Raw genomic sequence first — 284,760 nt, 5'->3', positions numbered from 1 at the left:
TGTCGGAGGAGGCAAGGAGGGCGAGGCCCGCTCCGCTCCGCCGGCTCTAGCCCGGAGCCGCGTCTGCAGGCAGTCCGCCGCGGCAGGGGAGTGGGGAGGAGAGAGAGCGCGGCTGGAGTAGGGAGGAGACTGGAGGCGGGAGCAGGAGGAGGGAAGGGAGGCGGGGCGGGCGGTGAGACCCAGGGTGGGTGGGAGGTGCGCCTCGCTGAGGGGTGGGCGGACCGCAGCCTCCCGGCGCCCCCGGCCTCCGCCTTGGCACCCCTACTCCGTTTTCCTCCCGGCCTCCGCTCTGCGGCAGGTCAGAGGGGCCCGGCGTCTGGGGTCTTCGGCACCAAGGGAAGGATGCTGGCAGAAGTGGAAGGGTCGGTGCACGCGGGGAGCTGGGACGCGGCGCTGGCGGGTCCGCGGGCGCCGAGGCGGGACGTCTCTCCTGAGGACTGCGGGGCTAGGACCGAGCCCCCGGGTCTAGGACGGTGGGCGCGAGCAGACCTCCCCTCCCACCACCCAAGAGCCCCAAGGCGAGGGTGGGTGGGTGTGTCGGGGCGCTGGAGCATAATAAACCACACCCGCTGACCGGAGCCCGCGAGGAAAGAAGCCCAGCGGAGGGCGTGAGGTGAGCCGAGAGACTGCTGGGAACCCCTTCCCCAAATGCTTTTCCGCACAGACTGGACTCCGTCGGGCCTGCGGAGCCCGAGGAGGCGCGCGTGGCCAGGTGGTGAGCGCCCCCTGCCGCCACCCGCCTGCCGAGCTCGTCCGCGGCCCCCAGGACCCGTCGCCTGCCGCGTCCCGGGGCCACTGAGAAGGCTCCCAAGCCCGGGGCGGGGGGCAAGCGAGTACTCAGAGCCTGCGATTGACGACTTCAGCTTTCCCGTTTCTCCTGCAGCTGCCTCAGTTTCCTCCATTAAGGGCAAAGAGGTAAGAAAGAAAACTGGCTTGGACCCGAGTCTCAACAACTGAGACTCAGGCGGAGGCGGGGGCGGGAGGCGCGGGGGAGGGGGCTTGCAAACTCCGACATCATGACCAGTAGGAAGAGGATGTCCCCTGGTGCAGAGCAGGGAGACCTAGTCAAGGGCGGGGTCTTTTTGACACAATTCAGAGAAAATATTGGTCTCAGGGGCAGCTTCGAAGGGAAGAGCTTCCCTTTGCATTTGTAGGGACCCCCCTCCCTGCTCCAGTCCTGCTGACTCCGCCCCACCCCGCAGGCTACGCACCCCCCTTGGAGTAGCCCTGGAAAAAGCAGTTGGGGTGAGAAGAAATTCCCGACTAAGCACACACCGCACCCTAACCTCACTCTGGCCTCAAAGAGCTGCGCAGGACCGGCGGTCGTCACACACCCTCCCCCTACCCACGCTCCCTGTGGCCACTGCCACCAGCGCCAGCCTGGGCAGCCTCAAGGGCGCTTTTTTCACCGTTTCCGGAGCCCCTAATGCTGTAACCGCAGCCTAGACCCGGGCCTTATATTGCTAGCCCACAGCTGTGCATGGCATCCTCTGTATAAAGCATCAATCCACTTCTGAAAGTAAGTCTCCCCCAAAGGACATGACCTTGATCCAGCGTGCCTGCTCCATCTTCATGGGAGCAGAGCGTGTGACCTCAAGGTGCCCACAGTGTGTCACCCCTACCCAGGCTCAGACAGGTGGTACCCACCCCCCCCCCCAGCCACATGGCAGAACTGAGGGACATCCTCCTTGATCCTGGGCTCTCCCTGCCTGTTGCCAGCCTACCCAGCTCCCCTGTTAGATGAGAGTGCCTACAGCCTGGTGGGGTAGGTACTACCTAGGCTAGGTTTGGAGAGGCGGCCAGCCTCCCTTGCCCCCTCCAGAGACAGGTTCCATGAATGCATCCTTCGACTTGCTGGGCTTCCACCCCACGGTCGCCAGGGATGGAGAGGCCTCAGAAACCCCTTCCCTGAGGAAGGACAGAGGGGTGGCCTTTGGATCTGGGGAAGCAGCCGCTTAAGCAAGTTCCTGCCTGTCCCCATGGTTCCCTGTCCCACGGCAGGGAATCTCAGCACCCTGGTGGCCCAAATGGGCTTTGAGAAGGACCATTTTTCACCCTCTCCCATCATTCTCGGGCTGGGGGGCCGGTGGGCATCTCCCCAGACACTGCAGTCAGCAGCAGCCTTTTGTCTGTTGGCTTGTTTTCCTTGAAAGGCCGGGCCTCCAGGCCTCTGCAGGAACTGAGGCCAGGGCTGCTTATACCAACCCCACCCCATCCTTTCTGCCCTACAGATCAATGCTGATTCTCACCTGGGCCTTCCCTGAAGGGGCAGCACCGGGCCCTGCTGGGTACCAGCCTAGGTTGAGGACAGCCAGAGAGAGTCTACAGGAACCCTTGAGGCTGAGCCACCACCCAGGCTCTGTGCCACCCGCCGCTGCCTCCCAGCCCCACCCACGCCCAAGACCAGCGGCTGGCTCTCGGGGCAGGGGACACTGTTACGTAACTCAATTCCCGTTCCTCTCTGTGGTCTTCATCTCCCCACACACCCACAGTCCCCAGCTGCCTGCTCCACCGAGCCCTGCATGAATCAGAGCCTCGGGCCCCAGCAGGGCTTCCTTCAGCGCTTCCCGAACTAGATCTGACCTTCCCTCATCCTGCTCCACCAGGGCTGGCAGAGTCAGTCCCAGATCTACAACCAGCCAGCAGCAGGAGCTGCCTAGATTACTCTCAGCCACGTTTAGGGGGAGGGGGAGGCAGTGACAGGCACTGGCCCACCTTCCGGGCCACACCAGGCTACGTGCTGGTCCCCGGACGTGCCCTGAGCTCCCATATCTCTAGTCCTTTCCAGGGGCTGTTTGCTCTGCCAGAAACGCCCTCCTTACCCGTCCTTCTGTGCGTGGTGGACCCCTACTCTGTCTTCAAGGTCTGCTCACCTGTCACCGCCTCTCAGGCAGAAGGAGTTACCCTGCCCTCCCTCGGTGCCAGTTTCACGCCCAGAGCGAGATGGAGTCCGATGGTTTGTTGCACCACCCCCTCCCTCAGAGCAGACATCGCTTCTCTGTCCCCAGTACCTGGCCAAGATTGTTGAAAGGTGAAGAGTAATGGTAGCAGGCATCAGCAGATGACATACACTTGAGTTTTTCTTAGACAGGTGGTACCCAAATGAAGGTGCCCCCAAGGGATGTCCTTGGAAAGAGGGGCCATGGGGGAAAGGTGACCTAGTAGCATCTTTTCCAAAGAAAGGGGAGACAGTTGTCCCATCCCTGGCTGTGAGAGCCCAGCAAGAGTTGGGCCATCTTAGTTGAAAGCCCTGGAACCACTTCTCCAGGTCTGAAAGGTGACACTGGCCCCTCTGCCTCCTTGGCCAGGGTTCCAGCAGCTCAAGGTGCTGCCCTCCCTGCCCTGAGGGCCCATGGGGATGATCCCCAACCAGGCTTCACCCCCGCCCCCCGCCAGCTTTCACCAGAAGCTCCAGCCTTTCAAACCCCTGGGACCCTTACCCCAGACCACCCTGTATGACCCAGCCTCCCCGCCTCCCCATACCCTTGAGTCGTGCCCTGTGTGATGTAAGTCAATCATTCTCCCTCCCTCCGTCACCCCTCTCCCGACAAAACCCCAACCCTGGTCAAACCTAAATCATCCGCCCTGCCTTTGACCAAGCAGCTGCTTTTTCCAGAGCAAAACACGCACTGCATCGACTGGCCTCGCTTTAAATTCACGACCGCAGATCTCTAGACTTCCCTAGTGGGCTCACTTACCCATGCTTCACAATCGGCGTCCCCCTCCTGCCCGCCCCCTACCTGTAAGCTGTAACTTTGCTTTGTACTTAAGGGAAAATGGAAGCCATCTGGCAGGCACCCATCCCCCAAGCGCACCTGTATCCGAGCTGCATCTCCACTCTTAGGGCAAGTCCTTGGCATATGCCCTGGACCCCAACCCCTCTCATGTCCCCCAGGACTCTGCTCCTTCAATTACCCCCTCACCAGCTATCACTCCCCCACTCTAAGGGCCAGCCCCCTCCTTAAGAAGCCCTCCATGCCCCCCCTGCAGCTGCCACCTTCTCGTTTGCCTGGTCATTGTCTCTAATCCCTCACATTCTCCCCTTCACCCTTGTAGGACGTCTGCACCCCCCCCTCCACTGAATCTCCTCCTGGCGGGTCATTTGTGACTCCACGGCGCCAAGTGCCAGGCTCATTCTGAGTCGTGTTCTTACTGTTTCTCAGCAGCGTTTTATATGATGGACCCTTCCTGGGGGACACTCTGCTCCCTCCTCACAGGCCACTTCTCAGTTTCCTTTCCTTCTCCCAAATCCTAAATCAGTGATTCTCACAGAGTGATTTTTGCCCCTTCCTAGGGACATTTGGCAATATCTGCAGACACTTTTGACTTTAACCACAGGAGGAAGGGGGTTGCTACTGGCATCTAGTGGGTAGAGGCCAAAGATGCTACCAAACATCTTACAAGGTCCAGGACACCACCCCACACACTCCCTGACCCACCCATTTGACATCTAGTAGCCTCAGACTTCACACGCCCATTCCCGCTGAACCAGGTCTCTCCCCTCAGTTCTCACTGCTGAGATGCCCTCAGCCCCTACATCCAACCACAAGTGCACTTGCCTCAACCTCCAAAACATACTCCCAAAGCACCCACTTCTGCCCCTTTCCATGACCCCCATCACCTTCACTTGCACAACTGCCGTGGCTACCAGCTGTTCCTCCCGATTCCAATTCGTTTTCCAGGGAGTATCCGGCCTGACTTTTAAAATTTTAAATCAGATCTTGTCACACCCTTCCTTAGAACCTTCCAGCAGCTGCTCCCTGTTGCTCGTGAAATAAAACCATCACTTTCTGGCTGACCAGGCCCTGCCTGTCTCCCCCCATCCACGCGCACACATCCCACTCGCACTGGCCTGACACACCTTGCTTCTTCCTGCCTCAGGGCCTCTGCACCGGCTGCTCTTTCCCTGGATGTTCCCAGGGTAGCAGCCTCCTGCCATTCAGGTCTCAGGTGAAATGCCAACAGCCTATAGAAATGCTCGCCCTCCGCCATCACTTACGAATCCCAGATGCTTTATTTGCCTGTTTACTGTCCATCCCTCTCCCTGTCACTGAATAAACTGGGAATAGAAAACATGCCTTGTTTCCCAAGTTATTCCCAGTGCCTATAACAGAGCCTGCCTGGCACCTAGATTCAATAGATGTGTGTTGGGGCTTCCCTGATGGCGCAGTGGTTGAGAGTCCGCCTGCCGATGCAGGGGACGCGGGTTCGTGCCCCGGTCTGGGAGGATCCCGCGTGCCCCGGAGCGGCTGGGCCCGTGAGCCATGGCCGCTGAGCTTGCGCGTCCGGAGCCTGTGCTCCTCAAAGGGAGAGGCCACAACAGTGAGAGGCCCGCGTATCGCAAAAAAACACAAAAGAAAAACAATAGATGTGTGTTGGATGAGTGAATAAATTGATGAGCGAGCCCACATTGCTGTGTGGTTGGGGATTGGAGAATAGGCTGTAGACTCTGGGAGGTGGCGGCTATCCACCGGGCTCTGGTTGACACCCCAGGGCCCCATACATATCACACCCTCCGTGCTGGGGCTCCAGGGGCTGGACCAGGGCTGGAGCATCACAGGAAGGATGGGGCTCATGGAACAGGCCTGGGCCCAGAGCTGGCCTGGGGCCTGGGCTCTGTAGTGATAGGCAAGGAGAGGACAAGGACAGCTTCGTCCCTGATCACCCGCAAAGAAAGAGTAAGCAGTCTTCCCCATGAGCCAATAGGATCAGCCAGCCCCACCTCCCTCTCTGGAGAACCCAGAGTCCAAGATCAAAAGCCACATCTTAATGGAGGCAGCCTCTGAGCTGGGAGGGCCTCACAGCACACAAAGCACATGGCCTTCTCTGACCCAGCGTGGCCACCGAGAAACCCCAGCTGGGTATCAGAGGCCCACAGGTCGTGACACAGCCACACTTATTTCTGATGAATGGGTATGTGTACTCTCTCTATCCTAGGGTTGGCCCAAAGTCTTTGCTTGGGAATCTCCCAGGGGAGCTGTCACCCTGCTGTGGCCAGAGCCTCTGCTCCCCTACTCTAAACTCTGATACCCCACGTCCCACGTTTGGGCGCAAGACTTGGGAGAGCACCCCCAACCATGATCCTTCCCTGACACTAACACCTGAGATCAGGCCCTTGTTCAGTCTCAGAAAATCCTTGACTCAAGACTGAAATCCAAGATAGACTGAGCACAGGGGCTCCAGGCCCCCTGATGCAGTGAAGAGGTTGGCAGAGGGCACGCCACAGCCCTGCACGGCTGCACAGCCCTGTTCCCTTGGGCACAACCATTTGCTTCCCTGAGTCTCTTCCCTCCTCTGGAATATGGGTCTCACCACCTGAGGGTCCCAGGCCATCGGGAGGCTTCAAGGCACTCGGGTATGAGGTAGTCAGAACAGTCAGCACCGGACTCCTGGAGCAAGTTCCCAACTTTATTTCTACCTTCTCCCAAGACACCTGAGGGACCTGGTCCCACTGGGATGGGCACGGGCTCCTGCTTCCCTTCTACCCCAGGCGGGCCCCGAGAACAGCACCACTGGGGGGCCCCCAGCTTGCTCACTGGCATCCCTGGAGACTTTCTTTGCCCCGAGAACAGCCCTCACGGGGGAGGCCAGGAGCTGATGAGTGGGCTTTGCTGAAGACAGACCAGCAAGGGGACCCTACAGCCCCTTCCCACCTTCCGGGGCCTCCTCGGGCCAAGTCCCCGGGAGGGGCGGGCAGGTGTCGGACAGAGACCAGGTTCCTGGAGACAGCAACGCGGGGTGACAGCAGCTTTGAGCCCTGACTTCAGGGTCCTCGGGTTCTGGCCGTTTCCCACGTGCAGTCCTGGAGGGCCGCCACCTCTTCGTCTCCCTGGGTGGCAGGGGAGGAAGTTGGGCTCTGAAAGCCTCCTGGAGAGCAGGGCTGGAGGCTCTGGCTGCAGAGCCACATTCCCAGCACTCGGACATCAGGGAGCAAGGCTGCTGCTCCCAGGGTCCCAGCCACTGGGTGCCCCTCCCCCAGGGCCGACCCGAGGGAGAGGGAGAGGTACCCTTAGCCCATGCTGGGGTGCTGGGCCTCAACTACAGGAGGGGTCCCAGAGGCCTTCAGGGAGGACCACCCCTCCAGATCCCTGTCCCTAGAGCCCTGGAGAGGTCATCTCCCATTCCCAGACTCCCCCAGGGCTGGGGCAGGAGATGGCAGCAGGCAGAGTCAGAAATCCCCCGGCAGGCCTGCCTTCCCCCGACAGACCTAGAGGGTCCCTCTGTCCCCAGGAGCTCTTGGGGGAACATGACAGGGAAGCAAGGAGCAGAGGGAGAGGCCTGGGCCTTAGACAGGGTAGCCAGAGGGGCTGGAAGACAGGGGTGCTGCCTAGAGGGGCCAAGGGTTGTACAACCTGGCCACCCTGAGCATAGAATGCCCTTCCCACTTGGGGGCAGAAGCCACAGGTTTGACCTCTGGGTGTCCTTATGAAGCGTTTTCTGGGTGCACGGGCTCCTGGCAGAGCAGGGTTCCCCAAAATAGCCTAGACGATTGCTGGCTGGTCTTCTGCTTCTAGAGATGGGTCTGGGGGTACAGCGGGCACTTGGGCCTGCCAGGACTGCTCCAGGGCAATGCCAGGAACCACTGCTCCAGGCCGTGACCTTAGGGAAGAAGCTGGGGGCTGGGGGGGCCTTGCAGAGGCCTCCACACCAGAACTCCCCAGGGCGGGGGGCTCCCACACACGTGGGCTCTCTTCAGCCCCGAAGCCCCCGGGGCCAGGGCTCCTGGATTCTGCCAACAGTGCCTTTAGGAGCTGCTGCAGGTGCGCTCTAGACGCGGGAGTGGGGCTCCCACCATCGCTGTGGGTCTGGAGCCCTAGAGGAGGAAAGATGGGTTACGTCCCAGCATCACAGAGGGACAGTGCGTGGCAGCTGCGAGAGCCAGAGCCCCCTTCAGCCTCATTCACAGTGACCGAGAACTCAGCTCACGGGACGCGACAACCCGCCACGCTCCTGCGGTGCTGCTGCCCAATGCCTTCGAGACCCGAACTCCCAACTCCCCCTTAGAGACAAGGACCACACAGCCGTCCCATTCCCTCCCCGCTTGGCCCCAGAGGTCACCAGCAGAAGGTCAGGCCACTGGGATCTTCCATGACCTCCCACCCACACCCCCGGCTGCTCTGATGGTCAAACCCCAGATCTAGCATTGCAGCCCCTGTCACCCAGACCACCCGGGGCTGCTCTGTACAGGGCAACACCTCACCTCTCACCCATATCCGAGGCCTATTCCAGAACTTTTCCTACACTTGCAGCTATACCCAAACCCAGGGCGTCAGCAGGACACAGGTGAGCACGACCAGGCCCGTGTGCTCAGTGGGGTGGGTGTTGCTGGCCCCTCACTGCCCCTCCCGGACCACAGCTGGCTGCCACCAGCTGCTTCGTAAGACTCTTCATTTCAGGCCCAAGTTATCCGGCCAGTCGGCCCCAGCCCCCCTTCAGGACCGCCCTCATCCCTGTCACTCCAGCCCACCCACCAAAGGCTTCCCGATGAGCCATACTTTCCATGCAAGGACACTGACCAATCTGAGCTGACACGCTTCAACCAGTGACTTCACAGCCCATTCCCTGCCTGGACCTGCCAAGACCACACCCGCTAAAGTCACGGGTCCCGGCTGCCCACCCTCTGACGGCCGCCTCCTTTACTTCCAGCCCACTCGCTTCACTATCACGATCCTTCAGCCCCGCTGTGCCCCCAAACCCCTTCTTCTTGCCCCACAGCCTCCTTACTTCCAAACCCCTCTCCTCACCTGGCATGGGTTCCACAGCCCTCGGTGCAGCCCCTCCCTTGGAGACATCCCCAGGCACCTGCCCCTCTGTCAGAACTGCCCACAACACCCCAGCCCTAGAGGACCAGGTGACTAACCTACACCACGCCTCCGCCAGCAGCCCAGCACCACCCGTGGCCCGGCCGTGTGTCTCTCACGGGTTTCCTCTCCTGCTCTCCAGTCAGCAGCTTCACACCTTTTCCTTCACATCCATCTTCTTCTCCCCAGCCTCTCAGCGGGAGACCTCACCTCACTCTTTATGCCGCCAAAGCCTGGGATGGAGCCCCCCATCTGCACATCAACATCTGCATGTGAACTCGGATCTGTTCCCATCTTCTTCCTTCCCGTTAGGTCCAAGGAAGCTCCCAACAAGAGCAACTCCTCCCTGAATGTTCTAGATATTTTTCTGCCTCCCCACCCCAAATCCATTCCCGCTTCTCCACTGGGTCATTATTTCAGTATCCAAACTTGCTGTGTGTCCACCATCTTGATAAACTTTCCATTGACCCATGACCTCTTCTAGCCACCTCTCAATTCTGTTCCTCATGTTAGTCAAGCCTCAGATAGTTACCCACAAAGCTCTTGCCACGTGTCCTTTTATTTTTCAAAAGGTATGTAATATTTGAGATTATATATAGGAAAGAATAGTCTACGAAATGGTGCTGGGACTAGATAGTCACATGCAAAATACATAGGATTAAATCTACATGACCTCGAGTTAGGCAAGTCCTTCTTAGATATGACACCAAAAATACAGTGATAAAAGAATAGATAAGTTGGACTTCACATCAAAATTTTAAATGTCTATATTCAAAGGACACCATCTAGAAAGTTAAACTATAACGTGAGGAAATATTTCCAAATGATATATCTGATAAGGAACATGTATCTGGAATATATAAAGAACTCCTACAACTCACCAGTAAGACAACCCAACTGAAAAACGGGCAAAAGACTTGAACAGACATTTTTCCAAAAATATACAGATGACCGATAAGCACATAAAGAGATGTTCAAAGTCATTAGGGAAATGCAAATCAAAACTACAATGAGGGACTTCCTTGGCGGTCCAGTGGTTAAGACTCTGTGCTCCCAATGCAAGGGGCCCAGATTCGATCCCTGGTCAGGGAACTAGATCCCGCATGCCACAACTAAGAGCCCGCACACCGCAAATAAAAAGAGCCCGCACACAGCAGCGAAGATCCCCCGTGCTGCAACGAACACCTAGCACAGCCAAATAAATAAATATATAAAAAAAAAAACTACAATGAGATACCACTTCACACCCACTTGCGGTGGTTATAATCAGAAGAATAAGTGTTGACATGGGCTTGCAGAAAGTGGAACCTTCATACATTGCCGGTAGAAATGAAAAATAGTGCAGCCAATTTGGAAAACAATTTAGCAGTTAAATATGGAGTCACCAAAGGACCCAGAAATTCCACTCCTAAGTATATATCCAAAGGAAAAGAAAATATATGCCCGGGGCTCCCCTGGTGGCGCAGTGGTTGAGAATCTGCCTGCTAATGCAGGGGACACGGGTTCGAGCCCTGGTCTGGGAGGATCCCACATGCCGTGGAGCAACTAGGCCCGTGAGCCACAACTACTGAGCCTGCGCGTCTGGAGCCTGTGCTCTGCAGCACGAGAGGCCGCAATAGTGAGAGGCCCGCGCACCACAATGAAGAGTGGCCCCTGCTTGCCACAACTAAAGAAAGCCTTCGCACAGAAACCAAGACCCAACACAGCAAAAATAAATTAATTAATTAATAAACTCCTACCCCCAACATCTAAAATATATATATATATGTCCACATAAAATCTTATACATGAATGTTCACAGTACCATTATTCATAATAGCCTAAAAGTAGAAATAACCCAAAGATTCTTTGATAAATGGATAAACAAAATGTGGTGTATCATTCAACAACAAAAATGAATGAAGTATAGTTGACCCTTGAACAACACAGCTGTGAACTGCATGGGTCCACGTATACGTGAATTTTTTTTTTTCCAATAAAATATTCACAGTACTACACGATACATGGTTGGTGTATCCGAGGATGCGGAGGACTGACTGTAAAGTTATAGGCAGATCTGACTGCATGGAGGGTCAGCACCTCTAACTCACGTTGATCAAGGGTCAACACGATAACATGGACGAACCTTGAAAACATGATGCTAAGTGAAGAAGCCAGTCACAAAAGATCACATACTGTATGATTCCATTTATATGAAATGTTCAGAGTAGGCAAAACTATAGAAACAGAATGTAGATTAGTGATTGCCTATGGCTGGAGTTGGGGGTACACACATGCAACAAGACCTAGGAGTAGGGTCATGGGGTATATACACTTCAACTTCAGAAGATATCAGATTGTTTTCCAAAGTGGTTGCAGCAATTTACACTCCTATAGCAGAGTATGAATGTTATCACTGCTTCATATTCTTATTAGTATTTGGTAGTATCTGACATTTAAATTTCTACCAATTTAGGGGGTATAAAAAGGTACTGTGGTCTTTATTTGCATTTCCCCAATTATTAATGATGTTGAATATCTTGGGTTTCCCAATTTGGTTTCTTCTGTGAATTGCTTGTTAAGTCTCTTGCCTTTTCTACTTTGTGGGGTTTTTTCTTACTAAGTTCTAAAAGTTTTTTTTAATATACTTTGAGTACAATTAGTTACAAAAATTCTCTTCTGATCTGTAACTTGTATTTTCACTTTTATGTCTTTTAATAAATAGTATTTATTATGATCAATGTAGTTGGATTTTTTAATTGTTCCAGCTTTGTCTCATGTTGCCTGTCTTATTTTTTAAAAATCCTTACCTATTCCAAGGTCATGAAGACATTTTACTATATTTTCTTCTAAAAAGTTTTAGAGTATTTTTGGTTTACATGGAAGTCTTGTATACAACTAGAATTTCTGTGCATGAATTAGAAATTCATTTTCTTAAGTGAATAACTAGGGACTTCCCTGGTGGCGCAGTGTCCCCCCAATGCAGGGGACACGGGTTCGAGCCCTGGTCCGGGAAGAGATCCCACATGTGGTGGAGCAACTAAGCCCATGCACCACAACTACTGAGCCTGCACTCTACAGCCCACGAGCAACAACTACTGAGCCCACGTGCCACAACTACTGAGCCTGCACTCTAGAGTCCACAAACCACGACTACTGAAGCCCGCGTGCCACAACTACTGAAGCCCATGCACCTAGAGCCCATGCTCTGCAACAAGAGAAGCCACTGCAATGAGAAGCCGGCGCATGGCAACAAAGAGTAGCCCCTGCTCGCCACAACTAGAGAAAGCCCATGCACAGCAACAAAGACCCAACGCAGCCAAAAATAAATAAATAAAATAAATTTTTAAAAAATAATAAAAAAATAAAATGGATAACTAGTTGTCTTTAGAGCTATTTAATGGCTACCTTATTCTTTCCCTAGTGATCAATGCCCTTTTATCAAGTGTCCACTTCTGAGGAGGATTCATTTCTGAACTCTCCATTCTGTTTCAGTGGGCAATTATCTACCCTTGTACCAATGCTACACGTTTATATAAAGGTATTTTATATACATTCTGTGTACATATATGAATATATGCATTTATACATTTATATGCTATATATATATATATATATATATATAAAGACATTTTATAATCTACATAACTTCATGTCTGCTAGGGCAGTCCCTCCACTTTTTTCTCTTCAGGAGTGTCTGGGCTATTATTGGCTTTTTGCATTTTTAATACAGATTTTAGACTCACTTGTCAAGATCCCCAAACTTATTGGGATTTTCAGCGGGAATTTATTGAGTCTGTAGATCAGTAGAGAATTACATTTTTATATTGTCTTCCTTTTAATATGATACATCTCTGTATTTACTTAAGTATTCTTTAACGATTGTAATAAGGTTTTTTTCCATAAAGTTTTATATAGCTTCTGTCAGATTTACTCCTTAGAACTTTATCTTCACTCTTATAATGGTATCTTTAAGAATTATGTTTCCTAACTATTGATATACAGAAATAAAACTGATTTCTATATATTGATTATATTTACTTTTTAAAATTCTTATTAGTTCTAGTAATTTGTTTATAGATTGCTTTCAATGTAGTCATCTATGAATAGCGGCAATTTTTGCTTCCTTCCCAAACCTCAGACTTTTAATTTTGTCATACCACAATGGCTAAGACTTTCACTACATTGTTGAATAGATGGGACAATAGTGGAAAAACTTGTCTTGGTCCCAATTTTAATGTTTTGACATTAAAAATGAGTTTTGCTCTGGGTTTTTGGTAGGTACGTTAAACTTAAAAAAGTGACCTCTATTCCTATATCTAACAGTTTTATAATCACCAGTGAGGGTTAATTTTTTCACGTGCGTTTTCTGCATCTCCTGCGGTGAGGCCCTGGTGATCTCCCCGTGCTCATGTCTACAGCCTCACCTCCTAGCACCCGACCCTCGCTCACACCACCTCAACACAGGAGCCTCCTTTGGCTCCCCAAATCACTCTGTCCCCTGTCACTCACCTTTTGCACGGGGATCACGGCCAAGCGGGCTGCAGTCATAAAACTTGAGGACCCGTGCGATGTCAGAGGCGCTCAGGTTCCATCGCTGGCCAATTTGGACACTGGGGGCCCAGAGCGGCGTGATGGTGGGCATCCCGCGCCGGCTGAAGGCGAGCCTGAAACCCAAGCAGGCAGGGGCCTGAGTCCAGACCACGGCAGGAGCTGGCATGGCAGCGCAGAGGGAAGGAAGCAAGGAAAGGGGGTCCTCACCTGCTATAGTGCATCACTGACGAGTAGTCATAGGGCACCAACATGTTGCTGCTCCGAGATTTGATGAAGTTCATTTCAAAGCCTGAAAAAATACTTGACGATGTGGGAAGAGGGCCAGGGCAGGAAGGGTAGGTGATAGGGGCTTTCTGGAAATGTACAACCTACCTGAGCCTAGGGGTCCCAAACTACAGCCAGATGTGCATCTCCCCACCCCCGCCACTGATCCCTGATCCCTGTCTCCTCCGTGCCCTGGGAGGGTTCCAGACCTGCACCAGCTGATGTGCAAGCACAGGGACCTGGTGGTGGCCCCCCATCGCCCCCTAAGACTTCTCTCCACCTTTCTCCTCCTCTCAAGCTTACCTTGTACGAGACTATCTTTATACCACCTGCAGGTTCCACGACGTCACACGCTGCAGAGTGTCTTGGACGCCCCCTACCGGCGAGATGAAGTGCCTACTCCCCACCCCAGCCTTAGAGGCCCTTGAGGCCATCGTGTGCGGTGGGGATAGCCCGTTCCCAGAAGCAAAGCCACCTTCTCTCCCTGCCTCGGGCCAACAGCACTCGCCCCCTACCCCCTACCCCCACCCCCAGGTGTGGAGTCCAGTCCTTTGCCATCGGCCAGAGCACCTGCTTCTCCCTGGCACTTGGCTCCTCCAGGCCTGGGAGGGGCTAGGTTCCCTCCGTCAAATCCTGCCCTTCACAGTGAGTCTCTGAAAGAAGAGCTGCACCCTCCAAACCCCCCAGACCCAGCCAGCCACCTCCACACCCACCCATGGTCACCAGCAGCCTCCTTACCACTAAAATGGAATTCCAACCCCTTTATATCCCATCACCTGCCTGAAAATACCTGCCCAGTAGAGTGCTTAGTTCAATCTCCCACTCCACCTCCTCCTGAGTCCCCGCCTCCCCACCTCCAGTTAATTACTGTTATTAGTTTGCATATTTTAGCATTTTGTTCTGTACGTATTAACTAAGTACAAATGTATTCTCATTTTTGTCCATTCTTAGGCAATTTTTTCCATTAGGGTAGCTGGTGTTTAACTTGTTTTATTGTTAAGAAACAAAAACAAAACAGCTTTTCAGTTTATTAGTGCTGTTTGTTTTCTAACTCATTAATTTCTGCTTTTACCTTCAGTAATTCCCTCCTGCTTTCATTTCTTTCTTAACTTGGATTGAAATGCCTAATTTTTTTTTTTTTTTGCGGTACACGGGCCTCTCACTGTTGTGGCCTCTCCCGTTGCGGAGCACAGGCTCCAGACACGCAGGCTCAGCGGCCATGGCTCACGGGCCCAGCCGCTCCGCGGCATGCGGGATCCTCCCGGACCGGGGCACGAACCCATGTCCCCTGCATCGGCAGGTGGACTCTCAACCACTGCGCCACCAGGGAAGCCCTGAAATGCCTAATTTGTTCTCTCTGTTTATTGATGTAAGTATTTGTCTACACGTTTTCCCTGTGCATTGCTTTAGCTGTGAACCATTGGTTCTAATGTGTTTTTATGTTTGAAGAATTCCTGCAATTTCTTTTACTTCATAACTAAAAGAAAGATTTGTTGTTTTTTAAATTTTAATTTCCAGTTGGATAAAGTTTTTCATTTTGATTTATTATTAGTTTCTACTTTTTACATCATGATCAAACTGTATTAACTCTACTTTTTCAAATTTGAAGTTTTTATGGCTATCATAAGTTTTTACAAGAATTCCATGAGCACTTAAGTGGTTTTTTTTTGGTCGCACCATGACCAGGGATTGAACCCGTGCCCCTGGAGTGGAAGCGCAGGGTCCTAACCACTGGACCACCAGGGAAGTCCCTCCATGAGTACTTAAAAGGATTATAGTCTATTTTCAGGCTATGGTGTCACTGTCTCCTCCCCACTTACCCAGACTGATCTCTGATCTCAAGCTCCAATCTCCGTCCCACTGAGAGGTGCTACCCATCTTCCCATCCCCTTCTTGGAGTGGAAGGGCATCCGTGCATGCATCTTGGGCTCCACCTCTGACCATTTCACCTGGCTAACCCCGCAGCAGCAGCAAAGGCGCTCACACCAGAAGCCTCCGCTTACAGGAAGCCTTCCAAATCTTCTGTTTCCATACCCCCAAACCCAAGTCATCACTTACCTCCTCTGCTCCCCTCCCTCACAAAGCGATTGTCTGGACTCCCCTCACCTCCTGCAGCAGGCTGTCCCCCTCTGCCAAAGGTCAGGGTCCCTGCACTGCTGGAGTCAGATCCCCGGCACCATACCCCAGACCAGACTCAGCTTTCCCACTGCCACCTTTCAGAGCCTGGCCTCCCTGTACTTTCTGTCCCAGGTGCCCATCAGCACGCGTCTCACACACACCAAGCCGCACGGGACTGCCCTGCGCCTCTTGCGTCTGACGCTTGGCCCACTACCTCCAGGACTTCCGTCTCGGCTCAGCGCCCCGGCTGGAACACAGTCCCCGCCCTGACTCCACACAGCAGTGTCCAGAGCATGAGGGGCTGCTAGCTGAGTATGAGCGAGCGAGATTCCTAAGACCATCAACTCCATCCTCAGGTAACTGCCGGTGTCCGTGAAGAGAAACGAGGCGCACAGCAAATTTCTGCCCTAGCTCAGGGTAACGGTGGGTGGCAGTGAAGGCTCAGGGCCCAGAGCTGCAGCATCTGGACTATTCTCCAGGTCTCGGAGGCAAGCAGGAACCCCACCTTCCCCATGGGAGACAGGCAGGGAGTGGGGAAGATGGACGACCACTCCCAAATAGCCGGGCAACTCCTCAGGCCTGGACCATGCCTCCTGCCAGCTTCTCCCAGCAGGACTACCTCTCCCATCCCGCCACCCCCTAGTCCCCTGGCCTAGCCTGGCCTTTCACAGCCCCGCTCACCTGGGAGGATCTCGTTCCAGTTCACACGGATGTAGCGGTCCCGGTCGGCTCGCGAATGCTCGTGCCAGAAGCCCAGCACGTGCATGAGCTCGTGCAGGACGATGCCTGGGCCCCTCCGGAGACAGCTGGGCCCCAGGGATACCACCTGCATCCCTCCACTGCGCCCTATGCTCGAGAAGCACCTGCAGGGCCATGAGAGTGCTGGGTGGGCACCAGCCCAGAGAATCCGCAGACCCAGGACCCTCACCCCTCCTCCCAAGACCTGGGATAAGTGAGCACCAACAGCTAGTCCCCATCCTGGGCTTTAGTCCCGAGCCTGCTGGCCCCAAGTCCCCTGACTGCCTGGAACCCCCTTTGCAGCCTGCACTGAGAGGAGTTGGTGGGAGCCAATGCTAATGTGGATGACGGAAGCAGCTCATGACGTGAATGTCCCCATGTGGGGCGCCCCAAGTCGAAGCTCTCACCCACATTCTCTTAGGCCCCTAGCAAGCTAGGAATGCGGTATTGCCATCACCCCCATTGCAGAGAGAAGGCAGAAGGGGCTCAGAAGTGAAGGGACATTCCAGAGTCCCCTGGTTCCTGCACTGTGGAACCCAGATCTGAGGCCAGGTCTGTCTCATGAAACCTGCACTCAGTCCCCAGGCCACAACATCTCCCCAGAGGTGGAGTGGAGGGCTCTTTAAAGGAGAGTCGAGTACCTCCTTGCCCACGTCTCCTTCACCTCCTGCCCTGAGTATCCGTAGGTCCAGCTCACACTAGGCAAACCACTCAGAAGGGCAGGGGTCCTCTGGACCCGGGACAGAGGCCCAGACACAGGTTTCTGACCACAGCTTTGTTAATTCCAGGCTGAACTGAAGACAGCTGTGGCTCTCACCCCGCACATGCACGAGTACACACACTTGCACACGTACCCAGAAGCACTTACCCAGACATGGGGACGATGGAAATGAAGTCCCTCTGGCCCTCGTAGGCAACGAACCTGATGCACGTGGAGTGTTCGAACTCAGCAAACGCCTCCAGGATGACTTGGCGGCTGGGCTTATCTGGAGAGGAGACACCCTGGCTGACACCCCAGCCGGGCCCCTAGAGCCCTCGCAGCCCCTTGGAAGTCTGCACTTGGGGAGGGAACCAAGCTTCAGGTCACTCCCCCAAAACGGAATGTCTAGAAAGGGCGGTGCGACGGTGTGGGGAGAAGAAAGCAGGGTTCCAGACTGTGTGACCTTGGGCAGATAACTGTCCTCTGGACCATTTGGTCTTGAAATGGATCAGACAGTCCCTAGATGTACCTTTCCCATCAGCTCCTCCAGGATTTTAGCCTCCCAGCTCAGGGGCCAGCAGGGATAGAAGGGCTTCTGGTAGAAGGGCTACTTGGGTGGTAGCGGTAGAAGGGGCGCAGAGAGGCAGGGGAAGAGGGAACAAAAACCCAGAGAGGAGCCTGGGCTGCATTGGGAAGGAGGGGCTGGCTCACTCACCATACTTGCTGGAGAGCAGGAAGGGGACCTCCACTACGCCGCCGTTCTTGGGCCACTTGTTGTTGGTCGCCGAGAACAGCCGGAAAGGGCTCTGAGGAGAGAGGGCGGCTCAGGGACCCCGGTCAGCCAAGCTTCCCGCCCCCAAGAGTGCCACACCTCCAGCCATGGGAGCCCTAAAGATGTGAGCCGCAGACCCCCCTGGGTACATGAGCATAGCTGGTCACTAGAAATGGGATAGAAGCTGGGAAGTCAGCGGGCCAGCTCCCTGAGTTACGACGTACAGCACAGCCCTGTCTTCTACATAACATAGAACTTACAACTTACTCTATCAAGAGGACAAACAAGACAAAATGAAGAGGCTGGCTAGGAATCCCAGCACCCCAGGGGGCCTAGTTCAGAGGGGCTCAGCTCCACCAGCAGCGCCCCCCGCACTCCTTCCTGGAGCACAGCAGCCCACCGAGCTCCTCTGAACGTGCAGGTGGGAAGATGGGGACGCGATCCTCCTCGGGCTGATTCTAAGGCAACACCCATGGCCTTAGCAACTTTCTTTATTCTTCTGCCAACTCTGAAGCCTGGGCTTCAGAGCACCCCAGCACGTCCTGCCCCACTGGTAGCAAAGGTTTTACTGGATCCTGCTTTTATCCCCGGCACTCACCGGGTGACTGGGAACAGGGGCCTCGCCCTGCCCTGGGGGTTCCTGCCCTGCGCCAGGCTGGCCTTCAGTCTTTGGCCCAGCCTTATGCTATGCCATCAGTGGACAGCCTCAGACCAGGAGCACAGCCTAGCTCACACCAGGCCACTGTCCTATTCAGGAGTCTTCTGCCCACCCTCGCCCCAATTTAGGCAAGTGTCTCCTAGAAGATGGCAATGCAAGTCGCCCCGATTCCCATCCAGGCTTCTCCCTTTCTGAGCCTGCCCCCACCCCTGGGCAGGATGGTTCCTGTGTTACTTCTTGTTCCGTTGTCCCGAGGCCATCGCTCCCACCACCGATGTTCCCCACAAACACCTCCCTATAACCCCACCAGCCACTCTGCCAACCTGCGCTTACCTCTTCCTTTGTCCTGATACTCCCTGAGCACCTCCCCCGGGTAGGGTAGCAAGCTGGGTCTTGAAAGTCCAAACCCCCTCCTTCAGGAAGCCCTCTCAGGCTGACTGCTGCCACCACTCCAGAGGTCACCCTCCCTCAGGCTGGCTTATTCCTAGCAGAACAATCGCTCTGACTTTGGCAAGAAGAGCTACGAGCAACAAAGGTGGATCCCTCAAACGTCACCCCCCCATGATGCCAAGGGGTGGACTCAAAGGTCTCTGACACTACCTGTGAGGTTATTTACACCCACGTGTGTGTACGCATGCTCACACGCACCGGCCGGAGGATGTCCCCCTCGAGGAGGAAGCTGCTCTCTGGGGTTTCCTCTGGGATGAGCCCTGGGAAGGAAGGGAGGGGCGTGTGTGGGTCCATGCTCTCCACAGCACAGACTCGAGGACAGGCCCAGGAGAGACCTTGGCTGTCAAGCCAAGCAACCCCAGGGTCCATCCTCCTTCGGGCTCTGAGGCTGTCACACAGCCCCTGAGTCCCAGTCTACAAACGTGTGCAATGCTTCTCAGCCTGATCGCACCCTTCCCCTGCTCAGAAGGTGCACCTGTCCTGAGAGCCACACGAGCCAGGTCCAGGGACTTCCCTGGCGGTCCAGTGGTTAGGACTTCACGCCTCCACTGCAGGGGGCACGGGTTCGCCCGCAGGTCAGGGAACTAAGATCCCGCATGTGAGCCCATGGCATGGCCAAAAAAAAAATCCAGTCCCAGCTCCTGCGTCTGAGGCCCTCTGCTCTCAGGAAGATGCCATTTGTTCCAGCTGTCTTCATCCTCTGCTCCAGCCCAAGCCACACTCCTCAGAACACGCCCTGGGCTCTCCCAGCCCACCTCACCCCCTACCCATCGGTGTGATACTCAGGACCCTTAGAGTGGCAAGTAACAGAAACGCCAGCCTGCACCACCATAGGAGGGTGGGTACTGGCTCCTGCCCTCGCCCTCCCCCTCCCCCTCCCCCTCCCTCCAGCCTCGTTTTCTGCCACAGCTGGCAGCCCTCTCCACAGCCTCTTTACTAGGATATCAGCCCCAGCAGGAACCTTAGAAGAGCGCCTGGCATCCTGGAGGTTGGGTTCCCTAGAAGCAGAGCCTGAGCCAGGGATCCATCGGCAGGTGATTGACGGTGGGAGCAGGGAGAGGTGGAGAGCGCTGGGGAAGAGCCCCAGCCGGACCCCATAGGAGCTCTGGACGCCAAGCGGCACTACAGACTCATCCCACCTGGAGGCATGGGGCCAGACCCACGTCCTGTATGAGTCGCTGTGGCTGGGCCGCCCTGGGCAGGGCAGGGCATAGCTTCCCAGGTATCCCTGGCCGAGGGTCTCCAGCTGCGAGGCCTTAGCATCCAACATTCCCAGCAGCTGGGGAGGGTGTGGGCCTCCCTGTCAAGGGCGTTATGGCGGGTACTACGCTAGGCTCCCAGGTCGTTGGGCCACCAGCAGCCCTAGCAGAGAGAATCCTCCACAGCAGCTGGAAAGCAATGCCAAGGAGGCCTCAGATTGGCCTGGAGATGGCCAGAAGCAGCCACAGTGACCTAAAGGTGGTGAACGGCCCTGCTCAAGCTTTTCACAGAGGAAGGGGAGGCGCAGACCACATGCGGCAGATTCCCATCCCCTACCCCTTACCCCCCAACCCCGTTCTGAACTCCAGTCTTTATTTCTACTAGCTTTGTCCCAGGTTATCTGTATGTTCTCATTCTTCAGCTGAAATCCCCAGGCAGGGAGGCCAGAGACTCACGCTTCCTGGTCTTTGGACCTCCCCCCACCGGCGCCTCACACCTGCAGGTCATCCTGAACCAGTTGGCTGACCTGTTTCCAAACAGCTACTAATGACTATATTCAACACAGACCCGGCCTGATAAAAGTACGGGGCTCTCCATTGTTTCATAAACCTCTGGTGTTCCCCCTTCCTAATAAAAGTAACAACCCAGTAGAGAAGATGCAGAAAAGCAGACTTAAGAAGTTGCCCGTGATGGTGGCGGTGGGCTGAATTGGGAGACCGGGATTGACATATATACACCAGTATGTATAAAATAGATAACTAATAAGAACCTGCTGTATAAAAAATAAAAAAAAAAAGAAGTTGCCCGTGGAACCATTACTCTCCAAGACCCACTAAGAAAGCTGGCACGTTTCCTCCCAGCTTCTTCTGCTCTCAGCATTCAGCACAGTTTTCACGTGCCACATGGACAACTTCATACCCCAAACCCCAAGGGAAGACACAGTGCCCGCACCTTGGTTAATTGCAGGGATGTCCTTATCCCAAGACGTCTGGGTCCCCTCGGGGGTGAGGTCTTCTGCGAATCTGGTCCCACAGACTCCTCCTGGGCAGCGAGAGGCCGAGGGCACTCCTAGGATGAAACCTGGCCCAGACACACAGGTACATATGCACGATGGCCAGAGTGCCCCCAGTGGTGACACAGGATGACAGGACATGGGGTGGGGTGGGGTGGGAGTGGGGTGTCAGACGGCAAGACCCAGGCCCTTCACAAAGATAGGTCTCCAGGAGGGAGTCCTGGGAGCCCGCCTGGCCTCCCCTGTCAGCCCCACCTGCTGCTGAAGCCTGGGCAACTTTGAGGAAGGAGCTCCCTTAGCGGGACCGAGACTGGACTTCAAAAGGCAGCCCCAGGCTCCAAGTGTCTGGGTGTGTATGAGGCAGGGGAGGCAGCAAGAGAGAGGAAGATGGGGACAGACCTCAGTCTCCAACGCTGACAGCTGGGTGCGGGCTAGCCTCAGACCCTGCCCCCTGCCCCCCTCGTCAGCCCAGGGGTCTGGAAACGGGCTCAGCCTGGGCAAGCCTGGCATGGCCAGCAGAGCACGAACGCCTGGAGCGTCACTCCTGCTATCTCCTGCCAGGCAGGCCCTCTGCTCCCAGCGTCCTCCGGAGGTCCTCCCCGGCCCCCCAGGAGCTGGCTTCTAGGAACATCCCTGGAAGCCCATTCTCTGACCTATGCATATGAATTCCCATCCCTTGCGGGCTCCAGCCACACCCTCTGGCTGCCCTCAGGCCTCCGCAGGCTAGAACCAAAACGACAGGGGCAGAAGGGCGAGGCAACCCACTTACCGGGCAAAGAGAGCAGAGCCAGCACCCATGGCCAGAGGCCTCCTATGCTCATGCTGCCGGAGATGGGCCGCTCTGGCCCCTCAGCTAGCAGGAGCAGCAATTCCCACGAGATGAGGCAGCCTAATTACAAACTTATGGTCAACGCCCCCCCCCTTAAATAGCAGCTTTTCCAGCCCTCACCTGCAGCGCATCCCAATCAACCCCACCTGCAGCCCCGCCCTCTGCTGCCTGCGCTTCCCCTCCCAGCCCTGGCCCGAGGCTTCTGGATCCTGGTCAGATCCTTCCCGGCTCGGCTGAAGTGGGCGAGAGGGTGGGGAGAAGCCACGCGCTAGGCACGCTGCGGGTAGGGGGGGGGGGGTCCCACTTGGGGGTGTATCTCTTCTCAGGTCCCCTCCCACCACCAGGGGGCAGAGAAACGTCACAGAAAAGTGAGAGACGGCAGTGCTGGGTGGAACCTCATCCTCAAACCTGGGGAGACCCCTTTCCTGCCCCTGCCCTGTGCTCAGATGTGGGGAAGACTACCTGAGACCCTGAGGCGCCCCCAGTCTGACTGTTGAAAAACTCACTACGTTTTTATAAGCTTTTATTGTGGTACACACACGCCAGTAGACAATCACAAGAACCGGGAGCAGTGAAACCCACAAACTGAACACCAGGGACAACCAGCACCCCCAGAGGAGTCTGCCTTGTGGAAAAGTGGAACTTCTGGGTACCTAGACCCTCACATGGGTGCTACCCCTGTCACTCCCACAACAGCCTTACAAAATCGGCATTTTAGCCCCATTTCCCAGGTGCAGGAATGAAAGCTCCTTACCCATATTCCCCCTCCTCTGTACCCCTTGGCCTCTCAAAAGGCCCATCCTCGGAGCCTGGCCACCAAGGGCCCCCCTGGATTTAAATCCTGGAGTTGAAGGATTTGGGGACACCCTCCCCACCAACGTCCAGTGAAGGGAAATGACAGAGCTGAGGTCGCTCGGCATCTTGCCCTGGCTGGAATCCACTGTTTCTCAAAAGGTAGGGGTCAGAATCATGGGGAGAACGTGATGAAGACAGGTGGCCCAGCTGCCCAGGCAGGGTGTGAACATTCGTAGGGATGGACAGAGCTGACTGCTTCGGAGGAGTGCTCGGTAAACAATCATAGTCACCCTGCTCGGGTAGAGAAACAGATTCGTAGTTAAGAAAGCCAGTTTGTCTTGAGGGCACTGTGCTCGGTGAAACAAGCCAATCACAACCGGACAAATGGTGTATGAGTCCATTTACATGGGGTATCTAGAGAAGTCAGATTCAGAGGCAGATGGTGGAGCAGTGGTTACCAGGAGCTGAAGGAGGGGGAAATGGGGAGTTGTTGTCTAACGGGTACAGTTTCAATTCTGCAAGATGGAAAAGTTCTGGAGATCTGTTTCACGATAATGTGAGTGAACACGCTTAACGTTATTGAAGTACACACTTAAAAATGGTAAAGATGGCACATTTTGTTACATCTTCTTTACCACAATTTTTAAAATGTTAATAAATAAATTTAAAAGGAAGGGAGGAAGGGAAAGAAACGCAGTTTGCTTGAAAGGCCAACTTAAAAACACGGAGGGTGCACGGAGGGGAGGGTGCAGTATGGTGGGGTGGAGACAGGATGAAATGAGGCAGGGGTGAGGGGCGATGGACAGCGGCCTCAGCCACCGGTCCTGTTTCGTGTGAGAAGTGGCTGGGGCGCGGGAAGGCTCCGATAACTCAGGGCCCCAGAGGCCCCCCACCCTCCCCAAGCTGGGTGTGGGCCTTGTGGACAGGTCCAAACAGACCCACTCAGGGCCTGCAGAAGCCCTGATAACAACCCCTAGCTCTGCTCAGTCCCCGCCAGGGAGCACCTCACACACCCCCAGAGTAGAGGGAACGAGGCACAGCGGGCAGGCTTTGTCCCTCGTTCGGCCACGTGGAGTGGGCACCCACGCCTGCCAGACTCTGGGCACAGGGCCAAGCAGACCACGGGCCCTGCCCTCACCAGCGTCCAGGCAACTACACACCTGAAAACCTTCGCTTCTCGGACCTTCAGTAACTAACATTTCCTGGGCTAAGCCTCTACCTGGATTGACTGGAGTAACCCTCAACACCACCCTAAGAGGTGGGAGCTAATGACAAAACCCCATTTCACAGACAAGGAAACTAAGACACAGAGAGGTAAAGCAAGACAGGCCCCCTAACTGTCAAACTACACTGCCCTCCTAAGGCGCACCCTGCCAGGCGCTCAGAACACCCGCAGCAACAGTCGCCATTCTGCAGGGGGGACGCCTGCACCGAGTTTGGAAGGACGAAACAGAGTTAGCCAGATGACACTCCGAGTGGCTGGAGCATCCGAGTGGAGGCTGATGCAGGACCTGCCCACGCTGAGCTGTCCTCAAGGGCCTCAGCACCCCCTGCTCTCGGGCAAATCACAGCACCCCCTTTCCAGCACCGTCCACTTCTGGCTCAGGCTGGGCCCATGTCTCATCGGCGGTCCACGCTGGCCACGTAACCAATGTTCAGTGAAGACGTGGTAGTTGATGGGTGTGAAAAACGACTAAGCCCATCCCAGGTGACCTGTCCTCCGTACCAGACACCAGGCCACGTGCTTTCTGGGGACAGGAAGGAGCTCTGGATCAGGGGTTGCCATGACCCCCGGCAGGGAAAGGCATTCTGAGGCCTGGGGACCCAGCCCGGAGGTGTGGGAGAAGAGGTGACAGGCTGCACTGCCCCAACACGGGCGCACGTTACACACAGCCCAGGGAAGCCACACGCACAGGCACACGCAGACATGCAGGCATGTAGGAACATCTGGGACACATAGGTGTGTGCAGGCCAAGAATAGACACCCACGCCCAGAGGAAGAGCCACACATGTGGCTGCACACACACACACACGCACACGCACACACATCCATCCACATGTTCCAAAAAGGAAGTGGGGTCTGACCAGGGCAGTGCCGAGTCCAGCTCTGAATGGTAAACACAGTCTTCTCCCCCACAGGACCAAAGATGTTAACTGGAATAAGGCTGGAGCCAGCCTCCCAGAAACCATCACTTTCAGCTCTGGAGACAGAAGGCTGCCTAGGAAAGGACACCAGCACAGGGAGGACTGGGCTGCGCGGTGAGGTCACCCCTGCACCTTCCTCCTTCCATTTCCCAGACCCCACCACACAAGGGAAGGGAAGGTCTGATTAAGAAACAGCTTTGGGGGACTTCCCTGGTGGCACAGTGGTTAGGAATCCGCCTGCCAATGTAGGGGACACGGGTTCGAGCCCTGGTCCGGGAGGATCCCACATGCTGCGGAACAGCTAAGCCCGTGCGGCACAACTGCTGAAGCCCGCACGACTAGAGCCCATGCTCTTCAACAAGAGAAGCCACCGCAATGAGAAGCCCACGCACCGCAACAAAAAGTAGTCCCCGCTCACCGCAACTAGAGAAGGTCTGCGCGCAGCAACGAAGACCCAACGCAGCCAAAAATAAATAAATAAATAAACACCAAAAAAAGAAAAGAAACAGCTTTTGAGCACTTCCCCAGGCACTGACTTGAGGTCAGACACTTGCGAAGTTGTTTCTTAAACAAAACAATATTTTATTGACACATCCTCAATGTTCCGTATAAATATAAAGTGCTAAGTTTCCCACCCCCGCCCACAGGGCTGGGAGGAAGTGGGGGAGGGAGTGTTAAATGTCAGTTGAACACAAATAACTTTCCAGCGCCAACACAGGCGTGAAACGCTCACGTACGCACGCAAGCGAGAGGTCCAGACACAGCACCGCATCCCTTCCCCGAGCGCCACACAGGGCTCCTGGTTTTCACAGCTTGTTCCTTAGAGCCCTCGGCTGCCAAGGGCTCCAACGTGGTGATCGGACCAGCGGGAGTCGTGGGTGTAGAGTCCAGTTGGTTTCTGTCAGAGGACAGGGGAGGACGGAAGCAGACACGCCCTCCATCCTCCTTCCGGAATGAGGAATGAGGGCCGGCCCTCAAACCCCCAGCAGAAGAGCACCAGGTGAGAAAGTCCAGCATCCCTGCACCCTGCGTGCCCACCTGGGGGCTTTTTGAACTCCAAGGAAAGGGCAGATCTCCCTGAGGGGAGGGGGACAGTGGGGAACTGGGACCCCCACTGTCCCCAGGAATCAGGCAGCTCTGTGTGCCTCTGCCCTGGGGGAGCGAGCATGGTGGGACCCAGCCTCAGTGACAGAGCACCTGAGTCTCAAACTGCAGCAGCTGCCCCATGAAACCGAAGTTGGGGGAGATGACTCCCCGGCGTTGCTTAACAAAGTCAAAGGCCTCGTCCAGCCTCACGCGGTGGCTCTGTATCAGGTACGCCAGGCAGATGGTGGCGGAGCGCGAGATGCCCGCCTGGCAGTGCACCAGCACCCGGCCTCCGCTGTTCTTCACCGAGTCTGCGAGGGAAATGGGAGAGGGGGGTCAGACGGGATGGTGGGCAGGGAAGGAGACAGGTGCCCCAGCCCCTTCCCCTGGAGCTCCAACAGGTCCTGGGGCTGAGGCCCGCCTCTTACCAATGAAGCCAATGGCCTCCTGGAACCAGGCGCTGATCTCCACCATCTGGCTGTCCTCCACCGGGATGCTCTTGTAGCGCAACAGGCCCTCAAAGTGGTTGGGGCAACTGGCTGAGACGTTGAGGACGGCTGTGATGCCGCAAGCCTGCAGCCCCTGCAGGTCCGACGAGTGGCTGCAGCTGCCCAGGTACAGGTAGGGCAAGATCTCCACAGGGCCACCCTGCACGGGAAGGGGGAGGGACAGTGGTGAGGTCTCAGCCCAAGCCTGAAGGGCTTGAACACCAGCGGGACAGAGACAGGGCAGACTGGCCCAGGCAAGAGGAGCTCTTAGCCAAGGATCCCTGTCTAAGGATCAGACTCCGGAATACCAGGAGGACCCAAGGGGACATACGGAGATACACACACAAAGATACACACATTCCCCTCAAACCCCCAAATTTTGCTGCTCACAGGACTTACGCAGACTCACAGAGATGCACACCAGCAATGCCCGCCAGGCACACACGAAGGTGTGCTCCCATTTGGGGGCGGAAACACACACACACACGCACACACACACACACACACACACACACCCTTAGGTGACCGTGGACATGGATAGACTCTTACATCCACAAATGGCAGACTCTTTCCCCAGAGGCGCCTACCCTGCATGACACTGACAAGGAGCCCTGATCTCAACTCACCTGGTCATACGAGGGAACCCTGGGGTCGGAGCGGCTGCTTTCGGGTGGCATCGCGGGGCCGGGGGACTCAGAGCACAGATCGGGGCAGCAGGCTTGAAAGCTGTCGAAGCCTCCTGCAAGAAGGACCAAGACACGGTTAGCCGGGAGGGCCCGGCGCGGGTCGGGGACGGGACGGGGGACGAGGGCGGGCCGGCGCTCACCCAGCAGGAAGCACACGGCGGTGGGTCCGGCGTCGGTCTCGTGCAGCAGCGCGGCAAGCAGAGCGTGGGCCGGGCCGTCGGGCTGGATCTCTGCCACCGAGGCGCTGCCCTCGTCCAGCACCACGGCCCGCGCCAGGTCCCCGCGGGCCAGGCGCGCCCGCAGCGCGCGGTCAGGCAGCAGGCAGGCGAGGGCGGCGGCGGGGGCGCCGCGTGCGCGGCGGCGCAGCAGCGCGTTCCAGGGCACCGGCCGCGCGGCGCGCACGTGGCGGCGGCAGAAGGCCAGGAAGGGGCGACAGTCGAGCAGCAGCGTGCGCTCAGCCTCCCGCGGCTCCCGCAGCAGCGCGCCCAGCGCCGTGCAGTCCAACTCTTGCGCCGCCTCCAGCCCCATGTCTGCCGGCCCCGGGCAGCCTCCTCTCCCCTATTCCCGCACCTCTTCCTCTCCTTCCCCCTCTCCCCGCGAACGCTCCGGACTCCCGCGGCGGCCGCGCTACCCGAACCGTCTGTTCCGGGCGCCCTCTCCAGCGCTAGGGCTTAAGTAGCCGTAGGACGGCCTCCCGGGTCACCATACATGGGCAAAGCAGGAAGGCGCCGGCGCCGCCCCCGCGGCCTCACGCGGGGCGCAGGCTGGGCGGGCCCGTGGCTGGGACCGGTTTGGGGGAGGGGGTGCACTGGGAGAGGAAGCCGGGCACCAGCTCCGAAGGGAAGGTGTTTGCCCAAACGCCCCCCTCCCGCCTTTGCGCCCCAGGACTCTTACTGAGTGCCCTCACCCCTGGACCTGCTTCGCGCCGCTTGGTCCTCGGGCACCCGGCTACTCAGATAGATACACGTCCGCATCCCCGGAGACCTCGGAGCCCGTGGTGCCCCTCGCCCCGCTTGCTCTCCCTTTTCCCTGTTCCCTTAACCTCCCAGGGTTTCCCCCCTCCTAGGAATCTGCTACAACAAAAATTGACTTCTGTCTGTTGCCACGGATGATTTCCGCACTGGAGGATGGGGAGCCGTGCTTTGATGTACCTTTTCTCTTCTGCTTAGAGACCCTGGGCCAGAGGGGCTTTATTTCCCCTCCCCCTCCCCCGTTTCATGGCTGAGACCAGCACTCGGGGTTTTGCAGCTGCTCAGTGACCAAGCTAGGCCAGAGCGTTGTCCTCTGAGCCCAAGACTCTAAGCGCTGGCATGAGGAGGACCTCTGGGCCTTGGCATGGGGGGAGGCAGGGGGCCTGTGACGACTTTCCAGTTATTAGCGGGACAAGGCTTCTTCCCCCGGAGCCCAGGGAAACCCCAGGGGCCCAGAGTGAAGCACTTCCCCAAGTCGCAGGCCAGCTCTGAAGGGGAACTCTGCTGACGCTGCTGGGCTCTCCCTGGGGCCCTGTGGGAATTTCAGGAGCCTCACCAAGGGGAAGAGGGAGAAGAACTACCAGAATCTGCCTCCCCCACTCTCTCCGCCCACCACTCCCCGCCCCCCCCCCCCCCCCGAGTCCTCCCTAGGCCTGCAGCGGAGCCCCTGGACAGCAGGGACCCAGGACTGGACTGGAGCAAGGCGATGAGCAGTAAGACTGGGAAGCTAGTTAATCCACATCCCTTCTGCCTGCCCCCAACTCAGCTGCCAGCCCTGGGGCCGGATGTGGTGAGCCCCAGGTGTGTGTGGGGGTATCTGGGCCCCTGCACGGGGGCAAGAGATGTTGGCAGCTGAACTCCTCCAAAGCAGGGACATTCAGGTACGTGGGGACAGTGCCCTGGAGTGGGAGCCACCCCCATCCCCACCTTAGCTGCATGGGATTTCAGAACCCAACCCCCAAGGCCCCCACTCTCCTGAGTCACTACTCTATGCCCTTTGTAAGACCCTTCCAGCCCTACTGCAGACCCCTAGGTCCAGACTGTCTTGGAGGGCTACCACTAGGACCCATCGTGGACCCCCAAGCCCTGCACTTGGATTGTAAACTGTAAACTGTTCCCCGTAGTGTGTTGATGTGTATGTATGTTGGAGCATCACCTGTTGATGGAGACAGAGCTGGTAGCTTGTGTGTGCTGCGAAGGAGAGGGGATGCGGGGGATAGAAGCTGCAAGGACTCCAAAGAGTCCTGGGGCAGTTCACCCTCTCAGGCCTCAGTGTTCCCACCTGTAAGATGGGAGTGTATAATAGACCAACTGCTCACCTACACTGGTTCCGAGGCTCTGAGGCTGTGGCAGTGCCCAGACACCTGCAATGTTCCATCCCTCCCTCCCAGGCCAGTCTGGAGGCTGATGCGGCAGAGCCCACAACAGAGCCGAGGAGTCTGGGCCACAGATCCCAGCGACTGATACGGGCCCTGATCGTTGGCATCAGCCCGGCAAATGACTCAATGGCTGACTCCAGGGGTAAATTACAGACCACACGAAAGGATAGCAGGTCCAGTCTTGCTGACCCATGGGGCTGGTGTCACCTGCTCTGCTGGGAGACATGGGCTTCCAGCTCCACGGGGAGGAGCAGAGAGGACTGGCCAGCTGGGATCCTAGCTCAGGGGTGAAATTCAGTCCAGCTGCGTAGGGGCTGCAGCCCCTGGACTCCCACACCGGGCTGAGCCTCTTCCCCTCCTGGGGAGAATGGCGTGCACCTTGCAGTCCCACGTGGGAGTGGGAGTGTGTTGGCAAAGGTTTGCCCTAGCAACACAGTGCCCAGTTGCCCTGCCCAGAGCTCTGGCCAGGACCAGTGATTTCCGCCCAAGGTGACTACATGTATGTACCCCCATCAATGCCACTGGCTTTGGGGTGTCCCCTTTTCAGCTCTGGAACACAGGCTCAAGGAGGCCTGACTTAGCCATGAAGGAGGGGCTCCCCTCAGCCTCTTTCCCCTATTCCCAAACTAGGGAAACGCCCACCCTCATAACTGGGTGAAAGCCCAAGCTCGGGGTAAGGAGAGAGTGGGAAGAAGATGGAACCCAAGTCCCACCCCCACTTCTCCTCTGACTAAAGATGCCCCCACCCTTGGTGAGTCATGGCCCCGGGATGTCTCTCCCCCTCTGCCACCTCCTCAAGGACCATCATTTCCCAGCAGAGACGAGGCAGGGGTCGGGACACGTGGGTGGAGAAACGGGTGAGAAGGGGTCTCCGTTGCACTGGCTGCCCCACAGGTCGCAGGTCCCGGAGGGATGACCCTCTTCACTAGGTGGTAAAGGGACAGCAGGGGCCGGGGATGGGGGGATGGTACCATACTCGGGTTTTGGGGGGCTTTGTCTCCCTGGCCTGGCTGTTACAGAGCCGACACTATCAAGCAAAGTTTGCGGCTCACCTTTTTTTTTTTAATTAAAATACCCAACTGGAACAAATGATGATTCTGTGTCATTCTTGCTTGTAACCATCTATTCTGATGGCTGTTTACGTGTCACTAGCCTCCTGCCTTTGGGTTTCTGGGTCTTTCCCTGCCCCCACCCGGCCCCCAGCCCCATGCAGAGCGACTTCCCTTCCACAGAAGCCCAAAGCGTTGTGTTGTGTTCTTGTGTTGTCCTCCCTCCTCCTTCCAAACCCATACCCCAAGCAGATGCTCCGGGGAGAGAGGAAGGAATGAATGGTGTGACTATGATCCTTAGGTCAAGGCAGGTGTGAGAGTGACAAGTGACAACCACCCCCAGCCCGCCTGAGCCGTGAGTCAGGATGACGTCAGGCTTCCTGTGCCAGGCCTCTGCCCAAGTGGCATGGTGGCCACTCCCACAGGCTCCTGCCAGGCGGGGACAGTGACTCCATCCTCTGCGAAGACGGCCCTGTCCAGCACAGCGGGGAAGGCGGGGAGGGCCGGTAAAGGAGAGAGTCCCCTTAGGCAGCCACCTCAGCAAGGCAGACTCAGAAGTGGCCACATGTGGCTGAGGGGGCTGGCGTCTGTCCCCACACGCATGTGTCCCATCACTGGGGCAGCCTTGCTGAGGACCCTCTCCTGGACACGATGGATACATGAAGAATAAAGTCTCCTAGAGAACAGACTGTGGTTGCCAACGGGCGGGGGGATGGGGAGGGATGAACTGGGAGTTTGGGATTAGCAGATGCAGACTCATATAAAGAATGGATAAACAACAAGGTCCTACTGCATAGCACAGGGAACTATATTCAATATCCTGGGATAAACCATAACGGAAAAGAATATGAAAAGGAATGTGTGTGTGTGTGTGTGTGTGTGTGTGTGTGTGTGTGTAACTGAATCACTTTGCTGTACAGCAGAAATTAACACAACATTGTAAATCAACTATACTTTGATAAAATAAATTTTAAAAAAAGAAGAAAGTCTCCATTTGGGGAGACTTTGGGGACTCCTCCATTTGGGGAGGTGTGGCTTTCATGCCTCTCAAATACTCACTTTTCCTCATTTTTTAAAAACTATTTATTTATTTATTTGGCTGCATAGGGTCTTAGTTGAGGCACACGGGATCTTTCGTTGCAGCACGCGGCCTCCTCTCTAGTTGTGGTGCGTGGGGTCCAGAGCACGCAGGCTCAGTAGTTGCAGCACATGGGCTCTCCAGTTGTGGCTCATGGGCTTAGTTGCCCCGTGGCATGTGGGATCTTAGTTCTCTAACCAGGAATCGAACCCACGTCCCCTGCATTAGAAGGCTGGTTCTTACCCACTGCACCGCCAGGGAAGTCCCTGCTTTTCCTTGTCCAGGTCACACATTCTTTTCTATATTTACTCATTTACCTGGCCCTTCATTCAAAAAATATATGCTGAGTACCTGTTATATGTCAGGTACTGTTCTGGGTTCTGGAGATACAGCAATAAATCACAAACCACTGCCCTCAGGGAGTTGACGTCACTGTTTGAATATTAATTTGGGGGACCATCTTGTACTCATGGTTATTCACCTAGAGTAATGATATAGTTTCCTTTAAAAATAAATTTTAGGTTTGTGAAAACGAGTTGGACGGTACAGATGGTACCCAAAGATGTTAAAAAGTGTGATGCAGGAAGTAGACGCCAGAGCCTTTGCTCAGGAGGGCAGCCCTGCGGTCCCTTCCAGCTTTGGCGTGATGCGCTTCTGTGGGGTCTGGTTTTCTCTCCTGCCACAGTCTCCCATCAAGAAAGGAGGCTGACCATCGACATACGAATGGATAAAGAAGATATGGTACATATATACAATGGACTATTATTCAGCCATAAAAAGGAACAAAATTGAGTCATTTGTAGAGACGTGGTTGGACCTAGACAGTGTCATACAGAGTGAAGTAAGTCAGAAAGAGAAAAACAAATACCGTATATTAACGCATATATGTGGAATCTAGCAAAATGGTACAGATGAACCAGTTTGCAGGGCAGAAATAGAGACACAGATGTAGAGAACAAACGTATGGACACTAAGCAGAGGAAAGTGGGGGGGGATGAACTGGGAGATTGGGATTGACATGTATACACTAATATGTAAAAAATAGATAATAAGAACCTGCTGTATAAAAAGAAATAAATAGAATAAAATTCTAAATAATTTTAACTTAAAAAAAAAAAAGGAAGAAAAGAAAGGAGGCTGAGGCAGAGGGGAGAGGTGGCCACAGCCCTGAGTAAGGGGATCTGGGAGAGCCCAGCCCATTCCAAGGCCAGACATGGCTCTGCTTGTTGGGGTCCCTGCCTGCCCCATGGGTGTGTCCATCAAGGGGTGCTGGGTTTGGCTGCACCCCTAGATGTGCCTGGGGTTGCAGCTAGAGGAGACCCCGCCTCCCTGGTCTCTTCCCCTGTCAGGCACCCACTCCCAGCACACCCCTGGCCCCCAACCCATGGCCACCGCCGCAATTAAACTGGTCCCGTTCCCACCTGTCGGCCAGAGACGCCCTTGGCTTGGGCCCAGGTAGCCAAGAAGGGGAGAGGATAAGTTGCTAAGGAAGAGCTCTGTCACTAGTGGTAATGATTGGGCAAGTGGTGTGGGATTCTCAGAAATGTGACCACACTGCGGTCACAGGGCTTCCCCACAGCCTGAAGTGGGTGCGGTGTGAGGGGTAGTAAGGGGACTTCGAGGCCCAGAGGATCCAGAGACTACTCCTTCCCACCCCATCACCCCTGACACCTTTACCTCCATCAAAGACCAGGCTGGGCCACTCCCCTGAAGACCAGCAATACCATGAACAGTGGGGCAATGGCAACAGTGGTGTGCATCAGGGAGCCATGGGGGCTCCGGAGCCACATTGCCTTGGCTCAAACACAGCTGGGCTGCTTCCTTGCTGTGTGGCCTTGGGCAAGTGATTTAACCTCTCTGTGCCTTCTTAAACAATAGCAATTACTAGCACTATGCTAGGTGTCTTCTAGGCATTACTGCCTCTAAGCTTCAGGGCTTGGGGGCGGCATCGTTACCCTCACTTTGCAGATGGGGAAACCGAGGCCTAAAGGGGTTACAGGTGGCTGAACCAAGGCCACCCAGCCTGTAAATGGGAGCACTGGGTTTGGAACCTGGGCTTCACCCACTAGATTGCCCCGTGTCTGGGCCCATTTGTGTCTGCATCCACCCCTCCACCAGCGCACACCTCCTGCCAGGTCTCGTCTCTCTTTATCATGACAACCACACAACTAACACTCATCAGCGCTTGCCCTGTGCCTGGCCCCGTTCTAAGACCTTTACAGGAGTGACTGCATTTAAACTGCAATGAGCCCTAAGGGGTGGGAATGATTGGCGCCCCAAATACAAATGGGGAAACCCAGGCACCAAGGGGCTAACTGACTTAACCCAAACTGTCACAGTTAGTAGGTGGTAGAGCCAGAGTTTGAACTCACAATTTTGTGTCCCTCCTGCCTCTAGAATCCAGGTGCCCACCCCACCTGCCCAGGCTCTTCCCATCCACCTTCCACCCTCACCCAAGCCCTCCTATCTCTGTGCTGGGCTCTGGCCACGCAGGCTGTGCTCTCACGGGACCTTGCTATTTTTAGGTCATCAGTGCTGTCTCCTCAGCTCAGCTACAGACTCCCTGGGGATGCACAGGCCATGGGGAAGCACAGAGCACAGCTCACGGTGGGAGACCGATGATGCATCTCTGGAGATGTGGTGACTTGTCCCTATGCCCTCAGCTAACCGTCAAACAGGAAGTTGATTACAGTTGAAAACCCACGACGTTGGACAAAGGTCAATGTCAGGATGGGGCCCTGCCGCACCCTTCACCCCCAACTTGCCCTGCTCCAGGGCAGAAGAGATGCCCTCAGGTCCCCAGGGCAGAGGATGGTTCCAGAGAGTAAACATGCCAGCATGTGAGGGGAAGAGCCCCCTTGTAACTTGTGCAGGGAGCTAGGTGTCCTGGGTTCAAGAGCGAGCTCTGTCATATAAGGGGGAGGGGGGTGGGAGAGGGTTGGATTGGGAGTTTGGGATTAGCAGATGCAAACTGGTATATACAGAAAGGATAAACAACAAGGTCTTACTGTATAGCACAGGGAACTATATTCAATATGTGATAAACCATAATGGAAAAGAATATGAAGAAGAATGTATATATGTATAACGGAATCTCTTTGCTGTACAGCAGTAATTAACATAACATTGCAACTCAACTATACTTCAATTTTAAAAAATTAAATAAAAAACAAATAAATAAAAGGCATTCTTCACTAAAAAAAAAAAAAGGGCGAGCTCTGCCAGCACAGCTCAGAGGGCCTGGGCTCACTGAGTGCCGCTGGCTTCCCCCGGGTCCCAGCACTCATACGTTCACTGGGTATTCAGAATCAGGCTCCGTTCTGGGGGCTAGGGCTGCACCACGAACAGGACACATCAGTTTTCTGCCCTCATGGGGCTGACCTTCCAGTGGGGAAACAGAAACTAGACCGGTAAATTTAAATAATAAATTTAAAATTTAATAATAAAATAAAACTTATTATTAAATAATAGAAATAAAAATAATAAACTAAAATAATAATAAATGTTAATAAATTTAATAAATAATGGGAGGAGGAGAGAAATAGGTGAGGGAGATTAAGAGGTACAAACTTTCAGTTGCGAAATATATGAGTCACGGGGATGAAGTGAACAGTGTGAGGAACACATTCAATAATTTTGTAACATCCTTGTAGGGCGACAGATCGTAACTAGACTAGGGTGGTGATCCTTTTGAAATGCAGAGCAATATGGAATCACTCTATTGTGTAAGAGGAACGAACAGCATGTTGTAGTTCAACCATACTTCCAAAAAAATCACACGAACGAACGCACAGAAAAGTAGATCAGATTTGTGGTTACCAGACGTGGGGAGTTGGCAGGGGAGGGGATGAAGACAGTCAAAAAGTACAAGCTGCCAGTTATAAGGTAAATAAGCGCTAGGGACGTAACCTCCAACATGATAAATGTAGTTAACGCTGTTGCCTGTTATACACGCAAGTTGTTAGGAGAGTAAGTCCTGAGTCCTCCTCACAAGGAGAAAAGATATTTTCTCTGTTTCTCTAGTTTTGTATCTATCTAAGATGATGGATAGTCACCAAACTCACTGTGGTCATCTTTTCCCGATGTATGTAAGTCAGATCATGAGGGTGTACGCTGTAAACGTATACAGTGCTGTATGTCAGTTATGTGTCTATAAAACTGGAAGGAAAAAAAAAAGAGCTAATATCATATAAGGGTAGGTGCTGTGGATATAGCCCCAGAGGGGAAAGAGATAGAGCAGGGGGAGGCCTCTGGGGGGAGTGGCCTTGTAACTTGAGGGATGAGAAGGGGTCGGTCAGGAAGAGGGCAGGGAAGAGCCGTCCAAGCCAGCAAGTGGAGGTACGGGGAGAGGGGAGGGACAAAGGCCCTGGCGTGGGACAAGCTGGCAGGCCCCAAGACTTGCTGGGCGGATGACTGGAGAGACAGGTCCCAGCAGCCTCACACCCAGCTCCTGTTGGGTCTAGTCGGCCTGTGTGAGTCTGATTTGATTAAAAGGACAATAGGAATCCTTGGAGGGTCTTGATTAAGTGGGGCAACCCAACCAGAAGAGCCCCTCCAGCTGTGGGTGGAGAATGGCTTGTGGCCACAGGGAGGTCAGGGGACCGTGACTGCACAGCGGTGGCAGGGCAAGTGGAGGTGGAATCCAGGGTCAGGTGCGGGGAGAAGGGACAGGAATTATGGACAGAGCAGAGGAGGGCTCCCGGCTTTGGGCTGACTAGGAGAATGAGGAGGCCCAAGCCTTCCTCCCCTCCCTCCTGCCCCCGGCCCTGCCTGGGCACCCACTCCACACGACCGGGGACTCAGGAGCCGGCGAGGGATGCTGGCTGCTGCGTGCACTCCCGCCACCCCACAACTTGGTTTTACAACTGGAAGAGGGACATTGTGAGGGCAAAGAGCAGAGAATTGAAGCTGCCCACCACAGGGCCACAGCCAGAGAGGAGCTGTGGGCCGAGGCTGGGGTCAGAGCAGCACAGATGGCTGGGGGTCAGAAGCCAGAGAGGAAATGCCCGGAAAGGATTAGGGCGGATTAGGTCTGCACATCGGATTATGCTGCCCTTGAACATGACAGCTCCTGATAAAGCTGAAGCCGTCACGGCTCAGAGTCGCCCTGGACGTCCACGGGCACACACAGACACACACTCACACCCCATCCCTGTACACACGTTGTCACACGCATCACACATGTTCAAAGCCAAGCCCCTTCCCATCACCCATGGACACTTGCACATGCCACTGGGAAGTGGCTTCCCCAGCCCCAGGACAGCCCGCAGAAGCCCCTCCATGAGCGGTCCTGCCCCAGTGGCTCCAGGGGCCAATCCACAGACCTACCGCATCGTCTCACAGACACCCACCTGCCTGTGCTGCCCGCCAACCTTCACACCTGACCGCCCCCCCAAGACATGCCCCTGCCCACCGGCGCCGCGCCCCGTTTAACACGGAACACCGGTCCGGTCTGGATACAAGTGCCCAGGATCATTTCTCACTCAGGTAGTTCAGATGTGACAGTCCCCTTCCCTGTCTGGCTGCCCCACCCTGTCTGCGCTGCCACAGGAAAAAGCTGGCTCTCCTACTGGCAAGGGTCCAAGCGGGGCGATTCCTCCTCTGGAGCCGCACACACACACACACACTCACACACATTCACACACACATTCACTCTCACACACATTCACACTCACACACACACACACATTCACACACAACTTGCAAGGTGGTCCCATCATCAGTGCTGTTCTTTGGCGGGATGTCACCTTCAGGTTAAACAAGACAGCCCATATTAGTGGCAAGTGCCCCGCTGGGTATCAGGCACTGTGCTAGGTGTCCCAGGGACACTTCACTATGAGCTGGGCTTTGTGTCATCCCTACCAACGCAATCCCTTGGAGCCCATCCACTGCCCCAAGTCAGGAACCCCGGCTCCAGGGAAAGGGCGGCCCAGCCAGAGCTGCCCAAGGAGCCAGGCCGCGTCCTCAGCAGACCCTTCTCAAGCATCCCATCCAGGAAAGGTTCTCCCTGCTGCCCCTGCTCCTTTCTGGAGTGTAACTCTCGCCAGCATGACTCACACACAGCCAGGCCTGGGCAAGGAGTGCCTGCCTCAGTTCCCCCAGGGGCAGGGGCAGGGGCAGGGGCAGGCCTCCAATTTAGTCTGAGACAGGAAAGGCCCCTGGAGGCTAGGCCAGGCAGAGGCAGTAGTGACCTAGGTCCAGCTTCCCAGAGCCTGCAGGGGCCAGGCACGGCCAGATGCCCAGTGTTCCTGCCATCATGCGGCTGCAAGATCACCTGGCAGTGGGGAGGGCAGGAGGCCAGAACGAGGCCACAGGCCCCAGGGTGCAGCTCCAAAGACAACAGTAATTAGGCCAGGAACCCAGGCAGCTGGAGCTTCCCCACTGCTGGTCTGGTTGCTGAGGGCGAGGGAGGGACGCCAGGGACACAGGAGGGCCAGGGAGGATGTACTGTCCCTGCCTGGACCCCATAGAAGGACCCACAGAAGCGCAGGGGCGGTGCCCCGGGGAGGCATCTCCTGCAGTGTCCAGAAGGGCCTGCAGCTGGGAAGCCACCTGCCCCTCTTCCTTCTCTCTCGGCTCCCTTCACCCATGCTCGGGCTTTCTCCTCTCAGGCGGGTCTCCTCTACCCCTCCCCCCTCCCCCTCCCCCTCCCCCCTCCCCCTCCCTTTCTCCCCCCTCCCCCTCTTTCTCCCCCTCCCCCCTCCCCTTCTCCCCTCCCCTCCTCCCTCAGCCCCTCTCTCCTCCCCGCCTCTTCAGGCTGCTTCCCATCTTCAGTCTTTTTACTAAATATACCGCTTCTGGCAGAGGCGGCCAAGGGAGGTGGATGGGGTAGTGAGCTGAGGCAGAGCCCCTGGTGCTGGCAGCCCGGCCCCAATCTCAGCGGGTAACCCTGGGCAAGCCCCTCCCCCCAGGACTGCAGCCTCTTCGTGTGGACAGGAAGGGCTGGGGCCCCTGATGGCAGCGCCTGCCTGGGTGTGGAGCCCACCTCTCGCTGCACAGAGACCATGTGCGGTGACGGGCCAGACCCCACTCCTGGGCCTGGCCTTGAGGGCTCACCATGACCCCATCCCACTCTGCATCCCCACTTCCAAACTCTGCCCTTGCTGTTCCCTGTCCCCAGATCGCTGACACCACCTTCTCCGGGAAAACTTCCCTGTGCCCTAACCCAGCCCCTGCTGATTTCTCCTCGTGCCAGGGTCTCTGGGAGCATCCTCCATCCTGCCCTGTGGCTCCACACCCATTCCAGAACCAGCACAGGTGCCTCTCCAGCCTGGGACACACACCTTGTGGGCAGAGGCGGGTGCGCAGCCTCGGCCAGAGCAGGAGCTCAGCCACCACTCCCTGGGCACCAGCATCCACCCCAAGCTCAGCCCCAGCCAGGCCTACGCTCAGCCTGAGGCACTTGTCCATTAAGGCAGAAGCAGTGAGAGGAAACCAGCACCATGAGGGACCAAGGTCAGAATGCAGAACTTTCCCCACCCCCGCATAGGGTAGTTGCCCCAGAGCCTTTTCCCTCTGGGCACTGAAGCCCCTCCTTGAGGCAGGGGGATGGCAAACATGACCTAGACAGGATCCGGCACAGGATGCTCACCAGTAGAGCACGGTTTTTGGCAGTTCCCCAGGCCCCAGAAGTACACTTCCCTGCCCCTTCTCCACCTACCAGGCCCCTCTGCCCAGGCCTCAGACTCCAGACCAGAATGTCCACTTTGCTGATGGGCCCCACTGGGAGCCACCCAGAAGCTCTCCCACATTCCCCAGGTCCTGGAGGCCAGACCGGCGCTTGATACGTCTGGTGCCTGCCTTCTGCAGCCCCACTCGAGAGCCCAGGGGCTTCCTTGACTCTCTGTTCAGCAGCCCCAGGCATCTGGGCATTGCCTCATTCTGGCTGAAAGCAAGAACCACTTGGTGGGGACCTTCCCCCTGGTGGTCCAGTGGTTAGGTCTCCGCGCTTCCACTGCAGGGGGCCTGGGTTCATCCCTGGTCGGGGAGCTAAGATCCTGCAAGCGGCGTGGCACGGCCAAAAAAAAAAAACCACTTGGCAATGTTTTCAAACTCACACTTCTTGTGACCTACCATGTGCTAACTAGCCACATTCCATCACATCCTTATCAGTTTTACGTCACTTTAAGAGACAGGAATTACTCATTCTCCCTGTTTTGCAGATGAGAAAACTGAGGCTCGAAGGTTCCCCCGTGTGCTCGGGCGGGGGCGCCAGCCCTTTCTTGCCCCACAAAGTCCCTGTGCTCTGTGCATTGGCCCTGCCACTCCAAAAACAGCCAAGGCGCGCCTGGGCCCCGACACCCCGACCCACAGCCTGCGGGAGATACTCCCCAGGGATGGGAGCAGGCCTGATGCACTGTCCTTCCCCGTGGCCCCTGGCAGCCTCCGATCTTGTGGACAGCAGGCACTCCCCTTACCCACCCGAAGGGAGCAGGATCTCACGTGTGATTACAAATGAGAGGGGCCAGATTCCATCCTCCAGGGGCTGGGGAACCGCCTCCACCTTGGCTCAGAGAGGAGCCCACCTCACCTCTGCCTCCAGGAAGCCCCCTTGGTAACCCTAGGGGAGAGCTGACTCCCTCTCAGGAGCACTGCTGAGCCCCCAGGGCCTGCTGCCCACTGGAGCACCCCCCTCCCCGCACGCAGCTGTCGCCGGCCCACTGTCCTCTCTGCCTACCGGTGCCACTGGGCATAGGGCCGGGGTCAGGGAGGCTGGGGCGACATGACTCACCACGCCTGCCCACCACCGCCTGCACAGAGGGGCTGCCCAGCAGCGCTCACTGAGAAAGGGAAGACACCCGCCCTGCTGCGTTGGCGGGACCTCACAAAGTGCAGAGTCCTGCCTGCCTTTCCCTTGCCCAGTCCTCACCCCAGGGATTTTCATCAGATGAGGAAACAGAGGCCCAGAGAGGGGAAGTGAGTCCTGCAAGGCCAAGTCCACAGCAGGTGGCCGATGGGGAGGACCATCCTGTTCCGGCAGCCCAGAGCATCACTCCTTCCCGCCCACGCCTCTGCAGAACTCTCCTGCGCCGGGGCCAACCGCAGAGCCCCATGAGCCTCCCACAAAGGGCCCCATTCCTGACCACAGAGGTGCCCCATACCAGAGCCAAGCTGGGTCATGGGCTGTGGACAGCTGATAGCCAGGGCTCCTGCGGGGGAGGGGCAGGTCTCAGAGGAGCCGCCAGGCTCATCCTCAGTGAAATCCCACCTCCCCATCCAGAGCTCCAGGGGCTGGAAGAGCAGCCGTGGACGGAATGGGCACTGGAGCATCCAGAGACGTGGGGTGGCTGAATGGGTCTGGGGGGCACGGGGCAAGGCAGTGTCCAGCTGCCTGAAAGCCCTGAGGCAAGGCCAGCCTGCAGGGGGCCAGGGCTGCTCCCCTAGACTGGGTCTAGCGGGCATGACAGATCCCAGTGGGGAAGAGGTCCTGCAGGTCCAGTTAACAAATGAAACAGAAACTGCTCACACACCAACAATGGCACTGGCACCTTCCCCTTCCCAGTGCAAGCCCTGCTGGGCATCCCCCTGCGGGCAGGCTGGTGAGTCACGTCACCCCAGCTTCAGCCGCCTCCTGGGGAAGGGCCCTGGTCTGGCTATTGTGGGAATTGAATGAGCTGCCATCCAGGAAAGCATTTTGGAAATTATGAAGGGCTGTCCCTGTGTAATAATGTAAATAAGTACGGAACAACAGGCCCATGAGTGTGGCAAAGTGGGCTGGCCTCCTAGGCCACCCTTCCCTCTGCTCTGGCTCCCTTCACTTCAGGGAAGTTGCAGTCACTTCTGCTTATACCCCTATGGCCAGAGCGTGGTCACCTGGCCACACCTAACTGCCAGGAAGGCTTTGGGTTATCCTGGGCAGCCGTGGGCCTAGCCAGCACCCCAGTCTCCACCACACCAAGAAGGCTGGTCAAAAACCTGATACCGTTTAACACTCATCCAAGATAACAGGAAATTCTTAGAACAATAGAAACAGAAAAATACAAGTCTTCTTAACTCCAGCAAACATCATACTGAATAGTGACACTCTGGGATCATCTCCATGAAGGAGGAACAGGACAAGCGAGCCCCCCAGGACAGCCGCTGTGCCATGTTCTGGGGGTCCTGCCCTTTCAATGGAACAAGAAAGAGATGTAGGGAATTCCCTGGCAGTCCAATGGTTAAGACTCCACACTTCCACTGCAGGAGGCCCGGGTTTGATCCCTGGTCAGGGAACCAGATACCGCATGCCGCAGCTAAGAGCCCTAAGAGCCCCCAAATCCCGCGGGCCACAACTAAGACCCAGAGCAGCCAAATAAATAAATAAATATTAAAAAAAAGAAGAAGAAAAAGAACAGAGAGGGGAGACCCGTCTCACTTGATAGAAAAATAAACTACAAAAATCTAGTGGTTTTAGGCTTCCCTGGTGGCACAGTGGTTGAGAGTCCGCCTGCCGATGCAGGGGACACGGGTTCGTGCCCCGGTCCGGGAAGATCCCACATGCCGCGGAGCAGCTGGTCCCATGAGCCATGGCCGCTGAGCCTGCGCGTCTGGAGCCTGTGCTCCGCAATGGGAGAGGCCACAACAGTGAGAGGCCTGCGTACCGCAAAAAAAAAAAAAAAGTCTAGTGGTTTTGAAAGAGTGGTTCTGGTATAGTAATATACAAATGGATCAGTGAAATCTATTAGAAATCCAAACACCCAGTAATGATAAAGGCAGCATTTCAAACCAACAGAGTGAAGATCGGACTCTTCAATATAGAACAAGAGTAGAACTGGCTGTCCAAGTAAAAGAAAATTTTTGATCCATATCTCATACCATCCACAAAAATACATTCCACATGGAATAAATCATTCAAAATACTACCGAAATATAAAAGTCTTACGGAAAATATACACCATATAACTTTATAACTTTGGGGTAAAAAAGCCTGAAGCAAAATGCAGAACCCAAAAGCCACATATGAAAATACTGAAAGATTTGACCTCATCAATTAAAATTTTCTCTACACTCAAACTCACCATAAATGAAGGTAAAGAGCAAGTAGCAGACACGGAGAAAATATTTGAAAAACAAATAACGGATAAAAGGTTATTATTCATTCATCCATCCATTCATTCTAATTAGGGGGTGCCTACTATGTGCCCAGCACTGTCCTGGTGCTGGAAACGTTAGCATGAACAAACGACAAAACCCCTGCCCTCCTGGTTCTGACATTCTAACAGAGCAGGGAGGGACAGGCAATGAAGAAATAAACATATAATATGTTGGATGCCAGTCATGGAAAAAAATAAAACAGGGAAGGAGGAGGGGGAGTGTGGGGAAGGCAAACAAAGATGTGAGGCCCTCCACAAATGAGTAAGAAAAAATCAAAGAACAGCTACACAGAATTCACGGACCAAGAAATGTAAATAGGGCTTCCCTGGTGGCGCAGTGGTTAAGAATCCGCCTGCCAATGCAGGGGACATGGGTTCGAGCCCTGGTCCGGGAAGATCCCACATGCCGCAGAGCAACTAAACCCGTGCACCACAACTTGCGCTCTAGAGCCCACGCTCCGCAACAATAGATGCCACCGCAATGAGAAGCCCGCGCACCGCAACGAAGGGTAGCCCCTGCTCGCCGCAACTAGAGAAAAGCCTGCGTGCAGCAACGAAGATCCAACGCAGCCAAAAATAAATTAATTAAATTAAAAAAAAAAAAAAAAAGGAAACACAGCTGTCCAGGAAGCATGCGAAACCCACGCTCTCCCCACTGAAGGGATGCCAGGGGTTTATTCGCCCATCCGGTTGGCAAACATTCAGTGCTGAGAGGGTTGTGTAGATGAATAACCTTGTATCTTTTTGGTGGGAGTGTAAGTTGGTACCCTTCTTTAGAGGGCCACTGCGCAGGACCTATCCAAATGTGGGAAGCACATGCCCTTTGACTCCACAATCCCTATTCTGGGTATCACTCTGGAAAGAGAGAATTATACAAAGATTCCCAGTGCAGCATTGTCCATACCGGGGGAAATGGGATACACAGTTTGTATAGTTCCCCTAAGACCTTTTGAAAAGACCACACTGATGCAAAACAAGCTCCAAGACAAGGGGGGAAAAGGTGAGTTGCAAATGAAGGTCGTGCGGTATGATGCCATTTCTATAAAAAAGAGAAAGTTCTGTATTCTGCATAAACATAAATATGTATGAAACACTCTAGGAGAGAAAAATCTGGTTGCAAACCAAGGAAAAGCGTTGAACCACCAGGAGGTTGATGTTGAGTTGGCGAGAGCCTCAGGGGTGACGCCACCACGGCTGGGCTGGGGAGAGACTTCTGGGGGAATGTGGGAAGGGGGGGGTTGCGCTGACTAGGAAAGAGAATGCTGGTGGTAATGCCGGTGAGTGGCCAGGCCAGAGGGGAGATTGCAGGCCCTGAGCAGGCCAAGCAGGTGGGCTCTGGCCAGGTGGGCCAAAAGAAGCCCCTAGTGACACTGAACCACGCACCTTAGGCCAGGTGTCCCCTCAGCACCCTGTGCTGGCTGACCCTGCGTGGGATGCCTTTACCCGGGCTTCAAGACTCCCCTTAGGTCTCGCTTCCTTCAGGAAGCCTTCCCAGATCCTCCGGCTGAAACCAGGGCCTCTCCCAGGGCCTCCCAGAGCCCTGGCTCACTTCTGCCCTCCCAATACTTGGGCCTCCCTGAAGTCAGGTAGCGGGCCCTGGCAGTTTCACTTTCCCTGCTTCTGTCTCGGGCTTGGCCCGGGCAGGTCCTCCATCAGTGTGGGCTGGGTGGATGAGTGAACTGTCCTCCCTGTTCCTCCTTCATTTTTGCTTTCACCCTTGAGTACCAGGCCTCCCTGGGGGAGCTGGGGGCCCTTGTTATAAGATTGAATCCCCATCCTTCCAAAAGGCCACAATCCTGTGCTTCTCTCACCCGGTCCCCCAGCCGAGGAGTCAGACTCTGCCTGTCAGGGAGCCAGGTGGGTGGGTGGAGGCCAGGATGTGACGACTACCACGCAGCCCAGGGTCTTTTTCCGTGATCAGAACACGCTGTACCAGGTGGCCGCCTTCGCTGGGAGCCGCCTTGTTCTCACGGCCCCCTCTCTGCTCACATCCTGTTTCCACCCCACTGACACCCAGGGCCCCAAGCCCTGGGCCCCCAGCCCCGCCTCCTGGGTTTTCACATTGCCTTTCCTGGGTCGCTGCTCTAGGGGCACCGGCCTCTTCTTTTCAACCCCCAGGGGTTTGAAGGATTTTACACCTGAGTCTGCTGTCCTGAAGGGACAGTCTTACCATGTCAAATGTGGCTCAGCTGAGGCCAGTGCCCAGATCGGGGGGAAGGAGCGTGTGACCTTGGGCCAGGTCCTTAAACGACCCAAGCCCCGCTTTCCTCAGCTTCCAAGTGGGAATCCAAGGGGGTGGCCTCCCCAGTAAAAGGCAGTAACAAAGGCACCCACAGCAGGGCCTGGGAGGCCCTTGAGAATCTAAGTCAGGGCGAAGAGAGCCCAAGTCTTGTCTCCCCCGGGACAGGGGCCTCGTCCATCACACCCACCCTGCACGCACTTGTCACACGATATTTGTTATTTTCCTAGCTGTCCCAGACATCTATTCACACTGTAGAAAACACAGAACAGGGAATTCCCTGGGTGTCCAGTGATTAGGACTCCGCACACCCACTGCCGAGGGCCTGGGTTCCATCCCTGGTTGGGGAACTAAGATCCCACAAGCCGCGTGGTGTGGCCAAAAACAACAAAAAGAAAAATTTTTTAAAAGAAAAAAAAAACCCAACAACATAGAACAAACAGAAAAGAAGGGAGAAGACCAAAAAAAAACGGGAGAAGACAGTAAAACACTGCCCATACCCACCTTGGTTCATTCTTGCGGTCCCTTCCACCCTCTGTGTGAGCCCTTGGCAAGGCTCTCAGTGAGAAGGGGCAGGAAGGGGAATCCATTACTGAAAACAAGGCCCGGTGGGGAGCCCTGGGCAGTGTGCACAGCCCCTCCTCAGGCAGCACGAAGGGACCCGACCCCCCTCCCCTCCCCTCCCCCTTCCTACCCCCGAGCCAGTCCCACCAGCCCCTCCAGGGGCCCCTGCAGTCTCCCCTCATCAATGTCTCCCACTCCAGGGTGGGCCCACGGGAGGCCAGTCCTGACTGGGGACCAGCACTGAACATCCTGCGTGGACAAGCCCTCCGCTGCCAGGTGCCCAGAGCCCGCCCTTCACCCCCCACCCCCGGCCCCCCGAACCTCCACAGTCGGGAGATCCACGTGACTCCGTGACTCAGTGCAGACAAGGAAACGTCACCTCTGGGCTGAGGTGGCACTTTCCAGTCTTGCTCTCTTCCTCTGCCTCTTTCTGATGGAGAGGATGCTCTCCAGGCAGTGCCGCTGCACGGGGGAGGTCTGCGAGGAGCTCAGCATCCCCGCCACCGTGTTAGGAGGTTGGCATCTCCTGACCAGCCCGGCAGTCTGCCTCAGCGGGCGAGCTCCACATCTGCTTCCACTGGGACAAACCCACTCTTGGTGGCCCTGGTCCCCTGCCCCCTCAACTTCCAGGTCATGGCTGGGTCTATCCAATCCCCCTGCTTCCTGCCACCCACCACAATCCTGGGGTGAAGGGGGTCTCACATGCCTGGCCTGAGGGCTGCGCCTTCAGGACAACCCAGCCTTCCCCATGTGGAAGTGCAGCTGCCGCTGGGCCTGACTCTGACTGCCCTCGTCCTAAGAGCCTCCTCCGCCATCAGTCTACTCTGGTCTGTGCCACCTCCAAGAAAGGTGAGAGGGTGGAGGAAAGTCCCCCCATCACATTCAGGCGCTGAGTTACTGCCCAGCAGGAACCAAAGACCCTCGCTGCTGCCCTCAGCACTTCATGCCTACCAGGTCCATTCCAGCCCTCGCCAAGCCCTGAACACCCTTCCCTCCCGGCCCTTCCAACTCTGACACCTGGAAAGCCCTAATGTCCTCTCGATCCAGCTCTCGGCCCTGGCAGCTAAGTGCTGCTGGAGAAAACCACCCCCAGGTCAGACTCAGGGGTCCCCTGATCCCCGTGCCCCTCTCCTGATCCTCGGCTGCCTCACTGCCATGCTAGCGACGTTTAGCACCTAGCGTTGGGAAACCAGGCTGGAAAATGTAAGGTTGGATCCCTATTCACAGCACTTACCTAACAGAGTAAATATCTACATGTAAAAGGTAAAAGTCTAAAGCTAAGAGATGAGTATGTAAGACACATCTTTTTTACTCTGAGGGAGTAAAGGTTTTAAAAGTACAGACTGTAGTTGAAAACATGATGGATTCAATCACATAAAAATGAAAGCTCTCGGGACTTCCCTGGCGGTCCAGTGGTTAGGACTCGGTGCTTTCACTGCAGTGGGCCCGGGGTTCCATCCCTGGTCAGGGAACTAAGATCCTGCAAGCTGCGTGGTGCAGCCAGAAAAGAAACGAGAAACAAACCAGATCTCTGTTCAATAAACAACAACTTAGACTTAACACATGGGGGATAGGTTGGGAGAAAATGTTTGCAATGTCTAAAACTGACAATGGTTATTGTATATATATTATATTTAATATCATAAATAAAATAAACTATTAAGGAATTCTAATTTAGCATTTACAAGGAATTTTTGTAAATCAAGGAGAAAAACAGACAAATTACAGAAAAATACTAATAGAGAAATGGATATAGCCATAATCAGCAACTCATATAAGGGAAATCTGAACAGTTAACAAGTCTGTGAAGAAATACTTAAACTCCTTAGCAATTAGAGAAATCAAAAATAAAACTATGGGCCAAACTACTGAGCCCGCATGCCCTGGAGCCCACGAGCCACAACTAGAGAAGCCTGTGCACCACAGTGAGGAGCCCGTGTACTGCAATGAAGATCCCACGTGCTGCAACTAAGACCTGACGCAGCCAAATAAATAAATAAATAAATAAAACTATGAGGCATCCTTTTACACCATTCAGCTTGGCAAAAAATAAATAAAAATCAAAAGTCAAAGTCAGATAATACCAAATGTTGAGAAGGATGTAGGGAAAACAATGTGGCAGGATTGAGTCAAAAATATATCCCGAATTAGCAAAATCTCTATGTATCTTTACTCTTAAAAAAAAGAAATGCACAAAAAGACCCCCAAAACTAGAAAACCATCCCTATAACAGGTGTAGGATAGGGTGGGATAGGGTGAGGAGGAGAGAAAAAGCAGGGGAAGAAGGGGAATGACACTCCCATTCTGCCTCATATGAAATATGAAATAACATGCAGTGTGGGTTGATATGTAATAATACAGAACAAAAAATAACTGGAAATATACTCAATGTCAAACATAACTCATACCTCACACCATACATAAAAGTTAACTTGAGCAGATCACAATCCTAAATGTAAAAACCTAAAACTATAAACTATCTAGAAGAAAACATAGGGGAGGGGCTTCCCTGGTGGCGCAGTGGTTAAGAATCTGCCTGCCAATTTAGGGGACACGGGTTTGAGCCCTGGTCCAGGAAGATCCCACATGCCACGGAGCAACTAAGCCCGTCCGCCACAACTACTGAGCCTGCACTCTAGAGCCCATGAGCCACAACTACTGAGCCTACGTGCCACAACTACTGAAGCCCACGAGCCTAGAGCCCATGCTCCACAAGAGAAGCCACCACAATGAGAAGCCTGCACACAGCAACAAAGAGTAGCCCCCGCTCGCCACAACTAGAGAAAGCCCGCATGCAGCAACGAAGACCCAACCAACATAGCCAAAAAATACATAAATAAAATTTTTAAAAATAGAAAACATAGGGGAAAAGCTTTGCATCCTTGAGTTAGGCAAAGGTTTCTTAAAACACAAAAGCACAAAACATAAAAGAAAAAATTGATAATCTAGATTTCATCAAAATTATAAACTTGTGCTCTTTAAAAGATGCCATTTAAAAGATGCCACACACACACACACACAAAAGGCCAGACAAAGAGAAAATATTCCCAACAAATATATCAGAGAGAGGACTTGCATCTAAAATATATGAATATACAACTCAACAATTAAATGACAAATAACCCAATTTAAAATGAACAGAGGTTTTGAACAGATATTCCTCCAAAGGAGATATACAAATGGCCAATAAGCATATGAAAAGATGCTCAAAATCATTAGTCATTGGGGTGATGCCAATCAAAACCACAGTGAGATACCACACCACACCCACTGGGATGACTAGAATTAAAAGACAATAACAAGTGTTGTTCAGAACGTGCAGAAATTGGAACCCCCATAATTTACTAGTGGGAATGTAAAATGGTGCAGCTGCTTTGGAAAACAATTTGGCATTTCTCAAAAAGTTAAACATAGAGTTACCAGGCTTCCCTGGTGGCACAGTGGTTAAAGAAGCAGCCCGCGCACTGCAATGAAGAGCAGCCCCTGCTCGCCGCAACTAGAGAAAGCCCGCGTAGCAACGAAGACCCAATGCAGCCAAAAATAAAATAAAATAAATACATTTTTAAAAAATCATTAAAAAAAGACCTCTTACAGTGTAATAAGACAAACAACCCAATAAAAAAGGAGCAAATGATTTCAAATGACACTTCATAGAAGAAGATTCTTGAATGCCAATAAGCACATATAGATACTAAATATTATTAGTCATTAGAAGGGACTTCCCTGGTGGTCCAGTGGTTAAGAACCCACACTCCCAATGCAGAGGGACCGGGTTCGATCCCTGGTTGTGGAATTAAGATCCCGCATCCCGCATGCTGCGGCCATAAATAAATAAATAAATAAATAAATATCATTAGTCATTAGGGAAATGCAAATTAAAAGTATAATGAGAAGACTGGCCATAACAAGTTTTGGCAAGGAGTTGGAGAAACTGGAACACTCATACACTGCTGGTGGGGATATAAAATATTTCAACAATTTTGGCAATGGTTTGGTGGTTACCTAAGAATATTTAAACATGCAGCTACAATACAACTAAGCCATTCCTCTTCCAGGTATTTACCAAAAAAACCCCCAAAAACTCAGAAACATATTCACACAAAGACTTGTACATAAATGTTTATAGCAGCTCTATTTATAATAGCCAAAAAACTGGGAGCAATACAAATGCCCCTCAATAGGTGAATATATTTTACGAAATGTAAAATAGATAGCTAGTGGGAAGCAGCTGCATAGCACAGGGAGATCAGCTCAGTGCTTTGTGACCACCTAGAGGGGTGGGATAGGGAGGGTGGGAGGGAGAGAGACACAAGAGGGAAGAGATATGGGGACATACGTATATGTATAACTGATTCACTTTGCTATGAAGCAGAAACTAGCACACAATTGTAAAGCAATTATACTCCAATAAAGATGTTAAATAAAAAAAAAAGTCAGGGTGTGGTAATATAAGCCCATTATTTAGAGACCTGGAGGAAAATACCAGTATCATGCCCTTTGAGAGGCAGCCTGGCTGTTCCTGGGTGGGTGGGCGGGCGGGGGGCGGGGGGAAGTAATAGGAGAGAGGTTTTTGCAACAAACTTTGTAAGAACTATTTGGCTTTTTAGATATGCAAACCACCTACGTGTTCATTGATGGATAAATGGATAAAGAAGATGTGGTATATTTATACAATGGATTATTATAATTCAGCCATTATTCATATTATTCAGCCGTAAAAAAAATGAACTCCTGCCATTTGCAACACGAATTGACTTTGAAGGTATTATGCTAGGTGAAATAAGTCAGGTGGAGAAAGACAAATACCGTGTGATTTCACACGTACAATGGAATCTACAATGGAATCTAAAAAAAACGTAAAACAATAACAAACTCATAGATAACAGAGAACAGATTACTGATTATCAGAGGTGGGGGGTTGGGAGGTGGAGAAATGGGCAAAGGGATCAAGTGTATGGTGAGGGATCATTCTGTAGTGTATACAGATGTTGAACTGCAATGCTGTACACCTGAAACTTATATAATAAACATTTTAAAAGCAAAAAAAAAGAATTATTTGACTTTTTAAACTGTGTACATGAATGCTTAGATAAAACTGCACAAAATTATGTAGAGATGCAAGTAAGTAGGAAAAAGACACTGAATCTCTAACTTGTAAGGATTCTAGATAATTTTTCTTTATATTTTTATGTATAAAATAGATTTATTACCTTTTTAGTCTCATAGGTATTACTTTGGAAAATAAAAGAGTATGAAGGCAAAATCCAAAGGAGTGTCAAGAATGTTCTCAGTGGAGGGGGGTGGGCAGGAGGGATACATTGGGAGACTGGGATGGACATATACACACTACTATATATAAAATAGATAACTAATAAGAACCTACTGTATGGCACAGGGAACTCTACTCAGTACTCTGTAATGACCTATATGGATATATATAGGTCATTAAAAAAGAGTGGATATAAGTATATGTATCACTGACTCACTCAACTATACTCCAGTTAGAAAACAAATTTGGGACTTCCCAGGCGGGCCAGTGGTTAAGACTCCATGCTTCCACTGCAGGGGCTGTGGGTTCGATCCCTGGTTGGGAACTAAGATCCTGCATGCTGTGTGGCACAGCCAAAAAGAAAAAAAAAAATTGTAAATCAAGTATACTTCAATTAAAAAGCAAAACCAAAAAGAAACTAAAGAAGCTTTTGAAGAAAAGTCATATTATGTAAAAATTAATAATAATCCAGGAATAAAATCCCAATTTATTTTTAAAAAAAAAAAGGTCTCAGTGATGCATCAGCACGACACTGGTTTAAATATGTCCCAGACTGTTGGTCTTGTGAATGGAGTCCCACCCACACCAGCTGCCCTGCCCCTGCCACACAGAACGGGCCACAGAGAACTGGCCACACAGAACAGACCACACAGAACAGGCCCACCGTTGGTTCTCAGTGCTGAGCTGTTTAATTCTGTCCACTCCCATGCCGTCTGCCCAGCTGCTTCACAATTCGCTTCAAAGTCACAGGCACATAGTGGGCGTTCAGTAATTCCTTGCTGAATATCACCACATCCTGCCTTCTTTCTAGGCACAGAAATACAGCCATCGGACAAGCATTATAACAGGAAATGCAGGAATGATAGCTGGAGGATGGAACATCAAACAGCGGGGTCCTCCACTTGGCCTGCCAGCCCTGGCTGGGTCTGGAGAAGCCAACCCTCCTCCTAGCTTGGGACTGGTATTGGCCCCTCAGAGCAGGAAGCCTGGAGGGCAGCAAAGTGGAGCTCTCTCCTTATCCACACCTGTCTCTCCCAGGCGCACACTCCGGCCCAGGCTGGGGCCTGCAAACCTCCACTTGCCCTTGGCCTCCTCTTCCCACCAACCAACTCCACACACCCACACAGGCTGTGGTCGTCTGACCCACTTCCTCTCTCGTTTATTCATAGGTCTTGATGCCAGTGCAGGCTTTGAGGGAGGGATGGTGGTGCCCAAGGAGACCGCAGTGAACCATTGGTTTCAATGAGCTGTGAAGTCTTCCAGCAGTCACAGGCGGCCTGAGAAACGGCTCCCAGCGGGCAGTGCAGCCCTGCCCCCTGCTGCTGCCACAGTGAAGTTCAGGACAGGTGAGCCAGGCCAGGCAGGGAAGTCGTTCTGGACTCCGTGAGGGGTCATTGCTTTTGAAAAGTCATTCTGAAATGGAGTTCTCTGCGATCTCTCCTTGTTACGGGTTGAACTGTGTCCCCTCAAAACTCCTATGTTGAAGTCCTTACCCCCCAACACCACGGAATGTGGCCTTATTTGGAAATAGTGCCATTGAGATGTCATTAGGTTAAGATGAGGTTATACTGGAATAGAATGGGCTTGTCACCAATATGACCAGTGTCCTTACAAAAAGGGGAAATCTGGACATAGACACATGCACAGAGGGAGAATGCCACGTGAGCGTGAAGGCAGAGGTGAGGGGATGCATCTAGAAGCCAAGGGAAGCCAAGGATGGTGCCAACCACCAGAAGCTGGGGGAGGCCAACCCTGCTGACACCTTGATCTCAGACTTCCGGCCTCCAGGACTGGGAAGATGACACATTTCTGTTGCTCAAGCCACTCAGTTTGTGGTACTTTGTTATGGCAGCCCTAGCAAACTAGAATATCTCCTGGCATTTTTGCCTTTTTAACTGAGTCCAGAGTCTTTGAAGTGATGCACTTAAAGTTGTAGGTGTGTCTTAGCTGTAAATTGGCAAAGCCTACCAGCTGCCCCCATTTCCGTTCTCTCCTTCTTCCTCAGCAAAATGACCTCTGAATTTTTTTTTTTTTTTTTGGCTGCGCTGCACGGCTTGCAGGATTTTAGTTCCCCGACCAGGGATCGAACCCGGGCCCTGGCAGTGAAAGTGCCGAGTCCTAACCACTGGACCACCAGGGAATTCCTGACCTCTGAATTTTTACTGGGTACATGGCTGCTCAAAGTATAGTCTACTTCTCAGCAGCTGGGTGTGGTCTTTGGCCTAAGTTCTGGTCCCTGTGGTTTTAAGCAGCAATGATGTGCCACTCTGGGAAGGATCCTCAAGGGGAGAGACATTCTTTTCCCCTTTCTCCTTCCCACTGGCAGAGCACAGACGTGATGGCTGGAGGGGAAGCAGGCCCCACTGGGCACAGAGCAGACACAGGCCCCGTCTTCACGATGCTCACCTGCCAGGGAAGAGTCAAGTGTAGTCCTGGGCTCCACCTTTTAGGAAGAGCACTGACAAGCTATAATATATCTAGAATTATAACACAATGCTTGGGTCTCACCCCAGAGATTCTGATGTAACTGAATCCACCTCTGTGTGATGAGGGCAGGACATGACTGTAGGAGCCTGAGTCTGGGACGACCACGGGGCCACCGTGCCAGCCCTGGACCGGCTACATTCAGGAAAGAACATCAACGTTAGTCTTGTTTAGGCCATATTGTGGGTTTCTGTCCCTCAAGGATGAACATAATCCTAACTCATGTTAGAGCAGAGAGTTTTAAGACATGGTAAACAGCAGAGTTTTAAGATACGGCAAAATGCATTAACCATAAAAACACCCAAACATTAATTACTACTTTCAAACATCCACCTTACCTTTTTAGGTATGGTGAGGCTCTTTAAAAATAGATGATAAGGGACTTCCCTGGTGGCGCAGTGGTTAAGAATCCGCCTGCCAATGCAAGGGACACGGGTTCAAGCCCTGGTCCGGGAAGGTCCCACATGCCGCAGAGCAACGAAGCCCTTATGCCACAACTACTGAAGCCCGTGTGCCTAGAGCCTGTGCTCCGCAACAAGAGAAGCCACCGCAATGAGAAGCCCGTGCACCGCAACGAAGAATAGCCCCCACTCGCCCCAACTAGAGAAAGCCCGCGCAGCAACGAAGACCCAACCCAGCCAAAAATAAATAAAAAATAAATTTATCAAAAAACAATAGACGTTAGGTCATTTATAAGTTATCTGTCTGAAAAAAATTTTAAATGCATTTGTAGACCAGAATCAACCAGAATGAGGTTATTAAAGCAACTGTGACAGTGTGTGGCCTGGGAGTCCCTTTGGAATGATGCTCTATCAAGTACTACTGAGGTCTGTAAAAACAGGCACATTTTACATCAAAATCACTTCCATCCAGAGGTTATAGTTTAATTTTTTAGATATTTTTCAAGCTTATTTATTAGAAATCAGAGTTCTCAAATTTTATGAAGCATATTTTCATTTTGAAAAGAATTTCCTAGACTCCCCTTGTGGCTCTGTGGTTAAGAATCCGCCTGCCAATGCAGGGGACAGGGGTTCGAGCCCGGTCCGGGAAGATCCCACATGCTGCGGAGCAACTAAGCCCGTACGCCACAACTGCTGAGCCTGCGTGCCACAACTACTTAAGGGGAGTTTGCTAGAGTCATATAGGGGGCAACGGGAAATTTTAATATGGACTGAATTATTAGATATTATGACATTGTTTATCTGTGTGCTAATGGCATTGTGGTTACACAGAATATCCCTATTATAAGAAAGCATGCTCGGGGACTTCCCTGGCAGTCCAGGGGTTAGGACTTCGTGCTTTCACTGCAGGGGGCATGGGTTTGACCCCTGGTCAGGGAACTAAGATCCCGCATGCTGCATGGCGCAGGGGGGGGGAAAAAAGCATGTTTCAGTATTTAGGGGTGAAATATGTTTGCAACTTAGTTTCAAATGGTCATGAAAAAGTGTATTAATCTAATTAGGCCACCATAACAAAATACCACAGACTAAGTGGCTTAAGCAACAGAAATTTATTTCTCACAGTTCCGGAGGCTGAACATCCAAGATCGAGATGCTAGTCGATTCCATTTCCTGGTGAGAGCTCTCTCTGGCTTTCCAACCTCTGTGTCCTCACACGGTGGAGAGGGAGAACAAGCCCCTGGCAGCTCTTCGTATAAGGGCACTAATTCCATAATGGGGACCCACCCTCATGACCTCATCTAAACCTATCACGTTCCAAAGGCCACATCTCCACCATCACGTTGGAGTTAGGGCCCCAGCATATGAATTTTAGGACATAGTCCAGTCATAGCAAAGTGTAGACAGAGAGGAAGATAAAGCCTTTGTTAACAACCAGCAAAGGTACAGAAAGGGTATATAAGGTTTTTTTTTATTACTCTTTCAACTTTTCTATATGTATGAAATTGTTCAAAATAAGTTGGAGGATTTTTGAAGCTGCTGGTGACATAAAGCCTTGGAAAAGCTGTCACATGAGCACCGTCTTCAAGAATATGAAGCACTAGGGCTTCCCTGGTGGCGCAGTGGTTGACAGTCCGCCTACCGATGCAGGGGACACGGATTCGTGCCCCGGTCCGGGAAGATCCCTCATGCAGCGGAGCGGCTGGGCCCGTGAGCCATGGCCGCTGAGCCTGCGCGTCCGGAGCCTGTGCTCCGCAATGGGAGAGGCCACAACAGTGAGAGGCCCGTGTACGGGAAAAAAAAAAGAATACGAAGCGCTATCCCATGGGAGAGTTTTCAGTGTTGCTCCAAGGACAGGGCTTGACCCATCGGTAGACAGTATGAGGCCCACTTGGTCTCAACGTAAAGAACGTTCTGAAAGCCGGAGCTATCCGCCAACAGAAATGCTGCTCAGTCAAGAACTCAGCTGCTTCTCCGTGGAAGTGTTCACGCAGAGCCTGGAGAATGGCAGGGGTGCTGAGCAGAGGCCTCCACAGCAGGCTGAAGGCCAGTGCGACCAACTCTCTAAATGTGAGGCTACACAGGGACTTCCCTAGTGGTCCAGTGGTTAAGACTCCGTGCTCCCTATGCAGGGGGCCTGGGTTCAATCTCTGGTCGGTGAGCTAGATCCCTCATGCATGCTGCGACTAAGACCCACACAGCCAAATAAATATTCAAAAAACCAAAACAAAACAAAGAAACAAATGTAAGACTATACACACACACGTGCACCCGCAGCATACGACCTCTGACAAGTAGTCTTCCAGCACAGATGTCTTTCCAGAGATTATCTGAGAGCACTGTGGAGGAAAGAGCTGTCGTAGTTTGGATGGGCATCCGTGTTCACCTCTTGTCTCCCACAGGCAAAAATTACACATAAACTCAAAATTCATGCTATGCTCAGTGTCTCTAACGCATCAATCACCTTGGCACAAATCCACATTCCAGCAGAACTGCCTGTGTGACCTAACCATGCCCTGGGTTTCGCACTCACCACCCTCCCTCTCCAGCCCCCGGACTCCAGCCCCGGGCCCGAGTCCCCTCCTCTCCTCACTCCCTCCCAGCAAAGCTCTAACTCTGTTTCCTCCAAGTCAATCCTTCTTTTAAAGCAAAGGGTGTGGGTTACTAGGAGATCAAGACAAAGAAGCACAAACAGGTGGTTTGTTTTCAGTTGCCAAACTGGTCACCTGGAAAGGGCTTACAGTCTAGACAAGGTAGTGAGCGGTGTGTCAGTTACCGCCAAGAAAGACCAAGCCCTGCCACTTCCAAGTGCCAACTCTATGAGCAGAAACACACTTCAACTTTATGATCAGGAAGAAATAATAAGCCCAGTATGCAAGATTTCCCCACCAACATCTGTCCAAAGACACACTCTTTCATACCAATCTTTTTATTCACACATTTGATAAAAATGTCACAGGAGTGAAATCATTACAATGACATAAGCAATTGTATAGACCAACCCCAAGTGCAGAGTCAAATTGCCAAAAAGCATATGGGCAACGCCCAGCCCCTTATCACATGTGCACTCACACCACTCACCCACGCCACCCACGTCCCAACAATCACAGGCACTAACTTCCAACGTAACCGTAACTGAGGGACTCTTCCTGGTCTGTCAGGCCCTGGGGATGAGGAGAGAGACACAATCAACGAAAGGAAGCTGGGACTGCCGGGTGCATCTCCCTGCTCTGCCAACGACGCAGAGAACGCAAGACTTGAAACACCGGGGCAGGCATTTCCTTGGCACAGTACTTAGGCAACAGAAAGGTCGAGGGGCTTAAAGTTCGTCTCAGGTTTAGCTCCCCTTTCAACAACGCAAAAGGGTAGCGAGTGGGGTGGGGAGCAATCTGGTCATTCAAATTCTAAGAAATAAGGGGAGGGAGGAGGATTTGAAAGCTGTTCCCGATTCTCCAGTCAGACTGATCCCATCTGGTTGTGACTTTATCTGAACAGCGTGGTTTGCTCTTATTTTAGCTTAGAAAAGGAGGAAAAGCTTCTCAGAGGGACAAGAGGGTCACATAAACCACATCCCCCTCTATATTAGCACTTGGGACAAACTTCCATCTAGCTGTTCACACAGCTTGTCTACAGCTCTAAGAGCTCCAAGGGAGGCGCCCAATCCCCACTCCTCTGCCTTTAGCCTTCCAGGACAGGCAAGTGCTGAGCATCCAGTCAAACCTGAAGTGTGAAAAATAACGCCTCAATCAAAATGGTGTTTTCTATACAGACTATGGAAAAATCCTATTCAACTCCCCAATTCCCACTGTTTAACACAAAGGTTAAAAAAAAAAAAAACAGAGCTGAAGTGTAATGTGTCGAGCATCTCCACTGATCCCATCAAAAACACTGATGATACAGAGAGCCACCGTCTCCCAGTGTTCTTGGTAATCGGCCTGCGGGAGGAGGCAACGACCCAGATGAATACAGCACACGAATACAGAAGAACTGGTCAACTCAAAGGAAACTGCTCTGGGTAGAGGGAGTCAATGGGGTGTGGATGGGAGGCCAAGAGTGATATTTCTTGGTACAAACTTTATGTCCCTAAAGACAGGAGAAGGTGAGGACGAGGCACTTACACTGCCAAGCAACAGTTCACACCACTCAACACCAGGACTGCAACCAGAGCACTCCCCACTATCCCTCACTGAAGACGCAACCGTCCAGGTGGTCCAGCTGGACCTTCAGAACCGAAGGAAGCCCAGTGTGCTGCAGAACCGAGGCTGAGAATGGAATGTGGACAGAGGAAGTAAAAGATGTTGTCCCCTCTGGCCTGAGGTGAGAGGCTTGTTCCAGATTAGCTCAGCGAAACACCAAATTTCCAAATGCTTGGCCTGAGAATATGACGATGCCCCCTCGGACGCCTCCTTCTTCTGTTTTAATAAACAGCAGTAGGGCTCTGAACAGACCGGACACCAGGACTGAATTATCTTGCACTGGTGGTTACAGCAGACACCTTCAAATACACGTCCTGTTTATTCTGCAACAGAGTGAGTGATAAGACACGGAGACAGGGCTAGAAGCAGCCTGTCCCTACTTATCTGAAAGTCCTTCAGGCGTACTCAATCCGGGCAGGGCCACAGCTACCCTCACTCTTCCGCTCAGAAGATGGGGCGGTGGCCTTGGCTTCACTACCCACTTCCAGAGGCTTAGACGAGATATAGTCCTTTACTTTGATCTCCATGTTCTTGGCTTTCAGAGTGGCCATGTGCAGCTTCTCCAGGAAATCTGGCATGCCTGTTGGGAGAGAGGGAAATCTGGGTAGACTGACACACAAACCAACAGTAGGCTCAAAATTAGAAGGGCCTATCTCTTTCCTGATAAGGAGCCAATGCCTCCTTATAGAGATCACAGATGGACTGAGAGACAACCAAAACTTTTAGGGAGTGAAAACAACCCCTGACCTCTGAGATCCTTTGAAAAGGGGTACTGATCAGGCCACATAAATCCCCAAAGGCTCTCTTATGTGATCAAAATATCATTTATCAGTGGCACAGCGTAAATATCTGCCAATTTTGTTTAGAGAAATGTCAAACGGAAACACCTAAACTCCTCTCCATTCTCCCCCTGAGGTGTAAGAAGCCGCCTACAGAGAACCAGAAGAAAGAAAATCACGTGAGGCTGCTTTTAAGGCAAGAGATTGGAAGGGAAAGATGCAGTCACAGCAGTGATGTGTAGCCTCCGTTATGGTGAAAGGGTGGTGAAAGGGAGAAAGGGTGGTGGCCCCCTTTCTCCAGGTGACTGTCCTATAACCACATTTTCTATGCCAGATTTATGGCTTTCAACACGAAAAAGAAAAATGTTAAATGCATTAATGTACACAGTCCATATTAAGCAAATGTTCTTCCGCTTGCCTCTGGGCATAAGTTCCTTTTTGGGTTTCCAGAATTCTTACCCCTCCAAACCGCAGCTGGAGGCTTTACTACCTTCAAGGTAGTATTCAACAATGAACTCGGAAGGGCTCCAGTGAGACAAGTACTAATCTCCTTGAAGCCACCAAGAAGCTAGAGAAAAACAAAATGTTCAGCCCAGGTCCAGGCCCTGTACACAAGCGCCCACTCACCACTGGAAACCATCCAACTAACGCAGTAGCGAGGAAACACTGTCTGGGGATTGTCACTGTACGTCAGCAAGTAGTCAAAGCCATTCTGGAAAAGAAAAACAGCAAAGATGAAGGTACCTGAACTACCCCCACAGCCTCCGTATCCAGTACCACAGAATAACCAAGATCTGACTCTGAGGCGGAGAGTGGCAGTTTTCCGCTGTGAGCAAAAGAGAGTGAACACTGAAGACCTGAGAGGTTACCATCTCACGAGGTTGGCCCTGGCTGGTGTCTGGGAACTTGGCTCCAGTCAACAGTTAAGTGCTAAGGGTGGCTCCCTGTGTCTCCTCTGCGCAAACAATGCACTTCATACTGAGCACCTGCTTTCCTCCTGGGGGTCTGGGATTTTAGGACACGCTAGGCAGAGGGCGTTCATGTGACCAGCCCCCAGTACAAATCTTGGGCGCTGAGTCTCTACTGGGCTTCCCTGGGTAGAAACATCGCACGCATGTTGCAGCTGGGAGAGGATGTGCTCCGTGGGCCCTCACGGGAGGGAGAGCATGGGGAGACTGCAGTGGGTTCCTCCAGACCCCGCCTGTGTCTTCCCCTTTTGATCCAGCTGTGCATCTTTCCATCACTGTAATAAATCTCAGGCATGAGTAAAACTATAAGCTGAGTCCTGCGCGTCCTTTTACTCGATCTTCGAATGGGGGTGTGGTCCTGAGGACCCCAACACATACCCCCAATGTTTAAATATCTTAATCTTTACCAAAATGATATGAACTCTACTACTATTACTGCTAACAGCAAACATGTATACAGTACTTAACCACGTGTCAGGAACTGCTTCAACCCCTCACAACGATCCTATAATAGAGGCACCAATATCTCCCATTTTACAGATGAGGAAACTGAGCACAAAGAGGTTAAGGGACTTTGCCCAAGGTCACCCACATACTCAACGAGAGCCAACATGAACCCAGAATTCTGACCACAGGGCCCATGCACCCATTCTCTCTGGCTCAACCTCTCATTGGTACAGTGAAGGACAGGGATTTAAGAGATTTACAGGTGTCCCGATCCCAGGAGAGGTCTGAACCAATTATGCTCCACCCAAAGGGGTAAGAGATCATCCACTACTGCTTATATGGAAAAAAAAGAAGTCAGAACTGAAAACAGTGGTTACCTACAGGAAGAAGGAAGGAACTGGGTAGATGGAACAGGGATATAAGCAAATCACTCTATTTCTTATTTTACATATTTGACTTTGAAAACACATTTTTTTTTATTATTTAATAAAACAAAATTATATTTAAAAAGCAGTTATCTAAAAATCAAAAGTAGACAACAAAGAACCTATGAACTGAGTTGATAGGAAAAACCACGAAGAGAGGACCTATTTCAAGTGACCTTAAAACTCAACATTTTGGGGACTTCCCTGGTGGTCCAGTGGTAAAGAATCCGCCTTACAATGCAGGAGACACAGGTTTGATCCCTGGTCAGGGAACTAAGATCCCACATGCCACAGTGCAACTAAGCCCGTGCACCACAACTAGGGAGCTAGCACGCATCAAACTAGAGAGCCTGCGTGCTGCAAAGTACAGAGCTCACGTGCTCTGGACCCCACATGCCACAACTAGAGAAGAGAAAAACCCGCACGCCATAACAAAAGATCCCGTGTGCCGCAACAAAGATCCCACGTGCCACAACTAAGGCCCGATGTAGCCAAATATAAATAAAATAAATCTTTAAAAAAAAAAAAGCCTCAACATTTTGCACAGTGCATACATATCCTAAAGACAACAAGACATATACCCTACAGTCCTAAATTTTGAGTTAAAAGTACTCGTGTGCACTTAGGATGTATCTTTAAAACAAACAAACAAAATTTATTACTTAGTGCTACCTTCTGAAAAGGCCTAAAAACAGAGTAGGCCCAGAGCTGTGAGAACTCCTAGAAGCCAAACTGTGGTATTTAAATGACATTTCCTTAGAAGGAACCAGGGCTCCCAGAAGAAATGCTCATTTCCAGGTTTACACCTAAAAATATACAAGGTGAACCTGGAACATCTTATAACACCAGAAACCAGGCGAGTCCTGAGGTCAAGTCAAAAGGACTCCAGGCAGTAAGAAGAGGCTCCTAAAGACCCAAAATGGGACACTTTGAACACCGGTAAGAGTAACTGGGAACGGACTGAAACCAGCCAAGTATGTGTAAATTTGTGAGTTTCTAATGGCATTTCTTAAAAAAAAAAAAACTTTACCTTTGAAGGACTGCTAGCTGAAAGAACCAATTCATTATTTTAAAAACTAGTAAATGAAGGAAACAAATCAAGCATTTCTTACTTCCCTTTCCTCTGTGAACTATGGGAAACCAAATAGTTAATGAGGAAATTTTCCCTTAAAGTATGTCACCTAATAAATGGAAATAAATGAAAGAATGGAGGATTGACACAATTAATATTTTGTTAACCTCTAATGAAATAGTGGATCTGAGCAATAATCATTAATCACTTCCAAATTCACAAAGAAAGGGACAATCAGACATTATTTCCTTCTAATAAAGTGGTCTTGCCCCAAACAACCTGAATCTGTTCAAGCCTCTAGATCTAAGCACCCATATATAGGAAACACAGGAGACAGAGAAACGTGTTAAGTGACACTATGGACACTATAGGAATATAACCAGCAAGATCCAGGACAAAGAACCTGCTTCTTCAATAAATACAATTGCAAGGGAAAAAAAGGAGGGAGGGACTTCCCTGGTGGTCCAGTGGTTAAGACTTCACCTTCCAATGCAGGGGGCCTGGCTTCGATCCCTGATTGGGAAACTAGATCCCACATGCATGCCGCAACTAAAGATCCTGCATGCGGCAACAAAGGTCCCGTGTGCCGCAACTAAGACCCAGCGCAGCCAAAATAAATTTTTTAAAAAGGAGGAAGAACTCAAGAGATAGATACAAAGCTACAGACAGTATGAACCCATTTCAATGTCTGGATCTTATCCAAATCCTGATTCAAATAAACCAACCACAAAAAAATACATGGACAATCAGGAAAATATGAACACTACAGATATTTGATATTACGGAATACGATATTATGTTTTCAAAAATCTCTTTTCTTTTTGAGATAAATACTGAAATTTCTATAGAAGAATTCTTCTTTGGTTCTTCTATAGCAAAACTAGAATCTGCTTCAAAATAATCAGGGGAGTGGGAAAGGGAACAGAAAGAGTACAGATAAAACAAGTTTGGTCATTGTCAGAGCTGGGGATGAATACAAAGGGTTCATTCATTATACTCTCTACTTCTTTATCTTTTGTCTACATCTCAAATTTTCCATAAAAACTAGGGAGTTCCCTGTTGCCTAGGAGTTAGGATTCCGGGCTTTCACTGTCATGGCCCGGGTTCAATCCCTGGTCAGGGAACTGAGATCCTGCAAGCCATGTGGCGAGGCCACAAAAAACAAACAAACAAAAAACCTAACAAAACACCATACCTCGGACCAAGGATCTACTTTCCATCTGGCAAACCCAAACTCAGCTGCCTGGTTTTCAAGTACCCTCTGCACATGGTCAAGGTAGTTACCACTCCTCCCTAAACTCTGCCCTCCTTTTCAAGCAGTGAGTCAGTCTCTCAACATCCACGGCTCATTCCTATCTTTGTCTTTGGTTGAATCGTGTCTTCTACTTCCAGGGTCCTTCCTGTTTTCCTCTATCCACAGTCTGCCTTTTTATAAGAACCAACTCAAGTCTCACCTTTCTCTTAAGAGCTTGCCACGATATGCTAAAAGACTTACAGATAATTCATACTGCTCCCCCATGCCAGCTGAAAGAAGTTATTTTCTGGGTGCAACACACACTGCTAGGTGCCAAACTCTGCCTTAGCTGTTTCATGGTCAGGGTTTCTAAAGGCAGTAATGCTGGGACTCAAGTCACTTTTTTTTCAAATAGGAAATACACAGACAAGGTTCAAATTTCAAAAGCAACATAAAGGAAAAGAGTGAGGTACAATTCTAATTCCCACCGTCCCCAGCCAGGCTCCCCTTCCTAGAAGCAGCTAGCTACCGACAGCAGCCTTCTTGTCTAGCTTCTAAAGCAAGGACTTTAAAACATTTTTTAACTGTATTTACAACACACTGTAAATACTCCTTTTTACACTGTAACCAAGTTCTCTCTCACTCTCTCTCTCACACACACACTTGTATATACTTATGTAATCAAACAAAAGTTTCATGAAATATGCTTACACTCCGTTTCCATTCTATTTATTCCTTTTCTCTTTAAGCACTAAATTAATTTTGTCTTCCACTAGTGGGCAGCAATGCGTGGTTTGAAAAATACTGCTCTAAAAAAAAAAAGAAAAAAAAAAATACTGCTCTAGGGCTTCCCCGGTGGCGCAGTGGTTTAGAATCTGCCTGCCAATGCAGGGGACACGGGTTTGAGGCCTGGTCCGGGAAGACCCCACATGCCGCGGAGCAACTAAGCCCGTGCGCCACAACTACTGCAGCCCGTGCTCTAGAGCCTGTGCTCCACAACAAGAGAAGCCACTGCAATGAGAAGCCCGCACACTGCAACAAAGAGTAGCCCCTGCTCGTCGCAACTAGAGAAAGCTCGCATGCAGCAACGAAGAGCCAATGTAGCCAAATAAATAAATAAATAAAATATGTTTTAAAAAAAAAAGAAAAAAGAAAAATACTGCTCTCAAAATGGTACCGAAGTCAACACACATCTCCCAGTAAAACAAGAGCAAAACATCACACTGACTGAGGCGAACCACCATTTATGTCACTCTTAAAGTCCCACTATAGGTGGTATAGACAAAACAACCTGCTGGAAACAACAAAACCATGGTAAGAGAACAGTCGTACAGCTCTAAAACAAACAAAAGTGATGGGTAGAAACAAAGCCATTATAAAGTAAATAAAACTAAAAGCAGCAACCACTGTAATCAGTATGTGTACTCACCAGAGATTTGGCCAAAAACATGAAAGTAAAACACCACACTAAGTGGAAGAAGATATTCTTCTCAAAGGAAGGTCATAAAATTTTAAAGAAGGCAGGACTTCTCTGGTGGCGCAGTGGCTAAGAATCCACCTGCCAGTGCAGGGGACACGGGTTCGAGCCCTGGTCCAGGAAGATCCCACATGCCATGAAGCAACTAAGCCTGTGCGCCACAACTACTGAGCCTGCGCTCTAGAGCCCGTGAGCCACAACTACTGAAGCCCATGCGCCCAGAGCCCATGCTCCGCAACAAGAGAAGCCACCACAATGAGAAGCCCGTGCACTGCAACGAAGAGTAGCCCCCGCTCGCAGTAACTAGAGAAAGCCTGCACGCGGCAACGAAGACCCAGAGCAGCCTAAATAAATTAAAAAAATTTAAAAAGTAAAAATTGTTTTAAAGAAGGCAGAGAGCATTAGTCTAACTCTCTCATTTTACAGACAAGGAAAGAGGAGCCCAGAAAGGTGGTTAAGTGTTCTGCCCACTGTGGGGAAATTTTGATGGAAACGGTGCTCGCTCTGGTTCCTCAATGCTGCTAATGACCGGCCGATGAGTCAGGGGCTGTCGTCTTCTGCTAACTGTCCCTCAGGTAACGGGAGCCATGGGTCATCACTACGTTGTCTCGGGAGGTCTCCCAGGTACACCACTCTACAGCAGGGGTCCCGAAGTGGGGTTCCCAGGCCAGCGGCAGCAGCCTCACCTGGGAACTTCTCAAAACATGCAAATTCTCAGGCCGCAGCCCAGCACTGTTTTAACAAGCTCCAGCGGAGTGTGGTGCAAGTCAAGTGTGAGAGCGACTGCGCCCTCCCCAGTTCAGATCAAAGGCATTCCTTGAGAAAATTCATAAGCCGCTAACACATCACCTCTCGGATGATGCAGAACTCACCTCATCAAATGACTTGTGGGGACGGATAACCATTTGGGATTCATATGATCTGACCCTTACAAATTCCGGAGACTCTGGCACACTAGGGTGCTCCACGGCCCTGGGAGGGAGAGAAGTGAGGGAAACTCTAAGTAATGTCTACATACAGAACAGCATGGGAGCTAAAGTTAAGAGGAAAATCTAAACGGCAGCCTCTAATTTTTTAAATACATCAGAAAAGTCACAAAGATGAATGAGTATAAACTAGGTACTAAAAACAGTGAGTTAAGTTGGTGATTCCTGGCTCACTAGGCTTTTTGTTGAGGAAGAGAGCATTTCTTTTTTTAATTATCAACATTAAGGAACTAAAGGATTAGTTTAATGGAAAGCTTGTATCCCTTCAATCCTCAGAGATAGTCACCAGTCCCAGCCCACTCACGTTCTAGCTGGGATGCATAGGGCCCGGGCTTGACTCATAAGGCAAACTCCCATCACACATGCATAAATGAAGGACAAGCTAAAGGAACCCAGCAGCAGCCACCACACATACCGTGACACCAACACCATCACGTTGTTTTCCTCATCCACACTATACCGCCGAACATAAACATAATCCCGTGAGTACATTGGATACTAAAGAAAAGGAGGGGCAGGATTAGTGCTCTGCCTCACACGGACATGATAAACGTAAAAGCGGAGGTGAAAATACTCACAGGAAAATGGGTTACCCAGTGAAGAACCTCAGAACCACTAACCACATCCCTCTCGATCACTTCCAGCTTGATCACCAGGGCGTCCCACTTCTTTCTATACTCTGTATCCAGCTGCGGAAACAGAACAGACCATAAAGACCCAAGAGATCCAAAACAAAGCTGCAGAAGACTTCTCCAGATGCTTGGGCCTCTGACCCAAGAATCTTCTGCAACAGTGACCCGACCTAAAAGGCAGTGCCAAAGTGTCAAAGACACGGCTGTGTTTACTATAGACGAGTCTTTTAAAATCCCTTCCTGTAGGCCAATCCCATTACCTTGAAAATGAATCTTAACAAGAAAAAGACAAGTGTAAGAAAAAAATATTGTAATAGACATGTCTGGGGAAAATACAGTAGTCAGTGAGATAAATGTGTATGGGTGAAACGATTCTAAAAAGTTTTAAACAGACAGAAAGTCCAAAAGTATGAGCAGACACCTCACAGAAATACAAGCTGCGTATTTTTAAAAATATGTAGCATCACTAGTAACTACGGAATTTCAAAGTAAGACATATATCATACATATCCAAACCAACAAAAACTCAATACAGATAGACAAAATTCAGTGCTTAGGGGAAAGCATGCACTTGCGTATTAGTAGTGTGTGTTATAACCATCAAACTCAAAGTCCAGTAAAACGTGAAAACTCCAGGAAGGAAAAAAAATTTTTTTGTAGAACTCTGGGTAATCCCACCTCCCCTTTCATACATTTCCCCACAAGGAGGAACAGAGTCTTTAAACACATACTCTTCATCTTTATCAAATAGACACCTTCACTGTAGATAAGTTCCAGATTGCTAAATCCTGACTGCATCTGTACTGAAGGAGAAAATGCCATAGAGGACATCGTTGGGCCAGTAGGTAAAACTGGAATACAAAGATTCTGTAAGTGCTGCATCAGTTAAATTTATACTGACTTTGATAATGGTACCATGGCTAGCTAGGAGAATATGTCTAGTTTTAGGAAATATACACTGAAGCATTTTGGAATAAAGGGTATGTAACTTACCCTTAAATTAAGAAAAAAACCCTATAAAGCCATATAAAATATATTCAAGCACTCAAATCCATTCCTCTATTTGATCTTCCCAACAGCCCTGTAAAGGGTAGACCTGGCCTCATCCCTACTGGACAAACAAGTTATAAATCAAAGGTTTACCCAGAGGTCATTTGACGTGAAATGAGGGGTAGAGAAATAGACAGATGGATTGAAGCCAATGTCTTCTGAGTCAGAGAAATTACTCATGTGGACGATGGCAAGTGGACTTCTAGGCTTAGTGGCTCCAGATCTGGGCAGAAAAATGTACTCACCTGAACATTGAAGAACTGCCGAGGTGTCACATCTGTGTAGGTTCCAAAAACTAGAATGACAGGAAAGAATAAGGGATGTTTGCCAGACTCTCGTCACTTAACTGCATTTCAGTTGTAGAGTAATGACTGACAGATCTTAAAGGCAGATTCAGAAACTAGAAGTCATATTGGGGCGGCAAAGTAAGACAAAGGTAACCTATAGCAAAGTGTAGCAAAGACATGGAGACTCTTGTCATCTGGGAGAGGAAAAACAACAAACAGGGCAATTTTCCCAAGAAACCCCCAGAACGGAAGAGTTTAGAGAGCATAGGAACACAGTGCTGTGCACCTGCCAGCATGAACACTCTTACCAGCAGCCAAGCTGGGCTCACCTCTGTACTGGTAAAGGGGGGTGCCTGTAATGGGGCGCCGCCACAGCTTGAAGTGTTTCTTATCCATCACCATTTCCCACGGTTGCTCTTTGCCTCCTGAATCTTCATCCCTTTCTGTTGGGGATTTTGGTTCTGGAGGGTGGTGGTCAACTCCAGAGCTCCGAAACGTACTTGACATTTCCTCCAACCGTTTCATCTCATCAATGGATCTGGAGAGAAAAACAACAGGCATGGTGCAATGGTTGGAGTCTGCCCTGTGAATTGCAATGGCCACACAAAGACTTGTACAGAACGGTGTGGCTTTAAAACAGTATAAAGTGTAGGGAATAAAAATACGAGTTCCTGAGTCTGAATCCCAGTCCAATATTCATCAACTAGAATATTAAACAACTTAACTAATCCCTATTTCTTAATCTGTAAAATGGGGATAATAATAGTACCTACGTCAAAGGTTGATTATAAAAATTAAAAAAATTTACCTGTAAAGTGCTTAACACCAGGCATATAATTAGCCCTCAAATGTTAACTATTATAATTTATGACTATGAAATGTCATTTGATACCTTTTGTCCGTTTTTTATTGGGTTGTCTTCCTATCACATTATAAGAGTATTTATATATATTTTCCTCCTCTCTTTTAAAGAGATAATTCACATAAGAATCATCCTTTTACTGTATACAAATCAGTGCTTTTTAGTATAGTCCCAAGGTTGTACAGCCATCACCACTAATTCCAGAACACTGTCATCATCTCCAAAAGAAACCTATACTCATCAGCAGTTAACTCCTCATAGGTCCTGATAACTACTAACCTACTTTCTGTCTCTATGAGCTTGCCTATCCGGAAATTTCATATAAATGGAATATTACAAAATATGGTCTCTTGGATCTGGCTTTTTTCACTTAGCATATTTACAAGGTTCATTCACGCTATACTTTATTCCTTTTATGACTGAATAATATTCCATTGTATGGATGTATCACATTTTGTCTATCCATTCATCAGGTGATGGACATTTAGGTGGTTTCTACTTTATGGCTATTATGAATAACACTGCTATTAATATTTGCATACAACTTTTGTATAGACATAAGCTTTCAGTTTTCTTGGGTAGATTCCTAGGAGTGGACTTGCTGGGTCATGGAAACTCTGTTTAACTTTTTAAGGAAGTGCCAAGTTATTTTCCAAAGCAGCTGTTCCATTTCTATATTCACACCAACAATGTATGAGGGTTCCAACTGCTTCACATCGTTGCCAACACTTGTTATTGTCCCATCTTTTCCAGCAATCCTAGTGGGTGTGAAGTGGTATCTCATTGTGTTCTTCCATTTGTATTCCCCTAATAATGACTATTGACATTGAGCATATTTTTATGCGCTTATGGGCCATTTGTGTATCTTCTTTGGAGAAAGATCTACTGAAATCTTTGTTTTAAATTGGGTTGTCTTTTTACTGTCAAATTTTAAGAGTTCTTTATACATTCTAAATACTAGTCTCTTAACAAATACACAATTTATAAATATTTTCTCTGACTCTGTGGGTCATCCTTCCACTTTCTTGATAGTAAACTTTGATGCACAGAAGTTTTCAATTCTTTTTCTGGCCGCGCCGCGCTGCATGTGGGATGTTAGTTCCCCGACCAGGGATCGAACCTGCATCAGAAGCACAGAGTCTTAACTAATGGGCCACCAGGGAAGTCCCCGTAAGTTTTCAATTTTGATGAAGTTAATCTATTTTTTCTTTGATTGTTCAATTTTTTGGTGTTATATCTAAGAAACCAGTGCCTAATCCAGTATCAAAAGAACTTATGCCTATGCTTTCTTTTAAGAGTTTTAGGTTACATTTAGGTCTTTGGTCCATTTTAACTTTGTGTATGGTTTGAGGTAGGGGTGTAAATTCACTATTTTGCATGTGCACCTCCAGTTGTCCCAGCACCATTTGTTGAAGACTATTCTTTCCCCATTGAATTGTCTTGCCACTTTTGTTGAAACTCAAATCGACCACAAAGCTAAGAGTTTATTTCTAAACTCTAAGTTTAATTCCTACAATTTATATATCTATCCTTATGCCAGTACCATTATCATCTTAAGTACTGTAGCTTTGTAGTGAATTCTAAAATTGGAAAGGGTGAGTCCTTCAACTCTGTCCTCCTTTTTCAAGATTGTTTTGACTATTCTGGGTCTTTCATTTCCATGTAAGTATCCTAAGGAATCCACAGGAACTTACTGGAGCTAATAAAGGAGTTCAGCAAGCTTGCAGGATATAAGATCAATTTACAAAAATCGTATTTCTATACAGTAGCAATGAACAATCTGAAAATAAAATTGAGAAAACAATTCTATTTATCATAGCATCAAAAAGAATAAAATAATAAGGAATAAATTTACAAAAGAAGTTGGGCTTCCCTGGTGGCGCAGTAGTTGAGAGTCCGCCTGCTGGTGCAGGGGACACGGGTTCGTGTCCCGGTCCGGTAGGATCCCGCGTGCCGTGGAGTGGCTGGGCCCGTGGGCCATGGCCACTGGGCCTGCGCGTCCGGAGACTGTGCTCCGCAGCGGGACAGGCCACAGCAGTGAGAGGCCCGTGTACAGCAAAAAAAAAAAAAAAAAAAAGAAGTGAAAGACACACTAAAAACTACCAAAAGATCACTGAAATTTTAAAAGACATAAATGGAAAGATATATTGTGTTCATGGGTTGAAGGCCTTGATATTGTTGAGATGGCAAAACTACCCAAAGTGATCTATAAATTCAACATAATAATTTCTATCAAAATCATAGACTATTTTGTGGAAACTGACCAGCTGATCCCTAGGTAAACAACAAGGGCCTACTGTATAGCACCAGAAACTATACTCAATATCTTGTAATAACCTGTAATGGGAAAGAATCTGAAAAAGAACACACTACTGTATATAAAACAGGTAAACAACAAGGACCTACGGTATATAATCCTTTTTATGTGTTGCTGAATTCAGTTTGTTAGTATTTTGTTCAGAACGGCATAAAGCCTAGAAACATTCAAAACAATACCATATGTCAAAGTATGTGTCATTATATATCATTTAGGGATGTATACATATGTATAAAGACACAGATGGTAATGAAATATAATAAATTGGGATAGTCTGGGGGACAGAGGATATTTCATTGGAAAAGGGTCCAGAGGAGGCTTTAATTGTATTTACAACATTTTAGTTCTTAAATATAACTGTATTTGTAACATTCATGTTTTTCTTTAAACCTTTTTATATATCTGAAGCATTAAAAAAAAAAATTTTTTTTAAACATGGTTTGTTTTCCCCTTAACCTGGTAGGATGAATTGGGAGACTGGGATTGACATATATACACTAATATGTATAAAACAGATAATTAATAAGAATCAGCTGTATAAAAAATAAATAAAATTCAAAAGAGATGTGGTATGTATATATGATGGAATATTACTTAGCCATAAAAAAGGATGAAATAATGCCATCTGCAGCAACATGGATGGACCTAGAGATTGTCATATTGAGTGAAGTAAGTCAGACACACATAAATATGATATCGCTTATATGTGGAATCTAAAAAAATGGTACAAGTGAACTTATTTACAAAACAGAAATAGAGTCACAGATGTAAAAAACAAACTTATGGTTGCCAAGGGGGTAAGGGGGGGGAGGGATAAATTGGGAGACTGGGAATGACATATACACACTACTATATATAAAATAGATAACTAATAAGAACCTACTGTATAACACAGGGAACTCTACTCAATACTCTAATGACTTATATGGGAAAAGAATCTAAAAGAGTGGATATATGTATAGGTATAACTGATCCACTTTGCTGTGCAGCAGAAACTAACACAACATTGTAAATCAACTATACTCCAATAAAAATGTTTTTAAAAAACAAAAAAACATGGTTTGTTTTCCCTTTAACCTTTTTTTTTTTTTTGGCTGCGTTGGGTCTTTGTTGCTGTGCGTGGGTTTTCTCTAGTTGCGGTGAGTGGGGGCTACTCTTTGTTGCGGTGCGTGGGCTTCTCATTGCGGTGGCTTCTCTTGTTGCAGAGCACAGGCTCTAGGTGCACGGGCTTCAGTAGTTGTGGAGAGCAGCCTCAGTAGTTGTGGCACACGGGCTTAGTTACTCTGCAGCATGTGGGATCCTCCCCAACCAGGACTCAAACCCGTGTCCCCTGCACTGGCAGGCGGATTCTTAACACTGCGCCTCCAGGGAAGCCCCTCCCCTTAACCTTTAAACAGCAGTTAGGAAAGCAAGATTGCTGGCTGACTATGTCACTTCTGCAATTCAAGACTGAAGACACCACCTACTGATACATTCTGTCTGAAAGGCCCTTTCATGCCTTTTTAACCCTCAAAAACCCCACAAGGGTCAAGGTTAACTCCCAGGCAGTTAACCATATACATTTACTTTTATTCCTCTACAGAAACATATCACACAATATTATAATTAATCTATCTTTATATCTGCCACCCTTACTAAACTATGAATTCCCTAAAGGCCCAGAATCAGTCTTTTTCATATTTTTATGTCCAGCTCCTAGCAAGTACCTGGTAAACATTACATGCTCAACAAATGTTCACAGTATAAACTGAGTAAATAAATATGGAAGTAGGCCTTAATAATTCAAATTCTTATTAAAAGATTACATTAACACATTGCTTTAAAAGCCAAAAATTCAAAGTTATACTGGTAACCCAAGATTAAAAGTTTAGAGCAATCCAAAGCAATGGTGAGTGTAGAGATCTGTGTTCTAGTCCTGGCTCTGCCAACTAGCGGTGTGATCTTACGCAAGTCATTTTACCTGCAAAGCCTCCCTTGTTCCACCTGTAAGGTGAGGACATTATTTCTCGAAGGTTTCTATTAGCTCTAAAATTCCAATTCTCTGAATTTTAAACTTTGGAATTAAATGAAAATATTTATATACAGGGACATTTGCTGTTTTCACTGCCTGGAATCTTTTCCTACTTGAAGAGAATCCCCAAATAGGTGAGATGCAGCCCCCATCTCAACCCCTAGCAGTTAGCACATGACTCCTAATTAAAGTGAGGTGAATCAGAGACTTCTGGTAGAGGCTTTGAATCTTGAGGAAATAATACAAGGCACAGGACCTTTTAGATTTTTCTCAGTGATCTTGAGGCAGTTGAGAATCCAGCAGTGCAACAGATCTACGGGAAACAATACCAGCAACACTGCCCAAAGAAGAGCATTCCTGTACCAGTAGCAGGCCTTGGCTGTTCTCTTGGCCAACCTGTACTCTGGCCTTCTTGTCAACGCTCTGAATGACCTAACACCTTTTTGGCTTAAGTTAACCAATATCAGTTTCTTTGTTTTCAACCAATAACCATAGCCAGTACAATTTATACTGATGTTCTGATGAAAAATGTTTAACCATTTTTTTTTAAGTTTCAATTTGAATTAACGTTACAGAACAAGATTGACTGCTACCATTGCAAAAACCATATAGAAATAGGGAAGGAAATTTAGAGTAGGCAATAAGATCTTGCAGAGGAGAAAGTAAAGTCACAGCTTTGCTCCAAGAACAACAATGCAGGCATCATGTGGAACCAATCATGGCACTTTTGAGGACTAGTAAAGCACCCTTCAATAAAAATTAAGCTGGACTTTTGAATATCCTTATCACATAATGAAGAGGGGCAGGAACGTCGTACGTCTTATGAAAAACACATCAGAGGCCCATAAAATTATATAGTAATATGGTTTTAAGAAAATTAAACTATATGACTACAGGCAGTATTTTTAACGGCCTTCTAAGACTCAAGGTGGTACAGAGCTTCTGACTCACTGCTTAATCAGCCTCTCCTATAGGATTAAAGGTCACTAGGTGGCCTTGATTAAACATGAGACTAAGTCCCTAGGGAGGACAGCAATGTCTTGTGAAGGTATGACACTCATTCTTTGAACAGCACAACATGAATGCTAGAGTAAGACTGCATCATGGAAATGATCGTTATGTCTCAGGTTCGAGAATCTCGGAAGGGTCTCAACTTCTAATTGTTGACATGACAGACATCATTAGCACACAGGTGCACAATCACTATCATATATGTAGAGGAAGGAGAAACCTCTCACCGTGTTATCTCCTTAGCCTGCTGTGCCAAACCTTATTTGGAAGGGATGGGTGTCTAAACCTTGGTATCTAAGAGACTTAAGTAATAAGAAGGGAGAAAAGAAGGACAAAAAAGATTATTCCCAAGATAGTAACAGAACCAGCAGATTAGTAAGAGGATCAAAGAAAGAAAGTCAATGCTTTCCTTTCTTCAAAACTAAAATCATTTCAACATTTGAGAAAGACTGGACTGAGAGCCATGGAAATTGAGGGCATAAAACCATGAAAACAGAAATATAAGCATAATCATATTTGGCTCATCTATAGGGGGTCCTGCCCTAAGTGGAGAGCTTGATAAAAGGCTCCTAAAATGACTCAAATGAAGCCATTCCTGTAATCGGTAACTTCAGTAAGAGGCTGCCTTGTTTCAATGATCCCCTCTCAAATTCCCAATTATTGTCAAAGTTAGAGACCTTTAAGTACAACTGTCATGGGACTTACCTAAAAGACATCAATTAGTTCATTGCAATTCTGAGCAGTAGTTCTGATTATCTAAGAAGGTGTAACAGTAAAAACATCCTTAAGTGACAGTGGCGCAAAAAAAAAAAATTCCTTTAAGCCAAAAGGACTTTTTGTTGATTTATCTAATTAACAGCACATTGAAAAGTTAAAAGACCAAAATGGGAAAATGGCTAATTTTCTTTATGAAACTTTACTGGCACTTATTTACTCAAATTTCTAGAGCAATGAACTGTAACTTTTTTAAAAAAGGGGAGGGAGATTAATAGAACATTTTCCCCTAGGCTCTCATATTTCTTAACTTCCTTCTCCTTTTTGTTCCTGTAATTTTTCTTAATGTCCCAAATCAATAAAAACTTAACTACTGGGACTTCCCTGGTGGCACAGTGGTTAAGAATCCGCCTGCCAATGCAGGGGACACAGGTTCAAGTCCTGGTCCGGGAAGATCCCACATGCCACGGAGCAACTAAGCCCATGCACCACAACTACTGAGCCTGCGCGCCACCACTACTGAGCCCACGTGCCACAACTACTGAATCCCACGTGCCTAGAGCCCGTGCTCCACAATAAGAGAAGCCACCGCAATGAGAAGGCTGCACACCGCAAGGAAGAGTAGCCCGCGCTCGCCACAACTAGAAAGACGGCGCGCAGCAACGAAGACCCAACGCAGCCAAAAATAAATAAATAAATTATTTATTTATTTATTTTAAAAAACTTACTACTGTATTTTTCCATAAGATTTGACCTGAGCTCACAGAATGCCAGCTAGCACCAAAAATAATGATTAAAAGTTATATTTTGTCTGATCATTTAATTAAAACCTATCAGGTAATAACACTAAGCATTAAAAGACCTGATCTCTACACCTGGCCTATCAGTGAGTCAGTCACTTTGTACAAGTTACTTCTTTTCTCTAATTTTCTTGCTGATTCTCGATTAATGAGTTCCTATTTGTTAAGATGTTCTTAAGCACGAGAGAATAGAAAGCAAGGGTTTTTCTTTGTCCTTCTGAACAGAAACTCTACTAACATAAGAAAAAACACACACCACTTCAAGGCACACATTCAAAGAGACATCCTCACACTCCATCACTGTTTGACCAAGACAGCAATGTCTGAATTAGTCTGTACCAGGACAAGTTGGTACAGAAGCAGCACAGAAGAGCCAAAGGCTGTGATTTAGGGGCCATGGGACAATCACGCTCTTCTTCCGTTAACAATGAAAGAAATGCACATGTCCCGCGGCACACTCAACTGTGCTCCATTATGGAAGCTACCCAAAATCATCTCACTAGAACAAACAAAATCTAACATCCTCTAAGCTAGCTATGACAACCTCAGCATCCTTTAAAGCAAACAGAATACTTAAAACACCAAGCCAAAAAAAGTTAACCTATACCCAGAATACCTTATTCAATAAAACACTAGGAATTCCCTGGCGGTCCAGTGACTAGGACTCCATGCTTTCACTGCCGAGGGCATGGGTTCGATCCCTGGTCAGAAAACTGAGATCCAAAACTGAGATCCAGCAAGCTGCGCACGGTGACCCCCCGCAAAATAAATAAATTAGTTAAAAATAAAATATAAACATGACAAGCTATGAGAACAGACCTATGAAGTCACTGTACAAGCAAGATACAGCTGACAGCATATTATTTGCCTCCCTATCAAAATAACATTTAAAAAAATCCTCAGAATGGACTTGATCAAATTTTAAGTACATGACTGAATTCAAGCATGAACTGGACATGTGGTGTTAAACGAGGGCCTTTACTGGAACAACTCTGCAGAGGGTCAAAAAGGGCACCTTAAGTGTTCTTACTGGCCTTCCTCTAAGCTCCTGAAATTCCCAAATGGGTTATCGCAGCTTACCTCTTTAGGAGTTGGATTAGAACCAAGTGCTTCAACTGTCTGATTTCTTTCCGCTACAGTGGGTAATGACTACGGACTCAAGTGTTTACCACATCTATCTCCTATTGTTTTTTCCCCTCTAGCTCCTGCAAATGGGAGACCTACTAAACAGAGGCTCTAGGACATATGGTTGACAAAAATACATGGAGAAAGACGAAGAACGACATCTATCACCTAGGCCCCAACCGCTATTCAACTCCCACCCCCAAAACATCTTCCCTGTCTTTGGCACCCAGGGGCCCTTTCCTGGTCTTTCTCCTCTTCCCCAAACAGATCCAACTGGGAATATTCCCGTCAAACTTCACCACTGTGGAACATGGGTATTTCATCGTCAAAAACAGAATGAAAAGTCAAATAGTTAACTGGTAATTTCTCAATTTAAAAGTTTCCTTCCCGTACATTCTTTTATTTCTCACACCTGAGAACACCATTAGAACAAATGGACAAGTAGCAAAAGAACACTAACAGAAACTAGGCAAACTACCTATCATGCTTTGATATCTTAATTTTTTTGTGAGTAAGGTTGTTTGTGGTTATGATTTTAAATTGCATTTGTAAAACAGTCATCTTTCCTGCTAAGAAAAGTATTACCAGCTCTTAAGATGCACTTGCATTTACTCACAACGCACAATGTTACACTAATAGCTGCCTGGCATCTGGGTGCTACACTTCCATACATGTCATTGTGGTAACTTTACTGAAAAACTTCCATTTTTAACCTAACCAAAAATGTGGAATAAAAGAAGAAACAGAACAAATAGACTTGTGTGGAATTTATCTGGTGTAGGGGACTATCCTAGGTTCTTGCAATCAGTTTCAGAGTTTAGGAAGCAGAGTACGTGTGTGGAGAGAGAACACAATTTAAGAATATCTGTTAAAAAGAAAATACAGCGACAACGTAAAGCAAGACCTAAATCAAGGTTTCCCATGATACTACGTGACAACTGTAAGGACTCAGTTTAGAACCACAGGTTAACAAATTCAGTCAATGGTACTGCACTTTTTTCACACAGAGGTTTTTGATGATGACAGCGTGATTTCAGAGCCTAATAAAACAGTACTTCCAGAGCTCTAGTGGAAGTAGCAAAAAACTGACCTAATTCTTCCAGGTTAAAATGTCTGGGCTACTGGTTTGTCCCAGGAGGGCAAAATCGCTTCCAGCCTCCTAATTCTGCCATGAGTCACAATGACAAGAGCTCTCTGGGCATTTCAAACGAAATCCCATTGGGAATGAAGTGATTTTGTAAATTGCACAAGTATACCCTCAGGTCAAGTTTAAAACCTGTCTGGAACTTGCACCTTTCTGGATATGTTAAAGATTACGTGAACGACGGCCTACTTCAATACCCATTTTCCACAGTGCTACTTCTTTAGTGGCATGGGCCCCAAAGTCTCCCTCCTCCACTAACCTACACTTGCATTTATTTCTAACTCGACAAATCAAGTCAAGACACAGAGGCAATGAAGAAACGTGCTTTGCTACGACAGGATCCAGCTACTTGCATCGTCACTTCCAGTGCCACCGGGTCAACGGGAGACACCGCCAAGGCAGGCCCCAGGGTTCAACGTTCCCACCTCCCCACCCCACCGCCTCCACCCCAGGGAACAGGCGCGACCTCGCCGCCGAGCCCACCTCTGCAACTCCTCCTCCTGGATCCTCTCCTCGTCCCACGCGAACACGCCGGCGAGCGCCGCCATCAAGGCAGAGGCATGGCCTGGGCGTCCGCGCAGCCGGCGCCAGAGGCGACCAAGGAGGATGCGACGCGAGCTCTCCGAGTAAAGGCGGCCGTAGAGCTGCGCGATCTGCTGCGCCCGCCGCACGCGCAGGCCCGTCACGAAGCGGCACTGATTGGCCAGCAGGGCGAGCAGGCCCCCGCCCCGCGCCCCCGCGCGCCCGGTCGCCGCCGCGCCCACCAGCAGCCAGGCAGCCAGGCCGACCGGCGGCCTCCGGGGAAACATGCTGCCCGCACGCCCCGCCGGGCCCAGGTGCTCTCTGAACCCGGCCGCGTGCCCGGACGCGAGCGAGGCCTCGCTCAAGGGGTGAAAGGAACGAGCCCGGGAGGGCGCAGGCGACCTCCTGCCGAGCCCCCCTAGTTGGCCGGCCTCGAAGTCGTCTGACGCTCTAACAGGTTCTTCATCTCTCGGCAGCAACCGCTGAGGAAGTCTCCTTTAGGGGAGAGAGTCGGCCATGGCACCGGCCGCGGAGGGCGAGCCCGCGACCGCTGCAGGAGGTGCTCCGCGGCTCCGGCCGGACAGCCCTGTCGGGTCCCTGCCTCCTCGGCGTCCTCAGGCCGGCGCCAGGGGCCTTGGTACAGAGCGCGCGGGAAGCGGCGAGGCTGGCGGCGAGCTCCCCAGCGTTCGGCGTCCGCCACATGCGCTGCCAGCTTGCAACCTATTCCGGTCTCTGCCGCCCGGCCCTGATTGGGCGCGGCCCGGACACCCGGTGCTGATTGGCGGTGCCAAGTGCCCGTCACCGCCCCTTCGCGCGGCGCGCCGGGACCTGTAGCTAGCAAGGTAGGTGGCGCGGCGGCCAGAGCTAGTCAAGGGCGCCTGGGAGGTTGGTCGGCGGACCCAGCCGACGCCGCCATCTTCCGGCCCCCCCGACCCTGGCCTGGGAGGGGGCACGGCCAGGTGCCTGTTAGACCTCTGCGCGGTGCTCGCTCAGGTGTTCTGAGAGGCCTGCGACCGTCGTCTGGTTCACTGATTTGAGACTAGGGTGGGATGGGGTCTCGGCACTGCGTCTGCGGGACGCTGGGAGTATCCAGTTTGGGGAGTCGGAGGCGGGACAGTGTAGACGCCTTTGGTGAGTGGAGACCCTGCCGAGGCCTGGCGGCCGCTGCCCTCAAAAACCTTCCTCGGCTTCCCCGCTGGCTTTCCCGCAAGCGCCCGGCGCGCCGAGACCACCTCCGAGGCTCGGAGCCTGAGCACTCGGCCTGTCTCTGTGAAGCCTCGACGCGAGAGTGGGCCGGTGTGGCATCCTTAGAGCCCAGGACACTTTCCAGAGAGCTACGTGGGCAGGTGACCCGTCGCAGTCTGGAAATGCGGTAGCCCTTTGGTTAAAGGGACAGCAGAATGGAGTTGCTTGGGGCAGATGCCCCTGGTCGTGTAGTAGCTGTCCTTCTCTCTTTGACCCAAAGGTGGCAGCTTGAGAAGGTAAACAGGTTTCCTAAAACCTACTTTGCACCACCCATGAACAACCTAGCTAAATGATCTTGAAGGGCATTAACTTACTATTCTGTGCCCAACCTCATTAAAATGAAATGCCTGGAGGTCCACTAGGAAGACCTTACGCGAAATTTGTTTCCTTACTTTTTTTAAACTTACACTAAGTGCCTTATTGACAGACAAACAAAATACTGTAAAAGGAAGTCTTCACGTGAGAGCCTGTGCTCATCCCACGGCAGTGCGTTTAGAAACTTTACTCTTAATGTACCTGTTTGAGCAATTTTATATGTTCTTAATAGAAGATGTTTCAAAAAAAATGCTTTACTGGGAACTGAAATTTAGATCTCTCCAGACTGTCTGATTTTACTCTGGGATTGGTATTGATGTTTATTTTCCCTTGAAATAAGGAGAAATGTATATAACAGAAAATAGTATTTGATGCTTTTCTCAATGATGGTAGGATGGCCGGAACGGGGTGTGAGGGTGTATGGTAAGGCCACTCAAGATGGCTGTTCTCTTGCTCTCTGTACATCCCCTGCCCAACCAGTGCTTGCTTCACCTACACCCTACTGACTTGATTGACCTTCCTACTTACTTGCCCCAGGCCCCAGCTAATGATAGCTTTTCAAAAGGATGGTCGGGGGCGTGCCCCTCTGCTGGTTTCCCTGGTAACTAATGAGCCAACCTGATGTCATTTCCCCTGTAACTGGAAATCTCCCCTTCCCCTTGGGAGCAAAGACTGCCACCAGGTCCTGCCCATATGCGCCGCACATGGTGGGGTGTCGCTCCAGGACCTTGCTTCAGACGTGTAAGTTCCCCCCATCCATTAAACCATTGATGTCTCTTGCTGACTCCAGGCTCTTTCTTGGGTCTTGAAGCTTGGCAAGCACAGGCCTTGTAGGCCCGCGGGGTGCAGCCCAACACAGGGGAAAAGTTGAATTTTCCTACAGTCCTGCTTCCTTTGATTTAAAGGAGCTTAGCACTTCTGCTTGTTCCTTTTTTGTTTTCTGTTTTTGTTTTGTTCTGTTTACCAAAATGAATTCTCAGGTACTCCAGCTGAGCCCCTCTAATCCCCCCATTTTTCCGCATCTCCATTGCTTCTTTCCCCTCAGTACATAAACACAATCAAGTTCATCCTCAAAAGAGCTTTGGGAAGAAAAGAGGCCTTTAACTCTTCCTCTTTCCAGTTACCACCCCGTTATCGTTCCTTTTACAGCTATAATTTTTTCAAAAGATGACATAAACATGCTTGCTGTCTCCATTTCTGTACCTACCTATAAATTCCGCTTTAGAATTTTCAAAATCCATTTCTTCTACACCATTCTCTCTACCACTTGGTTGTTCACACCCTAACAGTACACTCTAGCCTAACTTCTCTTCCAATCCATTATCAACAAACTTTGTTTTGTTTGTGTAACCCCAGAACAATGTTGAGAAACTTTATTCTCTTTGTATATTTTTGAGTTGATCCAAAATTCTTCATCATGGGCTTGTCTTATATAAGTTGGGTTCTGCCTATTAGACCCATCAAAACATAAAGTTGAGTAGGCCCAACAATAATCTATAGTAAGAAGTGGTACATCCAGAATTGGGATGAGCAGGGCCAGGGGCACAGTAAGCCACACAAGCAGATGGCCTAGACATCCATGTCACCTAGCATTTATGCACTGATGCCTCTCCCTCAGCTCACACCTGTGGCTGCATAGGAGATTGGGTCCCTTTATGACCAGCTGACAAAGGAGGAAAAAAAGCAAAGCTTGATTTGCTCATAGGTCAAAGTGGTGTGTGGGTGCAAGCTGAAAATGAACTGCGGCTGCACTAGAGCCCCACCCTAGGGTGATCTTGAAAGACAATGGCAAGGGAAATTCTCCCAATGAATAAATCCTCTCACACTTTGTGTGAACAGAAATGTAGGCAAGGCTGGAGTATATATGGACTCAGGGCACTAGCAGATGGCTTGGCTGGTGGCTCAGGAGCCTGGGAGGAGAAAGAAGATGAAGGACACAGAGGTCTGGGATAGAGGGATGGGAATGGATTATGTGTTTGGGCAAAGGAGTGTGCAGATGCCCACCAGAGAGCACCTACCGTGAAAGAGGTACTAAACAACCAAGTAGGAAGAATGACTCACCAGTTGATATCGGCCAGATGCTATGAGCCACCTCAGTACTAGCAATGAATGGAGTAGCCACGGTGGCAGGGTGAGAACAACACACGGACCCAAGAGCATGGGCTCCCCTTCACAAAGGGTGATGTAGCTACTGCCACTGCTGAATGTCCAGTCTGCCAGCAATGAAACCAGTGCTGAGCCCCCAAAATGGCAGTATGCCCATAGACAACAGCCAGCCACTCGATGACAAGCTGACTGCATTGGATACCTTCCATCCTGGAAACGGCAGCAACTTCTTTTGATTGGAGTCGCTGCGTTCCGGGTACGGTTTGCCTTTTTTGCCTGCCGGGCCTCAGCCAGCACCACTATCTTGAGTGTTTACTGAGTGTCTGACACATTGACACAGGGTCCCACATAACACCGAATCAGACCAAAGGGCCCATTGCACATCAAAGGAGGTGTGACAGTGGCACATGACCATGGAATCCACTGGCCCTACCACATTCTGTACCATCCAAAAGACACCAGCCTGAACAGAGAGAAGGAGTAGCCTGTGAAGGCACAGCTGAGGTGCCAGCACAGAGATGCTACCAGCTAAGGATGGGCATCATCTCCAGAACACGGTTTATACTCTATCAACAATCAAGAGACTTCCCTGACAGTCCAGGGGTTAAGACTTCACCTTCCAATGCAGTGGGTGCGGGTTTGACCCCTGGTCGGGGAGCTGAGATCTCACATTACCTCATGGCCAAAACAAAAAAAAAGAAACCAAAACATAAAACAGAAGCAATATTGTAACAAATTCAATGAAGATTTTTAAAATGGTCCACATCAAAAAAATCTTAAAAAAAAAAATCAGTATGGTGCTATGTCCCAATAGGAAGAATAAATAGGTCCAGGAACCAAGGGGTGGAAGTAGGAGTGGCTCCATTTACCATTAATCCCAGTGATCCCATTGGGGTATTTACGTCACCACAACTCTGAGCTTTGAGGGTTTTGAGGTCCTGGTTCCCAAAGAGGAAATATTTCCATCCAGAGATGCAGCGTAAGTCCCATTGGACTCATTCACAGTTGCCACCAGGCACTTTTGAGCCAAGGGACCAGGAGGCAAGCAGGAGTCACCATCCTGGCAGCAACAACTGACCCTGATCCTCAGAAGAGCCAGGCTGCAGTTTCACAATGGGAGCAAAAAGGAAGATGTGTGGCAAGCAGACGATCCAGCTGGGTGTCTCTCTGTTACACCCTTGCTCGCTTTTGACGGTAAATAGACCGAGTGCAGCAGCCATGACCTAAAAGGGGCGTGGTGACCAGGGACTCTGCAGAGGTGCTTCCTGCGGGTGAGAAGAGTCGAAACCGATAGTAGAGGGAGGTGATGAGTATCAGTTGGGGCCTCAAGACCAGCTGCAGTGGTGGAGGCTATGGTTCATCCCATTAACCATCAGTTTCCCCCCAGAAAAAGCAAAGTTGCTCCCAGAACTTATACAAAGAAGTGGATCTGAGTGGCATAAGAAGTAGCAGACACCAGGATATGCAACCCAGGTGGACCTTCATGACAGAAGGGCTTCTGCCCCTTGCTTCTGGGAGTATTGCTGGAAGACAGCCCTCAGTTATCAGCCCTCTTCAGGAATTGAGTTTCCTCACCCAAAGCCACAGCCTCCTCTCTGGGGACAGCATGCATCCAATGACCGGCTGAAGCTGCGGTGTAAAGGCCTGGTCCCCTCACCCCAACTCAGGACAAGTCAGAAGGCCGTCCCAGTTTCAGAACTCTCTGTGGGGTCAGCTGAGGCCTTTGTCAAGACTACTTGGCACCTCACCTTCTCCATCTGACCAAGCCTGCTTCCTTCCCTTCCTCCATAGGTGTGGAACCTGAGAGCACCCCCAATACCACATGCTCATCTCCATGGCCAAGTCTGCTGCCCAGGGAACCCAGCCTGAATCAGGCTCTGTCATCGAGCTCAATAGAGTATGCCTGCCCACAGAGCTGGTACTGGGAGTTAGGTCACGGGCCCGCTCTCTGCCTGGAAAGTGCTAGGGGCACTGCACACTCCCACCTCCAGCTGTCCTTCTCTGGTGCCCCTTAGCACATGCCCTTGCCCTCCATTCTGCCCTTCCTTAGGGCCTGCAGGTTCCAGGTCCTGAACTGGACATCATCTCTCCCAGTTTCGGAATCTGGCAGAGAGATACGAAGCACCTCTTTATTGGCTTAGCGATGGCATGTATAGAAACCATTTCTCAGGCATTACACCTGAGGACAGGCATTCCCCAGAGGGTTAAATGGACCCATTGTAAGTGAATTAGGGTCAGCTTTGATGCCTATGCCTTAGTCCCTTTTTCCCAAAACTTGGAAAGTAATTTGCTTGAGTCTGACACGACCCCTGGGCTCCAACTGTCAGGACAAAAGATAGCAGTAATTGCCTTCTCGTCCCTTCACAAGGGTGTGTAAACCCAAAGCTCTATCCATCTATTATTCAGAATGGCAAGTGTTTACCATAGTCATCCACTTATTCACGAGTATGTGAAACCTCTTCATAGCAGGCAATTTCCTCCTACATCCTAACCTAAAAACAATTCATGGAAGCATCTGTTTTTGTCCTCACGGATGGGGCTGTATGTGTTACTGCAAGACCTAAGACACCTCAGATCAACTCTTCCCAGAACTAGATCAAAATCCCGGGTGAGAATCGTGTTCAGGCAGCCTCCACCAACCCCGCTTCTGGAGCAAGGCTTCCCTGCCTCATGTAGGCAAGAATTGCACCTGTTTTCCCAACTGGACAGTGGAGGGCCCGGAGCCCACAGGGTGAAGTGGTATATGACTCCTATTGCTTCCTTCCTTCCCTGCAGTCAGTGCTTTTCTGACTCGGCTCAGGTTACTCTCATCTTCAGCCTGGCCCAGTTCACAGTGGGAAGAAGCCCAGCAGCAGGGGCTGTGCACCTGGCAATGGACCACTCACTGCAGTGTAGGACTGGGATAGGATCTTTGGGTACAGAGACACACAACCATGTACAAGCAAGTCAAGACCCAAGTACCAGGGTCTAGAGGTGCTGCACTAGAGCAGCCCAGCCAGGAGGCAAGTGTGAGGGCAGTCATTAGGGCCATGAGACAAAGGGGCAACTAGAAACTGCACCTAAGAGTGTTGGCCTGAAGCCTCTCCAGTCCCTTCTGCTTGGGACCCAGGTAGACCCATCTTAAATGCCACCTTCCATAAGGCCATTTCCACCTTTGGAAACCTTACCCGTTTCCTTCCACGTGCAAGGAATTCCACTAGGTGTAATACTCCTGTCCTCTCTATACCCCTCTTTATTTACTTTGTCTCAAGGAAAGTGAAAGGTGACCATTCTGGTGGCGGTGTGCGGGGACTGGTCACGCATAGGCCAACGCCACCCCTCCACTCCTCAGTCCTCTCGGGACTGAGCTGCCCGCAGGGTACAGAATCCCACTGTTCTTGCCAAGGTGGGCTCTACCTCCACAGGGGTCAAGGGTCAGGGGAGGCCTTCTCTGGTCTCACGTTGCCACGACTGGGTGGGTTAATCGGCGTCACTATGGGATTTGTATTAGCAGCCCACTTAGTGAACAGACCTAAAACTATGTCCACCAACCCAGCCTCTCTACCAATAATCAAGGGGATGTTTTGGCCTCTGGCAACTCCTTTATTTCTCAGACCCTTAAAGAGACCTTAGAACAGCTTTCCTGACCCCTTCAATCTTGCCCTTCTCTGAATTCCCATTGCACTTCTTGGCGTATCTCTAGAGTGACCTTCCATTATTTGGGTAACTATCTTATTTCCTTCCCTTCCCAGCTGAGAAGATCGAAGAGAAGACACTGGAGATCAGCTGAGACAGAGAAGAAAGAAGGGAGTAACTTAAGGAGACAGACCTGGAAACAAACAATGAGGAGGCCATGTCATGAGTGTGCTAATGGGGGTGTTAGACAAGGCTCTGTCAGGGGCGCCAGCGAGGGGAGCCCCGACCCTGCAGGGGAGGGGAAAGCTTCATAAGCCCGGCATCCTCTCCGTTTCTGGGAAACACTGTCTCAGCTGCTCAGCCTCCGTTTTCCCTTCTTTTAGTGAAAGTACTTTGATTTCCTTTTCATGGAACCACACCTCCCATGCCCACTCCCTCCTCTCATCCGAGTGATTCTATTCCCAGCGTGGGGGTGGTTGACAATGACCCTAGACCAAGCCGGTCAGGGCATCCGATCCCCGTAACCGCAGGGACTCATTCAGGAACAAGGTCAGTCCCAAGTTGGTCAAATCAGAGTGAACCCTGGGACATTTGTAAACTTCAGGGAAAGAGAGCTTGCTCTGTTTTCAGTTGAAATTAGTGCTCTGAGGAAGGCCTGAAGCTAAGAAGCCCCTGTATCACCATTAGGGAAGAGCCTGGCTGGGAAACGGAGCCAGCTTCCAGGAGTGGATCTGAAAGAGTGAAGTGGTCAGGGGGCACCTGTGGAGCTCCTGAATTCACTGCATTACTTGACTTTTCTGGTCCTAAGCCAGTAAATTCCTTTCTTGCATGACCAATTTGTGTTTTTAGTCATTTTTCAACTTAGGTAAGATCAGAAAAGAGGTTTCAACATAAAGAAGGAAAACAACTGTTGGCGAGAAAATGGAGAAATTGGAAACCTCGTACATTGCTGATAGGAACATAAAATTAGAGTCACCATGACCCAGCAGTTCCTCTCTTACACATATACCCAGGAGGACTGAAAACATATGTTCACACAAAGACAAAAATGTTCATGGCTGGGACTTCGCTGGCAGTCCAGTGGTTAAGACTCCGCGCTTCCACTGCTGGGGCACGGGTTCAATCCCTGGTTGGGAACTAAGATCCCACATGTCATGCGGTGCAGCCAAAAAAAAAAAGAAATGTTCATGGCAGCATTATTCACAATAGCCAAAAAGCAGAAACAACATACGTGTCCATCACCTGATGAATGGATAAACAAGATGTGGTATATACCTATTGTGGAATTTTAGCCATAAAAATCAATGGAGGACTGATACGTATTACAACATGGATGAGCCTTGAAAACATCTTGCTAAGTGATAGAAGCCAGATACAAAATGCCACGTAGTCCATTTAAAGGAAATGCCCAGAATAGGCAAATGAATTGAGACAGAAGGTAGGTTAGTGGCTGTAAGGGGCTGGGGCAGGGACAGGAATGGGGAGTGACTGCTGAGGGGCACAGGTTTCTCTGGGGGGTGAGAAAAATGTTCTGGAATTAGTGGCGATGGCTGCCCAACCTTGTGAATATATTAAAATCCACTGAATTATACTTCACAAGGGTGCATTTCATGGTAGGTGAATTATATCTTAATAAAAATAAATGTGACAAAATGTTAACAGTTGGTAAATCTAGCTGAGAGGTATATGGGAATTCATTGTCCCATTCTTGCAACTTTTTAGCAAGTACAAATTTTTTTCAAAACGAAGTTATTTTTTAAATGCTTAAAATAGGGGCTTCCCTGGTGGTCCAGTGGTTAAGAATCCGCCTTCCAACACAGGGCGTGCGGGTTCGCTCCCTGGTCAGGGGAACTAAGATCCCACATGCCGCAGGGCAACTAAGCCCGCGTGCCATAACTAGAGAGCCCATGCACCTCAACTACTGAGCCCGTGTGCCGCAATGAAAGATCCTGCGTGGCGCAACTAAGACCCGATGCAGCCAAATAAATAAATATATGTATTTTTTAAATGCTTAAAATAAATTCAAAGTCATTCCTTCTTGATCCCTCAGAGTGGATCTGGAGGGTGGGATCCCCCTCTCAGGTAGTTGGAGATTAGGGATGGCAGGAACTTTAAAGTCATCCAGGTCAGCCCCTCATTTACAGATGAGGAAACCGAGTCCCAGAGAGCAGTGCCTTTTAAAGGTCACACCTTGTTGGTAACTATCTCCTCACACGTTTCAGATTGCTATTCCATCCTTTTCTCTAGAGCTGTTTACTTTTCTCCCCATCTTTCATCGACGTAGAATGCTTACCTGGACTCTCTCCAAATTCTCAACATCTTTCTGAAGTACGTAGGTCCAAGGTTGGGGGAGACGTATATTAGCTACTGAACATGTGGTGAAGAAGGCATCACTCCAAGATCAGAAGAAATTTCAGTTCTGAGGAATTAATGCAAAAACGTACCCTAATGCTGGCACGTGGCATCAGCCCCGCTGCCTTCTGCTCATGCGCTGGGGCCTGCTCCCTCCCCATCCCACTGGGCTGACTTCCAGATGGAGATGGTGGGGTGGGGGGGGTGGGACTGGGTTTAGGTGGGTGGTTCCCCCAAACAGCCAGGATGCCTGCAGGCAGTGTCTTCAGGGGTGCCAAGCACCACTCAAGAGAAGCACTGAGCTCAAAGCAGAAAAGAACAAAGACGGGAAAGTCAGAAGCTGGGTGGGCCCGGGAATGGAGGTGGAAGAAAGGGGCAAGTGTAAGAGAGAAGGAAAAGACACAATTCCTGAGGACAGGGCCAGGGTAATCAAGGCCCAGTTTGCCTGTCAGAAGGTGGGCAAGCCTGATTTCAAGGCCCAGACCTGTTCCAAGAAAGATAGGACACACGGAGCTTCTGTAAGAGAGCAGAGCTGGTTGGTGGCCACATGTCCATTGTCACAGTGAGGAGGGCTGAGGGGGAGATTACAGGCATCCCATCTCCACCTCATAGGCTCATGCCAGCAAGGATCTCTGACTGGTGTAGGCCTCGCCCTCACGCTCACACATCCCAACCAACACTAGTGACACCATCTCTGAATCCAAGACCCCGTGTGTGACCATCCATGTCCCCGGTGACAGGATGAAGCTCCAAGTCCTTGGCCACAGTTTAGGGAAAGGGACATGATCTCAGCTGGGCAGAAGAGACCCATCCTGGTCCTTAAACGAGAGGTTAGTGTCAGCCTGGGGCTGCCGGGGGCCACCTTCACCACCTTTGGAGAGAGTGCCTGACCAAGGAGCAGAGCCGAGAGACGGAGAGAAATCACGCCTTCACGTCATTGTTTGAGTCCCAAGATCTAGCCAAGTCACCTTTTCAGTTATGGGAACCAGTAAATTCCATTTAATTAAGATGGCTCTGTGTTAAGAGTTCCGTATCTTGCAATTGTGTTCTGACAATAACTTTGACATTCCAGATCCACATAGGCTGGGTCCACCCACCTAATCACGCCCCTCCAGTGGGTGTCATCACTGCTCAAAACACCAGCTCGGTGTTCCCTAAAGCCCGTCCCTTTCCACTGACAACATTGTTCTCTCAGGAAAGCCATTCTTCAAGGCCCATGTTAAGTGTCTCCATCTCCATGAAGCCTTCCTGTCTCAAGGCTGAGCCTACAGTCTCAAGGGGCTGCCTTCCTGACAGCTGGATCGGAAGGTCCTTTGTGGGGACAGAGCTTTGTGACCCATTAATTTAGTGGCTGAGAGCGTGGACAGCTGTGGGCGAGATGTCAGCTGAAAAGATTCTCTAGTGATCTTGAGAAAACTGCTCTCCCCCAAGACACAACCACCTCTTCCTCTGTTCCCCAAGGTTCTCCCCCTGCTGCCCTTCACATCCCGAGTCTTTTCATGCGTGCGGCCCACTAGGCCTGCGGCTCTGGCTCCGCCTCGCATCGCATGATGGGTCAGCAGGAACTGGGGCTCCTGGGTTCCCTACTCGGTCACCTGGCTGAGACTCCAGGCGCTGGGGGCCAACTGGGCCTGCTCTTCAGGGCCCGGGCCTCCACCCTACTTCCCACCCGTCCCCCACTCCACACACCCTCAGACTCTTCCACTGGACACCAGACTGACCCTTCTTCACAGTCACCAGTCCTTCAAATAAACCCTCCTTTCTCTTCTCAAAATCCCTCCAGGGCTTTCCACTGCTTTTAGTTCCTCAAACGGGGCCCCCTTGCCTTTCTCGCCTCTTCTCTCACCACGTCCTGGCCGCCAGGTGTGCTTCTGTTCTTGCTTTCCCTCAGCAGAAATTCCCCCCACCCCACTTCCAAACACCTTCTTACACTAGGCTGCCTCGTCCAGGAAGCCTCTCGTAATCCCTGAGGTAGGAACCAGTCTCCCCGTTGGGCGCAGCACTTTTCCCAGCTGTCCAGTAGACCACTTACTTCGCTCTACCTTTCCGTGGTCGAGTCCACCTCCCGGGCTAAGAATATGAAATCTTTGGAGACAGGGCCCCTGAAGGTCATCACATTTCTCTCACGGTGCCTAAACGGTGCTTTGTACACAAGGCGCCTTTCGTAAATGTCTGAAATGAAATGAAATGAGAGAGCGAACCCATTCCCAGCTCCCGAGAAAGACACGTATTCTTCCCGGGAATAAAAACAGAAACCCAAGTGGGCTGCTCCTCCAGGGGAGCCCTGAGCTCTTTCACTGTGATGCACACTGGGGCCCAGCGTGTCGGCTGAAGGTGTGAATGGACGAAGGGAACGTGGGTAACTGCTGGAGGCATTGACGTTACACTCCTGGAGCCGTTTGCACTCACACACCTCTCCCTGGAAGTCAGTGGTCATTTCCCGTGGCTTCAAAAGGAAGTGCAGCTTCTTCTGCAAGTCCTGGCCCTGCAGAAGTCTATTTCTCTCCGCACAAGGGCTGGAGTTCAGAAGCCACGCTCTCTCCTGCAGCTCACAGGATGCAGAGGGAAGAGCTCAGGGTCTGAAATCAAGGACTTGGGCGGAAGCACCTATGGCTCCCAGCCTTGGGACCTCGGTGCGGAAGTTGTCAGGATCAGGAGGGTCATTTAGGTGCAGATGCCTTGCATGCAGCAGGCAGACTCAAGTCCCTTCTAACTTTTTAAAAATTACGTTCACACTTCCTCAATTTCTCCTGCCTCTCTAAGAGGAAGGGAACGAACCAACTCAGGGAAGCTGCGACAGAAAAAGGACAGGGAGCCATTGGCATTTATATTCTTATTTGTGGTTTCGGGTTTTTTTGTTTTGTTTTGCTTTTAATTTTTTTTTTCTAGAAAATAAAAGGAACACAACCAAGGGAGTTTATATGACAAACTATCAGTGTCAGGAGGGCAGGGGAAAAGAGAAAGAAAGCCCAGAGGAGTGGGTAGCTAATAAAAAGTGGGTTCCGAACCACGCGGAACGGTCCACAGGGTCATGTCTGGGTCCTCATGAGACGACCGGTCACTTTGGCATGCGTGTTCGGTGCCCGGTCTCCTGGTCCGCCTGCTCAGAACCCCAGGGTCAGAGAGAGCTGGCTGCACCCTGGAAATCTGCCAAACTCAGACTCTACAGCAAGTCAAGACTTAATTTAGCTCCTCGGCTTTGTGCTCAGGTATCACACGGCAGTCTTTCTTGCCTAAGAGAAGAGTCTAGAAGAGTGTGAGAGTCACCATGGGACACACTTTGGCATCGCAGTGAACCCCACGTGGCCGCTCACTCAGGCGCAGACATGGCCTTCACCACCGAAACAGGCGTCTGTCCAGACATCCTCAGGCAGTCTGGCCAAAGAAGGACAAGGGACATGACAGTCCCCGTCTAGCCACAGGTCAACAATGGTGTCCGTGCTCCAGTCTTACTCTATCGCCTGTGAAGGACACGGGGATCCATCTGCTTTTCGGCTCAACACTGGACACCGATTCCAAAGAAGCTTGGCCATTTGGATCCACACCGTAGGTCTCTCCGGTTTCTCCCACTTTATGCCCCATATCTCAGGGCAGAAAATTCAGCCGATCCAGAGCCACGTGTGGCCAACAGAACGGCCAGAGCGTTGGCCGGGCAAGAAAGAGCCGGCAGCACACTGTGAGACCAGAGTACATTCAAGAAGGGTCCCTGTGGACCGTACATTCAGCTCACAGTCTAGGGGACACACTGAGCCTGAAGGGCACAGCCAGGGCAGCTCGCCTGACAGGGGGTTCTGACACCTCATGCAGCAGGGCCCCCCTGGTCACAGTTCCTACGTGGAGAGCGGCGGGCTCCCTGCCCTGCTGCAGCCCCTGTTCCTGCACGGAGGCCAGGTTATGCCTCAGTGCCGCGGTCCTGAGGAGCACCACGCTGGCCAGCCAGCCAGGCTGATGTGGCTCTGGGTTCCACAGGAAGGCCGCAGGGAGCCGTGGTCACTGGGAGGAGGGGGCAAGGGAGGAGGGCTGCATTCTGCCAGGAGGGATTCGGGGAGGAACTACCAGGGGCTGGAGGGGTCTGCGGGCCCCAAACATGGCAGGGCCAGAAGGGACGGGATAAATAGCTGAAGGACGACGATGACAGTCTTGTCGCTAGTTTAAAAAGAGAGTATTGGTGTTGTTGCTCAGTTTTGTTTTTCCCTTTTAAAACCACTCACATTTTAAAAGGTGACAGGGCTGGGGAGATTTGGCCCCCTTCACACTGATCCTTTCCGGGGGGCCTCAGGCTCACGCCAGGGCGCCGGCCACCAGGCAGGGACGGGTCAGGGAGAGCACGTGCTCTGCTTCCCAGCAGCCACCCCTTCTCCCTGCAGAACCAGAACACACGTGACAGGCAGTCCAAAGACTAAAGTGCAGAGAATTCCACAGAGCGGGCAGCCCGGTACTGGGCACTCCCAGAAGGGGCAGGGGCAGGGCTCAGCCCAGAGCTACGCTGTGGGGCACATGTGGACAGCTATGAGGCGAGCCCGCAGGGCACGGTCCCCTTTCCCTTGGGCCCCGTGGACGCCTCTTCTAGCGGGGACCGTCCACTGTCAACAGCTCCCCAAGGAAAGTCTCAGTCTCAGAGATAGGGCCCACGAAGGGGGAAAACGTGTACGACCATCCCTGGTTGGTAATGACGAGTGACTGTGGAACGAGAGGGGGGTGGAAAGAAGGGAAACAGTGCCATTATCTAAAACCAGTGAACCCCAGGTTTTGAGAGCGGGGATCCATGAACAAACGCTAAAGGCAGAGTCTCTCCCGGGGAAGGTTGGTGAAGACGGTCAGGATCCTCCCGGTGAGGCCCGCTGGGGAAAGGAGCACCTCTGGGTGTGGAGGGCACTGCAGAGCGGGGAGGGCTGCCAAGGAGGAGGGCCCACGGCTGGCACTAGGGCGTGTAGGCCGGGGGCGGCTGGAACTGGTTGATGACCTCGTACTCTGCCGGGTAGGGCTCGTTCTCCTCCATCTCTGAGAGCAGCTCCAGCGCCTGCTCCTCTTCCTCCGTGGGGTAGTGGCGCAGGAGGTTGGCTGCTGTGGCCAGGATTGAGGCCCCGCCCGCGCCTGCCACCAGGTAGAAGCTAACAGCAAAGGTGACATAAACCTGGGAGCCGTGGTACTTCTTATGTTGCTGCTGCTGGGCCAGGATGAGTTCGGAAGCCCAGTAAGAAAAACCGATGACGGTGGCACACTGCAGGACTGGGGGACAGAGGGACAGCAGAGAAAAGGGGTTAGCAGGCACCCCGCAGCCGGGATGCTTGAGGAATCAACTGCAGTCTCTCTACCCAAACCCCATTTTCAGAGAACCTGCCCGGCCCCAGACACTGCAAGGGGGAGCTCTTGTGGCTGAGGCGGGAGACAGAGGCCTGACCCCACCCGGGCCAACTAGATTCTCTCTGTCTTAAGAATTTGGAATTGGGGACTTCCCTGGTGGTCCAGAGGTTAAGACTCTGCACTCCCAATGCAGGGGGCCCGGGTTCGATCCCTGGTCAGGGAACTAGATCCCGTGTGCCACAACTAAAGATCCCGCATGCCGCAACTAAAGATTCCACATGCCAGAACTAAAGATCCTGCCTGTGGCAATGAAGATCCCACGTGCCACAACTAGGACCCGGTGCAGCCAAATAAATAAATATTAAAAAAAAAAAAAAAGAATTTGGAATTGGGATACTAGGGCCGCTAGAAGTCATTGGGTGCTTCGAGCGGAATAGACAAGGTCGTGCAGTTTGGGAGCTGGAGTCGCTGATACCCTAGGTCAAATCAACACAGCAGCCCCATCACGAGGGAGGAGAGAAGCCTCGTATGAGCAGAGAAGGCTGGCCTGCAGGGAAGCGGGAGGGGGGTGGAGAGAGAATCTGAGACCATGTACTCCAGGGAGACACAGGGAGACACTGTAGTTCCTCCCTTGCTCCTTCCAGGCCCATGAGCCTGGCTGAGCTTCACATCCTGTTCTTAGAGAGCCATGATGTCAATCCTAACAATATTCCCTCCCTACAGCTCAGCCGAGTGGGTCTGTGGTCCTGGCGGGCATACGTGCAAATGACGGAAGCCAGCTGCTCTCACACGCCAGCGCTCTGCGAAAGGCTAGAGCTGAAATGAGCGTCGGGAACAGGGTCTGCTCACGACACCCCTTCGCCCCCACCTGCAACTCCAGACAGGATGCCGCCCCCGCCCTGTGGCAGTTCCTCCCCGACTGGGAGTAGCCCGAGCTTACCTGTGAGGATGTGGGCGAAGGCATAGCGACGGGTGATCTTCAGGGCTGGATGCTTGGGCCCGAAGACATCCAGAAGGAAGGCGGAGAGACTACACAGGATGCCCAGGAAGCAGAAGGCGGCGATGACCCGCAGGAGCAGGACTGTCTGGGGATTCATGCAGAAATCTGTAGGGGGAGGAGCAGATCCTCAGGCTCCCGGGCAGCACCCTGGGGCAGGAAGCCCCCCCTCCACCACAGGCCGGCGAGCCAGGGGAGGACTGGAGGGGGGCGTGGTCTCAGCTCCCGCTCCCAGTGGGGCTGCAGAGGGGGTGGAGGAGCCTCCCTATTCGAAGACAGGACCCCTGGGTCACTGCTCCCGTGTGCCTCAAGTCCTTCCTCCCTTTCCAACAAGACTAGTCCAAGTGCAGGGCTCCACTTCAGTGTGCGGTTGACCCTTGAACAGCATGGGTTTGAACGGTGAGGGCCCACTTATGTGTGGACTTCTTTTTCAGTAGTAAACACTACGGTACTACACGATCGGGGTTGGTTAAATCTGCAACCTGGAACCACGGCTCCGGAGGGCCAACTATAAATTACACAAATTATACACAGATTTTCAACTGCTGGGAGGGTCAGCATCCCTAACCCCACTGTCGTTCAAGGGTTAACTGTACTTGCCACGCTCTCCTAACCATTTTTAAGGATCCTGACAATTAATCAGACATGTTAACCCATTCTGCTAAAGCATGCTTTGGGCTGGCAGGAAAAGCCAAAGGGACGAAGGCCAGAGGCCCATTCAAGTCCATGCTCTATCCAGTCACTCACTCACAACCCTTTTGTTCAAAAAGAAGCTGAAGCAGTTTAGAGAACCTTGTAATGACAAGAGAGGACTAAATAGATGGGGAAAGCTGGTAGACTGGACCTCCACATTTATTTTTGCTCCCTCCCGAACCCTACTAAAACAACAAAAAAAAATTAAGACATAAACCCACACAAAGAGAAGAAGGGCAAAACAAAATTCTGGAAACTGGGAAGTAACGGGACTCAGAACTAGAACTGACTTGAGAGAATAGATAAACTGAAGTATAAGCCGGAAATGGGAAAAGGTAAGAAGCAGCTAGGTTTACACCACAAAAGCCTGAAAGGCTCAGAAACTGACAGCCCCAAATACCTTCTAAAATGAGGGCAAAGCCATTGGGGGGTGCTCGCTCTACCAAAATGAGGGAATGATCCAAGAAAAAGGAAGATACTAAAACAGGAGACCCAACATTCAAAGAGTAAAGAGCCCCCAGGGTCATAGTGAAAGATACCAGGAGGACAGCTACACACCAGACCCCATCAAGCAACCTACATTTCCCTCTAGGACTTTAATACCATTCTTTCCTTTTTTCTTTTTTTTTTTTTATTCCATCTAGACCACACACTGTCAGCTCCCTTTGATATCTACGCAAACTGCCACAGTTCTAGAAACACACAGACAGAATAAAGGCTGGTCCAAAAAGATACCATTTTAAGCTTTGATAAAAAGTAGGAAATGGGCCTTAACTTCCTCTATTCAGCCACTGGCAAGTTCTTCTTTTATTTGGGCCATGGGTCACCAAGTGATTTGGGAAAATTTGAAAAGGGCTGGCAAGACTTACACTGTAGGCTCCTTTCCCGAGTTTTTTTTTTTTTGGAGGTGGGGAACCACAAGCTTTATTGGCTGAAAGTTCTCCTCAGGAGCCTGGCCTGCTGGGCTTTCCTGAGTTTTGATCTCAGGCTGAGAGGCTGTTGGACGGTGGTTATCACTCTCTCGTGCACAGGAGAATCCCCAGGGTGCTGGTTGAGAGCATGTTCCCAAGCTCCAGAGATTCTGAGCTCTTGGTCTGGAGCAGGGCCTAGGAATCTGGATTTTTACCAGCAGCGCAGGGGGCCTAAGCCTTACACCCCAAGAAACACTGATCCTGGACCTAGAGGGAGGTGAACTGATGAAGAAGAGTCCGAAAACCTGGGGAGGGCACCTGAGATGAACAAAGCAGCCTCAAATCAACTGACGTTGATCGGCATCGTGGGGTCCTGGGCAGAGGGCGCAGCCTCCCACGCGGAAAAACCAGACCAGATATGCAGAGGCCCCGGGCCTTTGTGACAGCGTGCACTCCCTACCGCCTCAGGCTCAGAATTCACCAGGCAGATGTTGCCTGGGCCCACACATGATTCATACGCTTTGATCTGGCTTCAGAGCTACCTGTCACTCTCTTGTCAGCTAACCATCTGTTTTGGGGCCCAATCATCCAGCCTGAGGGATCGCCTGCTGCTAGCAGGCTTGCCTGTGCATTAGCTCTGCCAGCAACCAGGTCCAGCCTCCATTTAATCCGGTCCTGCGAGCCTGAAGGGGTCTAGAAACCCACAGGGCCTCTCTGAAACCAAAGCTCCTGGAGACGGGGGCTGTTTCCTGGCTGCATTCTGAATATTGCTGAAAGCTCTCTGAGACAGTTCTTCTGGGGTCCACGTGGCACGTGGCAGGGATGGGGCAGGACGAAAGTGTTCTTCTAGTGCTTCCAAGAATAACCTGCGAGTGGCAGGGTATAGGGGCTTACATCACACTCCGCTCTGCAGCAGGCCGTGTTCAGATTCCTCCAGCATTACTCAACGTGACCAGGACCTCTGAGTGATGCTTTAATTGTAGTACTTAAAGTCAACTCAGTGTTGTTTATTTTTAATTAATTAATTTATTCATTTATTTAATTTTTGGCTGCATTGGGTCTTCACTGCTGCATGCGGGTTTTCTCTAGTTGCTGAGAGCGGGGGCTACTCTTTGTTGCGGTGCACGGGCTTCTCATTGCGGTGGCTTCTCTTGTTGCAGAGCATGGGCTCTAGGTGCGCGGGCCTCAGTAGTTGTGGCATGCGGGCTCAGTATTTGTGGCTCACGGGCTCTAGAGCACAGGCTCAGTAGTTGTGGCACGCGGGCATTAGTTGCTCCATGGCATGTGGGATCTTCCCGGGCCAGGGCTCGAACCCGTGCCCCCTGCGTCGGCAGGCGGATTCTTAACCACTGCACCACCAGGGAAGCCCTCAACTCCGTTTTAATTTAGCAACTAGTTTTAACTGAAAAATGTAACACACAGGGCTTCAACGATACTATCTTTGGCTGCATAAGTGAGTATAGGATGTTCACTTGATTATCATCCTTTAAAACGTACATCCGCTGGATACACTTCTACGTGTCTTATGTTTCAGAATACACTTATCTTAGGAATAAGGAGGACTTGCACAGATGTCCAGCTGCCCCTCCCAAGAGACAAACATTGTTGGTAGTTTTTTGTGTGTTCCTCCAGGTATTCCTGCTTGTGCACGCAGATGGGGCAAACGTCATCTTAGTTAAGCCTCACTCCACTCTGGGGGATTCATCACATGGTTCAGATGAGGAATTGGAGCCTCCAGGAGGTTAAGTGACTTCCTGCAGGTCACACGGCACACAGCTAGACTCCAAATCCGGGTCAGGCTCCCTTGCGTCGTGAGTTAGCCGTTAGCACCAGGGTTAGCCGTTTTAATTTTTCCTCGCTGGAGCTAATCAATCAAATCCTAAAGAGCTGTATTTGAATGAAAGGTCAAAGGTGGCTATGAATGCTGGCAGAGCCATCGCCAGTGCCAGCAGCTGCTGAGCTCACTAAGGGAACAGCTGGAAGCATGAAATCTCTTCTAGGCAGAAAAGGTTTGGGTCGTTAAGCAAACCTTAAAAGGTTTGAAAGGAACTCATACTGGGAATTACTGGGCAAAACCTGCTGGGTGTGGTCTAAGCTTCTGCAGTCCTCAGAGTCTGGCTCTGAAAAGCAGAAGTCACTGGATTTGGCACCCAATCCTAGCTCTCCCACAGATTGTATGTCACCTTGAGCAAGTCACTGAATGCCCTTGGCCTCTGCGCTCACCCTGTCAAAGGGAAGCTATAACACCTGCCCCGCCTGCACAGGGGTGCGTGGGGAGGGTCAAAGCACAAAGTGCTGGGGATGAGCCGCCCCACTCCCTCTGCGCTGGGCGGCCACAGCAGTGTCTCTTCTCTGGCGTGCCTTTCCTCCTTACACAGAAACTGCTCCGTCCACACACGTCAGCCAGTGTGGGCCAAAGGAGGAGCCCACTAATGCCAGACTGAGGACCTGTGCCACCAGGGTGACAATGCAGTACAGAGAAGGGGCTTTGGACCCACAATTCAAACAGGTTTTGTTTCTACGTGACGCCTTCTGCCTTTCTCTACTCCAAAGCTCTGAGCAAACCTTCAGGCTCAGCGGGGAAGCCAAGTGGGGACTTTCCTTGGAGTGATGCTAAGAGATACCCCAGGAGCCTGCCCTACATCCCTCAGCGGTCTCAGAGCACACAGGGAAGACAGGCAGCGTTATCCCTGACACGCTTAGAACCCAGCTCAGACTCTCCTGGGGTCGGGATCTCAATGTCCCTTTCTTTCCTCCCTGTCAGACATCAGTATGGCAGGGAGGGCAATGAATATCTGCTCCATTGAGAGGGCTACCAAAGAGAAGCAAAATCCTCAGATGTTACATGTGTGTTACTTTATTTGTGGAGAGAAATGGCACATGGAGCAGGGTCCTAATTTTAAACTCAAACCAGTGGTGCAGGGAACTCCCTGGTGGTCCAGTGGTTAGGACTCTGTGCTGCACTGCTGGGGGCCCAGGTTTGATCCCTGGTCGGGGAACTAGGATCCCACAAGCCGTGTGGCACAAACAAATAAACAAACAAAAATTGTTTAAAAAAAACAAAACAGTGGTGCACCCACTACACTCCAGTAAGACAGAATACATCCTACCCCCCAGTTGTGCTGTGTGGCCTGTTTATTTTGGTAACTATTGCTTGACTGTTCCCTCCAGTCACTGGGGAAGAGGGCAGCTGCTGTGTAACAGGATCCCAAGGAGCTGACTTTGCCCAAGGTCATTGGTAAGTCACTGGGCTGGATTTGTTTTGAAGGCCCTGGCTCTTCCTGTCTACCTGCCCATGGCTCTCACCCCTCCTGACCCAAAGAGGCTGCAGGCAGGACGCTTCAAGTGGCTTCTGGCCAGTTCCCTTCTGTCCCGTCTCCTATTTCCCCCCTCACTGGAGTCCCTGAGTCAGAGGCACGTCCCCGGGGGCCCCAGTCCTTCCAGCACCCACCTGCGCAGCCACTGCCCGGTGTGACTTTTTTTTCCAACCAAGGCTTCTGACACAAGACTCGAAGAGGGCCCTCCAGTGCCTGGCTGGGTCATCCCACAGATACCAATGGTCCTAGCCCAGCTGCCTCTGAGGACAGGCCCCACGGGATTGGGAAATGCCAGCTGCATCGGTCACCACCCCTCAGACACTCCGGCCCTTCCTGGAAGGCCCTTGATCTTCCTGTGGCTTGCTGTCAACCGTGATTCCCCCGACTTCACATCCTAAACTCCCTCATTCTCCAGAGATGCTTCCTGAGGCTGTGGTCCCTGCTGCCCTTTGCTGGGCACGCTTGAGAGGCAGAGAGGGACTGGGGCTCAGAAGGAGTGATTCTCTGGGCTCTCCTGCTGGGGGCCACTATCGGTCTGGGCACATCTCTGTCCACACCCCGGGCCCAGACTGAAGAAGAGCTTTGTGAGGAGCAGGGGAGTGGCAGAGTTCTGGTGGATCTTTTAAGCCAACGGCATTTGTTAAAGCCTTCAAGGGCTCTGGGAATGACAGCGGGAGGATGAGTGGCTTTGCCTCAGCTCACCAACGTAAGGTGATGAGGAATAAAAAGACGCAGCTTTGCCTAGGCTTGTGATGAAAACTCAGCTAGAATGGGGAAATAAGAGGCCTGGGACAGCTCTGATGGAAGGAGAAAGAAGCTCAGTTGTGCGCTAAGGTACAGTGGTGAGCGTGGAGTCCACACCACTCAGATCAGCTGTGTGTCCCCGAGCAAGTGACCTGACCTCCCTGAGCCCGAGACGTGTGTGTGTGTGTGTGTGTGTGTGTGTGTTGGGGCGGGGGGTGGGGTGATGACAGTCCCTACCAAATAAAGATGTTGTTTAGGAGACACTACAGCCAGGCGTGAAGTGGGTTTACACAATGCCTGGCACTCAGGCAGGGGGCCAAGAAATGGGAAGACACCGTCCCAAAGCCTGCTGGCCCTGGCCACTCCCTGTCGCCTGCAGAGACCTGGCAGAGTCTGTTCTCCCTCTGGAAGCATCTACAGGCACCGGATCTGTACCCCATAGTTCTGCTCCCTCCTGAGATGGGGAATATCCCAGGCTTCCATGCTAGGGTATCTGCCAGGCCCTGAGGCTCAGTACAATCCCACAGAATAGCATACATCTGAAGGCCCACTGGGCACCGAAAAGCCAACTGGTACAAAGAAGAAGAAGAGAAACAGGGACCTTTGGATTCCTCGCCTTCTTCTGTGGTAGCTCATGAGGTAGCACTGTCAACTCCTTTATTAATGGACACCAAGTGTTCCCAGCTTGTAATGGCCAAGAAGATGGCCAAGGAAAACCAGGCCGAAACTATTCATGGGTTAAGATCCCTAAACACACGAGCAGGCATAATGTAAAGGTGAAGGCGACGTGCTTTAGAAAACACAAAACCTGGCTTGGATAATTTCTCAGAAGAGGTAAATATATGTGTAAACAAAGGAGAACTGCACCAAGAATTTATTCTTACTTTTGACATGGCTTTGACAAGGATGCACGCCAGAGTGGACTGAACGATCGTGAGATCATTCCTTATGACGGCTGAAGTAAAGCAAAGGTTAAAAAACATAAACGAGACAGCGTCACTTTAAACTGGAGTCAACGGTGAGGTACACTCAGCTATGCCACTCCCAGCTGTGTGGCCCTGGAGAGATCACTTCACCTCTCTGAGACACCAGTTTCCTGGACCTTTGGAATGAGGACACGGGATCAGACGGCCCCTCCCCTCATGGCATGAATTTTAAGAGCCTCCCTAGGAATGAAATGAAATGGAGAAGCATCGTGAACTCTCTCCCAGTTTGGAAATGACACCAAGCCCTTGAAACACTGACCATCAGGGGATCGATCAACTGCCACGGTCTGGGTGAAGCGGTGGAAAGGTGGCAGCTGTTCCTCAAAAAAAGGCAAGTACAGGGGAACACGCTAAGGGAAAAACCATTCAACTCAAGCTTGATGGGCTTTCTGTCACCAGCTACACGCCACAGAAAAAGCTGCACGTCACACGGCCTCCATCGTGTGGATAACTTTGCTCGTAATGAGCCAACGCAGAGAAAGCTATCATCAAGGTGAAATCTAGAAACAAACCAGAAGCCCCCAACCTGCTCTCTACAAAATCATCCTAAAGCTTCAAAGACTCAAGAGAAATGCAAAACAGCAAAAGAACTCTCAGCGGAAGACAAGATTAGGCCACAAGGATACGGCTTTTCAGCCACAACCTGCATAAGTGGTATATATGATCCAAGTTCTCCAAAGGAAAACTTGACCTTTTCACCAAATCCCAGAGCCTGAATCCGTAAAAAGGCAACGTGAAGATATCTAACAGGATGGGCTTCTGATACATGGGGCAGTAAACATCTGGAATGAATTACAGCCAGGGAGTGGCACAGGGAGAAAGCATTCACGAATGGCTCAAAAGGCCTTGCGGGTAATGAACTCCGCTGTTACTAAGGGCTGTTTGGAATCCACTGACCATTTTCTCTGTAAAAGCCAGGCAGTGCCATCCTGACCCCCACACCACACAGCCTTTACCCTTCATTACTACAGACAGGGTGGGCAGGATGAGCTACAGGCCTCCCCTGGGTCCAGTAAAGACCACGGTCCCTTTCCCCTTTCCTCTGCCTCCCTGGCTGAGAAGCAGGATGACGAACAAAGCAAACTTACCTCATTCGGGCACACTTGTGAGGGTTCCAAGAACCAAATTCCTATTGTTTTACTGAGGGTGGCAATGGAACTGACTTCTGGTTATTGAAAATACCATAGACTCCCTTTGTCTCTAACAACAATCAAATTACTGTACAACTCAAAAACATCTTTTAAACTCTAGCCATATTTAAAAGTTCCTTTTTCTCCATCAATCAGGCTGTCCCAAAGAAACCTTCCTGTATCCCAGAGGCTCCTCAGAAGGAGACAGCTGATTGTGATGCCTAGCACCCTTATCTTCTCTCCATATACGGCGCCCTTCGCCCGGCAGACGCCTAAAATAGCAGTCCAGATTAGCATGGCGTTGAGGAGTGGGTGCTTGGCTGAATAACATCAGAATTAATGAGGGGCTGGACCCCAAACAGAGCCACCTGGTGGGCATGAACACCAGGCACGAATGGGGCTGTTTCCTTCAACCAAGTGCCTGCCCCAGGCTATCTCAGCTCCAGCCGGCACCCTACCGAGGAGGCCCTGTCGTCCAGAAAGAAGAGGGCCGGCGCGCAGCGCCCTCACCTTTCAGCAGGTCCGGGTGCACGGAGCCCAGCACGTCGGAGACCCCCAGCTCCTGGCGGGAACAGGTGCCACCGTGGATGTGCAGCCAGGCAGGCTCGGCGAGGGCAGTGCACAGCGCGGTGATGGACAGGGCACCCGGCAGCGCCGAGGCCAGGCTACGCTCCGGCTGCTTGGGCAGAGCGCTGCCTCCCGGGTTCCTCCGCCGGCGCCCGCCAGGCAGCCCTGCGCCTCCGGGGGCGTACATGCCCGGGGCCGCCCGCCGTCGCTCCGCGGTCGCTGCTGGTCGCCGCCGACCTCCGCCGAGCGCACAGAGCCTGCCTGTCCGGGGGGAGGAGAGCAACGCGCTGGGTTCGCAGAGGTGAGGCTGGCGCAAGGCTGTCAGGGCCGACACCGGAGGATGGGGGTGGGACCGAGGGCAGAGCAGAGACAGGAGAGCTGCAGAGGTTCGGGGGGCGGGGACAGGGTCCCTGGAGTGGGGCTGCGGAGGTGCAGGATGATGACCCGGAGAGGGCTGGGGGCCCGCTGGATCTTGGCAGAGCAGAGTGGGGAGAGGGGCTGGGGCGGAGTTATCTGTTAGTGGTGGAAGAGAGACCCGGCCTAGGAGTCTTGGCCAGAGGGTGCCGAGGGGCGGAGGACCAGGCTGGGCCGCAGGGATCGGGGACCCAGGATCTGGGAACAGCGATCTGGGGTGCGACCTGTGTCCAGAGAGGACCCACCCCTCACCGACTCCTGATCCTCACCGGTCAGCAGGCCTCAGTGCCGGGATGGCGTCGCTCCGTCCCGTCACGGGCTCCTCAGCTGCCACGGTCCGAGCGATCCCAGGCCACAAACCCGCAACGCCCGAACCAACCCGGGCCCGATCCACTTCCGGCTTCCTCCACCTCTGCCCCCGCCTCCTCCGGCTCCCCGCCCCGACCCCGCGCGCGACACAGCCCGGGCGCGTCGCCGGCTCCCTGCGCAAGGCCTCACGGGACTTGTAGTGTCAGGCAGTCCCGTGATGCTTTCCGATGGGGGTGGGGGGCTGTGGGGGAGGGGGGAGTGAAAGGCCGACTACAACTCCCAGAGGGCAGCACGGCAGAAGCCGCGGGTGCTTTAGTTCCAAGGAGGACCCCGGCCCTCAGGAGGAAGAGGATTTGCCTGGTGGGAGCCGCAGTCGGCGCGGCTGGCTCTGCTCACCTCTGCCTTCTCCTGAGCCGGGCAGCCATGAAGGACTCGCTGGTGCTGCTTGGCCGTATCCTGGCGCACCCGGACTCCCGCTGCTGGTTCCTGGCCTGGAACCCCGCGGGAACCTTGCTGGCCTCGTGCGGGGGCGACCGGAGTGTCCGCATCTGGGGCAGGGAGGGTAAGGCCCGGCTGCGCGACCGCTGCCGCCGAGGGGTCTACGTGCGCTTGGTGTGGGTGCCAGGCTCGGGGAGTGCGCAGCCTGCGGGGCAGGCATACCCTGGACGGGGGTCGCAGGCCAAGAGAGAGGGTGGAGGGGCCTCCTTAGCCACTCTGAGAAAGGTTTTTCTGGCAAAGGAGTCGACAAATACTAGAAGCTAAAATGTCAATAGGCTGAAACTGTTGAGGGAATTGTGATAGTTGCTGAGGTAGGAAAATGCAGAGAGAAGAAGGAAAGTAGCCTGCAGAGTAATTTGCTATAGATGATGAAGTTTAAATTTTATCCCAAGGGCGTTTGGGCGCTATTGACAGTTTTAAATTGGGAGGGTGACTCCTTCCATTTGACTTAGAAGGATACCTCCAGAGGAAGTGGAGTCAATTAATATACTGACTTTCTGAAAGCATGTTATTAAACACACCCACTGAGCTTTGCCCCCCAGCTTGGCTCCAATACTGGTCCCCATTACCCAATGGCATTGATATGCTTCAGCACTTTCTCGTGCACCCAGCTCCAGAGCCTGGCCTGTCCTCTGCTTTTAGGTGACAGCTGGATCTGCAAATCTGTCCTTTGTGAAGGCCACCAGCGCACCGTGCGGAAGGTGGCCTGGTCTCCCTGTGGGAATTACCTGGCCTCTGCCAGCTTTGATGCTACCACTTGCATTTGGAAGAAGAAGAATGATGACTTTGAGGTAACCGGGCTGGATGGGACCAGGATTGTTGCCTGTTCCCTGCCCCCCCAGCCAGGGCTGGTTGAGGAACATGAGCCAGCCTGGGCCAGTGGGGCTGTGCCCATGAGAAGGACCGCAGGGGTCTTAGCTGCTGCTGATTCTTGTCCCTCTTCCCGGTTCACAGTGTGTAACCACTCTGGAGGGCCATGAAAATGAGGTCAAGTCAGTAGCCTGGGCCCCATCTGGCAACCTCCTTGCCACCTGCAGCCGAGATAAGAGTGTGTGGGTCTGGGAAGGTGAGTCCAGGTCCCTCCAGATGCAGTTGGGAACCTGCCACCAGATCTCCCCCTGTGTCCCTGACAGGGTCGGTCAGCTCAAGGACTCCTTTCTTTTCTCTTGCACAGTTGATGAAGAAGACGAGTATGAATGTGTTAGTGTCCTCAACTCTCACACACAGGATGTCAAGCATGTGGTTTGGCACCCGAGCCAGGAGGTGAGAGTCAGATATCTTGGTGGGAAGGAATTCTGATGTGGAGGGTTGTATCCAGCCTTCTTCTGCTCTTCTGCCTCAACCTGGCTTTTCCAGGGATCTCGATCTGTGACCCAGACACATCAATCCCTTTATAAAAGCAGACCCCTGGGACTCTCCTGTCCTGGGAGGGAGAAATGTTGGAACCACAGACACTTCTTGGGCCCTACAGACATGTGCTGTGTTTTCCCTGGCCTCTCCCACAGCTGTTAGCCTCTGCCAGCTATGACGACACAGTGAAGCTCTACCGGGAGGAAGAGGATGACTGGGTATGCTGTGCCACCCTCGAAGGCCACGAATCCACCGTGTGGAGCTTGGCCTTTGACCCCAGTGGCCAGCGCCTGGCCTCTTGCAGTGATGACCGTACCGTGCGCATCTGGCACCAGTATCTACCGGGCAATGAGCAAGGTGAGGGCCCAGCCTGGGAGCTAAGGAAGACCCATCTCTCACGAGGCTTAGTCTACTGAGGGGCTGAGACACACAGATGAGTCCCAGGAGACTGGGGTAGAAAGGCAGGTGTGCCACCAGAGGCCTCCAGGTATCGTGCCGAAAGAGTCGGGAGCGTCTGAGGAAGGGGGGCCATTTCATCTGGACTTGAAAGAGTGTGCGGGATTTTAACACGAGAAGAGAATTCTAGGTGCAGACGACACGAGCAAAGGCATTGAAGGTAAAGACAGCCTAGACTTATGCCAGGAACAGTGACTCGTGTCGTTGGAGCATAAGCATAAAGGGTTTGGAGAGAAATGAGGTGGGTTGGGCTGGCTGGTGGGCGGCCTTGAAAGGCAGGCTAACCCATCAGACGTAGTCGGCAGGAAAAGGGTTTTGAGGAACAGGACATATGCTTCTCAGAATTCTGCTGTAAAAATGCCAGTCTGGCTGCAGTGTGTAAGGCAGATCAGTGAGGACAGAGACAGAGCAATGAAGATGAGGCCTCATGACTGAGGGTGGGCTGGGGCGCAGCAAATTAGGGTCTCCTCTGGGGCGGGTTAGATACTCTCCTGAGATGCCCAGGACACGGACATGCCTGAGGCTCAAGAGAAGTCTGTCATGCAGGGGTGGCGTGCAGCGGCTCTGACCCTAGCTGGAAATGTATCTGCACCTTGTCAGGCTTCCACTCCAGGACCATTTACGATGTCGCTTGGTAAGACCTCCCCACCGCCTCCACCCTGCCACCCCAACCATTGGAGAGATTTTAGAGAAGTCAAAAGCCTGTGCTGCTCCCTTTCACCTTTGGGAATACATGGGGATAGAGAGCAGCCACCCTCAGGTCTTCAGATCAGGCCAGACTGTCTCCATGCTGGCTCAGAGCTGGCCGGTCTGGGGTACGCAGGAGCGGGGACAGGCTTAGACCCAGGCCTGCACCTGTGTTAAGATTCCAGGCTATGAAGGCAGCTCCAGCCTTTGAGGGTCACACAGCATCATACCATCCAGAAATATTTATTCTTGAAACTGTGGATTCATGGCTGGAGAATCCAGCCATGAGTCCACAGGGCCGTTTCTACCCTTATGGAGTCTAGAAGAACGACACCATTCATACAGGAGAGTCGATCAGAGGGCAGTTCTGGCCCTGAAAATCTATCCCTTGGAAATAATCCTAAATAATGGAAAAACCTGATGTGCATCTAAGTTTTATTTATATTGGCAAACATTTGGGAATAGCAAATATGGACTCAAGAAAAAGTATGGTAGAATTCAGTGGCCTATCGTATCACTTTTTAAAAAATGGTCAAAGAATACTTTATGACAGGGAAACGGCTTATTCCAAGTGAGAAAAGTGCAATTCAGAGTTATATGTAGTTTAGGTTAATTGTATTGGAGGAAAACCTAGATGGCAGCCCTTGAAGCTTGGGGTGATGTTTGTGGCTACGTATTTGTTAGGGAGACTCTTCGATAAGACACTTATAGCTGAGGCCTGAAGTTTGGGACGGGAGCAGGCCAGGGGGACTATAGAACCAATCCCTCCTACCTGATTTGCCAGGTTGGGGAGGGAGGAGCCACCTGCATACTCACTGATGCACATGTTCACCCCAGGTGTCAGCTGACAGGGGCCCTGGCTACCGCCTGTGGGGATGATGCCATCCGAGTATTTGAGGAGGATCCCGGCTCAGATCTGCAGCAGCCCACCTTCTCCGTGACGGCCCACGTGCCTCAGGCCCATTCCCAGGATGTCAACTGTGTGGCCTGGAATCCCAAGGAGCGGGGGCTCCTGGCCTCCTGCAGTGATGATGGAGAGTTGGCCTTCTGGAAATATCAGCCGTCTGAAGGCCTCTGAGCCACCTTGACTTTGGACAGAATCATGGTTCCCCAGAAAATGTCATAAGTCTTTCCCAGCCCCTGAGAGGACCCAGAGGAGCATCCCTGACCTTCCTTTAACTTGGCCCTCCTCCATGCAGACTTGGGTAGAAGTGCAGGCCACAGAACCACTCACTCCTTCCCCTCCTTTGACACGGAGTCCTTGGTAAAGAGCTACAGAACATCAGTCTATTGTACTTAAGCCAGATTTTGCTTGCTTTAGGGCCCAGTGTTAAATTTGGGGGGGGGGGTGGTGAGTATACTATTTATAATCATCATATCTATACGTAGGAGGGATATATCTCAGCCCTTTCTGAAACTGTAAGCTTTATAGAAATAATCCACCTGAGTCCCAAGTCCTGTTTTGTAAGGACATTCACAATCTGAAAGAATTCCATGGTGAGTCCTTTTCTGAAGTAGGTCCTGCCTTCTCAATTTCTGGGCAAACCCTTGCATTTAAGACATTCAGTCAATACTGAAGGAAATTTTTTTTTTTTTTGGCTGTGTTGGGTCTTCGTTGCTGCGGGTGGGCTTTCTCTAGTTGCGGCGAGCAGGGGGCTACTCTTTGTTGCGGTGAGATTTCTCATTGCAGTGGCTTCTCTTGTCGGGGAGCACGGGTTCTAGGCGCGCGGGCTTCAGTTGTGGTACGCGGGCTCAGTAGTTGTGGCTCGCGGGCTCTAATACGCAGGCTCAGTAGTTGTGGCGCACGGGCTTAGTTGCTCTATGGCATGTGGGATCTTCCCGGACCAGGGCTCGAACCCGTGTCCGCTGCATTGGCCGGCGGATTCTTAATCACTGCGCCACCAGGGAAGGCCTGAAGGAAATTTTTTGATGTAGGTTGGTTTAGAGTGAGAAACACCTCTGCTTTCCCTTCGAAACCCTTAACGTTAACCTTCTGTGCTATGTGCTGTGATGACAGCCGGGAAGTGCTGAGAAATAAATGGGGAGGACATGACCCCTAGAAGGGAGAGTTATTGGTGGCCACAGGGCATGCATTTTCAGTGGGGATGAAAATTGGGTCTTGGGTGAGGGGCAAAAAAAAATCTTAGAGACAGTAATTTGTGGCCCTCAAAAGGACCACAGTACATAAATATGCTGTGGTCTGTCGTATTAGATTTTCATAGTGGGGGTGAGTAGTAAAAAGATGCCGATTAAGGCCCCTTAAGGCAATGATGATGGAAAAATGGTAGAGAAACACTGGCACAGGTAGTCAGCGCTTTAGTCTCACGTTATCCTCTGACAGGCACTTCCAAGTGGGTTTTGACTTGAGGCCTGTCTTCAAGCCCACAGCCTTCACTTGATTTTTTACACCACAGAAATCATGACCTTAGATTTTGAAGACAGCTGGGGCAGTACCTAGAGCAGTGGTTCTCAAGATGTGGTCTGCCGGTCACTGGAAATTCCTAGATTTTTTCAGCAATTGGTGCCTGGGCAGGAAGCAAGGCAATGGCACCAAATACTACAGTCGTGTCTCCATGCCTTGGTCTCACAGTGAAAAAATTGCCAACTTCCCTGAGAAATGTCCTCAACAGAACTAATAAGAGATAAATTGTATTAAATCTGGACCCTTGAGCATACAGCTCATGTTCTGCAATGACGGGAAGCACACACGAGCACTCCTGCTGCGCAGAGGTGTGGCTGTCTTGAGGAAAAGCAGTTGTGCAACACAACTGTGTTGTTCATGGCATAACCATTTCTACTTGAAAGAACAAGCAAATTATGGTATTTAGACTTGGCTATTTGGGAGACATTTTCCAGAAAACGAACGGAATGAGCCTTTCACTTCAAGGGAAACTGATAGTGTTGCCAATGATAAAAGCTTTCAAGCAAAAATTAGAATCTTTGAAAACTTGTATTGCCGCCATGAGCTTGACATGTTCTCAATGCTTAGACTTTTCTGAGGGGACTGGTGGTGATATGAACAAACGTGATCTGTAGGATGAAATGTATTGACATTTGGAAGATTTGCATAATTCAGTGAATGAGCATTTTCCAAATGCCTAATGCATGATGTTATAAAATCAGTCATAGGTAAGACTCATTAAAAGTGTAAGGCCAGTGGGTTTTAATGTAAGAGTATAAAAAGCTCATTGATAAGGTTTCAGATCCACATTGCCTTTAAGAAACTGCCACCTGTGGAGTGGTGACGTAGCATCACATAGACTCAATTACCTGAGAAGCCGATTTAAAAACTCCTTTTTCCAACTTCATATCTGTGTGAATTCAGCTTTACGTCAGCACAACACACAACAGGTTGTGGAAGCAGCTGTGAGAATCCAACTGTCTTCTATTAAGCCAGACATGAAAGAGATCTGCAAAAATGTAAAATGCCACTCTTCTCCCTGGATTTGTTTTGGAAGTTGTTTTTCATAGAAAGTTAACATAAGTTACTGTTGTTTTAAAATGCATTTACTATAGTAAATAAACATCAATGGTTATAACCCAGATAGTAAAGGCTGTTTGGGGCTCTTAATTTTTTGTAGTGTAAAGGGGTCCTGAGACTAAATTTGAAAACTGCTAACCTAGGGAAATTACCCTTCAGAATCATTTTCTAATTTTATGCACACTTATTCCTAAAAAAAAACCCAGAAGGCAAGAATTTGAGAAAAACATTTGTAGATCTGGATCTTAAAATCGGTTTAAGCACCCAGTTGGTGCTGCCTCATTATGGGAGGGGACACTGCTGGTCTTGAGAAAGTTCTAACCTGTTGATCTCTCCAGCAAAGTTCAGAGTTAGTTCCTGCAGTAGGGCAGATACAGAGGAAGGGACCAAGGGCACAAGCCTGACTGAACAGAAGCTACCAACACTGTTCCCTCTGCGCTGACTGAAATGGTGCAGGTGGCAGCCCAACTGAAGAGCAGCCTCGTCCTCTAGAAGTGCTCACTGTGAGCAAGTTCACTGGCTGAAATAATCCTTAGGTTGGAGAAACGAAACTTTTTTTTTTTGGCTGCATTGGGTCTTCGTTGCTGTGCGCAGGCTTTCTCTAGTTGCGGCGACTGGGAGCTACTCTCCGTTGTGGCGCGCGGGCTTCTCATCGCGGTGGCTTCTCTACTTGCGGAGCACAGGCTCTAGGTGCATGGGCTTCAGTAGTTGTGGCTCGTGAGCTGTAGAGCGCAGGCTCAGTAGTTGTGGCTTGCAGGCTCTAGAGCGCAGGCTCAGTAGTTGTGGCGCATGGGCTTAGTTGCTCTGCGGTATGTGGTATCTTCCTGGCCCAGGGCTTGAACCCGTGTCCCCTGCACCAGCAGGCGGATTCTGAACCAATGTACCACCAGGGAAGTCCGAGAAAGGAAACTTTTAATCTGGAATCACTGCAAAGACAAATGGTTTCTCCAAATCATTTTATTAGAATGTGTTACTCAAAAGGAACTGCAAAGAACATGCCTAAAAATGGTGTACACAGTTTATGCTTGACACCTGCAGACACTAGATCCGAAGTTTGGATGGCAAGGGAGCCGGAGGGGAAAGTAGTAGGGTGGGCTGGGACCACGGCGGCACTGGCTGGCCAGACCTCACACAGACAGACCGGGCCTCCAAGACTGAGGTCCCATGACAGCGTACATGTTCCAAACTCAGGTTCAACTCTTCTCTCTGTGCAAGAGCAAAGGCCTCTGGACTCAGTCTGAGTCACTGTCTGTCTCAGCTTCTTTCACATCCACGCTGAATTTGTACTCCTGGTCACATCCCATGTAAGCGTCGCTCATGAAGTACAGAGTGTAGTTGTGGGCGCCAGTGGCCGGGGCCACAAAGTCGAGCTTCACCTGGAGAGAGCAGGCAAAACTCAGGGCCAGCTCAGACACAGGAAGAGCTCTCAGCCTGCCCCATCTCACAGCACACGGGGGCCACGGACACACTCACCTTGGCCTTCTGCTGCAGGGTCAGCCTCTTGATGGAAATGAGGCTGTTCGACTTGGCATCTCCGATCACTACCCACCAGCCCTCTTCACGTTTCTGTAGTGCCCAAAAGCCAACAAAGTCAGCACATAAAATTTGATGATCATGACACCAAGAGAAAAGTTACAAAAGTAAGAAAGCAGAAACCAGAAAGAAAGCTTTCTAAAACTTCTTCCCAAACTACAATTGGATATACCTAAGATTTTAAACTGCCTGAGGTGTCTCACATGAATCTTTAAGTAGGCAGATGAACTCATTTGTTGGTTCTGCCTCATTTCCTTGTCCCAAAGTACCTTCTCCCATTTAGTACCTGACACTAAATCCAAGATTCCACTATTAGACATCTAGTCTTTGGGGCCTCGCAGCTTTGAGTTCCCCAGAGACCCTTTTAAATAAAAGGCATATATGCCGGAGGAGAAAAACACATTAACATGGAGGTGAGCCTGCCAGCAGAGAGGATCCAAAGTAGGCCTTGTATCTACCAGGAATCCCCCTCTGCTGGCCGCTCCACTGTCAGAAAACCCAAGCATTCCACTTTAAAGCACTCTTTCCTCAGAGCCTATTAAACGAATAGTTCGTAAACTTAAAACATTACAGTGTATCTGGTTTCTCCTTTCAGCCTTCAATTATTCTCCCATATAAGGGATCAGATTTCCTTTTTGGTGGTAAAGAACCAAGCACTGGAAGCAGAGTAAGTAGCTGTGAGAAACGAGAGCGAAGAAACACCAACTAGAAAAGCCCAACTGTCCTGGAGACCTTGGTTTTTTTTTTGGCCAAGTGACACGTGGGATCTTAGTTCCCCAACCAGGGATCAAACCCGTGCCCGCCCCCTGCATTGGTAGCAGAGAGTCTTAACCACTGGACCGCCAGGGAAGTCCCCCTGGAGCCATTTAGAGTTAAGGATAAATGCTGCTTCACAGCCACGGACCTCAACAACTGCGCGACTGGGGCGTTCAATAACGACCAGTCACCTAAATTGCCTTAAAGCAAAACACCACCAAAAACTCCCACAGAAAACACCCATGGCCCCAAGACTAATCCTCAGGCTTGTGGCTTCATTATTACTCTAAATTTCCTCCCTCAGTGACTATGCACCCTTATAGCCCAGCCTCTAGCCAGTCAGTAGGGCCTCAAGTGGACCCCTGGGAAGCCACGCCCAGGACGCACCTGTGGGAAGAGAGGCGCAATCACGGGGCCTGTGACTTCCTCCTCTCGCTCCAGCTGCACCAGCACCACAACCGGCCCGCCACTGTGGGGAGAAACGCAGGTTGCACATCACAGCTGTGCCCAGCAAGGACCCGGGGTGGGGCACCTGGCCCTCTCTGGCTCACCTGCGGATGCTGTCCTTGTCCACCACCTCGTAGGACAGCTCGATGTTGGGGTAGCGGTTACAGAAGCGGGCCACGTCTGCGATCTGGCTATCGGACAGCTGAAGCAATGCGTTGCGCTCTTCATCCTCCATCTCCATGATGTCAAAAACACTCTCCACCCCCTGCAGTGGGTGTCAGAGGTCAGGGAAGAAGAGAGAATGCACACTAGCAGCAGAGGAAAGTGGCTCCAAAGAGCGGCTACTTTTACTTCCTAAGCCATCAGATCATCTAAAGAAGACACGGCTTCAGAAAGAACATGGCCCACAACCGTCAGGCTCTCTAGCAGCTCCACGGCTAACACCTCCAGAGAGGCCAGAATGAGAAGGCTCCCCTCCACAACCGCCCCCAGTGCAAGACGCTCGGCTCCCAGCCTCAGCCACCCGGGTCCAGGCCCGGCTCACCTTGTCTGTGCAACGTTTGATGTGCTCTGAGGTGAAGTGTGGCAGCTGTTTCAGGTATGAGTCCTTGGACCACATAGCTTGGGTGACCATCTGGGCCAGCTCCATGGCTGCCAGAGCTGGGCTGAGCCACCCGTTGCTGGAGAGGACATCCACACAGGCCTGGATGAGCCGGATGGCCTGAACAGGGACAGGAGAGCAAGAGCAGGCAGGGTTGGAACTGCTGCTTCACAGGCCACACGGGCTTCCCCCCGCCCCCCTCGATACCTTGCTAAGGATCTCCTCTGTATCCGACTGCAGCTCAGCACTCAGCTGCATGCGGGACAGGTGAGCCTGCAGAAGCAGGTTGGTCTTGACGTGCGGGTCATTGAACTTAGGGTTATTCAACTTGTGGGGGACCTTCTGGGCCAACTGGAAAGTGGAAGAAAAAGAGCCGATGATGAAGAGGTGACCCTACCTGAGACCTATTCTCAGGCAGCACCTATCCCAGTCTCACAACCCTTCAAGACTCAGAGGGGTGGCTGGGTGCCTGGGGGGTGGGGTGGGGCTGAGACGTGTGGAGGTGCGTGAGGGACGTCGGGGCAGGAGGGGTCGGTGTCTTCCTGTGGTGACCGGGCATCGCGTGCTCTGGGCACACGGGCCAAGTTTCAGCTCCGAGGAAGTTCTCCTGAAGCTGAGGTGCCCTCACCTGCCGCAGGAGGTTGTCTTCATGGTGCCGGATGGGAATGTTCTCATACTCGGCCGCATTCGAGATGATCTCAATAAGCCCTCGCACCTTGGTCTTGGCATTCAGGGACATGCTGAAGAGCTCTGAGAGAGGTAGGGAAGGAGATTTGAGAGCAGTCAAAGCAGGCAGAAAAGGAGCAGAGAGGAGAGAGTTAACTCCTGGGCTACCCCAGCTCCACCCTGTGATGCGTGCCTCCGAAAAACACCGGATGGGGCACTGGAAGCATCATCATCTCTCATCCACCATGGGCTGCAGACCCTGCCTGAGATCCCTCTAGCTCAGGCTCTGCACAGACCCAGCCCCTGCTGGCCCTCACCAATGGTGGTGTAGTTGATGTAATAGTAGGCAGCGATCATGCCCAGGTTCAGAGGCGCCACGTCCATCTCGTCCTCAATGCTGATGCACTTGGACTGCTCCAGGTCACTCAGGGTTTGTTCCACGAGCTCCGACAAGTGGTCAGACAGGTGACGATGGGAGATGCCTGTGAAGGTGACAGCCAAGTGGGGAGTCACAGGGAGATGGCGAGCAAGGGCTGTGAAAACCGCAAAAGGATAAGGTTATGTTCCAAAGCCACTGACCCTGCAGGTTGTAATAATTGGGGTTCTGTGTCATGCGGCGGTACAGAAAGGTCCAGGTGAGGTAGTCCACGGCGTCCTGCTTGTTCTCAATGGTCTTGGTGACAATCTCAGCATTGAAGTGGTCATGCATACAGTGGTCCAGGTGAGACTCTACTGGCAAAGGCTCATATAAGAACTTTTTGAAGAAATCCTATGGGAAAGAAGATAATAGAGAGTCAATGACAATATGGTCACAGAGATAGATCAAGGGGAAAAAAAAGCCAAGGGAAAACGCGGCCCCTATGTGACAGACAGACACAGCTAATCAAAATAGAAGAAACCAGTTGCACAGACAAGGTGAGCTGGGTCTGGACCTGGAGAGTTGGGTGTGTATGCCTGTTCCCACTGGCATCACTGGTTATTTCTACAGCAGAGACAGGGGGTACCCCAAGTCCCACATGCTGAGCAAAGCATGAGGGAAGATGGAACCAGCCAGAGCGAGAAGACGTCAACACACAGAGTCAACAGCAGTAGCAAAAACCAAAGGCTACAAAATTCTACGCAGCCAAGAGGCTTGTTACAAAAGCAACATGGAAGATAAAAGAGGCAGAAGTTGACAGACAGAATGTAAAAAAATAAGTAAACACATCTATCGAAAGAGAAACTAAAGAATCTGTTCTGAGGCCCAGGATCAAAAGACAGTGCAAGAGGCCCAGGCTGACCTTTTTGGAGCCCTGGCACATGATGACGCAGCGCCCCTCGTCATCCTGCAAAGGGCGGTTGGCGTGTCCCACCATCTGCAGCACGTCGTAGATGGGGTAATCCACGTACCTAGAGACAGGAGGGGAGAGGAGGCAAAGCCACAGCAACAGACACTCAGGAAGCTGACTCCCTAAATGTCAAAGAATAAAGGGCAAACACGGGGAGACGTGGGCCAATCACAGCAAAACTCTGTTTACGAGTTCCCACGCTCAGGCACTAGTTTCACGTATCATCTATACATCACTTTAGTTTTCAAGTGTAAGAGTCATTACTTTGTTGCTCAGTGTCCTTGAACCAAAGCTATTAACCCATCTGATGCCAACAGCCAAATAACTCCCCATTAAAGGATCTAATATGTAAGGCAGGCTTCGAAACTTTACAGCTATATAGTTCATAAGTAATGAAGTCACCCGACTCAAATCCAAATCTAGAAGCAAGTTCAGACATTAAAAATAAGTCCATATAAATAAAACCCTGGCTGGGGTGGAATCTCGGCTAGCTGTTTATTTCCCTAACATCTTTTCTTCACAAGAGTGAACTTCTGGATTTGCAGGTATTACGTTCATCTTAGGAAGGAAGGTCCCGCTAACACAGAGCAAGTGCACGGCTGTACTCACGCGTGGATCTTGCCGTTGTAGTACTGGGTATCCATGATGATCACCAGGTGGGCGGCCACATTCATGCCCCAGCAGAGACTCCGAGAAGCCACCACCACCTGGATAGCCCCTGAGCAGCAGAAGGGAGGAGACTAAGCACAGGGCTCCCTGGCTGAGGCAGGACGTGCTGCCTCCTGGGCAGGTAGTGGCTTATCTTGTGCTACATTTCAGAACTCAGAGCAAAGGTTTAATGACTAAGGGGCTAACTCGGTACTACAGGAGGTGGCTCTATGTCACTGTTGCTCTGCTGGGGGGGCTACCCTGGAGGAAACGAGGTAATCCTGGAACAGAATCCCAAGCCCAGGGAAAGCTAGGCTCACACTCCTGCCTGAAAGATGGGCCTTGCTGGCTGGAAAGTGCTAAGGCTGACTCAGCCACGGGCTGGCTCAGTACATGGTAGCAAAATCGAGCTCTGAAGGTGCCACAAACCAGACAGATTCAGGGGTCAAAGGGTGACAGTAATGATTCTGGCAGGAGCATCTCCACTGCAGCTCCACTAAGCACTGTCAAAATAATACTCTGCGTGAAATGCCTGACGTCAACAAGGGACAGAGGCACACAGCCACCCAAGGGAAACAGGGGCCCAAACACTTTGCTGAGCCTGGAATCCGTAGAAAACCAGGTCTAGTGGCCAAATGTCCTGGTCTGAAAAACCAGGTTCTGAAAGAGCACAACCTTATGTGCCTGCCTGCTTTCTTATCTAGAAAGTAGGGGTAATATCTGTCCCACCTTCACCACAAGGGTACTGAAATCAAATGAGGTAACAGACAAAATAATCTGGTAAGTATCAATATTTTGAAAATGACCAATGTGCTGTAAAGAAATATCACCCACGCCCAGAAGTTCAACACACGCCCCCGTGACACCTCTGGATCTAGTCTCACTCTGCGCCTCAAGGCTTGCTCTCTACCTGAGCTGAAGAGCTGCTCCACCAGGCGCCGCTCCATGGGGCTGAGCCCCTCGTGCAGGTAGCCCACCCCGTTTAGCAGCGTCTCCTTGAGCGTGCTGTCACTCAGCTTCTCCAGGTAGGGGATCAGGTCCTTCTCCGTGCAGTGCAGGAACCTGGGCGGCATGAGCACTGACTCAGCCCGGAGCGCTTCCCCCCCCAGAGACCCTTCCAGCTGTGCGTCGCCCAGTCCCGAGCCAGGCGGGGGCCACCCCACCCTTGTGAACAGAACACCCGGCAGGAGGCCGGTCTCACTTGAGCCAACCCTCACCTCCCCACGGGCCCCCAGGAGCCAGGCCCTGCCCACCTCTGCCGCTGGATGTCAGCCGCACACGTGGTGAGGATGTCGATGGCGGTGAGGCGCGTCTGCTTGCGAGATGGAACGAAGACAATGACGGGCTTCTTGGGCGAGTGCTTGGTGATGGCGTGGTACACAGGCTTGGCCATGGACAGCAGGCGAGTCTGTGTGTGGCTAATGTTGAAGCCCTGGAGACCGAGGAGGTAGAAAGGAGGTTACAAACCCAGGGAGCCCAGGACGTCATGAGGCCACGTGGGAACGGGAAGAGCGGGTCCCACCTGGATGTGCAGCTCCAAGGGCACGGGGCGCACGTTCGGGTGGAAGTTGAAGGTGGAGGTGGCGCTGCACCCCAGCCAGTGGGCCACGTCCTTTGCGTTCGAGAGCGAGGAGCTGAGGGCCACGATGCGAATGGGCCTCTCGATCTGGGAGGAGATGTAGCGCATCCGGGAGCAGATCACCTCCAGCACGGGCTGAAAAGGGGTGGGAGTCACTGCAGGCCCGGCGCTCCATCCTCAGCCCTGAGCTACCTTCGTGGGGAGCCCAACAACCTCGAGATGATCTCCTAACTCTTCCTTGTGATTAGGGGCTCTCCCGTCTTTGGGTCCACCTCCTCCGCAGCCAATCTCCACTAAGCAATGGTACTCTCCAAGGAAACTACAGAAAAGTCTCAGATCATCCTTTCAGAATAAGGTGATGGGCAGAATCCTCTTGGGAGAAGCCCTAGTCTCTGGCCCTCACCTAAGGCCCAAGGCCAAGGCTACTCTGCTGGTCCCAGCCCCGCTCCTATGCTGCAAGGTCAAGCCATACCCCATTCTCGCCCCCGATAAGGTGGACCTCATCCACCACGAAGAGGTTGATGTTCTGGACATTCTTGCGCTGCTTCCACCGCCGGGAAAGGATGTCCCACTTCTCGGGGGTGCTGATGATGATGTTGCCTTTGCCCAGAAGCTTCAGGTCCGTGCTGGTCTCCCCCGTCAGGAGCACCACCTTCTTGTTGAGTCTATCCTGGAACTTCTCGTACCAGTCCATGTACACCTGGCAGGCGGGCAGCGGAGGGCAGAAAAACATCAGGCCACGTCAGGCTTCAGTTCATGAATTATGAGAAAAACATGGGAAGCCAAACACAGAGGCCTGTCGCCCTGGAGATCTCAAGCTAAATACTTCATAATCACACACCAACCTATAAGTGACCGGAGAGCTTCCCTTTAGTATACGACTGCGGAAATGGCCACCAGCAGGCAAACAGTCTTGCCCCAGTTGGCTCTGCAAATTTCAGGGCTCAGAAAACCTTGATGTGGACTCAGAGATGAAAATGGTTTCTGGGAAAATTCACACGTGACACACCTGCTCCGCCAGAGCCTCCATGGGGGTGATGTAGACACAGCGCCCCTCCGAGTTCTGCAGCAGCATCCGCAGGATGGCGAACTCCGCACAGATGGTCTTCCCGCTGCCCGTGGGGGCCCCCACAAACACGTTGTCATCGCTGTTGTACACGGTGTTAAACACTGAGAAGCGACAGAAAGGCAGCGTGAACACGGAGAGACTCGGACGCACAGGAAACTCAGCCAGTCAGCCCAGAATGGCAACCATGAGAGGTGATGGCACACGGCCCCCAGCTGCAGTCGGGCCTGCGACATCTCTCCCCTTCATCCGCTCCTTCCCACACAAGAGGAGGAGAGGGGACCAAGATCAAGAGTTCAGGGCCCCTGGAGATTTGCGGGAGGACAACAGAAGCAAAGGAGGTCAGGGCTCCCTCCTTGCTTCTCAGGGACAGGATGCCGAACCAAGGGGAACTGCCTCCCCTCCTCTGCCCCTCCAACCCTCTCCTCTGTTTCCTGGAAAGAGTCAAGTACACAGAGAAGGTAAAAAGCCTAATACGTAAGCTCTGGCATCCAGACTGGGTTAAAATCAAGTTCTACTATTTATTAGCTGGTTCAATTGGGTGCCTCTCCCTGCCTCGGTTTCCTCATCTGTAGAACATATCTCAAACAGGATTGTGGAAAGAATGAAAGAGAAAACACTTGGGGTGCACCCAGCCCAGAGTACTTAGAACATGGGGCGTGCTCTGCGAACACAGCTGTCATTTACAGCAATGAAGGCAGAGGAGGCCTCGGTCAACGCTGCACACTCTGGTTCAATACTGGAGCCTCCTGAGCCTGAGAAATGACAGTGCACCGTGATAGTAAGACGTGCTCTACCAACCCTCCTCAGGGAGACGTGCAAAGAAGCGAAGTAAATCTGATAGTAACCAAGGGCTTCTGAGAACGGAAAACGTCCTGGCTGCTCCAACAGTTGGCACTGATGAGCTCCCACTCCTGCCAAGCACCTGAGGGCCCTCCTCCCCCTCCTCCTGCAGAACCTACCTGTCTCCCGGGGACCTTAAAAGGCCTCCAAAGGAACCGCCCGCCTGGAAATGGAAACACCTACCCTGGGTCTGGATGGGGTTGAAGAAAGGAAATTTATCTTGGTAAAGGCTCTCAAAGGCACTGTTTCTCAGGGCAGACACGGGCAAGGGCTGCAGGTCCAGAAGCTCGGTTGGGGGTGGGTACTTCTCTGGTAGGATCAGGTGCCGGAAAGAGACAGGCAGTTGGGTCTCACAAGCTGCCAGAAAAGAAACGGGAAGGGCAGTCAGCACACTGGGAACCCCAAGGCAGCATACACAGCACTCTCCCCAACCAAGTCTGGCCCAGTACAAGGGGCAAGACACTCATCTAACTGCCCCGGGAGGACCTGGCCCAGGGGACCCTGCAGAGGAGATGCACTCACAGAGCCAGCGGTCAGACACCACACGGATGAAGTACTGAGGGGGCAGCGGTTCAAAGACAGGCACGAAGAACGTAATGAGGTGCTCGTCCTGCGCATACTTGGCCTTGAGTAGGAAGTACTCGTGGTGCAGGATCACCTCGCTGTCCACATCCTCCACCAGAATCCAGAACGCCTCTGAGGAACCATGGACCTGCCCACAGGGGCATAAGTGACAGGAGCATGAGCTGGCGGTAACTCAGCCCTCCAATCCCGTTCTCCTCAAGACCCCTCTGAAACCAGGCCCCTGCGCCTCACACAGCCTGACCTTTTCATCCCACTGGAAGTCGGGTGTGATGGTCAGCTCCACCTTCAGCGTGGAGCGCGTGATAGGCTGCAGATGCACCGACAACTCCAGCTTGGGGAACAGGTGGACGTATTTGTGGATGGTCTTCCCCATCTTGGGCATGCGGATAAGCTCCCCTACGAGGACACAAGAGAGCACGGGGCTGCAGCCCAGCCTGCCTGCAAACGCAGCCCTGAGGGCCACCAAGGGGAACAGGCGGATTCCACTCCAGAAGGGCAGGCTCTTCCCTCCACTCTCAGTGGGCCCAGAAGATTCAAAGCCCCGAGACCAAGAGCAAGCCTACTGCTAGTGGGACAAGACAAGCGAGCGCAGGATGTCAGGGCACGAGGCCTAGGAACTGGAAAGCAGGCAGGCTTAGGGAGACATCTGAGCTGTGCGGATGAGCAGGATGGCTTCCCACGCACCTATCTCATTGTGATTCAGGTCATACAGACGCTCAAAAGGGAAGTTTTTCTTCTCGATCTTCTTCACTACTTCCTCAGGGAGTTTCCGGAACTGGCGCAGAGGACACATGGACTGCCACCTGTCCAGGAAGGAAACAGAGCTGCTATCAGTCCCTTGCGCGGAGCCTGGAACCAACTGCCCTCCTCACGGCTTCCAACGGATGAGCTGTGACCCACAGAACACGAATGCTGAAGACAGACATCTCCAACTATGCCACCCTCCCCGACTCCTCAGCTGCACCCCAAAGGGCCTGCCCCCTTCTCAACTTTCACCCGGCTGCATATTTCACACATCAGGGCGAGACCTGATGCGCTCTAAGGCTTTCCCACCACACCCTCGGCCCGGGGACCCCCACCCTGTGACCAGCTTCCAGCTCACTGGGGCTTACATGCGTTTGTCAATCATCTTGCAGAGGTTCAGGGTCTTGTCTGTAAGCTGCGCCCAGCCTCGGTTCAGGACAATTTCAAAGATGGCACGCATCAACCGGCCAGCCGACTGGGGAAAGATGAAGCATTCCCCCTGTCAAGTCCACACTGTCCCCAGACCTAATAATGCAGCCACCCGACACAGGGTTTAATTACCTCAAGCTCTGACACGACCAGCTACACCAACTCAAAACCCAAGTCCCTCTGTCATGACCCACCCCCACCCCCAGCAGACGCTGGCTGACGCAGGACAGTCAGAGAAGTGCAGCTAGAGCTCCGCGCCCAGCATTGTAACCTTCCACTCACTGCCTGGTCTTACAAGGCTTTTGACTCATTTAGCATTTAGAGACCTAGCAAGAGTAAGGGTGTTAGTGACTTGCCCTGAGAAAAAGATAAAGAGTAGTTATTAAAGCCTTTTGCCATTTCTGGGTGTATTTAGGAGCCCAGCAGCCGTAATGGGAAGTCCCTCTCCACAGGGAAGCAGACACCGTGTCTTGCGATCTCCACATGGAGCCTCCCCAGCATCTCTGTAAAGGCCTCACCTTCCCACGTGCTCAAGATCAGTAAAACGGAGCGGCCGTACCACACGCGCACCAGCCAACAAGCCACCTGGGGCACAACTCAGCATTCCTTCTCCCTCACTAGTGTCAGGCCTACTTTTTACCAGACACACACAGAACACGGGATGGGAACTTATCAGGGGTGGCACAACCCTGCCCTCACCTGGGTAACATATACCATGTCGGCCATCAACGCAAAGCCCTCCAATTTCAGTTGCGAGATGAAAGCTTGGAGAAGCACATTGATCTGGAAAAAAGCAAAATCAGCCAGAAGGAGGCCGATCACTGATTGAACCATCCGAAAAAGTGAATACATTTCTCCTCTGGGCAACCATGCCAGGTAAGACCTTCTAGAGCTCTTGATTTGCAGACATTAAATAATTGTTACTCCATGTAAAAAAAAACATGTGAGAAGGATGCAGAAACTCGGAGAACTGAGCAGATTACCAAGAACAAACCCAAACTCAAGGGTCATCTTTTATTTTTATTTATTTTATCTTTTTATTTTTTAAATTCTTTTCTAAGGTTCATCTTTTAGAAGATCAGGAAAACCACCTGACCCTTACCCCAAGCAGAGAGGAGCTGGGCTCACCTTCGCACTGGGTTCCTCAATGCTCTCCTTTACAGGGATGGGCACCCTCTCCAGCAACTTCTGCAGCTCCAGCTTCTCCTCCTGCCACAAGAAGGAAACAAGTCAAGAAAAAGCCAGGAGGCCAAGGAGAGAACCAACCAGTGACGTGGCAGTGGGTACCAACTTCCAGTTCCAACACGCTGAGTGGACTCACTTCTCTCACAGTGATGTTCTTGAACTCTGAGGACAAGGAGAAGACTCTGAAAAGCTCAATCTCACTCAGGGTGGGCTTTAGCAGCTGGTTGTAGGTCTGTACCGTATCATTGGTGATGTAGTAGTGGCTGGCTATACGACCGAGTTCTGTCACCTACAAAGAAGGAAGACTCAATCCAAAGCTGATCATTAACAAGCGGCACCCTCTCACTGTGGACAAGAGGTGCCCACTGAGTGAACACACAGCAATACAAGTGCCTGGCCCAAGCACAGGAAGGATGGCCCAATAAACTGACCTATAGTGTGACTTGATGCCCACACAGACAAGAGAGCTAGATCAGCTGCCACAGCTCAAGATACGGAAAGGAAGCACCGTCAGGTTTTACACTATTTTAGAAGTTCCTAGGTTCAAAGGGCACAGTCCAATGCCACTTGTTTTTCTGCTGTTCCAAGCAGTGGGCAATTAGGCAGTACTTGAATCAAGACAGTGATCTGAAAAATTGTCTCCTGGGGCTACAACTTCTGCAGGGACCTCTGTCCCTCAGCCCACTCACCTGGAAGTTGCCCGTCTTCTTGTCGTACTTGACCAGATTGTTCTTATCCAGCATCAAGGCAGCAGTATGAACCAGATCCAGTCGGCGCTGGTCCAGCAGGGGATCTCCCTTGAGGTCATCATGAGAGATACCATAGAGGGTTGGGGATCGGAGCATTCGGATATACAGGTAGGCGTAGCCCAGCCAGTTCACTGCATCCTATAAGAAACAGATCATGGGCCTTAGCATGCAGAGCTGATGTCCAAGTGAAAAGCTCCCACAGAGCACTTAGATGTTAATTCCCAACTATGACGATACGTATTATACTGTCTTGTGAACGTTTATAATATTTCATTATTAAGAAAACAGAGTCCTTTCTAAGATTTTGGCAACAAGGGAAATTGTCAGCCAGAGACCCAAGAAGGCTGAGAGCCTGCTTACACTGAGAGACGTGGGGCCCAGGGCTGGAGGACCCCGGTGCTGAGGCCCACAGCACAATGACCGAGACCACCTCACTCCTGGCACCCTGGCCTCTCTGGAGAAGATAAGAGGCGCCAAGGACAGAGTCCTCCCCTACCTTTGCGTTCTGGACGTTCCCCAGCACGATTTCCGCGTTGAGCATGTCAGGCAGCTTTGATACCATCTGGCTCTCAATAGGAAGCTGCTGATTGAGGAGGGACAGGTAGTACTGCAGCTCCCCATGAGAAGTGATGAGTATGCCTTCGCCCTTGGTGTCATACTGAGGTCTTCCTGCTCGTCCCAGCATCTATAGGTCAGAGAGAGCCACCAAGACGGCTATGGCCACAGAGCTCCTGGGTTTGATTCCAGGCTTCTACATTATGGAACCTCGCCTTCCATCTGCCATCTTTTGGACCTCCTGTGTATAAAACACAGCATGCTTTTCCCCACTGAGAATAAACTCAAAAGCTCCATACCTGCAGGATGTCCAGTGCCCCCAGCTCTGTCCAGCGCCCCTTCTCTGGACTGTACACCTGGGTGCCTTTGATGATGACGGTATGCGCGGGGAGATTCACACCCCAAGCCAGGGTTGCCGTGGAAACTAAAACCTATAGAGGCAAGGCAAGGTAATAAGGAAAACGGACGTTACCACCATGGATTACTATCCTCAACTTCTCCAGGCAACTGGCCTCAGAGCTTCTAGCAGCATCAAGGTGGGTCCCATACTTGCCAACGTAACACCAGAATAAAGAGGAAAGGAGTCCTTGGGTTCCTCATCTCTTCGAGAATCAACATTTCAAGGTTCTAGAGACACTTAAGAGACAGATATGCAGACCTATATGAATCAACTTAGGGTTACTAAACAAGTCAAAGTATGGGCTCTCCTGAGACAGGGAATGAACAAGGTCCTGACCTATGTCTGACAATATCTGGAGTCACCAACATGCTTGCTCTGCTGGGCTTCTCAGGTGCTTTCCTGAACTCACTCATCTTCCCGCATGCAGGATGTGAAGAGATGGGAGAGGTGGTATGACACTACACTGACTGTACCTACCCAACCCTCCGACCTGGTTTACCTGAGCCTGAATCAACGAAGTACCAGGCACAAACATACGGCACAACCTCCGATGTTTCCCGTCTTCTCCGTCTGTTTTGCCCACCCTCACCTGAATGTGTTTATCAGCAAAAAGATCCTCTACGAGTGTCCGGTCAACTCTGGTCATGCCCGCGTGATGAATAGCAAAGCCATAGGGCAGGAGATCCTTCAGCTCCAGGTTCTGGGAAACAGAAGAGAACAGGTGATGAGGTGAGCCTTCCTGAAGCAACTCCCCCAGAGACGAAGCAAATCTCTTCAGCTGAGACTCTGCCCCTCACCTATCCACATATCCACAGCCAATCAAACCTCACCCTATGTGAAAGAGCACCACCTCACACTCCTGGAGGACCACTGGGACAACTCGGATTAAGCCAGTTACCATGTAGGAATGAGAGAGCTGGGCCTGTCTCGCCTCACCTTGCACTGCTCGGCTTCTGTCCGAAGGACTTCTGTGGAGGCCGAGCCCTCTCTCAGAAACAGACCCAGCGTGTCCTTCTCCAGGCACATGTCCCGGATGGCCCTGGCCGTCTTCCCAGTCTCCTTCCGGGAGTGGACAAACACCAGCACCTGAGTAGAAGCCACAGTTTTCCACAGTCAAGAGACACACTCTGACAGTCACCCCCACGCCCCTGAGGAACCAGCAGCAGAAGTAGAGGCTGCACCACGATCAGGCAAGAAACTGAGGTCTGGCTCAGAAGCCTAACAGTGCCCGCAAGACCCTAAGCGAACGAACCTACCAAGCACAGTGATGAGGGTCCTGTAACTGGGACACTAAACTAACTCTTAGCACCCCATCTTTTAACAGCAAGTTTAGATGTAATATGAATGCACATTCAGGAATCTCAATTAATTTGTGTTCAGGTACCTGATGAGATTCTCAGCTGCTAAAATGTTATATAAAATAACGGGCACTGGCCTTTATAAATGGACTTAGGAAGTAAGTCTCAGTATGAGACAGGCACTATTTTGTAGGAAATAAAGTCCTCCAAGTATTTAGTGCCAAGAAAAGATTTGTGTCTTCATGTAAATTCTTATGTTTTTTTAATCAGGCAAAATATTCAATGTTCCATTAAAAAATGAGATCATACTTACTAGTAAAATGCCCTTTCACTAGTTTTTCATTTTTATCTTTATTTTTGCTATGTTTTTAGTATAAGTCACCCAAATCTTTTATGGAAGAACCCTTGATAATGTAGATAGACAAATTAATTATTTGTGCCTGGTGATTTCCTTTTTGAGTTTTTAAATTACAAATTCAATTTCTTTAATGGTTACAGGACAATTCAGATTATCTATTTCATCAAGGCTGTTTTGGTAGTTGGTTGTTTTTGAGAAATAGGCCCATTTCCTTTAGGCTGTCAAATCCATGTGTAAAGTTGTTCACAGTATTCCTTTACTACCCTTTCAAATGTAACAGATTCTGTAGTAATACCCCATTTCGTTTCTGGTACTGGTGATTTGTTTTGTGTCTTCTCTCTTTATCTTAGTCAGTCTTGCTTGGCTATCAGTAAGTCAAAAATTCAAAAGAACAGAGTTCAAGAATAATGAGAAACCATGACAGACCTGATTTTTTCCAGCATGTTCCATGATTTTCTCATAGACAATTTCGTTCATGATCTGGAAACGCTTGATAGCTTTTTTCTCCGTAATGCCCACGTAAGTCTGTTCTAGAGGCACTGGGCGGAAGCTAGAAGTTCAACAGTTCGACAAATTAGGCTTCTGAGACAAAAGTACTGAGGAAATAAACAGTCCTTTTCGCTGCCAGGGAGCAATATTCCTCTTTTTGGATTCGTATCACATCAAAACCCAAAGGCCATTCTAAAACCCAATCTAATAGAGCTCCTTGGAAAAGAAGGACAGCAGGAAGGTCACCCTGGTTAAACTTCTCCCAGTCTTTTCTTATACCTGTTGTCGAAGTAGAAGAGGCCCTTGGCAGGGTCCACACGCAGAAAGGTGGCCACATCTTCATAGTTGGGGAGGGTGGCACTAAGACCGATGAGTCGGACATCCTCTTGGGTCATCTCAATGTTCCGGATGGTCCTGGCCACCAACGCTTCTAAGACAGGACCTCTGTCATCGTGGAGAAGATGGATCTCATCCTAAGGAATGGGAGGGCAGCAAATTACCTGTAGGACTAGAGAAATGTGGCCCCCTTTCCTGAAGAGTATTCCCATTTTGTAGGTATACACCTAATATGCCAAATAAAGAAGACAAGAAAAAGGATCCCAAGGCCAGGGAAACCCAAAGGATGAGATGATATTCACCATGAAATACCCCAGGAAATAACATGCTCCAACCACGGGCTGCTTTGCTACAGTTCAGTGAAACAATGCTTTACGGTAAGAAAATCTGATACTTCGGGTAAATGAATTCATAACTCCACTCAAAGGAAAATTCCTTTACTAAAGATAAAGCTTCTGATCAGACCATATTTATATCAAATAAGGTTTTACCTCTGGGCAGTTATCTTTACCAAGAACGAATTGTATCAAATGAAGACTCTGAATCATCAAATGAAGGATCCACATAGCCTAAGGCAGTGCTTCTCAAATTGCAGCAGGCATACAAGGCAGGAGGGGATCTTATTAAAATGCAGATTGTATTTCGGCAAGTGGGAGTGGGGACAGGGACTCTGCATTTCTTTCCTTTTTAAAAAAAATATTTATTTTGGCTGTGCTGGGTCTTAGTTGTGGCACGCAGGATCTTTCTTGCAGCACGTGGGAATCTTTAGTTGCAGCATGCTGACTTCTTAGTTGCAGCATGCGGACTCTTGGTTGAGGCATGGATGTGGGATCTAGTTCCCTGACCAAGGATCAAACCCAGACCCACTGCATTGGGAGCACGGAGTCTTATCCACTGTGCCACCAGGGAAGTCCCAGGACTCTGAATTTCTAACAAGACTTTGAGTAGCAGACTCTAAGCAGGGGCTAGCAAATTTTTTCTTGAAGGCCAGAGAGTCAGTATTTTAGGCTTGTGGGCCATACAGTTTCTGTTACAAATACTCAATTCTGTCACTGCAGCACAAAAGTAACTGTGAACAATATGCAAATGGGTATGGCTGTGTTCCAATAAAACAAAAATCAGTAGCCACAGATTGCCAACCCTGCTCTAGAATGCTGCAAATCAACATGCAAGGTCTCCTTTCTGCTTCCCCAGACAACCAAAAGAAACCGCACTCAGACTGTCATTCCTCCCTGGGGGCTTCTGTGTATACAGGACACAATATCCTGACTCCTTACTCATTCTCTCTGAGAATGGATTCTTTATAAAGCCCTTTAATGTTCTGGGAGGACATAAGTATCAATAGTCTTTTCAATTGTCTGTTTACATTTATTTCAAAATATTTGACATAAAAAAAGTATAAATGATATGGCAAAGAGCATGCACCTACTGGGAAGTGTTTCAATTCGGTGCAGATTCTCATTTAGCAGTAAGAGCAATGCGGACAATAGCTGCCATTACGAAGGCCAGTAACTGGAGGAAAGGCACTGAAGAAAAGTTTAGCATTAAAACCCAGCAACCCCTCCTCAACCAGGCCTGGGCTCTGTGTTCCCACAAGGACCCCCTACTCACCAGGATGATGAGTCGCACGAGCTGGGTGTAGGTCCGCTCCCCACCCTTGCGGGTAATGATGTCCCACTTCTCAGGGGTGCAGACGATGATCTGAGTGGCGCTGATCTCCTCCTTGCACAGCTGGTGGTCTCCAGTCAGTTCTGCAACAGTGATGCCGTACGTGGCCAGGCGCTGGGTGTAGGAAAGGCACATCAGGCAAAAATGCTTGGAGGGGGCCTGGACTCCACACTCTCTGTCTGTGAAGTCTGAGTGTGGGGTACTGGAGGTAGGTATCAACCCTTCAGGGAAATATCAAGTGTATGAGGTTGAGCATATGAACATTTATTTATAAAACAAATCCAAGTTTACACGCAGGGTAAGGAAGCAGAAAAATGCTCGCTGGGAGCTCTGCACACAATAGGGGGAAATGGAAGCTTGCAGACAAAAGACCTGCAATAACACTAGATCTATTATCAACCACCCATGTAAGTGTTTCATAAATACTCCAATAATGCAAATGATACCAACTGCAGAAAATTGCTAAGGAGAAGATTAAAAAGATGGTAAACCCTTGTAAAAGCCCAAAAGAGATCCAGGACTTTCTCCTTTCACAAACACTCTGTACTTGGGTCAAGTTCCACCTTCGAAGGAGAAAAAAACACCACACAAGGCATTCCAGAAATGCCCTAATGTAAGAAGCAGAGAAGCACCAGGCCTGTCCCCCAATATCTTCTGGAGGAAGGTTCTATCCCCTTACCTTTCCAAAACTGCCCACCATCTCCTGCACCAAAGACCGCATGGGGGCGATGTAGATGATCTTGAAGTCATCCACGTTGATAGTGCCATCCATGTTAATGTGCTTCCCTATCTCTCGGAGCATAGACATCAGGGCCACGTTGGTCTTACCAGCACCCTATGAGAGGTCAAGGACAAGAAGGCCTGTGTACCTCATTATGCTCACTACCCCAATTTCTAAGGGCTTATCACCAAAACAGAGCATGTCCTGCGGATTTTACCCTACCATTTAACATCTCCTCCACCAAAGAATAAAGAATTAGGGGGTAAGGATGGAGATGAACTATATTGCCACCTAAAACATACACCGCATTCCACGAGAAAAAAGCAGGCAGGGCAGTGCTTACGGTAGGAGCGCAGAGCAGCAGATTCTCATCCGTCTCCAGAGCAGCACGGTAGAGCTTACTCTGGATCCGATTCAGTGTTTTGAAGCCCTCAAATCCAGCCTGGGCATACTTGGGCAGTTTCTCCACTGGAAGAAGTTGCTAGAAAAAAATGCCACACACATCACATTAGCAGCACCCTTGAGCAGACCGTGGTTTTGCGAGACTGCACTTCCCGGCAACATCCCTGCATAACGCTCCACTAATGGCCAGACCAGAGAGATCAGTATTGTCCCCAGGGCTCAAAATCAAAACGGGAAAACTCTGCAGCAGCGTCCACTTCTGGAATAAACTATCTGTGAGACAAGGCCACACTGTGGTCAATGGGTGGAAATCCGAACTGGAAGGGAGGCGAAGTGAGCAGAAAACTTAGAAAAGCAATTCACTCACTTCTTCAGAGCCGAAGGGCTTGGGCTTCAGAGCAGGCACATGCACCTCTTCATAGCCCTTGCGCTGGCGACGGAAGGATCCGTCAGGAAGCTGACAGCGTTTGTTGGCCATGAAGTGGCTCCCCTGGGTAAAAACTAGGTCCTCCAAGTCCAGAACCTGTCGTGGAGCCAGTGCCTGGGAGTATGAAAAACAAGAATATAAAGTGAGCAAGCTGAGCAAAGGAGTTTCCATCCCTCACAGCCTTCGAAATGGCCTTGGTACCTACCTCTCCACCCTGGTCCAGATCCATGGTTTCCAGATCTGTGTCCATCCGGGACTGACGCACTCGCTCTCTCCGGGACCTCTCCTCCTGTGATGCGGAAAGACAGAAAGAATAGCAACGATTCATCACCATCCCAGCTTCTTGTCCTTTCCAGTCCCTTGGCTGAGCTTGACTCACAGGTGCTGACTAGTAAGTCCTGAAACAGAAAGGTGGCCCTTTACGTTCAGACAGTTGAGGACCACCAGAATGATGAAATCAAACCACTTTCAAGGGACAATACATGGTCCTGGGATTTCAAAAGTCGACGTTCAACAATGCAGCATCAAGGGCTATCCTTAAGGGACAGAGTGTGGGTTCTGTGTTCAGCAAACATGCACTGTATTCCTGTACTACCAGCAGACACCATGACTTATTGTGTGAACAAGCAGCAAAGGGCCCAGGTGCTGGTGACGACAGCAGCAGGTCAGCAGTCTCTCGACCACACCAGCGTGAAGGTGTTGATTCCACACTGTACCAATGACCAAACTCAAAGAATCTGGAGAAATAATTCACTTCTTCAACTTCCTGCTTTAACAGGAATTTATCTTTTTGCTGCAATCTTCTAACTAGTGTCTCTTTTCCAAAGCAAACACTCTAGCTCAGGAGTCAGACAGACAAACCAACCCAGCCCTTACCCGGATCAGATCCTCCTTCTCCGTTTCGTGGAGCTGGTAGAGGAACTTGGACAGCTCTGGGTCAGCTTCCATCTTTCCCATGATCCTTTCCTTTTCAGCTTCACTCTGTGCACTGGCCAGCAAGGTACAGTATAAAACTGTCAACAGCAAAAGGAAGAAAGGGAAGGTGAGATACAAAATCAACCTTCAACCCTGGGGTAGAAAGAAAAATACGTGAAACAAGTGGTGAGGCTATGAAAGCAACACAACCTCTACCGCACACCTACCTACGACACAAAAGCGTTCTCCATACATACTCACTCATCATCCTGTGCTGCCGCAACACCTTAATAAAATCAAAAGTGTTGAAACCAAGGAGCAGAACCAGCTGGTTCTCACATTCCCGGTCATCACTGGCCGTCTGCAGGGAGAAGATAACACCACGATTAAGGACACAGCCATCTGCTTCCTACACTGTCCCATCTGCTAAGACACACGGAACACAAAAACATTATCCCGGCTGTACCTTCAAAATCTCCAAGACTTCATCTGCCTTCTTCTGCGACACAATGGCATCATCGTAGAAGCGACTGAGCTGCCGCTGGAGCCAAAAGGCATCAATATCCCGAGGGTGCAAATCCTTCTTCTTGGAACTCATCAGTTCCCCTGAGGCCACAAGCTACAAAGTAACCAGGCACTGAGCTCACTGTGTCTCCATCTGCCCCACGTGCTTTCTTATCATCCAGCAACAAAGCTCTGCAGGCCACCCACCCACAGCCTACCCTCTTCTGAGGACTTTCCGGTGGGGGCGGGGGGTGGTGGTGGGGTGGGGGGATAACGACTCTGCTATACTGAGTTCATGAGCACACCAAACCCACCAAGACTTCATCAACACATGCCTTTGAGAAAGAGGGTGACTGACTGAAACCTTAAGAAAAATCAAGACACGAAATGTTTATCACAGCTCACCCTATGAAAAGGTAGCTTAATAAATAATACATGACAGGACCTAGGTATGGGAAAGAAGTGCTACACCCAGAAATAACCTGCCCTGCAGGGGCGGGCAAGAGCAAGCTGTACTCACATTAGCCGAGAGGGTGCAGCGCACCACTGCCTCGTCCCCTTCCATGTCGTCATCCGATGCCTCTTCTCGAACCTCCCCGTACACATCTTCATCACCTTCCTGTGGAAACAGCCCCAACCCCAACTCGTGACCTGGAGCTGATCCTGGCATCACCACAGAACCTCTCCCTCAAGTCACTTAAAATAAGATCCATGGTTAGAGCAAAAGCTTCTGCGGTGGAACCAACAACTTACTGGAACCAGGGTCAGCCTCATTCCAGAGTACATTTACCAGAAGGACCAATACAGAAGCACACTTGGGAAAGCACACAGTGACCAGAAATGTAGAGGCCACACTTCACTTGCTCACTACTGTCTTTACGCACATACCTGCCTACAGGTGTACTATGTACTGAGCACAGGGTCATGTTAAAAGCAGGTCCTTAATAATAAGCATTTGTTCAATGAATGAATGCTATGAGCAAAGCATTCTTTTAGTTTGTTGCTACTTAAAATTAAGAAATTCTACTAACTCTACTGGAGGAAGGGGCTCAGCAGTCATCTACTTCAATCATATCGTTTGAAAGCTGGAGACACTGAAGCAAAACGACCTGTCCGATACAGGACCAAAATTCAGCCCTCTAGGCTCCCAGTTTGTTGCTCTCTCCTGACTCTCCTTTGCTACCCCTTCTTCCTGTCCTAGTTTATGATATCCCAAAGCTGGCGTTCTACCTTTCAGGAAGCCAAACACACCCAATGAGAACTCGAATGCAGCTCTGCACATTTTTTCAAGTGCCCCACTTGTTCCTATTAGTTATATTCAAGAAATTCTAATTAGATGGTAAACCTCAGTGGCTGCTGCAACTGTTACTGAAACAACCACGTGCAAAATATGCCCATGCTCTGCGGCAAATGTGCATTTTTTTTTTGAAATTGGCAGTAGAACACAGTACTGGAAAGAGGAAAATTATCACAGTATGGTTAAAATGCAGTAAAACGGGACAACACATTCCCGAAATGAAGTATACACTATACTTACCTTTTTTTCTTTCTTTTTCCTGACCCACTTGGTTTATGTTCAATTATTGTATTAATTTACATTTATAACTTCAAATTTGCTTTATAAAGCCAAAAAATAACCATAACAATTTTTCAGCGAAATAATATTTATGCCCAAGTTTGACACCAATACAACACATAAAACTTATCTGGCTTAAGTTAGGGCACTTCTTTACATCAGAAGTGGTCCCCTCACCTTAACAACTAAAAAAAAAAAAAAAGACGAGACTGGGTCTGTTTGCTTATCACTTACCTCCTCATCAGACTCAAACTGTACATTCACACCATACGTCTCATCAATGTTGTCATCTGAAACAGTGAGGGATTAGAAAAAGAGGACAGGGAACAGTTAGTAAAATGAGGCACTAGGGAGTTAATTTCCTCCCTAACTGCCTGACTTGCTTCTCCTCAAGACAGACCTAAGGTCTAAGGACTAACAGACAAATGATCAACATAAGAGAGCCTGGGGCTTCCCTGGTGGTGCAGTGGTTAAGAATCCGCCTGCCAATGCAGGGGACATGGGTTTGATCCCTGGTCCAGGAAGATCCCACATGCAACAGAGCAACTAAGCCCATGTGCCATAGCTACTGAGCCTGATCTCTGGAGCTCACGAGCCACAACTACTGAGCCCACGTGCCACAACTAACGAAGCCCACGCGCCTAGAGCCCGTGCTCCGCAACAAGAGAAGCCATTGCAATGAGAAACACGCGCACCGCAATGAAGAGTAGCCCCCGCTCGATGCAACCAGAGAAAGCCCACGCACGGCAACGATCATCCAACGTAGCCAAAAATAAATAAAATAAATTTACAAAAAAAAAAAAAAGAGAGCCTTCTGTGCTGCCACCAGCAAGGCCTGCTCCAATCTGCCGGCCGTAGAAACGGCCCTGCTCTGCCTGTCCACCCTCCACCCAGGCCCTCTCCAAGTTTTCTCCCATGTTCTATACAATAAAAGGGTCTCAGAATAAGAAATGGCTCCCGGAATCAAGGGATTCTGGCATCCATCAATCATAACCCCTCCAAAAACACCAAATAGGTTATGGAAACTTTTTTTTTTTTTTTTTTTTTTTTTTTGCGGTACGCGGGCCTCTCACTGTTGTGGCCTCTCCCGTTGCGGAGCACAGGCTCTGGAAACGCAGGCTCAGCAGCCATGGCTCACGGGCCCAGCCGCTCCGCGGCATGTGGGATCTTCCCGGACCGGGGCACGAACCTGTGTCCCCCGCATCGGCAGGCGGACTCTCAACCACTGAGCCACCAGGGAAGCCCTGGAAACCTTTTAAAGCATCTTTCAGATACTTTAATGGCTGAGGCTAGAAGATCACATTAGGGGTCAACGAGCACCCAGTTCATATGGTCAGGACACAAACAGCTCACTTACCCATATTCTGGATTTCCTTGTCTCCACCATAGTCTGTGATCTTTTTACCCAGGTTCACTAACACATGGTATCTTGTATCATCTGTCTGACCCAACAGCAGATCAATCTCCTTTCTCCTTTCCTTGTCCCGAAGCTTTTCATTCTTTAAAACAGCTAGAACTTCATCAGCTGCCCCACAAAGGATATCACGTGGCTGGCAAAAAAAAAAAAAAGAAAAATTTAGAACAACGAGACAAAGACAGAACATCACTGACCAGCTTTACGTGACAATAGGATGTGAAGAGCTGTATCTCTTTAAAACCTGCATACCAGGTTCCCACCATTTTCACTAATGTTAATTTAAAAATGCCACATCGGGCTTCCCTGGGGGCGCAGTGGTTGAGAGTCCGCCTGCCGATGCAGGGGACGCGGGTTCGTGCCCCGGTCTGGGAGGGTCCCACATGCCGCGGAGCGCCTGGGCCCCTGAGCCACGGCCGCTGGGCCAGCGTGTCCAGGGCCTGTGCTCCGCAGCGGGAGAGGCCGCAGCGGTGAGAGGCCCGCGTACCGCAAGGAAAAGAAAAAAAAAACTGCCACGAAAGGTCACACAATTGAAGGAAGACTCATCTGTTTCAAAAAATCAGGTAAGTGGTCTTAGGAAGACAGACACGGCTTCCACAGCAGTGTGCCACATTTCTCCCGACGGGAGAGGTGCTCTGCAGTCCTGCCCTAGCCTGCCTAACTTGTGGTGATTCTTTACCCTCACCTCCTCTAGCAGCCACCTCACCAGCGTCTCTCAGAGACTCACAGAGGTCCTTAATCTAATTACATGTATAATGCTAAGAGCACAGATTCTGGATATAAACTACCCAGGCTTACATCCTGGGTCTGCCAAACACTACTCTGTGACTTAGGAAGATTACTTAAGTATCCTTTGCCTCACACCTCTCTTCTGTAGAATGGAAAGTAAGTATTAATAGCACCTAGTCATAGAGCTAACATGAGAACTGAAAGAGAGAAGACGTGTAAAATGCTATCCCATATAAAGTAAGTGCTCTATAAGTATGAGCCACTTCTGCGTATCGGTATGGCCCACACAGGAAAATACACAGACAAGGTTCCTCTGGTGCCTCCCAGGTGTGACTTCCTCCCTCTCCAAAAACATGGCTTCACCCTCTGGCTGCCTCACCTGGTCCCCAAGTGCAGCCTGGATGAAGCTGAGCAGCACTTCGTAGGTCTCCCGGGTCTCTTTAGTTTTGGGCTTGTAGATGATGCCCACCATCTCATCAATGCCCTCCGAGAGCAGAGTATAACCCTTCATCTTGTTGATGTCATGCCGGTCCTCATCACGCTTTCTTCGCCTAATGGACAGAGTATGATGTTGAACGGGCAGAACCTTCCCTCTCAAAGGCAAGACTAAAAGAAGCCCACCCCACCCTCCTCCCCTCAGCTCCATGACACACAGGTAATATAAAACCACAAATCTGTACCTCAGCAAGTGATTCCCATTTGGCCTTAGTCACTTGCACGAGTATTTCTTTATGGGAACACAGTAACAAAAAGGGAATACTCTGTCATTCTCTCACTAGATGCACTAGATGTTACAATGAGACATCCTCCACGTTCATTTAAAACAGACAACCCTTTCTACTTTGTATGACAATATATGATTGGATTTTGACTAGCTTTTTATCCCTCAGACATATTTTCTTTTTCTAGCCAGAAAACCGAAGCTCCAAAGGAATCTACTGCCATCAATTCCTGGAAAAGAAGTCACACTCCGCAAAGTGGAGGACCCATGATACGTAACTCATTTCAAATACAACTGCTTTAATCAAAACCGGGCCTACGAATTTTTGAGACTTCATCATGAGAGAAGAGGAAGACACAGACGATGAGGGTCGAAAGATAACAGTGCGATAAAGTTCAATGATTTTTTTTAAGTTTGGAAATATATCACCCCGCAAAAGTAAAAAAACAACAAAAAAGCAAAACAAAACACCTGCCTTTCATGCTTGAATGGTAGTTTATAACAACAAAACTGGAAGTGGGCAACAGTAGACAAAAGAAGTAGGGGTGGTAAGTTAGTAATAAAAGAGAAGAGTGAGAAGAGTTACTGAGACAAGAGTTTAACAGGACTTCCCGGGTGGCACAGTGGTTAAGAATCCGCCTGCCAATGCAGGGGACACGGGTTCGAGCCCTGGTCCGGGAAGATTCCACATGCTGCAGAGTAGCTAAGCCCGTGTGCCACAACTACTGAGCCTGCGCTCTCCTGCGAGCCACAACTACTGAGTCCACGTGCCACAACTACTGAGCTTGCGCTCTAGAGCCTGTGAGCCACAACTACTGAGCCCGCACGCTTAGAGCCCGTGCTCCGCAACAAGAGAAGCCACCGCAATGAGAAGCCCATGCACTGCAACAAAGAGTAGCCCCCGTGCGCAGCAATGAAGATCCAACGCAGCCAAAAAAAAAAAAAAGGGGTTAACAGATACAAACTACTATATGTAAAATAGATAAACAAAAAAAAGAGTTTACCAAGAATTTTCAAAATACCATGAAGAAAATTAAGATCTCTCTATGGATGAGAAACACATGCTGAAAAAAGATCTAAAAGTTGTTTTCCACTTCAGATACACTTGTTTAGGCCAAAGAACCTTTCGATTCTTATGTTCTGCTTTTATCTTTACTGAATTGTTTTAATGTCACTGACATCTCACTTGCACCAAGCAATTCAGCAAAAAAAACACTGCTCAAATGCCAAGGGAAAATGGACTTAGGGTCTGAAGAAAAATCATTTTCCCCCTGCTACTCACTTGGCTCTTCTTTCCTCTTGCATCTGTGGTTTCGTCCGTTGAGCCTTATCTCCCATCCGGGTGCCCTCGAGCTTCCCAACCAGGGACAGAACCTCTCCTGTGGGTTCATCCCGGCGGGTCCGGTCAATGAGAGAGCGGTCAGCTTGGAGGACAAGATTCGAGTTCTGAAAAGATCACAGTGTTATCGAAACTCTGACACGAGCAGGACCAATGCCGGTACCAAAGGGATACCAGCTGATGACAAAGGAAGTTATCTTCTTTGGGGCAAAGAAGTGACAAAAATCACTAGTCGGAATAAAAAGATGTTTTCCTTAAGAAGCGCGTCATATAACTGCGCATGAGCGAAGGGCAATCATATCGTTAGAACAATCCTTGCTCCTAACACTGCTCATAACTCCGCCCAGGGAACACTGTCGGGCACGTTGGAGATGACATACGAAAGGGGTCGGGAACAGCGCCGAGGGGACAGGGAACAAACACTCCTAGCAGAGCTCTTAGCCCATCCCGCTCGCCCCAGTCACCAGTGGGGTTATTCATATCGTCGTGTACCCCCTCCTTCGCCTGAACCTGATTTCCCCTCTGCTTTCGCGGTTCTCCCGTAGGCCTTCAGAGTAAAACTCCCTTCCTCAGCCTCCCGCTCCCCACCGGCCTCCTCAGCCCAGAGCCCTCCGCCGAGCCCACACGCACCGCCTTGTACTCGTACTGCAGGCTACGAGCGGTCACATCCGCCATGGCGGCGGACGCTGGGGGGGTCTCAGAGCTCCGCTCCCCCCACCACACGCTACAGACAGCCGCCGATCTCCTCTACCGCCGCGCCTGACGCAGGAAAGACGCACAGGAAGGAGAATGAGACTGGCTCCCTTCCGCTTCCGGGTCGTGCGCCGGGAAGTGCTGGTGAGGCATATCTCCGGGGTATGCGCTCCGGTTTTCTGCGACCGTGTGGGCTCGGTGGGCGGGACCGGCAAATCCCGGGACTCTCGAAAGACGGTTCCGGACCAGTACTCTCCCTATCTCGGGTTCCGGCCTTCGTCCCGCAGGACTCCTCACATCTTATGCCTGCTTAGCCCGCTATCCTGTACCACGCGCTTCTTCCCCTGGTAACAGTCCTGTGAGCTCTGCAGGCAAGGAGGGGCTAATGAGCCCCATTTCCGGCTGAGGAAACTCAAGCACCTTGCGAGGGACTGAACTGTGTTGTGTGTGTGTTTCTGGTATCTGGTATCTTCCTTTGGGTTTTTCCTCTATATTAAACAATTGAAAAAAAGCTCTGTCCCCCCCCCCCCCATCCCATCTAAAACCCGTGCCTCCGAAACCCTCGTTCTGGGCATCCGGGAAACCCCATTTTGCTCCCAAAACGCTTGTCCCATTCCACAGCAGGGCCCTCTCCACCGCCCAAGGAACAACAGGGGGCCAACTCCTTGAAGACAGTGATTTAATTTCCTCTCCAACAACAAAGCCCCCCAGGGCCAGAAGGCACCCCTGCCCTCCCCCAATCAACCAGTTCTGCTCTGTGGAATGGCAACGAATAGCTGAATGGTTACCTCATTTAGAGCCTGTTTGCTTTTTTTTTTTTTTTTTTTTGCGGTATGCGGGCCTCTCACTGTTGTGGCCTCTCCCATTGCGGAGAACAGGCTCCGGACGCGCAGGCTCAGCGGCCATGGCTCACGGGCCCAGCCGCTCCGCGGCATGTGGGATCTTCCCGGACCGGGGCACGAACCCGTGTCCCCTGTATCGGCAGGCGGATTCTCAACCACTGCGCCACCAGGTAAGCCCGTTTTTTTCTTTTTTTAAATAAATTTATTTATTTTTGACTGTGTTGGGTCTTCATTGCTGCGCGCAGGCTTTTCTCTAATTGTGGCGAGCGGGAGCTACTCTTCGTTGCGGTGCGTGGGCTTCTCATTGCGGTGGCTTCTCTTGTTGCGGAGCACGGGCTCTAGGCGTCGGGGCTTCAGTAGTTGTGGCTCGCGGGCTCTAGAGTGCAGGCTCAGTAGTTGTGGCGCACAGGCTTAGTTGCTCCGCAGCATGTGGAATCTTTCCGGACCAGGGCTCGAACCCGTGTCCCCTTACACTGGCAGGCGGATTCTTTAACCACTGTGCCACCAGGGAAGTCCAGCCTGTTTGCTTTTGAAAGATGAATGAAGGGAAGCTAAAGGAATTCATCCTCAATAGCCGTCTGCTGGGCCAAATTTGACCTGTGTGGGTATTTTGCTTGACTCATTATTGGTGCCTTATTAAAAAATTGGGATAGTTCACACAATCTGGATTTCCAGCATCTAGGAAAGAATCAGAATACGAGCCACATGAGACACACGTTCCTACGTGGCTGCTTGCCCAGGGCTTATCAGCAACTGCCACCCTTAGAGCATGTGTATGCGCCTCCCACCGCACCTGTTTTCTTACTTGAAGCCCTCACTCCTTGGTGTTAGCTGCCTGGTCCCTGTAGGCCTGGAGTTTGCAACCCTGACCGTGTTTTTGTACATCTAACTGGGCCTTCCAAGGCACAGTCAAGTCCTTTGACGGCTCTTCTCCTCAGCAGCTGTGTGACTTTGAGTAGCTACCTTGTCTCTTTAAGAGAGTGTCATTTTGCCATCCTTAAAATTGAGGCAATGAAACTTTCTTCTGAGGACTTTTATGATTAAATGAGGTGGTGTGATTAAAAGCAGATACAAAGTGCCTGGCTCAAGGTGGGGGCTCACTGAAGATTATTTAAATCTGAATCCTCAGGACTGACTTTCATTCCGTGGCCATGCCGTGGATCACACAGATGACACAAAAGGGTCTGAAAAGTATTTTAGGGATTCTGCTCTGCATTTAGATAGAAGTGGTACTCAGGTTCACAGTTGAGCCTGGGCCACTGGCAAATCTGTGAAGCAGGGAAAAAAGGAAAATTCCCCATCTTCCCTTTTCCTCTCTAAGCAAGCTCTATCAAATATAATTTTCCAGTTAGTAATTTAGATGGATTTGGACATCAGAACTGGAAGGAGCTTTGGAGATGGAGTAGTTCAGCTTCCCACATGAGGAGGCTGCAGCCAAAAGAGGATTGTCACACTGAAACAGGAAGAAAAATATTGTGACTTAGAAAACAAGATGCAAACTGTGCTTCCTCACTCTAGGGAAGGGGCAGTGTTTACGTCAGAGATGGGAGTTCTTCTGTTGAGGGAAACGCTCGGGAAAACTTCATAGGCCTTTTTATTAGAAAGGGTGAGGCTGGGGAGTTTTGGTGAAGGTAAGTCAAGGAGAGAATTAAAGTGCCCTTCATCAGAAAAGGAGGAGTGGGGGTTGGAGGCTGACATGTAGGGAGGGGAAGAGAAAGGTATCCAGGGAATGGGAGAAAATATTTGCAAACGAAGCAACTGACAAAGGATTAATCTCCAAAATATATAAGCAGGTTATGCGGCTCAATATTAAAAAAACAAACAACCCAATCTGAAAATGGACAGAAGACCTAAATAGACACTTCTCCAAAGAAGATATACAGATTGCCAAGAAACACATGAAAAGATGCTCAACATCTCTAATCATTAGAGAAATGCAAATCGAAACTACAATGAGATATCATCTCACACTGGTCAGAATGGCCATCATCAAAAAATCTACAAACAATAAATGCTGGAGAAGGTGTGGAGAAAAAGGAACCCTCCTGCACTGTTGGTGGGAATGTAAATTTATACAGCCACTATGGAGAACAGTATGGAGGTTCCTTAAACTAAAAATAGAACTACCATATGACCCACCAATCCCACTACTGGGCATATACCCTGGGAAAACCATAATTCAAAAAGAGTCATGTACCACAATGTTTATTGAAACACTATTTACAATAGCCAGGACATGGAAGCAACTTAAGTGTCCATCCACAGATGAATGGATAAAGAAAATGTGGCACATATATGCAATGGAATATTACTCAGCCATAAAAAGAAACGAAACTGAGTTATTTGTAGTGAGGTGGATGGACCTAGAGTCTGTCATACAGAGTGAAGTAAGTCAGAAAGAGAAAAACAAATACCGTATGCTAACACATATATATAGAATATATAAAAAAAGAAAAGTTTCAGGACAGGAATAAACAATTCCTGAGAATGGACTTGAGGACACGGGGAGGGGGAAGGGTAAGCTGGGACGAAGTGAGAGAGTGCATTAACATATATACACACTACCAAATGTAAAATAGCTAGTGGGAAGCAACTGCATAGCACAGGGAGATCAGCTCAGTGCTTTGCGACCACCTAGAGGTGTGGGATAAGGAGGGTGAGGGAGACGCAAGAGGAAGGGGATATGGGGATATACGTATACATAGAGCTGATTCACTTTGTTATACAGCAGAAACTAACACAACATTGTAAAGTAATGTTAAAGGAAAAAAGAAAAAAAATAAAAGAAAGGTATCCAGGAAGCAAGAGAGCCCAGGAAGATGACAATTAGCCAGGACCTAAAGGAGTCACAAACAAGGAAAAATTTACCATCACAGAAACTGGCTGATGCACTTTTAGGCAGTGATATCTAAATTGTTTTTCTAAGTTGCTGCCTATATGAACTTTTAAAGATTCTCCATTCATTTACTCAAATCCTGAGTAGGAGTTTGCCACACACTAATGTGTTTGTGGTACTCTAGGGCATGAAGGAATGGAGGTGGTATCCAGGGAAAGTTGAAATGGAGTGGGAAGAGCTAGGTTATAGAAGACAAGACTCAAAGCTGAGAGAGAATTCAGTGAAAACAAGGAATTGGTACAAGAGGTAAGGGGGGCAGGGAATGTGTCCCTGAGAATTCCCAGCCCCTTGGCAGTGGGGAAAAGCTGTTGTCCTCATAACATGTAGAATGACGCTTGATCCAATGTGTTGTAAATTTGAAAGAGAGATAAGCACATAGCTCAATGGAATAGAATCAAGAATCCAAAAATAAAATAAACCCCTGCATTTATGGGCAATTGATTTTTTTTTTTTTTTTTTTTTTGTATTTTGGTCACGCCATGCCACTTGGCACATGGGATGGTTCCCCAACCAGTGATCAAACCCAGGTCTCCATAGTGAAAGTGCTGAATCCTAACCACTAGGCTACCAGGGAACTCCCTGGGCAATTGATTTTTGACAAGGGTACCAAGACAGTGTGATGAGAAAAGAAGTTTTTTTACCAAATGGTTTTAGGACAACTGGATATTCACATGCAAAAGGATGAATTTATACCCCCTTTTGTGGAACCCAAGTTTGTGTGCCTGATGCACAGTAAGGTCAAACAAACCAAAATGTTGGAGTTTGGAGCAGAGAAAGTTTTATTGCAAGGGCCAAGCAAGGAGAAGGGGTGGCTAGTGCTCAAAAGACCCGAACTCCTAGATAGTTTTCAGGGAAGAGTTTTTAAAGGCAAAATTTGTGGTTAGGGCTGCAGAGTGTGTGACTTTCTTCTGATTGCCTGGTGGTGAGGTAACAGGGCGGTGCTCCAGGAATCTTGTCCTCAGCCTGAAGTTACCATCCTCCACCTGGGTGGGGGCCTTAGTTTCTGCAGAAGAACTCAAAGATATATTGTTTTATTTATTTGTTTGTTTGTTTATTATTTTATTTGTTTATTTTGGCCACGCTGGGTCTTAGTTGTGGCATGCAGGATCTTTAGTTGTGGCACGTGGACTCTTAGTTGCAGCATGCAGACTTCTCAGGTGCGGCATGCAGACTCTTAGTTGAAGCATGCATGCAGGATCTAGTTCCCCAACCAGGGATCGAACCTGGGCCCCCTGCATTAGGAGCGCAGAGTCTTACCCATCGGACCACCAGGGAAGTTCCAATGTATTGTTATGTATATCCCTTGAGGAGGAACTAGGACTCTGCTTTACTGCTGTACTATTGTTCCTTTTTTAAAAATAAATTAATTTATTTATTTTTGGCTGTGTTGGGTCTTTGTTGCTGTGTGCGGGCTTTCTCTAGTTGTGGCGAGCGGCAGCTACACTTTCGTTGTGGTACGCAGGCTTCTCATTGCGGTAGCTTCTCTTGTTGCGGAGCACAGACTCTAGGTACACGGATTTCAGTAGTTGTGGCACGTGGGCTCAGCAGCTGTGGCTCACGGGCTCTAGAGCACAGGCTCAGTAGTTGTGGCGCACGGTCTTAGTTGCTCCACGGCATGTGGGATCTTCCCGGACCAGGGCTCAAACCCGTGTCCCCTGCACTGGCAGGCAGATTCTTAACCACTGTGCCACCAGGGAAGCCCACTATTGTTTCTTGACTGTTTTTCCTTTGGTTCTGCATTCCCTCCCTTTCCTAATTAGTAACTGTTTGCATCTGCATTTTGGAACTCAGGGAAAGTCTAGGAGGCTGAAGCCTTTTTCCTACAAATAAGAAACAGGAGACATGTAAAGGCTTTTGTACCTGGGAGGGCCCCACAGGGTCCTGCTCAGTTGCACTACTCCCTCATATCATACACAAACATTAATTCAAAATGGATCAGACCTAGATGTAAGAGCTAAAACTGTAAAATTATTACAAGACATAGGTGTTAATCTTCATGACCTTGAGTTAGGCAATGATTTCTTAGATATGATGCCAAAAGAACAAGCAGCAAAAGAAAAAATTGATAAATTAGACTTCATCAAAATTGAAAATGTTTGGGCTTCCCTGGTGGCGCAGTGGTTGAGAGTCCGCCTGCCGATGCAGGGGACACGGGTTCGTGCCCCGGTCCGGGAGGATCCCACGTGCCGCGGAGCGGCTGGGCCCGTGAGCCATGGCCGCTGAGCCTGCGCTCCGCAACGGGAGAGGCCACAACAGCCAGAGGCCCGCGTACCAAAAAATAAAAAAAAGCGGAATGCAGTCAGTGCCACAAGGGGGCATTGGAAGATCAGAGAGCTCACTTCTAATTTAGGAGACTGGCTGAGGCTTTGCAGTTGTGATGTAAAAAGGCCGACCAGGATTTCAGCAGAGGCAGGGAGCGGAGGAGATTTCAGGGGGACACAGAAAAAGCAAAAGTATAAATGTGGAAAGACAAAGGCAAGTCCCAGGAACTGTTAAGAGTTCAATTCAGCTGAGTGCAAGGCAAATGTAAGGAATGGAACAATGTGACATAATTTGGGTAGATATAACTTAGAATCCCTTGAAAAAATAATGTCATTGTAAAGAGATTTTGCTTTATCATAGGAGACAATAGTAAGTGTTAGCAAGTTTCTGGTTTGGGAGGTTTTTTTTCTTGCAGCTTTATAGCAGGTGTTTGATTAGAGGGACCAACATTTAGATTACGCAAAGGAAAAAAAATACTATTGATCATGTGGCAAGCATTTGCAAAGTACTTTATTTATTTTTAATTAATTAATTAATTAATTAGGCTGCACCGGGTCTTAGTTGTGGCATGTGGGATCTAGTTCCGCCCAGGGTCTTACCCACCAGGGAAGTCCCTGCAAAATACTTTAGCGCACGTAATCTCATTTAATTGCCATAAAGTTCTATGAAATATATTGATTTTTTTCCCATTTTACCAAGGAAGGAACTGAGGCCCATAGAAGATAACTGACTTGCCTGGCTTCATCTGCCTCAAAGCCGGGCCATCTCATTGCAGATCCTCTTTACAGGGGTTTCCTCACAGAGCTAGTTATGGAGAAAGTGATGCTGACAGTGCTAGGTAAGATGGATTGTGGGAGGGCTTCCCTGGTGGCACAGTGGTTGAGAGTCCGCCTGCCGATGCAGGGGACACGAGTTCGTGCCCCGGTCCGGGAAGATCCCACATGCCGCGGAGTGGCTGGGCCCGTGAGCCATGGCCGCTGAGCCTGCGCGTCCGGAGCCTGTGCTCCACGATGGGAGAGGCCACAACAGTGAGAGGCCTGCGTACCGCCAAAAAAAAAAAAAAAAAGATGGATAGTGGGAGAGTCAGCGGTGGGGGAACCAGAGACAGGGAGTAGAGCCGGGAGGCTATTGCAGGAGGTAGAGCAGGAGATTAGGTACACCTGATGGAAGGACCATGGGCAGGGGTTATGGAATGTTAGAAATGAGAGTGAAACACCAAGGGACTAGGTGATTGTCTTTGGTGTATCCAGGAAGCCTTTAAGTTGCCTGAATTCTTGGGGCTGAGAAAGAGGAGTGCTGGGTCACCCTTAAAAGCCCTTTAAAGGTAACTTGCATATTGGATGGTGAAATGACTCCTGACCTAGGATTGAACATGCCCCTTATAGGGTTAGAGTGAGACTAAATCAGATGACTCCAGGAAACACAATGTCCTACATCAAGAGGGAATCAATAAATGACACTGCCCTCTTTATTTGCCTAGAACATCAGTTCACCCAGTAATGCATACTTTGAACTACTTCATTCATTCACTCACTTCTTCATGTAGCAAAATTTACTCTCTCCTATGTGCCAATCACTATACTAGTTCCAGGACTGTACCAGGAAACCAGACAGAATTCATATATATTTTTATATATATATATATATATATGTATATATATATGATTTAAGTATGTAGAGACAAAATTGATTTTCTAATTATTTCATCTGGTGCATGTTTCTAAAAAAACTTTGTTCCCTTCCAGGCAGTTTGATGTAGTGATTAAAAGCATGGAATCTTGGGACTTCACTGGCAATCCAGTGGTTAAGACTTCGCCTTCCAATGCAGGGGGTGCAGGTTCGATCCCTGGTCTGGGAGCTAAGATCCCCCATTCCTTGGGGCCAAAAAACCAAAACATAAAACAGAAGCAATATTGTAACAACTTCAATAAAGACTTTAAAAATGGTCCACATCAAAAAAAAATTTTTTTTTTAAAGCATGGAGTCTTGTGTCAGCCTGCCTGGGTTCAAATCCCAGGTTTACCCCTTACTAGCGGTGCAATCTTGGGTACGTTCTTTTGTTTGGCCGCGCTTCGCGGCTTGGGAGATCTTAGTTCCCTGACCAGGGATCGAACCCGGGCCCCCTGCAGTGAAAGCACAAAGTCCTAACCGCTGGACTGCCAGGGAATTCCCTTGGGTAAGTTCTTAGTGACTCTGTGCCTCAGGTGCATCGTCTGTGTAACGGGGATAGTTTTACCTACTCCATAGGGCTGCTGGGCACCTAGAACTATGCCAGGAAATAGTGCTTGGAGACAGTGTGTGACTCAAACACAGGAAGACTGCCTCATTCTTTGCCATATCCTTCTTTTCTTATCCCAAATGGTCCTACCAAACCTGATGGCCCTTCCACACAGTGCACTGGGTTCTGAATGACCCTTGGCTCTTCCCCAAACTACAGCCCTCACAGAGATGGCAGTTTGCCGGCATCAAGTATATCCAGCAGCATGGCTGTAGGTTGGGCGGCTGTACCAGAATGCGCTGTTGGGCTGAATATGTGGCCTCTCCAGGTGATTGACTTGAAGGGACTGAGAATTCATTTTTGTCTGCAGATTGCCATATGCTCGTTTAAAAATGAAATAATGTCATAACTATATAGAAATGTTGACCCCCTGCAAAGGCAGTCACGTGTTAAGGCATGGCTCATACTGGCTCCTTGATAGAACCAATCAGGCAGCTGGTGGCTTGCAGTTTCGAGGACTGGTTTCTATCACAGACGGAGGACAGACTTGTGACCGGCTGAATCTCCTACTGGGCAGATCCTCTCTCGGGCTCCCCGATTCCTACCGTGCTATTCCCTCCAATTTCCATGGCAGAGTGGAGCCTTTAAAGAAAAAAAACATACTTGCATTGCATCTTACTGCACTCCTGCCCACCTTTCTCTCTGGGCACCAATTTGGTTTCATCTTGGCAGCTCCAAGCCCCCAGCCCAGACTGCCGGTTTGGATGAACTCCAGATCCCAAGCCCTAATAATATTTTCCTGAGGCACCATAGTCTTTCCAACTGTGTATCAAACCAACTTTTTTTTTTCCCCCCTGTGGCACCGCACAGCTTGTGGGATATTAGTTCCCCGACCAGGGACTGACCCTGGGCCCTCAACAGTGAAAGCGTGGAGTCCTAACCACTGAACTTCCCGTAGAACTCCCTGCAGCCAACTTTTTAATAAGCCAACAAGCATGGACACAATACCTGCCATGTACTCGTGACTGTGCCCGTTGTGAGGAGGATCACCAAGCGTAAGCCCTTCTCAGAGGCAGGTACAGCTGAGGGCAGGCTTAGGGAAGGCTTGGAGTACTAATTCCTGCCAGAGACCAAGGTGCCAAGGAAATAGGAAAAGAGATCATACACCTATGTGCCCATCACCCTAGAACCTCAGAAACCCCATGGGGGGCCTCCAGTGGTTCCTCCCACTCCCCCCACCAGAAGTAACCACTTTCCTGACTTTTATGTGAGCCATTCTTTATAAATTTACTACTTGTATATGATCTGTAATCAATATATTGCTCAGGGGGCTTCCCTGGTGGTGCCGTGGTTAAGAATCTGCCTGCCAATGCAGGGGACAAGGGTTCGAGCGCTGGTCTGGGAAGATCCCACCTGCCACGGGGCAACTAAGCCCGTGTGCCACAACTAGTGAGCCCGCGTGCCACAACTACTGAGCCCGCGTGCCACAACTACTGAAGCCCGCGCAACTAGAGTCCATGCTCCACAACAAGAGAAGCCACCACCATAAGGAGCCCTTGCACTGCAATGAAGAGTAGCCCCCGCTCGCTGCAGCTAGAGAAAGCCCGTGTGCAGCAACGAAGACCCAATGCAGCCAAAAAATAAAATAAATAACTTTATTTTTAAAATATATATATTGCTCAGTTTTGAGAAAACGGGTAGCAAGCACAAACCCAGCTGTGCAAAGAAAGGGCAATGTGGTCCCAATAGATGGAGGCACCAGGAGAAGGTCAGATGAGGCAGAATGTCTGCATAAGAGGCTGGCCTCAGCTTCCCTGGGCGTCTACCAAGCAGGCGAGGCCACAAGGAGGCCTGGAAGCGCAGGCAGTTGGGCAGCCAGCAAGGTGGTGGTTTCAGCTTCTTGAAAAGGGGTACAGGGAATTCCCTGGCAGTCCAGTGGTGAGGACTCCGTGCTTCTACTGCAGGGGCCTGGGTTCGACCCCTGGCCTGGGAACTAAGATCCCACAAGCTCTGCAGCCAAAAAAAATGAAAAAATAAAAGGTATGAAACTAATACTCAACACAGCATATAGTAGGTGAAGTGCTCAAAGACTGGTAGAATTCAACAAAAAAAAAAAAGAAAGAAAAGGGATACATGGGAGGTTGTGTTTTCTTTTTAAACCTTGTATGGCTAAAACCCTCTTTATTCCTACTCTCTTGTTTGGTAATTTGCCTGAGCATAAAATTCTAGACTTGGAAACCATTTTCCTTCAGAACTTTGAAGGCATTGTTCTTTCATCTCTTTGCTTCTAATGCTGTGCTGAGAAGTCTGACACCATTCTTTCTGATCCTGTGTATGTGACCTGTTTCTGTCTAGAAACTTGTAGAATCCTCTGTTTGTCCTGAGGGTTCTGAAGATACCTTGGTGTGGGTTTATTTTCATCCATGTGCTGGGCACTCAGCTTCAATCTGAAAACTCATGTCCTCCAGTTATGGGTACTTGTTTCATTATTTCTTTGCTGAGATTTCCTCCTTTCCTTTTTCCCTGTTCTTTCTGGGACATCAAATTGTCATATGTTGGACCTACTTGGCTGACCCTTGTAATTTTTCTCTACTCTTTTCCAGCCCTTTGCATGTTCACTGTAACTTGGGGAGATTTCTTTGGTTTTATCGTTCAGTCTCTCTATGGAGTTTTTCATTTCTATTATCAAGTTTTTAATTTCCAAAAAATCCTTTTGGATTCTAATTTGTTTTTAATTGAATATAGTTGATTTACAATGTTGTGTTATTTCAGGTGCATAGCAAAGTGATTCAGTTATATATACACACATATACATATATATTCTTTTCCAGATTCTGTTCCATTACAGGTTATTACAAGATATTGAATATAGTGCCCTGTGTTATACAGTAGGTCCTTGCTGCTTATCTGTTTTAGTGTGTATCTGTTAATTCCAAACTCCTAATTTATCCCTCCCTCCCCAGGACTCTAATTTTTTAAAGGGTATCTTGTTCTAGTTTCATAGATAAAATGTCCTCTCGTAAATCTTTGAGGGTATTAATGAGAGTTCTTTCATGAAGCATTCTTCTCACTGCTTTGTAATGAATTCAGAATTAATTGAAATATGTAATAGTGGTTTAGTTAATTACATTAATCTATAGAATATGATATTACAATGATTACATTTATAGAAAAGACTAATAACATAGGATTATCATGATACATCTTAGAGCAGAAACAGCAAGTTAGTACCACAGTATTATATATTATTTTCCCCATGTTTTATATATTATGAAAAATTTTAGTCATACCAAAAAACTGAAAGAATTTTATGATGAACACTACCTCAATTCTAACATTAACATTTTACTATACTTGCTTTATTGCACATCTATCCAACCCTCTATCCATCCATCAATCCACCTTATTTTTTGATGCATTTTGAAGTAAATTACAGGCACTAGTATACTTTCCCCTAAATACTTTAGCATGAACATCATTAACAATATTTCAGTATTTGCTTACAGTTTTTTGTTCATTTGAAATAAAATTTACATGTAATGAAATGCACGGACCTTAAGTGTAAAATTCTCAGCGTTTTGACAAACTCATAAATTTGTGTAAATTCAACCCCCCACCAAGGTATAGAACATTATCATTACCCCAGAAAGTTCCCTCATGCCCTTCTTAATCAATCTCTGTCCCTAGGGGGATTCACTGTTATGATTTTTTTCTACTATAGGTTAGTTTTACCTGTTATAGTATTTCAGGTTTTTTTTTTTTTAATTAATTAATTTATTTTGGCTGTGCCGTGTCTTAGTCGTGGCACAGGGGATCTTCGTTGTCGCATGGGGGGATCTTTTAGCTGCAGCATGCAGACTCTTAGCTGTGGCATGCATGTGGGATCTAGTTCCCTCACCAGGGATCGAATCTGGGCCCCCTGTATTGGGAGTGCAGAGTCTTACCCACTGGACCACCAGGGAAGTCCCAGTATTTGTTTTAAAAAAAGAAGAGAAAAAGAAAATTTATGTTAACATGCATATTGTTTCACCATACGCCAGGCATTGTTCTAAAGTGCTTTAGAAATATTAACTCACTTACTTATATCAATACTTTGAGCAAGGTAGTAGTATTTTCTCCATTTTACAGATAAAGAAAACTGAGATGTAAAGTGGCCAAATAGCTTAGCCAAGGCCTCACGACTGAAGAATGGGGGTAGGGCCGGCCCTACAGCCACACTGTTAACGACACTTCGGCCTCTGTGTGAACATCCTTCAGACCTATGTCAACTTCAAAACGCTTACAGCAGTTATCTTGGGTGGTAGGGTTGTGGGTGATTTTTATTTTCTTCCTTTTGCTTACCTGTATTTTCTAAGATTTCTTCAAAGAACATATATTACACCTCTTGCTTGTATACCTAAAACTCCAAAAGTTATTTTAAAATATTCCTGATATGGCCCAACACTACTCTTTTCTAAGTCATGACACCCCTCTCACCCGATTTCTCTTCACACTCACGGCCAAACCCTTGAATATCGCCAAGCTGAAGTATGGTCACATTCTGCATCACAGTGTGTCTTCCCAAGGTTCACTTTTGTGTGATATTCATGTGATCGATCATTTCAACCAACAGACATGCAAACATCCAGTGTCACGTGAGAACCATGTCTGTTAGTTGACAGATGTCACCATGGGTGGGTGAGAGGCAGGAAGTGACTAATTCAGCGTGGTTTCTGAATGTTTGCTCTTCTTAAAATGAAGCATAGAGCAAGAGGGAGGAAGTATGGGGATATATGGATATGTATAGCTGATTCACTTTGTTATAAAGCAGAAACTAACACACCATTGTAAAGCAATTATACTCCAATAAAGATGTTAAAAATAAATAAATAAATAAAGTCACAACTTCTACCTGAAATAAATAAATAAAAATAAAAACTAAAATGAAGCATAGAATTTCTCTAAAGTGTAACATGTTTGCTTAAGATGTGCTCTGCATTTTGAAATTAATACTTTAAAGTGTTAATATAGATAAAATTCATTTTTCTTTTTTAAAATTTTACTTTGAAGTAATTTCAAACTTAAATGTACCCTTTATTCACATTAAGCAATTATTAATATTTTGCCACATTTGTTTTTACTATTTTCTATATGTTTCCTTCTGAAATAACTTAAAGTTGCATACATTCATGCCCCTTTAATCCTTCATACAGCAGTGTGGATTTCTTAAGAATAAGGACATTTTCTCACCGAACAGTAATGCAATACTGTTGCCATATTCTAATTTTGACAGTTATCTCAATAATGTCTTTTACAGCACTTTTTCAGCTTCCAATATCCAATGCAGAATTATACATTTCACTAATTGTCTTATCTCTTTAGTTTTCTTAAATCTGGAGCTATTCCTCTCTCAGCATTTTTTTTTTTTTTGGCTGCACCATACAGCTTTCAGGATCTTAGTTCCCCAATCTGGGATGGAACCCGTGCCCCCTGCAGTGGAAGCTCAGAGTCCTAACCACTGGATAGCCAGGGAATTCCCTTTTTTGTCTTTCTTGACACTGTCATTTTGAAGGGTAAACACCAGTTATTTTGTAAAATATATTTATATTTGATTTTGTGTTTCCCCACAGTGTGGGTTATACAAGTTATGCACTTTTGGCAAGAATATTATGTGGGCGATGTTGTGTCCTTTCTATTGTCCCAGGAAGCACATCATGGTGATGTTAATTTTGATCTCTTGACAGATCTCTCTGCTGTGAAGCTACTATTTTTCCTTTTGTAATTAATAATCAATTTGTGGGGAGATAGAATGTCTTTGACCAGTATTTACTTGATAAAAATGTTTATGCATTTTTTGAATGTTTGTTTTATTCAAAGGCTTAAATATTTAAGAAATGTATAAATGGCTGAAAATCTACGAAAGAACTCCAAAAAACTTTGGGAAAATGCTAATGAAACACGAGAAGAAAAAGTAAGTAGATCAGAATATGGAAAGAAAACTCTGTAATGATGAAGAACAGAACATTAGGAGAGAGAAGTATGGTAATTAGCAAACTGGGAGCAAGATGGGAGAACAAACCGGAAATATGTGTGTATAGGTGAGATCCTTGCTGAGGACTTAGATCCTGTTCTCATACCTTTCATTGTATCTGATCCAAACATACTTTCCATGGTTATAAAATATGCTCAAATAAATATTTTTGAATGAATGAACAATTCATCATGATAGACTTTGGACAGAATCTGCTTACATCTTGAAATCTCCATTTAATCATTAGCATCTATTTGTTGTACTCCCAGCAGTACAAGTGCTACATCTGAGAGGAGAGAGCCTGTTGTTTTTCTGAAGAAATATATGAGAAGTAAATAATGTGCAATGATATGCCATTCAGATTGATTAAGCAGGAGTGGTGCATTTTATGCACAGGTAGCAGCTCTTCTATTAATAATTCTCCTCCTCCACAGGGCATTCCTGGATGACTGAAAACAAGGAAGCAATTTTCGACTTCCGCTTTATGTTCAGAAGCATCAACAACATACAAGTCTGTCCACACAGGCCTTGACTGCACAGCAAGCTTCAAAAAATGTTTGTCACCAGAGCAAGATAATTTTTGCAACTTGTGATAATAAGAAGCTGGTTTGATGAAAACCTTGCAGTTGTGAAAAAAAATGATTTTTTGAAATTTGTGGTTGATAAAAATGGTTTCTCACATAGTTGTTTACTGTATCCCCGTTATCTTGCCTTGGTTTCCATGATCTACCACCCATAGCCCCCAAACCAAATATTTTATTTAAGATCTAAATGTTTGTTTATTTGCTTCTCTAATTCTTGGCCATAGACCCAATTTCTGCATCATCCTGGTCAGGATTCTGTGTGGATCTTAGGCTTGCTTCCTGTAAGTTATCTCTAACTTCCAAACAGCCTATAAAAGCAAAAAGGTACGATCCCTACCCTACCCAAACACTCTCCTATTTTTCATGGCTGGAACACTGTATTATTTATTCAAACCTGTGTCATTCATTTATTCCATTCGTTCATTCAAAAACACTTAGCTGTTGCACAACCAGAACTGAACTAGGTCTAATTTTAGTCTTTGCCCTTGAGGTTCTCAGAATTTCATTAGAGGTACCAACAGATAACCAACTCAGGAAGGTGTAGATTTCTGTGGTAAATGCTATATTTTGTAATGTGAACACAGATGAGATATCAACACCCAGGAGGTGCAGGTGACTAATCCGTGAGCAAGGGTCTCTAAAATATATGGGGTTATTTAATCTGCACACTGACCTTAAAAGGAAAGGACTTTTATTGTCGTGTTTATCAGATGAGGAAGCTGAGGCTTTGGGAGGTTCAGAACTTTCCAGGCCCCAGATAACAGGCAGCGAGACATGGCTTAGAGACCCGGTCCCTGTGCTCTTTATCCTGCCAACCTGGAAGGATGGATCATTGCAAAGGAGGAGTTTTCTTCGCCCCCTCGGGGACTGGCAAGGGGACTCGCTGAGCTCCCAGCAATGTCCGGCCCCCGGGCGAGAGCTGGCGTCTGGATAGGGGGACCAGACCCACGCAAGGGCTCTCAGTCCTTCCGCCTCGTCTTTCCTTGGTTCTGCCCGCAGGCCTTCTGTTGACCTGGGTTTGCAACCTGAGACTCCTCATTTCCAGATCCGGACTACAAGGGTCTTCCTTTGGGGGCGCAGGTCCCTCGGAGGAAGGACCCGCCCCTGCTGTAGCGGCCGCCCAGAAGAAAGCACGCCTTTTTTATCCTGAAATGAAATTTGTCATTAGTTAAAATGGGTTACACATGCCAGCTTGGGCGCACCTGTTTCTTTAGAAAACGCATTTTGAGCTCCATTCGAGTAAGACACACCAGAGCCCATTCATTCATGATTTGGGCATTGTCTGAATGTTATCTTTATATTTTGAAAATAGTACCTGCTCATTGTTAAACAGTTCAAAAGCATAGAAAGAGGTAAAAGTCACCCGTAATCAATCCCTACACCCTTAGAAGATCACTGTAAATATTTTGGAATTCACCCTTTGAAACTTTTTTCCTAAGCATATTTCCTAGGTAGTATATACACACAACATGTAACACAGTGGTATTAAACCATAGCATGCTTTTCTAACCGGCTTTCCCCCCCCACACACACTTAATATATTATGGTCTATTTTCCATGTTGATGTAGATTTACACATTCTATTTTTTATATATACAGTATATTTGTATGTTTTTATAGGTGTGTGATGACCAAAACATGAGTGTAAGATTTATGTAGTATTATTTTTGGTAAACATACTGGAAATACATGGGTGCCCCACAAGACTCTTTTACGAAAACTTTATGGTTTGTGTATCATTTTAAAATATCTTCACAGACCTATGGCTCAGCTTATCCAGATGATCATAATTATCTTTTCACGAATAATCTGCCATCCACTCTAGCAGTGGGAGTCTTCTCTGTGTGGCCTCTTTCCACCTTCTATAACATCACCCGAGACAGGCTAATAGTGGCTCCTTCTCTTTTTTTTTTAATTAATTAATTTTATTTATTTATTTTTGGATCTGTTGGGTCTTCATTGCTGTGCGCGGGCTTTCTCTAGTTGCGGCAAGCGGGGGCTACTCTTCCTTGCGCTGCACAGGCTTCTCATTTCGGTGGCTTCCCTTGTTGCGGAGCATGGGCTCTAGGCTCATGGGCTTTGGTAGTTGCAGCACACGGGCTCAGTAGTTGTGGCACATGGGCTTAGTTGCTCTGCGGCATGTGGGATCTTCCCGGACCAGGGATCAAACCCGTGTTCCCTGCATTGGCAGGCAGATTCTTAACCACTGCACCACCAGGGAAGTCCCTCAACTCTGAAATATTTTTGCCTCTAGTTGTCCCATGCAGACTATTCATAAAATCTACTTCTTCAGTAACTACAAACTCTGCTTTGGTTTCTTGAATAAACAGCAACAACTGAACAGTATTGGTAACATCTGTAGATCCATCAAGCCTAGGAAAACCACTCAAAACTGTTTACCATGTTTTTTAATTGATGACTGATGTTCCTCCCAATGTTCTCAAGTCTTTGAGCAACCGTTCTCCCCAAAAGGCTAATAGTCTTCAACAAATTTTAGGTTTTGCAGACCAGGAGGCAGAATCAAGTAATTATGTAGGTACTTACTTTCCACATATTTTTTTTTTTGTGATGAAAATAAATTTATTGAATTTATTTTTGGGGAAAACGACCATATTTGTTAAATGAGTGACCGCTGCTATAGTTTACTCATGTGTCATTTGTGTACAATCACCAATTAGTGTGAATGACAAGGTGTCCGAATGACTTGGTTTCCTATTAATCCACTCACTAAGCCAACTTCATGTTGAAGAAGAAAAATCACCAAAAACAGACCAAGAAATGTCCACTGCTAGAGGGCTTTTTGTTTATTTAAGTGTAATCTTTCAACAGATTAGTAGTTCTCTAGCTTGGAGTCTCTAATTTGATATAGCAACCAACTTAATTTCTGTGCAGACCATGATTTAGCAAATGTCTTCTAACCCGACAATCACTTTAAAAGCAAACCCTTAGTTGATCATGAAAACACACCTTTAAACACATGGCTCTAAACACCATTGTTTTGCCCACTCTGAAATGTATTTTTTTCATCCTGACACTGTCATGTCATAACTTTTAAAATGATAATCTCATTATTATTGCTCAATTGCACTGATGCTTAGTAGGAGTAGCCTGTGGTCCATTCTTCATCATGCAAGTTTATAAAGAAGTAAGTTTGGAACTTCAATCATGGTCAGCCAGAAGACGGTCTTTCTTTCCCCCTCCACAATTAAATACATCAGTATTTTTGGAAGTACTGTCCAAATTGTTTGACGTCCCCTCTGCATTGACCCTGGATAAGGAAGCGTGAAACTTGATTGTCTTTCAGCAGAAGGACTTTAATTGGTAATTATGGAGAGATCATTACTTCCTTTTCTCCTTGGATAGCTGACACAGGACAGGAAGGAAGGTTGGGGTTCCTTCTGAGACTCTAAAGATCCTTTTCAAAAAGCCCATTCCATTCGCATTTCTTAGCGAATAAGCTCATCCGGTCGCCACACTTTATAAAGTTCTCTTTTACACACCCATCTTATCACCTGAGTCATCCGGTAGATTTAGGATTCTTATTCCCAAGCAGCTAGTAAGGCCTCAGGCCAGGTCTTTGGGTGCTGTCTGTTTTTTTCATGAGAGTCACTTTGATAGGAGAAAGGAATTGGGGAAAGACACCTGAGTCTGGTGAGGCACATTAAGGATGCTGACCACACACCTCACCTGCTGTACTGAGACAGAGGGGACCTGGGATCCTTTGCTGCAGTGCTTGCACCTGCAAACATTTCCTCCGCAACAGAATACAAAGAAACTATAAGGAACTAAAAATGACTACATGCATGTGGCACTTGAGGCAAATTATAAACAAGATACAAAAAGACCAAAAACCCAACTGCCACTTCTGAGGTGTCCCAGCAAAAGCAGGGTCCTGGGCAAGATTCCTGCAAAGGGCACCACCAAGGGAGTGGGCAGACCACCCAAGCCCCCTCCCCCCAAACCCCTGAACCTGCCCCTACCCTCACCCCATTTAAAAAACCAGCTCCCCCCACGCCCTCAGGGAATGAGCAAGGGAAACTCTTGCTTGTTTTCTCTCTCTCCTGCTGCAGCAGGAGTCCCAATAAAGCCTTGCCTGAATTTCTCATCCGGCCTTTTACAATTTTCTATTGATTAAAGAGTCCAAGGACCCCGGTTGGGAACTACCATTTTGCGCAGGGCCAGCCTGAAGTGGGAATGACGGTCCCCCCATGCTTTCTTGGTTATGCAACCATCATCCTCACTGTAAGTGTATTCTAAAATCCTATTAACTGTATTCTCCATTGAACCCAGCTGAGTGAAGCTGACAGCCGGCCCTGCAGTGCCCCCTTGCGCGACTCTAGGGAGGCTGATCGCCTGCGGCGTGAGCGCCCCTCAGCAGCGAGTCTGTGGCCACAGCCCCTCCGCAGGGCCTTGGGAGGCAAAGCGGCGGACACATTGCGCGCGCTGACGAGAAGGGTCACCCGGCCTCAGGGTTGGACTCCTGCTGCGCGCTCGCTGCGCGGCGGGGATTTGGGTGGGCGGGGCTGGGCGGGGCTGGGCGGAGCCTGGACCGCGGGAGCGCGTTGTCCGGCTGGCGCCCTTTGAGCGGCGCGCGGCACCGTGGGGTGTCGGGGCCCGCCGCTCACAGACAATCGGACCCTTGGATAAACATGGTGTGCTCCCCGGGAGAGGGGAGCGGGGCCACGTCCGCGGGCGGACCCGGCGAGGAACCCGGAGCCCCCACCGTGCGGGGGAGAAGGCGGGGACGGTCAGGCCGCGCGGGCTCTTTAAGACCATGTTCGTGCTAACGCCTACCGTGAGTAACCTGGTCCCAGGTCCCGGGAGAAACGAGTTGGCTTGGTCTAAATAGGCGGATGAGAGTTCAGATCTCTAGGCGTGGAATTTGGGGAAGCGATGAATGGGGGGGGGGGTGGGGAGGCACATGGCTTTGAGCCAAAGCCCCCAGGTACGTTGTAAATTTTAACAGGGCTCCTGGAGAGGGCGGTGAGACTAAGCAAGGACGAATTCCAAAGGGAGGAGAGTCCCCCACCTGGCTTCAGCGCCCACGCGGCTGGTCCTTCATGATCTCGGTAAGCCCAGTAGCTTGTGAACAGGTGGGGTGAGTGCAGGAAGCATCAGGCCTTTGTGGTGGATGGGTAGGCAGAGGAACCCACTCCTGCGGGCTCTCAGGAGGCCTTGGGCATCCGGTTCTTCACGAAGTTTCCTGGGCCAAGAGGTGGAGCTGTGCCTGCCTTTGGGCCTGGCCCACCAATGCGGTATCCGGCAGCCCCGGTAGGACCTCAGAGAGCACAGCAGCAGGAGTGGAGAAGTGGCTGGTGGCACTGTGCCTCCTTGGCAGCCCCCCCCCGGGGGGTTGGCCCACTGGGCACGGGAGTGGAGGAGCTGCTGAGTGGTCTGATGACACAGGCTGAGGTGAATGAGGATTGTGAAGTCACAGAGGAAGTAGGATGCTACAGCATCCCACTTGGCGTGGGGCTGACGGCCTGGCAAGAAGAAAGGTGTTGCCCAGGCAGACCAGTGCTTTCTGCCCATGGAAGGGAGCCTCTGGGATAAGCAGGGCACACCTGGTGCCCATGGTGGCCTGATGAGTTGGGTGAAGCCACCCTGGAACAGGGTCCCCCTCCCCATCCTAGGAGTGAAGAGAGTCCCATGTCCACATTCTGGAAACCTAAATACCACCCACACCATGTGGAAGGAAAGCAGTAGAGAGGCTGGGTGGTACATCCTGCTGCCCCCCTTTTTCCCCAGATCCTCCCAGGCAGGCCGCCCTTGCTCTGTCCAACCCCAGCTCTGTGAGCTTTCTGTTCCTCCTGAGTAGCTGACTTCCAGGATTTGGGGTTCCAGCGCTATGGGGAATACACGCTGGAGAGCAGATGAGTCCCGAAGATCACCACTAACTCCCATCCTCCTACTTGTCTAGATGCAGAGGCCTCCAATGGCTGTGATAAGCCTTCTGTTCTTGGCAGTGATGTATGTCGTGCACCACCCTTTGATGGTCAGTGACCGGATGGACCTGGACACACTAGCCAGAAGTCGGCAGCTGGAGAAGCGGATGAGCGAGGAGATGCGCCAGTTAGAACTAGAGTTTGAAGAGAGGAAGCGAGCAGCTGAGGAGCAGCAGAAGGCAGAGAACTTCTGGAGAGGAGACACATCCAGTGACCAGTTAGTGCCGGGGAAGAAAGACAGGGGGCGGCCGTTCCAGGCGGATGGCCACGAGGGGCCGCTGGGCTGGATGCTGGGAAACCTGTGGAACGCTGGCCTCTTTTGCTTTTTTCTCATCTTTGAGCTCCTGCGACAGAACATGCAGCACGAGCCGGCCTTTGATTCCAGCAGCGATGATGAGACGGAGGAGGTCCGTGTCGTGCCTGTCACCTCCTACAACTGGTTTACCGACCTCCCCCCGAGGGAGGCCCTGGAATCCTTTCACAAACACCACATCCAGAACGTCACCCGGGACCTGCCCTGCACCTGCGAGTTCGTGGAGAGCTTTGTGGACGACCTCATCAAGGCCTGTCAGGTGCTCAGCCGCCGGGAGGCTCACCCACAGTTGGAGGACTGCCTGGGCATTGGGGCTGCCTTCGAGAAATGGGGAACCCTCCACGAGACCCAGAAATTTGACATCCTGGTGCCCATTGTTCCCCCCCAGGGCACTATGTTTGCGCTGGAGATGAGGGATCTGGCCCTAGGCCGCCGCTGTGGCCGCGTGCGGGTCGAGTCGGAATGCGTGTGCAAGCGCGAGAAGCTTCTGGGGGACGTGCTGTGCCTGGTGCACCACCACAGGGACCACTCAGCCCTCCTGGGCAAGTGTAACAGCTCCATCAAGGCGGCTCTCTGCACCGGCTCCCACCTGGATGTGTGTAAGACCGTGCAGTGGTTCACGAACATGGTGGGCAACGCCTGGGCCCTCGTGGCCCACAAGTATGACTTCAAGCTCAGCCTGCCGCCGTCCACCACCTCCTGCAAGCTCAGGCTGGACTACCGCTCAGGCCGCTTTCTCTCAATCCGCCTGGTCCTGGGTGTGCAACAGGAAGACTCCTTGGTCTACCTGGTGAGTCAGGCCCCTGACCAGGAACAGCTCACCAGCGTGGACTGGCCCGAGTCCTTTGCAGCCTGTGAGCACTTGTTCCTAAAGCTGGTCGGGCGTTTTGCTCCCGAGAACACCTGTCACCTCAAGTGCCTCCAGATCCTTTTGAGTCTCCGGGACCTTCAGAGTTTACCCCAGGGAGCATCCCACCCCATCCTCACCTCTTACCACTTCAAAACAGCCCTCATGCACCTGTTGCTGCAGCTGCCCCTCACAGACTGGCAGCATGGCATGCTCTCCCAGCGGCTCCAGGACATCCTCTGGTTCTTGGGCCAAGGCCTCCAGAGAAGGTCCCTCCATCATTTCCTCATTGGTAACACCTTCCTGCCCCTGACCATCCCGATCCCTAAGACATTTCGTAATGCTGAGCCCGTCAATCTCTTCCAACACCTGGTGCTAAACCCCATGACACATTCACAGGCAGTGGAAGAGTTCCACAACCTTCTGACCCAGGTGAAAGCTCTGCCCTGTGCCCCGCTGGCTGGGGCACATTAATGTACAGGCCATTAAAAAGGGGGAGAAGGTATTTCTGATTGTCAGGCTGCAGAAGAGTTTATTTTTCAGACACATCAGCAGTATACGTGATCTTCACCTTGCCTGTGGGGACTATGATAGACTAAGACACTTAGGAGTACGTGAAGTGGTCGTGAGGAGGGGTCCAGTCTGCAGGGCCTAATCAAGGCTGGGTCTTTGAAGTTTTCTTCTCCTGACTTAACTTTCATCATGACCCCAAGAGGGCCCAGGGTAACAGATGTTATGGGAGGATCTTGCTGCTAAAGAGTTGAGATCCAGAAGAGGCCTGTGAAGTTGGGTTTTGTAGCAACACTGGAAGTCAGAGAACCAGAGAATACTTCCATTCCAGCTTATTCCTTCTTTTGTGAACAACTCCGAGCACATCCCTTGTAAACTGGTTTCCTTATTGAACTCAGCCCAACTCATATCCAAGCTGATAGCACTCCATTTTATCCCAAATACTGTGATGGTAGCTTCTCGTATTTTAGGATCGAATTTTTCAGACCTCCACTATTTGAAGATATAACCAAGATGTTTATTTGCCATTTTCTTAATTTAGCCCCATTTTCATATGATATGTGCAATATAATATAGCTGTTTTATGCATCTGAAAAGAACTCCAATACTACCCAAATAACTTGACTCACAGACAAATATTAAGTCAACAGTGGCCTGTCCCATAGTTGAAATAATGTATTTACTAAAATTAATTACATCGTCAACATCTGATGACCTCCTCAGTGCCTGGAAATATTATAAAACCCTTAAGGAGGACAGTCTTTTGGGGGGCTCTGAGATGAACAATTACGGTTTCTGAGGGGAGCCACTTATTTGTTAAATGGAAAGAAGGTTTAGCTACCACGTGCAGCTGTGCTTTTTCTCAGTCTGGTAATGCCTTTGTATTCTCTTTTCAAAGAAGACAAAGGGATTATTTGAACTGCGTGTGTGGGTTTGCAAAGCGGGGTCATCACAATCCAGGCCCACTGCCAGGGCTGGACAGGAAGGGACTGTGAATCAGTTCAGCTCTAACAAAGTCATAATTCTGGTGATATGATTGGTATATTTCCCCTTCTTTCAAAACCCTGGGCATCCTGGGGAGGAGTGTTAAGAAATGTGACTCTAGTTGTGGGTGTGGTTGTTTTGGAAATACCAGTGCTGTTCCTACCCAGCACTGCCAGGAAGATCTTCGGGGGAGGAGAACCTTGCCCCACATTTAATGTGACCTCATGGGGGGTTTAGGTGCTGGCCTTGTAGGCTTTGGTTATAGAATCCACACCCTCCCCGCAGCAAAAATCAATTACAAGTGTCCCGGAAGCTGATGCCAGCCAATATTTGGGGCTCCCACTGCTGTGTTCTCGCGTTGTCTGCTGCTATCTGCCAGGTACAGCTTTCAAGTGCAGATGCGATGATGGTTGGTTCTATGCTGGTGGGATTTTGGTGTTTTAAAAACATCCACATGTTTTTTGGGATTTCCCTGGTGGTGCAGTGCTTGAGAATCTGTCTGCCAATGCAGGGGACACGGGTTCGAGCCCTGGTCTGGGAAGATCCCACATGCCGCGGAGCAACTAAGCCCGTGTGCCACAACTACTGAGCCTGCGCTCTAGAGCCCGCGAGCCACAACTACTGAGCCCGCGTGCCACAACTACTGAAGCCCGCGCGCCTACAGCCTGTGCTCCGCAACAAGAGAAGCCACCGCAGTGAGAAGCCCACACACCGCAACGAAGAGTAGCTCCCCTCACCGCAACTAGACAAAGCCCACGTGCAGCAACAAAGACCCAATGCAGCCAAAAATAAATAAATTAAAAAATACATATGCTTTTTGTTTAGAAAATAATTTGCTGGTGTTTTACTTCCAAATCAATAAAGAAGATTATTTTCTGTATCGGTCGGAATCTGCAATACCAGCAGATCAGCATTCTCACATGCCTGTTCCCAAGAAGTTCACGTTACCCTGATCGCTTCATCCAGTACATCCTGGTGTTTCTCAGTGTACTTTGAACCAGTCTGCCCTGTGGTTTCCCAGTGGCATGGCCGGTAACCAGGAAAGAGTAATTCAGAATCTTAAGGAACACCTAAGTTATTCGTTTTCATGGTGTCCAAACCAAAATATCAGCCAAATTAAAAGGTCTTAATGTCTACAAACAACATATATAAACTCCAGAGGGCACAGGCCTGTCAGGTAGAAAGAAGGTGGTATGATCTAGGACTGGGTGGTTTCTAGTCTAGTACAAGACAAGAAAGAAAATGTAAAGTTATGAGTGGGCGGAAGAATACAAAGGGAACAGTCAGCAAAGCTTGGGTGGGGCAGAGAGTATAAGAAAGAGTATAGACAAAACAAGTATTAATGGGAAGAACAGAGCTGTTGTGCTCTGGGAATACTCTTACAATGAAAGGGGAAGCTTCCAGATACTCAGGAAGCTCAATTTTATTCTAAACAATACCTGGCTGGCACCCAGGATATAACAGCGACTATAGTAATGGGAATACTTAGCATTCATCGAGCATTGCCAATGGTCCAGGCACAGTTCTGCACATCTGGTAACTCATTTAATCTTCACACTATAACCCCACGAAGTGGGTGCTTTAACTCCTCCATTTTGCCTATGAGGAAACAGGCTCAGGAGTATACATAGCTCATAAGTGGCAGAGCCTGGAAGAAAGTACCCGTCCTAGCAACCTTCCAGCACGATCTTGGGAATAAGATGTAGGGGTTACAGTGTTTTGAAAAGCAAAAAGCATTATATTAATTTTAAGATAAACTATATTAATTTTAACATAAAGGGTGGTATGTTATTGTTTGGGAATTCTGGAAGATAGAAATTGTTGGTTCGTAATCCAGTCCTTAGGAGGTCAGGAATTTTTTATCACATACAAAAATTAAAGGCATTTGCTCAGAGGCCAAAACAAATGCAAAGCCATTTCAACTACATGCCCTGTTGAACCCCAGTGACTTGGTGGTTTATATCATGAACTACATTGATATAAGCCAGCTGCAGGCTGGAAGGTCAGGGCAAATTTCAGCCAAAAGACTGTTCAGGTAGCCAGCTGATAACACTGTTATTCCTCACCTAAACTAAGGCTGTTTGGCGTCCATTTTGGGGAATTAGAATCTGGGTGAGGAGTGAAAAATAGGGAAGGGGAATGGCTCCAGCACTTTTCTGGCAGATGAGGGGTGGAGGAGGGGCCCCACTACTTTTGTGGACAGAAGAGTTGAGCTTTGCAGGCCACTGATACCAGTGTTGAACGGATCTCTTGGCACCCACCTAGGAGTCCTAATCCCCGCAGACAAAGAAGACATTCAGAACGGGAGGTGAAAGACCTGCCTGCACCAGGCGGGCCTGGCCTACAGAAATGCACGGGGTGCAGTTGGCACTGCACACCGAGTCCCAGGCACTCAGCTCAGGAGGCTCCACTACAACCACCAGACAGCTTCACACCGCAGCCAATGGCTGATGGGTCTCCTAGGAGCCTTCCTCCGCTAAGAGTTCCAAGCCAGTTCAAAGCCCAGTGCGGGGGTGGGGGGGGTATTATCATCACTGTTTTATAAATAGGGAAGAAAATGGGGCCCAGAGAAGTTAAGACGCCCAATCCAGGATTAAACTTTTCTTCGAACTTTGCTCATTCAATACATATTTAAGCACTTGCTGTATCCGGGGCTAGCATCAGGCCCTGGGAAAACAATGGTGAGCAAAGACACGCTTTGTCCTCATGGGGCTGACAGTCTATACAGGAGACAGATATGAAATAGTCACCCCAGCAGATGTAAAAGGTTACCTATATGGGAAAAGAATCTAAAAAAAGTGGATATATGTATAACTGATTCACTTTACTGTACACCTGAAACTCACACAGCATTGTAAATCAACTATACTCCAGTGAAAATTAACAAAAAAAACAAGGGTGACAAGTTCCACTAAAGCCTCCAGTAAGGACACTTGAGCCTATCAGGGAAGGCCTCCCTGAGGAAGTGATATGAGCTGAAATCTGACAGGAGTTAACTGGGTGAAGATGAGGATGGAGAGGATCCTACGTAGAAGACGTGGCACATGCAGAGGCCCCGTGGTGAGAGCTGGCACCGTGAAAGGAGGCCCAGGGACTGGAGGGCAAGGAGAAAATGGAGGCAAGGTGCAAAGTGAGGCTGGAAAGGCTGTGGGGACCAGGCCCAGGAGGGCCTTGTAGATCATTTTAGAATCTCCCTGAGCAATGGCACCTTTGAAGCATTTTGGACTTTGGGAGGAAGCGACAGGTCGGTTTTGTACTTAGCAACCACCACCCTGGGCCCAAGGAGAAGCGGGTCAGAGCAGGTTTGGGGCTGCTGCAGACCAGCGAGAAGGAAATATGGATGAAAAGAGATGCGGGATAGAAGAGATTTTTAGGAAGTAAAAAGAGCTCAGCAATGGATTGTGTGTGAAGAGTGAGGGAGAGGGAGGCGTCCAGGATGACCCCTGGGTGCTGATTTGGGTTCCTGGGTAAACTTGTTTTCTTACTTCTATCCCACACTGCCTTACACTAAAGATTTGAAGGTGGTCACTGGGAGAACAACTTGGTGCAAAAAATAAATAGGCTTAAAAAGTCGTTTTCAACAAGGTGGTACTTCTTTGGTTGCCAAAACGATTGAGGGGCACCGTTGGCATTTAGCGAGAAAATCGTGTCAGGGACGCTGAGCAGGAGTCCCACAGGCCAAGCGTTGTTTCACCCTGAATGCCAACAGCACCTTGGAGAAGAAGCACTGTATAAAATGCCATACGTGTGTTAAGACATTATAGGATGTTCGAGGGATATTTGGGGGAATCGCCCTGTAATACAGTTCTTTTTCTCCTGTAATACAGTTCTTGGGATGAGATGAAGCAGAATGAACAGATGGGTGGCACATTACACTCGTCTCACTTCCGACCTTAACCTTATTTTTTTTGAAAGGGAGGAAGATATCCGGGAATCTTTTCGCAAGAATCAATAAAAACGATGGTCTTCATTAAAAAAAAAAATGTACACACATTTTGCATCTGTTCTTTCCTCATTCCGGTGTCGGCTACCTCTCACCTCCATCCCACACCCCATCATCACTTTCTACCTCCTAGTGTTTTGCTGCCCTTATAGCACAGGTCGCGTTGGGAAAATCAACCTTTGTTTCCTCAGTCACCTGCCTCCCCGATTAGTATGTAAATTACGTGAAAGTAGAGCCCTTGCCCGCTCCGCTCCACGCTGGGTGGGTCCTAGCGCCCAGTTCTGCGTCTAGCGCTCGAAAGGAGGGAGTTTTCATACTATTTCCGGGGAGGTGGCGGGGGCGTCCATGGATCCATTACAGTCCACCCCCAGGACCCGAGCTCGGAGCGCTCAATCCCTGCCGTCTCACTTCCACGCGGCGCGTCACGACCCTTTTCGCGCGGAGGAAGGACCAAGGCGGTCTGCGCAGGCGCGCCTCTGGCCCCGCCCACGGTGGCGTCATCACGGCCGTTATTACGCTCAGGCGTCTCGGCGGGCGATTTAAAACCAACTCTGGAGACGCGGAAGACAAGATGGGACCTCCCTGGCCCGGTGAGGCTGAGTGGGTGGGAGGCGGGCGGGAAGGGCCCGGTGCGAAGAGGTGCTCCGGGTGGCGGGGCTGGCGGGCTGGCCTGAGCCGGAAGAGCGGCTATTCTCGGCCTTGTCGTTGGCCTTGTTCTCCGCCGGCTGAAGTAGAGGCAGGCGGGCTGGGGGAGAGGAGGGCCGGCGCAGGGTGGGCGGGCGGGTGCGTTCGGCCAATCAGGACGCGGCTTCGGCCCGCGCCGCTCTTGCCGCTGTGAGCCGGATGTGGGACGCCTTACTCTCTGGGTTCCTACATTTTGCGCGGTGTCTCTTCCTTTAAAAGGAGGTTTTCCTGGAATGCACGTTAGTTCAGGGCCATGGAAGTATTGTGGTTACTGCTGTATGCTTAATACGCATGTATTTATTTTTACATTCATTCAACTAGTATTGAGGGCCCCCTTCGGGCCAGAACCTTTTTTTTTTTTTTTTTTTTTTTTTTTTTTTTTTGCGGTACGCGGGCCTCTCACTGTTGTGGTCTCTCCCGTTGCGGAGCACAGGCTCCGGACGCGCTGGCTCAGCGGCCATGGCTCACGGGCCCAGCCGCTCCGCGGCATGTGGGATCCTCCCGGACCGGGGCACGAACCCTGTCCCGTGCATCGGCAGGCGGACTCTCCACCACTGCGCCACCAGGGAAGCCCCGGGCCAGAACCTTTGTCAGATGCATAGATATAGCAAAGAACAAAACAGATAAGATCCCACCCTCTTAGAGCATGTGTTTTAGTTCGGGAGGCAGACAGGAAACGAAATAATTACAGGTGAGGCTGAGTACTCAGATTGAGAAAAGCAGAGTCGGGGGAAGGTCCCTTTAGATTAGGGAGTCAGGCAAGATCTTTAAGCAGATTCTGGGGAACGTGTTCAGGCAAGAAGGAGCCAGTACAAAAAACAGGCAAAAGAGAAAGAGACTGACATGGGCGAGGACCAGGATTTTGTAACTGAACAGTGAGTGAGGTCGGGCAGGTAGTCAGGGCCTTTGTAGGTCTTGGTAAGAGGTTTGGAAATTTAGTTACATTTTGGACGTGGTAAGTGACTTACCTGAGTCAGGTGAAAGGGTCAGTAATCACGTGGATAAGAGCTTGACACTCAGGGCAGTGATATGGGCTGCTCAGGGAAGTGGCCTGTGGACTGAGAAGTAAATTTGGTCATCATCATCATACAGATGGCAGAAACATGGGAACAGGTGAGAACACTAGGAAGACCCTGTAGAGAAAATACTTGGGACCAACATTTAGAAGCTGGTTAGAGAAGGAAGAGCTAGAAAAACTCAGGAAAGAGTGGTGTTGTAGAAGCCAAGAGTGTTTCAAGAAGCAGAGTGTTGTCAACTGTTTCAAGTGCTGCTGACTCTCAAGAGGGATGAAGCCCAAAAAGTGACGATTGGTTTTGGCAACATGAAGCTGTGGTGGTGGGCATGGGAGCCAGATCAGAGGGGTTGAAAAATGAGTAGGAGTTGAGGAAATGGACCGAAAGTGTTTTTGAGTTCAGTAACCATCTGCTGAATGAATGAATGTATAATGGGAAGGGAAGGAGAGAAATGGGGAGGGAATGTAAAGGGAAGGAGAGAAATCAGGGAAAGACAATTCTGAGAAATAAGGCGTGCTTCTAATTCCCATTTTGAGTTCCCCTCTTAGACAAATTCCTCCTTTAGTGCTTTCTATTTGTTTTTCTCTTGTCCCAAGGTCCATCTCCCTTCCTTACATTGGTTGCAGTGCCCACATTCAAGTAGTCACAAGTCCTCTTGATTCAGTCTCTAAAAATGTCCCTTGCCTCCTTCCTATTTTTACTTTCTTCTTTTTTGTTTGTTTTGACCTCAGCTGAGAGTTATGTTAATCATACTCTTTAGCTTGTGGGAAGCTATCAGGGAAACATGTGAAGTTGTTCTTGTATTTTTAATTCTCTTTTATCCCCACTCTTCATTCTTTCCCTTCCCCTTACATGGGCAACCTTGTAGTGTTTGTTGTGTGTCACTATTTTTAATGTGTTCCTATAAAATGTGTGTTATATTATGCATATTTTTTTCATATCACCAATTCTGAACCAGCTGAGATATACATTCTTATTCTCCTTTGGAGGATAAAGAAGCAAAGCCTTAGAGCATTTACTTAAAATTTCTCCAGTTAGTAAGTGAAGGAGCTGGAGTTTGAAGCCAAGCCTTCTGATTCTTAAATCTGGAAACTCTCCCCCCATGTCGCTCAGTTCCTTCATCTGTGCCTTCCAAGGATCTTGTTTCTTGGCCTACTCTCATAGGCCATAGCCACTCACCACCGTGGTCACACCCTAGACCTTGTCGCTGCACCACTCTGTCATCTCAGTGCACCCTGCCTCTCAATCACTCCTGTCTTTCCAGCTTACTCCCTCTTGTTCCCCGACTCCAACAATCCTTTGACTCAGCAGACCTGTATTCTTCTACTTTTCACTGTCTCACCTCTCTGCCCTTGTTCCCTCCTTACTTAGCTTACATTCAGGGGTCATTTGGTGTAATCACTCCCTTTCATATGCCCAAAACCCCTTGCCCTCTTCTTGCCTCCTTACACTTGCTTGACAAAATCACAACTCTGGTTAATCCCAACTCTGCCTACTCTGCTTGCACCCAGTGGTCTCAAGGGGACCCTAAAGCTGCCCAGCATTCATGCTGTATTCCCTGGTTCATCCACTCTCCTTTTAGATGATTTCGTATCTTCCTTTCTCTCCTGAAATCTCCAGTACCTCCTCCCCAGCCTTCACCCTTACCTGCTGAGTTTTTGGTTTTTAGCTGCTTCCTTTAATTTTTAAAAGAATATTTATTTATTTATTTGTTTTGGTTGCTCCGGGTCTTAGTTGCGGCATGTGGACTTCTTAGTCGTGGCATGCATGAGGGATCTAGTTCCCTGTCCAGGTATCAAACTCTGGCCCCCTGCATTGGGAGCGTGGAGTCTTACCCACTGGACCGCCAGGGAAGTCCCTAGTGGCTTCCTATTTTACTAAGAAAATAAAAGCAATCAAAAGATATCCGCAGGCTTCCCTGGTGGCGCAGCGGTTGGGAGTCCGCCTGCCAATGCAGGGGACACGGGTTCGTGCCCCGGTCCGGGAGGATCCCACATGCCGCGGAGCGGCTGGGCCCGTGAGCCATGGACGCTCACATGGGCCACAACAGTGAGAGGCCCGCGTACCGCAAAAAAAAAAAAAAAAAGATATCCGCAAGTCCACCAGTGCACCTTCTCCCCTACCTGCGTCTTTGCCTGTGTTCTCAGTCTTCCTTCCTTTTGCTGTGGATGGACTCTATGCTCTCAGCAAGGCAGCCCCTTTACCTGCTTGAGTACATTGTTCAGCAACTTTTACCCTTTCTTCTGCATGATCTCTGTGAATAACGGCCCTCTCAAAGATATCTGGAACCTGTGAGTATGTTGTTTTACATGGTAAAAGGGACTTTGTGGATATGATTTTTAAACATTTTTTAAACTAAATTTTATTGTAGTATAGTTGATTTACAATGTTGTGTTAGTTTCTGCTGTACAGCAAAGTGAATCAGTTATACATATACATATATCCACTCTTTTTTAGATTCTGTTCCTATATAGGTCATTACAGAGTGTTGAGTAGAGTTCCCTGTGCTATACAGTAGGTTCTTATTAGTTATCTGTTTTATATATAGTAGTGTGTATATGTCATTCCCAATCGCCCAGTTTATCCCTCCCGCCCACATTTCCCCCTTGGTAACCATAAATTTGTTTTCTACATCTGTGACTATTTCTGTTCTGTAAGTAGGTTCATTTGTACCATATTTTTAGATTCCACATATAAGCAATATCATATATTTGTCTTTCTCTGTATGACTTACTTCACTCATTATGACAATCTCTAGGTCCATCCATGTCACTGCAAATGCCATTATTTCATTCTTTTTTATGGCTGAGTTCTGGTTTGGTATCAGGGTGATGGTGGCCTCTCAGAATGAGCTTGGGAGTGTTCCTTCCTCTGCAGTTTTTTGGAATAGTTTGAGAAGGAGAGGTGCTAACTCTTCTCTAAATGTTTGATAGAATTTGCCTGTGAAACCATCTAGTCCTGGACTTCTGTTTGTTGGAAGTTTTTTTTTTTTTTTTTTTTTTTTTAGTCAGTTGAGGTGATATGAGTGCCAAAGAAGAATAGAATTTAGAGCATACATTTATTCAGGGGCAGGAGAAAGAAGGAAAGACAGGAAATGAACAAGGGAGTGGCAAAGAGGAGGAGGCAGTGCCTGAGGCTCAAGGAAGCTGGAGACTGTACGGGGGCCACTCACTGTTGTGGCCTCTCCCGCTGTGGAGCACAGGCTCTGGACACGCAGGCTCAGCGGCCATGGCTCACGGGCCCAGCCGCTCCGCAGCATGTGGGATCTTCCTGTACCAGGGCACGAACCTGTGTCCCCTGCATCGGCAGGCGGACTCTCAACCACTGCGCCACCAGGGAAGCCCTGTTGGAAGTTTTTAAATCACAGTTTCAATTTCATTACTTGTGATTGTTCTGTCCATATTTTCTATTTCTTCCTGGTTCAGTCTTGGAAGGTTGTACCTTTCTAAGCATTTGTCCGTTTCTTCTAGGTTGTTCATTTTATTGGCATATAATTGCTTGTAGTAGTCTCTTATGATCCTTTGTATTTCTGTGGTGTCTGTTGTAACTTCTCCTTTTTCGCTTCTAATTTTATTGATTTGAGTCCTCTCCCTTTTTTTCTTGATGAGTCTGGCTAAAGGTTTATCGGTTTTGTTTATCTTCTCAAAGAACCAGCTTTTAGTTTTATTGATCTTTGCTCTTGTTTTCTTTGACTCTATTTCATTTATTTCTGCTCTGATCTTTATGATTTCTTTCCTTCTACTAACTTTAAGTTTTGTTTGTTCTTCTTTTTCTAGTTGCTTTAGGTGTAAGGTTAGGTTGTTTATTTGAGATTTTTCTTGTTTCCTGAAGTAAGATTGTATTGCTACAAACTTCCCTCTTAGAACTGCTTTTGCTGCGTCCCATAGGTTTTGGATTGTCATGTTTTCATTGTCATTTGTGTCTAGGTATTTTTTGATTTCCTCAGTGATCCATTTTTTTAAATAACTTATTTCTTTTTATTGCTGAATAGTATTCAGTCTTATGGATAAACCACATTTTGTCTGTCCATTCACTGGTTGATGGGTATTTGGATTGTTTCCACTATTTGACTATTACAAATAACACTGCTACAACATTCAGAGAGGGAGAAGGTAGTGTGAAGACAGAAACAGTGAGAGATTTGAAGACACTAAGCTGTTGGCTGGGAAGATGAAGGAAGGGGCCTATTTCTTACATGATAAGAAATGTAAGAAACGCACCCCTAGAAGCCAGAAAAGGCGTTCTGCCCTCAGAGTCTCAGGAAGGAGCCAGCCCTACGAATACCTTGACAATATCCCAGAAACACTGGGATACACATTTCAGACTCTAAAATCCAGAACCGTAAGAGAATAAATTCGTGTTGTTTTAAACCACTAAATTTGTGGTAATTTGTCCCAGCAGCAAAAGGAAACTACAGTAAGTCCCCTACACATGAACGAGTTCCGTTCTGAGAGCGTGTTCATAAGTCCAGTTTGTTCGTAAGTCCAACAAAGTTAGCCTTGGTACCCAACTAACATAATCGGCTATATAGTACTGTACTGTAATAGGTTTCTAATACTTTTCACACAAATAATACATAAAGAAAACAAAAAATAAAACATTTTTAGTCTTTTCTTACTTGAAAAGTACAGTAGAACAGTACAACAGCTGGCATACAGGGGCTGGCATCGAGTGAACAGGAAAGAAGCGTTACTCACTGCAGGAGTGAGAGAAGGTGGGAGATGGTAGAGCTGCAGGATCATGAGCAATAGGAGACGGAGGGCAAGCTGCAATTTCACTCATGCCTGACATTGATGGCACAGGTTCTTGTTCCTTGCTGGAACCAGATGCACGTTTGCATCTTTGAAAGTTTGCAACGTGAAGGTTCGTTTAGTAACATATTGTTTAGTCTCCATGTGTTTGTGTTTTTTACAGTTTTTTCCCTGTAATTGATTTCTAATCTCATAGTGTTGTGGTGGGAAAAGATGCTTGGTATGATTTCAGTTGTGGATTTGATTAAGTTAAGGATCTTGAGATGGGGAGATTATCCTGGATTATCTGGGTGGGCCCAACGTAATCACAATGGTTCTTATAAGAGGGATGCAGGAGGGCCAAAGTCAGAGAAGGAGAGCTGATGACAGAAGCAAGAGGTTGGAGTGATGGAAGGAAGGGACCATAAGCCAAGGATTGTAGGTGGCCTCTAGAACCTGAAAAAGGCAAAGAAACAGATTCTTCGGTAAAGCCTCTAGAGAGAATGCAGTCCAGCTGACACCTTGGTTTTAGACTTCTGACTCATGAACTGCAAGAGAATACATTTATGTTTTATGTACCATTAAGTTTGTGGTAATTTGTTACAGCAGCACTAGGAGACTAATACAGTCTGTTTGCTTCATTTTTTTCTACCAAGCTGGGTTTTATTTTTTTTTCATTTTAAAATTAGTTTCTTGACCTCACTTCCCTTTCAACTGCCTTCCTGCCATTTCTCTTCTTCCTTTACAGCATGAGTCCTTGAAAACCATGTCTCCATTTTCTCTCTCCAATTTTTCTTCTCCCATCTCCCTTTTTTTGTCCCTCCTATCTTCTCTTGAATCTGTGCCTGTTTGACTTTCTCTTTGTCACCCTGCACTCAAGGAAAACTGCTCTTGTCAGTAACCTCTGGGTTGCTAAATCTAATGATCAATTCTCTGTCCTCATCTCATTTGACCTGTCAGCTGCATTTGACATAGTTCATTACTCCTTCCTCCCCTGAAATATTTTCTTCACCTACTTGTGGAATGCCACAGTCTCCTTCACTAGTTACACATTCCCCATTTCTTCACTGATTCCTCGTTTCCTTCTCTTTAAACTTTTGAAGTATTCTAGGACTCAGCCTTCTGCTTTTTTCTATTTGTCCTCATTTTTTGGTCTTCTCATCTAGTCTTACGGCTTTGAATACCCTCTCTATGGTTACAACATCCACGTTTATATATCCAGCCCAGAACTTTCCCCTCAACTCTAGACTTAAATATCTGGCTCTCTACCCCAGTTGGATGACTAGTAAGTCTCTCAAATCCAGCAGGCCCCAAACTCAGCCCTGACCTTGCCTCCTTTCCCCACAAATATGCTTCTCCTGTAGTCTTCCTCTCTCAGGTCCTGGCAACTCCATTTCATCAGTTGTTCAGGGTAGTGTTGTAGTTTTCCTTCATTCTTCTGTTTTTTCTCATGCCCCACATTTAATCCATCAGGAAATCACGCTGGCTCTACCTTGAGACTATATCCGGTGTCTGACCACTGCCTACCTCCACTGCCCCCTCTCTGGTGTGAGCCACCAGCATCTCTTATCCTGGTTGTTGGTAGTTGCCTTCTAATTGGTCTTCCTGCTTGTCCTTTCAGTTTTCAACAGAATAGCCATAGGGATCTTCGTGAAGCATAAGTTAGATCACTTTATTCCTCTTCTCACCACCTTCCAATCACTTCCCTTCTCACTGCTCATGAAAGCCCAGGTCTTTACAGTAGCCCATAAGTAAGGCTCATACACCCCTACCGGCCGTCCCTCCCTTATTCTGACTGACTGGTGCTCCTGCCCTACCAGGCCCCGCAGGTCTGACACCCTGTGACCTCTCCCACTTCCGTGCTTCACTCTCACTGCTTCCGCCACACGGGCCCCTCAAACGTGCCAGGCATGTTCCTGCCTCTGTACTTGCTGTTTCCCCTGCTTCCATGTAGCTTCCTGCAAATATCTGCACGGTCTTGATTCTGATGTTACCTTCTTGCTGAAACGTTTCCTTGACACTATATTAAAAGTGACCTCCCACCTCCATTCCCCAGTCCTCTTTATTCCCCTTCCATGCTTTACTTTTCCCAATGGCTTTTTTTTTTTTTTTTTTTTTGCGGTACTCGGGCCTCTCACTGTTGTGGCCTCTCCGGCTGCGGAGCACAGGCTCCGGACGCGCAGGCTCAGCGGCCATGGCTCACGGGCCCAGCCGCTCCGCGGCATGTGGGATCTTCCCAGACCAGGGCACGAACCCGTGTCCCCTGCATCGGCAGGCGGACTCTCAACCACTGCGCCACCAGGGAAGCCCTCCCAATGGCTTTTATCTCCATCTAACATGCCATCCATTTCCTAACTTCTTATTATGAAAGTGTTCAAACATACAGGGACGTTGAAAGACTTAAATAGCCTCACACTCACAACTTAAACCCAATTGTTAACATTTTGCCATATTTTTCCTCTCTATCACTCACACACACACACACACACACACACACACACACACACACACACACACTGTTTTGACTGATTCATTTGAAAGTTGCACACACCATGTCATATCACCCCTAAGTTGTTTCCTATGCATCTTCCAAAAGTAAAGATATTCTTCTACATACCATTATATCATTATCACACCTAAGAAAATAAAAATCAATTCCCTAATGTTCCCTGATATCCAGACTATATTCCAGATTTCGCTGTTTATCCCCAAAATGTTGTTTATAGTTAAGTTTTTTGTTTGACCAAGGATTGGCTGAAAGTTCAGAGGTTATTTTTGGTTTGTATGACTCTTTGGTTTCTTTTGCTCAAGAAGAATCCCCTACTTTTTTTTTCTTTTTTCTTTTTTTTGACATTGAATTTTTAAGAGCTAACTGTCCCATATTCTGGAATTGTCTAAATGTTTGTTTCTGATATCATTTAACTTGTTCTCTAGCCCTTATATTTCTTATAAACTGGAAGTTAGATTTAAAGTCTTGGTTAAATTTAGGTTAAGCATATTTGGCAAAGTATTTTACAGATGATGCTCTGAATTTCATATTTTGTCCCGTAAGGAGATGAGTAAGTTTCAAGTTGTCTCATTTTTAGAGAGGCTACATCTGATTGTTTGGTTAACGTGGTTACTGCTAGATCTTTCGTTGTAAAAGACATTTTTCCCTTTGCAGTTAGCAAGTAATCTGTGGGCAGTTCTTTGGAATATTCTATTTAGTTTACAAATTTGTGTTGCTTATTCTGTCTCCCTGCTGGGATTAGAACCTAGTCTGTCTGACATGATAGCCCATCCCTCACCCTTATGTCAGCATCTTATCTTTTCTCTCTTGCCTGTCATCACGGTTATATATATCTGTTGTTCTGCTGGTTTGTGAGCTGATCAGAGGCAGCGACTTTTTCTTACCACGGTTATATCCCATATAGTGCTTTAGGTTTACAGTAGCTGCGTAGTTGATATTTGTCCAGATTGGCAGGAAGCATCAGAAACCCATCACCCCCCAAGAAACCTGAACTACAGAGGTTCTAGCCATAGAATATTAGAGTTGGAAAAGATCTTGGTGGGAAATGTGCTGTGAACTTCCACCCTGGGACAGGTCCCAGCCCCTGTTTAGACGTAGGAAATGTCCTGCTTAAGGTTTCCTGAGCAAGTGTTTTGTTCCACTGCTGTCAGCCACAATGAAGAACTCTCCTTCAGGGACCCGTGAATGCCACCACAGCACCTCCTCACCCTCAGAGCAGGTGTTCTCCATGGCCCTGCCCAGGAAGGCCCCTCTCAATACTCCTGGCACCCCAGTCCTTGAAGACTTTCCTCAGAATGACGACGAGAAGGAGCGGCTGCAGCGGAGGCGCTCCAGGGTCTTTGACCTGCAGTTCAGCACAGACTCGCCTCATTTGCTGGCCTCCCCCTCCAGTAGGTGAGTGGGCGCTGGGCTGCCTTGTTGTGGTGGGTTACGTGGGTTTGCATTACCACAATACCTTGTGGATTCTGGGTCTGGATTTTGAAAAGATCCAGTGTCGTTGATCCTTGCCAGAGTTGTTTTTTTTCCTTTCCTTTAGGAATGTTGATGTTTCAGCTACGATTCCTAAGTTTACAAACACGCAGATTACTGAGCATTACTCCACCTGTATCAAACTGTCTGCTGAAAACGTGAGTATCTGCCGGTTTAAGCAGTGACGATTTTGCAGCTTGATCAGAGAGGAGATCTAGTCTTCTTGATTCTGTAGAGAATGCATGATCAGTGATTGTGCACTTTTATTCTCTAGTGACTCTTCTCAGTGCTGGTGTTTTCAATGTGGTTTTACTGTTTCTTACAGACCTTTGGTGTCCCTCTGACAAGTTGCCTGCCCCCTGCGGTGTGTCACGAGGCAGCACCCTAGGGGTTAATAGTGCAGTTCTGGAGCTAGATAGTAGATAGATAGTAGAGTTGTGGGCTAATTGTGAGCCCTAGATGTAGCCTGAGTTGGAATCCTGTCACTTACAAAGCTGCGTGGCCTTGGCAGGTCACTCAGCCACTGTGCTGCAGGGTGGTCCTCCTCTGTAAAATGGGAATGAGAATAGTCCTTGCCTGAGAGTCGTTCTGAGGGTCACTGAGCCCCTCTGTGTCAGTGCTTAGAAGAGGACCTGCACACAGGAACACTCAGGAATTGTGTGCTGTCACTCCAGACCTTGAGAATGGGGAAGTACACACATGGATTTAGCTGTATCACCAGATGTTTGTGGGAATGGATATCTGTGTTGAGATGTGGGATATTCCTGTTTAAAAGTTCAGCTTCCCATGACAGGGTAGAATTATTTATGTGAGCATAGGCTATAAATAACAAACCTTTCTAAAACTTTCTGTTTTCAGAAAATCACCACCAAGAATGCTTTTGGCTTGCACTTGATTGATTTCATGTCAGAGATTCTTAAACAGAAAGATGCCGAACCGACCAACTTTAAAGTAAGAAGGATGTTCACCTTCTCTTGCATCTGAATTAATGCTAGTGATTGCTAATCCTTAGCATAGCACAATAATTGAATTCTACAAATACATGAGAGCCTTCCTTGTTTAAGACATTTTATTAGCTACTTTACTTTCTTTCCTTAACTGATGAAATGTAGAGAAATTATCTGTTACGTTTTTTTTTATTCCCTGTGTTAGGGGAATCTTTTTCATTTTTTTCTTAAAGGCAAGTACATATTTTATGCAGATTGCTTTGTTTTGCCGTTCAGCTGCTCCTTCTTTATGATCACCATGAATACAGCTCTGCTTGTTTGACTAGGTGGCTGCCGGCACTCTGGATGCCAGCACCAAGATCTATGCTGTGCGCGTAGATGCCGTCCATGCTGATGTATACAGAGTCCTTGGTGGGCTGGGCAAGGATGCACCATCTCCGGAAGAAGAAGAGGGCCATGGTGCAGGTACATGGGTTGGGATCTGGATGTAAGGGGCTTTTTTAAAGGGTGTTGCAGGTAGTTATTTGAGTAACATACTGAAATGAAGTCACAAGAAATCACTTCTCTCATTCTGTTGAAGACATGGATGTTTTCAGAATTATATTTGAGAAGATACTCAAACACTAGATATGTTTTTCTTTGGAAAAGAGAAGGACCTTATAAAAGCTTTTAGATTTTATTTAGACAAGATTGAGTAAACATCACCAACTAGGGAGCTTCTGATTTGGGGAGTCTTTGGAAATTGACTTGTATCAGAAACCAAATACTTAGTCTAGTAGTTTGGTTTCTCCCTAAGCTGCGGATTAGACGTGCCTGCTGCTTTGAGGGGATGGCATGTGTTTTAATTACGATCACTCTCTAGTTTTGAAGAACTTGAATTGATAAGTTCAGTTACGTGCTCCAAAGCAGCCCCTGCAGTGCACAGTCTTACTCCTTGTAGATGGAAGTGCAACCGAAACAGGAACAACCAAGAAGGCTCCAAAGCCAAGGAAGAAGCACTTGTACAAAACCATCGAGCCGAATATAAACAACCTCAACGTCTCCGAAGCAGATCGAAAGTGTGAGGTGAGAAACTGTGTGCCCAGTGTAGTCTCTGACTAATTCAGAGGCTCAGTGGCAGAAACTTGCTGCTATGTGCTTGTTCAGGCCTCCAGGGAGTAAAATATTCAACTGGTATCTCTGCATTGTCATCCTTTAGCTTTACAGCGAAGACTGACAGGGGTAGGTCCCTGCTTTTCCCTCAATATTTCAGAATGATTGAGTAGAACGAGATGGCAAATTACTGAGAAAACCAATTGATTAAAATATTAATTTTCTTCTGTAGTACATGCAGCGGTGGTGATGACAGCTAACATTTATTGTGTGTCTACCAGGCACACCGTGCTGCCCAAGGCCCGTGTCCTGTGTTAACCCATTCTGTCCTTACAACATCCTTGCTACATTTTATGAAGAGGTAATTGAGGTTCAGGGCTGTGGAGTAACTTGTCCAAGATGACGTAATTAGTAAGTAAACTGGGATTTGAAACTAAGTGGTCTGGCTCCAGAGTCCATGCTCTAAACAACCTTACATGATTTAGCAAATCCTGAGGAATCTGCTTAAAGGAATGGTACCAGAGGCCTCTTTATAAATTAGCAGTTAATTTAAAGCAAACAGATGTTGCTACAATTTAAAAAAATTTTTGCTATTAAAAACAATTTCAAAAAAAAAAAAACAACAATTTCAGTGAACATTCTTGTACCTGTTTGCATTCTTCTGGGAGTATATTTGTAAGAAAATTCTGAGACATGAAATTTCCATTGCCCTCACAAAAAGGTTATACCAACCTACTCTCCCACCAATGATGGACTAGATTATTTCTTTCTCTTACTTGCATCCCACCAACGATGGACTAGATTATTTCTTTCTCTTACCTTTCTCTTTCTTTCTCTTACCTTAGTAATTAAGGTCACGAGACTGGAATTGATCACCAAGGGAATAAGTGTATGTGGAAAAAGGACTGGGCCCGGATACCCCTGTCTTAACAGTTCAGAGAGCTGAATAAGCAACGTCCAGTAGGTGGGGGAAGGCCAGGAGAATGTGGTATTGAAATGAGTGTTTTAGGGAGGATGGAGTGGTCAGCCACGTCAAATATGGCAGCCTGAGGCCATGGTGAGCTTGGCGAAGGGGCCCTGGGGAGCTGCAGCTCAGACCTCCAAGGAAGGGGTGCTGCTTGGCTGATGCTGGTGTCCCTGAGTTTGGAGGAGGGGCTTGGGGGCCCAGGACCCAGACTTCTGAGGAGGGAATGCCCACTGGTGCTGGTGTCTCTTACTGGCACCCGGCGTGGTTGGTTCTGTGGGTATAAGGAAAAAGTACAAGTTAAATTCAGCTACTGCCCAGGTAGGACCTGCTGCTGCTGGGTTGGTGAATCACTGCTGGGTGACACTCCCAGGAACAGGAATCCTGCAGAAAGAAGCCTGTCCCTTCTCCTTCCTCCAGCCTTGCCATCTCCCTCTAGTGCCCCCTTTTGGTGGAGCCCAATAGGGAGCTGCTGGCACAGCTGAAGTGTGGTCTCCAACCCAGCATCACAGAGCAAAGTATAGAAGGTAGGTTTGGAGCTGAGTGGCAATAGCTTAATAACTGCCAGAGAGGCAAAGTCTTGCAATATCTACTTCCAAGAAGGTTGGAAGTTACTATGTATAAAATAAATAAGCTACAAGAATATATTGTACAGCACAGGGAATAGAGCCATGTTACCTGTTACCTGTTCCCACCAGGTAACATTTTTCATATTTGCTTTACAAATATGGGAGTACAGGGAGAAAGGGTACAGGGAGAAAGCAAATATGAAAAATGTTACCTGTTGGGAAATCTAGGTAAAAGTTACACAGAGATTCATATTACTATTTCAACATTCTTGTAGGTTTGAAATTTTTCAAAATGAATTGGGCAGGGGGAAATAAATGAGAAGCGAGGCAGTTTTTTTTTTTTGGCGGGGGGAGGCAGTTTTTTAGAAGAGTTTTGCTATAAATTGGGGCAGAGTAATGGAATGGCAAGGGAAAGTAAGGTCCTGAGTCTTTTTGTTTTTTTGTTTTTGTTTTTTTAAAGAATGATGTTGTAGTATTTATTGACATGGGAATATTTGCACAGTATATTCTTTTTTTAATTTTTAAAAATTATTTTTGAGGTGTAATTTATTTACAATGTTATATTAGTTTCAGGTGTACAACACAGTGATTCAAAATTTTTATAGATTATACTTCATTTAAAGTTATAAAATATTGGCTCTATTCCCTGTGCTGTACAATATATTCTTGTAGCTTATTTATTTTATACATAGTAATTTGTACCTCTTAATCCCCTACCTCTATCTTGCCCCTTCCCTTTCCCTCTCCCCACTGGTAAACACTAGTTTGTTCTCTATATCTTTGAGTCTGTTTCTATTTTGTTATATACATTCCTTTGTTTTATTTTTTAGATTTCACATGTAAGTGATAACATACAGTATTTGTCTTTCTCTGTCTGGCTTATTTCACTAAGCATAATAACCTCCAGCCATGTCGAGGTCCAGCCATGTTGTTGCAAACAGTGAAACATCATTTTTTTTATGGCCAAGTAGTATTCCATTGTGTGTGTGTGTACGTACACACACACACACATATACACAGCATCTTCTTTATCCATTCATCTGTTGACGGATACTTAAGTTGCTTCCATATCTCGGCTCTTGTAAATAATGCCTCTATGAACATTGGGATGCATGTATCTTTTCAAATCAGTGTTTTCGTTTTCAGATATATACCCAGGAGTGGAATTGCTGGATCAAATGGTAGTTTTGTTTTTAGTGTTTTGGAAACCCTCCATAGTGGCTGCACTAATTTACATTCTCACCAACTATATACAAGGGTTTCCTTTTCTCCACATCCTTATCAGCATTTGTTATTTGTGGTCTTTTTTTTTTTAATTAATTTATTTTATTTTATTTTTGGCTGCGTTGGGTCTTTCTTGCACACAGGCTTTCTCTAGTTGCAGTCAGTGGGGCCTACTCTTCACTGCAGTGCCCGGGCCTCTCATTGCAGTGGCTTCTCTTGTTGTGGAGCATGGGCTCTAGGCATGCGGGCTTCAGTAGTTGTGGTGCACGAACTTAGTTGCTCCGCGGCATGTGGGATATTCCCAGACCAGGGCTTGAACCCGTGTCCCCTGCATTGGCAGGCAGATTCTTAACCACTGCGCCACCAGGGAAGTCCCTGTTTATCGTCTTTTTTTTTTTTTTTTTGCGGTATGCTGGCCTCTCACTGTTGTGGCCTCTCCTGTTGCGGAGCACAGGCTCCGGACACGCAAGCTCAGCAGCCATGGCTCACGGGCCCAGCTGCTCCGCAGCATGTGGGATCTTCCCGGACCGGGGCACGAACCCGTGTCCCCTGCATCGGCAGGCGAACTCTCAACCACTGCACCACCAGGGAAGCCCTCTCATTTTAGTTTTTTAGTTTTGTTTTCTTTTGTTTTGTTTGTTTGTTTGTTTGTTGCGGTACACGGGCCTCTCACTGCTGTGGCCTCTCCCGTTGCGGAGCACAGGCTCTGGACGTGCAGGCTCAGCGGCCATGGCTCACGGGGCCAGCCGCTCCGCGGCATGTGGGATCTTCCCGGACCGGGGCACGAACCCGTGTCCCCTGCATCGGCAGGCAGACTCCCAACCACTGCACCACCAGGGAAGCCCCTCATTTTAGTTTTGATTTGCATTTCTCTGATGATTAGCAGTGCTGAACATCTTTTCATGTGTCTGTTTGCTATCTGTGTGTCTTCTTTGGAAAAATGTCTGTTTACATCTTCTGCCCATTTTTTGATTGGGTTGTTTGTTTTTTTTGATATTGAGTTGTATGAGCTGTTTATATATTTTGGATATTAACCCCTTATCGGTCATATCATTTGCAGCTATTTCCTCCCAGTCAAGTAGGTTGTCTTTTCATTTTGTCGATGGTTCCCTTTGCTGTGCAAAAGCGTTTGAGTTTAATTAGGTCTCATTTGTTTATTTTTGCTTTTGTTTCCTTTGCCTTAGGAGACAGATCCAAAAAAATAACTGCTACAATTTATGTCAAAGAGTGTTCTGGCTGTGTATTCTTCTAGGAGTTTCATGGTTTCCAGTCTTACATTTAGGTCTTTAATCCATTTTGTGTTTATTTTTGTGTATGATGTTAGAGAGTGTTCTAACTTCATTCTTTTGTATGTAGCTGTCCAGTTTTCCCACCACAAATTATTGAAGAGATCATTTTTTTTCCCTATTGTTATTCTTGCCTCCTTTGTCATAGATTAATTGATCATAAGTGTGTGGGTTTATTTCTGGGCTTTCTATCCTGTTCCACTGATCTATGTGTCTGTTTTTTGTGCCAATACCATACTGTTTAGATTACTGTAGCTTTGTAGTATAGTCTGAAGTCTGGGAGTGTGAATCCTCCAGCTCTGTTTTTCTTTCTCAGGATTGTTTTGGCTATTTGGGGTCTTTCCATACAAATTTTATAATTATTTGTTCTAGTTCTGTGAAAAATGCCTTTTTGTTGTTTTTTTAAATGGGAGAATTAACAGCATGTTTACTTGTTGATGGCTACAGTCTAGTGGAGAAGGAATTATTGATGACACGGTAAAGGGAGGAGAAATGCTAGGGTGGTGTTTGAGCAGGTGAGAAGGGCAAGGATTGGATGGCTTGGATGGGTCTTGTCTGAGGAGCACAGTGGCTGATGAGAGGTGGGGCTTGAGTGTGTGCACATGGGTGCATTCTGGATATTCTCTTCTGGTTGTGCTTCCCCTTCCACCCCCCACTCCCACCCCCATCAGTGAAATAAGCCAGATCTTCAACTGACAGTATAGAGGAGGAAAGTGTTGGAGGTTTGAAGAGAGGATAAGGTAGTAGGGAGTCATCTAGGAGGATGGGAGAGTGGAGGGACTAGGGAAATGTAGTTTGATGGCTAGACAACACTTAGGGTTTCCCTGAGGGCACTGGAGGATGGATTTATAGTGAGGTCAGTCAGCATGACTTTGTGTCTTTTTTTTTGGCTCTGTCGGGTCTTTGTTGCGGTACATGGGATCTTCATTGCAGCATGCGGGTCTTTCGTTGAGGTGCGCAGGCTCTTCATTGTGACGCGTGGGCTTCTCTCTAGTTGTGGCGCACAGGCTCCAAAACACATGGGCTCAGTAGTTGTGGTGCGCAGGCTTAGTTGCCCCGCAGCATGTGGGATCTTAGTTCCCCGACCAGGGATGGAACCTGCGTCCCCTGTATTGAAAGGTGGATTCTTAACCACTGGACCACCAGGGAAATCCCATGACTTTGTGTCTTTCTCCAGCCATGACTGGCTGTGTGGGTGCAAGCATGGAGTAGGCAGAAAGTTAGATTTAACAAAGGATTGTGTTTAGCTGAGTGAATGTGACACAGCTGAAAGGGGCGCTGGAGCTGAGAGTGTGTGCAAGGGGGTGGTTGTGATCATTGATTGTGGAATTTTAGCTGGGAAAAGAGGTGTGTGAAGGACAGTGTAAAACCATGTGACCAGTAGACTGTAGGGCCTGATGGGACCAAAGGCTTCTTGGCGTTGGAGACAAGAAAGTGTAGTCTGGAAAGACAAGAGGTGGTTGTCAGAGAGGGGCACTTGGAATTGAGCATACAGAGAGGTTGCAGTCCTGGTTAATGATTCAATTCGGAAAGCAGGCCAGGGAGCAAAAGGCAGAGGAGGCAGGGGGTCATGCTAGGATCCCATGCGTCTTGGGGTTCTTAGGATGAAGCACAAGACCACTGAAGGAGAGGATATCAAGGAACTGAGAGGCCAGAATATTGGATGGGTCTACATGGATAGTGAAATTACTGGAAACCACGACAGCAGTAAAGTTGGAGAACAGGAGTGAGTCAGAGATAATATTAAAATCTTCTAGGAAGGGGGTGGGGTTGTAACCTGGGGACTAGAAGGTGATTGCAACAGGGTGGTAGAGTCTGATGTTACATTCAGAGGTGAGGGTTGTAGGAATTGGGAAGGAGAATATAGTCTGGAAGCTGCAATGAGGCACAAGGAAATCACCTATCTGACGTCTAGGCCAGCGGTGTGAGGGCTGCGGGAGAGGAAGCAGCCGTGCTGGGGAGATGGTGTCCTCGGGCAATACCGTGTTTCCTTAGAGCAGTGCTTCCCAGGCTTTCGTCATGACACTCCCACACACACACCACTGAGCCTTTTTAGATGTTTTGTTCCTATCCCTCTTCATTGAAATTAATTCCAAAGGAATACAGTTTTGCAAGTAAGGTCAAGGTTGGAGAGGCACAAATTATTGTAATTTCTAAGATATTTCTCACCTTCCCCCAGAAACCAGTTCCCACCCCCTTGAGAGGATATCGTCTCAGGCAGATGGTAGTGGTGAGGCTGAGTGTGTGGTGGCTGGGAGTGAGGGGCCTGGCTGCGTTCACTCTGGCTGATGGGGTCCGGGCAGGACGGTTCTCCAGCCCGTGCTGGGGTGAGGACTGTGTGCGGATGGGGATGGCTGGGGCAGGGCCCCGAGGCCAAAGCCCAAGAGCTAGGGTAGAGGTGAGGGGGCCAGGCTTTTTAGGGGAGGGAGTTGTATTCTTTTTTTCTATCTATGGGTCAGCATTGGAGGCAGACCATGTAAAGTTCAGATCCTGGTTTTACTGTCTTAGTTGTGTGGAAAAGTCTCCAAATCTCACTTTGTCAAACTAAAAACAGATAATCCCTGAGTTTTGTGTTAGTGGGTTATATTTGTCAAAGTGCTTTATCCATGGCAATATGTTGTACACATCTGAAGGGGAGCCATAAAATCCTCTCCCACCTAACCTTCCCTTCCCCAATTCTCCTTGTTTTTTCACCTTCGCAGGTAATCTGAATATTTACTTCACCATCATTCTTGCTTGTGCTTTTGGTTCTACACTGAACTGTTCAATTCAGCAGCAGGGTTGGAAATTCTCTTCCTACCATCTTGTGTCTTCCCAGGTAGACTCAGTTCTAGGGAGCCTGAGGAGGCTTGCACTGGCCGCTCCCATTGTTCTAAAGGGGACAAAAGGGCAGCAAGCTGCTGCCTTCAGGCCTGCGGCTTCGGGCTTTGGTCTATGTACGCAAGTGGAGACAACAGGATCTGGTCTAGTCTATGTATGCAAGTGAAGACAACAGGATCTTGAAGAAACGCCGAGAACCTCAGTCCTGGGAAGCTTTTTTTGCTCTGTAATCTGTGGTAAACGTAGAATAAGTGAAAGTTTGGAAGCTAAAAAAGAAGGGGGGTGGTGGGTACAAACTTAGAATCTGAAGTTTCAGCTATTCATTGAACCTGCATTCTCTTGGCAATGGCGGGAGATTAGACAGCAGGTGTTCTGTGGGTGTGTCTGGACTAGCTGAGAACCCTTGTTTGTATATGAGCTGATCTATTTTGTACACAGCTGTCTGCTGTGTGCAGAATTCTTGCTGTCACAGGGATTCCAGCCTGATTATGCTCCAGTGCTTCAGACCAGGAGGGCACAAATAGACACAATGTAAGGAAGGTCAAGGCACATACTCAGGAGACCAGAGTGGGTGGAGGTCAGAGTTTCCGGAAGAGGTGAGATTTGAACTGGGCTGTGAAGGGAGGGTAGGTGTTTGTCAGGTGGTGGCAAGAAGGTGATTCTAGGCAGAGGCATAAGCAAAGGCCATGAAGCAGGAAAAGTTCTGGTTCCTTAGGAAGCTGGACAGTGTGCACGTTGGGCTAGAGCTGTGGATTTTCTCATGAGGCTGAAACAACCCTAGACTTTGTCATGTAGTCTGCTGTCTACCAAGGCCTTCTCTTACTGTTTCTCTTCCTTGCTGGGATCCTTGTTTCAAAAAGTTCATTTATCCAGACTGTACAGTCAGCAATAATTCATTTTCCCACAAATCACTCAAAGATGTAAGTCAAATCTAATTGACATGAAAGAACCATTGTTCTCACACTGACATGATCTAATTCTAGGCAAAAGTGAGGAAAGTTATCTTAGCGTTTCAGCTTTAATGTGGGCCAGTGTACAGTTTCCGTGTTGACTCTTTGAAAGGCTGAGTTTCATTAACTACATGAGACCTCTAGGGGTGCTGGGGTCCAGGTGGGAAACCATTGCTCTGGTGAGCATTTGAGGAAGGGAATGGGAATAGCACCACTGGTATTTTTAGGAAAAGAAGTAGGAGAGACCAGAGACAAGGGTTAACTCAGGCGAGGGTTATACTGGTGGCAGTGAGGATGGGAAGAAGGGGTAGGTGGTAGAGACACACTGGGAGGAAAACCCACCAGGCCATGTAACTAACCGGTTGAGGGGTAAGGAGACAGGGAGAACGTGGAGGTGCCGTATGTGCTGCTCTGGGACTAGCTTATCGGGAGGCGAGAGAAGACTCAGTTCTGGTGAGGTTGGGCTCAGGGTTAAGGGGGCCGGAAAAGAGCCAGAGAGCAACACCTGTCCTCAGAATTAAGGGCCCCTCTTTCCATAGTAGCCACATCCTGAGACATGAGGAAGACCTGTGAACCTGGTACCTGACCTTTTTCCTGTCACCGGGCCTCCTGTGGAGTCCCAGGTGGCTTCTGCCCTCTTGCCACACATGCATGTGCCTTGCCCTGTTCTCTTTTGGGGCTTGGTGACATGTGGTTATGCCACTCCTGCTCCTCGACCCCAGCCTTAGGGGTCTTCTGACAACCTCTCCCATGTTTAACCCGGACATCTAACCCTGCGGACTCTGCCTGTCCTTTGCCCGGATCTCTTACTCGTGTTCTTCCAATTCTTTGAAAATATTTCTGTTCAGAGGAGTGATGGGATTCTGTGAACAGATCCATCACACAGGCTTTTTAAGTCAGCAGAATTTGTTGTGGTAGCATTCTACTAGAGATAGACGTTTAAAAACGGTGGCCGTGGAAAGAGGCCAGCAGAAGGATACTGTCCAGGTATATTGTAAATAACCAGATTTTTTAAAAATTAATTTTTATTGGAGTATAGTTGCTTTACAATGTTGTGTTAGTTTCTGCTGTACAGCAAAGTGAATCAGCTATACGTATATATATATATATATATATATATATATCCCCTCTTTTTTGGATTTCCTCCCCATTTAGGTCACCACAGAGCATTGAGTAGAGTTCCCTGTGCTGTACAGTATGTTCTCATTAGTTATCTTTTTTTGTGTGTGGTACGCGGGCCTCTCAACTGTTGTGGCCTCTCCCGTTGCGGAGCACAGGCTCTGGACGCGCAGGGTCAGTGGCCATGGCTCACGGGCCCAGCCGCTCCGCGGCATGTGGGATCTTCCCGGACCGGGGCACGAACCCGTGTCCCCTGCATCGTCAGGCGGACTGTCAACCACTGCGCCACCAGGGAAGCCCTAGTTATCTATTTTATACATAGTATCAATAGTGTATATATGTCAATCCCAATCTCCCAATTCATCCCACACCCACTTCCCCTCCAGTATCCATACTTCTGTTCTCTACGTTTGTGTCTCTATTTCTGCTTTGCAAATAAGTTCATCTATATTGTTTTTCTAGATTCCACATATAAGTGATAGTATACAATATTTTTCTCTTTCTGACTTCACTCTGTATGACAATCTGTAGGTTGATCCACGCCTCTGCAGATTGCACAATTTCCTTCCTTTTTATGGCTCAGTAATATTCCATTGTATATATGTACCACATCTTCTTTATCCATTCTTCTGTTGATGGACATTTAGGTTGCTTCCATGTCCTGGCTATTGTAATTAGTGCTGCAATGAACATTGGGGTGTATGTATCTTTTTGAATTATGGTTTTCTCCGGGTCTATACCCAGGAGTGGGATTGCTGGGTCAAGTGGTAGTTCTATTTTTAGTTTTTTAAGGAACCTCCATTCTGTTCTCCATAGTGGCTGTATCAATTTACATTCCCACCAACAGTGTAAGAGGGTTCCCTTTTCTCCACACTCTCTCCAGCATTTATTGTTTGTGGATTTTTAGGTGATTGCCATTCTCACCAGTGTGAGGTGATACCTCATTGTAGTTTTGATTTGCATTTCTCTAATAATTAGGTGTTGAGCATCTTTTCATGTGTCTGTTGGCCATCTGTATGTCTTCTTTGGAGAAATGTCTATTTAAGTCTTCTGCCCATCTTTTGATTGGGTTGTTTGTAAACAAACAGATTGACACAGTATAAGCTTGTCACCATTTACTGTGTACATTTATCCATCTGACCATGTACAGCCCTCCTTTTGAACTGGGATGGGATTTTACCTGGTCAGTTAGAAAGGCCCTCCCCCTTTTTTGATCATGTGCAGAGACATTTCAATCCAGTATATGCAGCTGCGAATGAGCAGGGTCCAGTGAATGAGATTTTCTATTTCCTTTGGCTACATCCCATAATTCTGGGTTCCCTCTGTTTTTGTGCTCAGATTGATCCCATGTTCCAGAAGACAGCAGCCTCGTTTGATGAGTGCAGTACAGCAGGGGTGTTTCTCTCCACCCTCCACTGCCACGACTATAGAAGTGAGCTGCTCTTTCCCTCCGATGTCCAGACTCTCTCCACTGGAGAACCTCTTGACTTGCCGGATTTAGGTTGGGTGGAAATGACCGATTTAAAAGGTAGGTCCACGTGATGCCTTTTAGCAGAGCAGTTCAGTCATCAGAGGAGTTTCTACATAACCATGGGTGTAGTAAGCCCATCATGCTCTTCTGTTGCTTATTTGCCCAGAAGGTTCCTCTGGAATGACAAAGTGGGCATTTTTTGGGAGAAACTAAGTTTTCAGCCTGTTTGCAGCATGGAGTCTTCAACAGTAGTAGCCAGTGCTCGTGGTCTGTATGTGCCACGTCCTTCAGTTGCCCTGCTAGCAGTCACCCTGGAGTGTCAGAGTTTTGGACTTGGGAGAGGGGCTTTAAGAGACTTGTTGAGCCAGAGGCCTGTTACTAACCCAGGGGATCCCGAGGAGAAGAGGGCTTTGTGAACTGTTTTCAGAATCCTCCGTGGTGGTCTGAGAACAGATCTGTCTTGTTGTCAGTCCCTCATACAGGCTTGGCAGCGATTTTACCCCCCCTTCCACACCCCTCTCTGGGAGATCCTCTGAGGACAGGCCCAGGGTGGTGTGAGGGCCAGGCGCTGTTCTCCCGTGGAATGATTTTCGTGTGTTACATGAAATTGTTCCTCCCCTCTGCAGGGCTACGCAGATGTTACGGGGCCCATTCTCCTGTTTATTCTTGTCTAAAATTTGCTGAGTATAATTATTTTGTACTAACAATTGTCCAGGTGTATGCACTCAACTGAGGTAGGTAATCTATACCTAGTTTAATTTGGGACTAGAATAAGTGGCATTGCACAATTGGCTGTGCACTTACTATGCTTTAAGGATGGGTTTTTGATTTCCCAACTCTAGCTTAGGGCACAGAGTCGATTTCAGAGTCAAAGTCTGTGCTTCGGGTTTCTGCTCTAGTGTTTTCCTCATTCCTGGGATGCCAGTGTGGAGCCTGCCTCTAGTGTGGGCATGTGCCTGAGTGCACGCCCTGTGCCAGGAGAGTGATCTGCAAACAGATCGGCTGCCAGCCAGCCTCTTCCCGAGAAACAGGAGGTGGCTGTGCCCCTCCCTCCATGGTGCTGCTCTGGTCATCTTGAGGGGGTGAGGTGTGTCTCCATCCTGCTCTGAACCCTCTTTGTGATCTTCCTGTCCTCCCAGCACCCCTGCAGCAGTGTGTGGAAGACCGTCAGATCTGCCCTTCCCTGGCGGGGTTCCAGTTCACTAAATGGGACAGTGAAACACATAATGAGGTGTGGTCAATTTCTGGATTTCTGAGGGCTCTGGGCATTTCTCCAACAGCTCGTGGTTTCAGTGAGATGGCCTAAGATTAGTTCTGCCCAATGGGAACCAAAACTGTGGCATCGTTTTTATTTAGCCAGCAGTACAGAAAATATTTCCTTTGGCTCCTCCGTAGGGACTAAGCCCTGGGGCAGGGGTGGGAGTGGTATTGTGTGCTGCAGCAGGCTCACTAGCCAGCTGGGATTAGAGTACTGGGATCAACTTCATGTCTGCTTCCCCAGGGTAAGGCAATCCTTCCATTCCTCGGTGCTCGATTTTTTATCAGATTTACTCTCAAACATGGTTGTCCCAGTGGCCTCTGGTCTCTTAGGCTGCTGTCAAGCTTGAGGAATTTCCTGCTCTTCAGGGTTGAGTCCCTTGGCACAGAGTTTCCTGAGAAATTATCATGTGTAAAGCTTTCCTCTGTGTATTTTTAGCCTGGCCCCCTTTAGCCTACTTACTACAACCTCCAAAATAAATGGTTTCCATGGAAAACTGTCTTCTCTAAACATGTAGTTAAAGGATGCAGATTCCTGTTCCATGTTTTACAAAATGTGCCTAACGACAATACAGCTTCATCCTGTGCCGCACAATATAAACTTCCTCAGCGCTTTGCTGTTGTGAGAACACTGGCTCCAGGGAGTGCGGGCGGGGGGGGCGGTCCTCCAGCAGTGGCGGGGGTGGTGACGGGAATGCAGAGAACTGGGGGCTCTCTTTGTCCCTTCCAGTCGGTGTCGGCCCTGGTGGACAAGTTTAAGAAGAACGATCAGGTGTTTGACATCAATGCCGAGGTGGAGGAGAGCGACTGCGGGGACTTCCGTATTGGGGCCTTGGAGGACGACTTTGATGCCAATGATGAACCGGACTACACCGCAGTTGGGGACCACACCGCAGCTGCGGATCACACCAAGTTCGGGAGCTGGAAGGAGCCCTGCCATGTTCAGAGCTGCCAGTAAGGCACTCAGGGCCACGGGAAATGTTCCTGTAGGAGTTTTCCCAGATTTCCTGCTGGGACAGTCTAATTTCGTCTCTCTGATTGGCTGGGCTTCTGTGCTGTTGTCACACAGGCTGAGCCATTCTGACTCACCGTGGAATCAATCTGCCTTTGAATGTCAGCTCAGCCACTTATTGGGCATAAACCTGACATTGCAGGAGTCCATAAGCATAGAACTAAAATGCATAAAGTGCTGGGTTATAGTAGCTACTTCATTGGTGGCTGTCCTCACCACCTCCATTTTGGTAGCATGGAGGGTGCTCCCTTTCGACACCCTGCACATGGTCTGGCTTTTGGCTGAATCACTCCATATCAGTTATAGACAGAAAACAGGCTTATGTGTTGATTACCAGAAGAAAGTGGCCCCTGCCTAAAGGGCAGAGATGGGTCTGGGCAGTGTTGGTCGTTAGATAGGTAGACCGGGGATGAGCAAAGCAAGGAAAACTAAAAAAGCATGTAGAAATGAGCATATGAGGTGTGGGAGACGGTAGGATTGGCCTCTAGTCATTTAGATTCTTGATTAGTCTAATAGCGCCATAAGGCAGTCTGAACTTCGTTGGCCTTTATTATATGTACTTAATAGGTTAGTATCATTTTAATTTTGAATATGGTCTGCAAGCAGGATCCCACAATCCTGCAGTGCCGAGGGCCTCTAAAGGTCTTGAATGGGCCTGGGTGTAGCAGATTCCACGAGACTAGAACAAACAGATCCTCTGATAACCCTGTGCCTGTAGCAGCAGCTTGGAAAACCTGGGAGTGGGGACAGGCAAGCTGGTTTAGTATGTGCGAAACTTTAGAAGTTGTCCAGTATAATTTCCCACCGAGGCAAAGATCCCTTCAAGAGCGTTGCTTGAGTGTCTCCAGGATGAGATTGCTTTCTTGAGCTCACTTTGTCTCCCCATGGGGGGAATGATTAGATTGATAATGCCTCTTCAGATCTGAGTAGAAGTCAAGGGGCTGAAAGTTTGGACCTCAAGGAAAAATTACCCCCTAGGCCCTTTCAGAACCCTCCCCTCCTGATTTTTACTATTACCAGACCTGTGATTTTGTCCCTTTTCCCATCCTATCTTCTAAGAAGTGGGAAATGGTAGGCAGGTTGGAGGGATGAGGTCTTTTAATACCATTTTCAAATGTCAGAGAAGAGCTATCACTTTTGCTAAACAATGAGGTGACATCTGAGGAACTGGTGTAGTGAAGGACTTTAGTCACTTCCATTTTGTTATTTTGTTGTAACCGTATAACCATAGATGGTTATTTTGAACAGATGTCTCCATTTCTCTCCCCAGTTCCAGACAGAACAAAATCTTAGACTCCATCCTACTGAGCGAGCACATTAGGGGCAGGGGACTTAGGTTCTAGTCTAGGGTTTTGTCCATCTTGAAATCCTTACCCGTGGCATAAGGATAGGGAGCTTCCTGGGAGCTCAGCAAGTGTTTGCACTGAACGAAGCCTGACCCTGCTGTGGATGGCTGTGAGATGTGGGACAAGTGGCATGATCTTTGGGGTCTTTGTTTTCTCACCCATAAAGTGAACGGTTGGGACTAGATGATAATAGTAGTATCTGATGTTTACTGAGCTCATTATTATCCTGACTTCGTGCCAGACACTCTGCCAGGTGCCTTACCTGAGTTATTTCAAATAATTTATATAATATATAAAGTACAATCACTTAATCCTTACAACAGCCTTATAATTAGGTCCTGTTATCCCCGTTTTACAGGTGAGGAAACAGGCTTAGAGAGGGTAGGAAATGGGGTGGAGCTGGGAGTTGCCCAGCACCCTTGGCCAATCCTGGCCGCACGTAATGAGCTGTGGATGGAAGGATCCACCCCAGAGCACTTAACTGGGGAGACCTTTAACCTGCAGGTAGTAGTGCAGCATGACTGAGCTGGTGTTACATTGAAGGAGGGGACTTGTGGTTGTGGGGGTGGGTAGGAGAAACAAAGACTCCGTCCAGAGGGCAGAGAGAAGCCTGCCTGATGGAGGAGTGGGCTGTGGATTAAGTTAGTTGGTGAGTGGGGGAGTTGGGACCAGTAGGGTGCCTGCCACATAACATTGTGTATTGAAAGAATTATTAAAAGGCTAGAGTTCAAGCCCCAAGGGCCTCAGTCTGGTTCTGGCCCACAGACTCTCAGAAGATGGGAGCCAAGCTCTTTAGAGCTTTGCCCGTAAGTTCCCAATAAATTGCCCTCCCAATCGCCCTCGCTTTAACAGGAGAGTATCTGAGAATTGAGTGGGGATGCTCCTGAAGCTGTCTTCTTTCTCCCTCTGGGGGAAATGCAGTACCATGCAGTACAGTTATTACTTAACAACACAGGCTAGGCAGTTACAGACTAGAAGTGGGGATTTTTAAGTATATTTTAATTTAATTTTTAAATTAATAATGTGGCTGCGCTGGGTTGTAGTTGTGGCACACGGGCTCTTAATTCGGGCATGCGGGATCTCGTTCCCTGACCAGGGATCAAACCCAGGCCCCCTGCATTGGGAGCGAGGAGTCTTAGCCACTGCGCCACCAGGGAAGTCCCTAGTATAGTTTAATTTTAAAAATTAAGTTTTCATCACACAGTAAATATACAAATACAGTTTACTGGTTTTTAAAAAAAGATTCTATAGATAAAGGCAAATTCCTTCTTTTAAAGCTTTTTTAGCTTATTCCATAGGCCTTGATGTAAAGGAGATTTTTATATATGGCTCAATACAGGTGAAAAGGTCCTCGCTGTGTGAAGTTTCCTCACTGCCGTTACCCTTAGAGGGCATTACAGCAGCACTGACCTGGCAGGGGCCTTCAGGTGAAAGCTACCTCACACATTCTAGTACCTTGCAGAGAGGGCGAAAAACCAACCCAAAATTGCCATGCTGGACGAGCCAGTTAGGCACTTCACACGCAGCAAAGAGTAAAGCTAGATGGTTTAACAGATCGATTATAAGGGGGGCCCCAATCATGTGGGGAACATAAATTAGAATAACATGTTTTTCACTTTCAGTAGGAACTACAGCAGTGTTAGCGGAGCCCTCATTTATGGAAGCATGGTGAAGAAGGAACGCAGTTACCATGTCATGTGGCAGGAAACCTTGTGTGTGGAAAGACCCTGAGGCTGGGATTCAGTCCAGCTCCCAGTTCTGGCTTTTACTAGCTGTGCAGTCTTATATAAAAACTCAACTTTCTGTTTTCTTGTCTCTCAAACGGGTAAACTTCATTTTATGAAGCACTTTGAAACATCTAAAGTACTTATATAGATATGATCGTATTATAAAATGAAGAGAAGCAAAAGCACTGATTAAGTAAAAACTAATGGCTTATTAATGATGAAGTATTTATGTTGGACTTACTCTTAGAAATGTTGCCCATTTGTGGAAAAGTAGGTAGAGTCTGCAGCTGCGTCATATGCTGCTTTACATGTAAATACACGGTTGTCTTGTATATATCAACACATGCATGACTGTACATGTTAAAACATGGTTTCACATGTGTTGCAGAGAAGAAATGACTCCCCTCGGGGATGGAGACGTTTGGAGCTTGTGTCCCCTTCTATCCATGAAGCCTGGAGAGTATTCCTACTTTAGCCCCCGAACCATGTCGATGTGGGCTGGCCCGGAGCACTGGCGCTTTAGACTCCGGCACAAACGTATGTACTTCTAGACGGAACTCTAAGAAGAGAGAGTGCAGGTGACCAGCCAGTCAGCAGTTCAGCCTAAGAAGGGAAATGCCGGTCACTGTCTTGTACCTCCTGACAAGCTGTAGAAATACACAGATAAGGAGCCTCCTGGTTGGACAGTCAGTTGGCCTGGCCTGGGATGAGGGGTCAGTTAAGACTGAAGCCTGTGAGTGGGAAGAGTGAGTGGACCCTCCCCAGGGTCAGGAGAGCTGGCTTGTGACTTTCTCCTCCCCCAGCACCCATGTGACTTCAAACAGTGGCTAGAGGTGGGAATGCACCCCCAGGCTCCAGAGGGCCATGCGAGTTACTGCACCGGCAGCACTGTGCAGCCCTCTGAAGTGCTGTGCCAGTGTTAAATGTTTGCATTCTCTCTTTGAAAAGAAGTGATTAATTAGCATATCTTTTTAGTATTGTTTTCTTGTCAAAAACACAAATTATAGGGATAAATATTAGGTGTATGATTTGCCTTTCCTAGTGCTGATATGATGCTCAGACACAAATGCTGTCTTGTGGTTGGTAAGGCTGTCAAGTGATCTTGCAAGATGAGTAAATAGGCCACAGAAGTGAGCAGTGTTGACATCTGTGTTCGTTTCTGCAGAAGATACTACCTCGCACTCAGAGAACAGAAAGAAGACCACAAAGAAGGATTTTGAAATCGACTTTGACGATGATATTGACTTTGATGTATATTTTCGAAAAACAAAGGTTTGTGCTGGATTTATTATCATTTGTGCTTTCTTAAATTACTCTTTGCACTCCTCTTTCCCTTTTAGATGTGTTTTTTAAAAATTCATTATAAATTTAACTCTTAGAGTAAATGGATGGCTTCATTCTCCCTCAATCCCTGAAGGAATTAAGAAATAGTCCCAAACTCAGTGGCAGAGAGAATCAATATGAATAAGGTCTAACAGAATCACTCCTTTACACAGAAGTAGGAAGATTAGTGCTGCTCAACCTCTTCCCAAGCTCCTTCCAAAAAAAAAAAAAAGTGTGTATATATACCATTTTTATTAAAGATGCCAAAAAACTACCTTTTCTTTTTTTTTTTTAATTAATAGGCAGCTACTGTTCTGACCAAGTCCACTTTGGAGAACCAGAATTGGAGAGCCACAACTCTTCCTACAGATTTCCACTATGAGACTGAAAATCTTGTCCAGCTGCATCTCAAACCAGGCACCAGGGTAAGGCTATTCTTAGGTTCCTTGAGGTCATGTTGTTGTTGAACCTGTTCTTAGCATCAGAGGTATCAAGTGGCGGGTAGTGTGATTGTCAGCGCCCTTCAGGAGAAGGAGAACGCGTGAGGAGGAATTCATGTTAGCCCAAGGGAGTTACCGGGAGATCGCATGGGTAGGGCAGAGCCGGAGGGAAAAACTCACAGGACAGATGCACACTCAAGACTTGGAAATACCTCACCTGGTTGGACTTCTGGACACTCTGGCCTACTTGCCGAAATGCGAGGGGGATAAACAACCTTTTGTCAAGGCTTTTACAAGCTGTTAGTCATTTCTTGATTCTTTCACCTTCTCATGATAGTTGTGGATCTACTAGCCAGGTGCTTTCCCCAGCCCACATTGCCTCCCCATGATCAAGGTGTAGACGTGAGCCCACTGTGACATGCAGGGCGACGTAGGTGCCAGTCCTCGGGGGCTCCCTAGCGCTGCACAGCCTGCCTGCTCTCCTTCTATGACTGTTCAGGTGAGCTCTCTAGGCTAGCCAGTGTGCACCCCAGTCGCTATTCACTTCATTTGCCTGTGGCCTCTCTGGGGATGCTAAGCAGCAAGAGGGTGTTCCCGTTGCCAGGGTAACCAGGCAGTGGGTCATGCTAAGTTCTGTTTTATCTGGACCCTCTACTCATTTGCATTCCTGGTTGTTTTAATCTTGTGGTGTCAAGTATACAAACAGTCTACAGTTTCCTCTTCCTTATCTTGCCTGTCTCTCCACAAGGCTTAATGATATGTATACAGTTCCCTGAATTCGCTGATATCTCACATTCTGTTTTTATAATCCAACACTCATAATTTTCTTTGTAATCAATACTGTTCACTTAGCAAAAATACTCTTAAAAATGCAGAAAGAAGTAATTTACTGTTACATGTCAATTATACCTCAATTTTAAAAAAGAAAAAAAATGCAGAAAGATACAGAGTTGCAGCAGTAGTAGTAACTGTGGTCATGGTTCAGTATCGGTTAGATGCCAGCAGCTGCTTGCTGTAATCAGAACATAGAGCCCTGGGGCGGAGGAGCAGAGCCAGGCTGCTGGGGAGCTGAAGGGAGAGGTAGGACACTTCCACTGAGCCCGGCCCAGCTCCAGCTGCTTTCCATGGCCACAAGCCACCTTCTCCTTCCTCAGGCCCTTACTATGAACATTGAAGAATGTGGCTTAGGTGGTAATTTGCATATTCAGATGTGAAGGTTGTAGAACAGAGTCATTTGATTCTTGCACTCCAGGAGTTTTCTGTGTTTCTTTTTCCATAATTGTTTCTTATAGAGGAAAGAACTCCTGCTTCTGATTATCCACAGGGACAAATTTCCCTGCATGTGTAGTAGGGCAGCCAGGCAGCAGGATCCCGAGATTCCTCACCTCGTCCTTCCAGGAGGTGTCCTTCTAGGACAATGGCTATTAAACACTGGAAAGTAAACACTGGACTATTAACACTCAGTCTGGCTAGAGACTATACAGGTCAACCAGCCATCCAGTTTAAGATCTTAAAGGGTGATTCTAATGGCAACCACCCAATACATGAGGGGGGTCACGTACCCTTCCTGAAACATTTCTTGTAGACTATGGACAATTTAGAGTGTGTCCAGAGGAGAGTATTATTCTAAATGGAGAGGGATCTAGAAATTGTGTCATATGAAGGAAAGTGGAAGAAAGTGGGCATTTCTTAATAAATATCTATTGTTTATTTTTGGATTTGTAATACAAAACCACTGAGGGGTTTTGGGGGGCTACTTTTGGAGTATATATTTATATTAAAATATTCAATGTGCTTCTGTAAACTGTACACACCTTCAATTCCATTTCCTTCACCCCAAAGACACACACCCCAGATGAGGATCAGTGGCCTAAGGGCCTGCAAATCTGAAGGGCTCTGGTCGACAGGCACTTCCAAAAGAGGAGGCAGACTTGCTCTGTGAGGCCCTCACAGGCGGAACAAGAGCCGCAGATGTGGTGGCAGGGAGCAGAGCTCGGGTTTCTCCCTGTAGCTATGTGGGGAACAGTGATGGCCCAGGAATGGGACCAGCTGCCTGTGAATTAAAGTAGTGATTGAGTTTTCTGTCAGAATTCTTCAAGCAGCAACCAAGTGGACTTCTTTTCAGATAGTTGTAGGTGGCTTTGTTTTTAGTGAAGGAACACTTTCAAATAAAGTTGTGTGCAGACCTAATTGCAAACCGGCTGCTCTGGTGTATTTGGGATGGAAGGTGGCTCGGAGCCTTGCTGCACTGGGCTTGCTCTAGAGTGGAGTTGTATGGTTAGTTGGAAGTTGGCTGGATTAGATGACCTCTCAGGGCCCTTAAAACCCTAATGTTCTGGGACATGATCGTAGGAACTAAGGTTATCTCCCCAACCTAGTTTACTAGCTGCTTTTCTAGAAATTGCTTTCTGCAGTTGTTTTTTCCTTCATTCTAGTTACTTAAGATGGCCCAAGGCCAGAGGGCAGGGACCGAGCATTGTGAAGAAATTGACGACTATGATTACAACAACCCTAATGACACCTCCAACTTCTGCCCTGGATCACAGGTAAACGGGGGCAAGAGCTCTGTCCTCCCTTCTAAGCAGTAGGGTGTTTCTCTCCTGCTTCCCTTCTTGCCCTTTCCTGTATGGCAGATGACTATAGGAAATTCTGAATCAGGTGGGGGTTTGTGGATGCTTGCCCTGCCCCAGGCATCAGAGAACTGAGCAGAGCTGAGGCAATAGCCAGAACCTTGGCCTGCCTTACTCTAAGCTCTGTACACAGGAAAAAAGTGGACATACTCCAGTAAACTGTCAAAATGCGGATGGAATCTTGAGCCTGTACAAAGCACTTATCCTGGCTCTTTTGGGATTTCAAAGGAAAAGAAACACTCTTCTTACTCTTACAAGCTAATATTTTTTGGCTGGGGAGACATAACACATAGACATGTGAAGACGGTGTGTCCTAATGGGGAAAAAGAAAGTGTAGAGGATGGATCTCAGGGGACCAGGTTTGTAGCTCTGATTTTGGTTCTCACATTGTGAACTTGTACAAACTACTCCCCATCTTTAGATCTTAGTTAGACTAAATAATCTCAAAATCCCTTCTATGACTCTATGAATGAGATAGCAGATGGAAATATAACAGATAGGGGGGAAATATTAGGTTCCATCTGTGTCCCTGCAAGTGAGGAGAAGGGAAAGAATTGGAAGAATAGCTTATTCACCTTATTTTCTTGCTTGGAAGAGAATTAGGTTGTTACATTTTAATTTTTTTTTTTTTTTTTTGCGGTACACGGGCCTCTCACTGCTGTGGCCTCTCCCGTTGTGGAGCACAGGCTCCGGATGCGCAGGCTCAGTGGCCATGGCCCACGGGCCCAGCCGCTCCGCGGCATGTGGGATCTTCCCGGACCGGGGCACGAACCCGTGTCCCCTTCATCGGCAGGCTGACTCTCAACCACTGCGCCACCAGGACAGCCCGGTTGTTACATTTTAGTAAAAATCCAGACTGGCCTCTTGCCCAATGCTCCTCAAGCTCAGTAGGCCTAAGGGTCACCCAGAGAGCCTGTTACCCAGTTCCTGGGCCCCACCCCAGAGACCTGGTCTGTTTCTGCTGGGCTCAGTCCAAGAATGACTTTCTCACTGGCTCCCAGCAGGACCCCTGCTTGTGGCCAGCCGACAGGTCACGTCTCTGGTATTTCAGGAGTGCTTTCTGTAAAATGAAATCCTAAATCCATTAGAAGCAGAGGGACACTGGCTGTTGTGATTACTGAATTCCTTTTAACTCTCACTCCAGAGGGCTTAGTTAATAGATGCCTCTCTAGTAGGGTGTATGTGCAACAGGAAGATGACTAGAGGACCTAGAAGTCCATTCTAGGTTTGACTCAATGTCACGAACTCTCGGGTGCTCTGCTCTTGCTGTGTACGGAATCTGTTTCAAGGATATTTCTAAGCCCCTCAAACAGCTCTGCCGAACTTGAAGAGCTATTTCCTTGCTCAGGCTGCTGACAGTGACTATGAAGAGTCAGATGACTTATTTGTGGGACCAGTTGGGACCTTTGACCATTCTGGCCATCCACCTACGACAACACAAGACAACGATGACGCGCCTGAAGTCCAAGGATTAGATATCACCACTTACGGGGAGTCAAATCTGGTCGCTGAGCCCCAGAAGGTAAAGAGGAAGCCAAGAATTATATCTGATATTGTTTGCCTGAGATCTGTTTAATTTGTATCTTTCATGAGAGTCACATTGGTCTGAACTTGATATTTTTCCTTCTCGATTTTAACCCATTGCTCTCTAAGTGGCTGATTCATTCATTCATTCATTCATTTATGTATTTATTTATTTATGGCTGCATTGGGTCTTCATTGCTGGGCGCAGGCTTTCACTAGTTGCGATGAGCAGGGGCTACTCTTAGTTGCAGTGCGTGGGCTTCTCAATGCAGTGGCTTCTCTTGTTGTGGAGCACGGGCTCTAGGCGCAGGCTTCAGTGGTTGTGGCTCGCGGGCTCTAGAGTGCAGGCTCAGTAGTTATGGCGCACGAGCTTAGTTGCTCCGTGGCATGTGGGATCTTGCCGGACCAGGGATCAAATGCGTGTCCCCTGCATTGGCAGGCGGATTCTTAACCACTGCGCCACTGGACTAATTATGCTAATTGTGTTTGTGTGGAACTAGCCATCTCTCCAAAGATTGTGATAAGCCATATGACTAGGGGTGAGCCAGTCACACAAGCAAACTATGTGAATGAAGGGTGCAGGCAGACAAAATGGGTTTCTATGCTGGTTGGGTAAGGCTAGCTATTTGGCTCTGGAAAATCTTGGCCAGATTCAACTCATATTAAATTATCATACATCAGGCATCTGTTCCCTACCAAGTGACAGGCTTGGTGCTTTCATATACATTTGATTCACTTATCTCTTACACTGGAATTCCAGGATATCCTTAACGAAGACTGTACTTGATCAAAAATAAATTAGATTGAAATGAAGGACTCTGTGTATGTCCAAAGAAAGCTCTATAACTCTGTGGTATAAACTAGATTTTTTCATTATTTGAACTCCAGACTTTCTTTTTACAAAGAGCTGGTGGTAAATGCTTCTTTATTATGCTTATTTTTACTCGTCACATACCTATTTCAGGTAAATAAAATTGAAATTCAGTATGCGAAGGCTGCCAAAAAGATGGACATGAAGAAGTTGAAGCAGAGCATGTGGAGTCTGCTGATGGAGATCCCCAAGCAGGCGGATGCAGAGGTAACGGGTTCCACTCATTCTGTAGGTGCCCAGCATGGAGGAGGGTGCGGCTTGTGTTTGAGCTCCTAGATGAGTAGCCCTAACGTGGAAAGCATTCATTCAGAAATACAAGAAAGACATCACACCTCTGAAATGAACCAAGTATATGAACAGGCAGGTCACACAAAAGGTGATACAGATGGTAAACTAGTGTATGGGACATTACTCAGTCTTGCTCGTAATCAAAAAATACAAATGATGGCATCTTTATGCTGCTTTAAAATAACAGCTTTAGCAATTAAACGACATTTTTCAGTATGGAGTTAGAGGAAGAACTGGAGTACTTATTCGCTGCTGGTGCAAATTAAGTTGATAAATAACCCTTTTGGAAAGCAGCTTCTAACATCTCAGGTACCCTAAAATGTTTAAGCTCTTTGATCTAATAATTCTGATTTGGGAAAGTAGGAAAGTAGTTATATATATTATGTATACATATATATGTATATATATGATGCTGTCAAATTGTCTCTCCTTTAGAGCAAAGTGAAACCCTGATTAACTTGTTCCAACTAAATGGAACTTTCTGGTTAACTAGAATCTTTCCATCTCCTCTTCTAGACTTCTGCTCAATGTTCTGAGCTTTCCAAACTCAACACGTTCTATTATACCTTCCCCTGCTGGTTGAGAAGTGAAAATGCATGATTTGATTAAGGACCCTGAGCTGTAGTCTTGGATGTCAGATAAAGCTTCAGTCATATTCATAAGGTTTTATCAATTAAAATGGGATGGGATGCAAATATAAGAGAAATGTACTTTTTAAAAAGTAGGAAGAGGGTTCTGTTTAACCTTTGAATTTAAATGACTCCTAATACCCTGTCCTCCAGGGATTCTGGTTAATATAGATTTATTTAAACAAACTCTTTCTAATGACAATATTCAAAAGTAGAAAATAGTATAGTCAATGACCACTTCAGTGCCCATTATCAATGTTTCATCCATATTATCACCCAGTCCTGTCCGCCCGCCCACCCCCCCACCCCTGTCGATGTCAGTGTTAGGGTCCAGGGCTGAGGTACTGGGTCCCTCTATGGATCCTTTTTCTTCAAAATGTACCGAAGAAATTGTTTTGGTTTCATTCTGATGTAGGCTTTTCTTTTTAGAGATACAGCTTTCTAAGCTTATGTTGCTCTCTCAAAAGTGAACTGGGCCTAGTCTGATCTCTAAGTGTCCTTTCTTCTGTCAGGCAAACCACAGAGAAAATGGAGAAGCAGGGGACCCAGTACAGGTGGCTGACAAGAAGCTCAGTGGGCTCACAAAGGACCTGCAGAAGAGGTGCTTGCCAACAGACTCCTCCCCTCCCCCTCCCCACTCCCTTCCCCCTCCCCACTCCTCCTCCCCTCCTCCCCCTCCCCTCCCCACTCCCCCCCTTCCCCCAGCCCCCCCCTCCTCCGAGCCCCAGCTGAGGGAGCGAGCCCCAGCTGAGGGAGCGCCAGCCCAGGCTGTTGGTATGACAGACCCCCTCTGCACACAACGTGCCATTTTCACACTTCTCACAGTTTTTCTGTTTCTTCTCTGCATTGATAAATGAGTTAATGTAGCCCACCTTTAAAAAGGCATTTTTCTGCACCAGTGGCTGGAATGGAACAGGAAATATTTTATTTCCAAATAAGAAACTGGAAAAACCTGCTTCTAAAAGGCATCTGAAATGTTTATTTCTCATTAGTTTATTCACTGACCATGTGTATTCATACTTGATGAAAGAGCCTTTGTTCCTGGAATTGCAGTGACAGCTAAATACTTACTAGCCTCTTTGTTTTCCAGCCTGCCTCCCCTTATGGCTCAGAACCTCTCCATACCTCTGGCCTTTGCATGTCTGCTACATTTAGCCAATGAAAAGGTGGGTAAATCTGGTAAGCGTGGGCGTGTTCTCTGTGCCAACCTGCTGGAGCTTTCTGTCACTCATGAGCGGCCTCATAGGACACCTTAAATACAGCAACTTATGTGGTACCTTCAACCCACAGGATTAACCAGACACCTAAAAGTAACTTATAAAAAGGCCAACAGGTATGATTAGAAATGAAAATTATGAAGAGGACCCAAATGGGAAAATTTTAGATGCTGAGATTGTGATCTTTCAGTTCCCAACTTGAAACATAAGGTGCTTTTGCATCACTGGGTGTCAAAGGCTTTAAAGGCCAAATCCTGCCAGTGCTAACGTCAGGACACGTGGGAAACGTGGCGGAGAAAAGAGGGGAGAGATGAGGCTGGATGGAAACAGACTCAGGGAGAGAGCAGAGACGTAGAGGCAGCGCCAGCAATGCTGAGCCGCCATGGGCTATGAAGGATGTCTCGGGACTAGAGATGTCTTTCGCAGGAGGGAGACAGCAGGAGTGCTGACTGTGACAGTGTGCCGGCTCCTCCTTGTGCCCGGCCAGCCGACGGCTGAGCGGCTGTGGGGCAGTCACTGAGGAGCAGGCGAGACCCATCTTCTCAGGGGCTGGTGGCACTCCCGCTTCCCGGGAGGCACCCCAGCGAGGCAGCCAGCAAGCCCATGCGTTTGGTGCTGCCTGAGACTTGGTGTCCTTTAGTGTCCCCAGGACTGTGGGCTGGGCTGTAGCATATGCCGTGAGCATCTCTAGTGCTGGGGCTAGACACGTTCAAAGTAACGCTGCTAAGCTTTTTGTTGTTGTTGTTATAAATTTATTTATTTTTTATTTTTATTTTTGGCTGCATTGGGCCTTCGTTGCTGCATGCGGGCTTTCTCTAGTTGCGCAAGTGGGGGTTACTCTTCATTGCGGTGCGTGGGCTACTCATGTGGTTTCTTGTCTTGTTGCAGAGCATGGGCTCTAGGTGTGCGGGTTTCAGTAGTTGTGGAGCACGGGCTCAGTAGTTGTGGCTCGCAGGCTCAGTAGTTTCGACGCACAGGCTTAGTTGTTCTGCGGCATGTGGGATCTTCCCAGACCAGGGCTTGAACCCGTGTCCCCTGCCTTGGCAGGCGGATTCTTAACTACTGCGCCACCAGGGTAGTCCCTGCTAAGCTTTTCTGAGTGAGGTTGGAATCTCACAGCATCCTAGTGGGCGTAGGTGCTGGTGGACTCTCTCACTGGGTGTGTTCCCCTAGCCCGCGCAGTCCCCTAAAATGTCGTGTGCCACCAAAGCTCAGAAACTTACCCTGAGTCCAAATTCTATGTGTTAGTGACTTCACTCAGTCGCAGCAGCTGGAGGATCAGTGCTGCCCTGGGCCGCGTGTCTCTGCTGTGAGAGAGCAGCTTCAGTGCCTCCGCTCGGTTCCCAGTAGACTGGGGCCAAGCAGACACATGGCTGGAAAGCATGAGGGACTCCAGGCTTCACTGAGGTCCATGTGCTCTGGCTCTGGCACCACCCCGCCTCCCCCAGCGGCAGAGCCAGCTTCTCTTGCTTTGCTGCGACCAAATCTCTCTAAGGGGCCCAGGGGGCTCAGCATTTGAAGAATCAGGAGATGGCCCATAGACCATGACCTGTTGGGCTGAGCTTTGGGCTATTTGAGAAGATCTGACTGGTAGCGCTGGCCAACAGTTACCAGATAATCTGCAGGGACCTGGGGTAACTCAGAGCTTAGAGCCACGAAGAGAAATCTTACAACACCTTGTGCCAGAATGTGACCCCTTTTAGGCCTGCCTGCTCCCAGGTTTTCACGCCCATCTGGACTCTTCATCTACCTCTCTGGTAACGAGCTCCCCCTCAGCTGTCACCTGGGAGGTGAGGTTTGTGCTTTCCATCTTAAGCAGGAGAGGAAGGTGTGCCACCACACCATGCCTACCTCCAGTGCCAGGCAAGGCAGCGATGGTCCTGGTGCAGTTGGGCTTCCGTGTGAGGAAGGGCTTCTGACAGCTCTTTAGTCCTGAGGGGACGGTTGCCTGGGGCTGGTGAAGGATCCGGGGGATGGGAGGATCGGGGAGGCAGTGGGAGCAGGGAAAAGGCCTGTGCAGAGATGGGAGGGAGAGCGTGGCCGTCATGGCCATCGCCAAGGTTTGAGGTTCCCGAGCAGTGAGGGAAGGGCCTGGAGAAGGTCATGCATGGCAGGGCTGATACACGTGTGCCATGGCCCCTGGTGGCCTCCCTATCACTTCCCACAGCTCCTTCCAGGGCCGAGAGCTTAACTCTTAGACCGTTGACGGAGATTGTTGCGGAAATCAGAGCAGGCTTGCTTTCTTCCCCCTGCAGTTGGCAAGGATTTGGAACCAGCTTTTTCATGCAGATTATATTTGCTGTGACAGTTTTACTTATAGTCATGGGACAAACCTCGTTCTTTGTAGTCACCACCTCGTTTCCCCCGAGTTTGTTTTCTGATTCTTGTATCCTGTGGATATCAAAGTTCATGTGTGTTTGATCTTCCTTCAGAATCTAAAGCTGGAAGGAACTGAGGACCTTTCCGATGTTCTGGTGCGGCAGGGGGATTGAGTCCGTGGGGAGAGAAGCCCGTGCTTCCTCAGTGGCCAGGATGCCTGCACTTGGTGCTTCAGTGCCGTGGGCTGGTGGCAAGGCTGCAGCTGACTGCGCTGTGTGTCTGCTGCTCTTCCCTTCTCTCCTTCACTGTCTAGAACCAGCTGCCTGACGCTCTGTCCTTGATTAAAGTTTTCTGTGGTGACCACCTAGGAGGGAGGAGAGAGTCCTTACTATCCTTGATTAGGCAACTGTGTCCATTCTTTGTATCCATGTATAATAGTTTGTCTCCTAAATTGCTCTGTTTCCATACTTTATTCTTGTAGAAAGGAATTTCCCAGTAGGCACTTGTCCTTTAACAGCTACCAAATCCATGTGTATAAAGTACATCACAAGTGTGCTTATAAATGTATATATAATGCTTAAAAATAAAATCATTTGGAATAATTTGCTTGGTAAACTATTTGAGTGCCCACTACATGAGTATCAGACCATGTCCTTATGCTCAAGCGGGGGCAGACTTGTTAGCTGGACCAGAGACCCACGTGTCAGTATAAGGCAGGAAGTGCTTAAGGGCTGAGGTGATTTGTCTTGTAGCAGAGTGGGGATTTCAAGATTGGGTCCATTGGGCCTATCAATTCTGCTAAAGGGTGATAATAGTAAAAATTGCAAACATTAAGTGGCTACTAAGTACCTTCTGTGGATGACTTTTTCGGCCTTCTTAGCATCCCTGTGAGGAACGTAACTGTTACGGCTCCCATTTTACAGAGGAGAAACAGGTGCACAAAGGTAAAGTAATTCACATAAGAGCAGACAGCTGTCAAGAGCTTGGCCTTGAACCAGGAAATCTGCTTCTAGATCTTTACTCTTAGCTACTACACTATATGGGCTCAAGTCACAGGCTCAATACTTGTAGATGTTGATCCAAGTATCCTGTCACCATTCATTGGGTAAACAGAGAGCTTGGATGATAGGTCAGAAGCAGTGAAGGATATAATTGGTAATTACTCCTGATAATAAAGAACTTGCTCCTAGGCCAAAAATGACACAAAACAAAAACCAATCCCTTCCCCTTAGGAACGTGCTTTCCAAATCGTGGCCAAAATATTAGCCACTCTGCTGTATTGAGAGGATTAGACTTGTGGACATGCTTTAGTAGGAAAAGCAGTGATGCCGAGTGAGAATCCATACCCTGTCCTGAACTTCCCCGGTGGCACAGTGGTTAAGAAACCACCTGCCAATGCAGAGGACACGGGTTCGAGCCCTGGTCTGGGAAGATCCCACATGCCGCGGAGCAACGAAGCCCATGCGCCACAGCTACTGAGCCTGCGCTCTACAGCCCGTGAGCCACAACTACTGAGCCCACGTGCCACAACTGCTGAAGCCCACGCACCTAGAGCCTGTGCTCTGCAACAAGAGAAGCCACCGCAATGAGAAGCCTGCGCACTGCAATGAAGAGTAGCCCCTGCTCACCACAACTAGAGAAAGCCCGCGCACAGCAATGAAGACCCAACGCAGCTAAATAAATAAATTCATACCCTGTCCTGCTGGCTGAAGCCTCCAGCATCTTTTCCCAGGCCGGGGGAGTGCTGGTCCTCTTGCTTTGCTCTTATTCCCAGGATTAGAACTAGCCAAGCCCGCCCCTTCTCTCAGTCCAGCATACTTCTCTGTAGCGGGGTCTAGGCAGGGGCCGAGCTGCGGATAAAACTGGCAAGAGTGTTAACAGCTTCTTCAGTGAACTCCCCTCCCCTCCACTCTGCTTCTCGCAAGCTTCTCCCTCATTTATATGGTTGCTGTGTCAGAATTCATTTGGCTGCGTATAATTAAAAACCCAAATAAGTGGGTATGTGAGATAGTTTATTTCATGTAAAGTACATTAGGAGGTGGGTAGTCCAGAGCTAGTGTGGTGGTTCCATGAACTCATAAAGAGACCAAGGATCACTCCAGCATTCCAGCTTCTTCTCTGCCATCCCTAATGTGTAACCCTCATCCTTGTGTGTCAATGTGGCTGCTGGAATCTAGCCATCACATTATATTCTAGGCAGCAAGATAAGGGGTTGTGAGGGGAAGGCAATCATTAACCTACTTTCTGTCTACAGATTTGCCTCTTCAGGACATTTCATATAAATAAAATCATAACACAATATGTGGTCTTTTTTTTTTAATTAATTAATTTTTATTTTTGGCTGCCTCAGGTCTTTGTTGCTGCACGTGGGCTTTTCTCTAGTTGTGGCGAGTGGGGGCTACTCTTTGCTGCGGTTTGCGGGCTTCTCATTGGGTGGCTTCTCTTGTTGCAGAGCATGGGCTCTAGGCGCACAGGCTTCAGTAGTTGTGGCACTCGGGCTCAGTAGTTGCGGCTCATGGGCCCTAGAGCGCAGGCTCAGTAGTTGTGGCGCACGGGCTCATTTGCTCCGCGGCATGTGAGATCTTCCTGGACCAGGGATCGAACCTACAGCCCCTGCATTAGCAGGTGGATTCTTAACCATTGCGCCACCAGGGAAGTCCCTGAACATACTTTCTTTTTAATTCTTTCAACATATTTGTAAAAGCTACTTTGAAGTCTTTGCAAAATCCAACATCCAGGCCCATTTAGCATTAATTTCTATTGAATGCTCTTTTTCCTTAATATAGATTATATAATCCTGTTTCTTTGCATGTTTAGTACTTTTTGGTTGAAAATCGGATATCAGATAAAACGTTGTAGTGACTTTGGATCATGTTCTTCTGAAGATGCTTAGATATTTACTCAAGTAAGAGTTGGATTCAAACTGCTAACTTTGTATCCCCTATGGTATGAAGTTATTGGTATCTGTTCTTATAGCTACCCACTGTTGCTTTTAAGGCCTGATTCCATAGATCTTCCCTCTGCCTGCAAAATTTGGAGATTGACCAAGGATCTGGGCAGAGATGGGATCATCCTCTCTGTGACTTCCTTGTTAGGATAGCGATTCCCCCATCTTCGAGCTCCTCCACCCGCTCTGGGCTCTGTCCTTCCAGCCCATCCAGCTTCAGATTTTTTTCCAGGTGAGATGCAAGTAGTTGGGGAATGCACCAGGGGGAGGAGCATCAAACTCACAGCTCTTGCTCCACATAGCTCTCTCCCAAGAGTAAGCTTCTCTTCACCAGGTGTCCCCCCATAGACACCTAGTTGAACTGTCAGCTGGGGAAGGCAGCTGATGCTCAAGCGTTTCTATCTTTTTTCTGCCGAGGGTCTCACACTGCCAGGATTTCTCCCTTTCAAATTCCCAGCTGCTTTCCCTAAGCCTGAACTCTGAGTTCTGGCCCCTTTAGCCAACAACACACCGTCTTCCACAGCCATAGCTGTGCAATCGGGCAGCTCCCTTGGGCCAGTAAACCACAAATTTGCAACGCGTACATTTTCCAGGTGCAGTTGGGTTTTTTTGCTTTGTGTTTAATTAAAAATCTCTTCTGATTAATATTGTTAAAATGGCCATGCTACCCAAAACAATCTACAGATTTAAAGCAATCCCTATCAAATTACCCATGACATTTTTCACAGAACTAGAACAAATAACTCTAAAATTTATATGGAACCATAAAAGACCCAGAATTGCCAAAGTAATCCTGAGGAAAAAGAACAAGGCAGGAGGCAATAACCCTCCCAGACTTCAGACAATACTACAAAGTTACAGTAGGCAAAACAGCATGGTATTGGCACAAAAATAGACATATGGATCAATGGAACAGAATAGAGAGCCCAGAAATAAACCCACACACCTAGAGTCAATCTTTGTCAAAGGAGGCAAGAATATACAATGGAGAGAAGACAGTCTCTTCAGCAAGTGGTGTTGGGAAAGCTAGACAGCCAATGTAAATAAATGAAATTAGAACATACCTTCACACCACACAAAAAAATAAACTCAAAATGGATTAAAGACAAATATAAGACATGACACCATAAAACTCTTGGGACATAGGCAAAACATTCTCTGATGTAAAGTGAACCAATGTTTTCTTAGGGTAGTCTCCCAAGGCAATAGAAATAAAAGCAAAAATAAACAAATGGGACCTAATCAAACTTACAAGCTTTTGCACAGCCAAAGGAAACCATAAACAAAACAAAAAGACAGCCTACAAACTGGGCGAAAATATTTGCAAACAATGCTACCGACGAGGGCTCAATTTCCAAAATATACAAACAGTTCATACAACTCAATAACAACAACAAAACACCCAACCCGATCAAAAAATGGGCAGAAGACCTAATTAGACATTTCTCCAATGAAGACATACAGATGGCCAACAGGCACATGAAAAGATGCTCACCATTGCTAATTATTAGAGAAATGCAAATTAAAACTACAAAGAGGTACCACCTCACGTTGGTCAGAATGGCCATCATCATTAAAAAGTCTACAAATAACAAATGCTGGAGAGGGTGTGGAGAAAAGGGAACCCTCCTACACTGTTGGTGGGAATGTAAATCGGTGCAGTCACTATGGAGAACAGTATGGAGGTTCCCTAAAAAACTAAAATAGCGTTACCATATGATCCAGCAATTTCACTCCTGTGCATATATCCAGAGAAAACTATAATAGGAAAAGATACATGTACCCCAGTGTTCATTGAAGCACTGTTTATAATAGCCAAGACATGGAAGCAACCTAAATGTCCATCAACAGACGAATGAATAAGGAAGATGTGGTATATATATATACACAATAGAATATTACTTAGCCATAAAAAGAATGAAATGATGCCATTGCAGCAACATGGATGGACCTAGAGATTATCATACTAAGTGAATTAAGTCAGATAAAGACAACTATATATCACATGAGGAATCTAAAAAAATGATACAGGGATTTTCCTGGTGGTCCAGTAGTTGGGGGCTCAGGTGTTCCCAATGCAGGGGGCCCAGGTTCGATCCCTGGTCAGGGAACTAGATCCCACATGCATGCTGCAACTAAGAGTTTGCATGCCGAAACTAAAAAAGATCCCACATGCTACAACTGAAGGATGCTGCATGCTGCAACAAAGAAAGATCCCACATGCTGCAACTAAGACCCAGTGCAGCCAAATAAATAAATATATATTTTTTAAAAATTAAAAAATGATACAAATGAACTTATTGACAAAACAGAAATAGACTCACAGACATTGAAAAGAAACATGGTTATCAAAGGGGCAAGTAGGGAGGGATATATTAGGAGTCTGGAATTAACAGATACACACTACTATATATAAAATAAACAAGGACCTACTGTATAGCACTGGAAACTATATTCAATACCTTGTAATAACCTATAATGGAAAAGAATCTGAAAAAGAGTATGTGTGTGTATGTATATATTATATATAATATATATAATATATATTATATTATATATATATTATATATAATATATATTATATATATATAATCTCCAAGTCATTTTGCTGTACACCTGAAAGTAACACAACATTGTAAATCAACTATTCTTCAATTAAAAAAGAAAAAAGAGAAACGTACAGAGTAGTACTCAATAAATGTGTGTTGAGGGCTTCCCTGGTGGCGCAGTGGCAAAGAATCTGCCTGCCAATGCAGGAGACACGGGTTCGAGCCCTGGTCTGGGAGGATCCCACATGCCATGGAGCAACTAAGCCCATGCACCACAACTACTGAGCCTGCGCTTTAGAGCCCGCAAGCCACAACTACTGAAGCCCGTGTGCCCAGAGCCCATGCTCCTCAACAAGAGAAGCCACCGCAATGAGAGGCCCAACACTGCAACGAAGAGTAGCCCCCGCTCTCTGCAACTAGAGAAAGCCCGCGCAGCAACGAAGACCCAATGCAGCCAAAAATAAACAAACAAATGTGTTGAATGAATAAGTGATCCCTTTGTAAAACTGAAAAAACAAAATGTGACAATCAGAGGTGGTCTGGGGAAAGTTGAAGTTGTACAAGCATAATGATACCTATTAGAGGACCTTCTGCACTAATTTTACAGACATAATACTCCTTTTTTTTTTTTGTAATATTCTTTCTTAATCCCCTGCTGAGGTAAACAGGAAGTTCATTGCTTCCTACTAGAATTTGCTACACATTTGCTATTCTGTAAGACTAGGACTCCAGGATCGGAGTTTCCAGGCCAGAGTCCTGTTTCCTAGTGATGATTCAAAGCAGAGAGGAAGTCTCCGTTTACTCATCAGCACCTCAGATGTGCTGGGTGCACTGTTGACATCTGACTAAAGAAGCAACTCACCTTCCTCTGGACTCCACCATCAACACACTGTTCACCTTGGATTCTTGTGACAGCCCTAACTTCATCACATTTTTTTTTCATTAAAAATGATTTATGAGGGGGCTTCCCTGGTGGCGCAGCGGTTGAGAGTCCGCCTGCCGATGCGGGGGACGCGGGTTCGTGCCCCGGTCCGGGAGGGTCCCGCGTGCCGCGGGGCGGTTGGGCCCGTGGGCCGTGGCCGCTGGGCCTGCGCGTCCGGGGCCTGTGATCTGCGGCAGGGGAGGCCACAATGGTGAGCGGCCCGCGTACCGCAAAAAAAAAAAAAAGGGAAAAATTATTTATGAGGGATTTCCCTGGTGGCGCAGTAGTTAAGAATCCGCCTGCCAATGCAGGGGATGTGGGTTCGATCCCTGGTCTGGGAAGATCCCACATACTGCAGAGCAACTAACCCCGTGCGCCACAACTACTGAGCCTGTGCACCGCAACTACTGAACCTGCATGCCGCAACTACTGAAGCCCACACGCTCTAGGGCCCAAGTGCCGCAACTACTGAAGCCCATGTGCCTAGAGCCTGTGCTCCACAACAAAAGAAGCCACCGCAATGAGAAGCCTGCGCACCGCAACCAAGAGTAGCCCCCGCTCGCTGCAACTAGAGAAAGCCCGCACGCAGCAACGAAGACCCAATGCAGCCAAAAAAAAAAAAAAAAAAGGTTTATGAAACAAAAGGTTGGGATTGCATTTCTGTCCCTTTGTAAGATTTTCACATGAATAAATCCTCAAATCAGGGAGGGAAAAACTCTTTGTCAGATTAAATGGGACAATATCACATTTGTATCTCTCTAGCAGAACTCTGACAGGCCATGCGGGGCCTCTCTCTCAGTGGGTTGATATCTCAACCCTGTTCATTCTGGATTAAATGTCTCTTCTTGTTTATGATATCCCTGCCCCATCTCAGCAGTGGAGCTGCAGTGGGCAGTTGGGGTCACATTTCCAATGTAAATAAACTTCCTTTGTTTTTTGGGGATGGTTGGCTGGAAAGTTTCCTTCTGGAGCTCTGCTACACAAGCTTATTTTATTTCCCCAGGAAGGAAACAGAACAGTCTTCCAAATTTCCTTGCTTGCCAGGAGGCTCTGGGGCAAATTGTTCAGATCTTCTGAATCCAAGCCCAGAGTTATTTTTCCTAACAGAAATCTTTCTCCTAGAGATACTTTTCCCTGGATGAGAATGAATGGAATTCGTATACAACTGGGTTTGCCCAAGTGGAATCTGGTGCCAGTTCCTCAGGAGTTAAAAATATTGCAGAACCAGAGAAGAGGGAGACCCTGCCCTGGAGGGCAAGGTGGAGGGATCAGAGCTGCCCTCCCTCTTGCCGAAGGAGCAATTGGGGCAGGAACACAGGTCATGGGGAGAGAGTGGGCACCTGTAGACATGAAGGTGGAAAGTCTCCTACTCCCCAGTAGGAGAGGCGGCCAGTGTGGAAAGAAAGGAGGACACTGAGATGGACATGCTGAGCTACACGGTGGGCATCCTTGCTACACTTTGTCAATATGGAGGCCCAGCAGGAAGAGGGATACATTGGGAGACTGGGATGGACATATACACACTACTATATATAAAATAGATAACTAATAAGGACCTACTGTAGAGCACAGGGAACTCTACTCAATACTCTGTAATGACCTATATGGGAACAGAATCTAAAAAAGAGTGGATATATGTATAACTGATTCACTTTGCTGTACAGCAGAAACTAACACAACATTGTAAATCAACTATATGCCAATAAAAATTAATTTAAAAAAAAAGGAAGCCCAGTTGGGAAACCATCTCTCTGTTCTTACAGATGAATAAGAGCACTGAATTCATGGTACTGCCTCTGGATCTCAGTCACCTCCTATGTTAAAATCGAGATGGGTGTTGTTTCAGCAAGTGTCTAGTCAGGAGACAGAAACCTGATACATGTACAGGGAACTTACTTGTAACAAGAACTGCTCACTGGGTATAAAGAGTTGTTGATATTGAAAGGGTAAAAAGAGAACTCTCACTCTAAGGTATCGGGTAAGTAGCAACTCCCAGAAGCACCCACCCCAAGGGCTGGGAAAGCCAGGGAGGGGAACAAAGAGAAAAACTCAGAGACTTCGAAGAGGGGCTCCAGAGAGTGGAGACCCTGACCCCCGAGGGGTGCTGCTCGGCTAATGCTAGTGTCTTCCACAGGACACGGTGAAGCTGGGTCTGAGGGTTAGAAAAGCTGCCAACTGCAGCCTCAGGAAGGAACAGCCGCTGCTGGGGGTGGGTAAGAAGGGTGGCTGGGGACCCTCACAGGGTGGGGAGGTGGGTCAGGGGGCAGGTCCCTTTCCCGCCAGCCCTGCAGTCTCCCTCACATGCCTCTCCTAGGCATAAACTGACAGGGAGTGGCTGGCAAGGCAGAAACGTGATTTGCAGAGCACCAGACGCAGCATCACCCAGCAGAGAATAGGCGGTGGGTTTGGAGCTGAGAGATGGTTACTTCATATCTGACACAGGGTGGGTCTCATCTCTAAGGATTTCTAAAACCCTTCCTTCCTTCTATTGCCAAAAAATTAATCAACAGTCGATCTAAATAGAGTATCTTACTGGAGCCAACCTGGGGATTGTAACCTGGGAGACAGTCTTTCAGAAAACTCTTGAAGATGGTTCCGCCTGTTAGAAGTCGAAGGCACGATCGTATACATTTTCAAGACAAGGGATTGTACACCAAATAGCACACTGACATTTTACATAACGTTCACTAAAGACCAGATCTGCCTGTACAAGGTGAAGTAGGTGACCATGACCCCTTTCAGGATTAGGAAGGAAAAATTCAGCTTGTAAGGAGTTAAACTGCTGGCATGAGAAGAAGGATAATAAAACACTGATCTTTTCGGTGGAGCAGGCATTCCCACCTTTGAGGAGGTCTGATTAATGCACAATGCAGATGCACGTTAGGGAGGGCCCAATACGGGCAGGGAATATGTTATGCTTAAATTTTCTTGTCCTGCGGTAAAATATAAACTTTATTCCATCACTTCCTACTTTTGTTTGAAATAGTATTTATTTGTATTTGTTTACCTACTCTTGACCACGGAGAATAGGTATAAGTATACATCTTGCGTTGGCCAAAAAGGTATGGAAAAACCCAAATGAACTTTTTGGCCAACGCAATATAAATAAAGATAAATGCCCATCTGCCTTTGCAGGGCAGAGACTGGCCAAGGGTGTTCCAGGCTGACAGCAGGAGCAGAGGCACTGAATGAGGGGTGCGGACCTGGCTGGGGCACTGCAGCCCTTTGCCATCCCCATCCCCAGGCACAGGCTCCTTCCCTCTTCCAGCTGCCCCACCCTCTTCCCTCATCTTTTCAAGCCTAGAACATCTCTTCTGTTAATCTCCACTACTGCGCCAGCGAAAAGCTCCATGTGCCCGGCCCCAGTTCATCTGGGTTTCCCTTCCGGCCTCTCTCCCCCGGCTCCCCTCCGCTCCCTCTTACACTCTTGTGCTTCGGAGAAGCCTGTCTCGAGTCCCAGACAGGAGCCGATGTGGGCCCTGTGCCCCGTTGAGCCACCCACCCCTCCCCCACCTCAGAGGCTCTCCTGGTGAAGGCGCCCCCGGGGGACCTCAAACACCTCCACCGTCTGCCTTGGTTCCCCAGCCTCCCTCCGAAGGACTGCTGCCATGCACCGCAACTCCAGGGAGAGCCTCAGGCCCCCGATGGTCCCGCTGGGCCCCACCCACATTCTCTCCCAGCCTCTGCTCTAATCTAACCTTGCCTTCCACTGCCGGGTCTAGGGGCCTGGGACTACGTTATCTGTTCTCAGCAGTCACGCCCCTTGACTCCGGGTGCCGAGTGTCCTGGGGGCTGCTCTCCTGCCCCCTCCATCCTCCTCCCCGCAGGCCTTCTCATCGCTGGGGTGCTGGGGCCCCCGCAAGCATTGCTGCTGTCGGAGGGAACCCTGCTCTTGAGACAGGAAGGAGGTGCTGTCGGAAGTGGAAGAGCCCCTTCCCTTGTCACCCGCTGTTACCACCAGGCCCCGATCCAACACGCCTACAACTCTTTCCAGTTTTCTCATTCTTTGAGAACAGGACAGGATCCTGGGGCAATGACGGCTGTCACTTACCCATTACCCAGCCCCTCTTCCTGGCAGTGTACCCAGCTGGAAAACTACAATTCCCAGACTCCCTGCACCTAAGTGGGTCATGTGACTCAGTTCTGGCCAGTGTCTTGTCAGTGGGACCAACAGAAAAGTTCTTTAAAAGAGCCTGTCCTGAAGACACGGAGATCACCTTCCTCCCCACAGATACACCAGAAATATATCTACACGTGGAACAACTCCTACAGAACACCCACTGAACGCTGGCAGAAGACCTCAGACCTCCCAAAAGGCAAGAAACTCCCCACGTACCTGGGTAGGGCAAAAGAAAAAAGAAAAAACAGAGACAAAAGAATAAGGACGGGACCTGCACCAGTGGGAGGGAGCTGTGAAGGAGGAAAGGTTTCCACACACTAGGAAGCCGCTTCGCGGGCGGAGACTGCGGGAGGCGGAGGGGGAAAGCTTCGGAGCAGCGGAGGAGAGCGCAGCCACAGGGGTGCGGAGGGCAAAGCAGAGAGATTCCCGCACAGAGGATCGGTGCCGACCGGCACTCACCAGGCCGAGAGGCTCGTCTGCTCACCCGCCGGGGCGGGCGGGGCTGGGAGCTGAGGCTCGGGCATCGGTCAGAGCGCAGGGAGAGGGCTGGGGTTGGCGGCGTGAACACAGCCTGCAGGGGGTTAGTGCACCACGGCTAGCCCGGAGGGAGCCCGGGAAAAGGTCTGGACCTGCCAAAGAGGCAAGAGACTTTTTCTTCCCTCTTTGTTTCCTGGTGCGCGAGGAGAGGAGATTAAGAACGCTGCTTAAAGGAGCTCCAGAGACGGGCGCGAGCCGCGGCTAAAAGCGCGGACCCCAGAGACGGGCATGAGATGGTAAGGCTGCTGCTGCCGCCACCAAGAAGCCTGTGTGCGAGCACAGGTCACTATCCACACCCCCTCCCGGGAGCCTGTGCTGCCTGCCACTGCCAGGGTCCCGGGATCCAGGGACAACTTCCCCAGGAGAACGCACGGCACGCCTCAGGCTGGCAGCCTCAGAAGCAGCGGATTAAAGCTCCACAATCAACTTGATGTACCCTGCATCTGTGGAATACATGAATAGACAACGAATCATCCCAAATTAAGGAGGTGGACTTTGAGAGCAAGATTTATGATTTTTTCTCCTTTTCCTCTTTTTGTGAGTATGTGTATGCTTCTGTGTGAGATTTTTTCTGTATAGCTTTGCTTCCACCATTTGTCCTATGGTTCTATCCGGTTTTTTCTTCATAATTATTTTTTTATTTTAATAACTTTATTATATTTTATCTTATTTTATTTTACTTTATCTTTCTTTTTTTCCTTCCTTCCTTCCTCCCTCCCTCCTTTCTTTTTTTCCTTCTTTCTTTCTACTTCTACTAATTCTTTCTTTCTAATTTTTCTCCCTTTTATTCTGAGCCATGTGGATGAAAGGCTCTTGGTGCTGCAGTCAGGAGTCAGTGCTGTGCCTCTGAGGTGGGAGAGCCAACTTCAGGACACTGGTCCACAAGAGACTTCCCAGCTCCACATAATATCAAACAGCGAAAAATCTCCCAGAGATCTCCATCTCAACACCAGCACCCAGCTTCACTCAATGACCAGCAAGCTACAGTGCTGGACACCCTATGCCAAACTAGCAAGACAGGAACACAACCCCACCCATTAACAGAGAGCCTGCCTAAAATCATAATAAGTCCACAGACACCCAAAAACACACCACCAGGCGTGGACCTGCCCACCAGAAAGACAAGATCCAGCCTCATCCACCAGAACACAGGCACTAGTCCCCTCCACCAGGAAGCCTACACAACCCACTGAACCAACCTTAGCCACTGGGGACAGACACCAAAAACAACGGGAACTACGAACCTGCAGCCTGCAAAAAGGAGACCCCGAACACAGTAAGACAGGCAAAATGAGAAGACAGAAAAACACACAGCAGATGAAGGAGCAAGATAAAAACCCACCAGACCTAACAAATGAAGAGGAAATAGGCAGTCCACCTGAAAAAGAATTCAGAATAATGATAGTAAAGATGATCCAAAATCTTGGAAATAGAATAGACAAAATGCAAGAAACATTTAACAAGGACCTAGAAGAACTAAAGATGAAACAAACAATGATGAACAGCACAATAAATGAAATTAAAAATACTCTAGATGGAATCAATAGGAAAATAACTGAGGCAGAAGAACGGATAAATGACCTGGAAGATAAAATAGTGGAAATAACTACTGCAGAGCAGAATAAAGAAAAAAGAATGAAAAGAATTGAGGACAGTCTCAGAGACCTCTGGGACAACATTAAATGCACCAACATTCGAATTATAGGGGTTCCAGAAGAAGAAAAGGAAAGGGACTGAGAAAATATTTGAAGAGATTATAGTTGAAAACTTCCCTAATATAGGAAAGGAAATAGTTAATCAAGTCCAGGAAGCACAGAGAGTCCCATACAGGATAAATCCAAGGAGAAATACGCCAAGACACATATTAATCAAACTGTCAAAAATTAAATACAAAGAAAACATATTAAAAGCAGCAAGGGAAAAACAACAAATAACACACAAGGGAATCCCCATAAGGTTAACAGCTGATCTTTCAGCAGAAACTCTGCAAGCCAGAAGGGACTGGCAGGACATATTTTAAGTGATGAAGGGGAAAAACCTGCAACCAAGATTACTCTACCCAGCAAGGATCTCATTCAGATTTGATGGAGAAATTAAAACCTTTACAGACAAGCAAAAGCTGAGAGAGTTCAGCACCACCAAACCAGCTTTACAACAAATGCTAAAGGAACTTCTCTAGGCAAGAAACACAAGAGAAGGAAAAGACCTACAATAACGAACGCCAAACAATTAAGAAAATGGGAATAGGAACATACATATCGATAATTACCTTAAACATAAATGGACTAAATGCTCCCACCAAAAGACAAAGATTGGCTGAATGGATACAAAAACAAGACCCATATATATGCTGTCTACAAGAGACCCACTTCAGACCTAGAGACACATACAGACTGAAAGTAAGGGGATGGAAAAAGATATTCCATGCAAATGGAAACCAAAAGAAAGGTGGAGTAGCAATTCTCATATCAGACAAAATAGACTTTAAAATAAAAACTATTGGAAGAGACAAAGAAGGACACTACATAATGATCAAGGGATCGATCCAACAAGAAGATATAACAATTGTAAATATTTATGCACCCAACATAGGAGCACCTCAATACATAAGGCAAATACTAACAGCCATAAAAGGGGAAATCAACAGTAACACATTCATAGTAGGGGACTTTAACACCCCACTTTCACCAATGGACAGATCATCCCAAATGAAAATAAAAAAGGAAACACAAGCTTTAAATGATACATTAAACAAGATGGACTTAATTGATATTTATAGGACATTCCATCCAAAAACAATAGAATACACATTTTTCTCAAGTGCTCATGGAACATTCTCCAGGATAGATCATATCTTGGGTCACAAATCAAGCCTTGGTAAATTTAAGAAAATTGAAATTGTATCAAGTATCTTTTCCGACCACAACGCTATGAGACTAGATATCAATTACAGGAAAAGATCTGTAAAAAATACAAACACATGGAGGCTAAATAATATACTACTTAAAAACGAAGTGATCACTGAAGAAATCAAAAAATACCTAAAAACAAATGACAATGGAGACACGACGACCCAAAACCTATGGGATGCAGCAAAAGCAGTTCTAAGAGAGAAATTTATAGCAATACAATCCTATGTTAAGAAACAGGAAACATCTCGAATAAACAACCTAACCTTGCACCTAAAGCAATTAGAGAAAGAAGAACAAAAAAACCCCAAAGTTAGCAGAAGGAAAGAAATCATAAAAATCAGATCAGAAATAAATGAAAAAGAAATGAAGGAAATGACAGCAAAGATCAATAAAACTAAAAGGTGGTTCTTTGAGAAGATAAACGAAATTGATAAACCATTAGCCAGACTCATCAAGAAAAAAAAGGAGAAGACTCAAATCAATAGAATTAGAAATGAAAAAGGAGAAGTAACAACTGACACTGGAGAAATACAAAAGATCATGAGAGATTACTACAAGCAACTCTATGCCAATAAAATGGACAAACTGGAAGAAATGGACAAATTCTTAGAAATGCACAACCTGCCAAGACTGAATCAGGAAGAAATACAAAATATGAACAGACCAATCACAAGCACTGAAGTTGAAACTGTGATTAAAAATCTTCCAACACACAAAAGCCCAGGACCAGATGGCTTCACAGGCGAATTCTATCAAATATTTAAAGAAGAGCCAACACCTATCCTTCTCAAACCCTTCCAAAATATAGCAGAGGGAGGAACACTCCCAAATTCATTCTACAAGGCCACCATCACCTTGATACCAAAACCAGACAAGATGTCACAAATAAAGAAAACTACAGGTCAATATCACTGATGAACATAGATGCAAAACTCCTTAACAAAATACTAGCAAACAGAATCCAACAGCACATTAAAAGGATCATACACCATGATCAAGTGGGGTTTATTCCAGGAATGCAAGGATTCTTCAATATATGCAAAACAATCAATGTGATAAACCATATTAACAAACTGAAGGAGAAAAACCATATGATCATCTCAATTGATGCAGAGAAAGCTTTCGACAAATTCAACACCCATTTATGATAAAAACCCTGCAGAAAGTAGGCATAGAGGTAACTTTCCTCAACATAATAAAGGCCATATATGACAAACCCACAGCCAACATCATCCTCAGTGGTGAAAAACTGAAAGCATTTCCACTAAGATCAGGAACAAGACAAGGTTGCCTACTCTCACCGCTCTTATTCAACATAGTTTTGGAAGTTTTAGCCACAGCAATCAGAGAAGAAAAGGAAATAAAAGGAATCCAAATCGGAAAAGAAGAAGTAAAGCTGTCACTGTTTGCAGATGACATGATACTATACATAGAGAATCCTAAAGATGCTACCAGAAAACTACTAGAGCTAATCAATGAATTTGGAAAAGTTGCAGGATACAAAATTAATGCACAGAAATCTCTGGCATTCCTATACACTAATGATGAAAAATCTGAAAGTGAAATCAAGAAAACACTCCCGTTTACCACTGCAACAAAAAGAATAAAATATCTAGGAATAAACCTACCTAAGGAGACAAAAGACCTGTATGCAGAAAATTATAAGACACTGATGAAAGAAATTAAAGATGACACAAATAGATGGAGAGATATACCATGTTCTTGGATTGGAAGAATCAACATTGTGAAAATGACTACTACCCAGAGCAATCTACAGATTCAATGCAATCCCTATCAAACTACCACTGGCATTTTTCACAGAACTAGAACAAAAAATTTCAAATTTGTATGGAAACACAAAAGACCCCGAATAGCCAAAGCAAACTTGAGAACGAAAAACAGAGCTGGAGGAATCAGGGTCCCTGATTTCAGACTATACTACAAAGCTACAGTAATCAAGACAGTATGGTACTGGCACAAAAACAGAAAGACAGATCAATGGAACAGGATAGAAAGCCCAGAGATAAACCCACACACATATGGTCACCTTATCTTTGATAAAGGAGGCAGGAATGTACAGTGGAGAAAGGACAGCCTCTTCAATAAGTGGTGCTGGGAAAACTGGACAGGTACATGTAAAAGTATGAGATTAGATCACTCCCTAACACCGTACACAAAAATAAACTCAAAATGGATTAAAGACCTAAATGTAAGGCCAGAAACTATCAAACTCTTAGAGGAAAACATAGGCAGAACACTCTATGACGTAAATCACAGCAAGATCCTTTTTGACCCACCTCCTAGAGAAATGGAAATAAAAACAAAAATAAACAAATGGGACCTAATGAAACTTCAAAGCTTCTGCACAGCAAAGGAAACCATAAACAAGACCAAAAGACAACCCTCAGCATGGGAGAAAATATTTGCAAACGAAGCAACTGACAAAGGATTAATCTCCAAAATTTATAAGCAGCTCATGCAGCTCAATAACAAAAAACCAAACAAACCAATCCAAAAATGGGCAGAAGACCTAAATAGACATTTCTCCAAAGAAGATATACAGACTGCCAACAAACACATGAAAGAATGCTCAACATCATTAATCACTAGAGAAATGCAAATCAAAACTACAATGAGATACCATCTCACACCAGTCAGAATGGCTATCATCAAAAAAATCTAGAAACAATAAATGCTGGAGAGGGTGTGGAGAAAAGAGAACACTCTTACACTGCTGGTGGGAATGTGAATTGGTACAGCCAGTATGGAGAAGAGTATGGAGGTTCCTTTAAAAAACTACAAATAGAACTACCATATGACCCAGCAATCCCACTACTGGGCATACACCCTGAGAAAACCATAATTCAAAAAGAGTCATGTACCAAAATATTCATTGCAGCTCTATTTACAATAGCCCGGCGATGGAAACGACCTAAGTGCCCGTCTTCGGATGAATGGATAAAGAAGATGTGGCACATATATACGATGGAATATTACTCAGCCATAAAAGAAACAAAATTGAGCTATTTGTAATGAGGTGGATAGACCTAGAGTCTGTCATACAAAGTGAAGTCAGAAAGAGAAAGACAAATACCGTATGCTAACACATATATATGGAATTTACGGAAAAAAACGTCATAAAGAACCTAGGGGTAAGACAGGAATAAAGAGACAGACCTACTAGAGAACGGACTTGAGGATATGGGGAGGGGGAAGGGTGAGCTGTGACAAAGTGAGAGAGAGGCATGGACATATATATACTACCAAACGTAAGGTAGATAGCTAGTGGGAAGCAGCCGCATAGCACAGGGAGATCAGCTCGGTGCTTTGTGACCGCCTGGAGGGGTGGGATAGGGAGGGTGGGTGGGAGGGAGACGTAAGAGGGAAGAGATATGGGAACATATGTATATGTATAACTGATTCACTTTGTTATAAAGCAGAAAATAACACACCATTGTAAAGCAATTATACTCTAATAAAGATGTTAAAAAAAAAAAAAAAAAAGAGCTGTCCTCTGTTTCCTCCTAACCACAGTTTAGACTGTGGGTGTGAGGTGATCCTGAGGCAACCATGAGCGTGGAAGCCACATACTAAGGATGCAGAAGACAAAGAAAGACAGAAGGAATCCAGGTCCTAGTGACCCTGGAGCTACCAAGCCAGCCCCCCAAGGCCTATGATAGGATCCTTTTGATGTGAAAACAAAACACATATGGGTTTAAACCACTGTGACATTGTCCTTTCTGTTAAATGCAACAGAATCTCATCCTCAGTGACACAGATGCAAACAGGCCGTTCACCCCAGAGGTCATCCCAAGAGCAGGTGAGAAGATGCAGGCCAGCATGGGAAAACAAATGAAGGCAGCAAAGGGATCAAACCACAGGGAATGAGAGCGAATACTATCAAGGGTTTGCAGGATTGTGGCAAAACTGGTGGAAGTGGAAGTGGGTGCAGCCTCTTTGGAGGACAACTGGGCAGTAGATATTTCATAATAGAAACGCACACACCCTCCAACTCAACAGTGACATTTCTAGATCTTTAGAGACACACTCAGATGCACAGAGAAGCTTGTACAGAAGATTCTTTGCTTGAAATATCCGAATAGCTAAATGTCTGTCTACCATTGGTGAAGCTGTTAAATAAACATCCGTATCATGTACTAACACGCAGCAGCTCAAATGAACATCCTGAGGTGGAAAGAGCTCCAAGACATACTGTTACGTGAAAAAAAAAAATTGTAAAAAAGTGTAGTTTATGTAAAAAAACAAAACATAAACAATATATTTTTGTATATATGAATATGTTATGGGTTGAATTGTGTCCTAAAAGAGATGTTGATCTCCCCCAGTACCTGTTATTGTGACCTGCTTTGGAAAGAGGGTCTTTGCATCTTAACCATCAAGTTAAGGTGAAGCCGTTAAGGTGGGCCCTAATCCGATGTGACTGGTGTCCTTACAGAAAGAGGACCACCTCACACCCATTAGGATCGCTACTATCCAAAAAAATAGAGAAGATAAGTTCTGGCGAGGATGTGGAGAAGCTGGAACCCTAGGCACTGCTAGTGGGAATGGAAAACCGTGCAGCCGCCGTGGAAAACAGTATGGTGGTTCCTCAAAAAGTTAAAAATAGAACTATCGTAGGATCCAGCCATCCCACTTCTGGGTATGTACCCCAACGAATTAAAAGCAAGGTCTTGACGAGATATTTGCACATCCATGTTCACTGCAGCATTATTCACAATAGCCCAAAGGTGGAAGCAACCCAAATGTCCATCTGGGATGGCCACACTGAAAGTTATCTTGGTGCAGAATGCAGGGAATTTCCTGGGCAAGCCCTGGCTCTGCCTCCAGCTCATTCTGTGACGTGGGCAAGTCACTTCCTGTGGCTCTGACCCTCAGCTCTTCATCTGTAAACACTGGGGTTGAATGGACCTCTTCCAACGGGCCTGATTTTCATCTATTGAAAACAATGGCCCCAGTGTACCAGCCAGGCAAAAGCATGCCTTTCGTGCCTCAGACTCATTCAGCCTCAGGAACTGCGGGGCCCAGGGTGGCCCAGGGACACTGGTGTCAGACCGGTGACGTCAGCATCCACAACTGGCTGAAAGGACCTGTGCCCTCCAGGCTCAAGTTATAACTAAACGGTTATCTGAAAGGACACTGTGATGCTGGAATGAAGGTCCCTCCTCTGCTTTCCTGCATACGATGCAGTCAGCCTTGTGCCCAGCGCCCACCAGGCAGGCCCTGCCCTCAGGGGTCCTGCCCCTGTGCCCCTCTGCTCAGTTGATCCAGGCTGGCCCCTCCCACAGGGCACTGAGTCGGTGGGGCTCCTAGCTAGGCTGGCAATGGCCTTAACTTGGCCTCCTACAGTCCAGCCTCCTTCTGCTTTGTCCTGTCCTCTTGTTCTCAAGGATGACTCCATATGTCTGAATCCTGCTGTCCCTGGTTTCCAACTGGCCACTCTGCCCTGGAGTGCATGCAGACCTCTGGAGCCCAGAGCCTGTGCTCAGGGCCTGCGTGAGCCAGTGGATGGGGTCAGAGGGCCAAGGAGGGGCTCCTCCCAAGAACTCGGGGCAGCCTTGGAGAAGGCGGTGTTGGGAAAATATAATAAAAAGTGAAAGCTTCTCCCAACCCGTAACACTCCACAAAGGTAGAAGAAAAAGAAAAACAGTTTTATTATAGAATAAGCATTAAGCCAGTGAAGGAAATCAGAACGTCAGTCCAAAATAAGACTTTTGACATAAAAATAATTTGGAGCTGAAGGCAATGAAGAGACATCAAATGCAGAAAAGCTGTCTCTATCCCCCCTTTTACCTAAAGGCAGGTCATAAATTCTCCTTTTACTGGAGACAGACGCTTATCAGCCCAGAGGTGGTACCAGAGGAATCTGCAAGCAAACCTCACTCCATTATTTCCTCCCATATGTTTACCTTCCCACAGTTTGGAAGGCTTTCCTTTGTCCTGTCACAAGTTGATTGTTCTTTGTTGAAGATGCTCTATAACCCAGAGTTCTATGCCACCACTCTGAGTTACTCTTCACGTGGGTTTCTCCCCCTGTGCGGGCTAATACACTGTTTTTCTTTGTTAATCTGTTTTTTTTTAATAAACTTATTTATTTCAGTTATTTATTTTTGGCTGTGTTGGGTCTTCATTGCTTTGCATGGGCTTTCTCTAGTGGTGGCAAGTAGGGGCTACTCTTCATTGTGGTGCGCAGGCTTCTCATTGCGTTGGCGTCTCTTGCTGCGGAGCACGGGCTCTAGGTGTGTGGGCTTCAGTAGTTATGGCTCATGGGCTCTAGAGCACAGGCTCAGTAGTTGTGGCGCACAGGCTTTGTTGCTCCGCGGCACGTGGGATCTTCCTGGACCAGGGCTTGAACCCATGTCCCCATGTCCCCTGCATTGGCAGACAGATTCTCAACCACTGCGCCACCAAGGAAGCCCTAATCTGTCTTTTTTATTAAAAAGTCCCAGCTGAAGAGTGGTGTTGGGAAAGCTGGACAGCTGCATGTAAATCAATGAAGTTAGAACACTCCCTCACACCATACACAAAAATAAGCTCAAAATGGCTTAAAGACTTAAATATAAGACATGACACCATAAAACTCCTAGAAGAGAACATAGGCAAAACATTCTCTGACATAAATCACACCAATGTTTTCTTAGGTCAGTCTCCCAAGGCAAAAGAAGTAAAAGCAAAAGTAAACAAATGGGACCTAATCAAAAGCAAAAATAAACAAGTGCGACCTAATCAAACTTACAAGCTTTTGCACAGCAACGGAAACCATAAACAAAATGAAAAGACAACCTATGGAATAGGAGAAAATATTTGCAAATGATGTGACCAACAAGGGATTAATTTCCAAAATAAACAGCTCATACAACTCAATAACAAAAAAACAAACAACCCAATCAAAAAATGGGCAGAAGGGACTTCCCTGGTAGTCCAGTGGTTAAGAATCTGCCTTCCAATGCAGGGAACGTGGGTTTGACCCCTGATCAGGGAATTAAGATCCCACAGGCTGTGGGGCAACTAAGCCCACACACTGCAGCTACTGAGCCCACATGCTCTAGAGCCTGCGTGCCACAGTAGAAAGACCATGCACCACAACTAGAGAAGCCCATGTGCCGCAACTAAGACCCAACACAGCCAAATAAATAAATAAAAGAAATATTTTTAAAAAATTGGGCAGCAGACCTAAAGAGATATTTCTCCAAAGATGACATACAGATGGCCAACAGGCACATGAAAAGATGCTCACCATCACTAATTATTAGAGAAATGCAAATCAAAATTACAATGAGGTATCACCTCACACCAGTCAGAATGGCCATCATTAAAAAGTCTACAAATAATACATGCTGGAGAGGGTGTAGAGAAAAGGGAACCCTCTTACACTGTTGGAAGGAATGTAAATTGGTGCAGCCACTATCGAAAACGGTACAGAGGTTCCTCAAAAAACTAAAAATAGAGTTGCCATATGATACAGCAATCCCACTCCTGGGCAAATATGCAGACAAAACTATAATCTGAAAAGATACATGCACCCCAATGTTCACAGCAGCGCTATTCACAATAGCCAAGACATGGAAACAACCTAAACGTCCATCGATGGAGGAATGGATAAAGAGGATGTGGTATATACACATACAATGGAATACTGCTCAGCCATTAAAAAGAATGAAATAATGCTATTTGCGGCAACAATGGATGCAACTAGAGATTGTCATACTAAGTGAAGTAAGTCAGAAAGAGAAAGACAAATACCATATGATATCGCATATATGTGGAATCTAAAATACAACACAAACGAACATATCTATGAAACAGAAACAGACTCACAAATATAGAGAATAGACTTGTAGTTGCCAAGGGGGAGGAGAACTGGGGGAGGGAAGGATTCAGAGTGTGGGATTAACAGATGCAAACTATTATAAATAGGATAAACAACAACAATGTCCTACTGTATAGCACAGGGAACTAGATTCAATATTCTGTGATAAACCATAATGGAAAAAATATGGAAAATAATATAGATGTATAACTGAATCACTTTGCTGTACAGCAGAAATTAAACACAACATTGTAAATCGACTATACTTCAATAAAAGTTTTTTTAAAAATGAGCCTTAATATCAAAAGTACGCTGGTGCAAAACTAGAATTTAGTCTTCTCTGTCAGAATGACATTTTCTTGGATTATTGGTCTGCTCTTAATAAGAGATTGTAAACGATCTTTTCTTTACCTTTCGAGTAATGTGCCTATGACACCAAGATCTTATGTCTTTTCCGAATAACTTCCCATGCTTTATGCTAGTCTTTTTCATGTACTCAATTATTAAAGAGAACCGAGACTTCTCACTTTTAAAAGAGCTAAGGGTTTTTACATTTTTGACGATGTTGTCTTCCCAAATAAAATTCTAAATGAAGTTTTTTGGCCTTGAACTAACTTTGGGATTTCGCGGAGGGTTCCTGGAAAATCTCAAAGGCTTTGCTCCTTCACCTTGTTAAGAGAGAGCTGTTAAACTAATTAGGTTTGTTTGACACGTTAAATTGCATGAAAAGGCATTTATTAAATAAGAAGAGATGCTTTAAGCTTTCCTAGGTTATATTTGTACGTGCAAACATTATTAATATAACTATTTCAGAAGTTGTATAAAGTTCACAGAAATTTAATACCCTGCCAGCCACATGATATGTCCTGGTATAATGCTGATTACTTTTATTGTGTGTCACAGAAACAACCAAATTTTCTTGTCAAATAAACTCTTTATCAGGTATTTAGAAGCTGACGGGATCAAGAAACTGCTAAGCCAGAATCAAGCAGAACAAGAGTTGATTACATGGGACGGAATAAGCTGATCAAGGATGATTAGGGTTATTGTTTTGGAACATTGCTGGTTCTTTAAAGTTCTATTTTTCAGACATAAGGAATCCCTCTCACTTAGGCTATCTATAACTTAGAACAGTTTAGTAGCTTATACTGTTGTTTTTTTTTTGGTTGCATCAGGTCTTAGTTGCAACAGGCAGACTCCTTGGTTGCAGCACATGAGCTCCTTAGTTGCAGCAGGCAGGCTCCTTAGTTGTGCCATGTGAACTCTTAGTTGTGGCACACATGTGGGATCTAGCTCCCGGACCAGGGATCAAACCCGGGCCCCCTGCATTGGGAGCTCAGAGTCTTAACCACTGTGCCACCAGGGAAGTCCTAGCTTATACTTTTGTTAACAGAAATAAAACACTTATCTTTTCTCCCTACCTGATCCCTCCAGACTTTAGAAACTCTTATTGAACATTCTTCTTTCCATGGCAATATAATTATTTGTATAAGTTCAATAAGAATCTGTTCTCTTTTTTATGTATATAGTTATCTTTATTAATGAATATATTAGAAACTGACATGGATCTAGCTTCTCATGGGCATTTGCTTTCCACTCGTTAGAAAAATCCACTGCTGGGGACTTTCCCTGGGGGTCCAGTGGTTAAGACTTGACCTTCCAGTGCAGGGGGTGCGGGTTTGATCCCTGGTTGGGGAGCTAAGATCCCACATGCCTCGTGGCCAAAAAACCAAAATCATAAAACAGAAGCAATATTGTAACAAATTCAATGAAGACTTTAAAAGAAATGGCCCACATGAAAAAAATCTTAAAAAAAAAAAATCCATCGTTTATTTGAGAATGGTTTAAAAAAAAGGCAATATCTTAGTGTCATTATGACAAGTCTTCACCTCATAGGAAATGTGAAAGAGTCCCTGGGCACCCCAGTCATGAGACTATACTGTCTTAGCAGACCTGCCCACCCTCAAGTGTCTTCTGGAATTTCTTATAAATTTCAATGGGCACCTGGGCAACAGAACATTCTATTACTCTGCTGGTTTTTAAGGTGCAGTTCCAGGGTTAAATACTGTGCCCATACTTAACATTTTCAAGCTGTCCAGGCTTATCTTCCAAAAAGAGTGTATTACTATTACCAACTCTCCCTGCCAAATAGAGGACCCGAAAGCATTAAATGTTAAACTGCAAAGAAGTCAGGTGAGGCCCCTCTTCTCTCCCCAAATCAAGTTATTTAGAATCCCAAGCGAATGCAAGCACTGCAAACGCAGGGCAATAGTCTTTCCTGAAAAGCTGTTCTCCTTTTAACGGGACATAACTGGAAACACTGGTTAAAGAACCAGGGTTTTGAGTGGAGTGTCGTATTTCAGAATGGTGCATAGAATCACATATGACCAGACAGTTCTAAGGAACCAAGGCTGACTGTGGAGCCAAGGCTTACAAAGGCCTCTTAGAAAAACGGGCTTGATGCCTTGTTTACAGGTGAGTAAGGAAGGTCCCTTCCCGAGGGGCCCAGGAACCTCAGGATACCTTGGGGACTTGAGAAGAGAGGATTACATCCAAATCTATAGGTACTGCAAGGGAAATCGGCTGGAGAGTTCCTAGACTGGCTTCCTAGCCACCAGAGGGTTTTAAAAGTCTAACCTGAGATTCCTTATGAAAAGTTCCAGCAAAGCAAACTCAAAACTGCTTATGTGGCCAATTATCCTTCTTGCTGCACGTATGTAAACAATGAAGCCAAGTCTAACGAGACCAGGCTCATCGGGTAAAGAAGGATCTAAAGGGGTAACCGTAGAGGAATTTTTACGTTTTAATGCAGGGGTCACCAACCCCCGGGCCACGGACTAGTAGCGGTCCGTGGCCTGTTAGGAACCGAGCCACACAGAAGGAGGTGAATGGCAGCGGGCGAGCCAGCAAAGCTTCATCTGTATTTACAGCTGCTCCCCATCGCGCACATTATAGCCTGAACTCCTCCTCCTGTCAGATCAGCGGCCGCATTAGATTCTCATAGGAGCGCGAACCCTACTGTGAACTGCGCATGTGAGAAATCTAGGTTGCGCGCTCCTTATGAGAATCTAATGCTCGGTGATCTGAGGTGGAGCTGAGGCGGTGATGCTAGCGCTGGGGAGCGGCTGCAAATACAGGTTATCATTAGCAGAGAGGTTTGACTGCACAGAGACCATAATAAATCAATTGCTTGCAGACACGTATCAAAACCCTATCAGTGGGGGCTTCCCTGGTGGTGCAGTGGTTAAGAATCCGCCTGCCAATGCAGGGGACACGGGTTCTCGCCCTGGTCCAGGAAGATCCCACATGCCGCGGAGCAACTAAGCCCGTGAGCCACAACTACTGAGCCCATGCGCCTAGAGCCCGCGCTCTGCAACAAAGAGAAGCCACCGCAATGAGAAGCCTATGCACCGCAACGAAGAGTAGCCCCCGCTCGCCACTACTAGAGAAGGTCTGCACGCAGCAATGAAGACCCAATGCAGTCAAAAATAAAATAAATAAATTTTAAAAAAAGAAAATTATAAAAAAAAAAAAAACAAACCCTATCAGTGAGTGGCAAGTGGAAACAAGCTCAGGTCTCCCACTGATTCTGCCTTATGGTGAGTTGTATAATTATTTCATTATATATTACAATGTAATAATAATAGAAATAAAGTGCACAATAAATGTAATGCGCTTGAATCATCCTAAAACCATCCTCCCCCATCCCCCAGTCCGTGGAAAAATTGTCTTCCATGAAACCGGTCCCTGGTGTTAAAGAGGTTGGGGACCGCTGTTTTCATGGAAAACTAGAGCGCACCCTTGTGGATTCCACCTTGCACATTTTGCCAGTTCTAACCAAGTTCTTAATTTTTCTACTTTCCCCCAATATCCGGCTACAACTCTCCGAACTAACGTTTCCAATTTTTCTCCCACCCTCCTGACCTGGCATCACTGAGAACTAAAACTGCCCTTTTCCCGAAGCCCTGCGAGCCAGGCTGGATGGCTTGATAGAAACTTTAAAGAAACCACCTTCACGCCTGCTGCTGTGGGGGCCACTCAGAAACCTCACCACATCACCACTGCCATCACCAAGGTCAATCACATTGAAGACCAAGAAATTCGTTGGACTGCCACTCCCATCCTCGAGCCCAGCCTCTGGAAATCTCAACTGGCAACGGCCCATCCTTGACGGGTGATAAGCAGAGATGGGAGAGGCTCACCTCACACAACGCAGACCCAGATCCATTGGGCTCTCCCTGATGGGAGATTTCTGAGAGTGATTGAGGTTCAACCCTCAAATCTTGTAGTGGCCGGAACCCCGATCATCACCACACTCTCACCTTCATTTCCCTGCCGCCAAGAGAGGTCCTGTCAAAAACTGGCTGAAGCAGATTTCTATATAAACCCATGAGTTCAAGTTCCACAGACTTATATACTCGTGGGTGAGGGTCCCACCTGTGGCTGCAGTCTCACAGACGACGTACAACTGGCTGGTTGCCAGGCTTGATCACCCCGGTGGGCAGACTGGTGCTGCAACAGACACCCACAGGGGGCAGGTTGAACCAGCAATCCCTTTCTCTCTCTGTCTTTTCTGTTCCTCCTCCCTTTACTCCTCTCTTGGTCCGTGTACCTACACTCCCGTCCCTTTCATCCTGGAGACTCCTTGTTTGTGTCACTAACTCTGGGGTGGGAATTCCGTGACCCCCTTTGTCTTTATGCTAGGCTTCAACCCATCCACACCTCCCCAACTCGATTTCTTGTTAGCCCCCAGATTTATTTGTTAACATGGAAAACACTCAGGGAATCCCCAGAGATTCTCCTCTGTGTGGCATTCCTAACAGCTGGGGACAATTTAAATTAAAAAGGAATAGCTGATTTTCTTTTGCAACACAGCCTGGCCCCAATATGCCTTGGGTGACCAGGAGAAGTGGCCAGAGAATGAATCCCTTAACTTTATTTAATTAATTTATTTATTTAGGGCTGTGCTTGTGGCTTGCAGGATGTTAGGTCCCCGACCAGGGATTGAACCCAGGCCCCCTGCTCAGAGTGGAAGCTTGGACCGCCAGCGAAGTCCCCCAGATCCCTTCACTTTAACACCATTTCACAACTGGACCTATTTTATAAGCAGTCCCCCAAATGGGGAGAGGTCCCGTATGTGCAGGCCTTTATGAAGCTTTATCGAGACCCCAATCCTAGGGGTTTCTGTTGTGTGTGTGTAGCCTCTATTCCTGTGTCACCCCCAAAAGAGTCAGAGCCAGACCTCCTCACGGACCCCCCTCTTTCAACTGCCAACTACCCACTGGCACATTAAGCCTCCTTCTCAGGCCCCTGTTTCCTCCCCTCCACCATCATCTTCGGTCCCCGGGACCCCCAGCTTACCCTGTCAGCTCAGAAACCCCAAAATTGGAGCCCCCAGTGCTTTCCCCAGTGGGGCTCCGATCAGGTTCAAAGTGAGCACCCACTTCTGCCCCACAAGGCCTTTACCCCCTCCGGGAGGTAACTGATGAGAACAGAGGGATGACTAGAGTACATGTCCCCTTTTCGCTGGGGGACCTAGGAATCTGTAAGGAGGGGGTTGGGAGGGTCTCAGAGAACCCTGACGAGTTTAGGGATGAATTTATCAGTCTGGGGTTCTCCCTGACCTGGCAGGACATCATGGTTATTCTGGCCCACTGTTGCACCCTGGATGAAAAGGAGCGTGTACGGAAAAAGGCCGAGGAACACACAGAGAGCCTACTGGCTACCAATCCGCACCAGCAAATTTATCAAGCAGGTGGCGACGCGTTTCCAGATCATGACTCACACTGGGGCTAGGAAGATCACGTAGGCCAGGCCAGGATGAGACATGACATTACTTGTCTATCAGAAGGAATGAAAAGGCATATGGTGAAGCCTGTAAATTATGAGAAGGTCCAAGAAGTGACACAGGAAAAAAGATGAACACTTGATGGTCTTCCTGAGCTGGGTGACAGAGGCATTTAGGAAGGACGCCAGTATAGACCCTGAGTCTGCAGAAGGGAGGTGGCTATCGGCTGTGCATCTATCAGCTAGTCCGCTGCAGACACCAGGGCAAAATCACAAAAGCTTGAGGCTGGGCCCCAAACCCCACTGTCAACCTCGGCAGAGGAGGCCTTCAAGGTCTATAATCACCGAGACTTAACAGGAGGCCAAGAAGGAAAAGGGGCTACTAAAGAAAAGCAGAGCCTCGGGTCACCCTCGATGTGTCAGACAGGAGAAGTGAATTTCTTGTAGACACTGGAGCTGCCTGCTCTGCTCTGACTTGGCCGGCCGACCCCCTTTCCAACCAAGACTGTGCTGTGGCGGGAGTCGATGGACAGCCAAACGGAAGGCGATTTACATCCCCCCTTGCCTGCAGAGTCAGATCCATTATTTTTACTCACTCCTCTTTGTAAAGGCCAGAATGCCCTGTCACCCTCCTTGGAAGAGATCTGCTAAATAAATTAGGAGCTAGTATAGTCTTAGGACAGGGTGAAGTCCAAGAAGGTAGAGAATTCAAACAGAGAGTGCATCTACTAGTAGCCCCAGATGACCCACCTGCTGGTCATCAAAATATTCCCCAAGACATCCCCCAAGAAATTACAGAATAAGTAGATCCTGCAATTTGGGATAATTCAGTGCCAGGAAGGGCAAAACGTGTTCCCCCAGTAGAAATAAGATTAAGGCCTGGGGAAAGGTACACCTGAAAATGACAATATCCTTTAAAGCCTGAGGCTCTGAGGGGGATCCAACGCTACTCAGCAAATTCCTAGAACACAGACTCATTAGGCCCTGCCAATCCCCTCGCAACAGACCGATCCTCCCCGTTCGCAAGCCTAACGGGGAATATCAGCTGAAGCAAGACTTACAAGCAGCAAATGAGGCCGTCAGCCCTATTCACCCATTGGTACCAAGCCCATATACCCTCCTGGCCCAAACTGCAGACAGCACTCAGCAGTTCTCTCTGCTGGACCTCAAAGATGCGTTTTTCTGTATTTCCCCACATTCCGACTCTCAATACCTTTAAATAGAGGGACCCTGACACCCTGGAGGCTACCCAATATACTGGGACAGTGCTGCCACAGGGTTTTAGGGACAGGCCCCATCTTTTTGGAAACGTGTTAGCAAGGGAGCTGAGGGAACTGAGCCTTGAAAGGGAACTCTGCTATAATATGTTGATTTATTAAGCAGTGAGACAAAGAAAGATTCATATCAGAATACTGTTCAGGTCCTCAATTTTCTGACAGAAAGGGGATATAAAATCTCTCCAACCGAGGCTCAGATCTCACAGCAACGGGTTCAGCGTTTAGGAAGTATTTTGACCCCAGGGGCACGAGCCCTGGCCATAGATTGAAGAACAGCAATGGGTGCATTACCATCTCTAACCACAAGGAGGCAGCTCTGAGGCTTTCTCAGGATGGCTGGGTTCTGACATATCTGGATTCCAAATTATGGCCTTATAGTCAGACCCCTATATGAGGCTCTCAATGAAAAAGAAAGGGAGCCCCTTCTATGCAATAAGGACGACCAGCGGGCCTTTGAGACTCTAAAGACTGAGCTGAGCACAGCACCAGCAAGGGGGCTTCCACATTTGGACAAGCCCTTCACCCTGTATGTTCACGAGAGGTCAGGGACATCACTAGGAGTCCTGACCCGAAAGCTGGGACTGGATCAGAGACCAGTGGTTTACCTTTCATCACAGCTGAATTCAATAGCCCTGGGATGGCCAAGCTGCCTGCGGGCAGTAGAAGCCACAGCCCTGTTGGTTAATGAGTCTCCCAAGCTCACCCTGTGTTGACCCCTCATCAGGTACAATCTGCGCTGGAAGTCAAAGAACATCATTGGTTGACAGTGGGAAGGTTAACAAGATATCGGGCCCTCCTGATGGACACCCTGACACTACCTTAAAGGTGTGCCAAACGCTGAACCCAGCAACTCTGCTTCCAGGTGTCAGGAGTGCAGACTTACTGCATCAGGGTATAGAGACCAGAGAACAAACTTATTCCTGATCTTCTAGATGAGCCTCTTGACAGCCCTGAGGTCGGATGGTTTACTGATGGGAGCAGTTTTACAGAAACGGAAACCCAAAAGGTGGGGTATGCCTTAGTCTAGATGAAGTCATAGAAGCGGAGGGCCTGCCACCCCAGACATCGGCCCAGAGGGCCGAACTAATTGCAGAGATGACAGCTTTACAATTAGGGAAGGATAAGATATCAGGTATTTTTACTGACTCTAAATATGGGCTCCACATGCTCATGCTGCCATTTGGAAAGAAAGAGGAACGTTAACTGCTAAAAATTCTCCCATAGGGCTTCCCTGGTGGCGCAGTGGTTGAGAGTCCGCCTGCCGATGCAGGGGACACGGGTTCGTGCCCCGGTCCGGGAAGATCCCACATGCCGCGGAGCGGCTGGGCCCGTGAGCCATGGCCACTGAGCCTGCGTGTCCGGAGCTTGTGCTCCGCAACAGGAGAGGCCACAGCAGTGAGAGGCCCGCGTACCACAAAAAAAAAAAAAAAAAAAAAATTCTCCCATAAAACAAAGATTGAATTCTTGACTTTTCAAAGCAGGGCAGCTCCCGACCCAGCTGGCAGTAATACACTCTAGGGACTATCAGAGGGATGGAGCTCTTGTGAGCCACCGGAAGAGAAAAGGTGTTTGAACTGCAAAACAGGCAGCTTGACTGCAGAAGCCTGAGCAAATTATGGCCCTAGTGATTGGCCCCCCCGAACTCCCTAGCCTCCCCCAGTGTTCCCCATAGAACAAGAAAATGCTGAGAAATAGGGCTATGAGAAGGAAGCACAGCCTGGTATTAAAAGGATAACAAGGTTCTAACCACTGAGGCCCAACAATGGAAACTTGTTAAGAGCTTACATGATGCCACCCACTATGGGAGGGATGCACCATGGGACTTAATGCAAAAGGAAAGGGGCTCAGGGAAGGGGCTCAAAAGGACAGTAAAACAAGCAACGCTTGCCTGGGATTTGTGTGCCGGTAGTAACCCACAGGCCCATCCAATGCTCCCTTTGCTACTCAGGCCAGTTCAACGTCGAGGGACATACCTGGGGGAAGACTGGCAGTTCCTTCGCAAATAAACCCTGGGGACCAAGTTCTTCTTAAAACCTGGAAAAAAGGGGTCTCCTGAAGACCAACTGTTGCCAAAGTAGAAGGGCCCCTATAAAGCAATTTCAGCCCCTCTCAGGGAGCGAGCAAGGGCACCTGTTACTTGTTTTCACTCCCTCGTGCTGCAGCATGAATCGCATTAAAGCCTTAGGCTCAGCTCCTCGTCTGGCCTCATGGATTTCTATTGATTAACGAACCCAGGTCGGTAACATTTTGATAGATACACGGATGTCTCGCTCGCCTGGCCCTGGGCTCCTCCTCTGGGTCTTACAAGAGTGAGCACAGCTTCCTGCCTCACGGCTTGGCTCCCGGGAAGAAAATCCAAGGCGTTTGCACGGAGGTTGCAAACTGGCAACCCCCAGGCTGCTTCTGGCCCATGGACGTGTTTTGATAGGTCTGCACTAGCGCAAGCAGTGAATAAATTTGCCATTAAAAAATTGGAAGGTTTTCCATATAAACCTGGACTTCTAGCTTTTCTTTAAAAAAAAAAAAAAGATTTGGCAACACTGGGCCCTGATTCTGGCAACAAGTGTGTGGAGCTGAGCAGTGGCTGCCCTCAGGGTCCCCACAGTCCCCATCACCCCTGGCTCCCTACCTGACATCCCCACTCAGCTGCACTGCCCACTTGGCCCTTGTGGCACCCGAGTTTGCTGCTACAGCTGGGGCCCCGGTTAGGACAGCAGCACCCACGATCCTTGAGGATGTCCCCCTGGGCAGAGGTTTCTAAGCCCTGTGGCCTCCCTGTCAGGCCACCCTGCCTGCCCAGCACTGAAGCCTGGCCCTGGCCAGAGGGTGGCAGTGCAGTGTATGGAATGGCATTCTGGGCTGAGGCCCATGGCCAAGGGTTCTCCACCTCTGTCCCTGGCTGGCAGTGGCCCAGGGCAGGCTCATTCTCACCCAGGGTGCAGCTTCCCCTCAGGTGAGGAATACTCACTGTTGGATTTTCCGAATCAGCTCTGAGGTATAATTGACATACAGTTCACTGCATATATTTATATCAATCAATTTGACCAATTCTGCCATACATATACGCCTGTAAAACTATTACCACCATCAAGATCATGAACATGGCAATTACTCTCCAAAGTTCCCTTCTGCCTCTCCTCACCCCTCACAGGTTTGTTTCCATTTTTTAGAAATTTTTGTCTGTTTTCTTTCACTTGCTGTTATTAGAGATTCATCCCTGTGGTTGCTTTTTTTTTTTCTTTTTGATACGCGGGCCTCTCACTGTCGTGGCCTCTCCCGTTGCGGAGCACAGGCTCCGGACGCACAGGCTCAGTGGCCATGGCTCACGGGCCCAGCCGCTCCGCGGCATGTGGGATCTTCCCGGACCGGGGCACGAACCCGCGTCCCCTGCACCGACAGGTGGACTCTCAACCACTGCGCCACCAGGGAAGCCCTGGTTGCTTTTATAATAGTTTTATTTATTTATTTTTGCCCAGTATCATTCCCATGTGTGGATATACCTTAATGTGTCTACCTGTTCACCTGTAGATGGACCTGTGAGTTATTTCCAATTTGGGGCAATTACAAATGAAGCTGCTATGAGTATTCGTGCACAAGTCTCCGTGTGGGCATCTGCTTTCCTTCTCTGGAGTAAACAGTGAGGAGTGGAACGGCTGGACCTGACGTATGTCACTTTTAAACAAAACGCCAAACTGGTTCTGGTTCAAGATGGCCGCGTGGGAGGATCCTGAACTCACCCCCTCCCGTAGAAACACTGAATCTGCAGCCATATAGGGAACATTTTCTTCTGAGAGAAACCCAACTCCTACACATCGGATAAATGAGAAAAAAATTCCCTTGGAAGCCGGCAGGAAAGGCTGAGACGCAATCTTGTGATTACCCCGCTTCCTACACCGTAACCCACGAGCAGGAGGTCAAAACCCAGAGCTTGGGCTTCCCTGGTGGCGCAGTGGTTGAGAGTCCGCCTGCCGATGCAGGGGACACGGGTTTGTGCCCCGGTCCGGGAAGATCCCACATGCCGCGGAGCGGCTGGGCCCGTGAGCCATGGACGCTGAGCCTGCGCGTCCGGAGCCTGTGCTCCGCAGCGGGAGAGGCCACAACAGTGAGAGGCCCGCGTACCGCAAAAAACAAAAACAAAAACAGAGCTTCTCCCTGAGGAGCGAAGGGCTTGAACCTCACACCTGGTGCCCCAACTTTTACGACCTGCCCCTGAGAGACAAGCCCCCCAAACATCTAGCTTTAAAAGCCCACGGGACTTATATCACAAGCCCTGCACGGTTATAGCAAACAGAGAAACGGTTCTGAAAGGGAGCATGTGGACTCACCAGCACTGAGGAGCAGAGCAGAGGCAGCGACTGAAAAGCGCCCAGACTTGCTGTGAAAGAGTCTTATCTGCTGGTCTTTAAAGCTTTGGCCTGAGGGGGCAGGCATCTAATTTAACACACCTGGGGCCAACAGAAACACTCTGCGAAGACCGAGGCAGGTGGGCGCCATCTCTGCGCTCTCCCGCTGCCTCTCTCCAGGTGACTCGCAGCTCCCGGAAAGGAGCCGGTATCCTTGTCTGGAGCCCTGGTCTTTGCAGCTTCTGCCCAGGGGCTGCCCCTTGACTGCCTGGCTCTAGCGGCCAGTAAGGCCACATCTTTTGTTTTCCGTTTCTCAGGGGTTACTGTCTTTCATTGTCTGCTGTCCAACATCTTGAAAAACCATTCTTTTTTTTTTTTTTTTTTTGCGGTATGCGGGCCTCTCCCTGCTGTGGCCTCTCCCATTGCGGAGCACAGGCTCCGGACACGCAGGCTCAGCGGCCATGGCTCACAGGCCCAGCCGCTCCGCGGCACGTGGGATCTTCCTGGACCGGGTCACAAACCTGTGTCCCCTGCATCGGCAGGCGGACTCTCAACCACTGCGCCACTAGGGAAGCCCCCCATTCTTTTATATATTGTGTCTCTTTTTCTTTTCAGTTGTTTCATCCAGGAGGGTAATCTAATCTAGTTCCTGTGACTCTTGGAAGCATGTAAGTCTCCACTGATTGGTTTTAATCAAGTCAACTAGACTTGCAAAGAAATGAGTTCAGGTACAGATGACTAGTCCTGTTGGTCATGGAAGCCTCCTGTGCTGGAAAACATGCCTCCGAAGCCTCCTTTTGCTCCCATCTCCAGTCACTGCCTCCTTGAAGTTCAATTTCAAGGGCTCAGTGATGTCAGTGTTTGAAATTCAGAAACGAATCTGCATAATAGCTAACAACAGCTAACCGTGGTTTGGCTTCATTCCGTTACCGACCTGGGTCCTCGGACTCTTTAATCAATAGAAATTGATGAGGCCAGACGAGGAACTCAGGCAAGGCTCTCCTGGGAACCTGTGCTGCAGCATGACGGAGCGAAAACAAGTCACAGGTGCCCCCACTCGTTCCCTGAGGGTGAGGGGCGAGCTTAAATGGGGCGAGGGTAGGGGCGGATCTATGGGTGGGGCCAGAGGGGGGGCTTAGGTGATCGGCCCCTCCCCTTGGTGGTGCTGTTGAAACCAAGCAGAACCCTGTACCACCCCTCCCCCAAGCACAAAGGCCCCTCCCTGTCCCCTGCCTCCTGTTTGTAGAAAAGCTGAAGTCTCCCAGGCCTCCCTGAGTCACGAAAGAGCGGGCTCAAGTAGCTCACGATTAGGACAATAGAGTCGCAGAATCTTCCAGTGTCTGATGCACATTCCCGAGTTGTTTTACAGATACCACGACTGCCACCCGAGGGAAAAAGTTATCTGCGTGATGACCAGACTGTAGCCGTGACATAAGCCGTCCCAGCCTCAGCAATGCTGAATCCACTGCTGGCACAATTCCAAGAACTGGCCTCAAGAGAATGGCATTAACATTATCGCTCATAATAATCTGTATCTTTGTGGCCATCAAAATAATTGTAGCTGGCTCTGCCCGTATATGTAAGCAGGCAACTTAAACTGTCAACAAACAGATGCAACAGACCCATGTCCGCATCTTCCACTCTGAGAATATGGTGCCCTATGTCGGCAGGAAGAAAGTACAGAAGATGAACTATTGCCCCTAACCCCACAGACATGGAACAATGTCTGGCAAGTGGGCATTTGTAAGCAGCTCTTTTGCCCCTTTCCTGTTTGCTTATTTCTGTTCCCCTTAAACCTTAATTATAGAAATGAGATCACTAGGTAACCTTTAACCTAATTCCTGACTTATGCTCTATTCAGTGCACACAATGCCTTGCCTAACCTGTTGATTCTTTTCTTAGATTAAAAGAAGTAGGAATGGCTTCCCTGGTGGCGCAGTGGTTGAGAGTCCGCCTGCCGATGCAGGGGACGCGGGTTCGTGCCCTGGTCTGGGAGGATCCCACATGCCGCGGAGAGGCTGGGCCCGTGAGCCATGGCCACTGGGCCTGCGCGTCCGGAGCCTGTGCTCCGCAACGGGAGAGGCCACAACAGTGAGAGGCCCACGTACTGCAAAAAAAAAAAAAAGAAGTAGGAATGAAGAATTAAGTAGTTAAAGGATGACTAGCTCTCTACCCCCAGCAGCCCCCTTAGCAATCCTGCAGTCAGACCACACAGACAAGATAACATCTGAAGCAAGAGAAATCAGCCAGCCTGCATGCGATGGAAAATGACGCACAGCTTGACCTCCTGCCTTGATGATTCACGGAGATCCTTTCCCCCTTCTCCCTTTAAAAACTGTCACGGCTGAGCAGAATCTTGAAAGTTGGTTTGGGGGACACGAGTCAGTCTTCCCCCCAGACTGCCAGCTTTCTGGTTAAAGCAACTTTCCTTTCTACCAACACTTGCCTCATGAGTACTGGCTTTCCAGTGGCGAGGAGCCTAACCTGAGTTTGGTAACACTGCGCAGGGATCATGCCCAGGACCCTGCTTCTGCTCCCGGCACCTCAGAAGTAGCAGTTGTTTTGTGGCCTTTTTGCATCTTATTGTTCATAATTGCCCCAACCGTTCATGTGTACAGTTATTTTTAGTCCCTTATAGTTTCTTTGTACTCTGTTGCTTGAGGAGATGTTTGTCCAGGTGCAAGCACTGCAGCAAAGAGTCCAAGGTCCTAGCCTATCTCATCTCTATGCCTGTTCTTAGAATTTTTAAAAAATTTATTTATTTTATTAATTTATTTTTGGCTGCATTGGGTCTTCGTTTGCTGCACGCTGGCTTTCTCTAGTTGCGGCTAGTGGGGGCTACTCTTCGTTGTGGTGCGCGGGCTTCTCATTGCAGTGGCTTCTCTTGTTATGGAGCACAGGGTCTAGGTGTGCGGGCTCAGTAGTTGTGGCTCACGGGCTCTAGAGCACAGGCTCAGCAGTTGTGGCGCACGGGCTTAGTTGCTCCGCGGCATGTGGGATCTTCCCGGACCAGGGATCGAACCTGTGTCCCCTGCATTGGCAGGCGGATTCTCAACCACTGCACCACCAGGGAAGTCCCTGTTCTTAGAATTTTCACATTATTAACTTGTGAGCCCTCACACTATCCCCAGGGTTTAGGCCCTGCTATAATATTTATTTTCATTTGAGAACACTGAACCTCAGAAAGGCTAAGGAACACGGCTAAGTTACATGGCTGGCAATCCCAGATCTTCCACTTCCTAGCTGTGTGACCTTGGACACTTTCCTCACTGACCTCCGTGCCCTCAGCTGTAACAGGAAGATGCTAATAACCATATGTACATCACAGGACTGAGAGGACATGGCTGACTCGGTGTCTGGCTCATTGTAAGTGCTCAGGAAATGCTGGATATATTATTATTGCATGTGGCTGCAGAATTAAACCATTAGGTGGACTGTTGGACTAAGGGGGCATCTGGACCGTCTGTTTCAAGGAGTCCTGCGGAGCCCTGCGACCTTAAGCAAGTCAGTGTTCCTCTTGATGAGACGGGCTGGGACCTGGGACTCTTTACTGGAGTATTTACACCTGGACAAATGTCTCCTCCAGCAACAGAATACAAAGAAACGATAAGGGACTAAAAATAACTGCACACACGTGCAGTTGTGGCAATAATGAATAATACCATGCAAAAGGCCAAAACCCAACTGCCTCTTCTGAGGTACCGGAAGCAAAAGCAGGGAACGGCACGTGATCCCTGCACACAGCACCATCAAGGGGGTGGGCAGACCACCTAAGCCCCACCCACCTCAACAAGCCCCACCCACCAATTCACCCTCATCCCATTTAAGGGACCAGCTCACCCCACCCCCTCAACCAGCGAGCAAGGGCACCTGTTACTTGCTTTCGCTCCTTCGTGCTGCAGCGTGAGTCTCAATAAATAAAGCCTGGCCTGAATTTCTCGTCTGGCCTCATCAATTTCTATTGATTAAGGAGTTCAAGGACCCGAGTCGGTAACAGGAGTACCTCCCTCCAGGACGTCAGGACCACCTTCTCTTTGTACCTTTTCACTCTCATTTCATTCCCATGCTCCTGAGGGCTCGTCACCCCCTCCCAAGCCCATAACGCAGTTCCCACCGCTCCCGTCATCTGAGTCCCTGGTTCCTGGGCCCTGTCGCCTTGGCTGCCCTTCCGGAGCAGCTTCTGCCGAGGGTTCTGCCTCACTACATCGGGTCCCTGGCCAGCTCCAGTGTCAGGCGTCCTTGCTGCCCAGTGCCGGGCACACAGCAGTGGCCTCCATAACAACCTTATGGAACGACCCCGTGGGCATGTGCACTGGGAGGTCAGGCCTTCCTGCCATCGCTGCCGGTTTAAGCCTCATGCACTCTGGGCCCCACCTCCCTGAGGCCCCTAACCTCCAGCTGGACACTTCCTCTGTAGCCAGAGCACCTGGCTTAGCACAGCCGCAGGGCAGGGACCCGGTGCTCCCCTGTGCACAGTAATGTCCAGCAGGCAGTCCGTAGGGTACGCTGTAGCGATCGGAAATTAATCGGATCACAGAAAGCACACGTGATCTCCCTAAGAAAGCTCCCTTAAGCCTATGGGAAAGGAAGCACCATTTGGGGTACGTAGCTGGGTGCCTGGGGAGCCTGGGGAGTGCTCCAACAATCCAGGGGTGCTCCTGGTGGCACTGCTAGGGGACTGGCTCTGGGCTGTTGTATCCCAGGAGCAGGATGCCAAGGAGGAGTGCCCAGCATACAAAGGACTTTGACCATATCTGACCCTGCGGTGAGGGTAGGGTGGGGGAGGGAATCCGGTTCCAGAAAGGAAAATGCCATGGCCTGGCTGTCACTCACGCAGGGCCTGCCCTTCTTCCTCCCCACACTCCTCTGGACTGCTGCCTTGACCAAGAGCTGCTGCTGCGGACCATGGACGCAAGCGTGCTGAGAATGGGAGGAGAGGGGGTTTCACTTCCGCCCAACCTGCACCCCCAGCTCCCTTGGGTGGGTAATGCACCCACCTCCAGGGGCAAACACGCATTCCTTGGAGGTGCCCACCTGGGACCATGCTGGTGGCTGTGAGGGATGAGGGTCTCTTATAAGAAGAGGAGTTCTCTCTCTGTCTCTCTCTCTCTCACAGTGAGATTCTGTAAGTGCTGGAGTCTGCAAGCCAGGAACCAGGTCCACACAAGAGACTGACCGCAACGCTCTGATCTTGGACTTCCAGCCTCCAAAACTGAAAGAAAATAAATTTCTGTCATTTAAGCCGTCCAGTCTGTGGCATTTTGTTACGGCAGCCTGAGCAGACTAAGACATATCAAATTATATGTGTCCCAGGAATTCAAAGATAGTTTGACATTAGACAGCCATGCCCTGTCAGTCACCCATGACCAGCCCAGGGACCTGAGCCTCGGGGATGCCTCTGCCAGCCTCTCTGCAGGGACAAGGAGACGTCCCCCCAGGGGCCAGTCCCTGGATGCTGGAAGTTCAAGATCGAACAGCCTCATGCCTTCTGCCATGGCACCCCTTGCAGACCTCTGCTCTGCACGCATCCTCCGAGGAGGACTGTGTTGCCAGAGGACACGCCCCTGTGCCAGGGGCCCCTGTTTGCAGGGTGGCCGCTGAGCGACAACGAGTGGACTGGGTGTTCACATACATGTCTGTGGGCCCCTCGTGATGCAGGATGGAGCAGAGACTGGGCCATGGCCAAGGGTGCCAGTGAGGAAATCCAAGCAATCCAAGAATCCTAGATTGGACCCGGCCTTCCAGGCTGGCTGAAGGCGTATTTGTCAAGGGTGGAGAAGAAGAACGTATTTCAATTAGCTAGACGTAAACTTTCCATACCGAGACCTAGGAGGCATGGGTCTGAGCCCCACAGATGTTAGGAGCAGGGCTGAGCCCAGGACACCAGTAAGTAGCTCAGGCAAGTTCCAGCCCCTTTCTGCACCCCCCGTGTCCTCATCTGTAAGTGGGGGTAATAAGAGGACCGATGTGTTGAGAAGATTGCGTTCATCTTCATAAAGCGCTTTGCACTGTGCTGGGCGCGGAGCAGGCTCTTGGTGACCGTCTGCCGTTATTATCCCAGTGGAACCTGTAGCCAGCCCGACACCCAGCTTCCAGGGACTGCACTGGTGGGTATGGGACACTGCCAGCCCAGGTTCCAGAAAAGTCTGCATGTGGGAGAGCTGAGGGGAGGTGGGCACAGCGAGGTGGGTTGGGGCCAGCACTTGGACAGTGAGGAAAACACAGCAAAGTGAAGATTTAATAGGAATTTTTACTTCCTGCCCTTATCCCTCATGGCGGGATGGTGGGGGAGATTTCCTTTCTCTGAAATGACAGCTTCAGTGATGCAGTGGTCCCAGTGCATTGCTCAGAGGCACCTAACCCCCAACACAGGGAGCCGCTGCCACCTGGGGGCTCAGAGGATGTGAAAGGAGAGGCACGTGTCCCCTGGGCCACGACAGTCCTCCCCAAAGCGCCCGCTAGTACAACATTTACAGCCTCTGAAGGAGATGCTTACAAAAGGTCTTCTGTACCAATAAATAGAGTGAACTCTCATTGTTTGTAGTCGTTCTAAAGTCACGTGGCCAACGCCGCCTCGACAGGAAGTCAGGTTCCTGCGAGCCTCTGGCCGCAGTGGTTACCTTGTCTGATGTGTGTTTCTGTTTAGAGACATCATGTCTAATACGTGGCTGATTCCTTAACACTGGACTCCCGGCCAGCTGCGCTGTAACTCACGTCTGACCGAAGATTATCTCACGTGTATTTCCTCTGGGAGGCACACCCGGGCCTTCCCGAGCGTCGGAGCACCAGGTGGCACTTTCCACAGTGAAATCACCAACAAAAAGCACAAAAATGCAAAGAAGAAAAACGTAGCCCCAAATAGACCCTGAAAAGGACGCTTGTTTACATTATGAGCTGAAACAGGAAGGCAGGGCGCTGCCTGTTCAAACTCAAGCTGGGAACACACCCAACAAATGTCCACCACACGCACGCGCCCTTAAAGGGATCTTCGGGGAGCACCCAGGGCCCACGTTTTCCACTCCCACTGGGCCTGGAGGTGAGGACACAGCCCCCCCGCCCCCCAGGAGTGGGGCTTCTCGCACCCCATCCAGGACGTGGTTGGCCTGCGGGAGACCAGGGAGGGCCAGGCATGGCTGCGATGAAGACAGGATCATTCCCGAGGGAAACTAGACTTGAGGATATGGGGAAGGGGAAGGGGAAGCTGTGACAAAGCGAGAGAGAGGCATGGACATATATACACTACCAAACGTGAGGCAGATAGCTAGTGGGAAGCAGCCGCATAGCACAGGGAGATCAGCTCGGTGCTTTGTGACCACATAGAGGGGTGGGATAGGGAGGGTGGGAGGGAGACGCAAGAGGGAGGGGATATGGGGACATATGAATATGTGTAGCTGATTCACTTTGCTATAAAGCAGAAACTAACACACCATTGTAAAGCAATTATACTCCAATAAAGATGTTAAAGGGAAAAAAAAAAGAGCAGGAAGGGAGTCCAGGCTTCCCGAGGGAGCACAAACGCGGGGTACAGCTGCGGAAGGGAAGACAGTGCGGTGTTGGCAGAGGAAAGGACAGATGGGGGGGGATGCAGCAGAGCACAGAAAGAGCCCCGTCCCTGCAGGAAACTGACAGATAATCACGTGTTTTGTACCCGCTCTCCTGGGTCAGCCAGAGCCTACGGAGGCACAGGAACCAAGGCTGGGGGTCCTGGAGGCAAGGTTGGGACCTGGGGTCTAGCTGGTTCTCTGCGGGGGTGAAGAGGACGCTTCACTGATGGAAATTCCTCAGGATTCGTCCCCTCTCTTGGCTCAGGTGACTTGCGCACTGAGCACCCTCCTGGCTCCTAACTCACCTTCCCAGGTTCTCTGCTTGATACCGAGGGGGTTCTCAGTGGGGGGACAAGCGCAGAAAGACATGCGCTTCCCCTGAAAGTTAACACCTGGCCAGCTGGCTTACAGGTCCTGTGTGACTGACCAGCCTGGATTCCCCGACCCAACGGATGGTGGGCAAGGCTGTGGGCTGGGTGACTCCTGGGGGGCCTTGAAGGGGGTCAAGGGAGGGCAGGGCTCACCTATGGCAGTGGGCTCAGAAAGTCCCTGGAGAGCTCCCTGCTCCAGCACCCACGCTGCTGGCCCAGCCCTCCCTCAGGAGCCCAGCCTGCGCCATCTCTGGGCACCCGGTGGAGGACCTCCCCTCCTGCAGCAGCTGGGCCCTTTCATCCGGGGCTGGAAGAGCTCCCTGGAGGTTGAGGAGCTGAGGGTTTCCTGGAGGAGAAGGGCCAGAGAGGGGACACATGAGCCCCTGCCTCTGCGCTGGGGTGCCAGGAGCCAGCAGGAGCCCTGGGGAGGTGCCGAGACACCACAGCTGCGACCGGCTTCCTGGTAAATGGCCACATGCCCTTAGGCAAGTCCCTCTCCTCCCTGGGCCTCAGTTTCCTCATCTGTCAAATGGCCCAGGCTCCAAGCCCAGCCCCAAATTGTCCCCATTCCTGCCTCTTGGGGAGGGGGCAGACCCCTCGTCTCCATAATCCCAGCTTAGAATGAAAGAACTCAAGAGCAGAGGGGCCCTTACGTGCCTCTCCCCTGGTGCTGTCACCCCTTCCTTTGATACATGGGACGTGGGTCTCTGAGGTACGATATACAAGACGAGGGTCAGACAGGGCTCCTCTCCACACTGAACTAAATGACCCTCTGGGGGTGCTCCTGCCTGGTGGGTTGGTAGAAGTGTGGACATCGTCGGAGTGCGCTGGGCAACGGGCTTACTTCACCACTCTTCAGGCTTATCTTAAACTCCAGGCTCCAGAACTGCTGGGGAAACCGAGGAATCAGGAAGACATGACTTTCTGAGTTTTTTAATGCATATAAGCACATACAAATATAGCGTCTTACTTTTCTTCTTAATACTCCGTTCTATACCTTGGAGACATTTTCTTGTGTGTAAACACACGTATATTTTGGACCTTCTGATGTGGTTCTAATTTCTCTTTTCTCAGTTTAAGGCAAGTGAAGCACAGCCCAACTTTGCATCTCACGGTCACCAGAACATCTGGGGGCGTGTTGAACAGGGAATGTTCCCGAAGCGAGTTGTGGGAACGCCGATGCACACTCTTTGATCCAAGTACACCTCCCTCTCCCCCAAGTGCATATACTAAGGAAGCAAATCCCCAGACAGAAAAAGATTTCTGCACAAAGAAGGCTAATTGCAAGAGTGGTAGACAGCTGCTCACTGCAATGCAAATCCAAATACTGGAAAACTGGCAACAGCCTTAAATTTCAACAAATATTTGGGAAGGATCAATGGAAGATACACAGACCGCTGTTCTTTTAGCTCAAGGCCAGCCAAACCCCAGTAATGCTGGTCATACCAACCCTGGAGAATTTAAAGTTCATGGTCAAATCCAAACATAAGAGACACACATTCAGGGTCCCGCGGTTACCCCTGCAGAGCTGCACCTCTGAGTCTCTCCAGGCACACGCCCTGGCCCTATCTGCCATATTCCCGGAACATGAGATGTTCAAAAACATTTGCCTGGGACTTCCCTGGTGGTCCAGTGGTTAAGACTCCGTGCTCCCAATGCAGGGGGTCCGGCTTCGATCTCTGGTCAGGGAACTACATCCTGCATGCCACAACTAAAGATCCCCCGTGCTGCAACTGAAGATCCCACACGCGGCAACAAAGCTCTTGCATGCTGCAGTTAAGAGTAAGCACAGGGCTGCCCCGGTGGCGCAGTGGTTGAGAGTCCGCCTGCCGATGCAGGGGACACGGGTTCGTGCCCCGGTCCGGGAAGATCCCACATGCCGCGGAGTGGCTGGGCCCGTGAGCCATGGCCACTGAGCCTGCGCGTCCGGAGCCTGCGCTCCGCAACAGGAGAGGCCACAACAGTGAGATCCCCGCGTACCGCAGAAAAAAAAAAAAAAAAAAGAGTAAGCACAGCCAAATAAATAAATAAATACTAAAAAAAAAATTTGCCTAATGAATGGAGCCCCCGGTGCCCATAAGTTCATAGCCCTTTATTAAGTCCCGTGGGAGAAAGCGCTCTTGCCATCAGGCCCCGGAAAACCTGACTTTCTCTCCAGCACCCAGGTTGTTTACTGTGTGGTTGCTGAACTTACCGGTGCCGGGGATCCCAGGGCTCGCTGTGCGGAAGTGGGGTGACCTTAGGAAGCAGAAGGAAGCAGAAGAGGGGAGGCCACACCACTGCTGGGGTGGGGACAGAGCGAAGTGTGGTGCTCCAAGGACAAAGGACGTCCCTTCCTGAAAAAGTTTCAGCGGTACACCCCCCTACCAGACTCTTAATCGCCCTCCCTACCATGTTACTATGGTTACGAAATTCCTGAGTCCACCTGGGCGATGGGACCTGTCCCAAACAAGGAAAGGCATCTGCCCTGTCCCACTCCCACCCTATAGAAGGAAGGTATATGTGCCTTAACCAATCAGTAAAAGCAATTTTCACCTCAGACCATTCCTTTGTTTTCTGGCTATAGAAAGTGATCAATAGCACAGGTTCGGGTTCGACTCTCCCAGACTACTAGGAAGTTGGCCCTCTGTTCCGGCAGCGACCCTTCCCTCTAATAAATTCTATCTTCTTTACATTCTGCCTTATGTCTGGAAATTCTTTTCCAACCCGCATTTGGACCACGACAAATGGTCGTGGAAGGACCCACCGCTGTTCTGAGTGAGGGAGGTGGGAGCATACGCGATTGTTACCTGGGGGGTGGAGAGGGGCGAGTGCAGCCAGCCTTTTCACTGGGGAGGGAAGGAGGGTGGCTTATTCTTACCCTGTGGGCTGGGAGGGAGAAGGCAGGTGGTTAGGTGGGTATGAGGGGAGGGAACATTCACCACTGCTGGGGGGCAGGACTCCCCTTTTCTCTGGGGCAGATGAGGGCACTCACCATGCCCCGACCTCCACCCCCCAGGCAGCCTGGAGTGAGCGGGAGGGTCGTGAGACCTTGAGCTGTACGGGGTGTGGGGTCCAACAGGCGGTGCAGGGCTCCATCACCATCAACTAATACTCAGGAAGCGCTGTCAGCTCTCTGACAACAGGGCGCCTCCTGGGCGGTCTCGCTCTGACCCCCTCAGGTGCTGTCCCCGAGTGGCCACCTGCTCCGTCCTCCCCTCCCAGCGCCCACCCACCTCCAGGGCTGCCCCACAGTCCAGGATGAGCTGGTGGCCTCACCAGCAGGGTGCTCTGATGCAAAGGTCCTGGTGTCGCGTAAGCAGACATTCAGCAGAGATCCCCAAATGCAGAAGGGGGGACAGCTCTCAGGGGGAGGGCCTTTCCTGGTCCCAGGGGGGCCGTGTGACTGCGATGATTCCCTGGTGTCCGGCTCTGCCCAGCTCCCCTTCCCTGGCCCTCCTTAGCTCAGAGCTCTCTCTGATCTCTTCAGTTCCCAGACCACAGTCACGCAGACCCCTTCCCCGGACACTCCCCTGTGCCATGGTTTTGCAGGGCTACTGAACACCCCAGTTGCTGTCTTGTCCCCTGGAGAGCCTGTGAACTCTGTTAGGACAGGACCTCAGAGTGGCCATCTCAGGACTACGCACCTTGCATACAGTAGGTGCTCACTGCAGGCCAGTCAGTGTGATGCGCCCACACTGGGGGCCGGCAGGTGTGGACGAGCACTGTCTCCACCCTCCTCTGTGACTGGCCCCCAGGGATGGGCTGGGCCAGGCCAGCAGGGTCGTCTCTGTTCTCAGCCCTGAGGGCCCCGGTACCCAAGTTACAGGTGAGAGTGGGGTTGCAGGAAGCTGAGAAGACTCAGCTGCCATCCCGAACCTAGAGGCTCATTCCCTGCACAAATTTGGGATCAGGGACCCCTTGGGCAGGGGAGCCTGGCCCTCGAGACTTCTGACTCTGGCCTCTGCCCCGGGGGACCTTTGAGGGCCTCGGGGGGCACAGCTGGGCTTCCAGACCCTCCTCCTCCTCAGGGAGGTGTGCACCCCAGGCTGCCGCTCTGGGAATGAAACCCATGCACACTCACACACACTCACATACCCTCTGAACACTTGCACACTCACAGTGCTCACATTCATCCCCACTCACACACTCACATTTACACGGTGCTCACATACACTATGTGATCACACTGTACACACTCGGGGACACAGACATTCTCACACACACACACACACACACACACACACCAGCTTTACTGAGATATAATTGACATGTCATCTTCTGTAAGTTTAAGGCGTACAATGCGATGATTTGATGCACGCATATACTGTGAAATGTTCACCAAAACAGGGTCAGTTAACACCTCCTTTACCTCATATAATTACCATGTTGTTGTTTTTACAGTGAGAACACTAAAACTCTAGTCTCATGGCAACTTTCAAGCACACGATACAATGTTGTACATTAGATCCCGGAACTCATTCATCTCATAACTGCAAGTTTGTACTCTTTGACCAACAACTCCCCACCTGCCCCTGGCAACCACCATTTCACTTCCTGTTTCTATGAGTTCAATATTTTTGATTCCATATATGAGATCATACAGTAGTATCTGTCTTTCTCTAATTTATTTCACTTAGTTCATTCCTCAAGGTCCACCCACATTGTAGCAAACGGCAGGATTTCCTTCTTTCTCATGACTGAATAATGTCCCATGGTGTATATGCACCCCATCTTCATCCATTCACCTGGCCATGGACACTTAGATTGTTCCCATGTCTCGGCTATTGTGAAAAATGCTGTAGCGAACACGGGAGTGGAGACATCCCTTTGAGATAGTGATTTCATCTCTTTCAGATATATATGCAGAAGTGGGATGGCTGGATCACAGGGAAGCTCTATTTTTAATTTTTTGAGGAACCTCCATACGGTTTTCCATAGTGGCTGCACCGAATTACATTCCCACCAACAATGCACAACGGTTTCCTTTTCTCCACATCCTTATCAGCGTTCGTTATTTGTGGTCTTTTTAATGATAGCCATTCTAACAGGTGTGAGGTGATTATCTCACTGCGGTTTTAACGTGCATTTCCCTGATTAACGATGTTGAGCACCTTTTCATGTATCTGCTGTCTATTTACATGCCTTCTTTGAAAAAAGGTCAAGTTCTCTGCCCATTTCTTAACCGGACTTTTTTTTTTTCCTATTGAGTTGTATGAGTTCTTTGTATATTTTGGATGTTAACCCCTCATCGGATATATAATTTACCAACGTTTTCTCCCATTTAGTAGGTTGCCTTTTCATTTTGTTAATTGTTCCTTTAGCTGTGTAGAAACTTTCTAGTTTGATGCAGTCCCATTTGTTGATTACTGGTTTTGTTCCTTGGGCTTCTGACGTCATATCCCCCCCGCAAAAAAAAAAAAAAAAAAAAATCATTGCCAAGACTGATGTCAAGGGGCTTTTTCTCTATGTTTCTTCTAGAAATTTTATGGGCTCAGGTTTTACGTTTAAGTCCTTAATCCATTTTGAGTTAATTTTTGTGAATTGTGTAAGACAGGGACCTGATTTCATTGTTTGCATGCTGTATATCCAGTCTTCCCAACACCATTTACTGAAGAGACTCTCTCTTCCCCATTGAGTGTTCTTGGCTCCCTTGCCAAATATTGACAATATATGTGCGGCTTTGATTCTGGGCTCTCGGTACTGTTCTGTTTGCCCATGTGTGTTTTTTGTTTTGGGGGGTTTTGTTTTGTATTTTCCTAGAAAATAATGCAATTCATCTAGGTTTTCTGTTTGATTGGTACTGAGTTGTACAAAGTAGTCCCTTTTGATTTTTAAAATTTTCTGTTTCATTGGTTCCCACCTCATTTTTATTTCTTTTTTTGTTTCTTATTGTGCTTCCTACCTTTATTAGATTAACTACTGGTTTATATAGTTTGTTGATTTCTTTTTACAAAGAACCAACTTTTTGGTTTATTAGTTTCTACTATTTTTCTGTTATCTACTTCATTCCTTTTGCTTTTAACTTTATTTTCTTCCTTGTTCCTTCTTCTACTTTGTTGCTCTTTTCTAATTTTTAGAATGGGAGCTCAATTTATTTGTTTTCATTATTTTATTTTATTTTTGTTGCTGCTGCTCAAGGATTTAAGGCTACATATTTTCTGTGATCACTTGTTTAACTATCCTCTATTGATTTTGTGTTTTCATTATGATTCTTTTTTAGAAATTCTGCAATTAAAACTTTTCCCCTTTCATCCCAAGAGCTGTTTAATAGAGGATTTTTAAATTTCCAAGTCGAATTTCTAGTTTTAGAAAGAGCAGAGGAGCAAAACACGGAGATGAAGAAGTTTGCTCCACTTCAGGCTTCCGGAAGTTTTAATTTTGAATGAAATTGAAAAGTTTTATTATTTCTTGAAACTGCATTTTTTAAATTTCCAATATAATGGGACAATTCGTATATTATCTAAGAGTGATCAGAAGAGCTATGGGAATTACCCGAAGTTGCATCCAAGGGCAAGAAAGCAGTAAATGTACCGAGCAAACTAATGGAAAGTGATGAGGAACAATAAAATCGATTTGTGATTGCATCTTGACTTTCCTTAGCTCATTTTTTTCCCCAACTTGGAAGTTTTCTTTTCCCTCAGCATTATTGAGATATAATTGACATATAATATTGTGTAAGTTTAAGGTATACAACATGTTGATTTGATATATACTGCAAAATGATTACCACCGTAGTGTTACCTGACACCCGCATCACGTCCATTAATTACCTTTTATTTTTGTGGTGAGAACATTTAAGGCCTACTCTCTTAGCAACTTTCAAGTATATAATAGTTTTTTGGTTGTTTTTTTTTTTTGTCCACACCATGCGGCATGCAGGATCCTAGTTCCCTGACCAGGGACTGAACCCGTGCCCCCCACAGTGGAAGTGCAGAGCCCTAACCACTTGACTGCCAGGGAAGTCCCTTAATAATAATAATAATAATAATAATAATAATACAGTATTAGTAACTATAATCACTATGCTGTACATTAAATCCTCAAAGCATTCATTTTATAACTGTAAGTTTATACTCTTTGATCAACATCATCCCCCACCCGGCCAGCCCCTGACAACCATTATTCTACTCTGTCTCTTTGAGTTCACCATTTTTAGAGTACGCATATAAGTGAGATAATACAGTATTTGTCTTCCTCTAACTTATTTCACTCAGCATAATGCCTCAAGGTCCATGCATGTTGTCACAAACAGTAGGATGTCCTTCTTTCTCATGACTGAATATATTCTATTATATATAACTATATATCTATACTGAGCTCACATTTTTTAAATCCATGGTACTTTGTGCCAGTACCATACTGTTTTGATTACTATAGCTTTGTAATATAGTTTGAAATCAGGAAGTGTGATGCCTCCAGCTCTGTTCTTTCCTAAGACTGCATACTTCCTCTTTTTGACAAGTTGCATGTCCAGCTGTGGTCCATACAGAGCTGGGACACAGGAAGGCCGGCTGGTAGCTGGCCAGGCTAGACTCAGAGGCTCTGCTGTGGACTTGGGCTCTCTAAACCTCCCTCCTTTCCAGCTCTCTACAACACCAGCTGGATAGTTACTAAGGGAGCATCTCAGCTCCTAGAGGCAGAATCTGGGGCTCAGTTACTCAAAGTGTAGGTGGAGGCCCCCGTACAACAGAAACACCTGAGAAGCTTTAAAAATGCAGATTTGCAGGCCAGGCCATGGCCCACCAAATCATTCCGCAGATCATTCCTGATTGCTTTCTATGCCAGGCACTGTCTTGGGGCTGAGGAGTCAGCCACAAATTAAACAGAAAAAAATCCTTACCCTCCCGGAACACACTTTCGATGGAGGAGACCCCGGTGGTGAGGCCTGGAACTCTGCATTTTTACAAACACCCTCCAGAAATTCCAAGGTCTGCTGTACTTTGAGAGCCAGTGGCATAAGGCTCTGACCACCTCCCCCCATCCCTGCTTGGGGCACTCGAGACCCTTTCCCATCAAACAAAGGAGCTCCACTTGGCTTCTCTCTGGTTCCTGAGTCTCAGCCAGTGGTATCAGAACACTGAGTGAAGGGCTGGCCACCAGGAAGGACCTGCCAGAGGTCTGGAGCAGGCCCTGCAGGTAGAAAAGGAACAAGAGGGGACTTCCCAGGTGGTCCAGTGGTTAAGACTCCACACTTCCACCATAGGGGGAGCAGGTTCAATCCCTGGTCCGGGAACAACTACGTTGCTGCATGCCGTGTGGTGTGGCCAAAGAAAAGAAAAGAAAGAAATGGAACAAGAAGGTCCAGAGACAAGCATAGACCCTCCTCAGAAGCCCCTGGAAGTGGTCCTCCACACCTGTGTGGGTCATGCCCACACAGAGTCTTCCCAGGCCCTGTCCTCCCGGAGCCCTCGGGGAGGAAGCCAGCTGAGCCTGCCCCATCACACACAGCCCTGGGCACACACCTGGATGCTAATGGCTCTCGGTTTGAGTACCTGCTTTCTGAGTCCACAAACAGCCCCCATCCTGGTAAGGTGTGGGAGATGCACTGAGCTGCCCTGGCTGGGCACAACTTCCTCCTTGCCTGCCCCAGACCCTTCCAGGTTTACTCTGTTCTTGGCTATGCTGTGTGTCCCCCGCCCAATTCTTATGTTGAAGTCCCAACCCCCAGTACCTCAGAGTGTGACTGTATTGGAGACAGGGCCTTTAAAGAGGTCATTACGGTGAAACAAGGTCATACGAATGGGCCCTAATCCAGTATGACTGGGTCCTTATAAGAAGAGGCAATTAGGACACAGACACACACAGAGGGAAGACTGAGGAGAAGATGGGCATCTACAAGCCAAAGAGAGAGGTTCAGAGAAAACCAACCCTGATGACACTTTTGTCTTGGACTTCCAGCTTCCAGAATTGTGGGGAAATAAATGTCTCTTATTTAAGCCCCTCAGCTTGTGGTATTTGTTATGGCAACCCTAGCAGACTAACACAGCCTCCCAGGTAGAGGGTAACAGTGTGCCTATGGTCACCGCTGGCCAAAATGTCCATCTCTGCCACGTGGTCCTCCAGCTCCTGCTCACTCAGTCACTCGATTCTCAACCTTGGCTGTACTTTAGAACCAGCTGGAACACTTTTAAAAAACACCTCGGCCTGGGCCCAACTCCGGACAGATTATGTTCGAATGTCTTAGCGGGGGCCCTGGCATGGGAATCGTTTGAAATTTCCCCAGTTCATTCTAATGTGCAGCCAGGGTTGAGAACAGGGCTATTAATGGAACGTGGTAAGTGCTGGTTCCTGCAGGGAGAGGGACGGTCAGTGTCCTAGCCCGGTGCTCACCTCTGCAGTCTTGCTGTCATGAAGACGCGTAGGGCAGCAACAGCCATCAAAGCCCAAGCCGTTCAGCGATGATCTGACCACTCTATCACCCCCTCCTGAGAACCCCATGGGTGGCTCTGTGCAGACCCCTTACCCAGGCTGCTTTAATGGCCAGTCTCTTGCTGATGACTGGTTAGGAAATGCTGTAAAATAATAATGCAAATGACTGCAAAATGGAAATGGAAATCCTGCAAAAGATGCTGGAAAGTCACCAAGTGGGTGAGAATGCTATGGGGGAACTGCCTGAGCCAACACAAAGCCACTGATAAATGAGGGTCCATCAGAGTTAGAAAAATTAACCATTAAAGAAGAGGAAAGCTTTGACGAGATGGTGGTGTCATCGGGGCTTTGAAACAGAGTTATTTGGGGACTTCCCTGGTGGTCCAGCGGTTAAGACTCTGCGTTTCCACTGCAGGGGGCATGGGTTTGATCCCTGGTCGGGGAACTAAGATCCCACATCCCACATGGCATGGCCAAAAGAAAAACAAAACAAAACAACTCTTGATCGATGCACTGTCCAGGCCACCCCCAGAGCTGCTGGAGAAACAGGGTGACCTGCCGGCAGGGGGTGCTGTTGAAGTTGTGAGGGGGGTCCCTGGTGGCCTCCCAGTCCCAAGCAGCCTTTGAAGAAGAGGACGGGGTAACCCAGGGCCCCTCCACACTGGGAGTGGGGACAGGGACCTGCTCCCTATGCCCCAGGCTACTGTGACCTCCCCACCCAGGGCAGTCAGCGCAGGACACCGGGGAGGTCTGCAATGTCGGCTGCAGGTGCCAGCTGGAAGCGCTCCCTCCAGCCTCCAGGACACCGCAGGGACCAAGGCCAGGTTGGTGGGAGTCCTTCCCCCACATCAGTGGGGCGCCCAGGAATCCGGGGAGGTGGCCTGGGACCAAATGGCTCCCGCCTCTTACTCTGGCCGGGCAGCTGAGGTCAACACCATGGAGTGCGGGAATAGGCATAACTGTGCACAAAGAAAAATAAGCCAAAAGGAACAAAAAGGGAACACAATGAAAAAGTGAGCTCCACCCCGCCCCTTCCCAGCACACCTTCATCAGCACAGCTGTTAACAACCTTTCTGACCTCTGTCACTCTTATGCATGAAAGCTACTTCCTTCAGTTTTAATTCTCCTTTCTCTTGAGTTGAGTATTGTTTCATATGTTAAAGCCATTTGTGATTACTCTATGATCCAGCAATTCCACTTCCAAAAGAACTGAAAGCAGGGACTTGAACAGATATTTGTGTACCAATGTTCTTAGCAGTATTCACAATAGCCAAAAGGTGGAAACAACCCAAGTGTCCATGGGCAGATGAATGGTAACAAATTGTGGCCTATACATACAATGAAATATTATCCAACCTTAAAAAGGAAAGAAATTCTGATACATGCTACAACAGGGATGAACTTTGAGGACATTATGCTAAATGAAATAAGCCAGACACAAAAGGACGAATACTATATAATCCCACTTACATGAAATATGTAGGCAGGCAAATTCATTGAGATAGAAAATAGAATGATGGGGGCTGTGAGGAGGTGGGAATGGGGAGTTACTGTTTAATGGGATGTTATTGTTCAATTAGGGATGATGGAAAAGTTCTGGAGATGGATAGCGTTGATGGTTGCACAACAATATGAATGTACTTAATGCTACCAACTGTACACTTAAAAATAGTAAAAACGGTAAAATTTATGATATGTGTATTTTTACCACAATAAAAAAGACAATTGACCATTTAAATAAAAGTATTAACAATGGAAAAAAGAAGCCATTTGTATTGTCTTCTCCTTGAACTGTATGTTCACAGTGTCATGAAAGAGATTTTGCATTGTGGGTCAAATTATTTGTTTTAAAAATTTGCGTAAACCTCTGCAAAGAAGAAATGCTTTTCCTATTCCTGGAGATGCTACACAGTTTTTATATTGGTTGGGTTAATTATATCAAAAGCATTGATGTATCCCTCACTTTTTGAAAGTTCGCTTTCCACCAATTGGCTTTTACTGAAGACCTACGTTAGTGCCTGTTTTCATTAACCAAGAGAAATCCTAACAGGATTTTTGCTTTTAGGAAAAAAGGCGAAAATCGAAAATAGCGTTCAGCTTTTGTTCTGCAGCAGCCGTTACAGAGAGGGGCGTGGGGCACCCTGAGCACGGAGAGAGACTCTGCCAAGCTCCTTGCCTGGGAACCACACTCAGCATTGCAGCATCAAGCTGGCATAGCTCTGGACTGTGTCTGTGAGCACCTGTGTTTTATCTCGATTTATTTTAAGTATCCGTTGGCATGATGAGTCCTAAGCCTTCTTCACTCTACACCTTTTTGGCTTATGAAAGATTTCACAGGAACGCTCTACTTCCAAACAGTGGTGGAAACCTGTCTTATGAACTATAACAAACATAGTTTAACTCTGAAATAAAAACACAATTACCTATAACACATTAACCAGTGCCATTTCCTATAACAAACATACATTGCAAACACACTGAAATTACTCTCTTGGGTTAAAGGTTACATTAGATAAGAGAATAATAAGAAACCTATTTCTTTTTATTTTTAATTTAATTTATTTTTTGGCTGCGTTGGGTCTTCATTGTTGCACGTGGGTTTTCTCTAGTTGCGGCGAGCGGGGTCTACTCTTCATTGCGGTGCACGGGCTTCTCATTGCGGTGGCTTCTCTTGTTGTGGAGCACAGGCTCTAGGCGCGCAGGCTTCAGTAGTTGTGGCACGCAGGCTCAGCATTTGTGGCTCGCGGGCTCTAGAGCGCAGGTTCAGTAATTGTGGCGCACGGGCTTAGTTGCTCCGCGGCACATGGGATCTTCCCGGACCAGGGCTCGAACCCGCGTCCCCTGCATTGGCAGGCAGATTCTCAACCACTTCGCCACCAGGGAAGCCCCATATCCCACCACATTTTTTAAAAGTATTTATTTATTTATTTGGCTGTATCAGGTCTTAGTTGCAGCGCGCGGGATCTTCATTGCGGCATGCAGGATCTTTTGTTGCAGTGCGGGCTCTTCAGTGCAGCGCGAAGAGCCCGCGGGCTTCTCTCTAGTTGTGGTGTGTGGGCTAGAGCATGCAGGCTTAGTTGCCCCATAGCATGTGGGATCTTAGTTCCCTCACCAGGGATCGAACCCGTGTCCCCTGCATTGGAAGGCGGATTCTTAACCACTGGACCACCAGGGAAGTCCCTACCCCACCACATTTTATCCTTCACTCTTCCAGATTGGTAACTTCTAACCACCACAAATAACGCTACAGTCAGGACTAGCAACATCGTTGGCAGGACCCAGTGCAAAATGAAATGCAAGGCCCCTTGATCAAAAATCATTGAGAATTTCAAGATGGCGACACAGAGCACACCCATGGAGCTGGCCCTGGCTACAGTGAACATTCTTACGTATCTCTCTAAGGACCAGGTTGGGAATATCTCTGGAATAGTTACTCAGGAGCAGAACTGCTGGATCATACGGTACATATATATCAATATTTACTTTGACCAAGTACTGCCAGATGGACTCCTGAATGGTGGTGTCTGTCTACATGCCCTCCCCACACGCCCCCAGCAGTGCCTGCGAGTTCCTACCCCCCAAATCTCCAACAAAGACTGCATTATCCAGCTAATTTTTGCCAGTTTGTAGGTCTAATTTCCTCATTGCTGTTTTGATTTGCCTTTTTCTGATTACTAATGAGTCTAAGCACCCCTTCTTTTTTTGTTGTTTTTTTGTTTTTTTGCGGTACGCGGGCCTCTCTCCACCGTGGCCTCTCCCGCCGCGGAGCAACAGGCTCCGGACGCGCAGGCTCAGCGGCCATGGCCCACGGGCGCAGCCGCTCCGCGGCACGCGGGACCCTCCTGGACCGGGGCACGAACCCGCGTCCCCCGCATCGGCAGGCGGACCCTCAACCACTGCGCCACCAGGGAAGCACCCCTTCTTATGTTTACTAGCCTCGGGGGTTTACTCTTGGATAACTGGATATAACCTTTGCCTATTTTTCGGTTGCCGTTCCTATCTTCTTCTTGATGATGTGTAGGAGTTGCTTGTATACCTCTAGACCTGTACCATCCAATAGGGTCATCACTAGGCAGATGTGACTATTTAAGTTTAAATTAATTAAAACTCAAGAAAATTTAAAAATTCAGTTCCTGGTTCACTCTAGCCACAATTCAAGCGCTCAACAGGCACATGTGGCTAGTGGCTGCCCCAGTGGACAGCGCAGGTATAGAACACTTGCTTCATTGCAGAGTTCTACTGGACAGTGCTATTCTAGACTAACGTTCTAGATAGTAGGCCCTAGAAATTGCAAATCTCTTTCCCCAGTTTGCACCAATCTTTAAAATTTGTCCACAGAGCCCTTTGTTGAACAGAAATCTTTAAATCTGATGTGACCAAAAATTAGTTTTTTCCCTTATAATTTCTGCTTTTGATATTTTAAGTCCTTCCATACCTAAGTCACAAAAGATATTCTCTTACATCTCCTTCTATTAGTTGTATGGTTTTAGGTTTTTATTTCATCAGGAATACAACTTTTTAATATGGCTTTAGGTAGGGATTCAGTTTTATTTTTTTCCTATACTGAGTCAATTAAAAACATTTTTTTTCTTAATTGAAGTATGGTTGATTTACATAGCCACTGTTATTTATTTATTTGCCACGCCCTGCGGCATGCAGGATCTTAGTTCCCCAACCAGGAATTGAACCCATGCCCCCTGCATTGGGAGTGCAGTCTTATCCACTGGACCACCAGGGAAGTCCCCTGAGTCAATTTTTTTTTTTTTTTTTTTTTTGCCGTACGCGGGCCTCTCACCGCTGCGGCCCCTCCCGCTGCGGAGCACAGGCTCCGGACACGCAGGCTCAGCGGCCATGTCTCACGGGCCCAGCCGCTCCGCAGCATGTGGGATCTTCCCGGAGCAGGGCACGAACCCGTGTCCCCTGCATCGCAGGCGGACCCTCAACCACTGCGCCACCAGGGAAGCCCTGAGTCAGTTTTTTAACATCAAATACTAGACAATCATTTCTTTCCCTTTTTTATATACTAAATCCTCCTTTATGCATAGGTCTGTCTCTAATATTTCGATTCTATTCTGTTTCATGTTCTGTTCGACTGTACTTATTCCAGCACCGAACTTTTTAGTTGCGTATCTTACTATCTGGTAGGACATTTTAACTGCTTGTGGAGCTTTAGTCTTCTAGATAAATTTCAGCGTTAGTGCATCCATTTCCTAGGGCTGCTGTAATAAAGTACCACAAACTTGGCGGCTTAAACCAACAGAAATTTATTCTCCCATAGATTTCTTCTCTCCTGAAGGCCAGGAGTCTGAAATCAAGGTGTCAGCAAGGCCACGCTTGGAACCAAAGGCTACAAGGAAGACCCTTTCTTTGCCTCCTCCAGCTTCTGTGGCTGTCGCTAGTCCGCATTCCCTGGCTTGTAGCTGCATCACTTCAATCTCTGCCGCCATCTTCACATGGCCCTCATAGAGACACCAGTGATTGGATTTAGGGCCTATGCTCATCCAGTATGACCTCAGCTTTACTAATTATCTCTGCAAAGAACTTTTTTCCTAATAAGGTCACATTCTGGGGTTCCGGGTGACATGCATTTTGATGGGACACTATTTAATCCAGTGTAGTAAATTTCTCAATTAAAAAAAATTTCAACTGGAAGTTGTATTGGATTGTACTGAATTTATGGATTAATTTCTGAGAATAAATATTTTTATAATATAAAACTTCCCATTCAGGGTTTTTTAGATCAACTTATTATATCTTTTATTAAAGTATTTTCTATACAGATCTCTTGGTTAATTCCCTGATCCTTTATGGTTTTGTCAATATTAAAACCTGTATCTTATATTTTATTAAAACTTTTAGTTGGCAATTGCCACCACAGGTTGATCTTGAATCCAGCAAGATCCTTACTAGTTGGTAAAGATTCGTAATTGTTCTAAAAGTTTGTTGATTTTGTTTTTCTAGGGAGGTGTCATATCATTTACAAATTATGATAGCTGATTCTCTGCTCTTGTAATTCTTAACAATTTTATTTATTTTTCTCTTCTGAACGCTTTTTTTTTAAATTTATTTATTTATTTTTGGCAGTGTTGGGTCTTCGTTTCTGTGCAAGGGCTTTCTCCAGTTGCGGCGAGCGGGGGGCCACTCTTCATCGCGGTGCGCGGGCCTCTCACTGTCATGGCCTCTCCCGTTGTGGAGCACAGGCTCCAGACGCGCAGGCTCAGTAGTTGTGGCTGACAGGCTTAGTAGCTCCGCGGCATGTGGGATCTTCCCAGACCAGGGCTCGAACCCGTGTCTCCTGCATTGGCAGGCAGATTTTTAACCACTGCGCCACCAGGGAAGCCCTCTGAATGCTTTTGATCAAAGTTGTTCCTGAGCCTCGAGAAAATCCATGTAAAATTTCTCTATTAAGTATATTATATACTATAAATTTTAATATTATAATCTTTACCAAGTTTAGGAAGTTCCTTTTTTAGTCCTAGTTTGCTCAGAATTTTTAATTGTAAATTGTGTTGAACTTTATTAAATGATTTTTTCTACATTGAGATAATCGTATCTCCTATTTCAGCTGCGTAATGTGGTGAACTACATGAGTAGATTTTCTGACATCTTTGTATTTCTGGGACAAACCTACTGGATTATCATGAATCTTTTAAAACATGCACTATTGAATTCAGTTAGATAATTTTTTATTTTTACATTTACTTTTTTAAAAGATTTATTGTTTATTTATTTATTTATTTATTTTGGCTGCGTCAGGTCTTACTTGCGACGCACGGGCTCTTTGCTGTGGCGTGGTGGCTTCTCTCTAGTTGTGGCATGCAGGTTTTCTCTTCTCTAGTTGTGGCACACAGGGTCCAGGGCACGTGGGCTCCGTAGTTTGCGGCACACAGGCTCTCTAGTTGAGGCGCGCAAGCTCAGTAGTTGTGGCGCGTGGGCTTAGTTGCCCCACAGCATGTGGGATCTTAGTTCCTTGACCAGGGATGGAACACATGTCCCCTGCATTGGAAGGCGGATTCTCTACCACTGGATCACCAAGGAAGTTCCTACATTTACATTTTTAAGTGAAATAATCACATAATTTTCTTAGCTCATCCTATTTAGTTTTGGAATCAACATTAGCCTCATAAAACTAACTGGGGAGGCTTGGCTATTTTTCTGTTTTCTAGAACTACTTTTATAAGAAGATTTTACTGTTTCTTGAAATTTTAGAAGCACTCAACAGTAAAATCAACTGGGCCTTTTTTGAAAAGGGCATCTTTGTTTAGTATTTGTTTTAAAAAGACACTGTCCTGGGCTTCCCTGGTGGCGCAGTGGTTGAGAGTCGGCCTGCCGATGTGGGGGATGCGGGTTCGTGCCCCGGTCCGGGAAGATCCCATATGCCGCGGAGCGGCTGGGCCCACGAGCCATGGCCGCTGAGCCTGCATGTCCGGAGACTGCATGTCCTGTGCATCCGGAGCCTGTGCTCCGCAACGGGAGAGGCCACAGCAGTGAGAGTCCCATGTACCGCAAAAAAAAAAAAAAAGACACTGTCCTATTCTGGTTCTCTATTTCTTCTTGTGTCACTTTTTCAATTTTTATATTTTTTTCTAAAATTATACTCATTTTATCTAGCTTATTAATGTAAAGTTATTCATATTAGTCTTTTATTGTTTTTCACATATCTATTGTATGTCTTGCTATTTCCCCTTTTCTTTATTTGCATCTTCTGTTTTTCTTGATAGTTTTGCCAAAGATATTATAGTTATTCTTAAGAATCAGCTTTCTATTTTTATTAACCTTCTCTTTGGTACACTTTGACGCTCTTTTCCAAATTTTTGAATTGAATGTTTAGCTCATTTAGTTTTTTTTTTTAAATTAAAAAAAAATTTTTGGCTGCGTTGGGTCTTCGTTGCTGCGTGGGCTTTCTCTAGTTGTGGCGAGTGGGGGCTACTCTTCATTGCGGTGCGCAGGTTTCTCATTGCGGTGGCTTCTCTTGTTGTGAAGCATGGGCTCCAGGTGTGCAGGCTTCAGTAGTTGCAGCATGCGGGCTCAGTAGTTGTGGCGCACCAGCTCTAGAGCACAGGCTCAGTAGTTGAGGTGCATGGGCTTAGCTGCTCCGTGGCATGTGGGATCTTCCCAGACCAGGAATCGAACACATGTCCCCTGCACTGGCAGGCAGATTCCTAACGACTGTGCCACCAGGCAAGTCCCACATTTAGTTTTAAACTTTCTTGCTTCCAGGTGAATGTAATATAAAGTTATGACTTTCCCTCTATATACAGCTTTAGCTATAGCCCACAAATTTTGAGTATTTTTTGTGTGTGTGTGTGTGGTACGCGGGCCTCTCACTGTTGTGGCCTCTCCCATTGCGGAGCACAGGCTCCGGACGCGCAGGCTCAGTGGCCATGGCTCATGGGCCCAGCCGCTCAGCGGCATGTGGGATCTTCCCGGACCGGGGCACGAACCCGTGTCCCCTGCATCGGCAGGCAGACTCTCAACCGCTGCGCCACCAGGGAAGCCCTGAGTAGTAGTTTTATTATCATTCAGTTCATTCACTCCTTGATATGCTCTGGCATCTTCAATTAAATTGGCATCTCTCACCAATGCTTTGGGGGTAGATTTTCTCCTGGAAAAATCTCAAAAAGTGACAAATCCTGGACTTCCCTGGTAGTCCAGTGGTTACAACTCCACACTTCCAATGCAGGGGGTGCGGGTTCGATCCCGGGTTGGGGAACTAAGATCCCACATGCCACGTGGTGTGGCCCTCCCCCCAAAAAAGCAACAAATCCTGCTTCAAAGTAGGTGTGAAGTAAAAATAGGGTTACCTGAGGGAAATCATAACACAGAAATTGCACAAAATACAGATGTGCATTTTTTCATTTAGGATAAAGTAACCACTCTACTTCCCCACTGAGCTTCCACCTAGTCTTTGTTTATATTTCATCAGAACTTGATCAAGATCGAATCTGGAAATTCCTAGAGATAAGGACATAAAGCAAATGGAGTTTTTATTCTTAAAATAGCTGTCTGAAAATTATGCAATTCTGGAGTGAACAAACACACCCAGGAAACCTTATAGAAATGGCCTGACTTACTGTTTTCCAGAAGATCGCCTTCTGGTTTGTCTTTCTATTCAATACAGGAGATTAGATCATAAGGGGCCATGCTTTGAATGTCCCCAGGTCAAGCTTCAGAGTGAGATGGTCTGGTTCCAGCCACTGGGCAGGAATCAAAACTTCATTTGGAGCCAGACAGAACTAAGTTCTGTAGTGGCTCCTCCTCTTCCAGTGACCTTTGCTCTCCTCCAAAAAAGGAGATGATTGCGAGGATGTAATGAGAGCACTGTGGAAAGGGACTGGCATGGTGTCAGCAGCACAACAGGGGCTGTACTCCCATTTCTTTCCTCCTGTTGGCTCCCAACCTCGAAGTTAGGCACAGGTGGTCCTCAGCCCACCTGGCTCCATCACCTCCCCAGGAAGCAAACAAACAAGCTTTTCCCCCTTATTTCCTTCCAGAGGACTGATGCCTCTGACATGGATTCCAAGCAGAATTCATGACTATATCATGCCCTTCCCAGACACGCAATTTCTTCTAATTGCCTCTGCCAGCTTTTGTTGGCCTGAAGGACCTTAGAGCCAAGGAAAACCACAAGAGAGATGCAGATACCATGACAATGTCCATTAAATATCTAAGGGAGGTGTGGTCCTCCAGAGAGAAAAGCAGAATTAAAGTAAATAAAAAGAATGGTGATGGTAGATGCTTACTATATGGGAGGCACAATACTCAATGTTTTACACTGGTTGATTGTTCACAGTATCCTGTGAAGGAGGCATTATCATCATCCTCTTTTTTTTTTTCCGGTACGCGGGCCTCTCACTGTTGTGGTCTCTCCCGTTGTGGAGCACAGGGTCCGGACGCGCAGGCTCAGCGGCCACGGCTCACGGGCCCAGCCGCTCCGCGGCATGTGGGATCCTCCCGGACCAGGGCACGAACCCGCATCCCCCACATCGGCAGGCGGACTCTCAACCACTGCGCCACCAGGGAAGCCCCAAGCCTGCATTTTTACTCACCTAAAATTTTAAAAATTACTTAAAAATTTAAAATAAACATTATTTTTAAATGTTTAATATTTTTGACATATTTTACATTTTTGTTTTGTATATCCTTAACTACTTATTGTAGATACAGATGATTTTACTACTTTTGTCTTTTAACCTTCCTACTAGCTTTATAAGTGGTTGATCTAACTACTTTTATTGTACATTTGCCTTTACCAAAGAGCTTTTTCCTTTCATAATTTTCATATTTCTAGTTGTGGTCTTTCTTTTCTGCTTCAAGAAGCCTAACATTTCTTGTAAAGCCAGTTGAGCGGTGCTGAATGCAGTGGTGCTGAATGAGTGGTCTACTTCATGCAGACCTGAGAGGGACAGGCTGGCTGACCAGAGGATCACAACGTCACCACTTCCAGGCTCATGAAGGAACCCCTACTTTCTCCTCCTCGGGCAGCTGGAAGACAGGACGCTGATCTGGTGTGCGGGTCCATGGAGGAACGAGACAGCACCTCGTTCTCCTCACTCTGCCGCAGGCTCAGGGATTATCCCCCACGGCCCTCCTCAGCCTTTGCTTGTGGACTTCTTCCAAGTGGAATTTCCTGAACTGGTTATCAGCAAGCAGGAAGCCTCTGCGTGTGCGGGGTTGGGGGTAGGGGTGGGAAGCAGGTATTAGGCAATAATGCTGGGGGGGGGGGCACTGAAGATGGTGGCGTGCTGGGGCCATGTGAGGCGCTGGGGGATGGACAGGGGACACAGTGGTCCTGGTCCCTGGAGGGGCGGCTTGTTATTCCCCAGACTGATGTCTCACGCCCCAGTCGTGTAACAGGAAGCTTCATCTGAAAGCCACCTGAGCGAGGGAATTTTTCTGTCTCTGGGAAAGCCCCCTAGCAGGTCCCTGGTCCAGCCCAGGCTGGCTTCCTGCTTAAGCCAAGCAAATATTGACAATCCCTGGTTGCACTTTTACTTTCCTTTCGCTCTATATTATCCTCATGATGATGATTCATTATACACTACCTCTGTTTGCTTTGATCCAGTGACTTCTTATCACAACCTAGAAATCTTGGATTTCTAGGTAAGTGAAACTGAGCAGGAGCCTGTTTCTCTCCTCAGATGCCTTACAAGCAGAGTGTGTTTGACTGAGGTGAGACGGGCCCACTGACAGATTAGCCCTCCTGCAGCCAGCCTGGACCTCAAAGGCACCCCCTGCAGCCACTCGTCGGCCGGCAGAGCTCTCAACGGCTGGCCCCAGCCCACCTTCCCCTTGGACTCCTTTGCGGCTTCCTGCTCCTTCTGCTTTGGCCAGTGTGACCTCCCCATAATTCCCCAGACACGTCCTGCACTTGTCCATCTTTGCATGTGCTATGCCCCCTATGTGGAATACCTTTCCCCTCCTCCCTGCCTTCAAAATAGCCATTAGCCCTGTAAGAACAAATACTGACACGTATGCTAACACATATATATGGAATCTAAGAAAAAAAGAAAAAAAAAAAAGGTCATGAAGAACCTAGGGGCAAGACGGGAATAAAGACACAGACCTACTAGAGAATGGACTTGAGGATACGGAGAGGGGGAAGGGTAAGCCGTGACAAAGTGAGAGAGTGGCATGGACACATATACACTACCAAAAGTAGAATAGATAGCTAGTGGGAAGCAGCCGCATAGCACAGGGAGATCAGCTCCGTGCTTTGTGACCACCTAGAGGGGTGGGATAGGGAGGGTGGGTGGGAGGGAGGGAGACGCAAGAAGGAAGAGATATGTGAACATATGTATATGTGTAACTGATTCACTTTGTTATAAAGCAGAAACTAACACAGCATTGTAAAGCAATTATACTCCAATAAAGATGTTAAAAAAAAAAAGAACAGTTTAAATGTTGCTTCTTCTTTGAAGATTTTCCTGCTCCCAGGGCTAACATTCCCTTCTTTTTCTTCCACTAGCACATCTCTATTCATCTATTTTGGTGTGTAGCTTCTTTTTCATAATTTTAAAGTTGGATATAACTCACATGCCGTAACACCCATCCCTTTGAAGTGTGCAGTCCGGTGGTTTTTAGCATATCCACAAAGTGTGCAACCATCATCAAAATCAATTTTAAAACCTCTTCCTTGTCCCCCCATAGCCCTTAGCTGTCACTCCCCACCCCTCCCTCCCTCGAGCCCCTGGCACCTGTACTAATCCGCTTTCTGTCTCTATGGATTTGCCTATTCCGGACATTTCCTAGGGATGGAATTATTCAATTATGTGGCCATTTGCCACTGGCTTCCCTCTCTCAGCATGTTTTCAAGGTTCATCCATGTTGTAGCATGTAGCAGCATGAATCAGCACTTCATTCCTTTTTTTGTTTTTGTTTTTTGTTTTTGTTTTTGTTTTTGTTTTGCGGTACGCAGCCTCCCACTGTTGTGGCCTCTCCCATCGCGGAGCAGGCTCAGCGGCCATGGCTCACGGGCCCAGCCGCTCCGCGGCATGTGGAATCCTCCCGGACCGGGACACGAACCCGTGTCCCCTGCATCGGCAGGCGGACTCTCAACCACTGCGCCACCAGGGAAGCCCTTCATTCCTTTTTTTAATGGTCAAATAACATTCCGTTGTATGGACAGGGCACATTTGTTTATCCATTCATCAGCTGATGGACAACTAGATTGTCTTCCACTTTGGCACTATTATGAATAATTCTTTTTATAATCATATTTATATTTTTTACTTTATTGATGTACAGTTGATTTATAATGTTGTGTTAATTACTGCTGTACAGCAAAGTGATTCAGTTACACATATATATACATTCCTTTTTTTAAAATATTCTTTTCCATATGGTTTATCATAGGATATTGAATATAGTTCTCTGTGCTCTACACTAGAACCTTGCTGCTTATCCATTCTATATATAAAAGCTCACATGTGCTAACCCCAGCCTCCCATTGCATTCCTCCCCCAACCCCCTCCCCCTTGGCAACGACCAGTCTGTTCCCTATGTCCATGAGTCTGTTTCTGTTTCTTTCTTTCTTTCTTTTAATAGTTATTTATTTACTTGGCTGCTCCGGATCTTAGTTGCGGCATGCGGGATCTAGTTCCCTGACCAGGGATCGAACCCGGGCCCCCTGCATTGGGAGCATGGAGTCTTAACCACTGGACCACCAGGGAAGTCCCTGTTTCCCAGGGAAGTCCCAGGGAAGTCCCTGTTTCATAGATAGGTTCATTTGTGTCATATTTTAGGTTCCACATATAAGTGATATCATATGGTATTTGTCTTTCTCTTTCTGACTTACTTTACTTAGTATGATAATCTCTAGTTGAATTCCCTCCTTATCCCCTATAATCTTTTTTTTCTCTTAAATTCTAGTTTGTCTGATGCTAATACAGCTACAACTGAGCAGAAGCTAAGACCAAGGAGCCTAATCTGTCTTTTATGATGAACAAGAATAATGACTTGGACCTAGTTTAAGGAAACTTTTACTTTTGGTTTACAAATAACTAGATCAAAGGATTTACATAGGATATTGATTCAGGGGGGGAGGTGGCTCTTGGTTGCCCACTTATGTCTCAAGAGATACGCCCAAAATTTGATGGTCTTAAATGGAGTAAGATGTATGAGAAGTGTAGAATCATGGTCTCACTTCAGTATCAAAAACAATCAACACTACATACACAGCAGAACTTCAACCCATCAGGGAGCGTGGTCCCCAGCCTGATACCTGGGCTCTTTCTGAGTCAGCACTGGGCAATCTCTTCCTATCTGCTCTTATGCTGCAAGGCCCAGGCATTTTCCATTTATGTTACCTTGAGGGATCTCCAAGGCAAGCCTGATCATGGGCTGCCACAATGTGTTTGTTTGTTCTTCATATTTGCTTGGTATATTTTTTTTTCCTTTATTTTTAGTCTTCTTGGATTTTGTTCTAGGTCCACCTCTCAGAGATAGAATGTAACAGGATTGTATTTTTTAAATTTATTTATATTTTTTATTTGCCCAAACTGAAAATCCTTGTCAACTGAGAGGTGAATTTAACCCATTCACATTTACTATTAGTACTGCTCTGTCTGGACTTGTACCTATCTACTTTACTTTTTATTCTTTTATCTCCTATCCTGCCTTTTGTTGGATTGTTGAAATTGGAGTGCTATTATTTTAATGATTTGGAATTTATATATTCTGTTTGTAGTCTTCTACACACTGTATGTTCTTCAACGTATCAATTCAACTTACATTTTTCTCATTTTGTTGTTTATTTCTTCCTAGTGAGAAAAGAAACTTAGCATGCTTTTGCTTCCCCTCGCTCCATCCAAAATGATACTGACTGTGGTTTTCACTCCAGATTTTTATTGATTTTTTTTTAATGACTAACACGTATTTAGACTCAACTTTCTGTGCTTTCATTGATCACAAAAAGTTAACTTTTCTTGTTTTTTCTTATGAAGCAATTTCTCTAAAAATTCTTTCATAAAGTATTGGTGAGTGAAAAACCAAGTTTATATCTGAAAATTTCATTTTTCTCTCATGCTTGAAGGAGAGAGTAGTTGCTTGGAGAATTTTAAATTTCAAAATTATTCCCTCATCAAAATGAAGACTTAAGATCTGTACATTTTAGTGTATGTAAATTATACCTTAATAAAATTTAAAAACTCTCTGAACCTTGAAGATATTATTCCATTGTCTTTCAACATCCAGTATAGTTGGGGAAAAGTCTACTGTTAATTTGATTCACATTCTTTGTATGTGATCTATTTTTTTCCTCCTTGGGTCTTCTCTTTACCCCCAATGCTCTGCAATTTCATCAGTATGTGTGAAGATGAAGGTTTTTTGGGGTTTTTTTCATGTATTCTGTTTGGCAACTAGCATGCTTTCTCAGTATGAAGAGTCATGTCTTTCCTCAATATAAATTTTCCTTTCTTCTTTGAGTATTCTCTTTCCTCCATTTTCTCTATTTTCCCCTGAAATTTTGGATATTTGAATTTCTGCATCTATTCTCTTTTATTTCATATTTTTCATCTCTTTGTAACTTTGCAGTCCATTCTGTTTGCTTCCAGATCATGAATTATTTTTCAGCTATAATCTTTCTGCTGTTCAGTCCATCTAATAAGTTTTTATTTCAATGATTTAGTTTTTTGTTTCCAAGGTACCTAGATTTTTTTTTTTTGTACCTAGATTTTTTGATGCAATATCTTTTTGCATCTAATTATATTTGTCTTAAAGCCCAGGTCTGTCTGCTCTATTAACTGTGTATTTTTTTTCAGGTATGAAGTCCTCTTTTTGCTGAGTTGGATGCCTTTTCCCCCATGATGTTAGCTTTCCTCAAATACTTGGCTTTTCTTGGGTGTCATCTCCCCTGGAACTGAGATTCCTGGTTAGCCTGGGTGCCTTGCTTGCAAAGAATAGAATATTCAGCTGTGAATTACACCGCATCTGCCTAAAGTGATAATGAGAAATGGAATGTATGTACTGCTGGACAAGGTGAGTCAACAATTAGCTTTCTGGGGCTTCCCTGGTGGCACAGTGGTTAAGAATGTGCCTGCCAATGCAGGAGACACAAGTTCGAGCCCTGGTACGGGAAGATCCCACGTGCTGCGGAGCAACTAAGTCCGTGCACCACAACTACTGAGCCTGTGCTCTAGAGTCGGTGAGCCACAACTACTGAAGCCCACGAGCCAAAACTACTGAAGCCTGCGCACCTACAGCCTGTGCTCCGCAACAAGAGAAGCCACCGCAGTGAGAAGCCCACGCACAGCAACGAAGAGTAGCTCCCTCTCACCGCAAATAGAGAAAGCCCGCGCACAGCAACGAAGACCCAACGCAGCCAAAGATAGATAGATAGATAAATAGATAAATAAATACATTTTATTTTAAAAAATTAGCCTTCCAGATACAGAGGCTTCTGTTGCCTTACGGAACTTTCAGTATCTGGGGCTTTGCCTTAATTCTTTGACCCAGACATCCAGCCCAACTACTCCTGCCCATGGTCAGACACAGTGTGGCTCACTGCCTGCCTGAGATAAACATTCCTGGCTGTCCTTGTTTGTCTCAACTGGTATCACGGTTTCAGGCAGCTGCAATGTTAAACAACTGAAGCTGATGATGTTTGACAAATGCCCTGGGAATAGGGGTTTTCCCATGGAGAGGGTTCCAAGTTGGGTTAAGTAATGACAACACCCTATAAATGAAGACTTTCCAGGGAAGTGTAGTACAGGCCAAACAGTGATGATGCTCTGGTGGTAGAGCTTTCTGAGGAGTTCACAACACAACCTGTCCCCTCTGGTGGCTGCAAGCCTGCTGGTTTTTAAGGCTACCGTGGAGCTGAGGTTAGAGGGATGGGAGCAGGCCAGGTTAAACCACCACAAACCCCACTGCTCTTACCGAAATTGAGTAAATTCTCTTTGATAAACCTTGTTAGCCTTTGGTTAATATCCAGAGTTCTGTAAATGTTGAATTTTATAATCTTGCCAATATTTCTGTTACTTTTATGGAGAAAAGCCTTTACAGAAGTCCTTATGCCACCACTACAGAAGTCCCCCCTCTGGTTATATCATTTCAAAGGCTTCGCCAGGTGTTAACTAATAAGGAGGCATTCGCTGGAAGTAGGATTAAAGTGCTACCCTCGCCTTGGAGGTATTTGGGTTTAAAAAAAAAAAAAAAGACACTTAAAAGATGAAAAAAGTTGTCTTAGGATCCCTAGGAATCATTCCAAAATACTGGGGTGATGAGGGGGCCGCCGGGACCACCCCCCAGACCCCGACCGCCAGCCCAGTGATCTGTTGGCTGCTTCTCCTGGGAGATGCCTTTTCCAGGGGAAGGAAGCTGCCGTATTTTGAGTACTTCCTCTAAGCTACAAGTTTCATTCATTCATTCACTATCCTCACAACGTACCAGCAAAGAAAATTATCTTATTTCCACTTTACAGATGAAGAAACTGAGGCTCACGTGACCAAGGTTAGAACACCCAAGGGTGGCAGAGAGGAGATCCCACTCCAGAGTGAAAGCTATTCTGGGGTCACCTAACCCAAAGTCTTGACCCTCTGGCTGGCCATGGTGCAGGGATGCCGTTTGTGGAGGGGCCCATCATCATGATCTTGGGCAAAAGAGGTTCAAACTCCCTGTTAGCTCTCTCCCTCACCAGCCATGAAGCAGGAACCAGAGCAAAGTAACAGGTATGGCTTGTCCTCCTCCATCCCCCGCCACAAATACTGGCTGACGAGGGGGTCCCCGGGTCACCTCCTCCCTTCACTCAAGAGCCAGAGCCTCCAGGAAGTCCTCACAAGTCAAGGGTGGCAAGGGCAGAGCCCGGTTGTAGCTGTAGGACTATCCCCTTCACATGCTCAGCAACACAGAGTCCAGAGTCCACAGGCCTGAGGGCCCAGACCCTGCCTAGTCCACTGCAAGCCCAAGATGTCTCTGTGGAGAAGAGGAAGGCATGTCCCCACGCCCCTGCAACCTGACCAGTCCCCAGCCCTACTCACTCCCACTGACTGCAACAGAGGGGACATACACATTACAAAATCATTCATAAAAGACAAACTTTATTTTGATATCTCAGAAACTGGCAAGGAAAGAAGCCCAATGGTAACAGCGCACTCTCACATGCTCACTCATCTTCAGATGCACGATCTCACTGGGACCTCACAACCGCCCTGCAAGGAAGGCGGGGCAGGTGGCTGCTGATCGCCTTTACAGAGGACTTGTTAAAGTGACCCAGCTTCCATACAGACTGTCAACATTCTACCAGGCGGACAGCGGCCAAGACGGCAGAGTAGAAAGACCCTGAGCTCATCCCCTCTCACGAGCACACCAAAATCACAATGATATACAGAACAACCATTGATGAAAAAGCCCAGACCTACCAGAAAAGATCTTCTACAACTAAAGACATAAAGAAGGAACCATACTGAGATGGGTAGGAGGGGCAGACTCACCATATAATCAAGTCCCATGCCCTTGGGTGGGCAACCCACAAGCTGGAGAGGAACTGCAAAGGTTCCTCTCACAGGAGTGAGAGCTCTGAGCCTGATGCCAAGATCCCCAGCCTGAGGGTCGGGCACCGAGAAGACAAGCCCCCAGTACATTTGGCTTTGAAGGCCAGCAGGGCTTAATTTCCGGAGTCCCAAAGGATGGGGGGAAACAGGGACCTCGCTCTTAAAGGGCGCATGCAAAATCCCACCCACGCTGGGACCCAGGGCAGAAGCAGTAATGTGATAGGAGCCTGGGCCAGACCTACCTGCTGGTCTCGGAGAGTCTCCTGGAAAGGCGGGGGCAGGGGGGCGGCTGTGGCTCACCCTGGGGACATAGACACTGACAGCAGATATTTTGGGGCACTCATCCTACCGCGTGAACACTGCTGCCGGTGGCTGCCATCTTGGCTCACTAACAGGCCAACACAAGCTTCGGGACACCTTGGACTCCATACCCAACTGTGTCAGGGACCAGTCCTTTCCCTCACCCCACCGGCAATCCGACACCAGCTCCAGGATCCCTGGGCTCTGCAGCCAGACTCCAGGACCCAGCTCTGCCTGCCAGTCGTCTAGCACCAACCCTAGAACCTGGCTTCACCCACCAGTGGGCAGGCAACAACCCCAGAGTCTTCTGGACGCTAACCCTGCCCACCAGTGAGCCAACACTAGCCCCAGGGTCCCCTGGAGTTCCTCAGCCAGCTGCTGCATGACCAAGCCTTGCTAACCAGCAGCCAGCAGCGTGCACACAGGGCAGGGCCAACCAAGCCTGTACCAGACTGCTCACGTAGTCAGCCTACCACAATGGAAGGACCCACACAGCCCTCTTAGGGGGAACCCCTAACATATAGCTTGGGTGATGAGAGGGGAGTAAGTACACTGCTGGGACACACAGGACGTCTCCTACAGGAGGCCACTTCTCCAAGGTCGAGAAATGTAACTAACCTACCACATACATAAAAATACAGATAGCACTTTAGACAAAGTGAGGCACCAGAAGAACATGTCCCAGACGAAGGAACAAAATAAAACCCCAAGAAGAAGAACTAAGTAAAACGGAGAGAGGCAACCTACTGAAGAAAAAGGTCAGAGCGGCGATCGTAAAGACGATCAAAACCCTCGGGAGAAAAATGGATGCGCAGAACAAGCAGTTAGGGGTTTTCAACAAAGAGTTAGAAAATATAAAGAACCAAACAGAGACAAAGCATACAACAACTGAAACGAAAAATACACTAGAAGGAATCAACAGCAGACCAAATGATACAGAGGAACAGGTCAGTGAGTTGGAAGACAGAGTACTGGAAATCACTGCCCCTGAACAGAAAAAAGAAAAAAGAATGAAAAGAAATTAGGATAGTTTAAGAGCCCTCTAGGACAACATCAAATGCACTAATATTCACATTATATGGGCCTCAGAAGCGGAAGAGAGAAAGGGGCTGAAAACATATTTGAAAACACAATAGCTGAAAAATTCCCTAACCTGGGAAAGGAAACAGTCACTCAAGTCTAGGACACACAGGGAGTTCCATACAGGATTAACCCAAAGAGGAACATACCAAGACACACTGTAGTTAAAATGACAAAAATTAAAGACTGGGAATATTAAAAGCAGCAAGGGCAAAGCAACAAATAACATACAGGGAAATCCCATAAGGCTATCAGCTGATATGTCAACGGAAACTCTGCAGGCCAGAAGGAGTGACAGGATATACTTAAAGTAATGAAAGAGAAAAACCAACAACCAAGAGTACTCTACCCAGCAAGGCTCTCGTTCAGACTCAATGGAGACATCAAAAGCTTTACAGACAAGCAAAAGCTAAAGGAGTTCAACACCACCAAACCAGCTTTACAACAAATGTTAAAGGAACTTCTCTAGGTTAAAAAGAAAAGGCCACAGCTAGCAACAAGGAAATTATGAAATGAGGAAGCTCACTGGTAAAGGCAAACATACAGTAAAGGTAGGAAATCAGCCACACACAAAGCTAGTAGGGAGGTTAGAAGACAAAAGTAGTAAAATCATCTCTATCCACATAAGCAGCTAAGGGATACACAAAATAATTATATGCAAAATGCAACATCAGAAACAGTCATTGTGAGGGGAAGAGAGTACAAATGCAGGGTTTTTAAAATGCATTTCTTTTTTTTTTTTTAATTGGGGTATAGCTGTTTTACAATGCTTTGTTAGTTTCTACTGTACAGTGAAGTGGAGTTACCTGTGCTATACAGCAGGTTCTCATTAGTTATCTATTTTATACATATTAGTGTATATATGTCAATCCCAATCTCCTAATTCATCCCACCTCCCCTTTCCCCCCCTTGGTGTCCATACGTTTGTTCTCTATGTCTGCTAAAATGTTTCAAATTAAGCAATCAGCAACTTGAAACAACCATATATATACATATATATGTATGTGTGTGTGTATATATATATATATATATATATATATATGTATGTGTGGACTCATGGTAACCACAAACCAAAAATCATGGTAACCACAAACCAAAAATCTATAACAGATATACACACAAAAAAGAAAAAGGAATCCAAACGTAACACTAAAGATAGTCGTCAAATATCAAGAGAACAAAACAAGAAGAAAGGAAGAAAAAAGACCTACAAAAACAAACCCAAAACAATTAACAAAATGGCAATAAGAACACATATTGATAATTACCTTAAATGTAAATGGACTAAATTTACAACCAAAAGACAGAGTAGCTGAGGGATACAAAACCAAGACCCATATGTGCTGCCTTACAAGAGACTTATTTCAGATACAGAGACACACACAGACTGAAAAGATACATGCACCCCAATGTTCACAGCAGCCTTATTTACAATTGTCAAGATATGGAAGCAACCTAGGTGTCCATCAACAGACGAATGGATAAAGAAGTTATGGTATACATATACAATGGAATACTACTCGGCCATAAAAAAGAATGGTATTTTGCCATTTGCAGCAAAATGGATGTACTTGGAGGACATAATGCTAAGTGAAATAAGTCAGACAGAGAAAGACAAATACTGTATGATTTCATTTATATATGGAATCTAAAAAAATACAACAAATTAGTTAATATAACAAAAAAGCAGACTCACAGATATAGAGAACAAACTAGTGGTTACCAGTAGGGAGAAGGAACAGGGAGGGGCAATTTAGGGGTAGAGGATTAAGAGGTACAAACTATTAGGTACAAAATAAGCTACAAGGATATACTATACAACAGGGGGAAGACAACCAATAGTTCTATAATAACTATAAATGGAGTATAACATTTAAAAATTGTGAATCTCTACATTGTACATCTATAACTTATTAATACTGTATAACAACTATACTTCAATTTAAAAAAATAAATAAATAAACAAAATTCCACCCAGATGCTCCCTGCATCTGGTCCAGGCTCCTCAATACCCCGGGGTGGGCAGGGCTTCACCAGACACGCGCAGGTACCTTAACTTCCTTAGCCATAAAACCAGGGATCAGGCTGCCCCCTCTCTACACAAAGGCCCTTCTCATTGGCACATGTGGCTTCCTGGGACTCCAGTGTACCGGGGATTGCTAGGTTCATGGTGGCTGAACCAGGTGACCCGCCAAAAGCCTTGGCAGGCAAAAATGAACGAGGAGCTAGGCAGAGGGGTGAGAACCCCGCTGGCCCATTGCTGAGCCACTTTCTCCAGCCAGACGCCCACCAGGGAGGTAGTTCCGGTGTGGGCAGAAAGGGGCACCTCCTTGGTCCACTGGCCCCCTCCTGCTGAGGAGGGGGAAGAGCCATTGCGGCCCTGACTCTACCTCTCTGCCACACCTGTCGCTAACCAGGCTTTCTGACTCTTCTCCAGAAAGTGGGCAGAGCTGCACCTCGTCCCTTGGCAGGGGCTGGGCTCAGAGCCGAGCACCTACACCAGGGCCCAGAGCAGGAGGGTCCCAAGCCGAGGCCACCGCCTCAATCTCCCAGCGACACACGGGGCATTTGGCCGTGTCCCTGAAGACCCGCCAGGCACAGCAGCTGCAGAAGTGTGTGTGGCCGCAGGGGACAAGGCAGGTGTTGGCAGCCTGGTGGAAGCAGATGGCACACTCCTCTCCTGCTGTGGCTGGGAAAGGGGACAACAGAGGTCAGGGGCGCTTGGGGGCAAGGGGTGGGCAGCCCACTCATGATATAACCACAGGACAGAGAACTCTGCAGTCGGATTCTGAAGAATATTACCTTGTAAGAAAATGCTCACAATGTAATCAAGTGAAAAAGGTTGGGACGAAAACCATAAGGTACAAACATACATATAATAAGATTCCACTTTAGAAAAAAGGAAAACAAAGCACAAATAACTCCCCATATATAAGTCCACAAAATACTGGGAGGAAATCCACCTAACAGGTAATGCAAGGTTTGGGAGGTGTTTTTTTGTTTTTGTTTTACTTCCTTCTTTATCCTTTAATACGTATTTTATTTCTGTTTGGCAAATTACTATGAACGTGGATTGCTTTTTTAAAAGCAGACGGACAAAATAATACCTGTTCATGAATGTGCTCCAGTAACTTGTGAAGTTAGCCAATGTTCTAGAAGGCAGAGCTGTCAAATTGCTTTTAGGTTTCCAGGGGCAGAGCCAAATCTTTCTGGCCTAAAGCCCGTGGGAGACTTGATAGGACTTGGAAAGACTTAACGGAGTTCCCAGGGCTGGGGCCTCCCCCAGCTCCCCTAGTGCTGGAGTCCTGGGGAGTCCCTGGGGCTCGGGGAAGCCACTCACCTTTGAACTCAGGCAGAGCCTCACCACTGAGGACCCACGGCATGGCTGGGGTCGGGGCGCTGACTGTAGAATCTAAGGCAGAAAGGGAAAGTCAGGGCCTGGGGAAAGCAAAGTCAGGGTGTCCTCGTTCCCTCCCACCTCCCCAGCCCCTGCCCCTAAAGCAAAGTGTCCATCCCCTTTCTTTTCTGGGGTGCAATGCTGGAGCTCCAAGCTGGTCACCCAGCCCTGTGTGGCCGCCCCTTTCCCAGTTGAACCCAGCAGTGAATTTGTAGAACTGCAGGTTCCTCCTGCTAATCCGTCCTTCCTTTAGACAGCTCCCCTCTGCCCTACTTCCGCTGCTTGAGCGGAGACCTTCCTCATTATTCACGGTCCCCAACCCAGATGTGCTTCAAAATCCCCCAGGAGGGAAAACAGGTGCTTGGGGCTCCACTCCAGACCTACCAATTCAGGGGCTCCAGAGGTGAGGCTCCAGCAGCTGTGACAAGCAGTGTGAAAAACAAACGCGCGGGGGTGTCTGGAAAGCTGGTGCAGGCCCATGGAACACCAGCCCAGAATGCCAAAATTTCTTTTTATGAGTGTTCCTGTATCTCCTCCCTCTCCTGAAATCCTCTCTCCTTTCAGGTGGTCCTTGTTTCCCCACCCAGTGCCTGAACATCTCACCTTTGCCCCCCAGGCTGCCTTCCTGCTCTCCTCTAACTCTCACACTTATGTTCCCTTTGTTGCCACCCCTGTCTCAGCAAACTCCTACTTAGACTGCAAAGCCTAGCTCCCAAATTTCTTCCTTTGTGAAAGAGATCACCCCTCTAACAGATGTTTGGGGTGCTGAGCACGTCTTCTCATTCTTCAGAGATGAGGCTGCCCTCCCTATGACTAGGTCTTGTCCCCAGTGCCCATCTTCATACCCTGACTTGAGCTGATGGAAAAACTGGCTGCATACGAATGAAACAACAGTTCTCCCCGCGGCTCTGGATGCCCGTGAAGTACCGCCCAAGCCTCCACCTCCTCCCGCCAAGGGGAGGAGCCTGGGTCCCCACCCGTGGCCTCACCCAGCAGTTCGATGGCCTTCGTGGTCCCGTACACGTCCATCACGGCCCAGAGCGGGGCGCCCATGAGCACGTCCTTACGCAGCAGGAGCCGGGGGCCCGCGTTTACCTGGGCGAAGAGCCGGCCCAGGCGGTTCACCCAGAAGCGCACCACGTCCCCGGTGAGCCCGCAGCCATCGGGCAGCATGGCCGCCCACGTCGGGCTCTGCTGCTCCAGGTCCGGGCACACGAAGGGGGGCAGGCCGGACGCGGTCACCCGCTCGGGGTCCAGGCGCGTGAAGCCCACGCGGAGGCCGCCAACCCAGCCGCACTCGTGACACAGCACGCGCAGCTCCACGCGCTCTCCGGGCCTCACCGGCCGCTGGCTGAACACGATGCCGTCACGGAATGTGGCGCGCCTGCGCGCGGTGCTCCGCTGCGCGTCCAGACGCACCTGCGCGCCCACGGCCTCGGCGTGGAAACGGAGCGCCTCTCGGGGCATCTCGCCGTCTGCGGGGGCGGGAGGTGTCAGTGCGGGGCGGGGCGGGCCGGACCCACGGGCTGCAAAGGCCATCACAGCACCCCCCACTCCCAGGGGAGGGGGCGTTTCCACCAGCCCTCGCTCTCCGGTGCCACTGTCCCCGCTCTTCCCCCACCACCTCTCCCCACCCCCACCCCCCCACCTCTCCCCACCCCGACATTAGAACCAGTGAGGAGCCCGCTTTGCCTATCAGGGATCTTAGTTCCCTCGTGAATCTCCCCAAGCCTCAGTTCCCCTCCCGTAGGGAATGTTGTAAAAATTAAAGGAACCGCAGTTCCTTTAATGGCAGCACCGGCTCTGGATACCTGGTAATGGCTCTTATTGCCGTTAACTAGAAAGAGCAGGTTTTAGAACGGTAGACAGAATATGACCCTGGTTTTGACACATACATTTATACGTTTACTATATACATGTATATCTCATCTGTTTCTAGAAACAGCCTGAAAGGAACTGGACTGACATGCTGTGTGTGTGGTCGTCTCTGGTGCTGTTTTCCTCTCTGCTTGTGTGACTTTCTGATTTTCCCACAGAGAACCCGCGTGACTTGTGAAGCCCATGGACCCCAAAGAGGGTGACTTTCTTGTCCTGGGAGAGAAGGTGCCTGGCAACTCCCAATCCGGTGAGGGGGCAAAGCCTGCAGAGGGGGAGTCCCAGGTCAGCCCCTCAGAATCGTGGGCTGGGCCCAGCCAAGTCCTGGGTAGGCTTTGAAATCACGGGATTTCCTGACCTGACTCCACTTGGCAGCCGGGAAGGTTAAGTTCCTTGCTGGGCAGCTCTTTCTCTCAGCCCCAGAGGCCTGGAGGAAGCTGGCAGAGCTTTCTGCCCCCAGAACGGCTCTTATCTCCATAGGCCTTATCTCTCTCTCCCCATCCCCTCCTCCTCCCCTCCTGGCCCTGCTCTTTCTGGGTTGGAAGAGGGAAATAGAAAATTAAAAGAGGTGAATTCAGTCAAAACTTGAGCCAGGCAGTGGTTAAGAATCCGCCTGCCAATGCAGGGGACACAGGTTCGAGCCCTGGTCCGGGAAGATCCCACATGCCGCGGAGCAACTAAGCCCGTGTGCCACAACTACTGAGCCTGCACTCTAGAGCCCGCGAGCCACAACTACTGAGGCCACATACCACAATTACTGAAGCCTGTGCGCCTAGAGCCCGTGCTCCGCAACAAGAGAAGCCACTGCAATGAGAAGCCCGCGCACCACAACAAAGAGTAGCCCCCGCTCACTGCAACTAGAGAAAACCCCGCGCACAGCAACGAAGACCCGATGCAGCCAAAAAAAAAAAAAAAACACTTGAGCCAGACCCCAGCCCTCCTCTCTGACACCCACATGCCTGCAAGTTTCCAGCCCAGCACAAGGAGGGGAGGCTCCTGGTCAGGCACAAGGGACAGCCTTAAGGTCACAGTGAATCCATCCCTGACCTCCAAAGGCCAAAGACAAGCCTGGCACGGTTCCCTCACCCAACGTGTGAGGGACAAGCGCTCACCCTGGCTCGGGGGGCCTCTGAACCCACCCTACTATCCAAGCTCACCCCTCCCTCAGCCTCACCCACGCCCCTGCCCACGCCACCACCCCTTCCTGGAATGCCCTGGTCTCTCCCTCCCTTCCCAAAGGGTTGGCCCAGCCAGAGTTGAGGGTCCTGACATCAGGTGGATCTGTCCTTGCATCCACTCAAGTTGCTGGGGCAGCCAGGAGACCCTGTGGAGGGCAGTGAGGACCGACACCCGGATTCTAGCCGCGGCTCTGCTGCGGACCTAGGCAGGTCACTGCCCCTCTGGGTTTGGTCCCTTATCCACAGTGGGAATGATGTGCCTGACAGCCCAGGCCTGGAGTCTCCAGGCACTTGTCTGGGGATCCTGAACGTGAGGACTTCAGTGCCCACCTGGACAGGCGTCGGGCTGGGAGTGGGGGGCAGGTGGGGCTCCTGATGTAATCAGCCGTAACCCACCCTGGAGGGTGGGGGCCACCCCCCTCACTTGGCTGGGTCACCGCCCAACCCTGAGGTCGGGACTGGAGGGGAGCCCTGGAGTGGGCTCGGTGTGGGTGGTGAGCAGGACCCTAAGCCTCTCCACACACCACCGCATCCAGCCCTGCCACCACGCGGCAAGGCCTGACAGCGGTGAGCAGCAAGGGCAGAGCTGGGCTTCGAACAGGGATCACCTCAGCCTCACCCAGTGCAGCCCCTGCAGGGAAAGGGGCCCACCCTCGGGTCGGGGCGACGGGAGACCCATCAGGCCCCGCTCGTGGCCCGAGACGGTACCCAGTGGAGATGACCCTGTCCTGGCCGACAGCTGACTCCCCTCCCTCGGCAAGGGGTCAGTGGATGGAGTCCCCCCAATCCCCCGCACAGCTGCCGTGGACAGGGGCTGACGCAGGCAGGATTGGCTCTGGGGACAGTGGGATGGGGCATGGGGGGAAGCAGAGGAGCCAGGGAAATCGGCCTGTGGGAGCTATGTCCTCATGTCACCAAGTAGAGGAGGGAGGCTGAGAGGACACAAGTGCTGCACAGGACACCAGGGGCCAGTGGACTGTGCTCCCTTCTCCCAGCTGCACAGGCCGAGGTTGAGTGGCACTGACAGCCACCCTTGTCCTGCCAGCCGGGCAGAGAGCCTGCAAGACTGCATCCGCCTGCGCGGCCCCTTCCTCTGCTTTGCATGGGGCTCTGCGCCTGAGTTTGGAGTTGGCTCTGGGTGGCGTCTCCTTCCACTGGGCAGGCTGGCAGGGCTCCTCCCATTCTTTGACCCAGGCTACCCAGTCCCCCCCGCCCCGCTCCTGGGCCGGGGAGAGGCAGAGGTGGGTACAGGCCAAGTGTGGTTCTCCAAGTGGGCCTGTCCCCAGCCGGCTGGGCAGGGGGTTCTGAGCTCCTCATGCCCGTAGGTGGCTGTTTTTATCAGCCGCATTTTCAGGCAGCATCCTGAGGCTCCAGAAGCTGCGTGGCCCATGGAGGACCCTCCCCAGTCACGCCGCCTGACTCCTTCACTCCCCCACCGTGCACCGGGCTTGGCAACGAGGACTCCCTGGGCTGCTGGGGCGCAGGGAGCACAGTCATGGCCTTCTGGATGTCCCACCCGCTGGACAGGTGGATTCCAACCCGAGAATCTTCGCAGCAAGGCTCTTGGAATCTAAGTGACCTGGGGTCAGGCCCCCATGCAGTGAGGACCTCCCTGGGTCTTCATTGTCATCACCGCCCCTCCAGCCATCCAGCCTCTCCTGGCACCGGGCACCCACTAAGTGCCTTCCAGTCTCCCCACCACCCCACAGAGAAGCACTCTAAGGAAACGGAGCATGGGGAGGTGTTGGTGCAGCCAGAAGTGAGGGATCCCGGGCCACACCCCTGCGCTGCCCCCTTCGTGGCACCATCATCGCCTGGAATCCAAACAGTTGCCACTGCAGCAGCAGCATCGGTGTCTCCTGCCGCCTGGGAGGGAGCGGAGCCCAGGCTCTGGAAGCAGGAACGCGCGGGCTGGCTCTGCTGGTAAAAGACCCGGTTCTCCATCTCCTGCCCCGCACACTAAGGGAACGCTGTGGCCTCAGGTGAGGCTGGCAGAGAACCACGGTGCCTGGTGACCTTGTGGTTCCTGCTTCTGGCAGCTCTGTAACTGGCAAGGCGTGTTGCTTGGCCCCCCAGCCTGCGGGTGAGGAAACTGAGGTCCCAGGGAGAAGTGACTCACCCAAGGTCCCACAGGTCCATGGGGCAGAGCTGGGACCCCTGGTCTTCCACCAGGCCCCCTACACTCTACCCTGTTCCCACCCCAGCCACTCTTCACTCTGCACAACAGGATCTGAAGGCAAATGGGTCATGTGGGTCGTCGCATCACTGCAGGGATTCTGGACCCGAGTCACTCAGCCTCTCTTGGATTCTTGCAAGGAAAGGAAGTTCGCTACCTCGCTGCCTCCTAATAGCTCACTACCTAGGTCAGCCCAGCCTGTATCAGAAACTCCTCCTGAGCGATATTTACACTGATTCTACCTCTGCCTCCCGAGACTCCTTCCCCAGCAATAACACAGAGCACCCCCTCTGCTTCCTGCACTCCTGGTCCAGGGACCAAGCGCGGGGCTCCCACTTACCAGCCTGGCAGCAGATCTGAGCCCCCATCAGCCTGGGGTCCTCGGACACTGGTGCCTGGGTCTGAAGAAGGTCGGTGGACAGGTTTCCGAAGGATTCAGCAGGTCCCCTTGTCATGGGCTGGGATCATATTACACTGTTGATGATTAATTAGAGATTGCAGTCACAGGTTGCCATGTCCAGGGAGTTTCCTGATGACTTCCTCTGGCTTGCAACAGGCCCGCTGCAGCTGGCTGGCCTGGAGGAAGCGGACACTGAGGAGGTGGCCTGGGTAGGATTTGGGTAGATTTCTCTCTTACTTTTGGCCAGTTGCCCTCAACCCGGCTGTGCATTATAATTGCCTGAGTCACGTTAATAAGTACCTGTCCCCAGACCTGCCCCCAGAGACCTTGATCCCAGTGGCCTGGGGTGGGACCCAGCACCGGCATGTCTAAAAAGCTCCCCAGGGACTTCCCTGGTGGTCCAGTGGTTAAGACTCCGTGCTCCCACTGCAGGAGACACGGGTTCGATCCCTGGTCAGGGAACTAAGATCCCAGAAGCCGTGCAGCGTGGCCAAAAAGTAAAAACTAAAATAAAATAAAAAACAAACTAATAAGAATAAAAGCACCACAGATGATTCTAATGTACAGCCGGGGTAGCAATGATTCACTGCTACTGACCCCAGCATACAGGAGGCGCTTAATCAGTGTTGGTGAAGTGGACTGAATTGAATTAGCTGCATTCCAGGACCTGTGAAGTTGCCCCAGGCCTGGGTCTCCGGCCAAGAGGAGAGGGCCCAGCAAAACGGAAAGGGAGAGGTGTCTATCGCTCCTCAGCTTTGCTGGAGCTGGAATTCCACTTCCCAGAATCCCCCACAAAACGCAGAGAGTCCCGCAGGAGGTCACGCCCAAGGCCTTGCTTGCTCCCAGGGTGTTAGAGGTGGAAAAGAGGTCAGAGATCTTCTGCCCCTTCCGTGAGAGAAACTGAGGCTGGTGACGGGAAAGTGGCTTTTGCTCTAACAGAGCGCCTCTCAGACTGCAATGTGCACGTGAACCTAGCGCGGGGATCTTATTCAGATGAAGATTGATTTAGAAGCTCTGGGGCACCTGTGGGATTCTGCTTCTCAAACAAGGTGGTTCTGCAGACCCCACTTTAGGTGACAAGCCCTAGGTTAGTTTGGAGGCATGCAGGTACCCTGGCCCTCGACCTCCAGGCTAAGGCCCTCCCAAGACCCTCAGTAGAGCCCCCTCAGTAGTGTTTGTTAAATGAAGTCCAAGTATTAACTTGCTAATCCTCATGGTAACTTCTTGAAAAGGTTCTATTTATTGTAGTCATTCTCATTTTATAAATGGGGAAACTGAGGCACAAAGAGGTGAAGCAACTTGTCCACAAATACAAGTGACAGGCCAGGGCGTGGCCCAGGCTGTTTGGCTGGAGAGCGGGTGCCCTACCCGCCATGATGTGCCGCCTCCACCATCCTCTTTCAGGCCACGGCTCCTCTGGGCATTTTAACGTCTTCCCGTTCAACTGACACTAGTAGGGAGAGTTGCTGACTGGTTGCCCGAGTGTGAGGCAGAGGCCATCCCACGATGGAGACTGCACCCTACTCTCCCTTCCAGGCCACCCACCTGGCCGCAAGGCCTCTGCAAACGTTTGTTCCTGGAAGGCAATGACTGGCCCTCCAAGAGAAGGGCAGTCTCTGAGGCGCCCCCTGCTGGCTGTAGCAGGTACTGCAGGAGGTGCGAGCCCGTGAGCCCTCAGAAATAGGATGGGCGCCCCCAGGACCAGAGGTCAGAGGGGCTGAGGCTTCTGAGACCTCTGCCCCTCTTCCCCCCACCTTGAAGGTCCCCACAGTCCCTCCCTCCCCACCCAGGGTCCCCTCACTAGCAGTCAACTCTCAGTTTGCCCAGACCCCCATCATTACAAAGGGCTGTCCCACAGGTCATCTCCTAAGATGCCTCAAGTGCTCTGAGAAGCTTCTGGACAGCTGCTTCAGCCTCCACCACACAGCCGAGGAAGCTGAGCTCTTGCCCAGGGTTCACGCCAGCCTGCAGTCAAGCGGAAGTGGGAAGCCAGTGGGAATCCAGACCAACCTGGGACCCCGCTAGGCAGCCCAGCCCCTGGTGTCTCCTGAGGCCCCTTGCCTGTGCTCAACT

At 48.7% G+C, this 284,760-nt stretch overlaps 9 protein-coding genes, 1 long non-coding RNA gene and 1 other non-coding gene across 18 annotated transcripts; 4 read left to right on the top strand and 7 right to left on the bottom strand.

The window, feature by feature from the left end:
- Positions 1–7,481: 7,481 nt before the first annotated feature.
- Positions 7,482–22,067, bottom strand: ASTL (astacin like metalloendopeptidase). The gene is made up of 9 exons (XM_060026352.1): positions 22,016–22,067; positions 21,186–21,314; positions 19,233–19,294; positions 17,870–17,960; positions 17,323–17,440; positions 16,398–16,579; positions 13,542–13,623; positions 13,293–13,447; positions 7,482–7,813 (listed from the first exon to the last, which is right to left on the bottom strand). Exons 1-9 carry the CDS (start codon positions 22,065–22,067, stop codon positions 7,482–7,484), a joined length of 1,203 nt encoding a protein of 400 aa, XP_059882335.1.
- A 3,556-nt stretch (positions 22,068–25,623) lies between these two features.
- Positions 25,624–27,803, bottom strand: DUSP2 (dual specificity phosphatase 2). Its single transcript, XM_060027692.1, has 4 exons — positions 27,416–27,803; positions 27,216–27,328; positions 26,530–26,749; positions 25,624–26,412 (listed from the first exon to the last, which is right to left on the bottom strand). Exons 1-4 carry the CDS (start codon positions 27,801–27,803, stop codon positions 26,198–26,200), a joined length of 936 nt encoding a protein of 311 aa, XP_059883675.1. The 3' UTR covers positions 25,624–26,197.
- Positions 27,804–56,395: 28,592 nt separating this feature from the next.
- On the bottom strand, positions 56,396–78,657 carry STARD7 (StAR related lipid transfer domain containing 7). The gene is made up of 8 exons (XM_060027335.1): positions 77,799–78,657; positions 67,661–67,869; positions 67,290–67,339; positions 65,941–66,051; positions 65,778–65,860; positions 65,249–65,348; positions 59,381–59,465; positions 56,396–58,554 (listed from the first exon to the last, which is right to left on the bottom strand). Exons 1-8 carry the CDS (start codon positions 78,122–78,124, stop codon positions 58,370–58,372), a joined length of 1,149 nt encoding a protein of 382 aa, XP_059883318.1. The 5' UTR covers positions 78,125–78,657; the 3' UTR covers positions 56,396–58,369.
- Positions 78,658–90,322: 11,665 nt separating this feature from the next.
- Positions 90,323–102,950, bottom strand: TMEM127 (transmembrane protein 127). The gene is made up of 4 exons (XM_060027334.1): positions 102,803–102,950; positions 102,063–102,380; positions 93,715–93,879; positions 90,323–92,699 (listed from the first exon to the last, which is right to left on the bottom strand). Exons 2-4 carry the CDS (start codon positions 102,304–102,306, stop codon positions 92,392–92,394), a joined length of 717 nt encoding a protein of 238 aa, XP_059883317.1. The 5' UTR covers positions 102,307–102,380; positions 102,803–102,950; the 3' UTR covers positions 90,323–92,391.
- Positions 102,951–103,137: 187 nt separating this feature from the next.
- On the top strand, positions 103,138–110,098 carry CIAO1 (cytosolic iron-sulfur assembly component 1). The gene is made up of 7 exons (XM_060027332.1): positions 103,138–103,404; positions 103,983–104,131; positions 104,295–104,406; positions 104,515–104,603; positions 104,846–105,047; positions 105,693–105,780; positions 106,671–110,098. Exons 1-7 carry the CDS (start codon positions 103,266–103,268, stop codon positions 106,909–106,911), a joined length of 1,020 nt encoding a protein of 339 aa, XP_059883315.1. The 5' UTR covers positions 103,138–103,265; the 3' UTR covers positions 106,912–110,098.
- Positions 110,099–110,362: 264 nt separating this feature from the next.
- Positions 110,363–137,093, bottom strand: SNRNP200 (small nuclear ribonucleoprotein U5 subunit 200). The gene is made up of 45 exons (XM_060027331.1): positions 136,956–137,093; positions 136,269–136,432; positions 134,645–134,816; positions 133,480–133,672; positions 132,357–132,412; positions 131,067–131,165; positions 130,509–130,661; positions 130,304–130,403; positions 130,004–130,140; positions 129,333–129,416; positions 129,068–129,241; positions 128,642–128,779; positions 128,257–128,412; positions 127,521–127,691; positions 125,853–126,046; positions 125,511–125,634; positions 124,365–124,514; positions 124,018–124,128; positions 123,328–123,459; positions 122,970–123,158; positions 122,414–122,611; positions 121,861–122,013; positions 121,668–121,748; positions 121,239–121,322; positions 120,479–120,585; positions 120,051–120,169; positions 119,608–119,762; positions 119,304–119,493; positions 118,965–119,138; positions 117,882–118,042; positions 117,345–117,572; positions 116,816–117,007; positions 116,547–116,725; positions 116,204–116,355; positions 115,255–115,363; positions 114,598–114,706; positions 113,897–114,086; positions 113,635–113,799; positions 113,280–113,401; positions 112,859–113,002; positions 112,595–112,771; positions 112,155–112,315; positions 111,991–112,072; positions 110,788–110,880; positions 110,363–110,690 (listed from the first exon to the last, which is right to left on the bottom strand). The coding sequence occupies exons 1-45, from the start codon at positions 136,998–137,000 to the stop codon at positions 110,547–110,549; spliced, it is 6,411 nt and encodes a 2,136-aa protein (XP_059883314.1). The 5' UTR covers positions 137,001–137,093; the 3' UTR covers positions 110,363–110,546.
- A 788-nt stretch (positions 137,094–137,881) lies between these two features.
- LOC132435580 (uncharacterized) lies at positions 137,882–152,170 on the top strand. The gene is made up of 3 exons (XR_009521583.1): positions 137,882–138,030; positions 151,093–151,186; positions 151,681–152,170. It is a non-coding gene; the product is annotated as an uncharacterized lncRNA (long non-coding RNA).
- TRNAR-CCU (transfer RNA arginine (anticodon CCU)) lies at positions 141,959–142,031 on the bottom strand. Its single transcript has one exon. It is a non-coding gene; the product is annotated as a tRNA-Arg (tRNA).
- Positions 152,171–156,415: 4,245 nt separating the features above from the next.
- On the top strand, positions 156,416–161,309 carry ITPRIPL1 (ITPRIP like 1). The gene is made up of 2 exons (XM_060027327.1): positions 156,416–156,625; positions 157,751–161,309. The coding sequence occupies exons 1-2, from the start codon at positions 156,605–156,607 to the stop codon at positions 159,407–159,409; spliced, it is 1,680 nt and encodes a 559-aa protein (XP_059883310.1). The 5' UTR covers positions 156,416–156,604; the 3' UTR covers positions 159,410–161,309.
- A 3,593-nt stretch (positions 161,310–164,902) lies between these two features.
- On the top strand, positions 164,903–204,040 carry NCAPH (non-SMC condensin I complex subunit H). 2 transcript variants are annotated; one of them, XM_060027329.1, is made up of 18 exons: positions 164,903–164,962; positions 174,460–174,703; positions 174,846–174,936; positions 175,637–175,729; positions 176,052–176,190; positions 176,666–176,790; positions 187,088–187,277; positions 188,360–188,451; positions 189,208–189,431; positions 192,951–193,099; positions 193,728–193,834; positions 194,188–194,310; positions 196,761–196,871; positions 198,304–198,477; positions 199,444–199,557; positions 200,780–200,868; positions 201,358–201,433; positions 203,917–204,040. In XM_060027329.1, exons 1-18 carry the CDS (start codon positions 164,944–164,946, stop codon positions 203,974–203,976), a joined length of 2,220 nt encoding a protein of 739 aa, XP_059883312.1. In that variant the 5' UTR covers positions 164,903–164,943; the 3' UTR covers positions 203,977–204,040. The 2 variants fall into 2 exon arrangements, with proteins under 2 accessions (XP_059883312.1, XP_059883311.1); XM_060027328.2 differs by lacking the exon at positions 203,917–204,040 and having other exon boundaries at positions 201,358–202,364.
- Positions 199,501–278,580, bottom strand: NEURL3 (neuralized E3 ubiquitin protein ligase 3). 7 transcript variants are annotated; one of them, XR_011246674.1, is made up of 6 exons: positions 278,048–278,580; positions 277,002–277,073; positions 242,060–242,237; positions 238,909–239,132; positions 205,497–205,665; positions 199,529–199,636 (listed from the first exon to the last, which is right to left on the bottom strand). XR_011246674.1 is itself a non-coding variant. In XM_069541262.1 (4 exons), the coding sequence occupies exons 1-3, from the start codon at positions 278,523–278,525 to the stop codon at positions 242,098–242,100; spliced, it is 690 nt and encodes a 229-aa protein (XP_069397363.1). In that variant the 5' UTR covers positions 278,526–278,580; the 3' UTR covers positions 199,501–199,636; positions 242,060–242,097. The 7 variants fall into 7 exon arrangements, 3 of the variants coding, with proteins under 3 accessions (XP_069397363.1, XP_069397362.1, XP_059883313.2); XR_011246675.1 differs by lacking the exon at positions 205,497–205,665; XR_011246676.1 differs by lacking the exon at positions 238,909–239,132 and having other exon boundaries at positions 205,497–205,653.
- Between the last annotated feature and the right edge of the window lie 6,180 nt (positions 278,581–284,760).

This window comes from Delphinus delphis, chromosome 12, assembly GCF_949987515.2.
Source record: "Delphinus delphis chromosome 12, mDelDel1.2, whole genome shotgun sequence".
Lineage (NCBI taxonomy): Eukaryota > Metazoa > Chordata > Mammalia > Artiodactyla > Delphinidae > Delphinus > Delphinus delphis.
This window is presented reverse-complemented; position numbering and strand designations above follow the sequence as displayed.

Coding starts and splice junctions, on each gene's coding strand:
- ASTL (XM_060026352.1), bottom strand. CDS start 22,067: ATGAGCATAGGAGGCCTCTGGCCATGGGTGCTGGCTCTGCTCTCTTTG. Junction 19,295..21,185: donor CATCCCTGCAATTAACCAAG/GTGCGGGCACTG, acceptor CTTCCTTCCCAG/GGCTCATCCCAGAGGAAACC. Junction 13,624..16,397: donor CTGGAACGAGATCCTCCCAG/GTGAGCGGGGCT, acceptor GTATTTTTTCAG/GCTTTGAAATGAACTTCATC.
- STARD7 (XM_060027335.1), bottom strand. CDS start 78,124: ATGTTTCCCCGGAGGCCGCCGGTCGGCCTGGCTGCCTGGCTGCTGGTG. Junction 66,052..67,289: donor GGCAGTTCTTCAATGTTCAG/GTGAGTACATTT, acceptor CTGTTTCCGCAG/CTGGATACAGAGTATAGAAA. Junction 59,466..65,248: donor CCCACAAGTCATTTGATGAG/GTGAGTTCTGCA, acceptor TTTCTTTTCCAG/AATGGCTTTGACTACTTGCT.
- ITPRIPL1 (XM_060027327.1), top strand. CDS start 156,605: ATGTTCGTGCTAACGCCTACC. Junction 156,626..157,750: donor TGTTCGTGCTAACGCCTACC/GTGAGTAACCTG, acceptor CTACTTGTCTAG/ATGCAGAGGCCTCCAATGGC.
- SNRNP200 (XM_060027331.1), bottom strand. CDS start 137,000: ATGGCGGATGTGACCGCTCGTAGCCTGCAGTACGAGTACAAGGCG. Junction 112,772..112,858: donor CAGAGGAGATCCTTAGCAAG/GTATCGAGGGGG, acceptor GTCCCTGTTCAG/GCCATCCGGCTCATCCAGGC. Junction 110,881..111,990: donor TTGCGCCTCTCTTCCCACAG/GTGCGTCCTGGG, acceptor TGGGCACTACAG/AAACGTGAAGAGGGCTGGTG.
- NEURL3 (XM_060027330.2), bottom strand. CDS start 278,525: ATGCCCCGAGAGGCGCTCCGTTTCCACGCCGAGGCCGTGGGCGCGCAG. Junction 277,074..278,047: donor GAAGGCCATCGAACTGCTGG/GTGAGGCCACGG, acceptor TTTCTGCCTTAG/ATTCTACAGTCAGCGCCCCG. Junction 276,351..277,001: donor GGCTCTGCCTGAGTTCAAAG/GTGAGTGGCTTC, acceptor CCCCTTTCCCAG/CCACAGCAGGAGAGGAGTGT.
- NCAPH (XM_060027328.2), top strand. Junction 174,704..174,845: donor CTGGCCTCCCCCTCCAGTAG/GTGAGTGGGCGC, acceptor CCTTTCCTTTAG/GAATGTTGATGTTTCAGCTA. Junction 176,191..176,665: donor AGAAGAGGGCCATGGTGCAG/GTACATGGGTTG, acceptor TACTCCTTGTAG/ATGGAAGTGCAACCGAAACA.
- DUSP2 (XM_060027692.1), bottom strand. CDS start 27,803: ATGGGGCTGGAGGCGGCGCAAGAGTTGGACTGCACGGCGCTGGGCGCG. Junction 26,750..27,215: donor GGGTTCCCTCGTATGACCAG/GTGAGTTGAGAT, acceptor CTTCCCGTGCAG/GGTGGCCCTGTGGAGATCTT. Junction 26,413..26,529: donor GGAGGCCATTGGCTTCATTG/GTAAGAGGCGGG, acceptor TTTCCCTCGCAG/ACTCGGTGAAGAACAGCGGA.
- CIAO1 (XM_060027332.1), top strand. CDS start 103,266: ATGAAGGACTCGCTGGTGCTGCTTGGCCGTATCCTGGCGCACCCGGAC. Junction 103,405..103,982: donor CCGCATCTGGGGCAGGGAGG/GTAAGGCCCGGC, acceptor CTCTGCTTTTAG/GTGACAGCTGGATCTGCAAA. Junction 104,407..104,514: donor GAGTGTGTGGGTCTGGGAAG/GTGAGTCCAGGT, acceptor TCTCTTGCACAG/TTGATGAAGAAGACGAGTAT.
- TMEM127 (XM_060027334.1), bottom strand. CDS start 102,306: ATGTACGCCCCCGGAGGCGCAGGGCTGCCTGGCGGGCGCCGGCGGAGG. Junction 93,880..102,062: donor GCACCCGGACCTGCTGAAAG/GTGAGGGCGCTG, acceptor CTCCCCCTACAG/ATTTCTGCATGAATCCCCAG. Junction 92,700..93,714: donor CTTCGCCCACATCCTCACAG/GTAAGCTCGGGC, acceptor TCTGTCCCCCAG/TCCTGCAGTGTGCCACCGTC.